Raw genomic sequence first — 288,358 nt, 5'->3', positions numbered from 1 at the left:
AATTCATTAAAACTGTACACCTGCGAATCATGGCAAACAGTATTTTCAACATTTTTAGTTATGTGTGTGGGGATTACATCCTCGTATCAGCCTGTGGAGGAAAAATTTTACCATACTTATTCGCCCCAATCCACTGCAAATTTCATCTTTTAAGTAACTTAATTACCACGAATAGCTACACAGCTGTAAACGTAAACATTCTTATTAGCAGTTTGTCGAGCTATTGCCCACATTTTTTAAAGTGTAGTCAAATTAAGTCAAATATGTTTCTTTCTCTTTGTGTCTTCCTGCGTCTTTTGTCATTGTGGTTTATAAAGCATTTGTGTGTCATTGTTTTTCAGGATGGATCTCTCTAAATTGAAATTAGATTTCACTTGTACTAGTCTCCTTACTTTGAAATTGTATTTCTGCCAGGTCTTTATTTATTTATAAAAAAAAAAAAAAAAGTAAAAATTAAGCTGACAAATGCTTGTGCAAGTAATTGGCATTCATGCCATCTGCTGCCAAATTATACTCATTGTGTACATATAAAAAAGTGTCAATCAAAATCTTGTGCTCTACACGCAAAAGCTTTTCTTTGTATCCATACAGAGAATTTGAGAGCTAAAAATTAAAGTAAATAACTAATTTCATAATTGATTAAAAAAAGAACTGAAAGTGAGAATTCTGAATAAAAGTATGCAATTGATATCCCAATTTTATTATTTTATTTCAGACACTGATTTGTCACAACATGGTTAATGAGTTATATAAAAAACAAACTTTGTGACCTTTCCTTCACATTATTAATTGAAACTGATCCTGGAAAACAGTAATGAAATTTGATCCTAAATACGTCATATGATGCTATTGTAACAAGAATGAGCATATTATTGAGTTAACCCTCAGCAGTCAGATTATGCTGTTAAATTGTACTTATTTTTGATCAGATTTTGTACATAGTGTTGGTAGGAGGGCTAGCTGTTTCCTGATGTTTCTAGTTCTTGTGCCCCTAATTTCATATAACACTGAGTATGAAAGCAAATAAGCTCTTAATAATCTGCAAGGATTCTGCATATAGACAGTTTAACACAACACTGGTTTACAGTACATGGCGGAAAACAAGCCCCGAACACTAATCCATTTCAATTACAGGACATATCTGTGAGCTTGTAATTGATTGTACTCACTACAGACTCACTCTAGTCAAAACTATCACCTGTAGCTTCAAACTGTCTCTGTACATCATTTTCTATCTATTTTTAATTGTTTTCTCTTGTTTCTGTAAATTGAATTTTTCCAGAACAGTTGAGTCAGAGTGATTACAGCATGCCACCTCCATTGATTGAAAAGACCCGAGTGCCGAGTGTTGGAAATCTAACACTCGGCCTGCTGTATTCAGGTGCTTTAAACAACTGAGGTGCAGTCTTGATGGAGCTGCTGGAAACTGATGGAAGCGAGCGAGTGTGAGGATGGATGGATGGATACATGATAGACAAATGGATGAATGATGAGGAGATGAATGGATAGGTAGATGAATTGCTGGATGGATACACAGATGGATGTGTTGATGGACTGATTATCTAAAAGATGGAAGAGAGGTAGAAGAATAGTGAAATGGACTGGGTGGATTGTCATCAGATGAGCAGAGGAATAAATGGGCAGACAGATAGGTAGATAGCGAGGGAGAGATTGATAGGTGCTTTCCACAGTGGGCCACCTGCATCCTCAGCATTTAGAAAAGGGTGGAGAGCAGATACTCATCTGTAATAGAGGTAATGGAGCTCAAAATAAACTCACAAACAGCTCTATTTCTGTCTTTTTCCCTGTTATCCTCTCAGTATACCCCCACTCCCTCTCACACTGCGAGTACAACCATTTCCCAACTAGCCGGTGCACCACTTTGACATTTTTTGAGGAACTACACATCCTCCAAAGTGATAACAAGCTCAAACAATGGAAAGCAAAATATCCATTCTTCTCCAGCCCATCATACCCCAATGATTTAGTTTTCTGGGAAACACTCATTTATCACTGCTGAAATCTAGAATTTTTCTTTGTACTTCTTGCCCTGAAAGTGACCCAGGTCTTGTCATTATCAATAGATTATCAGCAGATGAAAGATTTTGTGTATGACATGCTGAAGGGCAGTGAATAAATGTCCATCAGCAAGGCATAAGTTGTATCCTCAAATGTCTTATTTTGCCAATTCAAATTATCCAAAGCTGAAACAATAAGTTCACAATGATATAAAACAGAGAAAAGTAGTAAATTCTAAAAGCAAAGAAGTTTGAAGAGATTTTTTAGCATACCCCCCAAAAGAAAAAGTTTTTTTAAATTATTTAGTCGAATCATCTAATAATTGTGGTATTGTTTTTTCTCCTTGTAAGCAACACTTGCAAATTGTAAATTCTGTGGTTTATATTTACTGAATGTACAGATTTATTTCATATACAGGGCTCTGTGCTGCAATTATGTGTAATTATAACAATGTACCTGTGAGATATAAAAACACAATGTTTGGCCCTCTCCATGTTTTCTGCTATGATTCAGTTAAAATGTATGTGGTCTGCATGAATTGAAAGTTTCCAGAGTAATACATTTCTGCCAGTCCGTCATCTCATCTACTTTCACCTCGGCGTTCTTTTGCATGGGGTCATAATGCTGTCCTCTCCCAGCAGATGGACCAGACACACAGTAGTTCAGTTGACATGTCAACGGTAGTGAGATGGTATGGTTTGGCTGGTGTGTGTATGTGGGTGCATGTCTTACAACACCACATGGTCTCCCTCTGTCACGTGACTGTATGTTAAATGTGCGTTTCTGTTGACAGGTGGTGGTGGAGGTGTCAATGCCACCAGCCACACACTTGATACATTACCATGTCTCCCACCCTCCCATCTCATTTAATAGTCATCCTGATGCGATCTGCATTCGAATCCACTTATGCTGATGATTTCAGGTGGAAGGCGTCTTGCTCTATAACCATTTTATATTAGCTGTATTGATCATCACTTCGCTAGAAATAATTTAGCAGATAAGTGTTATCTACTAGTGAGAAATGCAGGACACACAGATGGGCAGAAAAAGGTGAATACTCTGCAAAATGGGTAAAAAAAAAAGGAAATCAATACAATGTAAGCAGTTTTCCACCCACCTGAGAAAAGTTTACAAAAACTACTACGCTGCCTTTCTGCAAAAGGTTTGAGTCATTCAAACTAGTGAAAAGTTGGGACAGCTGAAAAGAAGTATATGTTATTGGCCAAGTTTTTCAGAATGCAGCATATATTTTTTGTAACTGCAATTTGTGACAGTCTGTTCTATAATGATTAGTCCAGTTTTCCCACTTAGCACACAAAAAAAAGTTAATAAGCAGTATTGGGCTTTTTTTGAGATTCATGCAGACTCTCACACTAACGGGTTACTTGGCATAGACTACTTTTTTCTTTTTTAAATACACCTGCCCTAACTATGGGTAACTATCTTTTTTGTTTTTACGTTGTGTACGTGTTTGTAATATTTTAAGTGGTGGCAGTAGTTACAGGACTTTGAAAAACAAGAGCGACAGAGGGAATGATTGATGGGCATTGGCTGTATTGTTTCAAGTCTTTGTCTTCAGGTAAATCTTTGATATGGCTGAATGACAGAATGGTGCCAGTGATCAACAAACATCCTCCAGAGAATTTACCATGTCTCTACAAACAGATTCTGAAAGATGGTCTGTCAAATCAAACCTGAGGGATGCAGTTTTGTACTTAGGTTTATTTCAGACTCTACAAATGAATGTTATAGGACACAGGGTGCAGATATTAACAGGGGTTAGAGTGTTTCCCTTTGCTGAACATTAGATATCACCGGTTCTTCTATATTCAATGAGGAACCTTAGCTTTTAGAAACCCTAACGGTGAGCTTCTAGCAGAGATGGGCAGCTTTACGCTGACTTCAGAGACTTCAGTCTCGCGTGTGTTGTGTTGTTTATTTGCTCTTTGTCTCAACTAATTAACACAATTCCAAATCTTCCTGCTCTGGCCGTGGCGGCACTGGAGTAGAATTGCTAGATTTACGTAGCCGCACTTTAACATTTCAGAATTGGCGTTACTTGGATAGTGATATGTGCATGCGTTTATGGTCGGAAGTTGTGGTGCACACCGCATAATAGGGCACCCCCATGCCCTGCGTTTTGAGCAGCACAGTGGCGTAGTGGTTAGCGTTCTCACCTGTAATAAAAAGATTGCGGGCTCGATTCCCGGTGTGGACACACACATCTAGGTTAATTGGTGATGAGTGATGGACTGTGCTACAGCAAGGAGCCCTCAGAGTAGACCAGACTAGACCAGACCAAAGACCGGACATCCCAGAGACTAGACTGGACTAGACTAGACCAGACCAGACCAGAGACCGGACCCCTCCAGAGACTAGAGACTGGACCAAATCAGACCAAACCAGCCCAGACCAGAACCCCTCACAGTTCGGAACCTAGACCGGACTGTGAAGGGTGGGACCAGACCAGACCAGAACCCTCATTCCTAATGAGGAGTTCAGGTTTGCTACGTTGGCAGACACTCTGAGTGTGTCTTTTCACAGTAACCCATTCAGTGGCAGATGGTTGGCAAGTCGTGGTGCACACTGTGAAATTCAAACCCTGGATAAAGGAGTGATAATCATACAGTGAATTTGAATTTCTTAGCTATAGCTGTGCAGTTTTCTTAACAGACCGGATAGCAGCAGATGATAAAACGCTCACTTCATCCAGAAGAGACATGAGACTTGATTTGGACTTGTGACCAAAGACTTGAGACTTGACTTGGACTTGCAAAAAATTACTTGTGGACATCTCTGCTTCTATGGATAGCAGTCCCAGCTTGCTGTAGGTCTCACGTTCGGGTCATAAATTCTCTCCACAGTAGTTGGACCAAATTTCACGCAGATGTTCATGGTCCCAGGAAAAATTCTTTGGGACTCTGGGCATCCTAACCTGAAACTTGTCTTATACAGGATATCTCTTTAAAGCTAAGAACCAAATTTGTACTCTGAAGTAAATATTAACATTCTAATATTTGCCCATAAACATAGAAAAAGTTTTTTGCAGCTTCAACTAAAATGATAAAATAAAAATAAACACATTATCCAACAATATACAGAGGGGAGGGAAATCCTCTTTCTCTGGCATGGTCTTTAAAAAGAGAAATACAGAGAATGAGCTTTGCTGCTGTATAAGCATTACAAGTTGTTTATAGATTTACCATACTAGAAGGAACATTCCAAGTTCAGTACGCTGGTGTTGTCACTTTTCAATATCAAGAAAGTTTCTACCACATTCCAACAGTTGAAACATGGAGTGACTGAGGCATGTGAGAGTGCCGTGGACTTTATTTGAGTTTATTGGAGTAGATGGGGCCCAGTCGCATGTTCATCGCTTCCCAAAGCTGCTAAAAAGGTGGATGAATTTATTAGCACAAGGAGCTCCGTGGGCCAAGTGTCCTTTATCATTTTACACGTGGAGCTTTATCTGATTCTGCACATTTTCTTTTTCCCAACTCCTCTGCACCTGCTAGATATTTCTTTCCTTAAATATGACTCTGGGGATGTGGAAGGACAGTGACTGAGCAGTGTTTGTCAGTCATGGTCCAGTAGCACCATGCAATTTTCATGGCGTGGATTTTTCATATCCATTCTAAAGTAGCCACCTTTAGAAGTTGCTAAGGTTGATGGGATTATATCTGTGCCGTATTTTTATATCTTTGTTAAGTGATGCTACCAAGAGCTTGCAAACACTTCTTTCTATCTCTGATTTATGGAGGTCTAGATTAATTAACTGACTTTGAATCCAACATGCAGTATTGCTACTGTATATACTAGCTCTATAAAAGTAGATGGGTTTGGTAGACTCCTCAGTACTTGGACTGTCCCTGCAGACTGCTGTTGGCACTGTTTGCCTCGTTGCTTGATATCACTCTTTCATTGGGATTTCGGTCTACTGGGACAAGAGCAGCAAGGTAACCAAATGCGCTCTTCTTTCTGAGGCTATTTTAGTTTAATGTGCCATTCATTCAATTGTGGCAATGCTGCACCTACTGCACAAGAACAACAATTTACTTTAAAGACAGGCACGGTTAGGCTTCTGCAGGATGCTTTCAGACTTTACTCGATATTTGGCTGGGTGATATTAGCTATGCCATCCAATAAAAACAAGAAATTCCACTACAGAAATGTCAGAAAAGTCTCTCCATTGGTGTACTGCTATGTAATAGTTTGGCCACCAGGGAGTACTGGTTTATTTATCAAGTGTATAAGGCTCCACTCTGTATGTTTTTGTTCATAAGCCAACCCAAAAATGTTTTTTATGATACACATTCTGGCATCATTTAATTTTTAGGAGCAGCTTGTTGTTAATTCACTACTTGTATAGAGGGAGAATGTACCTAAATGTGCTACTGTTGCTTAAAATGCATATTACATTACATATTACTTATACAATATTTTATTCACACACATGCATACACTTACTTCTATTAAGCCCTCGTCTTAACGGCAATACAATCAGTCGATGTTGTAATAAGGGGAAGCATGCTGATAAACAGACATGGGACGGCTAGGACATGGGTTGAAAAGGAGAACAGAGTTTGGGTGCCAGATGTTAATTGTTTAACAGTAGTTTCAAATCCTATGTGTCTTATGGGAGCTTTGGGAACGAAATGATTATTGACACCAGAAACTGTTTCGAAATATCCATTAGGTGAGTAACAAAAGAAGGTCTTTGTTTTTGTCCATGGATGATTCCCAGATTGTTGTTGGAAAAAATGTTTGTAGCTCTTTGAAAAATACTGCTGCTGCTTGTCTGTCACTAAATGTAATGTAATTCCTGTCCATATTTGTTAGTCTTTTTTTTTTTTTATGGAAATGTCTGACGTTCAAAATCAATTAGCAGATACCACTATTTTATTTTCAGCCTCTCTTCCATGACGCTTAGCATTTTAGTTAACCTCAAGCAAAATGATCATATACTGAACATTGATTAAATGAATGAATACGCTAAATTGAAATCTGATAAGTATAATGATAGAATTCATTGACAGAAACAGTACATCCAAGGTAATTGCATGAATCCCCTTTATCCATTTCTCTGCAGTATCACTTCTAGTATTCTATGTTGTGTGTTGATGATCTGTGATATTGCACTGATCATGCTCGGTTTTTCCCCTCAGTGCACACAAAACACTCCAAGGTCTCAGGTCAGATTATTAATGTTTCTGACCCCATACAACCTTGTGTCAGATTGCTTTGTGACTGCCCATAACTCTGAGAAAAAACATTAACAACACACAGTTCAGTCCAGTTAAACCTCTGTGGTCATTATATATAAATATTCTGTCAGGTTAGCAGAATAGTAAAAGTCTTACTCTTGAATTATGATTCTGAAGAGGTTTGGGCAATACTTTCTAAAGAAAGAAAAAAAAAATCATCACTTTTATGTTCTTAACTCACCAATCATGTCCATGGTTGCTGTGTCAGTATTTACACACTTGTGGCCTTCCCCCCTGTAACCCCCTGATCCTCTTCAGTATGTATAGTTTACTGACTTGCTGTCCAAGAGTGGATAAATCACATGTGATCAGTACTCTCTCTCTTGCTCTCCATCTATACACTCATGTTGGCTTGACAGAATCAATGGCTCCTATAGAAAGGGTGGTAAAAAAATAAGATGCAGAGTAAGGCATTTGTTCTTGTTTTTGTGTATTTCTATTTGTGCATGTGCCGATTTTAATGTGACAAATTCAAATCAGTGTCGCTATGAAAGGTTTGGCTTCTTCTAGTAGTGGAGTAAACAGCTTTTTTCCAAAGATACTGGTGATTGCTGGAATCTGTCATCGGAATTGAACTGGATGGTGATCTGGTTACTGTGAAAGCCATATAAATCTTTGAAATATTCTCATCCCATGTGGGAGCATGTTGTCTGTTTCCAGAGGTATTGATATTGGGTTTTTATTTGTGACCTGGCTGTATACAAGTCTACATACATCCATATTTCAACATCAACATGTGGCTGTGGCTTCCAATTGTACAGGGTACCCCAGCAGTTGGGGTAGGGATCGAGTGAAACAGTTGCATTACTGTCACTGTTTCTTAAACTCTTTGTCTGACAACATAAACAGAAACAATATGTAAATAAGGGCAACTTTACTGTTAATTCAAGTTTTTAATCACCTTCTATTTTGAGTACATGTTTACACCATCTCCATAGTTTTGAACAATGTCCTCACTGTTGCTCACAGTTGATCCAAATTTGATGCAGTTTGAAGTGATCTTTTAATTCTAGGAGCCGAACCGATGTAGCAGCCTGATTATATGCTGTTTGTACCTGCCGGGAAAAAGGTGAAGAGGGTCTGGTAATTCAAATAAATTTTTATCCTATTCACACTCTCCCATTATTACAGAGAATACCCACCAGATTTACAAACAAACTTTTTGGTCTCAATCTCTAGTGTATAGGGGCTTATGTACCTGACACCACTTCTTGATGAGCCTGGGTTTGAGAGCACAAGCATTTCTGTGTTATCCATTTAAAAGCATCTGAACGGAGAGGGTTCAGCTGTATAGGAAGAGTAGATGTGTACCCATTTAGCAACTCAAGTGAAGTTAGATAAGGGGCTCTAGTGCACAAGTGGCCTCAAGAGATACATGTTGACAGGAAATAATGAATCAGAAGGAAGCCTCTGGAGTTTCAAGAGATGAGGAAGAGGGGATGGAAAAGATGAGGCAGAAATGACTGTGGGCTGTTGGAGTTAACAATTCATCTGTACCTATGTGATGTCTGCGTAGGATGTGTGTGTGTGTGTGTGTGTTTTTTTTTTTTTTTACATTAATGGGCATGAATATGTGTGTGTGTGTGTGTGTGTGTGTGTGAGAGAGAGAGAATGTGCTCCTACAATTGAAATGTTTATACAAAATCAGTAGCAGAGAAGCCATCATAAAATAAATCTGTTCCCTTGGCAAAAGTAAAACAGAGAGACAGACGAATGTCAGGGACTGAAGGGAGTGATAAATATCAATTTATCACTATTTTCTGAGGGGAGTTTCACACAATTTTTTGCATTTCCTGCATTTTCTAACACTGAAGCTATACTCTAAAATAAATGGACAATGTAAAATTAGACAAGTGGCCAAAGAAATTAAGGCATCCATCAGTTCCACCTATAAATTCAAATAGTTTACATACAGAACTGATCATAATGGCTAGCTATCTAAAAAAAAAGTGACATTCTCTGGCAGAAGCCCTTTCTCCTGTTTTTTAGTCTACAGGAAATATGATTGTATTTCCGTATGTGCAGAGTAATGGAAGATAAATTCTGTCTCAGGAAAATGAATTAGTTAGGAGAAGAGAGTGGCTCGGTGAGAAATGGCTCTGTCATGAAGAGAAGGCACAACGTTGGAGATAATAAAACAAAATGATCTCAGCAGCCTGGGTATTTACAATAAGTGCAACAACAGCAAACTGTATGGATACACAGAGACCCTCTAGTTATTTCCAATACTCACAATTATTTTGAAAGAGCATAATCACATCCACATCACATATATGTTCAAAACTATTAAAACATTGATGAACAGAGTAACAGTTGCAAACTGAAAAAAATTCTAATTTCTTTAAGTGCATGATACTTGGATCACAATTGTATGTTTGTCCGATATAAATGTTCAAATATTGTTAAAACAGCCTGCACTGTAGATGCCAGTGGGCCTAAAGGCTTCATCCAACCTGAGCAGAGTGTTAAATGTTTGAATTAAAAGTTCAGAAAGTGTAAAACAACTGTACAACTCACTCAAGGTTAGGGTACAGGCACAAAAGTACAAATATGATAATTCATATCTAAAATATCTCATTCATCAAAAGATAATAGAGTATTCAGTAGTTTGTAAATTAATGTAGATGAAATATCCATTCATTCATCTTCTAACACTTGATCTGTGTCCAGGTCATGGGGGGTGCTGGAGCCAATCCCAGCTCCCACTGGGCGAGGGCAGGGTACACCCTGGACAGGTAGCCAGTCCATCACAGGGCCAACAAACAGAGACAGACAATCACTCACACTCATAATAAATGTAGATTCATTTGAGAAAATGTAAAGATACTCTATTATATTCTTTATTTCACTAGCGGGGAATGTTTACTATTTCATCTGTTTAATTTTCTTTGTTCATGTAAGTGTTAATTGTAAGTGTAGTGTGTGTGTGTGTGTGTGTGTGTGTGTGTGTGTGTGTGTGTGTGTGTGTGTGTGTGTGTGTGTGTGTGTGTGTGTGCATGCGTGTGGGCATGTGTATAAGTGTAAGCAATGATAGTATTTCCGTCGTGTTTCGCACCATCCAGATGTGAAGTCTAATAGAAACATAACAAACAGAAACATACGCACTGACATGGTGATAGCGGCTGACGAAAGAGCATACAGCCTGAGTGCTGGCACTCTGGCCTCTGTCCTGTTCCAGCTTGGATCTTATCAGTGTGTGTGGTGGGTGGTAATCAGAAGATATAATACATCAGGCAGCTGGACAGCCAACCACAGTGGAGGGTGCATTACTGCTACAGCCACACTGCCATCACACGCTCAGCAGCCAATGTGTCCTTGAAATAGAGAATGAGACTGAGGTGGAAAAATTAGAAGTCCAGCACCTAGTAATGATGAATTTGGCCAACCCTGTCCATACTGAATCTGATCTCACTTTCCTCTTATTGGATTTCTTATTGATTGGATTCCACATGGGGTCATTTTCTACTGTCAGGCTTGTATGACTTCCCTGTAAAAGATATATTATAGCTGAAATAATGTATATTCTACCAAAAAGTTATATTCTGATTCTGCATTTAATATTTTTTTAATTCGATAATTCCCTCACATGAAACAACATCTGTAAAATCAAATAAATAAATGCCAGGATGTCTGCACATTAATAAAAAATTGAGAGACTTGTGCTGTTTCCTCAAATAAATACAACTTTGTGTATGTTGGAGGAATACAGGGATTCAACTCTTTACCTACCAATTCCTTCAGGTACCAGAAACTAACATCAACTTTAATAAGTAGACGGCATCGATACGGTGACATTGTGTAGTGTGGGGTTGTTTAATCTAAATTCTCTCACTCCATCTGCTATAGTGCCTCTCTCCGGGGGTCCAGAGCTACTCCGGCGCTGTGTGTCACTGCTCTGCTCCCTGCCTACTAAAATGAACAGCCCTGCCTGTGTCTCAGGGTCACCTTCTTCTACCACCACCTTATTTCACCTCTCTTTCTCTCTCTGGTCTGACTACCTGTGTTTTTCATCATGTCTTTACTGTCACACATTTTCTACTTAATCTTCTTCTATTCACTTTGACTTTCTTGTCAGGTGTCTCTGCAAACATCAAAGACCTGAATGTTAGCTGTGGACTCGGCATTACACTCGCTGGTAACTGTATGTTGTTGGATAATCAGGGCATTGATTGCCTGACACCAAAGCTCACATTAGCCATCGCGGGAAAGCCTAGCAAAGCAAAATGAAGCCATTCAGTGTAGCCTGTTCTTTCAAAAAATAACAATGTGTTTGGTTGCAAGATAACAGCCCTGTTAATATTTCTGTATCAGAAAAGAATCAGATGTATGAGTAAATTGTCTATTCTGTGAGTTTTTTAAGATGTTGGTTGGATGTTGGTGGTGCAGATAACAGCAGTGTTTGTCTTGTCCACAGTGCTTAGCTAAAGGCTACGATTGGGATTGGATTTGGTTCCTGCACAGCACAAACTGAGATGAACTCAGCAGTTGCAACCAAATATTCAACTTCCTCCTTTTAGCAGACGTATTTCTTGAATGCACCTTGCATGTGAGCATGAGAAATAGATTATTTACTGATGGTTATGTGTCTGTGGTGTAAAAACAACCCCTTTCCACACTGAAGAATAGATAAAAAAGTGCACATCATGACAGTTTCTTTTATGTGTAGTGATGATTATGTGATGATGTAGTCCATCATCCTGGACAGCAAGAGAAGACTCTGCATCAGCAGTCGGTTCAAAAGTAGCTTATCCGCACCACGAGCATTTTAGCATCAGTATTTAACCTGTTTGAGCAACAAAAACAACGAAAACAAATGAGTAAAGTTGCAAGCAGCTTTGACACATGACTTTGTTGAGGTTGCATCTTGCATTATTGTGCACAATGACAAAACAGGGGCAGAGACAGACCTGATTGTTGACCTGAAAACAAAAACTGGAATTGTGCTGTTTTATTTAAAATATTTTATGCTTTTATCATTTTATTCACACTATAATTTATTTAATGGACGGTGCTGCTATGTTTCTTTTAATAACACCACACAAAAGTAGTTCATATCATCATTTACTAATTAAAAACAAATTTTCAATTAAATTGATGCAAGGAACCAATTAAATCCTAATATTCACAGTAATTACACTGGGCTTAGATCTTCAATTTCTACCTGGGACTCTTTTGATTGATTAGCAGATCAATTCAGCAATTAATCACCTCATTAATTACCTTAGGTCCTGATTGTGATCAGGTTGAAGGTCAAACTGCCAGACAAATGATTTACACCCTGGATGTTACTGTTAAAGAAGTAGTTGCCAAGTTCTATAAGTCATGATTTCCTGATATTATTCCAGATGCAATTATTTTGTTTTGTTTTCAAAAAAACAAAAGCTATGTTACCTTCCAGGCTTTTACCTTGGAGAGGTTCTAACAAAAACTTAGGCAGCCATAAAATAATTGTTAGTTGAGAAATAATTGTAAACATGCACCCCAACATGTAGGATAATAAGTAAGAAATATTTCAAAATTGCTCTAAATTTGTATGTTTTCCTTGCAAATGCAAATATAGTATACACACGTTTACATTTTTACATTGCGTACTTTATTTTTAAAGATTTCTTTTGCAGTGCTTCTTAATCCTTAAACATGCATAAAAACATACACCAGCCAATGGCGACAGAAATACTGTCATAATTCCTCCTGAAGCTGGAAAACCATACAGATTTGTAAGCTCTTTATCTTCCTGCTATGCTTGTGTGACAGGAAAACACTTTTCTGGTGCCATATCTCTGAGTGTGTGAACACTGCGTAACGATGGAGTGTTCATCAGATAGAGGAGCCTGATAGAGGGGATAAAACTGTCAAAAATCCTAAAATAACATCTTATCCCAGGTCGATCGCACGCTGTTCACCTTCCTTTCTGTCTCTCTTGCCCTAACCTCACACTGATGTCTTGATAACACTGAGCCGGCATCAACATTACTCCTTCCCCTTCCTTCTTCCTTATTCCCTTTTTGTGAAGAGCTCATTGTTTATCACACACAGATCCAAACAGTGCTCATCCCCTCCGGGCAGCACTCTTTGCTTCTTTAAGTGATATGGTTGTTGGATACTAATTGCATAAGCCCAGTGGGTTATTGAAGTTTTGCCCCACAACTTGTGGTCAGTGTGGAAAAAGATGACCTCAGTCACCAACCCAATCAGTAGGTTGAGCCTCAGTGAGTGCATACAGGCAGGTGGGCAAGTTGTGCAACACAGCATGATTCCCATTAGTGTCAGCCACAAACGGAAATATGGAGGTTATTCAGCTCCAGCAGAGGGCACAGAGAAAGGATTTCAACGTTGAACTCAGACGATTAAGAGAGGACCCCCCTGCATCTGCTGCCAACTTTAGATTTTTCCAGAAATGCTGCCTTTATTATGATTTGACACTGAAGTTACATAAAGATTTATCTGTTGTCAATTGGGATTGTCGTATAAAGATCTCACATCAGGAAGTGATCAGTGTCTGGTGGAATATTTATGATTAGTTTTAATCATAACATTGGTAGGCAGCTAATTAAATTATATCGCTGCACATGGAGGGGGCTGATTAAGAGAGGGATTCGGAGGATTTCAAGATGACAGCAGGTCATTATTCAAGCTGTGGGCACTCGTATCTAGATACCCTCCAATGTGTGGATTTGAAGCCACATGGGAACACACACCAACATTGTGCTAGTCTGTAGCACTTCTTGAGCAGAATTATTCTACAGGAAAACCACTATACAGTAATTGATCACACATGGACACACAGCTCTCAAGTTTCCATAAACATGGGTCAAGCAGAAGACAAGCATCTCTCTCTAGATGTACAAGTGGGAGTTCGCATTGTGCAATGAATTTAAAAAGACATTTCACTAGAGGCCAGATATACATGGAGTTCAACTGCAACAAGGATATCTTGATTTAAATATAGCATATTTATTCATTGTTTCTTTTCAAAGTAATGAAATGTCTGTGGGTTATTGGAAGCAGGGAACCCACTCACAGTAAAGAAGATTGCAAATATAGTACAAGACATGAAAGAATGAATTTAGAAGAAATAAATAGAGGAGCAGTTAACTTGGTTTCAACACTGGAATAAGATTAGAGATGAAAGGAAATTAATCAAGTTACAATGAGACTAAATACTTAGACATTAATGAAAGGTGCTGTTGTAAGTAAAGGACTAAGTGACAGTATGCACGAGTGCCAAGAGACTCTTAATGATACATTAAGGAAGTCCATCACTGCCTTTAGGCTTCACAGGAACAGCTGTCAGGCCATGTAGGACATAATCTACTGTCCTCAGATTAGGGTTTAAGGGATGTAATCTTTACTTTCACTGTACTCACTGCAGAAGAGCCAAAAAGTCGGAATCTGGCTGCTGAGACAATTTCAATTTGTTGCGAGAGCATTGCTCATTGGTCACAGAGAGTTAATGAGGCAAGCGTCGGAGCTCTAAGTCATCCTGCCACGACTGCAGATCCCAGCCCTGATTGCTGTAATGAAATGGTCAGCAGATTATTAACCAAACGCCACTATATATATATATATATATATATACATCCAAGAACACAAAGAGATTGAATCTCAGACACTCACACAAATGCGAAAAATATGTACTATGTAATTGAAAAAATATGTAACACACGTAATAGAGATAACACAGAAAAATGACAGAACGCAAACAGTGGAATTTCACTGAAGTGTTTTTGTAGACTGACTATAAGGGGTAAAAGTACTGGGCTAAAAAATGTTTTTAAAGTGTAAGAAAATGAAATACGCACGATCCCCTGCTGCAGTTTGGATTTTTTTTGTTTCCTGTGTTGATGTAGTCTCCGAGCTTGTGTTAATCACAATCACAATGCATGAAATAAAAAAAAACATTTCCCCTTTGTTGTTCATTTGCTCTTTCAAAGGAGCATTGTCTGTGTAAGTGTCTGTTCCACTGAGCAAAAGCTGTCAATTCTCTGCTGAACTTTTATCTGAGAACAAACTACGTCCACAATGTGTGTAATTCCTGATCAAACAACATTCTGTTTAACGTTTGTCAGTTCAGTCTGTCCAACATTAAAAATGTGTGTGAATCACGAATCTTCACACTTTCACACTCACACTCACTGCTCTCACAGATGGGATGTATTTCACTCCTGATCAATTCAAGCGTCTCATGGGTGTGGTTTGCTGTGGTCAGATGTTTTATCCGCACACAACAGTGACGTCACAATGTGCTCATACAACCTAGAGTACACTTAGTAGGCTAACACAGTTGAGGTCAGAAAAAACAAGATTTTAAGATGGTGTTGAGCTGATCTTAAAGGACCTGGAAAAGCCAGTTTCAAATCTAAGTACAATACTCTACCACCCATGTCATATGATTCCTTTGTGGAGGTCGTTAAATCAGATTTGATCGACAGACCCAATGCTGCCATTTTGATCCAGAATATTGCCACATTCTTACCAGTGCAGAAAAATACACCATTGCTCTTACCCAGCTGAATCCCACCCACTTCACATTAGTGAGAAAACAGCAGGAGATAGGTCTGTCATATGAAATGGGTAAAAATGCTTCCAAATTGGGCAAAATATGTGAACGTAAAGCAAAAATGTATTAGAATCTATAACGGCATGATCAAGGAAAGAGTTTCTTTTTTATTTTTAAGTAGGCTTTAATGATCTGCTCAGTTTATTCATCAATGCATTATCGTTGTGCCTTTTGTTGATAGTCGTGTTAGGAGGCAGAGTTCTGTCTTTTGGCATCTACAGTATGTGGAAGGTCAGAAGTTGTTTAAAATGTCAACTTTGAATAGACCTGAAAAAAGGTTCCAAGTGTCTCATGAAAGGTGGATGAATGAAGTTGATTGTATTTTCATGTTTTTAAATTGGTTCCTTGGTGAAATATTCTACACACAGGAGTGGATTTGGCCTGTGCACAGAGCAGACTGTTCATCCGTCTGCCACCTTACTGCTCCCACAGAGAGCAGAGGTATTTTTCACTGAATTATCTCTCCTTAATGACCGAGGAATTCTAATTAAAGGCGTGATTAGGGATCGCTCTGAGGCACCTTATTGGAAATTAAGTACAATCCATTCTGCCTGACAGCGAGTTTCCAGAGATATACTTTTGCTGATCACCAAGTTAACAGCAGGGGCAAAGATGGTCAATCTTGCTTTTTGACTTTACACTGGCGCGACATGCCAGAATTGTGGCCAGTTTTTATCTACAGCAATATTGTTGGCTAAGGTAAATCAGACCCTGTGCTTCTCATAGAACTATAGAATGAATTCCTTTATACCTTTTTCACAATCTATTGTCTTGGTTTTCCCCTTCATGCCAATACACATCACCACTGCACCATTGCATTTTTTTCTGATATTTTTATATCTATCTAACTATGTACTGTGAAGCAGTGGTCTCCAAACCCAGGCCACGGACCGGTACCAGTCCGTGGGTCTTTTAAACAGGGCCACACAGAAAGAATAAATAACTCACATTATTTATGTTTTATTTATTATCCAAATCTGAACTATGTTTTATTTTGAAAAATGGATTCTCTCCGTTACATCTGCCTATGACTGACTCTTGACGCATGTCAAGACACTTGTCTTGGCCATGTGATACATTACTGCTAAAATTAAACCCACAAGCTAGTGAAATGATTAAAAAAGGACAGTTTCTTTGTAAGTGGGAAAAGGCCCAGTGAGGAGACAGAAGAAGAGCCTGCGACTTCCATGAAAAAGAAAGCTGCATTTAGGTTCATGGTCAGGGGCCAGAGAGGATGTTACTCATGTTATATTGTTGGCGCGATGCTACGAGGACACTGCTAATAAAGTTCCATACGAGTGCACAGTGGACTCACGTTTATTATTAAATTTAGAAAATAGTTTTTTTTGCTGATCGTATCATTTTATTTTGTTGCATTTATGCACCACACATTAAAGGCTGGTCAGTGGAAATATTGTCTGACATTAAACCAGTGCGTGGTGCAAAAAAGGTTGGGGACCGCTGCTGTGAAGCACATTGAGTTTGCCTTGTGCATGAAAATTACATGAAGTTTGATGTGATTTGATTTGAATAAGGTTACTGCTTCATGTTTCATCCAAGTGAGAACCTTCTGAGCATACCAGAAATATTGGGAGCAGTTGTAGTTGGTGTCTTATACATAATTCATTCTGAAATATTCACCCAGGCCAATAAATAAATTATTACAACATTGCCAAAACAGAAAATGAAATGATTACTTTGTGTGGCCTGTTTGAGCCTCTTTGAGACCAGGCGGTTAGTCCAGGTGAGTTGGCCTGTATTGGTTTGATTTGGTTTGATTATAGGACTGTTCAGGTGAGTTTGTTTGCTGAACCTGCTAGTGTAGTTCGTCCTCCACCTCCTGCACCCTACCTGAACCAGGGTCTGTATCCCCACCCTGCTTTCACTGGTGCAGTTGGTGAGAGGTCAGAGTAGTTGACAGTAGTGCTGTGTGAGATAGTTGTCTTGATGTGAGGAGCGATGATGGCTGGCATTAGGGGAGTGAGTCTGGGACGCCAGTGATCACTGTTTAGCCTCCTGGAGGTGTCGTGGGCCTAACTAGACGAAACACCGGCGAAAGACATGTTAGCTATCACTGCTCACTGGCCTAGATAGATATTATCTTTAGGGCACATAGGGCAGGGCAAAAGTTTGTTGTAAGGGCGTTAGTCAATGAGTCTGGTCCATTTTTTTTCACACAAATTTCTTGTATTTACTCTAAATACTGAAGTCAGATGACCTGATGTAAGGAAATCTGTTGCGCTAAAGAATAATATTTTAGATGTATCATTGTTTTTAACATGTATAACATTTATATATTGGCATGTTGTTTTTAAAAACAATGGCTATGTGGAATCTACATAAACATTAAAATATACGCTGTTCTTCTGTGGAATATTATCTGGCAATGTCATGAAATCTCAGTCGATTGGTGGATCTCTTGAAGACTTGACTCTTCTGAGAGCACTTCCTGTCTCCCACCTTAAAATGTCTATCTACAGTTTCCTCTTCTTTACATCATTTAGTACTCAGTGCTCACTCCAAGTTTGTCTACTTCACTGAAGCATTAAGTATTGTTCTTCGAGTCACTTTAGATGAAAGCATCTCACGAGTTTAAGAGAAAATGGAAATTTACATTGGACAACCTGCTGCCTAATTCTGACAATTCCTTATTGGAGAAGAAGGAATAATTACTTGTTTTTCAATCAAGACAAAATGTATATGTCAATCCTGTCAAAACAAGGAAATCCATACTCGGAATTTTAAAGATGCATGTTTTGCAATTACTGCATCCTTCACTATTCTGACAAAGTTTCTTGAAAAGGTCACATCTATTCAGTCAGAAATGAAAATCCTTTAGAAGAGGATTTTCTACCCTTTTGTAACCTTTACACAAGAAATCCCATTGGGTTGACTCATTGTGCAGTGGAGGGGCTCATAAATCTATATCCTATGGAATGGATGTCTCTAATCAATGACTTTGGGTGCGTGTCTTCTCTAATCCCATGGTCAAACCCACTGATCATGACAGCTGGGTCACAACTAACGAAGCAATTACCAGTCACGATACATGCTTGTGGTAAGCCGTGCATCGTGTGTGTAATTTTGTGCCTACTGTAGTAGCTGGACTGCTGTAGGTGTTAACAGAGCTGCTATAGGAGTAAATGGGTTGTTGTGCCACAGCTTTCCCTGATGAAGGGTGCACGGTGCGTACGGGTTTGTGAGTGTGTGACAGGAAGGGTCAAATGTTCCCTGAGGCCTGCAGGCACTTCTGACCCTCCTACAACACCAATTTAACCGTCAGTTTGTTCATGTGTGGTGCAGGAAAGGCTGTCGATGGTGGACTTTAGGCACGTCTGAGGGCTTTGGATGTGTTCAGGTGACATCTTAACTAAGTCTGCTCCTATCAATTAGAGTGCAGCGGTGAGAAGCTGCAGCACCGACAGGAGGGCAGAGGTGAGGTAGGGACAGAGGAGAAATACAACAAAGGAATTCAGGAACAAGGCACAGCATCACAGGGAAAGTGGTGCTGTGCGTGTTGGTGATAACTATGTTGGAATTTAAGAGTTATTTCAGTGACTCAGAGGATGGCAGGAAATGAACGAGTATGTCTGCAAAAATAATCAGTAGCTATTATTATGTTTGCTCATTTGGCTGATTCTTTTATGAAAACTCTCGTGTGTAGGACAGCAGAACAACCTCAGACTAGTAGAAGGCATGGGTGTGAATATTAAGTACTACATCTAATAATAGCACAAGATCAGATGAGAAACTATATATTGATTACATAGTAACGGTTGGGGGTCTGTTGATGAGCAGCAAGTATTTTTTTTTTTTTTTTTTTTACATAATCTCACTCAGTCTTCCTAATAACTTAACTTTTTTGGATGAAAACAAGACTTCATGACATCCTTAGCAGTCACATCAGTGATAGTAATTGGGATATGTGTGGGAATGCAAAGAAACAGTTGCCAAACACTCATGATTTACAGAAATTCATGATAAGGAAGCATGTGGACTTGAATTAAAGAGCAGCTCATGGTAAATATGATCCCACATGCAACCCATCACACTCCTTCTCTCATGTCCCCCACCTTAATATATAGCGATTTTTGAGATGAAACTTTTTCTCTCCTTATTTCTTACACCACTCCCAGACCCACACAATACCCTCTGATCTGTCACTTTTTTCACTTTTATGTAGTTATTATTACTGCCCTCACTTCTTCTCACAGATCAGTTGTCAGGAACAGTCACTGAATATAAGCGAAGGTCCCTCCAGGTGTGCAGTTTCACATGACAGGATAAGACGAGACACACAATCTACCTTTTTATGTCACGGTTTATAGAAAAGGACATTAATGACTTGACTAACATGGTCATGGGATCACTGTTTCTTATCGCTGGAGGGAAATGACATGCTGATACTTGCTGTGGTAAACAAATCCGCCAGTGAGGCTACTTCTTGTACATGGAATACTGAAACAGGCCAGGATTGTTTCCATTCAACTTTACCGTGCGTATTTTCAAGGGTTTTCCAAATAGACAGTAGCAAGACAAGATTGGCTCATTGTAAGAAGGTCAAACTGGCACCCACAGATATTTGGGTCAAATGGCTGGGGTGTTTGTCCCTGGCCTCCAATCCAGGACCTCAGTTCACAGCAGAAGACAGGCTGGTCCTGTTCAAACAATTTAGACAATGAATTTTCATTAGGCTTGGAAAATATATGTTCAGCTTGTGATGCAGACAACACCTATACATGTTATACAGAAGTATGTACAGGTATACTTTTTGTTTTTGTTTTTTTTTCCAGCAATGTAACAATTGTAACACCGACTCCTCATTTGAACATAGAAGACAACCATTTTGTCATTTTGTTGTTTTAGGGTTAGCCTAATGTTTACCTTAAACTAAAAGGGACTAAGTGACCTTCTCTCTATCTCTCTTTCTCTCTATATATAAATATATTGATATGTCTATTAATATATATTAGTACATTGTTGGGTGATTTGCCAGAGGTGGGCTTCTTCACTTGGGACATCATTGCCTCTGTATCTTCAGCCAAAGCTCTGTGGGATAGGAACATTTAATAATAAGCTGTAATGGATTGAATTTGGTTGATGAAAGTCTTAATTAAATGGTCATTATTGCTCTTCAATGTGAAATCCATACAGGGTGCTTTTGTAAGAGGATGAGCCTCAAGGGCTCCTTTTTCACTTTCGTGGTAGTTTCTAGCCCTAGAACACCACTTTGGCTCCCCTGTATTTACTATTAACCATTCAGATATCGTTTGCCCTCCATGCTTGAATTGAAAAACATTGAGAGGCATTTGTAAATGCTTACTGACCTGCTTGTGCACGTTAAGAATCTTTGCACAAGGCCTGTGTCAAATTTACCAGCACCAAGCAGCGCCAAGCCATTTTTGGGTGATTTCTCCTGTTATTCACTCACCTCCCTCTTGATTTTGCTCTGGAAACACTTGCACTGTAACACTACTTGCAAAGCCGCTATTAGTGTGATTGCGGCTTGGGAAACAAATGTGCTTACACGCAAAAGAGTGGCGGAAAAAAGATGAATAAATGAGTTAAAATATGAATAAACAGACCAACACAGTTTATAATATAAAAGTTGACATCTTAATACATACTTGCCATTTAATGGGTGTTCCATCACAATCAGCTTCAGATATAGATGTAGTAGGCTTCTTGTGTATACGACAGTGCCTCATCAATCTTAGCAGCACTGTCTCCACTACAAGAAGGAAAGGAAAGCAAATTGCTGTGTTTAATTAATGCACTGCCTCCTTTTGTTACACTGCTGCTCAGCATCTTTCAGTCCACGGTTGTGAGGAACGAACAATAGAAACTCATTCACACTGCACTGTAAGCACACAGAGAAAGCAAAAGAGAGAGTGAGTGGTATAAAGATGGAGATGGAAAGCAGGGATCGAGCAAGAGAGAAAGGGGGTGGGGGGGTAAAAAAAAAAAATGAATGGCCGGGTAGAATGGGCTGCATCCATCGGCAAACTTTAAAATGAATGTCTAAGTTTGGCAAGCATGATGGATGAGTGGGGAATGGTGTTTGTCACAAATGCAATCTTCTTTGAATCGCTCTGCTGTTTCCTAGTTCAGGGCAAGGGCTTGTGTGCTGTGTCTCACTGCAGCAGCTCGAGTCTCGGCCTAATCATGTCATTAACGTTTAATGATCAGACAATTAACTCAATGACTACAGAGCACATATGTATAACACATTTCTCATATCAGTGGGAGTAAATGTTAATCTCGTTAGACTTGTTTACAGTAACGTATTGGGCGATTAACGCAAAGCTGCAGCATATTCAATTATCGTTGAGTGATGTGTCGTAGCTGTGGAGCTGAAGTGACATTAAGCTTATAAAATGGTCAGCTTATTTTGTTTTGGACTCGAGGTGAGTTCAGTCCAAAAAAAAAAAACAAAAAAACAACCAAACAAAAAACAAAAACCACCTTTAGATGAATTTAACATTATATTAGTATTGATATTTGAGATTACATTTCAGTAAAAGAGATCAAATATTTGTTTGGTGCAGTTAATTATAAAGGAATGTTTCACATCATAGCTGTAGTTTTTCAGTCTGATCTGTGGGTGCAGTTTTAAACCTCATTCACTTTAACATGGTATTATGAAACAGTTTGTTGTCTTGATGCCCGCTACAATTACTTTTTTTCCCTCTGTGCTCTCATCTCCTTCCATATATTGTGTCTTCTCTGTTTACTCCTCAGACTACTAGTGAAGCTTCAGAGCCACCTTCTTAATATTGTTTCTTTTTGGCAAACTTTTGCATCATAATTTATTCGTTATGATAAACGTTATGAATTAACCCCCCACCCCCAAATCGCTTTACTGATTCCTACACACCATTTTACACCTGCAGTCTAATCCATGTCCATGTTTAAATTTGGGATGACTGGTCCGATCCAATTTGTTCATATAGGCTCAGATACTTACCTGATTGATACTCCTCAGCGTTACTTTAAAGTGTCTTTTTCGGCCCAACACTGAGTCACTGCAGGATGTCTGCTAGTGCCACAACAGTTCCTCATGTCACGCTATCTTACACAAAATGTTTGAGTATGGAGTCAGAACAGTCTCATAATAAATGAACTCTCACAGGGATTTTCACAAAGGCACATGCTTGTCGTAGGCCAACCAACGTCACCATTGGCTGATAAAGCTCTCAGTCGAATGTATGTTTCTGACTGACAGATTCATCAGCCAATCAGGTGTGTCTGCTTTCAGCCAATCGCATGCAGAGACTTAATCAACCTCAACCTGTCAGTAACATTTATCTGACTATCCCCTCGTTGTAAATCAGTTGAAGCTTCCTGCCTAGCAAAGTTAAATGTTAGAATGAACCCAAACTATGTGACCGTATGTTACATGCCGCCTTTGTGAAACATGTTTATTGTTGCCATATCGGCAACGGTCACCAATGGTTTAAGTGTAAGGGGCCATTTGATTGGCTGAAAGCAAACACGCCTGATTTGCTGAAAATACACTTGGTATACTCGTGGTTATTTAAATTGATTTATTTTTGAGAGGAAGTTGAAGTGCCCACCATTCATAAACGCTACATATCTTCGCAATTATCTGGGATTTGACTGAGGTAAGTTTGATCAAAAAACAAATGTGAATGAAGGTCATTTACACTTTTTAAAGAAAGAACTCAGAGATCCACTTCCTGTGTGATTACAACAAAGTTCATGTGAAACACATCTGAAGAAGTGAAGCATCGGTGAAGTTTGTACTGTACTTGGCATTTGTGAGGTGAGATCAGGGAGTCCCGTCAGGACGGAGGAACACCGTCTCCAGCAGTCTGCTCTGGCTGCAGGACAGAACAGCAGGGTCTATTTCTCAGAGATGTGGGTAGCCGGCTGCTTACCCACCCATCAATATCATGCAAGTATGTTGCAGTGACCCGCCATCCATGTCCCCTCAGCTTAGATCAATAACATGAACAGATTGTAACCCCCCCCAGCCCCAGAGCCCCATCCCCACCTCCGCTCTCTGAGGGATTAGTGTGTGCCTTTTCAACATTATTATCATAAATCCTATCCTTGAAAGGGCAGTGTCAGCCAAACTGTTGGAGCAGTATAGAAATTAAATTGACAGGATAAGCTCTGTGGGATATAACAGAATAGATACTAATTTAGTGTAAGTGTTAATGAACCGATCAAGCTCAGACTGCATTTTGTTGAACTTTTTTTAAGCCACCTGAGGTTTTTGGGATAGGTTATTTTCTAAGATAGAAGCTGTACAGGTAGCACCTGTAATAGACATAACAGTGAATAGCAAGAAACAGGAGAGCATCACTCACACGGAGTGGGTCAAAAACAACCAGAGGAGATAGGCCACATGCGGCAAGTCTCAGTGGAAAAAGAGGACGCATGAGATGAAGGGGGAAGCGAAAAAGAAAGGAAGTAGAGGTGTTCACCTTGAGAGTGCTCATCCATTACAGGAAGGCTGAGTCCCGCTCTGTCACACTGTCACGCTGATGCCACCTCTACACCACCCAAAAGGTCACCTCGCACTTCACTGTACTGTTTGAAACACACAGAATAAACACACACACTCAAACAAATACACACACACACACCCACACCCTCTCTCCCTCTCCATTTGTGTATTTACAAAAACACAGATGGACACACTCCCATCTGTCACCCTATTGCTGACAAGTCACTGCTGCTGCCACATAGACACAAACAAGCACAGATATGCATACACTGACTATATGTAAGAGAGGAAACTAATATTTCGCTAGTCATTTCTTCAAAAGACAACGAAAAAGGCAAATTTTGATGTTTTGTGCTATTTTGCAAAAGAGGATTGTCGAGAACTGGAGCTAGCATGTGAAACTCATGCTCATTTACCTCCTTCCTTATGTTAACACTGTTTTATTTGTTCCATCATGACCAATGTAATTGTGAAAGGTGTTGATTTGCCCCCACACTTCATCTCTCCTTGTTGTTTGTGACGCACACTGTGGTACTAAACATTTTAAATTGCACCTTGTAGAGTCTTTAACATACTGCTATTGATGGTTTTTGTGGATTTGAATTGAATCAACATGTCAGCAGGAACAGTGGTGCTCCACTGTTGACATAAAAAAAACAACTTTTATGTTAAGAATTCAGTTTTGACCAAATGAGTTAAATTCAGATTTGTGTTCTGTGGAGATTTTCTTATAGGTAACAGCAGTGTTTTTAATTTTCTCTCTCTCATATACTGTCTAATGACTTGATGCAAGCAGTGTAAACTTGACACCCATCATAAGACAATTATTAGCCTTCAAAGTGAAATGGCAGAACAGATTAAAGGGAAAGAAGGATGGACTTCGTTACACTGTTGTTTCGACAATGAACAATTGCAAAGTGAATCTAATCACAAAGGCTGACATGCCAACTCTTTTTGTCTTCTGTTAGTTGGGATAATAAAAGAATACATCTGTCATCCCACTCATTCGAGGTCAAAGAGAATTTCAGCTTCACAGCGAAATCCTGAAGAATATCTACATGTGTCAGTGCCAAATCAAAATCACCTTGTGTTAATCCAAAGCAAGCATTTAGATTAATACCCAATGAGCGTTGCTGATTATATTTTACTGCAGAGTGAAAGCAGCATGAAAGAAAAAAGTGCTGAAACTACATCAGGTATAACATCCAAACTGTGTGAGCATCAATGTAAGAATGTGATGTTTATTTCTTCATTTTAATTTCCATGGTACTGCTCAAAGAACTCCCTTGGCTATGCAACAGTGCTTTTCTGACAATTTCTGTGCTTTGCTGACATTTGAATAAATTTTTTTGCTTTTTAATTCTTTTAATTTTTGCTTAATAATTCTCACTTAAAGCACAGCAAATTAAAGCTGATGCCTGTGGCAAGCACATCTATAAAATGTTGTCAAGACAACACACCAGTCAGCAAAATGGTTATAATTAGGAGGTGTTGTTTGAAGGGAGGATTAGGGAAGTTAAAATTACACCTGATGAATATAATTGAAACAGATGCTATGATTATTTTTGTGTGTGTGTGTGTGTGTGTGTGTGTGTGTGTGTGTGTGTGTGTGGTCTTTACTAGGCTACTGTATTCTCTCTACTGTGTGGTTTGGCAGCTACAGTGCTGAGGCCGCATTTACACTTGTCATTTCAAGTTTCTCATCCCGCAGTCCAGATCCAGATGAGCTTTAATACGTGTTAATTTACACTTAACTACAAATATATGCAACTCTATTTTAGAAATCACAAATGTGATCACAGTCTGTCTTGGTTTTCCTGAACTGCACGCAAATCAAAATAGGGTGACATGCACTTTAAAATATTCATTTATTAATCTAATCTAATTCGGTGAATTGCATGAAAGAACTGCAAGATTCATTTGTCTTCAGAAACTACAGGTTACATTCAAATTTTGATGTCTCAATTACTTCTTGGAGACATTAGCACTTAATTTTCAGTATCATCCAAGCCGGAAGAGGTTGAGTGTAAACTGCTGTCAAGGGTGAAACTGCCAATTACTGAACCGATGCAGTAAAAGAATTTATCTCTGCTCTAAAGGAGTGAAATAACACAGCAATTATTTGTCAAATGGAGGCATATCATCTCCTATATATTTTCTGTTTGTGCTGTAAATGAAAACAAAGAACGTGAGAAACTGAAGTACAGACGGTGAACCGGAGAGTTTCAGAGGTTGGTGGAGGATGGCCAAAGGGAGGTGAGAGAGGGGGCGACAGGCATCCTCACGCTTAAAAATCTGGCGTGAACAGGTGGTGTTATGATATCAGCGCGGTGCTTCAGAGGCTGCTTTGCACAAATGTTCATCTAAGTGGCCAGTTAGCGGTTACCCCAGCATCTGCTTACAGAGAAAAGTCTCACAGCAGGAGGTTTAAGACCATCTATAACCCGGTAAACCTGCAGGCTTTCTGCAGTATGCCTTTTAGAGGAGGTTGGCCCTCAATCAGGGATACTAGCACACTATCAGTGCCCTGGATAATAGCAATTTAATTGAGAACACAAAATACATCAAATACATTTTTTTATTGGAGGTTTAGAAATGTATTCATCAGATATCATCTTTCAATTTGAGATTTAGAACTCAGATTTTTCATTCATTCAAAAAGTTGCATCTTAAATGTTTCTTTAATGCCTCATTCCACTGTAATTATCCAAGGAGAGAAATAGCAGAAGTAGCAATAATTTTTGCTGAAGTATAAGCCACTCAGACTACTATGTTGAATCACTGTTCTAAATCTTTGCCTCAATTGAAATTGAATGTTCATAACGTTCATCTGGACTTGTTCTTAATGTACAGGCCATAATTTGAGTTTTTCAAACGTTGAAAACATAATCCTCGTTCACCCGTGATCTCCTATTTTCATGATTAAAATCACACCTCTCTGGTTTAAGTGTTTAAACAATTCATAATATTCTCTAGACAGCGATCCATCGAGTTTGAAGTGCCGACAGTTTTTATAACCATCATTAATTATCCATAACACTAACAGTGAATGCTGGCTTTCATACAGCAGTTACAGCTCCACTTTCTCCTGTAAAAGATTAGAGCTAACACATCATTTATTAGCTCACTGTTTAACAGAATGGTTGCCATGGCAACCCTCTAACAAAACATGACACTGACTGTGCCATTACAATGGAAATTCGTGGCAGAGTGGAAATTATAGTTCCATTAGTTGTACTGAATTCAAATGAAAACATTCATTCATTCATTCATCTTCAACCACTTGAATATGTGGTTGAAGATGAACGTGGGGTGCTGGAGCCAATCCCAGCTCACACTGGGACAGGTCACCAGTCCATCACAGGGCCAACACACAGAGACAGACAGACCAACAACCACGCACACTCAGACCTACGGACAATTTAGAGTCATCAATGAACACTTTGTCTTTGGACGGTGGGAGGAAACCAGAGTGCTCAGAGTGAATCTACGCAGGCACTGAAAACATTCAGGAAAAACTGATTTGATTTGTCACATGCAGGAAACCATCAGTCATAAACAAGTTAAGCAAAACTATGTGCAAGATGGTTCCGTGAAATTTAACCTTCTGAAAATGTAGAAATGGAATCTGCATCAATGCTCTGTGAATGAAATGGGAACTGGAAAACGCTGTACCCTGAAACATCTTCTAAGATTTTAGCCTTTTAAAATGTTTTACTTCTTGAAATTTCTGTACCTTTTAGCTGCAAAATGATTAAGATTAGGGAAATTGGTGCTGCACTGTGAAGATGCTAAAACACTAGGTATTAAATATGAATTCAGTCTATTACAGCTCCCTTAAAGACAACTGATAACTCTGATTTCATCCATAAAATTTAATCTGAAGAAAATCATCCTCAGTGTTTACGTCATTGGCAATGGATGTTGGCCTAGCACATACATACATGTAGGTATTTAAGATTATTTTCCAGTCAACAAATTTAACTTCAACCAAAGCTTTTGCTTCTACTAAAGTCAAATTAGGAGCCATCTGCAGAGTCAGTATGTATAAAAATGCACAGTTTGGCTGAATTTTAGCTGTTTGTAACAAAATAACATAACCCAAGCACACCCTGGCATTCATAATTTTAACTACAGAATGCAAAGCTCATTTAAGTTCTCTCCACTGCCTCTCTGACAAATTGTTTGGTACCATTACTACCAATGGCAGTGCTTTGCCAAAACCTCTTGGTTATATTTCTCTATTATCATCATCCATAAACAATCTTGTCCTCACCAACTATCTTGTCAACATAAACTAAACTGCCCTGAAGTGAGATGTGACATCCTTGAATTCTTAATCGTCTGCCCTTCACACCATAAAAGCCTGACCACCTATAATTCAATAAATAAAGTCTGTCTATGTTGCTAACCTTGCCAGGCACTTGTACATTTTCTCCCTGCCTGTTTACTGCTCTTCATTTTAAATTTAGCTGATTTCCTGTGCACTATACTATACTCACACTTACTCAAACAATAAAACTTCAATTAAATTATTATTGAAAATCCAATTCAGCAGTTAAAAGTGGAATGATTATTTTAATAAGTTGTTGGTGATAGCACTTCACCTAAAGTGCACATGCCTGTCTTGAAAATGCCTGAAAGTAAAGAGCCACTCATTAGAGCCACACGTCACCTTTTTTTTTTTTTCACTTTATTTTATTTATTTATTTGGTAGTGGCCTTACCCATTATTTAGTAGGTTTTTCTTCCCTTTGATGGAGGGATGATTTTTCTCCATATTCATTCAGTTTAACATTTTAAAGCAACAGGCTGGAAGTTTTCAAGGCCATTGTAGTTACCGTGCAAGTAACAGTTCTAGCATCTGGTTTTGCAGAGCTATTGATATGTCTACTAGAGAAAAAATGTTCCACATGAAAGCTCAGGTCACAAGCTCAGTTGCTGGGCAATACAATGGAAGAGGTGGTTGGCGGGCAGGGAGAGAACTCATAAACATTAAAATTGGAGTCTAAAAATGAACAGGTAACCTGGCAGCCGCGGTCACTGAAACCTGCTGGCTGCTGAGCGAGAGGATGGAAAAGAAAGCGTCAGTGAGCCCCGAGAGAAGGAAAATGTTAATGCTATCTGAGAATATTTACGACCGTTTGCATTTTCCATCATTTGCCAACCCCCTCCTTAAGGTTCCCTGACCTTTTGTTTGTCTCCTAATGAAACCATGCAATAAATCACACAGTTGCACATCCCTTCCTCCTCTCCTCCTCTTACTTATGTATTTTCTGTTGCAGGAAGTCCATGAGCCACCTTTTGTCTCTAGTCCCACTTCCTCTCTCTCTCTCTCTCTCACTTACTGTTGCTTTGCTGGGTCTCTCTCCCTTTTGTAGACCCTGGGCCTGCATTAATAACACTGACACTCCTAACGCAGGAGATAAAAGGAAATGAAGATGGGAACCACAGTCTCTCAATATGTGCACTTCATCATATGCCAGACAGCCTTCGAAACATGGGCAGGGGGATGCAAAAGGACTCGGGAAGAAAGAAAGGGAGGTGTTGAAGGAGGTAGTAAGTGGGTGTGGTCAAAATGTAAGTGGGTGGGGAAGGAGGGATGGGACTATTTTTTGTAAGGAGGTTGAAGAGATTATTTAGTTTCAAAGTGTTTCAAGGCAGCAGAAAAGGATCAATGGCTGCTTCTCTTTAGGCATCACTCATCTTAGATACACACAGAGAGAAAATAGAATGTAAATGGTAGCGATGAAGTAATTGTCTCTCTGCTTGCACGTTTGCGTCCAGGCCTTTATTTCTTAATCTTTTGTCACCCAATTTAAAAGTCAAATTTTTGTCTTCATCATCCTTTCGTGACATCAGCCATACTGCCTTCTGCATATTTAGTACTGTCTCAGCCTTGTCAACAGATTGTCAACAGTGTTGTCGTGGTGTACTGCTAACAAACTTAAAAATAGATTGGTAGCACTGCAAATTCTTCAAGTTATTTATTTTTACCTTGTAGGAACATGAGTAGCATATTTGGACCAACTATTTACCATCTACACTGTCAGAATATCACATGCACTGAGGGTTTTGTTTTTTGCTAAAGCACCCGATTCTAATGTTTACGTGTTTAGAAATGTCAGCTACCATCTCCTGTAGTATCAACTATATACCTGATTAAAATTTGAATGCAGAAAGGAGATGATGTCTGATTTGAATGAGTTGTCGGACCTAAGAAAGTAAAGTTGAATCTCTTCAGGAATGCAATGCAGAAATCAATTTTTTTTTTTTTTTTATGAAACCAAGTGAAGGAGTACATTTTTTGCGATATACATCATCAGCATACTGCACTATTCTCTTTTACACAGTGGTTAGCAAACAGGGCTAAGCCCACATGCAGAATTGTTGTTCATTTGGTCCTGTATTCGCTTTCCTTTTAACTGTATTATTGAATTTCAACCAACTGCTAAAAAAAAAAACATTTTAGCTAAATTCTCCGCTATCTCAGCAAACAGTGAGTCTTCCATTTCAGATTGAAGTATATAATTTCAAAATTAGATGAACCCAAAGAGCAAAACAGTGAGCCAGAAAGCCAAAGAATTGAGCTGACGCTAAGAGAGTCTCAAGGTCTCAGGGTTTGTTACTGTGAGCAATTTTTAACACTAAAATATTCATTATCGCTGCTTTAAACATGGAGAAGTTGGTTTTTTTTTTAGGCTTACAAGCCTCTTTAAAACACATTAGATTGTCTCATTAAGGTGCCATGAGGTTTAAAAACCCACTGCTCTTTATTATGTTGTTTATTGAACTTTCCAGGTTCACACAAAAGATTTTGTATGTAATTACAGGACAGGCTTTTTACTTCAGCTGTTCATAATTCTGCAACTTCAGCAGAAGAATTGTGTCCTTGTGTCAAGGGTAAGGGTCACATCTACAGAGTAAAAGTTTATTGCAGTTGTGACCAAAGACAGAGTATTCTGGGAGCACTATACACGCCATCATCAGCAGCAGAAAGTTTGAACATTTTTATACATTTTCATCACACTCCCACCACTCTCCACAGGCATCAAAAACATATTTGCAATAAATCTGTTTTGTCTCTTTTTTTTTTTTTTTTTTTTTTTTTGAGAAAATAGCAGGCACTTTGTTTTCAGAAGCAGATTGTTCAAAACTCCCACCAGTAATTAACAAGCGCAGAGACACGGAGAGAGCGAGAGGCAAACAGAAAGACAGATCCTCAGTGGCTTTAATTGGAACAACATCTCACACTATACAGAAGTGTCGTACTGTTCCCATCAGCAGCAGCCCCCTGTTTCCCTTCGTGCCTCCCTGTGCTCCGCTTTTTCCCACTTCTTCACCCCCACTCTACTCGCCTTCAATTAGCACTGACTAATCAGTAGCCCAATTAAGTATTTTTGTGACTTTCTGTCTCTCTCCTCTCAAGCTGATGAACACTCAAACATCTCCCAATTAGTGGGATATTAATTAGGTTAACGAACAAGGGGCCACTGACTGCAGACTTATCATCTCACTCAGCTTATTTTATACTGACTTTTAGTGAGACATGCAAAAGATCGGAGGTACACATTGTTCATTATCTTTTATATTATCACCACATATTTCACAAGAAATGCTGCAAGTGGTGAAATGGCCCTTGATCTAACCAATGTAAAAAGTCTCCTCAAGACAGTCCCAGCCAAGCGCCCTCTCTTCGAGTCCCTCCTTTTGTCTGCCACATGTTACTTCACAAGCAGACAAAGTAGAAGCAATGCGTCAAGTTGGCCATGCGTGGCTTCTGTGTGTGGCTCCATGAGCTTTGTTTGAGCTTGAGGATGTTCAATGAGACGCAGAGAGTGTCATTTCTCAGGCCTGTCCCACAGGCTCGCCAAGAGGGTGGAGAGGGGAAAATGGAAGTGTAACAAACAGACTGTTCAATTAGGGGCGGAATGGTGTGAAATTGCCTCCAAATGATAAGCCTCTGTTATAGCCGCGGATGTATGCTTCCCCGGTAGGTGAGTAGTTATGTATCTCAGCAAGAGAAAAAAAAAAAAAAATTACACAAATTTTGGCGACAGTATCCCCACATGCATCTTTATGATTAGAACAAAACAAACATTATAGATACAAACACTACAAAGTCACGAAGTATGGGAAATATTATTTGGTTAGTGTGAAGAGTTCAGTGCTCTGTCTTGTTGCAGATGGAGTCGATGTATGAGGATACACGCTCCATACCATGAACACTTCGTAGTTGCCCATTTATTAGATATATCCAGCTAAAACTTATGCCGTCAAAGGCACCCATTGTGCAACAAAGCCACCCATCATGAAGCCTATGTGTACTAATATGTGTAAAGAATGATGTGAAATGTGAAATATGATTGCATAATACAGATATTTTTTCAGTTATTTGGCTCAATGAAATAAAAGCAGTGGACAAAATGAAAGAAAGACATCAATGTAACTGTGACCCTCAAAATGACTATCAAGTTGAATGTCCAACTCTCTGAAGAGTTCAGACAAAAACTGGACATTATAATCCTAATGAATGTAGAATTTCATACCTGATTTTAGTTTTAGCGGTCTATCTAATAAAGTAGCAACTAATTGTGTACTTACCATAGATAAAATGTTTGGTAATGTCAATAACCTCATGTATAACTATAAATATAGTTATACATGTAATATGTAATATATATGCTGTAATTTCAAAGCTCAATGCGACTATTTCAAAAAACCTATTCCAGTTGACCAACAGTCTGAAAACCAAAGATATGAGAGAGAAAAATGCAGAAGTGTGGATTTAAATCAGAGTTAGAAGGAGAAAAAAAATGAATAGAGCACTTTTAAAAAATAGTTTTTAATTATTAAACCCCAATTAAAAAGATTAGTCCAGTTGCTGTCTTTTTCGCTCCTCCTGCACCATGCACGTCTCCTTTCGGACATTATAGATGCACTGGCCTGCAGCCACTCCTCCAACCTCATACATCACTGGATAAAGGTTAAGGAACAGAGCTCCACTCAGACAATGGGCCCAGGAAAGGGCATGTGTAAGTAATTGAGCAGGGATTTCTTCCTTTTTTTTCCTCTCACAATGAAGAGGGTAAAATCAAGTATTCAAACTTAGCAGAGGAGCATAACTCACAGAGGAATGCTGAGCGTGAAAGGACTCCTATCTTGAGATAAACAGGTTGATTAATATATGCTGACTGTGAAAGTCCAGATGAGACACAACTATAATTTTGCCGGCCCTTCTTTCCCACATATCCTCACAGGAAGGCCAGCACTCATGTATGAGTTCAACTAACAAGAGTTGTGCTGAGGGGCCAGTGCAGACGAACCGGGGTGATGTTTGCCTTTTTTAAAATGCTCTGAAATGGATGGTGGTTACTGTGAAAAAGAAAATCAATACAACAGAATTCATAGATTATAAGTCCCAGTTTAGCATGTGGCTCTGAGAACAAGCTCATCTTATTAGTTGAAGGGTAAATAAGCATCAAGACGCTTGGCTGCACCAGCTACATCTAGTGGTCACAAAGACAGCTATCCTTTCAGCAAATGTTCCAAACCAAAGGTTTTAGAGTGACATGACCCTTTATGACTCCATTAATTACAACACGGTCACATGGCTCAGCTGACATGGTTATTTGGAAATACAGTGTTCACAGTGAAGAGTTTGGGGTGGAGTGATTAGTCGACACAACATTGGACTTTAGCACAGAATGGTGCTGTATTTTTCCACTTGCAAACTTTGAGCCATTAAATTTTCTTTTAACTGCTAACACAATCCGTCTACAGATTGTGGCCTGCTTTATAAGGTCATTCGGATTGGACATCTTGTTCTTCTATGATCACCTTTGATTTGAGTGCGGGCGTCGTACTGCCAGCATGATGTTGTGTCCTCCAACAAACCATGCAAGCTTCAAACTAGGGTATTAATTGTATTATGTATAAACATGATTTATTATTGACATTAATATAAATATTCATCCTACATAGATAAACAAGAAGTGTGCCCATAAAACCGCTTAAAAACCTTTACTGTTGTTGAATGCAATTTGTTTATCATTATTTTCGATTACATCAAAAAAGAACAACCACTTAACCAGAAACTAAGCAAATTTTATTGATGGCACTCTGCTTGTAATAATTTTATAGCACAACAACACAGTCTAGTTATGCATCCTCATGATAGAGATTAACTGAAAATATGTCTCACCCAATACTGACCGTGTCTTTAAGCCTGAAACGTAAAAAGAGGTAATTTTTATATGGGATGAAAAATGCACTTTAAAAACTACACCACCCACAGATGAGTGTCTCTGAACACATTCACGCTGACTTCTCTGTTTCGTCTTGCTGGTTGGTGCTTGTATTTGACCTGAGTCTTATCTACAAATGTAACAGGGTCAGTGTGCTTTTTCCCCAGTCAGTTAAAGTACAGTGGGAATACGGTCTCCGCTGCCATTTTGATGTGTTCACCACTGGAGCTGAACATCAGCTGCCAGAACCCCGAACAAGAATAATTACATTTTTATGGATGACTTTATCGAGCAGAGGAAAGAGGCTCTGAAACTAACAATGCCATGCAGGTATGATGTTTAAATCCTTATCCTGCTGAAATCAGCAGACCTTAACATTGGTGTTTTTCCTCAAGCAGGTTCCTGACAATGAAAAATTTCCGTTTTCTCAAGTACAGACCGAGGGAGTGTGTGTGTGTGTGTGTGTGTGTGTGTGTGTGTGTGCGCGCGCGCCGATGTATGAGAAAGTGAGAGCTGGAGACAGTTACAGAGAGAGGGGGTAGTGGATAAAGAGCATCAGTTTGTATCAGTGTGCCTGAGCCTATAAGCAAGTTGCCTAAACTGTGTGTCTGCTGCTTCCTGTGGTGTAAAGACCTTGCACAGTGAGTGTGTGCAGTTTGCAGCTCCCTGCTTCTGTTAACCTTGATCAATAGCATGAGCTGACCCGAATGGGTCCCTGCACAGTGTGTTTGGGGGGGCAATCTTCATCCCCATACCAGCTGGCCCTCGCAAACCCCAACTAAGACGGATAGAAACACGAGCACATGTGCATGCGTGTGCTCGGCTCTGTGCGCACATTACTGCTCACACCTATTGCACTGCAACAGACAGGCTTTTAACAGATGGGGAGGAGGGGGTAAAGCCCTCTGCAAACATTCTGCAGCCTCTCGATCCAGGAAGGAGTTGTAAGATTTATGGCTTATAGGCTCTTAGTATTTTTTATGCATTCCTTCACCATCTTTCTCCTCTTCTCCTTGCCATTCCTTTTGTTGATCATGCTGACATAAGCTGAAAAACCTCATTGTGGTGCTCAGGTTTCTCAGCGCTCCATGGCGGCGTCCTGATTAAACTTCTTCCGTATGATGCTCGTGATCTCGACAGAGACTTGTACAGGAAAAAGCAAGGCACCATCGCGGAAATGTTTTAGTGATGCATTTAATATGAGGAAATAAAAATGAGACATGGTGGTTTAAGAAGGAGGCACGTTTTTGAAGATATATCTCAGTGATGAACAACTGTTTTATTCATCTACTCAGCACCTTGGCGCAGCATTTACAGCTACAGCAGGTGTTCATATGCCTGATGACCATTAAAGAGCAGCATGTTACTGTGCATGAGAAATGTGATTTAATAAAAAAAATGCCTATAGCTATAATTACATGCATAATACATGAACACATAAAAGACAAATAATTCATAACTTGGTGCAGGTGTACTGAAAATGATATTTTGCGGTGTAGATATCCGAATTGGTAGCTTTAAAGCAATCCAAATGGCTTGAATGAGAGTTTACGAGTTGAGCTCAATTCTTGTGTCCGATGATTTCTTTCCCATCCGCCTCTTTGATGTTCACTGTTTCTCTCATTTCATTGATAGATATGAAAATTGCTCACAGCCTGTGCCGGCAAAGTAATCCAAAGGTAACACACTAAACTGAAAGACCAAACAGCAGTTACACCGAACAGCTAATCACAGACATGTGATTGTACAGTAATTGTAACTCTCCCAGCTCTGATTACCGGTTGGACGACAAGGGTGAAATCTCAAGGGCGGCAAAACGAGACAGAAGAACGATGATGAGATAAGCCATAATTGGAATATGCGGCCTATCATTCTGTCTGGTAGCGCAGATGAGATGGAGGAATTGAACTTTATGGGTTCAGTCTCCCTGGAGCAGCAAGGTGCAGAGATGACTGTCCACTCCTGCCTATCAGTGTATGCAAGTTGCTGCTGTTTCTGATTCACCTCCCAGAACTTTTCCTCTGCTTGGACTCTTGGGCTTTAATTATGCCTAAGGCGCCACTAGGCAGTCTCTCCCCAAGCATAAATACATAAATACATGACAGAAAAACATACAGACAGATGGATAGAAAGGCAAACAAAGTCATGTGCCATGTGCGCACACGCACACACATTCAAACACAAAAAGATGCATCGGTGGGGCTGCAAAAAATAGCACATTAACAAAAGTCACTTAAATGTAACACAAGAAGTGTCAGCTGCGGTTCCAAGGTTCCTCAGTCCAGCCAGTGAGTTTGTCTTTGTCTGGGCTCTGCCGCGTCTGAATATAAAGAGTCTGAGCGGGCGTGTGTCTTTCCGTGCCTCCGCCTATTATGAGCCCAGCAGCATGTATAGCATACATATGGAGGAAGACTGTATGTACCAAACCATTAACCACGGATGGGGATCAGAAGATGATTTGATGGGCAGTGTGCAGGGAATATGAGTCCAACACAGGCACGCAGTGTTATATAATAAATTTTAGATAGCAGGTATTGTGCTGCCCCCCACTCTCTGACAAGCAGGGGGGAGGGATGCTCCCAGACTGTAGTATAACCTCTGATCAGACACAGCCAGTGTGCCTCCATCATTACCTATTCAGAGCCTATTCCCCCGGACTGTCATGGGACTCATTACTCCATTGCTTTGTGAGGTTGCAGACAGTCGCGCGGCTGTGCAGTGGGTAAGAGAGAGAAGGCAAATTCTGACCCAGGGCACTGGCACTGACATGGAGTGTCTATCAACACACAGGTAGAGCACACAGGGTTTGACTGCCCTGAGGGAGGTTTATAGGTAGAATAGTGGCACAGACAGTTTACCAACTGTTCAGGGCAGCATCCACATGGAGATTATGGAGATTATAAAATTGCCAACATTATTGGATAGATGAACAATATTTCAGCTCTATCTAAATAAAATTCTCATGCAAGTACACACTCACTGTGTGCAGAGTTCTTTGTAGTTGCATTTATTCCTCTGGCCCATACTGGGTGTGAAAAGATACCGCTCTGTTAGGGTTGGAATGTAGGTGACAAAACATCAGCCAACTGACCTTTCCCAAAAGCCCTGCCCCCCTTAGTTACTGTTGCTATGCCCGTCAAGCTTCTTGACGCCAACAGTGTCAGCACAGTGTTACGGCGGGGAGACGTATCTCGAAGCGAGTCAGTAACTCTTTTTGGAGCAACATCGTCCAGGTGAAGGCGAAATTATTACTTTTAATATTCATAATGTTAAACTACGCAAAAAAGGGGACACTACGACTGTCGAGGTAAAAGCATCCAGGTCAATGGATAAATCAGAGAAACCTCAGGACCTCTACTTGACACACAACGAACACAGCCTGGATTATTTACTAATTATTATCATTATTATTAATTAACATTATGACTAACAAAGAAATCAGAGGACTCAGTGACAGTATACCATAGTCCAGGTCTACTACTTAAACTGGACAAAAATAAAGAATGTTTTTTTATGTTTAAAATACATAAATACAGGCTCATTGTGTAATTAATTGCAAATTATTTTTTAAAATTCAAGATATATACAAATTACAAACTACTTAATTGAAATACATATTTTAAATACAAGTAATTAAAATACTGCCCACTCGGTTTACAGTATCTGGTCTCTATTACATTGTATTCCGTAAAGTGATATCATCATCATCAGCCTTTATTTAGCCAGCAGGTTACAGAAACAATAACATCAGGCTATATGACATGTATTAACAGGTTGGATATAAAGTTATATACTGTACTTCAAAATTAAATATTATTGGCATGTAACTTACTCGGCCTAACGTTCCTGTTTTTTGGGTGGCTTTCGACAGCCTCCGAGCTGACCTCTAGTCTGTTTTGGCACTTGTGATGTTACAGCAGGTACAGGGTTGGGATACTCTAGAGTAGGCTGTCCATTCACCGAATGCTACATGAAAATGTCTGTTGGGATGTAAACTAAAGATGTGGCGTTAGCCTAGCCTAGCATCGCCTTACCTTGGAGCAGACGTATGTATGCGTGTTGATTTTCGTGACATTTAGCCGGGAGTGGTGCCTCCCACACTGCTTGATCCATTGTAGGCACCGCTCTTGTTGTGTTTTCGGCTTTTGGAAAGCAAAGGACACGACTCCCCCAGCCAAACTCTCCGGGTACCTACTGTCAGACTTGAATACGCTGTAGGCACATCGCTTCACCATTTTGCTTGTCAGAGAACTGCAGGTCCACAGCTTGACATAGTGTTGTTTACATAGTATCGGCTGCTAGGATGTATGATTGGACAATGACCGTTTTGGGGGCGGGTTTTGCGAAAGGTCAATACCAACATGGCTTTTTGTAAATTTCAATGAAATTTCCGTCCAACAATGAAGCTTAATGAACAGTCTGGATCAGTAATTTGATCTTCCTGATGATAGCATCATGGAAATCAATGCAATAGTTATTGAAAGGTAACTCAAAGCCACAAATGTCAGCCTCTTGATGGTGCTGGAGGAAAAGTCACAGGATCATCAAAATCATTAAAATTTACATTTTGGGAACCACAGCTGTGTGTACCAGCGTCATGCTGTCAGAATGATTGAGGCAAGCAGTTCATTGCTTCATTAACTGGGCCTCTTCAGGATTTTTATACAAGCCACAGAGCATGAATGAACTGTATAAATGTCTGCATTTAGTATGTTTAGCCACTCATTTGTTGGCTTTTTTTTCCTTGAATCGTCCTCCAGTTTGTCGTTTTGGTTGAACCTTAGAATGTATTTTTCCACAAAAGGATGACTGGAGTTTTCCCCTTTTACCTACTTCAGAGGGTGTTAAAATTTCAGGGCTGGACTGGAAAGTCCAAACCATAACAGTCACTGATAACTTTCCTTTTACATATTGTGAGTGCTGTCCTTGAAATTTGTTTTCAAGCACGTCTGTTTCAGTATGAATTTCTGTATTCAGTGTAAAAAGGAAAACAATGTGGTGTGACAGCATGGCATCTGACAGTAAATGAGAAGATCCTTTGTATCTTGCTGTTTTCACCTCACTCTTCTGTGTTCTGTCTCTGCTCTTTCTTTCTCCCCCCACAAAGTTCTCAACACAGGAGGCACTTCAACAAATTAATATCAAGTTGGTGGAACCAGGCAGATACTAACAGGAGTAAGATTGTGAGCTTTACCAGAGAAGCGGAGGAACAACAAAACAACAGTGACTTGGTGAGATGGTTTTGAATGTGCACATACACACATACATAAACATTCATATAAATATATGTGTTTGTACTGACAGCCAAACATAAGCCACACACGCACACCCAGAGCCTGTGTTATATGATCCAGAAAGAGTGGGATAATGGAAAAGCCCGGGGGGGTTGTGCCTTCTCCCTGACTAACCCTGCCTCACAATCAGACCTCAGACCTCTCCGCAGAAATGTTGAGCTGAGGTTCAGCTAAAAAAAATCATCACTTTTCTATCTACATAGCAGCGGCTCAGTCAAGTACGGCTGAGCTCATGTTAAGCAAGATCCCCTCATGCTGAATAGAAATTTTAGTAAATGGTAAGTTGCGTGATGATAATCAAATTACTTCTGCATTTCAAATCCAGAGGCTCAGGGAGTCTTGAGTGATTCAGTGAGGAGATAGGACATCAGGCCATCTTCTGTCCAAGGCGGGAGCTATCGCTGAATATTTCCTGCTTCGTGGATCCAACTCATTAACTGCCGTATATGATGATGACGTGAAATTAGTCCCCATCATTTAGTGACACCGTTAGTGGTATATTAACGGAAGCTGCTGTCTGTACATCTGAGACCCCTGAGAAACATCACTCAGACATCAACACAATATACACATGTGCCATACATGCAGATAATAATGCCCAACAGCCCTCACCCAATATCAGCTGGGATATCTCTCATGATGTCAATGCTGTCTTCAAATAATTAGCTTTGTCATAATCCACACATCAGGCACCACCAAAGATCTACCTTATAGCTTCAAAATAGTTTTGGATAACACATTTTTCTAGGAATGAAAAAATATATTCTGTAAAAATCTGCAGACCATAAGCATATATAACTCTGAGTTAAAAAATCTTTGTCAGGATTTCGCCTTTCGTCTTTCGTCGATGCTCTTGAATATGAAACAGAGATACTGAGCTGCATTAACACTTTTCATTTCAAACCTTGTTAATGGTCACTTCTTCACACATTTACTGAAACCGATGCCACTGATGTAACAGCCAGCCCGCCCCTGTGTGAAAACAACTTGAAATACGAGGCATTTTTGTAGCAAATGACACAAAAGCAAACTCACTAACCTTCCTAACTGCAAAGTTTTGTTTTCAGCAGCATGAAAAGCAAGAGATACAGCACAGCGCAGATATAACCACCTCTATAGTCAATTTCATTTTGTTGAATCTGTGTTTGAGAAAGTGTGATGAACACCCAAGACATAAGAGTGCGCTCGCTGTGGCACCTACACAGCATGGTGTTTTCAAAGATTGTTATCCACGTGTAATTTAAACATATTTTTCTTCTCTCACGTCCACTTCCTGTTCCTTCATTTCCTCTGTCTTCTCACAATAACAAATGAAAAATTTTAGAGGACCATAACGACATCAGGGATTCACAGTTTTTTGTTTTTTTCTTCAGTGAATAAAAAGTTATTACATTCAGGTAAGTACGCAGCAAGGTTCATTACTTGATCATTACACTGAAGTTGATCACTTGATCAACTTCATCACAATGCCACATAGTCTTTAAAATGGGTTGTCTGAAATTTTTCTGGTTGAACAGTTTCTTGTGGGAAGAGAAACAAGATGAGCCGCCCTTCGCGTCGGAACGAAACCCAGGTGCTTCCTGGCTATACCAGAAGACACATTCCCTCTGCTGCTGTAGTCTAGCTCCCTTATTTCACCTCCAGCCTTTTCACCCAGCTAAGACAGCCAACAGTGTGTCCTCTGAACGCATCGGTATGCAATATTAACTCTCCCATTCCACTGAAGAATAGTGGGCCACTCACACACATAAAAATAAACAATATTCAGGAATCGAAGTAGCTGCAACAGATTGGATTCCAGCAAAGCCATGTATGTGATCAGTGTAGAGCCGAAGTGAAACAGCGAGTAGAGGGAGGTCTTACAAAGAGGTGAGATTGGTCAACATGCTCACACCGCAGCATAATGGTCTCACCTTGAGTCAAAGCAGGTGCCAGTGTTTACAACGCTGAAGACAGACTGAAGAGGGGCACTCCAGTTGGCCAAATACAATGAGAGTGAACTGTAGGAACAGCAACTGAGCTTGTAAACTTGTCAGTTTACATTAAGTTGATGTCAGCAAACCACAGTAATGTTAAGTTGACATGCCTCAAATCTGTCTCAGGCTGTGCAGTAAATCTCCTTTTCTCTCTGTGTCTTGCTTATCGGGGACTTCACACAGGGCCATGCTCCGTGGCAGTGCTGTACCTGGCAAAAGTTAGAGCTACTTACTTTCGATAAAGTCCTTCGGACAATGGCGTTTCAGCTCAAAAAAATATGGGGGCTCTGCGAGTCAACGTGTGCGTGCTTGAAATAGAACTCTATGGATACATGTCCATGATGGCACATGAGGCTGCGCGTTATTTTAAAATCAGACAATACTCTTCTACCCTCTGAAATGTTTAGTTACAACTGTGGACTAATTGGCAGCTGGATATACTCATATACTCACATCACATATGTGCTACATTTGCAACATTTCCTACTAAATACAAAGCCTTCATGTAGAGAAGTGACACGATTGTCATTTTTTAAGGCACATTGTTTCTTCACCTGTCTACTGCTTACAGTATCCCTCTCCAGGAACACCATCTCTCCTCTCGGCGGTGAGGATACATACTGCCTCTTTCTTATTTCAGCCCGCTGTCCTCCCTTCTTCACTTCCTGTCACTCTGATCCCTTTTAAACATGTCACACTGTGGATTTGCTCCCAAGGGAGGCCACCACTACCACTATCTGACTCCGCTCCAGGGGAATCTGAATACTGAGCAAAATGCCTGAATAACAGGTGATGTGGACGCAGAGAGGAGGTGGAAACATGAGTGGAGAGAGGCCGCCTGTGCATGGTGAAAGACACCAGAGTAAGGCTAGGGCAGCAAAACCGAAGGTGTGAAGTACAAAAAGCAAGTGGAAATATAGACACAGAATCAGGGCGGAGATGATTTCTTCAAAGGCGGCTCCTCCTAATAAGCTCCCAGTATGTAGAAGTGCAACCCAGGTCTACGTTGATGGGAAACCAACAAGGAGCTCATTAAGACCCATAACCCGTCCCTGTTATCCTGCCATCTCTTGCCCTACCGTGTTCCATCCTCATCTCAAAATAAAGGACAAGACCTGTACATTGCATTCCACTTTGGACACTGAATGTTAATGAACTGAGTGCATCCTGTGGTGGGGGTGGGGGGGGGGGTTTGGAGCGTGAGGAGAGGCTGACAGCTCTTGGTAGGTTGATGCTGTCTCGGTGTGCAGTTGTTTGCTCTGTGCGAAGGTGTTACTGTAGTTAGTTAGCAATGAAAGCGTTCCCTCTCAAGTCAGTCAGGATATATCTAGTGTTTGCAGCATGGCGCCCTGCCAGTGACAAGGACAGTGGCCGTCGTGTTGATGCTGACAATGGGCTTTAGCAGTTTAGCAGATTTAAAAAAGAACTTCCCAGGATTTCTCCTTAAATACAAATGATGGTTTTGTTCAGTTTTCCTTCTTTCATTACTTTTCTTCTTTGGTCTTTCTGTGTAGTGTGTGCAGTTCAAAGTGTAAAAAAACAAACAAAGTGAACTCCACGAGAGGTGGAAAGGATTCTTGCCTCTTGTGGCTAGCAAACACATTTAATTGCTTGTGCTATATGATGTTAAGGGCTCAAAGCCTTTGTTATAAATAATGAGAAGACAACCACTGCAACATTGTTAGCTGCATATTAACATTTTTTCTTTTGTAAAAATGCACTGGGTGTTTTTTCATCAGGTAGCTGAAGAAATCATGTGGCCGTTTGAGTCAGCACACCACCAGGCAGAGGTCAAAGCTGTTGTGTTCAAGCTGTTGATTAGTTGTTCTATAATGTAGGATGACCAATGATTAAATGAGGTCTTAACTTTAATCTACTCAACATTCTTCTTGACTTTTTCATTACGTTTGAAATGTATTGAAATTATTTAATTGTATATTCATTTGACATTAGCTGTGGTCATTAATCTTTGTAAATTTTGGCTGTAATCACAACCTAGAGGATCAAAAGACAATCATCCTATGTGTGGGACTGCACAAAACTTGACTTGGTAGATTGTCCACTACTTAAAAAACTTGATATGCGTTAGGCAGAAGTTAAGTAAAATAAGTTGCAGTACTGCTTCCACAGTAACTACATATGTAAGATCCTACGCTCACTGTGCTTTTTATTAGGAACAGCTACTTGTTTGTGAAGTGATCCAATTGGTCAGCCTGTCAGCAGTTGAGTGTGTGAAGCCCTGGTCAGACACAGGTCTCCATTATGTTCACATCCAGCAGCAGAATGAGCGAAAAAAATCTGATTTCATTGACTTTGACCATGGAATGGTTGATGCTGTCAGAAGGGGTATTTCAACTACTGCTGTTCTCACACAATAGCCTCTAGAGTTTACCCAAAATGTTGAAAAAGAAAACAACAAAAAAACAAAAGGCCAATGAGTCACAACAATAAGGCGGTGTTCCACTCTTGTCAGGCTTGAACAGAAATCTGAGGTTGCAGTGGCCACAGGTTCATCAAAACTGGACAGGGAGGGACTGGAAAGAAAACCTGCTCTGATGAATCTCGATTTGTGGCTTAAAAATTGTGTGGTCAGAGTTTGACTTCAAAAGTATGAATCCGACCTGCCTTGTGTCAACAACAAGGGCTATTGGTGTGTAATGAAAGATATGAGGGATGTTTTCCTGGCACACTTAGATCCCTTCACACCAAACAATCATGGGTTCAGTGTCACAGCTTATCTCTGCGCAGTCGTTGCTGACCATGTGTATCCCGTTATGGAAACTTCAGTGGACCCCGCGGTCTGCAGACTCATTAGTAAAATTAAGATTTACGATACATGAAACACCAGAGACGGCTGTAAAATGAAAATCAGCTTCAGTACAGAGAGCCACACTTTAACCTACAAACCTGACTTATGATACTACAGGCAATATGTTCTTCTTCTCGTTTTCAACAATTACAAACTATTACCTTGGGTTTGGGTGTGTATGTGTGGGAAGGGAGGGATCGTGTGTGTGGGTGTATATATGCCTACGTCTCTGTGCATGGGGGAGTGGGATGGGAGGGCACTACATTTCATTTTTGTATTAAGCACTTTGTGCTACAATTTATTTTATGAAAAGTGCTATACAAATAAAGTTTGATTGATTGATTGATGTGAAACAGAGGAATTGAAACAGCTGGCGTTCATGGTTAAATAAAATGAGGGCCTGCTCTAAGGTGCAGGGGAAAAGTCCTCTTGGCAGTTGAAGAAATACTCTGGAAGTTCAACCTGCAAAAATAGCGAAACAAATGACTCTGCTGCTACACTTTGGCTGTCAAATAAGAGATGGTATCATGTTGGCTCTGAGCACTTGTTTTTTGCAAGGACATGGAGGTTGATTGGAGCAATTAAACAGGTATTTATTCAGCAACACCAAAGTTAGATGAAATCGCCAACATCCTTCAGTGTATAAGTAGCACATAGACAGTAGACAGTAATATTAAAGAAGCTAAAAATAGTCCTCCATACTCCTCGCTGCTTGAAGAGTAATGATGAGAGCCAGGTTGGCACCTCGATCTGCTCCTAGCTGGAAGCCTAGGGGAGGTTCACACTAATCAGCACGGTGTGAAGGTATTGGCCTTGCCTGTCTGCTTGACTGGCCTCATTAAACACCTCACCCGATGGGTGCCACCAATCAGAGCCTTCTCTCACCTTGGTCCTCCCCTTCCCCGGTTGTCCCCTACAACATTGGCTCTATGCACATCAGACACAAGCTCACTAATTCAGAGGAATTACTGCCTGTAATGGAAGTACCCTTAGCAGTGGCCTTTAGCAATACAATGCATCTCACTTATACATCTATGTCCTTTAGATGACAGTGCCCCGTTATCAGATAGCACATCTGTTTGGGGGTGAGCATACAGCGTAGTTTTCATAAAAGACGTGTGCTTCACGGAATTAAAATGTGCGACACACTAATTAGCTCAGACACAGAGCATATCTGTCATTGAATACTCAAACTTATCAATGTGAAAAAAATAATCATGGTTCTTGTGTGCAATGAAAGCTTAAAATTCACAGCGTGTGATCAGATGATTGTGAAAAGAAACTCTTTGAACCCAGCATACTTATTTCTGTTCTGAGTGGACTTTCCTTACACCTCCCTGATGAAACGATCTTTTCCACAGAAGTTTTAATTAAGAAGTAACAAGTAATCATCACTTTCTTAAAGGTCTTGAGTCTGGATCCACGATAGACAAATTTACACCCCAGCTGTCATTCTGTATTTCTGACCTCATGACACCACTAATAATCTGGTCAGAGGTGGAAAGGTGAGGATATCAAGTTTGCTGATGATGTCTGTGTGTGACAGACCTCAATTGGTCGTCAGCAGAAACTCTGTCCTCAGAGCTAAATTATTATTAAATATTATTTCATATTATTGATATTTGCTCTATAAGTGCTGCCAGCCTACAATAATAAAATGGGTAGAAGTGGGCTGCAGCTATTGATTATTTCGTAATCAAGTATTTTGGCCATTATTTCAACTGAATTCGGAAATGTTGCGCGTCATTTATATGAAACTCAATATAACATAATGAAACAAAACAAACAAAATGAATTCATGAACTTTTGATTCCTGAAAAATTAGCTTGATAATTTTTTTTGTAATCAAATCATTCAATTAAAATATATTACTCCAGTAATCGTTTCAGCCATACAACAAAAGAACAATTTTATCATAACTGATAAAAATGATGGCCAAAATAGAAAAACATGTCACTATTCCCTCCAGGACTGATATCACGACTCAGATTTGGGTTTACTGGAGCTCACAGAAAAAGTAAACACATTGCAGGAAAACATGAACACTGGGCTGGATGATGCAGAGCCCCAGACATGACATTGGGGGAAAAAGAGATATAACGTGTCCACAAAATACTATTTTGTGGCCACAATGTAGTATAACATGTGCACACAATACTAATTTGTTCCCACAAAATACAAATTTGTGGCCACGATATCGTATAACGTGCGCACAAAATACTAATTGTTAATTAATAATATTAATATCAATTCTGAACAGCTGCGTAAGCAAATAGAGCGCACCTTTTCTAACAGTTAGAGAAGGAACAGAGGAAGAGGCGCTAAACAACCACATGGACAGGGATAGTACGATTGCTTTTTATTTTAGGCTGGGGATGAGCTACAAAGACTCTGAAAAGCCTGGCATTGCAAGGATTCATGACTAGTGAGAGGCATTTAAATAGACTATTGAGAGCCAGGTCTGTTCACCGGCGGAGGTACAACTCGGACCGCGGGATAGATACCAAATTGCATATAAGAGATTTTTCACAACCTGGAAACCAAAATAATGTTCTTATCAAGCCAGAATAACTGATGTACAAAGCATAAGCCAGTCACTAAATTAAGCTTACTTTAAATGTAAAGTTTACAAGTGCTTTGCTTGTTGGAAAATGGTCCTTTTGTTCCTTTAAATTTTGTCTGATGAGCCCATAAAGTCAGCATAAAATATGTGACCGCAATAGACTCACACTAAATTGTTAGAAAGGCTCCTTATGGCACATTCTATTTATTTTGTGGCCACAAATGAGTATTTTTTGGAACAAATTAGTATTTCGTGGGAACAGATTAATATTTTGAGGGAACAAATGAATATTTTGTGCGCACGTTATATCTTTTTTTCCTCCATGTCATATCTCGGGCTCCATAGGATGAAACAAGAGAGTGCATCATTTTAATAAATAAAACAAAAGAAGAAATTGCGCTTTAAGTTTAGAGTAAAGAGGGTTTACTGTCTTGTCTTGCGCCATAATTGCGCCTATCACTTTCTGTTTCTGTATTCCTGCAATGCATTTCAGCTTTTTATGAGAAAATCATGGGGATTTTGAAAAATTGCAAGCCGCCAAAAACATCGAAGAGTTTGCTTTGACTGGCATCAACTATTGCCACCCCAAGATCACGATTTCCTGGAGGGACTGTAATGCTAAGATAAGCAGACAGGTGTTGCATGCACACTCCATGCTAGGTAGATGCATTACTAAAGGTGTGAAGTGTGTAATTGTGTGATTGAAGTCTTAAGAGCAAATATATGGAAAAGAACAGAGCAAGCAAAATGGTAGTCGCAGTCCTTAGGTGGACAAATAGAAAGGAACTTTCACCCTCTAACAGAATGGTACAATCTGAGGGGGATAAACACAAGTGCAATCGGCACCAGCCTTATGACTGTTACGGAGAACTGTTTACTTGCTTTAACAGCATGGCAGATCAGGAGTCAAGTGGCTGGATTTATTTTCCGGTGTGCAGAGGGAGTGCTCAGAGTTAGGAATGGCAAAGAGAGAGGAGGAGGGGGAATGTATGTCAGAGGATAAAGAGAATGGCAAACCGTAGGAGGTGAGAGGTAGATAAGCCCGGAGAGAAAAGAGACAGACAGACGGTGAGCAAGAGTAAAAACAGCAAGTAAGAGGATGAGTGAGATGGAGAAGGGCTTCAGCTCCCAGCGCTCTCAGACAGGCACTCTTCCCCAGAGACTTCTTATCTACAGGGGGCATCTTGACTTGATAATCCTGCTCCGTGTCACCTATACCACCCTGAACTCCCCCAACACACTCACACCCCTCCACCTCTTCACCCCTGCCCAATGCCCAGGGGAATGAAGAGCTACCTGTCACTGTGCCTATACCTCCAGGCAACTTGTGGGGCAAGATGGTGTGATGATGTGTGTGTGGGTGTGTGTGGGTGTGTGTGGGGTGGGGGGGGGGGGGGGGGTTGTTGTTGTTGTCCCTGGCTAAGAAGTCACCTTTCAGGGATATGAATTGTAATAAGGTGGGGATGAAGAGGGAGGTAGAGGAGGTGGGAGCAGATGCATCCTGCTGCTGTTACAGTATGTGTATGCAAGCATGTGTGTGTGTATGTGTGACAGATGGGAAGTTGTGGAGTGCTGACAGACCCTCTATGCCTCCCTGGCTGCCGGAGTATTTTTGGTAATTTATCGCCATTGTTGCTTAAAGGACCTTTAATCTCTAACGGTTATTTGTGCAGCTCCCCAGCAGCAGCGATACAAGCAGCTCCAGCAGCCTGCATCACCAGCTATTTGTATGTTTATGCTTCCTGGGTGTTGGCCATGTGTTTGTATTTGTATGTAATAACACACTGAGGGCAGGAGGGCTCTCACTTAGAGAAATTACTCTCTGTGAGAAGGTAAACAAAGGAAATGTGTATGTGACTGTAGAACATAAGAGCCATTGACTTGTTTGCTCGGATGGTGGAGTTGGTTCACTGAAGTCACTTTTCATTGGCAACAGCTGCTTCATTCATGCATCAGTATCACTGGCTTATTTGTCAGCCCCTTAGCTACCAGCTGACAATTAACATTGACTCATAATCAGACAGATGAACAGTGTGGCCATTATAACCGCATACTTCCAACCACTCAGATGGCAGCAGCGCAGCTCCCTCACCAGCCCAATCTAAACTACATGCTATGTCTGTTGTATGGTTGATTTCCTCCTAACCAATCAGAGAGGGCCAACATTAGGAGTGACCGTCAATCCAATTTGTAACCAGTATTGTCAGCTGAAAGATCAAGCTACGGCTGGCTTTCATGGGAGAAAGCTCCTTCTTCCAACTTAAGCTGAAATGGCAAACTCAGTTTTCGAAGACTTAAATATTGGAATTTTAAGTTTAACTTGACTAATTTTCATGTACGCCGTGTGTTTGGGCAGAACTTCTTCAAAGAGCACTGTCTAATCTTTTGCTATAAATGCTTGGTTCCTAAATAGAGACGTCTTACAGTGAATTGTGGAGTATTTGTTTGTCTTGTATTTTGTAACTGTTTGTAGCTTTTGCACGGATTATAATATTGCTTTGAAAACTCACACAGTGAAGATGTCTTTGCCAGACATCTTGAATAGCAGAGTTATTATAAGATGTACAAATACATGTGCAGTCAAAAGTGAAGACAGACAAAAGCCATTTGTTACTCACTGACAGATCATCCCAGGCAGTGTGCTACTTGAAATCTTTTCTGATAATTCACTTTGATTTAGGTAGATTTTTCTTAACTTAAGGTATGGTTCTTTTTCAGTTGTATTTATTAGATTTTTTTCTACATGTCAGACTTTATCTCTACAGCTCCACTCTCGCTACAATGATGGAATACGTGTTAGATGTTGATTCATTTGGGTACATCAGTAATGTAACCCGAGGCCACAGAGTGTTTAGGGTCTCTGAGCATTAGACACATTCACCCACTCCCTGGACCAGAATCGATCAGTTCCTGCCTTGTATCCAAGTCTTATCAGTTGTCCAGGTGAAAACCTTCATCATGACCCTCCAAGGCCTTTTATACCACCTCAGATGGCATCAGTGGTCCGAATAAGGAAAAGGCAAAACAAAATTTTTTTCTGTTTTGCCTATTCCTCTGTCTTTACATTGAGATCACACAGACGTGTGTGATCTCAACATCAAACATCAAACCTGCTGCCACAGCAGGATTCATTAACTGTATCAGTTCCTGCTTATAGAAGTGTGCTGAAGAATTTCATACCTGACTATAACTATAATAAATGTAATTATATACATGAAGAATGTGTCATCTGCTCAAAAGGAAGTAACATTTTACTCTGGAAGACTCTGGTCTTTCTCCAGAACAGATCATATACAGTGTTGGCTTCCTTTCAATGATTCACATCATTGCAAATGTAAAAGGGTATATGCTGTATGTCTTTATGTGATCACCACATAAATTTATATACTGAAATTCGGAATAGTTATTATGTCTATTGTGTGTGTTGATGCTCAGTGTCTGTAGTTTTTATTATTTTATTGTTTGTTTTTAATTGTTTTAACAATGCGTAAAATATGGTAATGCCAAGTTAGAGATCACTAAAGTTATACCAGGTCATCCCAGGAAAAACATGATTGTCAGATACAGCTGATATAGTTCATAGCCCTGCAAAGCACCAATATCAACCATCCTGTAAAAGTAAAAGTCCAGGGGGCCAAAGTTATCCTCTGGGGAACAATGGTCCAATGCTGATTTAATGTCAGTGTAAGTACAGGTGGTAAGGTGTTTCTGTGTGGTCTGATAGACGGATATTGTCATTCAAATTATAAAATCCACATCTAATCCAAATCTTAGGCAAATCCACACGTTTTTCACACGAGGCCAACTTCACAGTCACCCACATTGTAACACTCTCACAATAATTCCAGCCGCATATAATGTCCCATCCTGTTCTGTCAGACCGACGAGATCAAATCCAATTATTCCACTTCTCCCTTTGCTTCCCATTAGTGCTCATCTCCCATTCTCTTCTCAAATTCCCTTCGTGCAACAAAACGTTCGAATGACAATAACATAGTCCTGACACCCACAACAGGCACTTCGCTATTGCTCTTCTGCTGAACCTCTTTCACACTTCTCCTTTCCACATGTTCTCCTTTCTGAAATCAATTGAAAGGAAAGCAAAATGACTGGGTTTCATATCATTGCTGTGATACCCCGAGACTACACAAGGAAATGGCTATTTCCACACACAAAAGGCCCCATTACTGCCAGGTGACCTCCTGTCATTGTGCTCTTTAACGTCAAAGTTAGACACCCCAGTGTTTGTGTTAGCAGGTGTTTGTGTGTGTGCTTATGTGTGACTGAGCAGTGTAATTGTGTATGAACCGGAGCTCCTCATGCAGTGGCAAGGAATCTGTCATTCATCCTGACTATTTGTCTCACTCTCTTTTGTTTGCAACGATTGCACTGTCTTCTGTTTTTAGCCTTAAAATTCCAACCATCGAGAAAAGTCAAAGGAATGGTTAATGATATCTTTTCCTTTGTCCATCTAGGCATCCAATTACCCCTTATCTTCAATAAATGTTTTACCTCACTCTGACGACAAGAGACTTTTTCTGGAGTGGATTCTGAAATAAAATGTTTTCCAACTCTGCAACTGTATCAAATTGTACCTTCTCCCATCACCTACTCTTTTCACTTCCTTTTCCTTTCCTCTTCTACTGCTGCTGTATTGCCGTCAACCCATTTTGACTCACATTGTGCATGTACAGGGTTACAGCAGTGTTATCGATGCCAAAGCTGACGTGTACAAAAACACATAGGTCAGGCTCCGACAGTTATAGAGATACCTTGCGGAGACCATAGGGGGTGTGATTAGACAGTTCGGACTGCTTGTATATTTTATATGGAGTATTGTTGATATCAGATTTCCAAATGTTCAGTGTTTTTTTGTTTGTTTTATTTTTTAGTGGTCTCTTTCACTGCTTTCAGAGTGAATGACAAAACATTATTCAGTCACAGTCTTTCCAGGAAATTTCATTTATATCCAATTTATAACAACCAATTTGTCTTTGAAATGAAGGAAATGCTTCCCATATTACATTTATTATCAGCAACATGCAGATTTCATCTGTCTCCCCACTAAAATATAATATATATCTTGCAATACAGTGTTCACTTATATCATTGAAAGCATTGTTAATTTATTTTATGGTTATGTTTACACTCTTGGGACTTGGTTAAAGAAAACAACAAAACTCTTGGTTTAATCCAGAAAAGGTCATCAGCTGTTTGGCACATAAAATGTGAAGTCAGATCATATTTAAAGGGGCTTTGACTAGATTTTTGCTTTGTTTTCACTGCATAACCAACCCATCCAGCAGTGGAAAGTAACATCAGCTTTTGTTTCGCTTGTCATCACTTCAGCTGACATTAGCATGATAATCAGCTAGCCCACCTCTCCACTGTCCGATAGTGAGTCATGGCGCCCAGAAGGAGTGCTGCTCACGAGGCATTCTTCTACCCCTTTTCTTTTTGACTATCACCACCACTTGCTGCTAGCAGACTTACATACAGCTTATTTCCCTAAACCTCACCAAAGTACTCTTGCTGCCAGCAAACCTACATTGAACTAAGGATACAAACCGTGCTCTGCAAGTCCAGCATTTGTACACCCACCGTAATCTCGCTAATCAAAAGTTTAGAGACTAACTCACCAGAAAAAACTTTGTCTCTTAGTCATTACATTTATCACCAGATAGATAAACAAATTAATGCTATATAAATGTAATTTCAAGGATACAGGCGTGTCAGTAATGAGAGAAAGTGAGATACAAGTTATCTGGATATAACTCAATTTCTATGTGTGCGTGTTAACAAACGTGAGCACAGCTCCAAGAGTACAATTAAACCATGATACAAACTGATCGATCATGCACAACACATTAGTCTGGTACTGCACTGATGCTATTCATCAGTAAGAATCCTACGCTGAACTACAACTGACCCTTTGCATCAAGTAGAAACTCAGCTTCCTCCACTTCCATATGTTCCACCTGTCCTCCTTCTGTCTCATCCTCTGCTCCTCCTTGTCCATGTTGGTCTGTCTTTATCACCTTCTTTTTTTCTTTGCCACCGATTCCCGGTCTTTCACTCCACCCCTGTTCAACTTTACCTAATTTTTCTTGTTCCAGCTACCTGCTTAGTCCTCCTCCATCATTTCACGTTGTTCTCCTGCTCATATATCCCTCTTCCACCAACTTTCTCCCACCTACTTTTTGCTCAATCCATCAAATGGAATTAATGGTTAAGTGCTTTAAGTCTATTTAATGCTCCTAATATGCGAGTGGATGTCTAGAAGCACTTAGTCTTGACTGTAATGTATTGCCTTTAATGATGCAAACATGAATGTAATAAACACAAGAAGCCTTTGATAAAGCTGCAGTTTTGGAAAAGATCAAACTTGCTCCCAACACTGATGGGTGTGGGGGATGATACGGACGCAAGGATGATATCTCTGAAAGTAGATGCACTTGCTCAGAGCATGTTTGTTCATTTGCTATGACCATGCAACGACCGAGTGACTCAGAGCAGGAGCGTTGCTGTTAAGTGGAACAGAGAAGGGGAGCAGCTGGGCGAAATTCACCTGCCTCTTCCAATGTGGATCAGAAATTGCACTCACACCAGCGTCTCCTCTGCAACAGTGGGGGGAAAAAATTAGAGGAAACAGGAGGACGGAGCATGCTGAAGCCATACAAATCACAGACAGTAGATTGAATGGAGAGTAGTGATGGAAATGGGAAATGGTCACATTCTTTGAGACCTGCTGCGTTTGATGGACAAGGTTTCATGGTCTGCTGAAGATGAAGCAATGGGTGTAACACACTGATTTACAGCAGCCGTGAGATTGACAGAAACCGAAAAAGTAACTCACTGAAGTATTTTATTCTGTATAATAGAGGAATCATTACGTAGTATTAGCTTTTCCTTCTTAGCAACATTTTTCATGTCATCCCAGTTTCTATCCCCTCTATTCTGTTTTGAGAGAGCTGTCATTTCCTCACATTTAGAGGTATCACTTTCATGTATGTATGACGCAAAGTGCTGTAGTTATGTGCTGCCCTCATGTTAGATGCAGTTGGTGGTGTTAGCTGGTGGACGTAAAAGCACACAGCTGCAGACGAAGGCCGACATCATGCGTCCCACATAAAGTTAGGGCTCCCGTGCGCAGGGAAAGGTTCTGGTTTCCATCACATTTCGCTTCAAGGTCAGTGGGGCAAGAATCGAGTGTACAGTTAACAGTGTTTCAGTGTACAAGCGTTACTCGATCCGAGTGTCACCTCTGCTGGAGCAAGATGGTTTTACAAATGAGTTTGAGCTTATTAGAAATAACCAGCTGACTAGCTGATTATTTTTCTTAGGTATTTGCAGGCCCACTGTTCTTACTACACATGATATTGTGAGTAACCCTGAACTGTTTTCTGTCAGTAGATGCCCTGCTTTGTGAGAGCACAGTGCCGTATGCAACGGTCTTCTCAAGGCTGCTCGCCTCTGCCTGCAGTGACTCTTTGTCTCGCAGGGAGGCAGTGCTGCGTCGCTCTCACACAGAGGAGCGTCACAGACAATTTGGTAGTCTCCTGCATTTTAAATGATGATGACAGATTGGTACCATAAAATATATAGTCATGCATAGCTGCAAAGAAACTCGTTGTGCACAGACACTCCTTATCCATCTGTAACATACTTGACTCGCTTCACTAGCTCTAGTCGACACCTGTGCACTCTGGCCACTAGTCACACACGCAGACACACATAGCGTCCTTGTACCTGCAACACTACAAGTATGAGCAGATGCCACAGGTGAGCAAGAATGTGGAAAGTGTAAAAAAATGAAATAAAAAAAACTCTTTATCTCCGGGTTCAGGGCAACAACTGTTGTTTATATTCACTGGACAGATCAAATCTACAACAGATGTTTACAGAGATAAAAAGGAACGTAGAAATTTTTAATTCTCACAGGTGGGAGAGGAAAAAGGAGAGAGGTTTGTGCCCTGAATGTAAACTATAGACGTGCTGTAAATATTTGAAGACACAGACTAGGGAAACAGATTGAAAACCGGGAAGACAGACAAATAAAACAAAGTGGCATTGGGAAAAACAAACAGACAGTTAGCTGTTCAGTCAGTCATTCAGACAGACAGTTATACAGAGGGGACATGCTTCATCATACACTGGCAGAAAGTCGAGACATACATTATGCTCATATAAAAAAAAAAAAAAAAGGTTGGCCCGTCACTCAGTCAGATGTGTATGACTGATTGACAGCCCTATATAATGCTACACAGTCAGTCAGACAATCCAGCAGACTGATCCGCTGATCTCCACACAGACAGCAGAGCCAGCAGACACCGTGCATCCGAGATCAGTTCATATTAAAGGTGGAACAGGCGTAGCAGTAGCAGGCAGCAGCTGGGACTGGCCATCAGGGAGAGATGTGGGGCCATGCTGCCCCAATATATCCATGCAACATTAATATTTCAAAATTGTTTTTCTGGGAATTTTTAGTCTGTCTACTTTGTGCTGTTGGCCTCCATCATGAGCATTTGCTTAAACGAAGCAGCCAAAGTTCACATTTCTGGGTTAAGATTCATCTCCATTTTCTGGAGCATAATCACATAAACTGAGCTGATGTGACACAAATGAATTGTCTTCATTTCATAAACTTCATCGTTCTTTCTATTTGTTCTTGTTGTGCATATTTTTGTCCAAAGGCATACAAATGATGAAATTCTAAAATTCTTCATTTATATAAATCATAAAGTCAATATTGCGTAAAATATAGAAAGTGCAGCAGATTTCAGAATAAAGTGGCAGTGGGTGGTAAGGAATAGGACTCCAACTGTTATTTTTATGAATGACTAATATGCAGATTATTTTTCTCTTAATCTTAAACCAATTCTGTGTAAAAAAAAAAAAAAAAAAAAAGTGACCCACAGCAAATTCTCAAAGGAAACAACCAGCCGCCAAACACACACAAAGCCAAAGATGTTCACAAATCTGATGAGCTTTACGTTTCATAACTGGAAGATGATTGAATTCAATACGATTGTTGTAGCCCAGGCCAGTCCTGTAGTGGTTAGCGCCCCACAACAAGAAGGTCAGGGGTTCGGTTCCCGGGTCTGAGGCCTTTCTGAGCGGAGTTTGCATGTTCTCCCCGTGTTTGTGTGTCCTCCTGACTCTACATAAATCGAGTGGTGTGTGTTGGCCTTGTGATAGACTGCCGCCCTCCCAAATGTGAGCTGGGATTGGCTCCTCCACCCGCCGCGACCCGGAAACAGATAAGTGTTAGGGGGTAAATGAGCGTTGTCACCCATCGATACAGGAATCAGATCATTACAATCAGTGATATTTCCGGGCAGCCGCTCACTTTCTTGGGTGTCACCAGAGTAACTTTACCCGGCCTGAGACAGCCTGACCTCTGGTCGGAGTGTAAGCAGTCCCCATGTTAACACCCTGAGCAGAAACACCAAATAACCTACACGCAGTTGCGGTCACTGCGGCTGCTGATAATAAAACGACAGCTTTGTGCGCGGTGACGCGCGCACAGAGAGAGAGAGAGAGGGGAGGGGGGAGAGAGAGAGAGAGAGAGAGATGGACCAGTTGGTGCCCCTCTACCCCCCCCCAAAAAAAAAAAAAAAAAAAAAACACGCACACAAGAAGCGCCGGCGCTCCTCACTGAGGTCTCCTGTTTGTCTCCTCCACTCTGCGGCTCCGCGCAAACTTCCAGCCGTCCGAGCGTCCGACATGAGCGGAGACCAACCCGATGGATGCGCCACATGAGGCGGAGCGGAGCAGCTGAAGCCACCGCTCAAAGTTTGACCGCAGACACCGAACAAACACACAACTTCCAGCGCCTCGTCCGCCTCTTTACGGCTCCGCTCGCACTTTTTGTCCGCGCCGTCGGCCGCCGCTTGGGATTGCTTGGATTCCTTCGTCGAGTCTTTTTTATGTACAGCCGGGGAGACGTGTAGTTTGTTTTCCCCCGGGGTGGTCCGCTGAAAGGAAGGTGACATGCAGGTTCTGGCTTGGACCGTAGTTCTCCTCTGCCAGCGGATCTTACAGAAGGTGAGTTTATTTATTATCGTTATTCATCAAAGAAAGACTAAAAATATCATTTATACGGCACCACGGGGGCCGGGTGGAGGGGGGGGGGGGGGGGGGGGGGGACACCTGCCCTTTCCTTACAGAGGGTCAGCTTTACAGAAATGATTCTGCGGGTTAAAAAAAAAGACATTTTTAGTTTTAAAGACTAGAATAAAAAAGCCCAGTCGGACCAGCTCATTTGCTCCGATGGTGCCGTGTTCCCCTCCATGCTCCGAGGTTCCGCTCAGTCACTGTTTTCTGGAACTTGACAGAAAGTTGTCATATCTTCCTATCAGCTGTGTAGACCACAGACAAACTCAAAAACTCACATTATCGGCTCGATTTTGTTTAATCAGTTTGAAAAAGAAGAGCAAAACGTGCGCGTCTCTTTGCCGGATCTCCGGACGCACAGATCTGCTTTCTGCTGTTTCCCTTCACTCCCGTTCAGCTCCTTATCTATTTATCTATGTGCGCTCCCAGCAACTTCCTCTCATTTCTCTTCAGAAGTTAAACACGCCCGTGGCTTGTTTCATTATCTCGGCATCGTTGTGGCAAAGAGTTTGTTCGCCTACTTTGGCTGCTGCCGCTGCTGATTATTTCTGGTTAATGTGTGTGTGTGTTCACAAATTTTTTTGTCTGTTTGCAACGTTATATCAGCATGTCTTCCTGATTGCTTTATACTGACAGTAATAATGTCCATATTATATCTAGACCACAGCACAAGTCGGAGTAGGATACAATGCAATACAACGCTGTCTGTCCCAGCAGATACACACCGTCTGCGCTCAGTGTGTCTTTGACCTCAGCAAGAAATGAAAGAGAATAAAAAGATGACCTTTCACCATTTCCCTCATTTTCCTCCTCTTCCTCACTTAGGACACCTTCAGCATCCTCATCCTTCCCTCCTTCCTGCTCCTCTTTCATAATGCATCTTTTTATCCCCCATGATTTTGGGAAAAAAAACAACAACACTTTGTCTTCAAATATAACCATAAAAATACCTTGGCACAGTAGAAATCTTGCTGAGGTTTTGACAAGACTTTTATACTCTGCTATTTTTGCCAGGCTTAAAAGTGTGGCCTTGAAGTGTAAAAGAAATCTTAGCAGATGAACATCACTTTGTTCAGGCGTCAAATCATTTCAAGGGTTAGGACTGTAAAGGGCTCACGGGTCGGCACCCTCATTCTTATCAGATGTTGCTTCACTCACAGTAGCCTGCATACCCTCCAAACACAAAAGAAATGGTGAGACGGGATGTTTACCATGTGATTTCCTTTTTTTTTTTTTTTTTTTTAAATACCCGGTTGGCTCCTGGCAGATTGGGGTTAGGTTGTATTATGACAGGTAATAACATATCCGCTTCTTCTGAAGATTGAATACATATCATATCTCCTGCGAAGTAGAGCTGCATGCCTCTTCCGCATGAGAGTGTAACTCAGGTTCAAGTATTAGAATCAACTCTGTATTAGATTTTATCAGCCACGCTTTTCAGTAATGTGCTATTTGAAGTTTTGTTAAATTGTTTCTTTTTTTTTTCTTCTTCTTTCTTTCTTTTTTTTTGGAGGGGGGGGGTGAGTGAGGGAGGATAAAAATCTTGTTTGTTTTCAATGGCTGTGCCACGGTGTAGATGACACAGTGATTTGGCTTACATAATCTGACAAGTTACATCCCCTGGAGCACTATTAGTTTGAGAAATTAAGAAGTGAAGAGGTAAAGGAGGCAGTGAAGAGGTGACGGCAGGTGATAAATTTGTCAAAAAGGGAGAGGGAAGGAAGAAGAAGGAGCGAATCACGAAACAGCTAAGTAGAAATCAGTGAAAGGGCAGGAGGAGACGGTAACATTAACCGTCTCTAACTTCATTCAGTGGTCTCTCTGAAGAAAACCCACCCTCACTGGTCATTTAGAGTGATTTCATGGCCTGTTCAAGTTGATCTGTAAGTGCAAAAGTGAGAGTTAGGAAAGATGATAGTCTGATCGTCAGCTCTAACATTTATACTTTATGAATGAACGAAAAAGGCGCAATTTAATTTTTTATTTTCAAAAATGTTTCTCATAAAAAACCTTTAAAATTGTGTTCGCAGATTTGTAGGGTTTTTCACATTTACGTATATGGAAAAAAAAAACAAAACAAAAACAAAGAAATAGTGTTTCCTGCCCATGATGTCAAACGCTGCAGTATTATAATTTTTTCCACCTTGCACTTTGAAATGATATCTCCAGTAACAGCACTACAAAAGAAGAAAAGATGTGTGAAAAGCTTCTTTGCTGTTTTATGCTCCCAGTAGGAACAATAGCATTAGCCGAAATCTCAACCTGACGAAATCCTCTTATCTCCCCCCCATAAAACAACTAGCTATATACCCCAGGGATATTACAGCAACTGAGTCACTTTAATTTCATTATATATAGTCCTACTTCCTTTCCAATCATGTCTCTCGTATTCTGCATACCTCTGCATTTCAATAGTCTGTATGTCCCAGTTAAGGATGTACAAATGTACAACAAATACAGTTGAGTGTTTTCGTGTCACACGTTACACGCTAATTTACACCATTTGGGGTGGGGGGCAGGATCCAATGTTTCCAATGTTGTTATTTTGTCTGTTTGTTTTTTTTTTGCTCGAAGTATTAAATCAGCTATTTGGTGGTTTCCCTCCCACTCGTCTTTCTGTCCAATCATCTGTCCATCTGTGGATCATCTCAACTGTCAAACGGCCCAGTTTCAACAAACCAGCAGGCACCACTGGTTCATAATCTGTGAAAATAATATTCTCTCTTCAGAAACCGATTAGATATGTAATCTGTTGAATCATGCTGACAGAAGCAATCACATTACGCCCATATCTATTGCTTCTGAAATTGTTCCCAGAGATCAAAGCACTTCTTTAACCTAAAAAAAAAAAAAAAAATGAACTAAATGGTGTAGATTCATACAATATTTTAATGGATTCCCACATAGTTTGCTTAAGGTTAAGCAACAATCCATTTTTATTAATTTGTTTTCTGTGTCCCATTTCTGACAACCCATTACATTTAAATGAATCATCACTTGCTTGGTGCAGTGAGCATTTCCACCTCAGGCTTTGTATTAGCCTTAAGGAGAGAGGGATTTAATATAATGTGTGAAGATGTCATATATCCGAAACTAATTTGAAATAAAACAACATTACAAACATGTTGGTTCTGCTTTGTACAAGCATCTGTCAATGCTGTTCATGCGATAAAGCTCATGTAAGACAGCAAACCTTGACACACAACATAATTGCTTTTTGCTGATTAGATTTAACTGTTCGTTTTTCAAACTTAAAGAGATAAAGTCAGGTTTTTATTAGAACGCACGACTTTTCTTCAATTCATAGATTATCCAGTTAGAGTAATGGAGGCGAACCGCATGTACAAAAATAAAAGCCATAGCTTAAATGAATTTACAAGCAATGTGTGCATCCTCTTTTTGAATGAGCGCAGCGACCATTCAAGTTCCAAGAAATAGAGCATTTTGTCTGAAATAATCGATAAGGCCATGCTATTATTTTAAGCTGCCATGAGCGAAGAACGTATACACGTACGTGTGTGGACGCTGCTGCTGCGTCTGCTCTCACGGCTCAACAGGCCTGCTGCGGGTGTTTGGTTCTTTTCCTATCAGAGCCACCTGTTCATATATGATATGCAGATGTGATGTGTAAAGGTGATCCTGGGTCAGAGATTTGGCTACTATTCATGCATGCACTGACACACGCACACCGAACTAAATATAGTATTTGTAATTTCAGTTTTAATCTCAATTGTGATTTTTGGATGCACAGTATTCATGTTCCACTCCACCGTTGATCCTCGGTCTGAGTTTGCTGCCCAAGATGATGAGCCACAGTTGTTTTTTTATAGGCGTATACAGCCCCTCGCATATTTTACTGCTTAAGTCTTTTTTTGTGTGTTGCGTTTTATGAGATGGTCTTGTTTTGTCCTCGCAGTACATCAATTTGCATTCAAGCTGTGTAACACAACAGTTCTCAGCCTTAATTAATTTCACGGGTTTTTTTATTTTCTGTCACGTTGAGTCTAGAGGTAACAACATACACATTATGCACATGTAGTGTGGCTGAAGGGACTTGCAGCTTATAATTTTCAGCCCATTTCTCCTCCCTCCTCCAGTCCAATACACAGCTGCACGGGGGGTGTTGAAGAGAGAAGGGGAATCAAGAGCGTTTAAGGTCCAAGTTCAGCTTTATCTCTAAAAACATATCCAGTGTTTCCACAGAAGGCTGAGTAGAGCAGGTACACAATGATAAAAGAAAGAGGTCTTAGCAGAGGTACATATGAAGTTGCTTCAGCCAGCCAGTCTGAAGCAGAGCAGATGTGTCTGGACTGAGGCAAATCACACTTCTCTGGACAGCGAAGCGCTGCAAAATGGGCGCTATGGTGTTGAACTGGATATGGAACTAATTTTAGGATTTCTGTGAATGTTCTCCTTCATCCAGGTCATAGTTATCCAAAGAAAATTGAACTGGAGGTGGTTAAGTCCAGTTGCACTTAATTATTATACTTTTAGTGTTCTTTAAGTTTTGTAATTTTAGAATGAGTTTTCTAAACTTCTGAAAACCAAGACCCAAATTAATTAACAGGCCCACTCTGGGCCTACTGTGCCCTTATCAGCAGAGATGTTTTCTGTCTATGTAGATGTTACACTTTTTGTAGAAGATGATGATAGATGTAGTGATTAATAAGTTAAAGGCAATTCAACAGTTTCTACATGAATGCAGTCACATTCCTCTGTGATGTGATTTAAGCAGGCTTTTTACATTTCTGAAGTCTTTGTGGTTTTCATTTTATTGATGGCAAAATAAAAAAGATTGAAATCAAGTCCAGTGGTGATTTTCATAACTATTATAGATGCAGCTCACTTCCTGGTAATGAAAATAGGTCCTTCACATATTAAATCAGAGCCAGTTAGATTGGCTAATCAGGCACCGGGGATTATAAAATTACACTTAGCACGATGTGAACACTAAGCTTTTTTCCTCTTTTGAGACACTGTAAGCCAATTGCCATTTTTGTGAATTGGAAGTGAAAGAAAGATTTTGCACCATCACTTGCAATCAGCTGTAATGTGCTCCTAAAAATGTGTGTTAATCAGGGACTGTAATAAATATTTGTGAAAATATCAAATAGCCTCCAATGAACCGATTTTAGGATTCAAACTTTAGATCATCTGCATTTGGATGAGACCAGGCCAGTCTGTTAAGTGAGGTCAATTTGAATGTAATGTTTTTTAAAACACATTCCCAAGCAGAGTCCTTGTTCCAGCACCACAGCAAGCTGTGTAGTGTCAACACTTGAATATTCATCATTTTGGAGAGAACTGTTGTGCCAGATGTTTTGTCAATGATTCAATGATTTAAAGATTTTTTTTAGTGGTGGGGTGGCAGTTTGATTAAGAAAGGAGGAAAGTGGTAAAAAAAAAAAAAAAGAAGTCAGAATCAGTATCTCTATAGAGCAAAACTGCACTAAATGTTAACACTTGCACTCAAAAAACAAGTCTGACATCTTGATGTTTAGCAGATATGATGTTTTCCCCGTTCACCAGTGCTGCAATGCTAATGTTTGCTAATTGGCATTGTGTAAAGCTGAAGCCAAGGGCAAGTTTTTAGTTTTGCATAAATTCTGCCATGGACCAAAGTCCCAGACAAATGAAGGTGTCAACGTGATGGAGTGGTGGAAAGAAGGGTTCAGGGGTCAGCTGTGTTGACGTGAGATATGATGTGATGTGGGACACAGAAACATCTGTCCAAACTTTCATGGCAATCTACCACAGCAATTGGTGGATTGACATGAAGGGAGATATTTTTTCAACCTTGGCCAAGGTGCTAGATTGATTGACCAACGGAACGTCACCTTCAAATAATCCCAGTAAAAAGAAGGTTATGGACAATTCAGGCTGGTCGCCTACCTAATATGTGTATCATAAAAGTAATAAATGTTAATGGATGGATTTAGTTGTGCTGCCAACGCTGCTCAGTGACTGCAAATCACTGTGCAGAGGTTGGCACAGTCTCAGCCTGAGGCCCTGTTTACAAATGCTGGATGAATTGGGAGTCTGGTAAAAGCATAAGCACAGTATAATTGTTCCACTGGGACCTCCCGCCTCTTGTGTCCGTCTCTCATAATGCACTCTTGTAGAATGGAGTTATAGATATTGTTGCTTATTTCCTGCAGTCTTTGACAGTCTTTTTTTCTGTTTTGTTTTGTTTTTATCAATTTAAATCTTTGTGCAGTGCTTTTCTTTAAAATATTTCCTTTCCATTTATAACATGGCTTAGCAGTTTTCCTTAGGTAGTTTCACATAAACGTGGCACAAGGTATTTGCAGAACAAAAACCATAGGATTTTGAATAAATCAAATTATTTCTCTGTTTAATTTTAGTCTTGCTTTGGTTTGGATTGACTGGGTTATGAATGCCAGATGGAGGGCTTTCACATAACTGCAAATAACGTTGGCAGTTGGTTGAAGCTTTTATGCTGGAAAGAAAAACATGGAAACCAGGGAAGCAGACGACTTGAATACAACGCCCCCTACCTGTCTCAGTTTTTGGGGTGGTCCAGACAGCTCAAGTTAATATAGACCTGTCGCAGCTTCAGATACAACCAAATGTTCTGCCATTGGTTTCTTGTTTTGAGTGATTTACTACTCCTGCTGGTCAAATGAGATGTTTCTGAATTAGATTTCTGTGCCATTTAAAAATCATTGACAACTGCGATTTTCAACTTCGAAGTCAGTGTGGAGTGATGCAGGTAACTTTCAAAGGTGATCATTGCCTCATGTTTAGGCTGACGATGTGGCATGTATTATCTGATGAGTAGGATAACAGGGAGCAGCACCTTGGAGTCGTTGCTGGGATTACTGATGTTTCCTCCCGTCTCTTGACTTCGCTTCCAGACTCTCCACAGAAGGATGTACTCTTTGTAAAGTTTGCTTAAGTAAAAGACGATGTCTTAATGCTGAAGGTATTCAGTTCCTCTCTCGCTGTGCAGGTTGCCAGTCCATTGCAGTATTCAGTTCCTTAACTTAAGTCAAAGGTGTATTCCTAAAGTCTTAAACTACTTTCATACAAGTTAAAGTCCCTCATTCAGATTCTGTTCCGATCATCAGCTATATGCACCTAAAATATATATTATTATGTTACTGGATTATTATCAGAGGAAAAATTTACTCCAATGTCACCAATATCGTGATGTTTCAGACTAATTAAAAAACTAATTTGTCCCATTTAATATATCATTTACTATGTTGTGCACAATGCATCTTATGTCACTTACGTTTTATAATATTGTCATCTGCAATGGAATCGGTAACTATAGCTGTCAAATGGAGATAGTAGAGTCTCATTTTTGCAACTAAAAACTAACATGCGTATAGTGCAAGTACATCAAAATTTAGACCGCAGTAAACATAGAAAAAGTTACTTTCCACCAATGTTGAAACCAACAACAAATAAAGAACTGGATGGTTTACTGCACTCCAACAACAAATGAATGGATTGTTAGTAAGAAACATGTTAGATGATTTCATGTCAAGTGGATCTCAGTTTCACTGAATGAAAGTAACTGAACCAGCGGTCCTGCTTTGTTCTCAGTCCGCACAACAGTGAAGCATGTCACAAGAGAAAAAGAATAGCTCTGTCCCTTAATTATTTAGAGCCCAGTGGAAAAAAAATGGGAAAGGGGGCAGTGTTTAAGAGTTTTAAAGATCAACACTGAATATGCAGTTAGACAGAGACAGAAGCAGAACAGCGGGCTCCGTCTGACCATGCAACCCGTGTCTCACTGCCAGGATAATCTGGAGGAGACGGCCTGTGGACAGCTGCTGCCACGGCCCCGAGAGGGTGTTGTGTCTCTGAGTTTGTGCCACTGTGCAGCCTCTGTCAAAGCCCTCTATGTAACTGCCAGCTTGGGCGGGGAAGGAGGAAGTGATGATGATTGAGGTTGTAGGAGACTTTTGATGTGGCTGAGATAATAGGGAGCAAACAGGAGCTTGATTCTGTGGAACGCCATGTTTTTGTAACATTATCGTTTTCTATAGTTTTCCCTCTTGGGCCTGTTTTCTGCTTTGAATGGAGCTTTACACACACTGAAGAGCGCAGACTCACTCAGCATTTCAATGCTCCACATCTACCTCAATGAATGGGCTACCATTATTACAATAGCGTTGTGTATGACTCACCAAGCCTTATGGAGCGTCAGTTGGAAATTGCTCTCTAAGACGAGTTGTCGGGGATTGTCTGGGGAGACAATAATGCCGGGAGGGGAATAAGTGTGAGAATATTACTAGTGATCTGTGTGCAATAAATATATATGACAGCGACATTCATGACATGCATACACTGAATAGAGATGTGATGAAGTGAATTATTCACGAGCACCCAAATAAACACATGTATACAACCAGGAGATGAAATTAAGTGATACAGGTTGCTTGAGTGCCGGATTGTTATGTGTGGCCGTGAACTAGGTGGAGTGGACAAAGAGCTTATTTATTACACTGCAATTACACAGCGGTATTACAGCCACGATGGGAAAGGGGGATGAAAATGAACACTTAGCCGAAGCCGATAAAAGGACATTACAGCTGGGTGTGTCATGGCCCTCTAACTCTGTCAGCCAGGAGGACAGACATCCATCACTTGCAGAATGTCCCAAACAGAGGAGAATGGCGGCGGGAAGCTCCATGTCATCCATCATTTTACTTATTTTAATGTTGACTTGAACTCAGAAGTCTTTGAGTGCATCGTTTTGAATATATGACCTTCATGTTTCTTTGTAAGCATTGAATACAGAGTGTGTTAGTCATGTTGTTTATATTTATATATATATATATATGATGAAGTTTATGAAATATAACAAACATACACAGACATGGCGCCCGTCAGATGGCCCAGGTTAACCGTGCAGTTGAAAGAATAAATACTGCTGTATGCAATGGGCCTTCTCTCTAATATTAATGCTCCCTCTAATAAACACCCGGTGCCTTCTGCAGGTGAGTAAATAAAAGCCCCTGGCCACTATTAGAGGCAATGGGGTACTCAAATTTCATTTCCATGCATTCCATAAACTTCATAATATGTATAAATAATTCCTGAAATGGCTTGCCATAATTTATATGATCACAAGCCGTTTTGGGAATTATAGAGTTTAACTTTCTGTGTGACTGCTCGTTTGCTCGACTGTAATTATTGGTCAGTGCATCGCTTTAGTTCTCACTGAAACTACTGGATTGACTGCCAGTGAAGGTTGTTCATTCATCCCAAAAGATGGCTCCTAAACACCATGAAGATGGTGTCTCCACAAACGATTTGGGTTTGGATGAAATGTCTCGACAACTATTGGATGAACTGCCGTTAAATGTGAATGAGGGATTAATCAGGATCAGTTGGAATGCTTTTTGCAGCTCCTTTACTCCTCAGCAGCTCAAAAATGCTGATTATCAAATATCAGCATGCTGCCATAGTAAGCTAAGATGATAATATGGTCCATTATATGTGTTAAACACCAGAAATGCAACAGCTGTCGATACGCTAACATTACCGTTAAGCTGAGCAGCAGTACGGCCTCACAGCCACTTTTTGGACTTTTATTAGCCTATAGATTTGTTGGACATTTAAAATTTGAGGATTTTTTGTTTGGATATCTGGTTTCAAATGAATTCTCTTTTTCAGGGATGTTTTTTAGTTTGTCTGAGTCTCCATTTGCATTTTGTTGTTGCTGTCCTCTTTTGCATGACTTAATAAACAAAAGCAGCAGAGGGAGACTCTGGGTGTGAGATGGTCAGCCCTACTTTAGATCACTCGACTGGTGATGCTCTACTTTGAGTGGTCCCCAGTTATTTTCATGATGTGAGCAGTGTATTAATCTCTCTCTCTCTCTCTGTCTCTCTCCCTCTCGCTTGCTCTCTGTTTTTCCTGGCTGTGAGGAGCGGAGTTGAGCGTTGGGAATAGATCACATCAGAAGGGACGTTTGGCTCCTGATGATGGGCAGCGTGTTTGTTTCATACATGCATGATGAGTAGCTCGGCTCTCTGCGGGGGCCACCAGTTATGGCATAACACCGCTGCCTGTGGTCAATGTGTTGCCCAATCTCACCCTCCCCGGGGAGAAAACACGCTTTGCTTCATATTTGTGGTATTTCATACAGTCCTGTGCACTGTCGTGTGGTTAATGATGCAGGAAGCATTTGAACTGAATCAGAAACATGTATTGCTTCCTAACCTACTGTAAAGGAAATGACAGGTGTTGTGTGGTTGTGTGTCTGTTTACATGCACACTTTGTAATTACCTCTATACATACTGTAGACAAAGATGCAATATTTTTTTTTCTTCCCCCCACCCCACACATACAATATGTTGCCTAACTATGTGTGCTGATTACAACACTCATAGTTAGCCTTGGCTTTCCACATCATCTTGTGATTAATAGTGACACACCTGGGGGAGATATATAGAATAGGATTTTCTGCATGTAATGAAATACTAAAGTGTAATCAGAGCAACACTGAATATCATAACTCATAGTGCAGACGGCAGAGGATGCTCAGGGTCAGCTCAGCGTGAGGACCCTGCCACAGATGGGACTGTGGAGGAGGATTAGTTTTTATCATTTTTTAATATCTCCAATGTGGCTTGTAATGCATTAATTCAGACATGCATTGAATTTATTGGAGAACTGTGACAGGGTGAGAGGAGGGGGAAAAAAAAGCCATAGGTACCCTAGGAAGGATGGTGACCCTCGGTCCACTAAGCCTCAGTATGCTGTATGAATCTCAGCAATTGCAAATATCACAGCAATCATAAATAAAAGATCCTGTGGAAATCCGCAGGACATACAGGAATTTCAGGGATTTGGTGGTGTTGTGTTTTTTTTCCCTCAGAGGAGGACAAGTAATAATGTAGATGTCTTCTTTGAATTCTTGTTGGCCCTTTCAGGATTTCTCAAGATGCGTGGGATGCATTATTGAGATGAAAGCCAGACAAAACGTCTATGGAAGCTGTTATTTATGTTATTTCTGTTTCTTTTCTGCAGATTAAGTTCTCATTTCTGAGCGTTCTCTACACATTGTTTCATGGAGCCAAGCTTGATGGAGAGCGGTCAGGAGACTTCAGTGGAGAAAGCGAATGCTCTGCTGAACCATTTGGTCACAGATTTCTCACACCGCTCAGTCTATTTCTCAGTCTTCCTCCTTCGCCGTCTTTCATCTCGTACTTCTCTCAGCGGCCACCTGCCTGTGAAAACCTTAACAACTGAGCTTCTATCTTTCACTCCATCGCCCTCTTTCTGCTTTTGCACGCTCTTTCTGCTTCCTCCTCTTCCTCCCCACACCCCCCTGCCTTGCTACTGGTTTTGCCTGGCCCTCAACCTCTTTGCCAGTGTGTCCGATTAAAATGTAGCCCTTGAAGAAATAAAATATGCGTGCAGAATTTCATGGTTTCAGCTTCCAGCTCCTTGTGTGCTGATAGCTTGTGTGTTTTATTTTTCCTCTCCTCCTCTCCTGGTGGATTCTGGCTCCAGTCGCCATGTTTTTCTCTGGGTGTTTCTGGATCGAGATGTGGCAGGGCTTGCTGCTTAATTATATAGAATCTCTGCTTGGATTTTAGTTAATTAGCCTGAGCAATGAAGACGCGAGGGGGAGTTCGGGGAGATGGGGGCCGATGGCAAGAGGGAAGGATCGGTGCATCTCCGTGGAGGTGGTGAGGGTAGACTTTTTCAGCCTTTAACTTGGTCCAAGTGGGCCCAGAGGAGCTTGCTGAGGAGGGAGTCTAGGTCATGGCTGAGGAAGGAGGGGAGTGCAGAGCGAACTGAACTTGAGGCTGCATGGGCAAAGGGGAACATCAAAAAATCATCTCACAGCTGCACTCACATCGGCAAATTTCATTATCCTCCTCGTGCGGAGCTAAACTTTCAGTGTGAGGGCCTTGACATGCATTTTACCACTTTAGACTTCTGATGTTCTCACAGATACTGGACATGAGGATTTTATGTAAGGACCATAGCTGTCAGTGATGAAGCTAACGAGTGAGTAGCCTTTGAGAACCAGCCCACAAATATAATTCTCCCACTGTGGTGTGATGAGGCAACACCAGAAAGCCCGTTGCTGATGATTGGATCACCTTCCGCAATGAGCAGATCATTTCCAGCCTGGATAGTGATCTATGACCAAGCTTCTTTGGAGCTGCGGAAGTTTGGACTCGTCATAAATGCATTGTGGATAACTTCAATTTAAATCCTGCAAATCGTGCAATGGGAGGCTGTTTTCTTCAGATAAATGACAAATACCTTTGAATTAATAAATCTATCGATCAGTGTTTGCTGGACAAATTTCTTCTGCTGAAGCTTGTGAAAGGAATTAAAGATAGATCATTCAGCTACTTTTTCCCTCCCTTTGCCTTTATCGAGACAGTTAAGTTGAATATTTACACCAAACCACACTGATGCCACAAACAGCACCTTAGAGAACAATGCCACGGATTTGAGGATTCGTACATTTTACTTTTATGTCACATTTCAGCTAAATTATACAGCAAAAGAGGTTTCTTAAAGTGGTAAATTCACAGCACAGGCGATGCAGACGCAGGGTCATGTTCAAGTTTAGATCTGCCTACCGCCATAAATTTAAAGACATTTATACGGCGCTTATGTGCAAAGTACTTACTCACACACACAGATGGCAGTGAGCGACTATGCAAGATGCTGGCCTGACCATTGATCATGAAAACTGGGTGTGTCTGGCATTCAGTGTGTTGGCCAAGGACACTTGGACATGTGGACAGGAGGAGCTGGGGACCGAACCACCAACTCTGTGATTAGTGAACCACCCCTGCTGCCTCCTGAGCCGCAGCTGCTGGTTGTATATATGTTGTAAATTGGATGGACTGGGGAGGGAAGGAGGCTGGTTACTCTGTGATCAAACCTAAAACACTCCTTGTTCACCTGGTGCATCGAGGATCAGACTCCTGCTTTGGAATCAGTAAGGGCCAAAATCCTAGAGGCAACATGGAACTATGGCTTCGTTTAAATGTATCTTTTTTTATTTCTGACAAATCAAATGTTGTGTCTGTTATTAATTAAAAAAAAAAAAAAAATCTAAATATTGACATTTTGAATGACAGCTGGATCACATTTCATATACACACTACCAGTCAAAAGCTTGGACACCCTTTCCAAACTTTTGACCGGTAGTGTAGGTTGGTCCAAAAACCACAGATAGAACCAGATTCCGACAGTCTCAGTTCACTTTGCTCAGCAGTTGTCACCCTCCCCTTGACAAACACTTGGACCAGGCCTCAAGCTTGCATGTGGCTACATGACCAGTCAGTGACAGACTGGTCATGTAGGCTGTGTCTGGCATTCAGTGTGTTGGCCGAGGACGCTTGGACATGTGGACAGGAGGAGCTTGGGAACGAACCGCCAACTCTGTGATTGGTGAACTGGTCGTGGAAAAAGGTCTCAAACTTACATGTAGCTGGATGACCAATCAATGACAGAGACAATGACAGACGCACACAGTATCAGCGAGTGGCAGAACAGGCGTTGGACTGCAAAGGGCTGCATTCAGTATGTTCATCTGAGAAGGGAGGACAATGTAATGCAGCACAAACAAAGAGGGCACCAGCAGAACAACGTAATCCCCGATGGGACAACCAGGGAATGCTGATCGTACTCTTCCTCCTCTCCTTATGACTTTGGGCCGAGAAGTTGGCAGGAGTGTAACCTCAAACTCTCAGAGCGTCTCTGCTCAAGAAATATGAAATATGTTGCATGAGTAAATGCACGAAGTACAACCAGCTACAGTCCAGGCAGTGAAAAGACAGCAGCCGCTCGAGTGATTCAAGTTAATTTGGAAACTCTGTGATCCAGGTGATCTATGTTGTACTCACTACACTGTTTCACTCTCTTTTGTGTAGCAAACCTTTTGGTCTGAAACACAATGGCACATTTTCTGTTATGTTAACAGAATTTGACTCTACAAATTGTAATAAAGTGGTGTGGGTTTGTATGCCACATAATGATCCTGCTCTGCAAATGATGCTTTTTCCTCAGTGATTAGTTGTTCTTAAAAAATGCCAACGTGTATTCCATCATTTCTGATTTGATGACATTGCCCCTCATCTGTTAAGTGAGAATGCTGCTTTCTTTGTACAGCAGTGATTTGCCAATAACCACACATAATTCCACTGAGAACATTTTCGCAGAAATAGATGACCCTTACTGTTCCAGCACCTGCTGACAGCGACACTGAGAGGAATTGTCCAAATAGCTTATATACTTATTGACCTGATTGCTACACTTTAATCAAGTGACAGGCATTTCATGAAACAAAGAACGATAATAGTAACATTAAATAAGTGAAGCCAATGCTGCAGAGCCTTAAAACTGTATTCTGTCTAAACGTACCCATTGGTTGTAAAAAGAAGTCAGATTGTATTGAAGTCTATGTGAAAATGGCCTCACTACTCCTACCTGATTTAATTCCTCAGTAAATGTTTTCCTGATGAGCTATGGATTCAGTCTCTAGTTTCAAGTCTTCAACTCGTCATGATGCTTATGTATAAATTATCTTCCCTTTAGAAGAAACTAGACCATAAAGCAAGGTATGCACAAGGGTGAGGCTATCCTGTGAGTGACAGATCGTAACCAAACCTGCCGGCTTAAATCGGGATAGAGTAGACTTGTCAGATCAGCCCCTCACTCATCCACAGCTTCACCTTCTCATTCGAATATGGTCACCAAAATAGTGATGGCAAGTTTAAAAGCGTATCTGTTTATATGATTATATAAGATTTGAATCCTAAATGTCATTTTCCTTATTTTTCATTTCTTCTGCGCCTAAAACACTTGCTAATTCTCAGCTTGTAAGCTGCAGTCAACGTCACGTCTAATTATATTGTTTTGGTATTGTTTCTGCCAGCTCAGCTGTCAAACACATTTGCTGGCCTGCTCGCTCACTTTGGTGTCCAAGGAAACATTTCTGATGTATTGCCTTGCTTCCAGTTTTTTATTCTTCAGTGAATCCCATTAGATTTGCTTAGTGTTGCTACTAACCTTGTTTATTTATTTTTTTACCTTATTTATTCATGAATTTAAAAATCACTTGGTTTTTGTCTCTATTAAGGAAGGGCTGTGATCATTTCAATTATAGATAACAGAGGAGATGTGATCACTAAAAACTCATTTGGTATGTGGTTAGTTGTCCACTAGCTTTATTCACACTGAACTTTAGAGAAATGTTTTGATTCTTAGATGGATTTCTGTATAAATTGGGGCACATTCACGTTCCCCCGAGAATGAACTGTTTATACCTGTCACCCGGTTAAAATTTCATTCTTTCTACACTTTGTGCTTAGTGCAAACTACAAAATGTTAGCAGGCTAAGCAAAGATGATGACAATCAGTGGTTTTCTCTTCGGCCCATCACCACTTCCACTCTCCACCTCCTCTGCACATGGTCTTTTATCCCAACTGTCTCCTTGTCTTCTAGGTATTCATTTCCTCTGTATTTTTTCACTGTCACTCTGTGTGGTTGCCTGTTTTCTTGTATTTGAGATAAGAAGGCCACCATGATCTCATGTCTTGGTACATCAGACAGCAAAGTATTGGGGGGCCAGCGTCGTGTCCTGTTGGCCTGCTGAGTCACATCAATCAAACACATGCACACACAATGACAGAAAGAAAAAGATTAAAGAGATATCGGTGAATGATTGAGTCCCCCTGCTGTCTTGTAAAATAGAAATCCCTGGAGGTTAAAAAAACATGCTATACAGTGTTTGTGTGTGTGTATATATATATACACACCTGTTGGTAGTCTGGTATCAAAAATCCCTGTGTAGACCTTGAGTGAGTAAACCATCATGTTGAGAGTGACACACCCAGAATTTATAGCTCAGTTTACTAGCTGAACATCATTCCTGAGACTGACTTGAGGACTTAACCTTAGAGTAATATCAGAAATGATGCGCCCACAAATTTTGTTCCTATGTAATTGTGTGCTTCAAGGTTTATTGCCGTTTACAAAATGTCATCAGGCGTAGCTGTTGGTATCTAAAAGGTTGTGCATTATTTGGAGATTGCCACATCCACTAAATAGAGATTAAAATGAGATTTACAAATGAATGCTGCTGATAAGTGTTTTTTGTAATTTTCTCTGATGTTTAATCCACAATCCCAGAAGCCCCCTGCGTCACCCATATCAATTCAGTCATTTACAATCCCCTCTCTGATTTTTTTTTTTTTTTTCTGCCGTTTTTATGAGATATACTACCTGCTCCAGTTATTATCTTTTACAGGACATAGATTACAAAAGGTTTTGAAATGTAATGTGTGGTGTTAAGCAGCGTGCATATTTTACACATGAATATTTTTGCACCCCTCCAACCTGTAACAACGCTGGTGTCTCAATGAACATCCCTCCACAATGATTTCTATTTTGGTTAGAATTGATTTTCATCTGTGATAACAAATGTTCTTTGTTGAGGTATCATCCCACCCTCCCATTTTCATTTACCTTGTCTGATGTAGCAGAGATTAGATTCTGTTGCCAAATGATTTAGTGAATGATTTCATTCCTGTTCTTTATTGAGATATCAAACCGTAATGTCTCCCTCGCATTAACATTTGCAGACGTTACAATCTGTTGCCAAAAGAATTCATACTTGTTTTATAAATCAGACTGAATGTCATTTGAGATAAAGAAATGTCAATCCTTTAATCCTCAGATGTTTTTTTTATGTACATGAAATGGTGCGTGTACTATAGTATAGTCATTTGGCAGGCAGCTAATTGAATGCCATGACTCTAAATCCAGGGTATGTAATACCACCCCCCCATCAGGTCTTTAGGTGAAGTGGATGTTTCAGGTAAGCACAAGCTGAGAAAACGTCAGTGTCTGTGTGGACGCATCAGAATAGTTAGAAGCCGTCAGTGAACTATAATTAAGTTGCTGAAGCTGTGACGCTGGGATATGAAATGATTTTTTTTCTTGAGGTTCATAAATTAGTGGTTGCGTACTTTTAAGATATGTTTAAATTTTTCCCCACAATGCTTAATATTAAATATTGTTATATTTCAGCTCGGTTGATATGGAATAAAGTTGCTGTTAAAATCAAATAAATCCAATGAGAACTGAATCACTGCAATCTGTAAAACCTCTATATGATATTGTCATGCTTGATTAAATAATATACTTGATTCAATCATTTAAATGGTATTACAGGCTCACCATGCATGGTGGTTAAAGATAACGGGAAGGAAACCTTTGCTCTCTGTCATTATATTATTACACACACACACACACACACACACACACACACACACACACACACACACGCACACTTGATGATTACTTCATTTGGACATCTGCCACTGAAGGTTCACATTGAAGTTATTGCTCCTCTTCTTACTGTGTCTGCACAAGAAGCACATGAAACTCACCCGACTCAGTTCAGATGTTGTACACACCTCATTCAGTCTTCAGTCTCTTCTGCATTGCAGTAATTTCAGATGTTCAACTTAATTAGCTTCTACTCCAACATGAGTCACTCTGTTTCAGTCACCGTCGAGTGAAGTGCACTCACATAAAACACCATCATCAACATGTATAAATAGCATAGTGCATGTGCTTACATTACAGTAGAAGATCTTCATCAATCCTACAGTTGAAGTATGAACCAGGCAACTAACTCTTATGAGTTTCTTCTACCAAGAACAATAATTATTTGTGGTTATTTTTCATGTATTTCAGGTACAGTTACTGTAGCTCATATTAAAATAGCTTAGTTTTGATCAGCTCTTTATAGGAAACTCACCTGTTCTATGATCAGCACATTGAGATATTGATAATAAATACAATGTTTTAAGATAGCTGTTGTACCTGTTCACAATTTTTCATGTTGTAAATTTTCATTCAATAACTCTGACAGAATAAATGCATACACAAAAACTCAGAAACTGAAATCACTCATTCAGGAATTTAACTCAGCGCTTTGTAGATGCCCCTTTGGCAGCTTCAAATCTTCTTGGGTAAATTTTGTGCACCTGGATTTAAGTAGTTCATCCCTTTTCTCCTGGCAGATCCTCTCAGACTCTGGCAGTTTGGATTTCAAACGTCTGTGAACTGCCATCTCCAGGTCTCACCACAGATGTTCTGTGGAGTCAAAGTCTGGAGAGAGCCTTGTCCCGAAGAAAGTGTGTTTCTGGCTGTGTGCCTCAGATCGTTGTTGTGAAATATTGGTTTCTTTTCCTCATGTCTTCAAAGCTTTTTTGCAAATAAATCCTGTTTTATCACAAATTGGCTTCTAGCATCTAGCTTGTTGTCTAATGCTGAGTCCTGCTGAGCTGGTTATCCTTTCAGCAATTTCTCCCAAGCTCTGTTACAGTAACCTTATAGTTCCTGGTCATCTCCCCAACCAAAATGGACATCATGGCTCAGTTTTTGTCTTATGCGTTGTGAATTGTGAGACCTCACAGACACAGATGTATACTTTTCTCCAAGCCCATTAAATGTAAGTGCCACAAATAAACTAAATAATCATATCTTGATGACTAAAGCAAATAGATGACAGCAGACCACAGCCGGGTGTGTCACGTCGAAGGAATTAGATTTCTTGTGTTTAGATTTTTACAAATTAGATATCATTGAGTATAAATTGATAGCGTGAAATTCTGTTTTATCAGTTTGATACTGACTCTGCATCACAGCAAACTGTGCAAAGAGAAGCGGTCTGAATACTTTTTAAAGCCAGTGAATGTCTCACACAATACATCACCCAACCATGCATAAAGAAACAAAGTCAAACGTGGGTGGCTACAACATAAAATACTGCTTCCATGTTAAAGCACCAGTAATAATTGTCCAAAACTAGAACATAATATAATACATTTTGCCAGAGCTGGTAATTTTGCAGGTAAAAGGGTTTTTTTTTTTCATGTGCTGTGTTTTTTGCTGTCGATACGTTTACTTGGGCACTAGATTTGAGCTTTTCCTCCAAAACCTTCCAGATTTCTAGTCCACTCAACTTTAAAAGTAAGACATGCTTTCACTACAGAATACCACATTAGAGATGTATATCTCTCAGCCTATGCTGAAAATTTTTTTCTTTATTTTGTTTAAATGAGTTGTTAATTAATAACAATCCCTTTAGTATTAATTTTAATTTCTGAATTGTATTTCTGACTGAACGTCTGGTTTATCTTTTTGAGACAAAATAATTGGCACTACAGTGTGAAAGTCTGAGTCTTTCCCTCTTCCTGGCTCTGAAATCAATTGCTAGAATTTAGTGTTTGCACCGCTGAAAGCTTCAGAGTGCAAGGTGCATAATGTCATTACTGATTCAGTCAGCAGAGGGGGTTGTCAGGAAGGATGGTGGGAGTGCTGAGGTGGAGGATGGAAAAAAATCTCAGCTAAAATTAAAAAATGCCACAATATGAAATAAAGATGAGTACTCCGCTGAGCCACAGACTGAATATAAAAGACAATCCTGTGAAATATACATAGCTGGTATGAGAGGTGAGCAGAATGCTAAGCTCCCAACTCCACCTGTAACTCAAATCACCAGGCCTGATCCTGAGCCTGTTGATCACGGTAGAACATTTAGTGATCAAACCAGCCGCTGTAGTCTGCTCAAAACAACGTTCGCCTAGGCAACAAGAGACAGAAAGAAATAGAATGGAGCAGACCATCTCCCCATATTTAATAAGATTTGGTGTTATTTTTTTTCCTGTCTGTAATGCCTTTATTATTGCAGATTGGTTTAGCGGTGAAAGGTATTGATTGTGAGCAAGAGCCCCAACAGGGATTGAAGAGAAGGAAACAGAGATGCAGGGTGTGGGCTTTTACTGGCAGGTGATTTGTACGTGCTCCAAAAAAAAAAAACAAAAACAAAAACAGAACAACAACAAAAAAAAACAACGCAGAAAAAATCTTGTTCCTCCTCTGTCGTGTAAGGTGTTATTTTCCTGCACAGGTAACTCAAGCGAGCAGGGCGCACTTATTTGTTTGAATAAATCAAAGCAGGCTTCTTACTACTGTCTGACAAACTACTTCAGAGACTTTTTTTTTTTTTTTTTTATAAAACCTGCCTTGAAAGGACAATCTAAGAGTAACAGGTGCAGGTTAAAATGTGCATACTAATTCCAAAAAATACACGTGCACTTGTGGCATCATCTAAAACAGACAGTTTGAGTAAAACAATGTGCAAAAATAAGAGTAATTACTTTATGTCAGTTGGTTTGAGGATTAAAGTACAGAGAGATGATGAATACAATACATGTTGCATATTGATTTGGCAATGTAGATAATGATACTCAACCAAGAGCTGTTCTGCTGCTCATCTAATCCCACTTAAACCCACATGTACTCCAGTGGGATAATTTAATGTTTTATTATTTCTAGCAAAGCACTGACCAAAAATAATGGAGGGATGGAATAATAATAAAGTAAGAATGGCGAGCTGTGCAGCTGAAAGAGTGACTGATTGTGTTTGTGCTCGCATTCGTATTCTTGCAGTGGGGGAAGCAGGACTAATGACGCTTCCTGACCTCGATGCCTAGCACTCAAGGTCAGCCCTCCACCAAAGCATCGTGGGCAATGTGTCCTGGACCGCTGAGGAGCACCGCCAGATTGAGTTTGTTGTTGTTTTCTTTGACTTTGCCCCAGAAGAATTTATCACTGTTCTTCCCGAAAGAATAACAGATACAATCACAGAACAAGCAATGTATTCAGCGGTGCGGCTCTGAGGGAACAACCGGCACTTATTCTGCAAGTTTCACAGTTTCTTTGTGTTATGCACCGATTGATTTCACACTACAGGGAAAAACATGCAAAGGACACAAAAGACATCGGCTTTTCAAAAAAGACAGGGGCAGCTGTGATTTAACTACATGGCAAGCTTCACTAACAGTTTCTTTACACCTGATAGCATCATAAAAAGTTGAAAGGAAAAAAAAAAAGGACAAAAGGCTATTATCACTGCCATCTGCCGAAGCTGGTTGAATTTCAAGAACTAACTCACCATCTTATAATTACAAACTATAATGATTTCCTGCGTCACAGTTAGAAGAAATACATTGATTCATAAAAACAGTGCAGATCCAATTCTGGAGCTCAACACCAACCCAGCGTAGATGGGCCATTCAGCCTGTAGCAGTCCACAGTCACTGACAGTACGCTGCCTAAAGAGATGAATTTAATAGAGCTTTACATACTGATTTCATGGAGCAGGAAAGTGGGAGTGGGAAACAGGGAATGAAAGGAGTTTTCATTTATTTATTTACTTATTTTTATTTATGCATGTGTGTATAGATACAAAATCAAATTTGATATAATTTTTGACACTATAAATAAAATTGAACAGGTGATGAATAAGGTGCTAATCGTGTAATTTGAGTTGCTTTCAAAATGATTTTAGCTCTGACTAGATGCTTGCCCGGTAGCTTAGTGTAACACTTAGCTACCAAACTAACTTGTGTAAAAATGGCACCATTATTTTAGCACAATATTAGACCAGTTTACATTCTGTAATTAATCTTTTCAGGTCCTGACCTATTTTATTCTGACTTTGCCATTCACCCATCCGTGTTGTGACTTAAGTTGTTCTCCTTCGTCTTCTTCTTCCTTAAAGTTTATGGAAACAGCAGATTAGATGCTATGTTTATACAAGGAGATTAGAGAAAAAAGAGAACTAGGTTATGATTTTGAGCCGGGGCTGTTCGGGGCAAAACCCTGGCCCATAATTTATCCCCTGGTTATCATATCAGATGTGGTTAAGGCGCAGTAATGGCAGCTCTCACCTCAGGGCTTTCTTATAGTTTCACAACAACAAAAGCGAAGAATGAAAATCAAGTCTTTCTTTTTTTATTGACATGGTAATAAATGTGCCTGCATTTGCACCCCTTTCCTCGAGTGTTTCTTTCCTCTGTGCTAATGGAGGAAAATATGCGTAAAGAGACAAATATATAAAGAAGAGAAAATGAGAAGAGCAAAAGAATTAGAAGCCGGTATATAGGAAGGCACGACTGGGAGGAAGGCTAAATGTTGACTCGAGGCAGGGGGAGGCAGCCTGTCGCACTTGCTTGGATCATTAATTTGTGGTCTAATTAGCAGGAATGCCACAGTTGGAATGTGGCGCATACATACGGACGCGGCTCAGGCGTGTGTGTGTGCGTGCGTGCGTGTGTGTGTGTGTCCTGTGTCTGTGACCTGCCCTGGCTCCAAGGTTCCCGGCTTGTTAGAAATGACAGATTGACGCTCTCCTGCCACCCCTCACCCACCAGGCTCACCCCACTCCCCTACCCAACCCACCCATCTGCTCTGGAAACAAGCCAAATCTTCAGACCCGTCTTGTATTTACACTGTGTGGGCGTTTGTGTGTGTGCATGAGTCAGTTAGTTCACTTCTGTCATGGAAAGTCTGGTCGGAGCACTGGGGGGGCACAAGAAAACTCTAGTCATGCTTCTTTTGCATCAATCATGTTTGCAGCCGTAAATGCTGAGGCCTAGCCGGTGCTGTTGATTTAAGCTATATTTCCTCTCAGGCACATATTGTCCAGAAGGAGGTTGTGAGACGCTGAACATAATGTCATTGACATCTTTCAGTAAATCAAGTTTGTTTGCTCAGAATGTATATTGTCTGTCCTTGGATTGGTATTCACAAAAGACCAGTTTCCAGCTGAGTGGAGCAACGAATTCAGCTGAAAATGGTCGAAATTCTCTCCCACTAACTGTCAAAACAGTTCTGTTGAAAGCGCTATGATTGACTTCACAGGTCACTGTTCATTTCCTGTGTTTTCTCATTCATTGTGGATAAACTGCTTGAGCTGGGCTTTTCATCAGCTGTCCCTTGATTTTTAAAGACCCAGACGGTGCAGTGAGCCTCCCCGGGGCATTAAAACATTCATTTAGATAGTGCCAATATCCAATCTTCCAATATGTTTCTTCTGGACATGTCTTAAAGGAAAGAAACGAGGGAGAGAAATGTATCAGCGTTGATATCCTTTGGTCAGTGGCATCACATTTATCAAGGCTGGGAATGTGTGTGTGGGATCTGGTGTGTTCTTCCCTGTGTGTGTGTGTGTTTTTTTTACTGAAGCCACTCCAGTAAAGCGTTTAGCCCAGGGACAGAGGAGAACTGCCCCACACGGTAATTGAACAACTGATCCTGGTCGACTATTAGTCACAGGTCCTGGACTGTCCGGAGCATTTCATCGCTGTTGAATCAACACAAGCAGAGTGAATGAGCGTGGGTCAGTAATACAAATGTAGCTGTCAGAGCAGTGCGGCATTTTCCTTTATACAAATCTTCTACACGTCCTCTGTACTTGAGAAGGCCGGTCGTGTTTGCAGAGGTCACGCAGACGGAGGGTTGTCCATCATAGTGATGAAGCAAGTATCAGAGATACTTGTTTATACCAAATAGTCCGCTGAAAGGATATTCATTCATTCATTCATCTTCAACCTATCTGTTTCCGGGTCGCACTTAAAGGATAATTCAAGTTTATTACAGCCACGCTATCAATATCCATCAACTTACCGACTAACTTGACAGCTTGCTTCATCTTTCACCCACAACGCTGTGCATACATTCCAGGCTTCCAGAGAAGGAGAATTAATTAGCTAATTCCTGGCGTACTAACCTTAAAGGTGGACCAGAATATGTAGTCTTGGTCCGTTGAGTACAACAATGTCATGGCTGTTAGTGCCAGAAGTTGTAATAATAAAAAGGATTATAATGTCTAATCTGTGGAGATATCAGGCACTGTCAAAGATTAATAAAGCAAGACTGCTTTATGGCTGCTTTATAGTTACAGGATATTCTGCTCAATATCTAATGTTAGTATTTAAAATTACAAACACTCGGATTAACTAGACTAGACAGATCGAAGAGCAAATGTCTCATGCAGACCAGGGCTTTGTTTTATCGCGCAGCATGTATGTGGACATCTCCACATACATGCTGCTGTCCCTGTGTGTTCACTGGTGCATGTACACATCTGGGTAGTGACAGTGACTAAGGGATCATCTGCTGGGCTGCACCCTGCAGGTGTGATGACCCAAGCTGAAGCAAAGTGACTGTCCTGTCTGCTAGAGAGGCAGCCAAAGAGGAACGCCGCTGTCCTCCATAATGTTTGGGGCCTGATGGAAAGACAGCAGGAAGGCAGACCGACCGACGGCCCAGAGAGATATAGGTCTACTTACACCAGTGGATGGCATGACACAAATAACTGCAGCTAACACAAGAGTCGGTGGAAAGACAATGCTGTGTGTCGCATCTCTTTTCATATCTACTTGGATATCGGGTCTCGGGAGTGTGAAAGCAAGTGGAATGATGGAAGACCACGGCCTCTGGAGGAGGACAAGCGAAAGGGGAAAAGGGAGAGGGAGGGAGAGTGTGAATGAATGGTTCGGACAGTTCTGGATGAACAGAGACACTGACAGTTTTCTCTCTCTTTCCTTTCATCTGTATCTCTCCCCCCGAAAATAACATTGCTGCTATATTGGACTCCTCTCCTCCAGGGAGGACTTTATATGAAGTCGAGTACACACTTAACAGTCATTGGATTGATTAGGATAGTATCTACAGTGTACAGCCACCCCACATCTTGCAGCTTGTCCTGAGGTACAGAATGAGAACAGGGCTGCTGGTCAGCACTCTGGTTTTCAACGTCCAGATGGTGGATGTGAAAGATCCCAGTTAGGGGTCCCAATGCTGCGTCCTTGAGGCTGGGTGATTAATACACAGGCAAAGACATCCAAAAGACAAGAGAGGGGAAAAAAACATCTTTTATAATATAATATACGCGCAAATGTGGACGTTGTGTCTCATTTTCATCACCATCATGTTTAATTTCCGTTTCCTTTTTAATCAAATTCCTCCATCCAAGAACGGAGCTAATCTGGTGCTTTCTATGCAAATAATGCTACAGCAACCTTGTCACTTCAGCCTCGTTAGCAGGTGTGATTTTTTTTGTGTGTGTGTGTGTGTTCATAACCTTGAAGTGAACAGGGGAATGTCGTGCCCTGCTGCCAGCATCTCTGAGGGGTATTACACAATGGCACCTCCCACAGTTTTCTCTCCAATTAACTCTGTCATCAGCCCGGGCAAAGACAGTCTGCCCCGAGCTGGGGAGTCTTGTATCCTCTCATAGGTTTGAGCTCTGCCCCCGCTCATCCCCGCTCAGCGTAGGCCTCAGACACACAAAGAGCATTCCTCACAGCAGGGGAGGAGCAGACATGGAAATGCTTAGTCTTTTTTATCTTTGTCGAATTATCCTGCTACATCCCAAAAGCTGACGGACTCTGAAACCGCGGAGAAACGCTGGAACTGGGCTCTCCGACAGGAGGAATGGAATTAAGAAAGAAAAATTGACAAAATTATTCATGCTACCCCTTTTTACTTGTTCTTAATTTTATTGTCTTCACCGAGGCTCAGGCTGTATGACCTTCTCTTTTATTTAGTTTTATCTTTCTATGGAGCATTTTGTCACTTTGTTGAAAAAGGTACTGTATAAATAAAGTCATTATATTATTATTTCATGACCTGCCCACTTGCTCAACTGTATCATCAGATAACAGCCTTATTCCAAGTGCTGTCAGCCAGGTTGTCTTTGTGCCATGGGTTCTGCTCTTTGTCCACCTGTTTTGATCCAGGTTAACCTTAGACCTTGGCTCTATCTTTTTATTTTCATTTGTATAAATGTTGCCTCAGCACAACCCTTTGTTCTCTGGTTGCCTGCTTACACTTATTTTTTCATTGTATTTATTTCTGTAGTTTAAAATTCTTTACTTTTACATCTCGCTCCAGAGTCATGCTCCCAGGTTCCTTCTCTGAGAGCCATCACAGTAAAAAAAAAAAAAAAAGGATGGAAGAGATAAAGGTAGCTGTGGGTGAGTGGGTGGGTGGAAAGGTGAAGAAATATCAGAAAGGGGGAAATGAAGCAAGGGAGGATGCAGGTGAGGGAGAAATAATGTCTTTCATTTGAGTGCAGGAATAAAAGAGCAACAGAGAGGGAAGAAAAGGCTGTGGAAACAAGAAGGGAATGGAAGAACAGATGGTTGGAGTTAAGGACATGGGGATGGAATAAATTAACCAAGGAAAAAAAGAAGAACGGATCAGGTACAATTCATACCTCTACTTATCTCATGGATTGGTGGAAGAACTGAAAAAATTAACACAAAGAATAAGAATATAAAGTAAGTAATGATCGAGGTTTCCTTTATTCATTGTGAAGACAAATTGAAGGAAATGTGGATGGATGAGGAAAAGGAAAGAAGAAAATGTATTAAGCAAGAGAGGGAACAACAAGAAAATGTTAATAATTGCAGCGCCCAGTTTGACACTGAACATGGAAATGCATGTAAATCCTTATTTCTAAGCAAAAGCACACACAGGACACTGCACAAGACATAAGCGAAGGCAGACTGAAATGAAATGGAATAGGTTGTAAGCAGTGGGACCGCAGGTGGCTGGAAAAAAGGGAAGCAAATAGGGAGAAAAAGAGAAGGTCTTTATTATGGTGAGTAACTTTGACACGCTCGTGTTGCACTCAGTGCCAGTCCATCCATCATCCAGCTCTCCTACTGACGAGCACTGGAAACAAATCTGAGGAAGCTGGCTTTATTTTGCTGCCTGGGTGACTTGTCGGAGTCATCACAGGCCCATGTGTCTCTGTATCCCTCCCCAATTGACTCCTCCCAAGCTCAGTTTCACCCACCGGGAGTCTGTGCCTCTTCTCTCCTTCCATCTCTATATCTCATCTATTTACTATGCAGATAGTTGTTTTTTTTTTGTTTGTTTGTTTTTTGTTTGCTTTAGCTCTGCTGCTTCGTCTTTGCCAGTTCCTTGTGTTTATTTTATTCTTTAATGTCTCCAATGTTTCTGCTGTTTGTGTGTTTGCAGAGTGACTGTGTGTATATACGCTTGATAAGTTGCAAAATACAGAGGGCATCAATCACTGTCACTTAGCTGCTCAACTCGTCGTTCATGCTGCCAGAGCTCGAGTACCCTGAACCTCCTCCCAACCTTTCTTGCTTAGACTAACCACAATGAATTTAAAACTCCTTCAATACATAAAGTCTATGATACAGGACAACAGTGAGAGAGGAGGAGGGGGCTCGGACTGATGAGGACGAGCTCTTTTTGCTTTGGCAATCTGTTTCAAATATATGTTTACACGTTTACAAATGAGAAATGCAGCAGCAGCACGTCGCTTCTCATATTCCTCGCACCAATGGCAGCCTGTCTGCCGCTTTGGCCCCCTCCAGAATCAGACCCCTCCAACAGTTATTCAGAAGAATGATTAAAGTTAAGGCACAGCCAGCAAGACTGTCACCACCCTTATTTAGGGAAGACCGGGAGAGTTGTCATCTTTTGATGCATTGCCTGCCATCCCCCATGCAAACGAGACAACCCTCGCTCCACCGATGCCTCCAAATTTCTTTGCCACTCTCTCAGATGGCTCCCCAATGACTTGCTTTAGTGATTGATCGGGTGCTATTGTGGTATCACTGGAAACACGTGTGGAGTCTGCCCACCCACCCACCCACCCAGCCAGGAAAACACACTCCAGCACACTGGTATGATCCAATGTGATCAGGAATGTAGGGGGAACAAGGAAGGACTAAAAACCGCAGCTGTTCGATGGCCGCTGAAGTCAAACTCCAGAGAGCGTATGCAAACTGCAGTTTGTACTGACTTCTCTCTAACTACAAGATTAACACAAATCGATTGCAGGGCACTGGACATTAGGCATGTTGTTATCACTCTATTGTGTAACTGGTTTCAAAACCGATGAGCCCCACAAGACAAGAGGCAGTCAAGTTCATCCAAGTAGAAGGACTGCAATTAAGGAGAGTCAAATCATTGACCAATTTGCTATTGTCCTCATTAAGCTTTTATTTTCTAAATGAATAATGATATTCTTGTATATTACTTCTTCCACATAGTGACTTGGAGAATTATTTAAACCTGTTAGGCCATGACCTTATTTTCAGCAAAAAAAATCCTTAAAAATGTGCTCAAGTTAAACTAAGACAGTTCATCTGGGTTCTAGGGACATCTAGGGACCTCAGAGAATCTATTCCCAGTGTTTGACTGAGGATAGCACCATGCTAACATTTGGCATGCACACAGATGCCAAAGATGCCCTTCATTCACTCTTTCACTACACATTTACCAAAAGTGATAGAATTTTAGCAAAGTGTAAAGCCTCCTCAAAGGTTTTAGTAAGGATACCACCAAGCGGACAATCAGTTTGCAACAATTTGGCACCAAATGTGTGCCAAATATCCCAAATGGGTAACTTTCCACTTCCAGTGGAAACAACAACTTTAACACCAATAACACTATAACAAGTATAACAATAGTAATAATTAAGTCTACAACTATAAACACTCCCCCTACCCACTTACTTGCACACGCTACACCCACGCTACACCCACGCTCCGCACACTAACAGCTACCTTACCTTACCTTCCAGGAGTCAGACTCTTTAGGCATGGGTTTGAACTCAACTGGGTGTTGTCGTTTTTCCATTGCTTGGCTTTTCCCCTTTCATGAGACTACAAACATGGCCGTGCAGCGGCAGGATTTACGATCATATAAAGCAGTTCGCTGTTCTCAGTTTAGCATTTTCAATGTTATGTATCATTTCTAAACATAAACGCTCGCACTAAAATACACTTTTGATCTTGCCTTGTGGACACTAGGACCTAAACCATTGCCCTGTTTTACTGCATTTTGCAGTGGTTGATTGTTTCATTGATTTTTTTTGAGGCCTGCCTGCAGGCCGATTGGGCCTGACAGGTTGAACAGTATGAATGGCTACGACTTCAGTGTTTCACTTTTGACTTTTACAAGGTTTTGGTTCCTGTGATATTTTGTTTTATTGACAGTCTATATGTGTCCAACTTTTAAAGGTGAAGAAGAACAGTCAATATTTTCCAGGATCAGTTCCTCAAAGCCTCTAAATTATATTGAGCTGGTAGTCGGATGGCTGACGAGAACAGTTGTGTTCTTCAGATTTTGAACAAAAGATCTTCGCCCACTACTGTCACTGTGCCATCACCATCCTCGATAAAATGGTGATTTTTCCATGGATTGTTTTCCCAGCACTTTGACTGGTTGGCGGCAGAGCTCTAATTGGTGTTGAAGTGTTTGGGTTTGTTTTCATGAGAATGTGAAGTAAAGTAAACTTAAGTGTAAATAAAAATGTGACAATTACATTCACCTGACCACTCTCACTTTCTTGTCCGATGTTCCCAATGAATTGTTGTTGGTAATTATTTATTTGGAAGTTGTGGAAATCGCCTTTGATATCTGCATGCAGGGTGTGATTGCGACTCCAGCATCTTTCATAATCGCTCAGCTGTTTGCACAAATGATTTGAAGGCTTGCAGATTAATAACACTAATTGTTATATGCAGTAGTTTGTGCAACTGCTGTTGGCTTGAAAATGATTTTTGTCTGACTTCCCCCAAAGTAAGGTAGCGCTGCTGAAAATCTCATCATAGTAAAAGTATCACACACCACTGGCATGACTGTGATCATAACACATCGCAGCTCCGATATACTCCACTACACTTAGAACAGAGCGGTGTGTGCAGACAGGCGGGACTCTTTAAAGGAATAGTTAGGCCATGCTAAATTAAGCTACTCAGCGTCTGACATTTACTGGTGTGGGGATGGGAGCAGGATCTCATCAAATTCCCTGCAAGAAAGCAAATCCGGAAAAATGTTGATCTAGCTTTAGCAATAATTGGAAGTACTTTCCCAACGCGTTCTCTGTAACTCTTGGGATTAATCGAAGATGCTAGTTGATTAAACATAAAACTCAGCAGAGAAAATGCAGAAACGCATGTACTTCACTGCGATTCACAAGGATTTTGGTCAGTCCAATACAATATTGTCAGCATATAACACTTAAGCCAGCACACATTACTTTCATAAACTCTATTGTGTGGTACTTTCTCAAATATGAAGTTTCTTTTTTTCTTTTTTTAAATTGTATTTCTCCAATAATTTCTGCATCAAAATAACACTTTAATGCTGTTTTATTTGCCAGAATGCTAAAAGGTGTCGGCTTATGCAAAAAGTAATGATTCTTTCAAGTGAAACTTTTGCTCATGATCAGTCAGAACACTTGAAGTTTGCCTGATACAGGGGTAAGAGGACTTTATCGCTTCTTTAACTAAACTTATTTCGGAGCTGAGCTGGTCTTCTTGAAACAATATTACAGATATTACTTCTCAAGAAACCTCTGATTATTCTCTATGGGGTGAAGTGATTCTCATTTTTGTCTTATTGCACTCATAATCTTACCGTGTGTCGTATATATATTGTGTTTTTACATTTTCTTTCTTTCCTCGCACTTTCACCTCATATTGTCTTGCAGTCCTCTCTGCTTTCTCTACACTCGTTCTCTTATTCGTTTTCTTCTTCTCCCTTACTGTGTTATCTGTCCCGGCTCCATTTCCTTGCTCAGTGATACTCCCTGACTCAGTAGCTTTCATTTTCATGATAATCCAGCGACACCACTGGACTGCGAAATCGCTTTTACTGCCCATCCTCCCTCTCTGTCTCCCTCCCCTCTGTCTCTGTCTCTCTGTTTCTCCCCCTACTGATTTATCTTTTTCCCTCTTGGCTTTTTTTTTTTTTTGGTTTTTGTAATTAAATGTCATTTTCAGTTCTTCAGTTTTTGGTGCTGCTTTTCTTGTTAGATGATCGCTGTCAAAACAGAGTGGAGTCACTGCTGGTAAAAGCTGAAAGTGTCTGAGCCAACCTAGCACACAACCATTCAGTTAAACTTTTTCTCCCTCATAAATTTGACACATTTTACTTACTAACCCTAACGGGGACTGTGCTGTTGTGTGTGATTGTGATAAACAAGGCAACCAGTGCTTAACCAGTTAAAGGTAAAATAAACATCAGGTACACCTTTACCTCTGATCTCAGAGCAGCGCTCTGCCCCAACGTAGCATCTGTTGCCTGCTTTCATCCATCCTGTGATTTACCGCCGTCATGTGGCTGCAGTAGACTATTGTCTATTAAAGCTAGCTCGACTAGCAGCCATTGCATCTGTAGTTTCAGCCATTTTTATGGACGTGCCCCGTTAACGAAGGCTGGGGCACAGGATCAGCTATAGCTAGCTACAGATAAGTGCTGCTCTTCGCAGGGCTTTTCTGAGATCTTTCTGAGCTATTATATTAACTACATTATGTGGATGCATAGCTGAGAGCTGAGAGTCTTCTCTTCCAAAGCAATAAGAGGCAGCTGTAGGATGTCAGTGAATAAATTACAGTGATTGATTATCTCACATCAGTGTGTGCTGTCTTACTATCATCACGTGTGAGAACGAGGATTCCCAACTTTTAAATTCCGTTCTGCTTTTTGGTGTGATCATGTTAATATTTCCATGTTTGTTCATAAAGCTGCAACTTTCTCTGTTCAAAATCTGCATTAAGCTTGAGAGGTTACATGCAAGACTACATTGTAGGTGCAATGTGTCGTTAATTAATTGTAAATATTTTTGAAAATTAGCATAGAAATTATTTTTCCTCTATATTTGATATATAGAGGAGGCAGACTTCACCCTTGTTTGCTTATCAGCATAAGTCACTGCACACAACTAGACCTTTTTGCAATTACAAAAATAATTGCAAAAGCAGGGAGAGGTTCAGTTTCCATCAGCTTGGCCAGGTCATATTTGCAAATGAGAATTAGTTCTCAAACATTTTACCTGCAAAAATAAAGGTCAATAACAATCAATTATAACACTGAATCATCACTTACTCAGCACATTCACAGCACATCCTGGCAGGAGGCTTAACACAGTAGGCCAGTCAAACATTACAGCCCCTGAAATGTTATAAGTTTCATATAGATAGAGCTCTGCCCTGCGGTGTGACAGAGACCAAGTCTATTATGTTATAACACCTGTAAATGCTCAGAATGCCAAAACTGGATCAATGAAAGAAGCGGCAGCTTCAAGCTCCTTCTGAATGTCTGAAAGCTGCATCCTGTCCACGAAGGCCACTTCAAATGTTGGATGGCTGCTGTGACGATCCTGGGCAGCTCTGTGTAAGATACTGAACTACAAATTTAACCCTGAGGATTTACTTTCAATGAGTGAGTGAGATATAACGTAAAAGCATTAGTTAGTATAAAATTTGTATAAATGGGTGGATGACCTGTAAGTTATGTTGTAGTTTTAAGTGTGTATGACTACAAAAATTCTATATACTTGCAATCCATTAATTTTTTTTACAGTACAATACAATAAAATCTGTTTCATGTGTCCATGAAGGCAGTTTGGTTTGCGCAGAACATACAATATAAACAAGCAGACGTTCAGACAGACTAAGAACAATGTTGGGCAGTCAAATAGTTGGAGCCAAATTAGTGCTGGCGGTGTGAAATTTTAAAATGATTTTGTTAAAATTATATCATCGAACTTGCTAATAATGAATAGATTTTGGATGATGAATTATCCTGTATTGGCTGTGTGCTGTGCGCTAACAGCCCACATTAAATAGAGCCTGTGTTACAGTTTTTGCCTGTGCTTGGTTTCTTTACCTGCTACCTGCCTTAAACCATGAGCCAGACAGACTCTCAGGATTTTAGGAGACCTGATTCATAAATGCATTCTTTTTTAACTACCTATGTCCTTCATAAACACTAAAAATCTACTGCTTTCACTTTTTAAGTTAATGAAAGCCATTCACAGATTTCAGGGTCATTTAAACACCTGATGTGGAAGTGAAATGAGTAGTTGAAATGAAAGGCGTTCTTAAATTTGTTTCTTGGATTATTCTTTGAAATTCAGTACCACGAATAGACAATATTTGACCTTAAGATGCCCAGCTTTCCTCAGAAACTCTGAGCAGATGCATGATATTTTTGTCTCTCAGCACAATGGTGAGGGAAAATTTAATGTACACTTGAAATTAGAAACTGAATTCATCTTCAAATCTGAGCCTGGATTAGTCTACTGCGACAGCTCACAAACAGCTTCTCTTTCTGTTGGAGAGGAAATCTGAGGTGAACCTACTTCTAATCACAACAAGCTGTAAAAGCAGAAGAAACAGAAGGTTTTTGAAGATTTTTTTTTTTTTTTAAGCAGTTGGCATCAGAGCCTGTTGTGGGAGTGGAAGTGTACATTTGACACTTCTCCGTGACAGCAGATCAATGCAGCCTGCAGCACAGATAGAAATGAATTGATTGCCACCAATAAAACTCCAATTAAACAGTGGAACAAGCCTGGGAGAAAGCTCAGACACAAGAGGCTCTCATCTTCCCATCAGTCCTCCAGGGGTGGGGGGCAGGGAGGGCGGGGAGTCAGGAGTCAGATGTGGACTGCAGAGCGAGGTCCATTTCCTTTTGAATACTCTCACTATCAAAGAGGTGTGGATGCTCTAGATGAGTGTGAGAGTGAGCGAACTGCGTGAGGACCAGGAACCTGATAGACAGAGAGGGTGTGACTGAGAGCGAGGGCAGAGACGCTGGTGTGCTCCCCTTCCTCCAAAAGCTTCCTCGGTGATAAAAAGAGATCTTAATTGCTCTGGCATGTGATATATCAAGTTTCAGCAGTCAATTCTGGAGCTCATCTGACCTTCTCTTATTTATTTAGTGCCGAGCCACTCACTGCGCAGTCGTCTCTCTCTCTTTCTCTCTCGCAACACTTCCCTATCTGCCTATATGTCTCATCTTTTTTCGCTCACTCTGCCCTCCAAGTCTGATAAGCATCCATAATCACCTCATTGAAAATTACCCAAATTTTATTCTTCCATGTTACTTCCAGGTATAGATTATATGTCTACCATCTGAATAGCTAAGGATGCTTTTTGCTTATATGAACCTCAAAATGAAGTTAAAAATGATTAATGTTCCCCTTTCCTAGAAAATGTACAAGATCTCCTTACTCTCTCCTCTCCTCATCTCACTTGTCCACTAATAACATTTTCTCACTATCTCCCTCTGCCTCCCAAGATCTGTAATCTGTTTGTTCTTTCCATGATTGTGCTTTTATTGAGTTGCCTGTTATCATACATATGTATAAATCCACCACAATACTTATTCTCGCTCCCTCCACGATTTCTTCCAGCATCCTACCAAACAGGAATCTCATTTCTGAATGAAGGAAACATTAATGTTGACATGTGTAGACCTTCACTGTGTGGAAACCTTTGTTGGGTGAGAGTCCTTGAAATTCAAACCATTTCCTCAAGTCCATTTCATCTGCCATTCACTTTTATGGTGGGCTAAAGTTATACATTCATTGTAAAAGCTATTCTCCTTATCATGCCCGGTTTATATTTAATTAATCATAAAAAAAAAAAATGCAAGGTAGGTTTTCAGTTGGTTCACCCCTTGGTGAATTAATTGTATAAAATTTTGGCTGTCTTGCATGAATCCTAATGAATTTGGAGATGCCTGACTTTTCCTCTAGCTTTGGAGGTGGTCCTATTAACTAGCTCAACATCCACACTAACAGCTAAATATTCGGTCCGGACATTGATGTTTCCCAGACAGTGTATTCTCAGAACTTTGAGTTTGCCTGAGGCAACACCTTCAGTTTGACTTTTGTAGTTTTTAATGAAATTCTTTAACTGTCGGATGGATTGATGGATCAATGCTGATGTTAACAACGCAGCATCAAGGAACTTCTAGTGTGACTGCATAGTCTTAGTCCTGTATTTGACCTGAGCCAGCAAAATCCTGGCATAGTGCAAACACCATGTACAATATAAGTCCAATAAAATAATGACACCCTGCAGGAACAAAAATGATGAATTGGTTTTGCTGATTCTGACATTTGTAGCTTTGTAGCTCTGCAATGTCTTTCGAGTTGAGTCTGTAGTCCGTTCATACTGCGCTTGTTTAAATTTAACAAAACTAATGCCTATTGTCTTTGTGGTCTCTGTAACTTGCTCTCAAGTGTCTGATTTAAACAAAGGTACATGCAGGTTTAGGATTAGAATGTGCTTTGCTCAACACTCTCCAACAAAAGACACACATTCCAGTGGCTGCCATTTTTGTTCTTTATCTATGATCATGGTAGTAATGAAATTTAATTTAAAACTAACCGATGAACTAAAATTACACATTCAAATTCTTTTCAGCTACAACCTACCAGCCTCTGTAATTGAGTTACTCACTATATGAATGTTTTGAGTCTGCTATGTTTATTTGTGTGCATGCTCCGGTGTGTATTTCATTACCTCTTGGTTTCCCCAACAAAACTCCTTCGGCTATTCCTGTAGAAACTTACCCTCTTAGTCATTGTAAACACTGAATCGAAAAACTGAATAGAGGCTGGGGAGGAAGAAACGGGTGATGTTGTATTTCTCAAACTGTCGATCTGTCGCTGCTTGCTGCAGCCTGATATGACCTTATAGCAAACATCCGCTGTTTCGCAAAAAGTCTACAGCTTATGGATTTCACATCAAGAGAAAATATCTGATATTTCTTCTAACAAATCCTCACCCTTAAAAAGGATTTACTGTCAGGCTGGAGAAAAAAAAAATCATATTTATGCTAACATAAAGTCCATCTATTTATTGGTTTCTTTTGGCATTTTATTACTTTTGTGCCATAGAAGAAAAAGCTCTCGCTCCGCACTCGTCTTTTCCCACTCAATCGATGGTTTTTTAAAGTTGCTGACTGTGTACAGTTGCTGTGCTGACCTCAGACCCCAACACAAAATAATTTCTTTGCTTCATACAGTTGACCCTAAAGGTTAGATTGAGTTTCATGGTGTGATGTTCCCGCTGAAGATGGTTAAGGATTATGATGATTGTGCTAGTTTGAGCTCCGTGCCATCAGCTAGAGAAGTGATTAGGACTGCACCAGCAGAGTGTTAGCCTGACAGATGGCAACACATGGAGCTAGCTGACAGCACTGCTGACAGCGCATTCACAGGAAGTCCCCATCTTGCATTAATGGTGCACCCTGTTTGTTGCTGTATGTATTCTTGTGTTTTTCTATAGCTTATTCCTACCTGTCAAACCTTTTCCCAAACTTCAAATTGTACGACTGCTCTGTAGGTCTGTCCCTGTAGCAAGGGAAATCATTGTTGAAATTTTCATTGGTCGTTATTCAAGTCAATGCTCAGTTATTGTTTGTTTTTAATGTCGGGGTCAATACATTTTCAGGTATTTTCTCAGTCATCAAGTTCCATGGGCATGTTAACTATTGGCCAGCAGTAATAGGTAGAGTAACTGAATGACTGAATATATCAGGAACTGTAATAAGTGCTGGACTATTTCCTCTAAGAATAGCTATGTGGACATAGTTATTAGGTTCAGAGATTGATGAAAGATGAAGAGCTATTTGGCACAAACGTGTCTGTTCCACTTCCCCAGATGGGAATGAAGGGAGACAGAAATTTTCATTTGGTGGTTTGTTGTTGTTTTTTTTGTTTTTTTGTTTGTTTTTTTTTGGGGGGGGGGTTGTTTATCTTATCAAATGAAATCAAATCAAATCAGATTTATTTGTATAGCGCCAAATCATAACAAAGTTACATCAAGGCACTTTAAATAAAGAGCTGGTCTAGACCAAACTCTTTATAAAAGTATTTAAAGAGACCCAACAGAACCCCCGATGAGCAAGCCCTTGGCGACAGTGGCAAGGAAAAACTTCCTTGCCACTGTCCTTCATCCACAAGGATGATAGCTGAAAGCTCCATCCAAAAGCATCCTGTGACTTCATGACAGTTTCTGACTTGAAGTTTGTAAGTGGAAATGGGTCTGTGTGTATTGTTAAGTATGTTTGTGTGTGTGTGTGTGTGTGTGTGTGTGTGTGTGTGGATGTGTGTACATGTATACTTATGAATGGAAGCATGGCCGTGACGTGATTGATGAGACATGGAAGAGAGCAGAAGACGATTTCCAGTCGATAAGCGCTGTGGATAACTACCTTTACCTACAGAAAACTGTCTGAACATACAAAGGCTCACGTCCATTACCTCACAATTAGAGTTGTTTCTCTCTGCAGAGCAACACTGACAACAAAATTAAAGTGTGTTCATAAAAATAGATGGGGTTTTTTTTTGTTGTTGTTGAATTCAAGAGATGAAACACGACAACATCTAACAACTTGAAGCTTTGAGGAAATGCAAAAACGTGAAGTAAAAAGATATCTGCAGAAGAGTGACCTATGCAGCCTTCAAGATAATAACAATGTGTGTGAAATTAGAGGGAAGCAATAGAATTTCTCTGAATATCAGGCTGCAAAATTAGATCAGAAAATAATTGGTTTCTAATCTCCTCAGTGTGACTTAGAGGTAAAGAACCCGGCCAAAAAGAAAAAAAAAAAAAAACATGTTCTGAATATATCCAGCTAACAATTTGGTTGAAAGTTACTGCTTTGTTAAAGTGAGGGGCCTGATCAGTCCAAAAAAATGGTCATGGAATTGATAAATGTCTGCCATTGTCTCAAAGTTAAAACAAATGTATGTCTACTGTCAGTAGGAGATAGAAATCACACAGGGTTTTCCTGTTCTGTCCCATTAACCCATTCATCCACCCTGACCTAACTCCCCAATGATAATACCACATTTTTTCCTCTTTTGCTTTGAACAGACAATAGTATTGATTTCTCCAGAATTTTTACCTTATCCTAAATTCTATCAGGCAGAAAGTTTCAGGCACGTGCTAAAAAGACTGTTGCTGACATATTTAATAGCCTTTGGCACATTGTCAGTAAAGTTTTCTTTATTTCTTTATTTTTTAATCCTCAGGTCCAAGGGTTGGAGAAGCAGGTGGACTTCTCAAACCTGGGCCCAGTAGGGTCAGTGATGAAGACTCTTCCACATGGCATGGGTGGAGGTACAGTTGGTGGATCGACAGGAGGTGTGGTTAAACCTCCCTACCAAACCCGTATCTTCTCCACTTCCATCGATCAGACACCCATGAAATCCAAGCCACCTATTTACAGTTTCTTTAACCCCTACGACGCAAGTCGGAACCAGTCCCTGCTCCTAGACCAGACAGGCTACCGCTCTAAGCGCAAGCCCTCACTAAAGACAGCAATGAAGACCAAAAAGATCTTTGGCTGGGGAGACTTCTACTTCAATGTCAAGACCTTGAAGTTCAGCTTGTTGGTGACAGGGAAGATCGTGGACCACATCAATGGTACGTTTACTGTGTACTTCCGCCACAACTCATCCAGCTTGGGAAACGTTTCGGTCAGCATCGTGCCACCAACCAAGGTGGTAGAGTTTGAGGTCCTTCCGCAGCAGCAGCAGCTGCACCCCCATACCCAGCCGGACGTCCAGATCCAGGAGACCCAGCAGTCCACCATCGACCCTAAAGAGTCAAAGACATTTAACTGCCGGGTGGAGTATGAGAAAACCAACAGATCCAAGAAACCCAAACCCTGCCTGTATGATCCATCTCAGACCTGCTTCACAGAGCACACCCAGTCCCATGCTGCCTGGCTCTGTGCTAAACCCTTCAAGGTGATCTGTATTTTCATCTCTTTCTTTAGCATCGATTACAAGCTGGTTCAAAAAGTGTGTCCGGACTACAACTTCCAAAATGAGCACCCTTACTTTGGATAAATTAGTGAGACTGAACTGACAAGAGAATAAAGAGACAATGTTAATGATGATGAAGATAATAGCGATAATGATGGAAATCATAGTCATATTGATTACAGTGAAAAAGCAGGGGACAGTTTTTTTGCCTCTAAATGCCTGTGAATTGTGGAATTAAATCAAGTATAATCAGAGTTATGGATGGTTAGGATATGGCTGATTTCTCTGACTTATTTCCCAACTTTGTATTTAACTTCTGTTTTTATTTGATTTTTTCCTGTAAATAATGTACTCAACCTCAGCGCATTTATTGTTTTTAGATATTTGTTTCTCTGTGTTATTACTTTTTGCATTTGGAGAATTCGGTTGAAGACAGCTGGAATCAGTTTTACGCCCTCTGAGTGCGAAGTGAAGCTCTGAGGCGGCTGTGCCGTGCCATCGCTGTATGGCAGATGTAATGTTATGGTAGACTGACTGTTAATCATCTTCTCAGCTCTACGTTTAAAATCCTGGATATAGGAGAGTTATATGTATGAGAAATGCTATGCTGGATATGCATACAATATACTGTATGAAAAAGCACATTAAAATCTTTTAAAGTGTCTGTCTTTTACTGGGTGACTGTGTTCGTACAGAGCTAGACGCACGATAGCAGGCACAAGCTCTGCAGCATATTCATATTATCTAATTCAGCAAGGACGCTAAGTTACATTTCACTCTGATTAGGAATGCATGCCTAAGCTTTCTGTGAAGATATGTAATTTTAATTTTCAAAAATATTGAAGGAAAGCTGGGTATGGATTAATTTTAACATGAAAAACCAACTGTGAAACATTGTTAAGTCGATGATAATGTTCGACGCCTTTTGAGCGAGTTGGTATGTACAGTAATAGAATCCAAAGGAAGTGTCTGATATGACTTTAATTACATATACCCTGAAACCGAAGAGAAATATAACTAATATAGCGAAAGTAATATGACTGACAGATTTATGTTTGGATGGATCATGCAAGCGAAGAAAGTATTGCACACCTGAACAAACATTTTTCAGCTGCACCTAAACCTCCAAGTGGCTTCCTCAAATTTTATTGAGGAATGTATTTCTGCTGCCACAGTTATAATCTCTGCCACATAATAACATTTACTTTATTTTAGCTTTCTTCTTCCAAAAATATGAGCTTATGGAAGGATAAAGCAGGACACTGTCAGAGTATTCATCCAGCATTCAATCTGGTCAATCTACTTGCCAATCTTCTCCTTCGTTAAGCTAGTAAGTAAGTAAGTAATGACACACCTTCTCACACAAACACACACAGTTGGAACCATCTCAGACATACTCTCTTCTTTCTTGGCTCTTTGCTCTTGTTCTGATAATAATGGTGCTCAGAATTTCATTAGATAACACAGTCAATGTTAATTGAATCTTCATCTCACTCTGGTTCGATACCCTATTATGCTCTTGATCAATGACATTCAGCTAGAGGTCCAAAGAGGTCCATGTATCTTAACGCAAGTTGCTGTGAACAATCACATCACAGGAATTAATGGAGTCACTGCAACCTAGGTTGTCTGAAACTTCCCCTCTTTTTTAAAACAGGTGCTTGTTGGCAGTTTGGTGACGAATCATAACACAAGTCTTGGTGGGTCTGGATGGCTGACCTTGTGTGTTACTTGTGTGTGATTCTGATTATGTGCCCGTGAGCATATGTCCAGGTATATTTGCAACAGAAACAGCTAATAAACCAAGAAAGGAAATGGTGAGACAGAGCTCATATTTAAGTTAGTGCACTACATGTTAACATATGATGCTTTGATCATGAGGTACATCTGCTGCAGTTAAATGGTAATTTTTGAACAGACTGCCAAAAGCACAATGTAATTACTGTCAGTTATGAGTCACACTTGAGCTGACTTGCCATATGCATAGATGTTTATGGACACAAGAATTAGAAGAACACGGAGAAAACATTTAAACTCATCAAATCACAAGGACCTGAGAGTCGAAAACCTCAATTCCCTGAGTAAATCTGTTCCAATTGACTACTAAGCAAAGAACTCGATAATTTCCGTCTCAAGTTTTACCCACAAGGCTTTTAGAGTGCAGTTTTATGTGTAAAGTGCAAATAAAAAATATTCACTTCTTTGGATGTTTTCCCTTTTATTGCTTTTAACAATGGAACCATAGTCGATATAATTTTGGTTTTTACAAGAATTTACAAAAACAACAACAACAAAAAATCTCCTAATGTCAAAGTGACAATAGATATCTGCAAAGTAGTGTCATTTAAAAAAAATAAAAAATACAAAATAGGTGAATGCATAATCACCCCCTTCAAGGGACGGACGTTATTCAACTGAGGTCCAGCCAATTGCTGCTAGGAGTCTCACAAAAACAATAAAATGTATAAAGAGCAGGAAAGAGCATGAAGCCCAGCAAGCAATTATAAAGGAAAAACATCAGGAAACACAATTAAACAGACTCAAAGAGGAATGCAACATGTTGATCCCCAAAATAAAAGGTTGCTTGCCTACATGAAGATTCATAAAAGGACCACCACACGTGTTGCTGAGCCAGATTAGAGAAACCTCTCATGCCGGTGTTTAATATTAGCAACTTTACAAAAACGTATTATTATTAGGATTATTAATTTGTCATTATCAGAGTCTCACGCTATGGTCTGATTTCACAACAATCAGAGAAATACACATTGTGGCGTCTGAAAGGCAGCCTGTGAGTAGTGAGACGGAACATGTTCACAGCGTCCTACAATTCCCATCAGCCCTTTCGGCCGGAAAAGCGTAACCAGCCGTTGCCACCAACTTAAAACAGCCGGACTGAGTGTGTTAACTGTGTGAGTCTGCTGGCTGTGCTGTCACTCCCTCTGGCCTGACAACTGGAAACATGCTGTCCTTCGCTTTGAGGCAAATCACACGGGTAAGAAGAGCAACGAGTTCAAATCGGAGTTATCGTTTTTTGTCCGGTCGTATTTTAGGTGTCGCTTCTGCGCAGTTGACCTGTTAGCTAGCTGAACGTCAGGAGGGATTCCCCTGTAAACAAGGTTTAAATCTGCAGCTTTGCATTTGTCAACCAAACCACAGTATATTTGCATTATTCAGCCGCAACCTGTGTATGGTTTTTTATTATTGTTTTTTGGGTTTTGTTCTTTTTGTTTGACTTTGGTAGTTGCACGTTTTTAAATTTTCACTAGCTAGCAGACAAGATTGCGGGCTTGTTTTCAGGACGTTGCGCAGCTGCAGTTTTTGTCCGCGCAATGATGCAACCGCGGCTGCTCAGTTTCATCATGTGAGAGGGAAGTCTGTTCCCCAACAAACAGCCAGCACTGCGCAGTTTAACTCCACTTTAAGTCATTCACAGCTGCTCGACTGCACACCTGCCCGTTGTTTGTGAGCGGAGGGGAAGGTTCACAGATTGTACTTTAATCGGACCTGGTCCTGTCCCCCATAACGTCCAAAGGAGCACCGAGCAAATAATAACTCCCAACTTAAAGATAATTATTCAAAAGATAAGGCGAGACTTGTGAAGTAATATCTCATATTTTAGCAATGTCAGCAGCTTCTTGGCTGTTGGAAGTATTTATTGCAGTGCGGTTGCGGCAAGGATAATGGGATCTTTATATTTTATGAGGATGTTACAGATATTAATCACATTCATATGCGGAATCATTATATCATAAGCTCCAAGGTCCACTAGCCTTATACAATCAGCTACCAGGTTATTAGCCAGACTTGGCTCGCAACACTCAGCAATTAAACAGCCTAATGACATCCAAGCATTATGATAATAAATTATTTATCTAAGGCCTACTTTTTGTTAATTTGATTAACAAAATAGGAGACCAGACCAAACCAGATTGCAATCAAAAATAATAGCGCCTTTCGCTTTAATCAGTACCTCTGACATAATATTATTATGACCTTTTTAAAGAGTTATAGTTTAGTTACAGATCATTAGTACTGTATAATGGGCTCTGTTGTTTTAAGAAATAATTAGGTTTTAGAAATGATCATCTTGTTAAAGTAATTGTAAGATGCATTCATTATAAATGTTAAATGAATGGGTACCCTCTCTCTTTCTAATTTTCTTCTTCTTTTCCGTTTCTGGGTCATGGGAGGTGCTGCAGCCAATCCCAGCCAACGTTGGGGCGATGGTGGGGTGCACCTGGGGGCTATCTCAGGGCTAACTCAGGGCTAACACATAGAGACAGAGACAAACAACCATTAACACACATACACACAGGCAATTTAGAGTCACCAATCAACTTAGACATAAATTGTCTTTGAACTGTGGGAGGAAAACCACCTAAGCACGGGGAGAACATGCAAACTCCACCCTATGATAGTAATATATTTATTTAAAAAAAAGTTTTAGCATTTGTAAGGATTTTTATTTAACAAGTGGTTCAATTATTGGAGACTGAAGGGCTGTTGAGAGCTACTAACAACCTGATTATGAAGTTATGAAGTGACCCATTTTGAAGATGGTTGGAATTTTGTGAAACATCTAGGCTATGTGAAGATTGTGCCAAAATCCTCTGGCATGTATTCAGACCCAGTTTTTTTTCTTTAAATAAATAAGTAATTTTATGGCTGGATGCTTCAGCTGCGTCTGCAGTCTTCCCGAGAAGCGTCATCTGACATGTGATAGATGTCTAATCAGCTGTTTTTATGCGGCATGGTCGTTCCAGCAAAACTGTTAAGTCTGCTGGGACAGGCACACCCCCCCGCTGTATGTTGGTCTTTGGAAGAGGGAATCCCAGGTGTTGGCGAGCATGTACACGCCCTCGTCACGGTTGACGGTGTTGCTTGATGGCTTCTTTGATCCAGCGCTTATATTTGTTTTCTCTCGTGCTGTTCCGATCCATAATATGGTTGTTTCTTTTGCAGTGATCTGATTATGGCCGATTTTAAGGCTGTCAGTGTATTTGACGTTTTCTATTGAACTGAGATCACATGCTTGCAGGCTTTTCCTATTGGTTAATTGGTAAACTGTCCATGCTCATTAAATTTCTAAAGTAGGTTCTGTGTATGTCAAAGAAAGATTATAGTCGCTGTACATTTTCTGTTGCTGTTGACCTCAATTGCTTAAGAGGACAGTTTTAGGATTAGTTTAGATGACTTGCTATGAGGGAAGTGTAGCCTGTGTGCCAATGTCTTATAACAGCTGTTAACATCAGCCAATGTTGATGTTAATATCTGTGGAAAACGGATTGCTTTGGTGATTTTTGGGGATGTTTGCTCTGAAATGGGCCAGTTCCTGCAGGCTTAAGATTCCCCAGATTCTAGTAAATCAATTTAAGAATTCAGAATACTTTTTAATCCCATTATGAGAGCCTTTCTCCCAGTGCAAAGGCCAAAGGATTAAGGATGGTTTTCATCTTTTTTTCGTTCCTCAGTTACTCTTATTTATGAATGGAAGAGAGCATTTCTTTCTCAGTTTACGATCTAATTTTCTGTGAGTTATTGCCTTTTTTTCAGACTCTTTAAGTATTGAAATACATGGGCGTTTATTAGCCCTGTACAAATTTTGGAATCAACAGAAAGATCACCTCTGCAGTGGTTTGATTTGGTTTGATTATAGGACTGTTCAGGTGAGTTTGTTTGCTGAACCTGCTAGTGTAGTTCGTCCTCCACCTCCTGCACCCGCTATACTTTCATGTCCCCTACCTGAACCAGGGTCTGTATCCCCACCCTGCTTTCACTGTTGCAGTTGGTGAGAGGTCAGAGTAGTTGACAGTAGTGCTGTGTGAGAGACGCCAGTGATCACTGTTTAGCCTCCTGGAGGTGTCGTGGGCCTAACTAGACGAAACACCGGCGAAAGGAGGTTCCCACCTGATGACCCCAAAGACATGTTAGCTATCACTGCTCACTGGCCTAGTTATATATTGTCTATAGGGCACATAGGGCATTTTTTTTGTTGCACAAGTTTTTGTGTTTACTGTAAATGCAGGAAGAAGGACTTTTTAGTGGTACTCGAGTTTAGATTCAATATATAACCTTTGAACCTTTTACAAGCCCAGAATTTTAAAAGAATGAGATTAAATTGTAATGTAATCACACTGTGGCTAATAGAGAATGTAACATTTATATTTTCATTTGTATCAAATTTTATATTGTCCCCCTTTTTTTATTTTTATTTTTATTTTTTTAAACAAATCTTTTATTTGACACACACATTCACATATTTGACCAATTTGTGAAAGTTTTTGCAATAAAAGAAGAGGGGAATTCGCCATAATTCAGTACAGGAACATAAAAACATTGGAGTGCTGTTTCCATGAACTGCTGTAGTTAAGTGCATCCATCAAAGTTTCTTTAAACCACGAGAACCAAAGGCCAGAGATCATAAATAAAACTACATGCTCACCTTAAGGGCCTGCCTTTTCCCTGCATCAACCTGGTTAGTAGCCTTCTCCTTTTGCTTAATAATAATTCACTGGTGAAATTCAGCGTGCCACAGCTGTGCGAGATGGAAAGTCAACATGTCAGTTATGTAACAAGGAAATCGGCTTTGTTTGAAATTCAGAAGAAAAGATTGTGCAATCATGATACTTTTCTTAAAACTTACAGTGACAGAGGTTAACTCCATTAAATGGAAGCACAAACTTTTGAAGACCAAATGTAATGTTTTTTTTTTAATAATTTATTTATTTTACAAGCTTAATCCGACAGAGTATGCATGCAAATAACGTGCAAATAAATAAATATGTATATATATTCTGCAACATGAACTGATTTTCATTCATGTTACTGCAGATAATAGAATAATACACACTTTAGACTCTTAATGCCTTTATATAATTGCTTCACTATCACAACTAATTGTTTTTTATAGTTTTTTCCTGTATCAATATGGCTCAAATGTACCTTTCTGTGACCCAAGTTCAAAAAACAGCTAAATGTGGTAATGTATTTAATACTCTATTGAAAAGATGTGAGGACAAGTACAAAAAAGCCTAGAGCCTAGTTTGACATTGACAGTGTGACAAGTAAAATCCACAGTACGCATGTGAGACATACTGAGGAATCGGGAATTCCATTGCAGAGCGTTTTGACTCGTTCTTTTCAATACAAAGCATTGTGGAAAGTTTGTAGCATAAATGTGTCTTTGCGCTGGTTACCTCTTGAAGATTGGCTTTGTTGCTGGCATTGCTTAAGTCTGTTATAGTCACCCTGACAACCCTTTGACCTGAGTAGAGTGGAGTAGCTGAGGACTCTGCCTTTGTCCTTTCTCTTCACCTTATCCAGATTTCTCAGTCTAGTGTCATCAAGTTTGAATCACAGGCCAATTTGTAACAGATAGCCCTGCTATTAGTCAGTGACAGGGAAAGAGCCAAGTGTGTGTCAGACTGACGGATGCTGTTGCCCTGTTGATACTTATCCCCTTCTATCTTACATTTCTCTTTCTTTTTTTTCCCTTCAGTGCTTCTTTTTAAAGCCAGCTGTTACTAGGCTGATTGTTGTTTGGTATAGCTACTGATGGACAGCAGTCATCTGTAAAATTGACTCACTTCAGGAGCTGCTTCAGGAAATAGACAAAAATAATATAGAACTGGGATTAATGAAATGATTTTCTGTCTTGCTGTTTCTTCTCCTCTGTCATTGTTCTTTGGGCACAGATGTTTGACAGAAAACGCAAACTGCCAACAATTAACGTATTATTGTCAGGCAGATAATGTGCATCTGTGACTCTGTCATTATTTTGTGCTCAGCAGCTAGGTTGATGTGGCCTATCCCACCCCTTTTTTCACAGCTGAGTTTTCATGAAGTTCACCTTCAAACGACAGCATAATGTGTTGCCTAAAAATAGTCCCGCTGTGACATATTTGGTGCTTGTATCTTGGCTCTCACTTCTCTTGGATCAGTTTATCTTGTGTTTATTAATTAATCTCCTGTAATGATCAGGGATGCGAAACGAGGCAGGAAAGCAGTGGGGTAGACCACAGTGTAAGACCTGTGTGTTTGTTTAAGCCCAGAAATGTTCTATAACAAAGGTATTAAAAAATGCCTCATGAATGCTTCTTGGCTTAATATGCTTGGCAGTGCAGGATGACATTTTTGAGACAAGAGGATGGTAAAGGGGAAAGCAGGGATGAATATGGAGGAACAGGGAGAGGATAAGAGTGGCACCCTTGTCTGTTTTGCTGCCGTCAGTTGCACTGTCAGTACGGCAGCATCGTTTTTTGTCCATTTTTTTTTATTTCTCTCTGTGGCTGCTTTCCCTGGCCCTATCGTGTACCAGTAGAAACCCAGACAGTGAAGGACGGTTCCCGTCAAGATTTAATGACCCATATGATTTCTCAGCTGGAAACGTGTCCTCAGAGGCAGCCTGACCTGTCTCTTCAGGCTCTCATCTCTCCAAGAACCCTGAGGAAAGGCCCTCTCCTCTTCTCCACCATCACCCCTGCCACTGATGACAGAAGGCCAAGGTAGAGTTTGGTAGAAATCAGCCATTAATGTGCAAGTCGCCTCCCCTCATGTGTCACCAGCGTCCCCTCTGACAATATCCCCACTGCCACTTCTGGGAGCAGAGAAGGAGGCAGTAAAGAGGCTGGAACAAACAGCAGTGCAGTGGATATCTTCAGGAGGCTTCTGAGAAAAGTTGTTTGTAAACTTAGTTTATTTTTTAACAGCAGATCAAAGATTACTAAAGTTGGTCATTGTCTTTGCAGAGATTTCCCATCATGTGTTATGCTAACAAGCATTAACATTCATAGATTTTCTCTTAAAATTTCACGTTAATAATAAGTAGGCCTGCCACAATAATCACGATTGCCTGATCGTGATCATTTAAACTGACCGAAATCTTGCATTATCGTAAAAAATCTTTTCCATGCATCTACAAAAAACAGCTCAATGAAACTAACAGAAATGTCATATTTCTATCACTATTTCCATTCTGTTTTCCCACTGTTTGAATTTTGGCAGCATAGTGGTTAGTGATGTCTCCCCACAATAATAAGTTAGTGGGCCTCTCTGTGTGGAGTTTGTATGTTCTGCTTGTGCTTGCGTGGGTTTTCTCTGGGTACTCCTCCCACCTCCCACCGTCATGTTTGGGTTAACTGGTGACTCTAAATTGCCCGTAGGTCTGAATGTGAGTGGTTGTTGGTCTCTGTCTGTCTTTGTGTGTTGATGGACTGGTGACCTGCCCAGGGTGTACCCTGCCCTCGCCCAATGGAAGCTGGGATTGGCTTCAGCGACCCCCACAACCTGAAAACGGATAAGTGGTTGAAGATGAATGAATGAGATTTGACTGGCACTCTCTTAATGACATCTTCTCATTGCACCCCCTTTTTCTGCTATGTTTTAATAGCACATGAGTGGAGAATTAGCGCCAGACACTTAATTTCTAATATTTTATCGCTGCATTTCAGTGGATTTGAATGTAGATATGTTTATTATTATACTGTATCTAGGTTAATAATAGTGGCATAAAATTATCTGAAAGACAATTAAATTGTTAACACAATTATTTGTATTGTAATGACTTGTCAATGAAAATTTCATGATTGTGACAGCCCTATGAATTAGCTATATCGTGCTACTAAGATAAAGTGCACAAACATTCTTCATTAAAAAAGAACATGGAACCAGCTCAAATTAAATTTTTTTGATCTTATGGGTATCCCCAGCCAGTCCTGTGGATGGTGTTAATTGCTTTTTAATGGTGCTGTTAAAGGGAGGCTGTCCCTCACACCCCAGCACACCTGTACAGATGATAACTATATGGTTGGCTGTGGTGAAATTGGCCTCAACACAAAGTCATCATCATTGTTGATTAAATGACAGCAGAGGGCCACTTTGTTCTGAGTGCAATCAACCTGTCAAGGATTTTTTTCCCCTCTTAGTTTTCTCCCACACAATCCACAATCCTAATCTGTTGATTAGGATTTTTACAGTAGCTTTTTGCACTGAAGGGCAAACACCTTGTGTTAAGATTTCGCTATTGTCCATGCTGAAGATCTTATTTGTGCAATACCAAGCCAGGCACAGTGCAGGTGGATCCCATGCTATAGTAGGATTCATATTAAATTTTGGCAATAAAAGAGACTGAGCAAGTAAAAATTATATGGACTCTGCATACTCATATGATCAGGCATTGCAGTGGTAGAACAAGAACTTGCCAGCTCCAGCCTAGATTAGATAAGCAGGAAGTGCTGAATCTGTTCTCTGTAAGAGTCCTTTGGTACACTGAGGCTGTAAAAATCAGTCCCCCAGTTTGTAGAAGTGCTGATAGAGGCATAATTGAACAACCATGCTGATTATTGATATCATGCAAACATGCCAACTTATAATTATACTAGGCTACATATTAGAGTGTTTGAAGAACAGAAGAGGGTAAGAGACTACAAATGTCTCTTTTCTTAAACCAGCAGGGTATCATTTCGAGTGTCTAAAATGATCAGCTACATTTTGTAAACAGATAATTTTCTGTATAACTTGTCTTTTTATGTGCTGATGTCTCTTTTAAGGGGAGAGTCCCTACCTATTTTCATTTTCATCAATTTGTGACACACACTGCTTTCCTTTTTCTTCCGTTAATGTTCCTGATTGCACCAAATCTTACAACATTATAGTCTACTTTTATGGAACATCTTTTAAAATTAAAGCTGTGGTAATTTTTGTAGCATTAGTAAGAACATGGTCAATTTGCACAAAAAGGTTTGTTTAAAAAAAATTATTCCTCTAGAATTTGGACCAACTTTAGTATAATGACTTGTAATGACCCAAATCCCCAATATGTAAAATTTCAATATATGGTCAATTGAGTTGTTTCTTTTTTCTTCATCCCTCCTCTTTCATCAAAATCCAATCCTCCCACTTCTAATCTAACTCTAGCCACTGTGCCAGAGAGCCCCATTTCGTCTCGGCGTACGTGGGCAACAATCCCATGCTGCTAAAAGTACAGTGGATGAAGACCATCCGTGGACGGGGCAGGAGAGCTTGGCTCAGGATGACCCTGAGATGTGGGATCTGCTGCAGAAAGAGAAAGACAGACAACGCCGTGGCTTAGAGCTCATTGCATCTGAGGTAAAAGTTCTTTGAAAAACACATTTTAACTTTGTTTAATTTGTGTATACACAGTTTACAGCAGAGAGAGAATAAAGAGTATGTTGCAAAGGAAATGGGGAAAGCATTCAGTGTTCTCAGCTCTGATTTTAAATCTGGATGCCTGAATAACTGAATGCAGTTTACACCTCTGGATTTTTCAGTCAAAGACATGTTGGCAGATACTTTGATCTCAAGAATACTATAATTTTTTACTTAATAATGAAAGGCCAGGGTTAGGGTAAGCTTTTCTAGCCTGATGAATATTATTTTCCATTTACTTTGTGTTAAAAAAACATATGCTGAAAATAATCTTTTTTTGGTAAAATTTTATGAAATCATCTTGATATTTCAAAGGTTATGTTTCAACACATTTCCCAGTTTTCAGTGGCTTGCTGATTCTTCTTATTAGCTTTGACAGAAGCAAAACTCCCCTGTTAGTCTGAGTGTTTGAGGGTACTGGAAATGTATACCCTGATAACTAAACATCAGCTCAGCTCAGAGCTCAGCAAAAGCAAGATTATTGTTTTGTACCAGTGCACATGCTGCCCACTCATGTCAAGTAAGCATTCAGCTCATCTGATTGAAAGGAAACTTCAGAGACCTCAGCATTTATGTACTAAAATTTAGATATTAAGAGCTGTAATTGCTTCACCTCCGCCATGATGACCATACTGAGAATACTGAGCTAGCCTCTTCTTATAAATGAAAACCCACAGTTGGTGGTGGGCTATATAGCGTGGCATAATTTTGGCAGGAGAAGTTACAGAATCAGAACTCGTGCTCAGGGGAGTGGGGATGAAAGAGGGCCAGTCTTCCTATTGCAAATCAATTTACCACCGAAATAAGTTTGAAACAGTTCTTTTAAGGTAAAATAGTTGCATAATGTTGCTCAGATGTACCTCCCTGCTCGTTTGTTATTCGCCCACTGAACAACTGCACAGTTCGGTACAAGTTTTTCTCAACTTGAATGACTTGCAGCACATTTGTGTAAGTCTTTGTTTTCACTCCAAGGCTGGGTGGTGTGAAATGGAAAATTTTACTATTCAAAAGAGCAGACAAGGTTTTATCTTGCATTGTTCTCTCTTTCTCTCCCCATGTTTCTTCTTCACCACAGTAGTTGTTCAGTGGAGTATATCAGCGTTCTCTCAGCACAAAGCCTGACCACTCTAGTGTGAGATAAAGCTGATATCTTCATTCTGCCTCCTCCCCACCTCACACTACAAGGCACATCACAATACAGCTCAGGAAGGCAGACATACATTTACCCATACATACATACATACAGACACACACACATTTGAAGATACTGAGAAGCACATGCATTTGCTTTTAAATATATGTACATTCGGCAGCATGACAGACGAACGCAGCAGAAAGCTGTTACTGGAGCCGTTATCTCCGTTGATCTTCTCTTGGCGCCTAAGACTACACGCACACACAACCACTCCTGCAAGGGAGGGAGTAGACACTGTAGTTGTTTGTGCATGCTTTCTTTTAGACCCTATTACTGGCCAGTTTGATAGTATGCGCAGTGTCAAGAGGTCATACCAGAAATTATATCCATCATCAGCTAGAGGCAAAAGATATCTATATGTAACAGGTTCTAGTGTCAAATGTATTACCTTTGTCCAATATGATTTACAGGACAAAATTGAAAATAGAAAATAATCATATTTGAGAATAAGAGAATAGTTTAGCAAAATATGTCCTGATTAGGTCTTGGATAACTGGTCCTTAATTGTTAATGTAGCGGAGTAAATCCAGCAAAACAAGTCTTGTGAAATCAGACTAATAAAACGTGTCAGTGAATGATTGTGACTTAGCAGACATATTATTTAACATGTCTTTATCTTTCACATGGGGAAGATGCAAAAAAAATGGGATAGTTAAGCTTTTTTTCGCAGCAAAACATTCACACTAAAAATTGTTTTCTTTCAAATTGCATTCCAAAATCATTTTAAAAAGGACACCCCAATGTATCTGCATGTGCAGAAAAGTTTATTACATTATTGTGTATCCTCCAGCAGCAATGCGATAAACATTATGAAGTGCAGACTGTTAGTCTATGGAAGTCCAAAGGTTCAGTACTGTAATGATTGCCTTTAGCTGGAGGGGATTTCTCGCTATCACTTAACAGACTTTAATTTGCCATCCTTGTCCCTTCTGTCCACTCGCGCCATTGATCTGAGTGTGTGTTTTCTTGTGTGTGTATGTGTGTGTTCCAACCGCAGAATTTCTGCAGTCGAGCTGCTCTGGAAGCTCAGGGCTCCTGTCTGAACAACAAATACTCCGAAGGATACCCAGGAAAACGGTGAGTGTTTACTCAGCTACGTGCGAGCTTATTAACGTGGTTCATACTCACTGCTTTAGAATATTTGTCACAGACAGGTATACACTGTGTTTCTAACTTGTCCTGTTACAGTATAGTACACGCCAACCACACAACTCATAATCTACAACCTTTCTTGCTAAAGAAATTCCTCAGGGAATACATTGAAAGAATTTGGTGCCAGGTTGATAGTTGAATGTTTTCTATTTTCAGATTTTCCTTTTTTGTGTCATAATTCATATTTATCAGCAGCAAACAGAGCTGATATGTTTTTATATGCCTTTTAGTTGATGCCTGAAATACAAGCCTATGATAAATCTCCCTTCCTGTGAATATGTTTAATTTTTATTTTCTTCCTACATCCTACACAACTGCCTTTTTATTCTTTAATGTAATGATCCAAAAGGGATTAGCTCCATGATAGAATGGCTGGCACAGTAGCCAACTGTTGCCCCTTCATGTGTAATTCCTCAGAAGAGCTTTGAGATTTTTCACCTAGATGTTCCAGATCTGATTTTAGTCTTAACATTGACTGAAATGGAAACAGGATTTTCCTTCTCTAAAACCTCTGTGACCCACACATCACCAGATATTATGGTGGAGCAGAAGTGGTTGACCAGATTGAGCTACTGTGTCAGAAGCGTGCCTTGGAGGCCTTTGACCTGGACCCATCTCTGTGGGGCGTCAATGTCCAGCCATACTCTGGCTCACCTGCCAACTTTGCTGTCTACACTGCTGTGCTCAAACCTCATGACCGCATCATGGGCCTGGATCTACCCGACGGAGGACAGTCAGTAGTTTTATGTAGCTTATTCCGAATCACTTTGTCCTGCCCTCACATCTTTTGCTGCCTCTGCTTCTTTGTTGATTAATGCCTGTGTGTAACTTGCAAGACCCGAAGAAGAAAATATTATAATTTTTTTTTCTTGCACATTCCTTCTATGAATCAGGTTGTTTACAAGGTGATATAATGAGTGTTTGTACTTCACTCTGTTTCTGTCTTTCTACATTTTCCTTTTTGTCAACCCAGTCTGACCCATGGCTACATGTCTGATGTAAGGAGGATCTCAGCAACCTCAATCTATTTTGAGTCCATGCCCTACAAGCTAAATGTAAGTCGACACTCCTACTGCTGCTACCAACAAACAAGTCAACACCACAATATCAGACCTGATCCCATAACCTGATCCTTCAGGATTCTTAGAAATGCTGAAGAAAATAATTGGGAATTCAACAACACAATAAGAGCATGTTATAGTGTTGTTGTGAATGGTGTGTAGAGAGCCTATGTAAAGTAAATGCTGCTTACAATAAACCATACTTAAAAAAATTTACCATTTACCGATTGTGAATGCCTGGAAATAAGTATTTTTCAAATATTTTTACCTAATTTTTGGCATCCAAAATGCTAAATATCAATATACAGAATTAATAGAAAAGGGGAAAAAATATTAAATCATAGTCAAACCTGTTCCTGCTCCCAATGGGAGGATATAGAGCAGTGTGGTTAGGGATTCAGTGCCTAACTCAAAACATCAGCAGAGGGACTTGCACGCAAGGGTTTGGGCTGACATATATCCACTCTACTCACAATGTACCCATACAGTTCCATTAGTGAACTGCATCAAACAACTGAAGGGCCACTTTTCACTTCCATGAAAATCTATATTACCATAGGCCACTCAAAATTATTATGTAGAGAAGATCATCATCATCATCATCATAAATTAATGTTTAGTATTTTACTCGGTGGGTCATAGTATTGTAGTAGTGTTGGTAGCAGCTGATGGATGACCATGAGAGTCTGCATGTCCAGACCTGCTGATGTATGGGCTGGCAGGACCCCTCTGCGAGAGAGATAATGGGAAATCGACAGGCTAGCCAGCACCACTGGCTCTGTCTTCACAATGAGCAACTTGATGGAGTGAGGGGCCATCCATAGATGTGCTCTGGAGATGGGAGATTATCAGGTTGTCTAAATAAAGCTTTCCCTCCGCTTTTCCTCTCTTCTTTTTCATACTGGTGTCTCCCTTATTCTCTCCTTTTTGTCTCTTACTTTGTTTTTCTGCTCCATTATACCTTTTCTTTTTCTGGCATTTTTTTCTCTTTTCTGATACTTGAGATTCAGAGACTGACACACTGGTTGTTAGACCAGTCTAGCTTGACTCCATTGCATGTGACTCTGAAGTATACTCACAGTGCAATGGCTTGTCTAACATTTTTCTCAAATTGCTCAGTTCAATGAAAAGAGCAAGTCTCCAAACCAACCTCTGATCTGCCCAGCCTCATCACACCAGTCAAATAGATCCTTGAAAGCTTGAATTATGATAAGTGTGGGTGCAATTCCAATTATTGCAATTACTCCATATTCCTCCATGATATGATAGGTTAAAATGTCTCCCTTAAATACATTTCTTCCCCTTTTAAGGTAGCCAAAGTACTTCAAATGGAGCAACTTCAAATGGGAAAAAATCTCTCTTCCATACTGATATGTTTTTTCTTGATCCTCAAGATATGTCAGTTTTTTTTTTCATCCTCTCATGTTCTTGTTTTCTTCCTCCTGACCCTTACTCTCCCTCTAATATTCTCATATTCATCCTCCATCTCCTCTTTATTCTTTTTTCTCACTCTGGCTCTTTTCTCTCTCCTCAATCTGTCTCCCTCTCTGCAGACTGCAACAGGACTCATAGACTACGACCAGATGGAGATGACGGCCAAGCTGTTTCGGCCCAAGCTCATCATTGCTGGCACCAGTGCATATGCCCGGCTCATTGACTACGCCCGCATCAAGAAGGTGCACAGAGATCTGTATATTCAATTCGATTTGCAGCCTGTCTTCTCATCCTACATTAGAGAGGAGCAACCAGCTTTCTTGATTATTCAAAACTCAGCCAACCATTTCCGTTCAACTGTCACCTGCTTCCCATAGTCAGACCTCGCCAGGATTGCTTCCAAAGATGTCTTTTCTAATTACTGTCCTTGAGTAAAGATGGCTGTCTGCTCTAAATATTGAGCATTCCCTTTTAAACTTTCCTAACACATGCCAATTCTTTAGGGTCTTTTACCCTCAAACACAAAAACACAGATGCTGTCTTCCTCTTTGCCTACTCAACCAAACTAAACACGGACACTTGCTCTAACACATACATAGCACCAACTTTTAACCACACACTTCACTGCTCTATTTGACAGTGCACAAGAGGCCTCTTTATCTGTTTTGTTATACCCACCCACCGACTCACTTCATTCACTCCATGACTGCTTCCCTTTGTTGCAGAGCCCCACTCTAGCTAGTACCATCAGATGGAGTGTCCCACCATTACAGAGCTGTGTTTTATTAAGCACCATAACTACCTTGCCACTAGGCCTGAAGTGGGGCCATATTTTCCCCCTGGCATCTCTTTGTAGAACTGTTCACTGTTTAATGGCAGAATCTGCTCGGCTTCTCTCCAAATTTTCAATGTTGTGTTACCTAGATTGAAGCAGGTTTCTGCTTCCCCGCCAGTCTGAAACTTGTGCCACTTTTGGTATTCATCAGCTACTGCACATCACCCTCGTGTTCGTGTACCCCCTCCAGTAACCCTGCCATCTCCCCTGCCTTTTAATCTAATAGATTTGCTGATCCAGTTTAGATAGAGGGAAGGGGATTGTCATGATAATGCATATTAATTGGAGCACTAAAAAGATTGTTTACTGCTCTGATCATTTGCCAACTAGTCATTTGCATATTAGTGAGCTATTTATTGTTGTACCTTTTTCACTAGATGCTGGCAAGAGACATCAAGGATTTATTGAATTATAATCTAGTATTTCTGCCCTCTGAAGACTATAGAGGAGGAAAATTACAGCAGCTTCCATTAAAAAAAAAAAAAAAAAAAAAAAAAAGTGAAAATATAGGTACTGCTAAAAAAAAAATGCTGAGTTAGGTATGAACTTGACTGTAGGGGGTCAAGTCTAAAGCACACTGCACCCTGATGACACAGCCTGGGGTAACTTCAATAATGCAGTTTGGTTTTATTTAGAAACTAGAGTAGTTACTGGTTAAAGTCATTATCTCAAATTGATGTATATGCAAATACAGCACAGCTTTTATTTGGAGAGTGACACATTTCACTCCAGGAAGTTACATATGAAATTAAATGGTGGCTCAAAGTAAAGTGAATATTAATATAATAATACAAATAATACAAAGTAAATATTAATAGAGTATTAAAAACAAATTAAAACATTAGGGATGAATGGCAGTTGATAATTGTACCATCAGAATCCATAATAATCACGAGACAGTGATTATTTCTCATTTTAAACTTACTATCAAAAACCATAATTGTCCCATTCCTAACTCCAACTGTGTACCTGTCTGACGTACTGAAGATCAAACTAAAGGCTGGAAGGCAAGCTGGAAGTCAAGATGGCAAAAATGTGTTGAAGATGTTGTTGACTTCACTTAGCTCATGACTGCACAGGATTTGAAACCAAATAGGATAAATAACTATACCGAATTTTATCTGAACTTCTCTAATGATTTTGTTATGCCAAGGTTGGGGACTCTGAGTAGGATGGTCAGAATTCCTACAATTTTATTTAATGGATGCAGATACCTTCAGAATAATTAATAAAGGGAAAGCACTTGAATCATGCTATCATAGAGCCAATCTAAATAGAAATGTCTCACCAACCTCAAGGCTTTACCACCTAGACTGCAAATATAGTGATACCAGCAAAAAATAACTTACTTTCCTTCCATAAAGTGTGAATTATAATTTTACCCCCCTCCTTCTTTCTGCACTTTCTCCCTCAGCTGTGCACTGACATTAAGGCCTACATGCTTGCTGACATGGCCCATATAAGTGGCCTGGTGGCAGCCAAAGCCATCCCTTCTCCTTTTGAACATGCTGACCTGGTCACCACTACAACACACAAATCGCTCCGGGGAGCAAGGTAAGTACAGACATGGCTACGGACAAATCAAGTTACCCAGGATGAAATGATGTGGGGTTTTTGAGAAATAAATGCTGTGTCAGTAAATTACTTTGTTTTCTCCAGGGCTGGCCTCATCTTCTACCGTAAAGGTGTTCACTCAGTGGACAAAAAGGGGAAGGAGATCAGGTACGACCTTGAGGACAAGGTCAACTTCTCTGTCTTCCCATCCCTGCAGGGTGGACCTCATAACCATGCCATCGCTGGTGTGGCTGTAGCACTCAGACAGGTCAGCACAACATGTGAATGTCCAATTTCAATACAAATGGGGCAAACTTTGATTTTATAAATGTAACACTTAATTGCCATGGCTATTAAGTGGTGAATCAAGTTTTATAGTGAAATTAAATCTGACCACCCAGATGCTTTTGAACAACTTGAACCAGGGTGTACTTTCTGTATCATAAAACTTGGGCGGATGGAACAGTAATGTCAGTCACTCTTACTATAGAGGGAAAGTTCTCTACTTATTTAGCTTGTAATCACTGATTTAGGGGTATGCCTACTGTAAAAGTGGTAATTATTTTTAGAGAATATAAGAACTTTGTTCATTTAGAGGGAGAATAAAACATGCACGCAAAAGCAACACAAAGAAGATTGAAGGGAGAGTGTATAAAAGAAAAAAGGATTAATGTGGGGAGGAAAATTAAAACATTAGAAAATGGGTTTATATTGTCGAAAATAATTATGTAATATCCAAAAAACTAAAAAAAAAAAAGAGAAAACCTTAATTATAATTATTTCAGTTCTCTCTATCATTTGTGTCTTTCCAGGCCCAGTCTTCTATGTTCAAGGAGTATATTGCCCAGGTATTGAAGAATGCCAAGGCTATGTCTGGAGCTCTTCTCAACAAAGGCTACACTTTGGTATCAGGTAATCTCACTTTTTTTCCAAACAGCAGAGAAACACACACCAATACAAAGAAATGTCTTGTAACAAAATGCAAATGATGTGGCAGAAAAAATGGAAACAAACTGGAATGCACTGAAATTCATTAAATGCAAATTAGATAATGTCATTGTAACTGTGTCATTAGCCACGCGATGAAACCAAATTAAGTCAAATGGTCATCTTCTGGTTGTGAGTAAAAACTTGAATCATGTGCTGTGTTTAATACACTGGCCACAGATTTCTCATGTATATAATATTCAGTTGATAGACTCCTGTGCTTACAGAGTACTATTTGGACCCCACCTTCTATTTTTTACTGCGGATGAAAGTATGAAAAGGTGTTTTCATACTGTCTAACTAAAATAACTTGTGACAAGAAGAGTGTATTTTCCCAAGTTCTTGGATTTAATGACTACCAGAATATTTGGACAGCCTCAGCTAGATATTTTAAAAATATCATAGTATAAGTCTCAATAGCAGAAAAGCACAGTAATCCTAGTGATGCTCTCTCTCTTTCTCATATATATGTACATAATTAAAAAAAAAATACAGTGTTATACTATACAGTTATGTAGAAATGCATGAGAACATGGAAAAATGGATGAGAAAGCTGAAGATGTGAGGCATTAATCTGATGTAGCAGCCCTCATGACACACGACATGGAGGTAATTTGGCTCTATCGTTAACTGCATCTCAAAAGTTCTCAAATCTAGTTACATGCCCTCACCCATGTTAAACTTAAGTTGAGATTGTCTGATCAAAGGCTAAAGAGTGAAGTTTCTGTCTACAAATCCACAGACTTTCCAGCTCTTCAAAAGTTTCACTATGAATGCTGAATATTTCAGGTGGGACCGACAACCACCTGGTCTTGGTAGACCTGCGGCCCAAGGGCATTGACGGAGCTCGAGCTGAAAGGGTGCTTGAGCTCGTGTCAATTACTGCCAATAAGAATACCTGCCCTGGGGACAAGAGCGCCCTGACTCCTGGTGGCCTCAGGCTAGGTAAGGAACAACTTCATATTAGACATCATATTATCTTACTTCATGTCCTACTTATTAAGAATATAATCAGAAATCGCATTAAGAACAAAAGAAAATGTGTTTTAAAAGTTGTAATTCTCTAACAGATATTCCCACTCTGTCTTAGTATGTTTGTCAGCTGGTCAACATTTTGTGCTTTTAATAAGCACAAGGTAGAGGTTCTTTGTTCATTTTACTTTTATCAACCTCCTTACTAGTTTTTCAAAATGTAGTTAGCATATGGAAATTATCCAGCCACCAATAAAGCCCCAAGCACTGAACAAATCATGATTAATTAAGCATGTTTGGCTTTCTAATCAGCATACAGGAAGTTCAAGAGCTGCACATCTTTAAAAAAAAAATAATAAAAAAAAAAAAATCACAATTTTAGCATCAACCTGAGACAAGCTATTTATTTACATTATGGTGCTCTGCATTTAGTACCTTTTCATTTGGACTGCACTTTTGTGACCCATCAGTGATCACTAGCTTTGTAGGCTTGACACATCTGTGAGATTCTTTACCTAGATTTAAAAGAGCTTTGGTGTTCTACTTATTTCTAAAGGCCATGCTTCCTAAATTGAAAAAAAAAAACAAGAAAATGAATAACAATCAGATGAAACTGTAGAGTTAAAAAGAAGAAATTGGTGCTCTTCACTTTTTATTTCAAGTAGCCAAATTTGTGTTCTTCTATCCCCCAGGTGCTCCAGCCCTGACCTCCAGACAGTTCAAAGAAGCAGACTTTGTTCAAGTTGTTGAGTTCATGGATGAGGGCTTCAAGATTGCCTTGGATGTCAAGAAAAAGACAGGTAAGCCTTATGTGAGAACAGAGACAGATTACCTTGTAGCCTGGTGGTTGGCAAGAACAGATCAGAGTTTTACATTATGTTCAGTTTAAACTTTGTATTTATCATGAAATTATTTGCGATGTGTTATATTGCTGGATATGGAAACATATGGGGCGATAAGGCTCTGCAGTTATTGCTAAAAAGAAAAAACTAAAAATGAAAAGTTGAGCAGTCTTTTTCTTTTTCTTCAGCAAAGCTCCCGGACTTCAAGGACTTCCTTCTTCAGGACCCAGAGACTGTTGCTCGCATCACCGATCTGCGGCATCGTGTTGAAGCTTTTGCCAGACCCTTCCCAATGCCAGGCTTCCATGATCATTAGGCTGATCATCGTGGAATCAAGGGGCATAAACCTGGATGAGCAGAAGTGTGTAGAGAGAGGAAAATATTGGTGTTGGTGCCTGTAAAATAGGATGAATCTTTATGTTCCCTTTTTTCCAATTAGATCTGGAAAACAACATTTTTTTATACTTCTTTGAAATCAGTCTATTCTTGTGAAAAAAAACAAAACAAAAAACAAAACATGGCCTCTCTGTTGAGATAAGAAACAAAATATACCAGATTTTTTTCTTTTTCTACAATTTCTGTTTGTATGGGAGAGAAAAATATCTTGTCAAAAGTAATAACACCTACAGATTTGGGTGTCACAGACACTCTGATTTGATTAATATATATTATTAATTATGATCATTTACGGTAAAGAGTCTCAATGCTTGAAGCTGACTTTAGCTTTAACTACAGGTCACTAATGGAGATTATTCACATTGGAGATTTTTGCGTGCCAGTTTTATGCTCTAGTTTTCCGTATGAAAGGAACACAAGGATGCTTCATGGTGTGGTAGGCTGTTCTCACAAAAAGAAAAAACAATCAGAAATACACAAAAAAATTTATTTTTAAAGGCTGTAGTTTTATACTGCAGTACAACATAGCAACCATACAAACTCTGGCCATATCGTTTCTAACAATGTACACCTTTGATGCTATTTGATGCATTTTTTTTCTACTGGTATATCCTCGCTGGTAGAATTTTATTGTGCTATATTTTGTCATGATAACCAACTGGATTAATAACAAAAATGTCATCTTGTATAATTTCATACATAATCTTATGTGTTTACAAAGAGTTTGTACTTTTCTATATAATATTTAAAAAGACTCCAACTGTGTAGCTTTCATCAATTCCCACACATCTTAATGTGACCAAAACAAGTATCAATATGATTTATTTCTCTGGATTGAAGTGCCATTCATCTGTTCTTATAGCACAATTGAGGAAAAATAGATGTTAAAAATGTTGTACTACTTTATTTCTTTGCTCAAAACTGCCTTGAAACTGTTTTTTGACAGGAAAGAAAGTAGACTCAAAATAAACCAAGAAGTATTTTAACATAGTATTCATAGATGGGTTTTTTTTTTTTTTTTTTGTCTTTTCATTTCTGAAATGTTGCTAACTGCTTTACATCAAGTGTAAACTACCTGTATTTTACATAACATTTTTATTTTATCAGATGACTCCTAATAAAAATGCTCTAACATATGTGAGTGATATTAATATGCATCACATCTCATAGCTGTCCTCACCAACTAACCCTAACCCTTCAAATATGAGGTGACGAAGTCTGACGTCACCTAATGGGCGGGGTTATGTAAACGCTTCCCGCCGTTAGCTAACTGCTGCCAGTTCAGCTAATACCTGCAAGACTAAAGTTAATTTTTTTAAATGGATAATTAACTTACCAACTATCTGCCGCAGATTTAATTTATTGTGGAGAACGTGTTAGCACAACTGCAGCTTGCCGCTGTTGCTAATCAGTAGCATGGAGAGGTTTGTTTGTTGCCGGGGCTGTTTTCAGCTGTCTCTTTTGTTTTTGTGGGAAAAATTCGGGTAGCTAGTTACAAAAAAAAACAAAAACGAATGTGGCTGTGCAAAACAGATATTGTGTGAAACTCAGTCATGTCGATGACTTAGAGTAACAAGAAAGTAAATTTTCTGTAAAAACAAAAAAAAAAAAAAGTTTAGGCCGGTCTTCTGCTGTCATTGTGGTTAGTGATTTCATGTTACCGTTTGGCCGAAGCTAAGCAGAAGAAATGAAATTCCGTCACTTCCGGGTTTTGCGTCTTCGCCACACATTTCAACGTTTTGCGGATATTAAAAACAAATGAACAAACAAACATGGCAAGCAGCCGCAGTAATGGCGGAGTCTGCTTGATGCTGCGGTCGCCAGATTTCCTGCAGGGACTATTTAACTGGGAGCAGACGTGGATCCTCCTGAAGGACTCCAGGTAAGGCTCCTCACATGCTTATCTGTTGGCTCTGTCCTCCTGCTATCTGCTGGTTGCTTATCGATGATCTAATGCTGTTGGAAAGTATTTGTCTGTGTTGTTTTTGAAATACTTTGTCGTCTCCTTCATGCTTCATTGTTGCAACACAGTGCTAAGGGGTTGGATTGTGCCTTAATTCTTCTAGATGCTGCAATGTCTGCTTCATGTAAATATTTAAAGTAATGCTCTTACTTGATCATTGTTTTGTCATTGTCTATTAGTTTCTTGGCCATTTCTTCGTGGGCCTTGTTGGTGTTTCTTACTCATTTTCAACCTGAACTACTGCTGTTTTTCTGCTGCTCATCAATTACACCTATCATTTACTAAGAGGGTTGCTCCTAGACGGTTTATTTTATATAATTTGAACATGCATACATACATGATTTTCTGTTGCTGGTGTATCAGAGTGATTAAATATGTCAGACTTAGTTCAGTAATACTGCATTGATATCTGGTTTTCTTTATTGTAACATGCCATTTTGCGCTGTGGAGTTTTAAATAGTAAATTTAAACTGTAAAAATCACAAATGCTCATGGTATCGTTGCAGAGTCGATCAAGCCAGAATATGCTCCTGTGCATTAAAATCTTTGAGCTCTAGGTGGAGCAGTCATTTATGTATCAACAGGGCACAGTGAAAGAGATTTGTTTAAAGTGGATCCTCAACTTGTAGTTGTTTTTATGCCGTATTTTGGTGGAGTTTAAAACAAAACACCTGTGTAGGAGTAAATGTTTGGTGAGCTGAAAATGAAAAAGAGATGGAGCTTTCAGCTGGGACTGATGATAATTTTCACTACTGATTAGACTGCCAATTATTTTCTTGATTAGTTGATTAAGCACTTTGGTGATGGAATTTAACTGTCTATCAAAGCTTAATTTTTACATTAGCCCTCAAAGTGGTAAATTGTTGCAGCTGTGTTGTTGTTCACTGGAAAATCTGGACATTTATTATCCATTGTGTTGTGTAAGTAGCTCAACAGTTTTGGCCCCTCTGAGTAATTGTGTGAAAGAGAGGACAGATTGATATTAAAATTGTTGTCTGTTTTGCCTGTGCATATGTGCATAAAAAACACTTCTGCCACTGGATGTTTGGTTTGTGCATCATTATTGAATTATACTCTCTGTGAAATTGGTATCACTGAATGTTATGCAAAGTTTAATTTAATTATATATCTTGGTGGGATATAAATGCTATACTTGAACAGAAAACAGAGAAGATTCTTTAAATACTAATGGAAACTGCTCAGAGAAGCTACAACATGGTTGTGAATGAACATGTGACCATTGTTCATAAGCAGCACTGTTGAAGCTGCATCAAAATGGGGACTTTTAAGGCTCCCTTGCTAGTTGTTGTCCGCCATTTATATAATGCAGCTTTCTGTTCCCTGTGGCAGTGCAAACACAATTTTGTCTCAAATCCTGAACAGCACCACAGATGAACGATATTATTTGGTTACAGAGCTGACTGTAAAATCACTCTGTAAAATGAATGGGTCCATAAACAAGAAAAAAATGAATGAAAAAGTACTCTTCAGTTATAATTGTCATAATTGTACACAGTATTACCCATCTGGTACATTTTCTCATAATGTTGGTCATAAATCAAAGCCTTAAAACTCCCCTCTGATCTGCCCTGTGCTGTAACAGAAACACACACACACACACACAGTTTCAAATGAAAAAGATGATAAAAATCTGTTCACTTGGTAGCTGATCTGACAATAAATCATGTCTGTTTAATGAGGAGAGGGATAAATGACAATGTCAGCAGTTAATTATATATGTATCTTCAGTCTTCTTATCTCTCTCCTTCTCTGTGGATACAGCGTTCATGCATGTACCTCTGACATTATTAAACCTGGCAGAAGTTGATATGATAGTGAAAAGTTCTAAATATAGATGGGACTAGCTGTCTTCTGTCTTGCTGCGATGATGTACCAAGTTGTAATTAGACATCTGAGTCACACTAATACCTGGTAATGATCCCATAATGAAACATGAGGAGTGCTCCTCACAGTCTAAGTGATATCACTTTGGTGTACTGTTGTTGTCTGTACCATAATCCTAACCTCTTCTTTTAATCCTATCATACTACTGCACCTGTTGCCACATCCACTGCTGATTACATTTCTAAAATCTGTACAATTGGCACAAAACTGCATACTGAGGCCATAGTCTAAGCAACGAATCACATGAAAACGAAACTCTGAATTCTGGGGGCGAAGAACAGCTTGAATACCTACTGTTTAATAATAATAATAATAATAATAATAATAATAATAAAAAGAGGCAGTGGTATATCGGTTTTCACTGCTACATAGCAAGACGTTTCTGATTCAAATCCTGGGTCTGGGGCTTCTGTGTGGATTTTGCATTATGTTTGTGTTGGTTCATCCCAGAGTTCTTGACTGTGACTCTGAATTTCCTGTGAGTGAAAATGGAGGCTTGTCTTACGCGACCTGCCCAGTGTCAGCTTGGATTGGCCTCATTTGACCCACTCCCTTGAGGGTAAATGATATGGCTAATGAATGGATGGATGGATTAAGAAAAGAAAAGCACTCTGTGTTAAAGTCTGTGTTAAAGTTGGCCATCTGTGTCGCTGCCACCTTCTCAGGCTATTTGATTTCAAGCTTGATGGGGAATTAAAGTAAGTCACCATGATTCCATTAAGCAATAAGAAAGATTAAGGTTTAATTTCTCATGTCCCTTCAGGTGTAACAAAGCTAACTGAAATTAGGCGATCTCAATCAAGACCTGTCTGCATACAAACACATTAAGGCAGAGGTGTAATTAGCCCAAATTAAAGTCATGTGTGTTTGGGATACCTGGAGTAGTTTTTGGATTAAAGTGAGCGTTTGTTTTAAGAACTGGAGTTGAACAGTGTTCAGTCTGGCCACAGTAATATTTTTGGTAAAATTAGTCTACACAAGCTACTTGTCATAGTTAAAACACTGAATGGACTGACTTTTATTAAGTCATCTATTGCTAACAGGAAGAACTTGTTTTTTCTTGCTTTAATAGATAGTCAAACAATCAGAAGAAAACCCAGCCCTCAGTTGAGGAAGAGCTGCATGTCATCTCTGCCAAACAAACAATTGAAAGTGAAGTCAATATGTCATTCAACAGGCCTTTCTCCCGGAGGACAGTTTGACACACTGCAGTAAGAAAAGAAGATGAATGATGGCTGCTTTAATTTCACGCTGGCTCACTGTTACACTTGCAGGACTTTTGTGAGACACTTAAAAAGAACAGGGCCATTAACGCTTTTAACACCTGTGCTTTTATATTTATGACAGACACAATGACTGAAGTGAAAAAAAGGCCTTTTTTTTTTTTTGATTTCTTTAATCAATTCTTCCAGCTTTAGCTTTTATTTTGGGTAACCTTGTGGTATAGGGCTAATTAAATATATCCAATTGCTAGAGCAAGACATTTTGATCTGACAGAGGGGATGTGCATCTCTTTTAGTATCTATCAGCTGGATTAATGACACTCAGGCAATACTCATGAGGACAAGCAAGTCTTTGCATCAGCACTGAATCGTCCTGCAGTGTCCTAGATGTGATTCAGGTGTGCAGTGAGACTGTATAAAATTGATATAACTGACTCTTTCAGACACGTGTATATATACACACATAGTGTCGTGAGTAAACAAACAAACAAAAAAATTCCCTTCGTTTTCTAGCACTTGCTTTAAACCTGCAGCAGGAAACCAACAGCTGAATTCAGTTTTTTTTTTTTTTTGTTTTGTTTTTTTTTACTGCTCTAACTCAATGGAAACTCTCCTCACTCCTGAAGCGGTGAGGGATTCTAGGAACAAGACTGCCAATGCAGCATAATTCTTTGTCCTGCTTTTCACACAGTGCGAGCTATTCTCATGCTGAATATTATAAACATGCCGCCGGCATATTTAGGAATTCATACAGGCAGGATGGTGCCTTGTACATTGTCATATTTTTAGTGGGATGTGCTGTTGTATGTTTTCTCACTTGCTTGTATTGTGTTTTAGCAATCTGTATTGGTGAGATCAGCATACCTTTTTATACATTTTGAATAAAACTTGGCAACATTCTTATAACACAGAAAGTCTTGGATATGAAAACATAAATAATCTGTAAAAATGGTATGTTCTATAAAACCTGTCAAATTAACTCTCTCGCTAACTAACTAGCGAACTAATTATTTTTTTTAAGGTATATGACTTTATTAATTCTTTTGGTATAGTGTCGTTAACAACTATGTTTATACCATGTTCCTCAAATTACCATTCATTTATTTATTTATTTATTTATTTAAACTGAAAAGTTTTTTCCTTAAGAACTGTTACTTAAATCGCAGCTTTTCTTGACTTTGTCCCGTACAAAGTTTATTTATTTTTTTGTCTTTGTTTAGTTTTTTTTTAAAATAATTAATATACTGACCCAACAAGCTCATCCCCTTGTGACAGTCCGCTCCATTTTGAGATATGGACAAATACTGGCTTGCTCTTCTGATTTTGATGTTTCCGCTCAGGGAGAAGACATTAAAGGATGAAAGGCCCCACTATCTCCACTGGATCAGTGGATCTGCCCAGGGCCTTGCAACAACAGCCACTCTACCCGAGCTCTGCCACCGCTGCCTCCTGTTTTGCGGCATGTCCTATTTACTTATTTATTCGTCCCTCCTCCACCCAAGATTTACTTCTTATCTAACCCATTAAAATTAATCCTCATCTAAAAATATCTACTCTTACTCATCAGAGAGGGTGTAATTGAGGAGGTCTCTCTCAATCTCCTTCAGTCTCTCACTGACATGCTCTCCACTGTGTTTGTTGAGAAAGTGATCCAACTTCAACTTCAGAGGTAGAAAAATTATGAACACGACCTGTTTGAGAAACTGCGATCTTAATCACACGCTGCCATGCTTGGTTGCCTACTGAGACTTGATTGGCTGTCTTAATGTTTGCCATTCTTTAGGAGGAGTGTGGAGTTTGTTTACATAGCTGTTGAAGGTATGTGAATGTATTTTATGTTATAAGAGGAAGAAGTTTGGTAAGGGGCGGTTTGTCTAGCTATTAAAAAAGTCTTTCAGGTATTGAAATGAAAAGGGGATAATGTGAATGACGAAAAAGAGAGGAGAACAGAAATGAACATATTCTCACAATATTTTATCCTAATTGGTAAATTGTTTGACAGTGATCTTCTAGCGTGTCACCCTCGGCCTTAAAGTTGCTGCTGATGCTAACACACTGAGGCAGTGCAATCACAACGACCTGTGAAGCTGTTCAGGTTTTATAATGACCTCCTCCGTGTGTGTACGTGTGTGTGTGTGACCTTGTGATTATGCCCCAGCGTGATGCTTTGGCCCGGCTGATTACCTGTCAGCAGGTTTTGCGCATCTGACACAAACACACAGATAAATACACAGACACGCACACAAATCACCACTCGGCAACAGACAATACCCACTGGGCAGGTCACCATGCTGTTGCAGCAAACTTATTGCTGTTTGAGGGGAGCAAATGCGCACACACTCACACACACACACACACACACACAAATGGACCCATACAGGGTCTGGAACCTAGATTGTCTATTAAGGAGTATATTAGGAGAACTCAGGGGTCCGACATTCAGACAGTTTGTGTGCCATTAGTGTGGGATATTATGTTGTTGTCGGGTGTCTAGTGATACTGAGTGAAAGCAGATCTATGCACACACAGGTGCACACAGACACAAACATTCATCATTCAATGAATGTTCCAGCATGAGAAAATTATGCCAGTGGGAGGTGTAGCTGTAAAAACCTAATGGCACTGACTCCGTTATTTTCCTGATTCAACCTAAGTGATATCATGTTTTGGTCTTTCCAGACAAGCAGCAATCAAACAGTTGAGTGATTTGTCCCCCTGGACCACATCTTTCTGGACGCTCCATGAACCCCACAAATATTTGTCTCCCATTTGAGTCTATTTTGGTCCTCTTTATGTTCATCTCTCAGCATGTGAGACTTACCTGTCCCAGCAGTGCTGGATTTGTGATATGATGAGCTCAGTAAATAATGTCTCTCTCCCCTTGGCAATTAAAGCATGAGTTTTGTTTCGTTAAACGTTCCTGAGTTCATTAACACAGTCACCCACAAATATTTGCTCCTCATGATATGCATAGTAATGTCACACAGTTTTTCTAGTCTAGCAACATGGATGGCATAGTAAGTGGAGAAGTTATCCTTAACTCAGACACCAGTATCCTCTACTGTTTTATCTAATACTTGAACTTGAGAACACCTGACCTGACACTTTCCATAAGCTTCATTTTTAAGAGCCTAGACTTTGCTGCTATATTCTCCTTTGTGTTTCTCTGGTATTTTTACAAGCCAGGGTAAACATGTCCTGGATAGTGATCTGGCCGGCCATGAAGTGTGTTGAGCCTCTGTGTTGTTTTTACAATTTACTTTGCATGTTGCGGTTGTTTTATCTTAATCCTTACTCTTAATCTTACTCGTACTGTTTTACTGAATCCTCCTAGTGCTCTTTACCTATCTACCTATACACACAGACTGTCCTGGCCTTCTTAAAGATGGTTGGCAGTTGTCGTTGCACACATAGTAATCGGTGGTTATTATTCTTTTGCTGCAGCGCTCCATTGGCACTTCTCTTCAATAAATACTTAAATTATCCACTATGGTTTACCAGCCACTAGCCACTAATGTCTGTTGGGCACTTGTGGCAGGTGTTGAGTTTATCAGACATTTTAATTATTTATTTTTTTCAGAAAAATTGCTGCTGTGTACACCTTGAAAGTGAGAGTGCAACAAAACAGCAAAGGTGCAGGGTTGAAAAACAGAATGATTTGATGTGAAAGATCCTAAAAAGTCATACAACCCAGGGGAGTGGCAGGTAAATGATAAAATAATAATCTGGTTTTCATGTCACTCGGAATTTTATCCATTGCTCAATATGAAATATTGACCAGTGAAGTTTTTCAGAAAGAAGCTGTGTATCATCATTAGCATTAATGCTGTTTTTCTGTTTCAGACCTTTGACCTTCAGCTGAGGGGTTTTCGAGAAAAAGAGAAAATGTTAAATCAGATCGTCATGGTTATCATTACTGCAGCCCACACTAAAATGCTTAATGCTGACTAACATGCACTAAAGAACCAGCCTTCTGAATCTAATTATCTTTTAAATAGTTTTTATTCACAGTATTAACTCAGAATAGCTGTAACAGAGCAGGAGGTGGCACTGGAGAAATGAACAGGAAGATGTTTCACGTTGGTGATGTGACAGCAGGAGGTCCTGTCAAACTTAGTGCTCCCGGAGTTACCTGGAGGACCTTTAAAAGTCAGGGCCCTCTTTCTTCAGGCTCTTGTAATCCGTGTTGATGGCCACGAACTGTGGAAGGCAGGAGGAATACATTTAAATCTGTTTTGCTTAAATTAAATTCATCAGTGCTGTCTTTAGGAGAGCACGCACCGGGGGGAAAAAAGCAGGTTAGGATGTGCAAACACAGATGCACTTGAGTCTCACTAGCTGATTTCATTTTGCAGCTTTTTGCCTTGTTGGGTCTTTCAGGACAGCAGTTTGCATATGTCATGGATAATAAATATATTGTGTGACTGCATGTATGTGTTCTGCATACATCACAGACCTTCAACCATGAAAAGCACAATTTTTTTTGCATAGGCGGTGATTATTTTCTCCTTGTGTATTCTTCTTGATTGGTCTGCCATTAAAACTCTCGCCTACCCCTTCCCTCTCTCCTCTCCCGCTCCCACTCCCCCCTCCTCATTATGATCATTGTTTGGACTTCAGTGGAATTTCGATGTGAGACCTTTGCCTTGCTATCGAGAATTAAACATGCCATGTCTTGACCTTTTGTCTGCAGCGACTTTCATTCCACTGGTAAGCAACACAACCTTGAAACCCTCAGAAAACACTCTCCTCTCTGAAAAACACATCATCCAGATCCCTTCTACTAGGGCCTGTCAGTTTTTTTTTTTTTTTTTTTTTTTTTTTTTTTGGCTCTATTTTGGGTCTGGGTTGTTATTAATATTTTCATTAGTCAGTCATGGGCTCTGGCCTTGTTCATGAGGTATGGCAAATTACCACCCACCACTAAAAGCTCCCAGCTCCATCTGCCTTAATTTGTTTTTGAAAGACACTTTGTTTTCCTCTGTTTGAACAGATGTGGAGAAAGCCAGGAAGGAACCATGTTGATCTGAAATTATTTTTGCCAGCACTGGTTTGTCTGAATCAATTTTATTTTAAGCTCATGATGAATACGAGTCTGTGTCTACAGAAGTTTTCTCACACACTTGATTGATGTGAGCAGGAAGGCGCCTATATCCATATACTGTGTGGCGGGAGCAGTCACCTTGTACTGGTAGGTCGGGTCGAGTTTGTTCCAGGGCTCCGGGTTATTCTTCTTGTCCCAGAAGCTTCAAATGTGTAAAGATTCAGGACATGGAGAGTAAGGAAGAGACAAAGAAGCAAGAAGAGAAAAGACAAGGATACATAAGAAATAGGCATACATGATGACAGCAAAGAGCAGATGTAGAGGAAAAAAAGATGTGGAGAAAAATGGGCTGCGATGTAAACAAGTAAGAGGCAAAAAGGAACAGAAGGACAGAGACAAAAGGATATAAATTCGTTGATGCCGGATGGAGACAAAAGATGGGGGAAAAAAGAGAGGTGATTATGAGATGAGGTTAACTCAGCCCAGTGACTTGGCAGTGCTCCTGTGTTCATTAACCAAAGTCTGGATTTCACAGCACTCCACCATGGCTGTCCTTCCCTCCTTTTCCCACCATGGCAGCACATCTCACCGCCAAAGCACAAACAAAGAGACTGATGGCAGAGCGAGCAAATCCTCCCTCCCCTCTCTCTCACCTTATCTCTCTCTCTCTCTCTCTCTCTCTCTCTCCCCCTCTCCCCTCCTCCCTCCATTACTACAAACCCCAGACTGTTTCTGAGAGAGGCAGCCTCTGTCCACAGCTCCCATCACCACCTGATGATGAGGTCAGGACTTATGGGTGACCCTTAGAACAAGTGTTGCTGTGTGGACCCAAAATAGGACATGAGCAGTTGCACATTTACTGTATGTGAGCAGTCACTGAGTTCAATGTGGTTTGGCAAAAATTTTCATTTTGAAATATAAGAATATCAAACACAGGCAGTTGTGTTGTTGTTCTCAACTTTAATTTAACATGCAGCTATCGGCAAAAGCTTTGTTTTGAATGTCGTATCAAATTCAGTGCATTCCTATGGAGGGGTGATGGGCAGCATTTATCAAGTCAGTACCTACAAGGTTTTATTTTCAGTCAGCAAGCTTTTGGACAAATAATAAGAGGTAAATTGAGCTGTACTCCCTCTTTTTGTTCCTTTTTCATCACCAACGTGAACCCAGATCCAAATGGGATCACTCGTATCAAATTATAACCAATTTGAATCGTCTCACGTTTGGAAACATCTGTAAATTCACAGATTATCAAAAGAAAGATGGAAGATTACATCAAGAAAATGGCTAAAAGTGTAGACAAGACAGCAGGACAAGGCTTACGTGACATGAGGTCCCTTTGCTAGGCGGAACAGGTAGAGGAGGGCCCCTGTGAGGCCCAGAGAAGTGAAGAAAAATTGAGGGATTAACTGAGGAGAGAAAAGGAAAGAGGGAGGAATGCATTAATCCCAGACTACAGAGACATATGAAGATAAACAACCATATTCCATCAAGTGGTTGTCTGTGATATATACAACAACAAACATACACCTGTGTGAAATGCACACACACAAACATGGGTAGTTGTTATTCTCGTTTTCCCTGTCACTGCCCTCCTCCATATGCATGAGGCCCAGGCCATGTGTGAGGCAGCTCACTGTCAGCCTGGGTTGAATGGGCAAGGACGCGGTGGAAGAGAACGATGCTGCGTGTCAGCGTATGGCAGCCTCTTCTGCTCAATGCTGCAGTATACCTGTCAGACTGAACGACAGCATCACACACACACACACACACACACACACGTGTCCGGAAGGCAAGACACTTAAACACATGCATATGCTTGCAAATATGCACAAAAATGATCTTGCGCACACCTGGTCTGCGTACTGAGACACACAGGCATGAATGTGTGCACTTACGCAGATGTGCTGCTATTTGATGTTCTGAGCTGTGATGACAGGAATTAAAGTAGAAAAGCACATTAATGGGGGCAGAGGGATAATGTGATATGTCATCTTAAACACCAAAAGCTTAGGTGCACAATCCTCTCACCAGGCAGCAGCTGTTCATCAACACTGCACCACCACACAGAAGATTCCCTGTCTGCTCTGCTATGTGTTATTTTATGTATATGAGAGAGAGAAAGAGTGACATAGAGTTACACCAGTGTTGAACAGATGTTCTCAGCCCACACAGATCCAGTCAGGCTGTAGAGAGATGACAGTTTGATCAGGTTGAACTGAAGGATGTCTCTACTCAGCTGTGTCTAGACATCTGTCTTCTGTCTGATTGCGTTGTCACTTGGTTTGCTGTTGATTAGGAGGATATCTGGTGATAAAACTTTGATACTCACTGCCTTCAAGCTATGGTAGAGAGCAGCTGACTGACTGATCAGTGTCGTACAAACTGTGTATAATCCTACCAAAAATGATTCATGCTAATCTGCTGGCTATTTTCTCAAGGAATTTGTGAAAACGTGCAAAAGTCACGTGCCATCTCTAATGCAGATGAAAATCATTAAGATCACAAGAAACTGTATAAATGCATGTTCTCACGTTTAAAATGGTGGAATTGGCATTTTGTGAATAACGGAGTATCAAACAATTAACAGAGATCGTTGCTGATTCATTTCCTGTTGAGCATTATTTTATTTTATTTTATTTTTTCCCTTATTTGGGGTCACCACAGCAAATCAGCTCTTTGACTAGCATTTTTGATTTGGCTACAGTTTTTACACCATATGCCTTTCCTGTTGCAACCCTCCCCATTTATCCGGGCTTACGGGTAGCACAAGCCTACCCCTGGTTTGCATTGTGGCCGGGGTTTGAACCTCTGCTATACCCCTGAGCTACATCCCTAACCCTGTTGAACATAAAATTAACTTATCAAATTATTTTATCAGCTAATCAGCAAATTCTTTTTAATCCATTCATTGTTGAAGATAACTGAAACCATCTATTGTATTTATACAATATTTTTATATACAGTTAGCTTTATTTCTGTAAGTCGACCACAATGCTAGATGGTATATACAGCAGTTTAAATGGAAAACCCCCCTCATCCTGTGATTAGTGATCAGCCCCAAACAAGATGATCAGAACAAGTTCAATATCTTTTTTTTTTTTTTTTTTTTTAAAACACAATAAACAAAAATCACATTTTACTTTTTTTTATTTTTTTGATTTTCAGTCTGTGAATAATGTCAAGTAGTCAGTGTCCTCTAATCTAGTGTCCTCATTACATTAGTGGGAAATTTTATTGCATGAGTTTTACTTTGGCTGAATTCTTAAAGGAATTTCTCAGTCTCCAAGTTTATGCAAGCAAACAGTTAGCTGACTGCAGATGGTCAGCTGACACACACACACACACACACACACACACACACACACACTAGCAAGTAAACAAATGGGGAAGACAGGCTTGTGTGAGAGGAGCTGTGCGTGCTTCTTTGCTGATATCTCCATAACTTTCTACGGAAGTGAGAGTTTCGCCATTCAGCCTGACTGATAACCAAAGTTTTTCATACTCACTAGAGTTCGATACTGTTGCTGCCCTTATTACTTTTCTGGTGCTCTGCCAAGCTAGCCCCGTCAATCCTTGAATTTGGGTCACCCACAGCAAAGCTCTGAAGCAACAGAAACAAATCTAGCACAGATAGCCTCTGTGTCCATCCCGCTTCTTTTATTTTATTCTGATGGTAGCAAATTGTCATACAAATAATTAGTAATTATGTGGAGTCACAGCACCTGTCTCAAATGAGTCAACGGTCAGAATAGAAATTATAATTGTTCTGCTCAGAGTCAAACAACAAATAGATCTGCACTCAAAAACTCTACTTCCAAGTGTTTATTGCACTGTAATTTTTTTTTCAGCCATTGTTGCTTGTAACTGAAAATTTGGAAAAGATATTATTTGGAATTTATATTTTATTAATGAGTCCTCCTGCCTCACTGACTGATACTACCTAATATCTATCATCCTAGCAAATCCAAATCCAGTATTACAATCACAATGCTCAATTTGTACATAAATATGTAACAACCTACCCCAGGGTGTTTCTTCGCATGTTGAATCACAGTCCTAATCATTTTTATTATTGTTTCCAAAGCAAATCCAGCAAATAAAACCTAGTTTGTATGAAAAAAACAAACAAACAAACTGGCAGCTGGTGACTGAATATATCTGTGTGAATGAAGGTCTCTGGGCAGATTAATAGAAAGAGCTGTTTGTTAGCTGTAAGTACATTGTATTGGCCAGTGCATAAAAACCTGTTGCCAAACTCCTCCCCTCCCGCCCTGTCCCGTTCCCTCCCACCCAACGGATAAATGTTCAGGGGTTGGAGAGAGAGAGCACTAATCCTTATAATCACATCAGTTTGAGGACACTGTAAGTTTCCACTGAGGTTCATTGGGTGCTCTGGATGCTAAAGGCTTTTGTTATACAACAGCAAAACTGCAGCTACTGAAAGATAGCAGATTTTTTTTATTTATTTATTTATTTTTTTTACTGGCACAACAGATGGAGACAAATATTTTGAAAACCGCTTCAGGTACAGCAGCAGAGGAACAGCCTAGATAATGGTTTCATTTTTAGGCCTCACACCCACACCGCAGCCATTGTGTTGGATATTTCAGGCTATATCCTTGTTTTTAATGTTACAATCCACCGTTTTCCTGGATAGCCATCACTCCAAAACATCCCTCCGTGTCTATTAAATGCTGCTGCTTTTAGAGAGCTTCTTGTGCATCGCAAAGAGGAAACAAAGTAATGACGGCCAACGTGTCCCCAGGGTGGAGACCTTTGTCTCAGGCATGATAATGGCAATAGATTAGTCAGCGACACAACACCTGCAGACCTTTCAGGTTCCAAACAATGCTTTGTAACCTAATGCAATTTACAACAAAATTCACGGGCTAGGCGAAACGTACAGGTCATTACTATTCCTTACTTAAAGTTCATCTTGCAGTCTCACCATTCATCATGCTTAAGTGGTGAAGGCAAAGTGGTTCCTGTAGACTCTGTGGATGACAAGTGAAAGCAGTTTGTCAGCAGTTTGGTATTCAAGACCCCCACAGGATGAAAACAACAGCCTTAGTGATCACTGTTGAATAGTTCTTTTGCCACCCGATGAGACTGACATTTTTGCTTTTTGTAGTGGAATATCTAGACCAGCGGCCCCCAACCCCCGGGCCACGGACCGGTACTGATCCGTGGGTCAATTGGTATCAGGCCACGCAGAAAGATTAAATAACTTATACACTTTATATTAGTTGTTGTGGGATATCTTATTTTGAAGGTATCGGAGAGTGTTGGGGGTAGAGAGGATGCTACTCATGTTATGTTGTTGGAGAGCTGTCACAAGGATGCTGCTAATAAAGTTGTATTCAAGTACCAGTTTTTATGCTGGTTAGGGTTATCATTCAAGTTTGTTGTATTTATCAGCCACACCATAGAGGACGGTCTGTAGCACAACAAAGTTTGGGGCTGCTGATCTAGACAGCTACTGCCATAAAGGATAGCCATGGATTAAATATTCAAAATTCCTAGATCATGTATGTAATGGTCATTTTTACATAGGCTTCAATACAATAAAATAGTTAGCATTGGCTTCACTTCAGTTTTCACGGCCTGCATTATTTTACAATGAGCACCAATTTCCGCAGCACGTGTTTACTGTATCAAAGTTGTCCAATATTTGGGGAAGATTTATGCCGCTGCGCCTTCGTCCTGTAATCTTGTGAGTCAACATGGGTAGTTTTTGCTGACATTTGTCAGGAGAAAGAATGCTATTTTTGTGTACTGCATGACAAGGGTAATGGGTGCAATTTTTCACCCAGCATGGATAGAGCGATTGATGAAGGTTGATGGGAAAGGAAAGGTTTTAACAAAGAGGATGAGGTGGGGGGGAAATACATTAAGAGGACGAGGGTGGGGGGAGAAAAAGTCAACATGCGTCCCCTTCCCTCATCAGTCTCCTACGTTGTTGCCCCTAACAGATTGTTGGCCAAAGGTTTAAAAGAAGAGAGAGTGTTAAGAGTACAATATCCACTTCTGTTTTCCTCTAGTGATGCTAGGTGAGAGGAGAGCAGCTTGAAAGAGGTTTTCTTTCAAAGAATGGTTGCAGTAGGTCACACCTGTCTCGAATTTAGCTCCTCCCCCAAACAAACCACCGCTGCATTGCTGCAGTTGCATGTTTAGAAATAGACGTTTGGTGATGAAAGATAGTGTTGGTTGGTTGTAGGAAATAATAAAAAAAAAAAAAATCTAGTCAGTCACAGACTTGCACAAAGGGCTGTTCCCTGTGGCTATAGTATATTATAGTAAGCATTAGTTATAGTTTATATAATTTAAATAATTAATACAATACACACAGTACAATGCAATGCTCACACACACACACTCCAAACTGCTATACATTTTAAAGTATTTCTTTCATTGTTCAGGCAGTGGTCATTCATCATATGTCCCCTCAGTAACACAAGTTGGATACTTCCAAGAACCGAAGAGCCCTCTCCAACTCAGTCTCATGTACAAATAAGTGGTGACCCCACAGTGTGATCCCACTTGGATAGCCTGAGAATAATAGATGGCTCTGTTACAGATTTCTCTCACTGTGATTGTGGCTCATGATCGTTCAGAGATTGACTGTGGCAGGATTTATTTAGAATTCTGACCTCTATTTTCAGATGTTGGGCACAGGACCAGGGGTGCCACTATTAAATCCACACACCCCCCCCCCCCCCCTCCCCCCCCCCCCCCCTCCCCCCCCTCCAACCACCCACCAACCCCCCCACACTACCCGATGCATGTAACTTAAAGTGACTGTACAAAACTTTCTGATGCTCATACTCCACCGCAGACAATGGCCAACTATATGAAATGACTAAATGTCCCTCGCATTGTGGATATCAAATATTGTGCAGTCATACCTTCTCACCGTCATACGACCCCAAAGGAATATTTCTCCTCTTTTTCTCTCACTACAGGAGCACAATGTGTCTGGAGAAATGATGAACTGTAAGGTGTGTTTTATTTAACTTGTGCTAACAGGGGCTTTTTGTGCCAAAGCTGTAATTAATTTGAGCTTTGTCTAACAAAATTTATTTGAAGATCTTGCACTTACCAGTCTCCTGTGTGTTTAGACAAAACACATCTACTTGCATGTACGTGCAGAATCATCAGAGATTTATGGTGTTATTTAGTGAGTAAGTAGTAAATATATTTCGAAATGCAAAACTTGCTGTTTCTTGTTCTCCCATTAGACTGAACGTTGTTTCATGCTTTCATGTTTTATTCAGCTTTAAAATGAAGTCAATAACCTTCCAATGACTGTGACAGAGACGTACCAATTTGGATATACAGTATTTACGTGGGGATGGATGCAGAGATAGATGGGAAGCTGTACTGCGCTTTATGACAGTTTGTTTAAATTACCGTATGGAAGCACAATGTGATAAATAACATCCGGGGAATATTGTGAAATCCTCCAGTGGATTTACCTTGAAAACAGAGAGTGGAGGGTTTATGCAAACAGAGGAGAAGCTACGGCCGCAGTTACGACAGACAGCCAGGGAAGTGAATGTGAGGTCGAAAGCCTTTAAATAGACCACCAAACTAGTGAGGTGTGATATCTTGTGATTGATTTAGGAGCATAACATGACAGAATCTCTATGACCTAATAAACCAACGTGGTATTATCATAGATATATCAGTATATCGCTAGCGGAGCATAAGTCAGATGCTTGATAATAAGAAATGTCAGTGCAGGGATCCCACAAGTACATTTGTTATGATGAAATGTTTGGTGCTGTTTAGTTTTTTGTTTTTTGTTTTTAATTAAAAGAGAAATTATGGGATAAAATAACAATATTCACAAATCCAGTATCAGTTAGGCTTTAATTCTAATCAGCAGAAATCTTTGCATGTATTGTAGCAACAGAGCAGAAGTAATAAAAGTATCTGTAGCAATAACAACACAAGCTTTGCTTCTTCACCACCACTGAGATGAACTTCTTTTTCTTTCTGGAGATGACTTGGCCAATAATTACGAAGCAGAAGATGAGTGGAGAGTATGACATCTGTGGGGAATTATCCATCTGTGGGTGATCTCATTTCAATTTCTAGCAGTTAGTGCACATGTGAGAAAGTCAAAGTTAGATGGTGGCCGTCGTTAGCAGTGCTTTCTCTGAGCAGAAGGTGGAAAAGAGAGTTGTTCTTAAAGCAGAAGGCTTTTCAGCTAATAGCCATGTGTGAATGTAAGCATGAAAAACAACACAATCTGTTTCCAAGTTTTCCGATAGGCATGAAAATACCAGTCACTGCTGCCGACAAATTATTTTTGCATACTGTAGCACAACAACCACACACGCTTGTACACACAAACAGACACTTTACATCTAAACAGACACATCCACAGAAATTACAGGAATCGTTGTTACCATGGTCTTGCAGGGCACTTGTTTTTATTATGAAGTGGCACAGTAGAGCATTTGAAACCCTCCAGTATGAACAGCAGCTTGCTTCCTTCCTCACCAGTGAGGTTTGGATGATGGTCACGACTTTGTGTGCCCAAACTCAGTCCCATGAGTTCTGCAATTGCTTTGATGCATTTTTCAAAAGGGCTGTGACATGAATGCCAAAAACACATAGCTTCCAATTCCTCCAGACAGCACACAGTATCCTCCCCATTCCTGTTTTGTCACATTTTCTTTGCCGTGCAGGAATTTTTGTAACAATAATATAAGGTTTGTTAGAGACCCCTATACTGTACCTGCACACTGCCAACTGACAGAATTGTGGCAGAGCTGAAATTCTGTTTGGGTACACTTTGTAATAAAACTCTCTTTTCTCTCTCCTTTTGCTCTCTTTCTATTTGTCTCTTTCTAAATAATGTTTTGTCTGTAAGTCCTGCAGGTTTATATTCATCCGAACATTGGCAAAATGCACTGGAATAACCTGAAATTTTCCCCTGCTTTAGATTTTAGTCATTCCTTTTCCCGTTATTACTTTAAATTTATTTAAAGCTGCACTTATCAATTATAATAATAAATACTGAAAGGTGGTCACATGACTGTTCATACAGTGAAAGGTAATAGAAAATGTTGACTGATGCTTGGCTTTTTTAGCAACTCTTTATTTAGGGTTTCTCTCGCTATTTTCAGCAAAGCAGCTATGAAGCCACTTTACCTGCTCAAAACTGACCCCCCCGCCCTTTGTTATTCTATTTTCTTGGAAGGAAAAACATCTTTGTGGAGATCAGCGTGATCTTCAGTGCAATCTCATCAAACATGTTGCACAAATTTTGCCAATCCAGTCTTGATGAAGGTCAAATGTTTGCTATGGAAAAGGGTGACGGAGTACACCAGTACAACACCACAAAGGTGGTTGAGCACAGACACGTGTGGACTGAACCTGACACAGGTTCTGAGGCAACAAACAGAGAGTGTCACCATATAAAGCTTGTCAGGTGGCCAGAAGTATGATTTCACAAGAATGCTGATGTTGTTCTGGGCTTGTTAGCTGTGTAACTTCACTTCCATTTTTTTTCCAGCTGTTTCCAATTAATTCATGCAGCTTTAGTTTTAAACATGCTATCTGTCCCCTTGTCATAAACGCAAGTGTGGAGAAAGGTGACTTCACACCTGAAAAGGAGAGTTGCACTTTTTTCTTTTTTGTGTGTGCACATTCAGCACTAGCATTGTTTTAACACCTGCAGATACACAAAGACAAGGCAAGTTGATGGAGATGGAAAAGAGGAAATAAACTGTGTGTGTGTGTGTGTGTTTTTAAGAAGCTTTTGTTGTAGTCCAAGCTGCGAATAAATTCTGCAGTCTGTATTCTTGTATAATTTCTAACACCACCAATTATTCTCCCTGTGCAGCTTCAGCATGATGCACATTAAAGCTGTTTTGGTTTGTCAGTAGCAAAACTCTCTACCAGCATTATGGATTGACTCTAATGTCATAAATTCTTCCAAATGGCTTAATATCATAATATTAGATGCAATGTCATGTCTGAATATGAGAGGAATAATAGCTTTTCCTCCCTCTGTCTGCAGGTCTTGATGAAAACCTAATTTTATTGCCACAATCATAATGGAATTATCTCCAGGTATGATGAGGGCATTTAATGAAATCAAAGGATTACTAGCTCTTTTTCATGGGCTTATTAAAAGGGCCTTTGTGATGGAGTGCGGAGTGTGTGTGAGGCTGTATCATTGCCGCCACCCCACCACCCCCCCCACCACCACCACTCTGAGTGATTGCATGTTTGTCAGTCTGGCAGTTGCACCATTTGTGGCTGGCATAAAAGCCTGGAGGGAACTAGAAGATCTGATTGGGAATCTTGGGGGAAAGAAAGAGGAGTTTAAAAAAAAAAAAAAAAACTGGAAGAAAAAAAAAAAATCCACATTGGTTGCTGCTGTCTTGTCTTGATGTGTGTGAACACAAGCTTCTCATTTTCATGCCCCCAAAGCACACATAAAAATGTTTTTTCATTAAACACTACACTTTGATGCATAGTTTATCTGTTCAGGCTACAATAATAGACTTTCTATTTCTCTCTCTCCACTTTTTTTATTTGTGTTCATTCTTCCTTTGCTTTTTCCTTCTCCTCTGTTTGTTTCACTTCCTCTTCCTGTCAGTTTTATTCTCCTCTCTCTTCCTTCCATCTACGGGTACCTGTATCCAACTTCTTCCTCTAGCTCACCCATTTTTTATTTCTTATTTTTATAAAGCGTCACATGACTTCACCTCTCTTTGGTATTGAACTGTATTTAACCTACCCTCTGTAAATCTTCTTCCTACATAGCCATGGGGGAAGACACACTAAGTTTAATGAGCAGCACAGGCAAATTACAGAAGTATTGCCATCCATAATTCTCTTTGATTGAGTCCTGAATTGTAAAATCAATGTCTCCTTGCCTCCTTTTCATGTGTAGTTAATATATCTCCATATGACAAAGCAACTTTGTTTCTTCCCTCATCAACCAGAGGTGGCCTGAGGAACTCCAATAGATCAGCATTTGATGGCAAATATAACTCAAATTATTCACTTTTAATGTTGTTATCGACACACGCTGTTGTTATGTCCATTTCTTTCAAACAGAGAAGTTGAGTCCACCAGTATTTTTTATTATGTTTATCTCATCTTGAATTAACTGACCTGCTCAAGAAAATCCGGAGGTGGAAAGTGACTATTTCATTTGCCCAACACTTTGTACTTTGATTGTTTTATTCCACAATGTCCATGAAAGTTTAATCCTCTCAAAGTTATTTAAGTTATTAAAATGTCAAAATTACCTTATTGCCTAGAAAAATGCAACGTGTGTGTGTGTGTGTGTGTGTGTGTGTGTGTGTGTATATATATATATATACACACACACACACACACACGCTTGTGGTCAATTTTCTGCTTTATGCACAATATATATATAGACAAAATTATTTATAATTCACAATAATGTGAAAGCAGAAAATATTTGTTTATTTATGTAGTTATCAAGAACTATCTCCTGTGGGCCCCTTAAATCACAATGTGATGTATAAAAAAAATAATACTGGAATTGCTGACATACTGTACAATAATATACGCTTCAAAATGTATTTTGAATTAAAAATAGTGAAATGGTTGTTTGTTCCTTTTTACATCACTGGAACTTCTGTTTTTTGACTTGAGCGTTAGTTTCATTGCAGGACTTGTGCTTGTGCTCTTACAGTGTAGAGAGTTACTTTTACTCGAATGAAGAATCCGACCTCTGGTAAAGTCAACAACCTTTGGCAGCACCAAGGAAAGGGAGTCTTAAAGATTTTTAAGAAGTCACTGGTTCATTTTGAACTGCCCAACAATTATGAAACTCTGAAATCATCATAGCAATTGCTGTATATTAAAAAAAGGGGGGGGCTTGTATTTTTCAGGCAGCTGAGTGGCTGAGTCTTACTCCGCAGGCCATCACTTGAGCTGACACCGAGGGTGAACGATGGTTACTCTCATGGCTGCTGTCAGGCTGTGATGAATAGGCCCACCTAACTCCTCAGGAATAATGCTTAAAACAGAAAATGAATCCAAGTCGTGAATAAATGTATTAAACATTCGTGTTGTGCCTGGTCAGCACTGATTCCCGTTTAGCTCAAGGAAGGAGGTAAAGCAAGGAACGGGGTGGTGGCGAAAGGACGGCTGAAAAGAGGAGCGGGCAAGTCGAAGTAGTGGTGTAGGGGCACAAAATCAAACACTCAGCAGCTCCACAATACCCCATTAGTCTTCATTTTCAGCAGGACATGCAACAGGGACCTTACGTCCTCAGGAACAAACTAAAATTTATTGGGCCGGCTGGTTTGGGCTAATTGAAAGAAATTGTCTGTCTTTTGGCTTTCCATCAGGTTTGTAAAGGGTGGTGGTTTGGGGCGGGGTGATGATCTGTGGCTTCAGCTTGTTGCCCTCCACTCGTCACCTCGCCCTGGTTCCCTGTTAATGGTTTGATCCATGAGCGCCCTCCACCGAGTAGACAGTTTGAGCTGTGAGAATCATTTAAGGAGGAATCATTTAGGGAGGATTTATGAGATGCATTCATTATGAAGTGTGTGCAGGCAAACAGGCTTCGATCGGTAATGGCAGCTCAGTAATAGCTTACAACGCTGTGCCTGCACTTGCTGTTGTTTTTGGTTTGCTCCTCTCCCAGAATGCAACCTATGGATTATGACTGATTATCTCGGCCTTCTGATTTTGAAATATTGTCTTAGATTGTATAGATGTTCACCGTTTGAAATTGAAGCCGGTTTTACAACAAATCGTTGTTATTGGTATATTGCTTAGTGTCCAAGTAATCTGAGGCGATTATAAACTTTTTCTGTCAGTGTCTGAGGGTCACAGATTGCTTTCACTCCGAAACAAACCAAAAAACTGGCCAGTTCAATCTCACCCTGAGTTGTATGAGACAATTTTTTTCTCTGTGAAAGAGGAAAATAGGATCTTCACCAGCCTAAAGGAAATGTTATAATTTATTGCTGAGACTCATTTCTGTATTTCAGGCCATTGTATAATTTCATTAGCATTATGTGTACCTGGGTGGCGAGTGAGTCCTGCAGTTGTAGGTATTTCCATTTGTCCTCCCACCAAGAGAGATACAAGACAACTATCACAGTCAGTAGCAACACATCACAGTGATGTAGTGTTGAATTGTTGATGGAAACATGACCATATCAACTCCCCGGATGGAAGGGATGTGGTTGTACTTGATTTTTTTTTTTTTTTTGTTCAAGCTGGCGTCTAATACTGGATATGTTTTCCGTTAAGTGTGAGTACCTCTTCAGCGAGAAATCTTTTGTGGAAACAAATCCCATTAGCCCTTTAGCCAGATCAATACTTCATGCCCAGAGTGTCTGCACTTAAAAAAACAAAAAAACACATAACTGAAACTGGGCTGACGGCAGTTTGTTTGAAGGAGGGAGCTGTGACATTAACTGAAAATCTCAGTATCACTTCATTTAGGTGTGAACTGAAGTGTTGCATTAACAAAGCACAAACTGAATGGCCCAGCTGCCTTTTTTACTTTAGACAAGTGACAGACATTCAGCTAAGTTACAGTAACAGTCACTCAGAAAAATTCCTCAACTGCCAAAAACACTTTGACAACTTGTGGCTGCTGCCTCCTCGTCATCCTCTCCTCTGTTGCAGACCAGATCAACTCTGTCTCTCCTCCTCTCCTTCTCTGCTCAGTTATAATTGCTAACATTTAACAGCTGAGCTTCAGAATCCAGATGAGAGCAATGGGGAGGCAGCAAACACACAGTCACAGACACACACACACACACACACACACACAATATAAAAAATAAAAAATAAACACGCATCTCCAGTGGAAATTGACTGGCACCAGTGTTTAAAATAATAAGATGCAGCTGTTGATAGTAGCGACTGTCTCCAGGTTTACTTCCCCGTAGCCCCTGTGGCAGGAGAGGAGCCGTGATGAAGGCAGACAGCTGACAGGTGCTCCAGGATGATGCCGCCATCAGGTGCATCTGCTAAACCTAACTCAGAGACAGGGAGACGAGAGGCAGGGGGAGGATGGGAGCTAAAGAAAAAAAACGGTGCTTTAGAGTGAGTGGAAGAGGAGGCCAAGAAATATAAAGAAGAAAAAAGAGAGAGACTATGGGTGGTAAGCAGATGAAAGAGGGAGAGAGAATAAGTGTGTTTGTGAGTGGGACTGTAAATACCTTTAAACTTCATGCCAGATGTTTGAGTAAAGAAATCCTCAGGATGCCTTTGAAGCGAGGTTGATGGAAGAGGTGTCTCTCCTCTCCACCAGAGTGTCTCCGTCTGACACACTGATGGGCTAACAACTTCACTGAGCAGGTCAGGAGATGAGCAGAAACGTGGTAGAGAGGCATAAGAGGAGGGATAATGAGCAAGTGTGGGAAAAAAGTGGAGACGAAATGGTAAGAATGAAGAAAACCAAAGATAAAAACGGTAGCTAATCAGAAACTGAGAAGTCTGTGTGTGTGTGTGTATGTGTGTGTGTGTGTGTGTGTGTGTGTGTGTGTGTGTGTGTGTGTGTGTGTGTGTGTGTGTGTGTGTGTGTGTGTGTGTGTGTGTGTGTGTGTGTATATATATATATATTCTTGATTCAGCACATTGCATGTGTCAGAAATGCAAGCTGTGTCTGAATATACACCCATAATGGATTCACTCTGTGTGGCGCTCCGACAGTGGCAACACCGACTGTGTATCTGACTTTAATAAAATGTGCAGTGGGCATAAGACAGGAGCTGAAGCAGAGATTTGAACCCCCTTGAACCCACCACTTTGGAGGTGGGGTGTGAGGGTTCCTCAAACTCAAGGCCAAGCAGATTAAGTGTTCACATGTTTTCACAGCTCAGTTCTGTGAAGAGCAAGAGGTGATGGAGAATGTACCCAAGGTCCTGCTCTGCCCTCTCTACTTTCTCTTGTGAGTCCACCTCTGGTGATGCCCCCCCCCCCACTCCTCTGCCTAGCGCACATACACACACACATGCGCATACACTAGTATGCAAACACACAGCCCTGTGGAGGAGCGGAGCCTGACAGAGCCCAGTGCTTCACAGGTAGTCCAACAGAGTGACTGGGAGCGCTGTCACCAATTTGTTCGTAGCCATGGGGGACATGCAGGGGATGGAGAGGCGATGGCAGCTCCCTGTCCTCATCATGGCTAATGAGGCCAGGGTTTTTCCCTCTTCTTTTGTGTATATCTGGATCTGTGTGTGGTGTGTGTGTGTATGAGAGCATGTGTGTGTTTGGTTTGTGTCATAATGCTGCCAAAACTCCCTTTTTCCTACAACCCCCCCCCCCCCCCCCCCAAAAAAAAAAAACAAAAACAGGTGATATCTGGCATAGACAACCATTCACTCTTAGTTTTCTCTTAGTTCACACCTCCTCTTGGTTGAATTATTTACTAGACTAAGACACACACACACACACACACGAGATCAGGTCTTGTTCAAGGCAACTACCATTCAGCACACTGCAGATTTTCAGGGACACAGCAGCAGCTGAGGCTTGCTCGCTGTGCTGGCTGACCCGTCAACCAGATGGCACCAGACATGCTGAGAAAAAAATAGAGCTAGGAATAATGAATTCTTGCCAGTGTGTGACGACCTAACCTCTTAGAAGATATACAATGCCATCGTGACAGCTTTTTATTAAAGGTCTTACTCAAATATCTTTTGGTTTAGTATTAGAGAGTCTGTAATTTTTTTTTCTGGTTTCACAAAATTTGCTCACCGAGTCTATTATTGGTCTGACAACTCAGATCTATCCAGCCTTTTAATTTATCATATCTGTGTGAGGAGCATGAGGAGTGAAGTTGTTTGTGATTGAAGCTGTAATCTATCTTGAAGACATTAAAGAGCACAAAGATGTTCAGTCCTATGAAGGATGAGAAGTGTAGGATGTGATTGTAGCAGAGGACAAGCAGTGCTGTATGTGTAGTTCAGGAGCTCCTCAGTGTGGTTGAAAACAGGAAGTGCAAATAAATGTCTGGCCTTTTTCCTCTCCACATTCTTCTACTGACAATGTTGAAAAGATAGAAAAAAAAAAGGAAGAAACATCATATTCGATGTTTCCTCACAGATGGACAGGAACAAAAGTTGTAATCTGCAATGTCCCAAACAAAATCAAACTGCTCAATAACTTGCTCGGGATAAGCAGTCAATTAAAATGGATTTCAAATCGTCCAACACAGATAAGTTTGCTTCTTTCTTTAAACCTTCAACAGCTAATGTCAGATTAGTGTTGACAGCATCTTTCTGTTGTTCCCAAATAGTTTAAAATATCTTCTTTTTCTTTCTTTCGCAACATATCATCACATACCAAGCTATCAGTTTTTGTGTTTCTGACTAACATTTGTTCTGTTTTTAGCTCCCTCATCTCATGAGGGGCACGTTTGTTAAATTCCCCTCAATGTTCATCAGCTTGTTGCTGACTCCGCCTATCTGCTGTCTGGTTCTGGTCCCGCACTAAACCTGTGGGAGGATTTGGGAGTTAATCATATATAAAGGATGTTGAATAAAACCAAATAACCCTGAACTGAAACCACAGAAGGAGGTATCTGCTGTTGGATCAGCTAATTCTCTGTTGGTCTGTTACCATGAGCGAGTGCTTTCCCATTCACACAGTCACGTGATCCATACAGAGCAGATTTATCTATTGGACTTGCTGTGTAATGCCGGCATTTCATAACAAAGACGCAGCAGACATAAAATATAACTTCCCTTTTAATTATTAAATAAAGTCCACAAAAAAAGCCCCAAAAACAAACACTCTTCATCCAAAGCGGATAATTAACTACATTCATCTTCACTCAGATTAATGTGCGTCCATTAATGCTTGGGTAGTGATATTTTAAAAATCAGAGAGCAGGAGGGAGAAAATGAAGAAACTAATAGGAGCAAAGGGACACAGAGAGAAGAAAAATTGGAGGACAAGCAAAACAGCAGAGAGAGAAGAGGTAGGAGACAAAGAACCTGAATTATTCTGCTGATTCACATTAACACGAGAACATGGCCGAGTCAGCTATCAGGGAACAGCGGAGGTGGGGCGAGCTTTTCCCACTCGGACCTCAGGAGAGCATTCATAACACTAAGAGAAAAACCGGTCCACTGAAACAGGTCCCTGATAAGACATCTGATTGTTGAGACACATTTCAGCTTTTCTCCTCTTTAGTTTTCAGAATGCACACACACACATTAAGACCCTACGTCTAATACACTGGTGTTTGGAGAGCTGTTAATCTTTTTTTTTTTTTGTAATTATTAAACAGAAACACAATGTCACAACTGTCACAACTTGAACCAATTTAGAACACGTTTAACCTGCGTTCACAAAGCCATGTGACACAATGAAGCTTTTGTAGCTCAAAGAAAATTATATATACAGAAGGCAACATAGCATACACAGCATTTTCAAATCACAATTCACAGTCGGGATGTTTATTGCTTGGGGAGCAGAGAGGGCTCATCAGGGTGCAGCTGTGGGTGGTTTAAAAAGACCAGTCTTTCTGAAGTAGCGCACAATGAGGGGCACGGACACCAGGGTGATGCTAATGCGGACCGGAGCGAAGAGCTTGTGGATGGCATAGGCCAGGACAAAAGTGCTGGTCCCTGCTGCCATTTTAGAGCGAACGATCACCTCGTTGAAGCCCAGTTTGCAGAGTATGGACGCCATATCGATCCCGCTGGAGAGAGGAATGACACAGAAAACTGGCTATCAGTGCATTGAATTCACATATGAAGAAATCATGTACCGGCGACCTTCATTTTTAATATGAAATGGCAACAGCCCACTCTATAAAGGCCGTTAACCAGATATCTGTGATCAGTGACTGTAGTCAACTCAGCACCGTCCCAAAATTATCATAACTCTTCAGCATGTGTCATTAGAGATAATCTTGACCTCCAATGACAGAGACAGATCTGTCACGCCATCATCATCAATGATTGTGCCACTACGCGAAACAATTTCTTCAAAAAAAAAAAAAAAAATTCACTTCTAAATTTGCATTTGCTTGCTAACCCTTTCCATCCATTATACGTAAAGTTTATCTTTGCAGGGTCATTAGGAGGGAGGTTGTGGAAGCCAATCCCAGCAGACACTGGGTGAGGGCAGGGCACAGCGTGCTGCACATCATCATCAGTCATCAGTCTATATCAGGGCCAAAATACATTGTTAGACAAGTGTTGACACTTAACTGTTCACATATACCTAAAGTTCATGTCTCTGGTCTGTGGGATGAAACCTGAGTACTCGCACCAACACGGGGGAAACATGCCAACTACTGTATGACTTCTGCCCTCCTTGAATATGATTAAATATTGAGGAGTTCCTGCGTTTAGTTCTGCTGTAGTAGTAGTTGGTGCTATTCACTTGCCTCCACCAGGGGGAGCTCTGGACAAGAATGTTTCATAATAGTTTATTTTACAACCTTTTGACCCACTTAAATTGATGACATTAGCAGTTTTTACAGTTGTGGCATTTTCAGCTGAGATATTCAGGGAAATAAAAGCACAAAGAATATCAAAGCAGGAGACTCTGAGCTGCTTTGGTCAGTTCAGCCTCTTCCCCGTGCTCTAAATACCAGCTCAGCTCAATGTAAGGATCCGTCTGCAGCCTGACAACTGTTTACCGGCGCATGGGTGCATATCAGCGGGCTACATGCCTGGGCTCTGGGGCCACACAGTGATAATGCCCAGTGGCTGCTGTCTTCAGTCATTATCAGCTATAGGAGGAAATCTCCAAGCTGCCAGATAATCTCTGCCAAATCTCTTTGGTATTCAAGGCCCTGGCATGCGGCCAGAGAGACAGACAAGGCCCTGAAATTTGCCTGGACAGATAACCTTGCCAACACTATGGGAGTGCTCTGCTGCTTTGGCTTTTCTCTGTTCATCACCATCAACTGAAGGTTACATGCAGGAAAAAATTGTGTCAAAAGATTTTTCTTTTTTTTTTTGAACTAAGAGAAATTAGGAATAAGGAATAAAATTATAAATAATTATTATCCAAGCAAGCCATATTTTATGAGTTTTTTTTAGAACATATTCCTGGTTCTATTTGCTGCCAGTTTACTACAGAAACTTTCCAATGTAATTTGTTTTGCACATCTTTTAATTTAAAGGAAAACACTCTGCTGGATTAAAAACATGATGTCTGCTGTTTACGGCTTTATTAATTTTCTTAAGTTGCCAGCGTTATATTGTCTCAACCAACTGAACTGACTTTATTCAGTGACAGTTTTCAGCTTTCCTAAAATACAATTTCATATTTTAATAGTCAAAGACATTTTAAGAAAGAAATGATATAAATCACCTTAAGATTACCAAGAGATGATAGCACTAATCCAGAATGTGAAGACTTCTTAGTTTTATCATTTCAAATTCTTAATTTTGTACTTTCTTATATGATCCACTGCACTTATTTTATAGTTGCAGTACTTAAAACTTAAAACAAGTTATTCCACTACGCTTAAGCTTTACTGATGCCCCACACTTTTCACTTTGGATAAAAGTGAGCCAAATGATTAAATGTAAATGTGTGTGTTTATCAAAGGAAATAAGAAACTGAGTTAATTGGCTTATATCCAGCTGGGTTAACCAACTGGAACTTGTCTATTCGGAAGGAGCAATAACAAGGCTGGCCGGTCTTCAAGGCTGATGTGTAGCCGACGATGGCGCATCTTGTCTTACTGTCTGTATCCACTTTTCTCATCTTCAAGACAATTTTTTTTCTGTTTGGCAGCTTCTAAAAACTTAGATCAGGGTTCTTTACCCTATTGGTAGTGCACCTTATCACACAGCAGCTTTTGGGCATTTGTTTGTGTTTGCTGGCACACGGAGAGTGACGAGAGACACCTTCACACAATACAAAGTCAATGGAGAGCTCTTGATAGTTTTTTCCTCCGGTGTGGGCGGAGCTTAAATGCGCTCTGTCTATATGAAGGAAAGATGTGACGACAAAAGCAATGATAAAGATAAATGTTGCTTGTCTAAAAAAAAGGAAATCAATTGTTCATTATTAAGTGAAATCTTGTACTTTGTCATGTATATTTGCAATTGCTCTTTTAACTAGACAAAAATATGATTTATCCGATTACTCAATTAATCGATGGAATTTTCAGTAGAATACTCAATTGCTAAAATATTCGATAACAACAGCCCTGCATTTGATAGTTAATGAGAATTAAACAGTGATCATTGTACTGTGATGAGATCTGTTGTGGATTCAGAGCACAGACGCGTTTGTGCAGATGAAGGCGTAATGAGGAAGGTTTCTACAAGACAAATTCATCTGATTAATGGAGCAGCTGCTACAAAGCAGCAAACTGGTATTTGGAGCTAACAGTGGGCCCGGAATTACAGGTAGACTAATTTTCAGTGTTGTTTACTGATGAGTGAGGTGCAACCCTGGATGGTCCAGAAAGGAGTGGATGGTTGGTGGATAGCCACCATGTCCCAACATGGTACGGGGCTGGAATCATGAGGTCGGAGCTGGTAGGCATGACCTTTCTGACAGCTTTCTTCCATAGTACAAAAAGAAGAACCGTGCTTTCCTGAGCAAATCTTCATGCATGAACAATGCACCATCTCATGCTGCAAAGAGCACCTCTGTGTCTTTGGCTGCTATGGGCATAAAAGGAGAGAAACTCGTGGTGTGGCCCCCACCCTCCCCTGACCTCAACCCTATTGAGAACCTTTGGTGCATCCTCAAGAAAAAGATCTATGAGGATGAGAAGCAGTTCACATCAAAACAGCAGTTCTGGAAGGCTATTCTGACATCCTGCAAAGAAATTCAAGCAGAAACTCACAAGTTCAATGGATGAAAGAATTGTGAAGGTGATATCAAAGAAAGGGTCCTAACTTTAACATGTAACTTGGCCTGTTAAGATGGTTTTGATTGAAATAGCTTTCAATTTCTGTAAATATGGCCTCCTAATGCTGCAAATTCAACATATAACCATTTTCAGCGCTCTACAATCTATCAAATGTTTTGAAACTCTGCTGTGAATAATAATTTGGAATGGTGCATTTTGAGTTCTTTTTTTTTTTTTTTTTTTTTTTTTAAAGGTTATCTTGGGAGGTTTGTTCAATAAAATTGAAATTACACTCTTAACTGTTGATGACTTGAAAATTACACTGACTGTCGTTTGCATAGACTATTTAGGTAATCAGAGAAGATAAAATTTGCATAATAATTTAGAGTGCCATTTAGTTACCTGGATATAAGGAGGTAGAACATTCCCAGAGACATGAGCGAGATACCGATGTGAAAGGAAACTCCCACTGCTCCATACTCCTTGAAGACTTTCTTTAACTGCTGGGTTTTGTTGGGTTTCTCTTCCTCTGGCTCAGCCTCTCCTGGAGCCTTTTCAGTAGTGGAAGCCTCTTTTAAATTCTGATGGACAAGAGATTTAAAAAAAAAAAAAAAAAAAAAAAAAAAAAAAGGTAGTGAGCAGAGCAAAATTATAAAGGAAAGATTCATTACATGATGAATTGTTACAGAAGACAAGGCAAACAGTACATTGAGAAGAAATAGAAGCGGATATGATTGGATGGGAGAGAATTAATACAAACTGCCAAGATAGTCTCCACTCATTGGTCCAAACCTCATAATATATATTCATGTGAAATTATCACATCCAAATTGCTGGAACCAGAGAACAATTAACAGTTTTGATAGACTGACCAATCACTTAATGAATTAACCAAATATTATTTCTGCTCCACTCATTAAACAAAAAAATTATTTATTTATTTTTTCAACAAATGAGGGCATAATTTCCTTTTTGTGACACTCTGTAAAACAAAAGATTATATTAGAGACACATTGAGCAACAACAGACATCCCTTTTCCGATTATATATAGAAATGCTTAAATCAGCATAACACAGAAAAAAACACTACTTTGTGATTGTGTGTCATCTGTGACAAAGTTGTGTGGGTCAAACAGAGCCTGGAGATTGATAGGCACTTCGTCGATATTAAATACAGGCTGCTGCTTCACATCATACACATGCACTGGTGGACACGTACATGAACAAAGTCAGTCACTCTCTCGTAAACACACAAAGAGCCTCTCATACATACACAAACACACACTGCTCTGTGTTTGTGACCTCCAGACAACCCACTCTCCAAACATAATGCAGCTGTCGGACATATAGCAGGGAGCAGGCAGGTCGCTGCAGCATGTGCTGCTAATAAAACTGATTAGCAGATTACAAAACACAGCAATAACAAGACCACCACAACAGACAACAAGCTGAAACACACCGCTGATAGTATAGACAAATCACTCCCACCTCCTAAGAGAAACAAGCTATGTAATCCTCCATCTGATCACAGCGTTAAGGCCTAGTTTTCATAACAACTGTCATCGTGTGCAAAGCAGTAGAACCTGTGGAGCTGGTTTTTGAGTGTACAAAGTGTTGTGAGACGTTTGAAATCACCGTGAGGCAGCAGGGGGCATTTTTCAGACTACCTCTGCACTAACCCCCTAAAATTCAATTGGATGTTCTCAGTAGTGAACTGACATTTGACAAATTCTTTGATTAGTTATTTTGATGTGTTACATTAACAATTTTTCTCATTTTGTTGGTCTCATAAAACTTTGAGCAGCACATCCTACAACTGTGTTTATTAGTTGGAGCAAAAATGAGAAAATTGATCACCCTGCTGTGGTGACGCAATTGTAGCAAAATATAGGTCATAGGTTATAGGTCAGGGTGTCAAATGTGACACCGGGTGAAAAACAAAGTTTCTGTTGCATTGCCCATTTTAAATGTTTTCCTCCTTAAAATGGCCCAGTTTTCCTATTTGTAGCTGTGCTATTCCAAAATTTTCCTCTGCCAGAGGAAACACACTCTAAAAATAGCTTAATTCCATACAGGCCCATTTCTTTCCTGTTTTCTCAAACTGTTGAGATAGCTAGCGCCTGCAAAGCTGAGGCAACTTTGTGAGTACCAAGTAGTGTTTATTGGTAATACAACAGTGACTTCTTTCACATGAATGCCTTATAACAATTATTAAAGACAAAATCAGCTTTAACAGAGAAGGACAAAATGGAGGGAGATTGTGAAGAAAAGAGGGCAGTGGCAGTGTGTGGTAAGATCATCTGAAAGTTTTACACTAATCATAAGGAGTAAAAGGCCTATGTATGCAATTTTGATTTGAGATCTGGTAACTTCTACAGGAGCAGCATGGCTACAAACTGCTCCCTTCACATGTGACTCTGGTCAGGTTTAAAACACAAAAGCATCCCGTGGTGTAATAGTGTGGTGTTTGACATGTGTGTTCAGCAGAAAAGGTCAGGAATTTGGGTGTTTCTGAGAAACAAAGTCTGAAAAGCAGATGTAGCCGACTGTAGCCCCATTGATCCAGCTTACAGTAATTCATTCATGTCTTTCTCGGCCTTTTTTACTGCAGTGACATGCTTCTTGCTTCAGCTTGCCTTCCTCTGTGGGCCTGAGCCACAAGAGCTTTTCTCTTTGTTGCAATTTGTCTTGCTAAATTTTGGTCCATGCCTCCTGGATGAAGCCATGGTCTTGGTGACGTACTCACAGGGCTGCCAACAATAGACAACAGAAAGGCCAGAGTGGACGCCGGAGCAGGCCTTCCTTTTCAAAAGCCAGTCAGGCCAAGCTAAAAGTAAAGGCAGGCAGCAGCATGGGAGGGTCATGTGAGCAAGTGGCTAATGGGAGTTGTGCCATGGAGGGTGTATAGGAGGGGAACAGTGGTATTGCTGTGTCTGATAACAGCTTTTCAGAGGCAGGGAAAACACATGCAGGCATGCAAACACGGACAAAGATACACTCACGTGCTCACAGACCAAGCAGAAGGGAAACCGTAAATTGTTGAATCCCTCATCTCAGAGGATACACAATGGCTGCTTAGTGTCTGGGCTTGAAAAGAGGAGAAAGCCAAACTAAGTAAAACAGTAGCAGTTACTGCCTCGGGTTGCATTCTGCAGCACAGCAGGCTTAATTTTTGTTTGATTGAGGGATTTAGACTCTTTGCAGATACATAAACAACCTGAATCCAATTTGTCCACAGTACATTAGCTTCCTGCGCTCTCTGAGCATTTTAATTGATATTTACATGAGACTTTCCTCACAACATGTCTTATACTTTGATATCTGAGACATCAGCCGAATTAGATTGTTTTTATTGCACCTCTGTCACTCAAAGTGGTCCAGTCTTAAAGCTGTGCACGTTTCCATTTCACTGTGACTTTTCGTCAGCTGCAGATGCCGTTCGCTACATTATCTAGAAGCCGCTGTGACGCTCACCTGTCCCCGTTCTCGCCTGCCAGCTTTTCTCTATTTCTGGACAAATAACGCGCTTCATTTGTTTGACGTGCTAACAAAAGAGGAAAAACATGGTATGCTGGGATTTACCCACAGACACATGAAGTAAACTGTCTGTGCTATGATTTTATTGGGCATATACGCGGAGGAACCTCTCTTTGTCTTTTGTTTTTGAGGGGGTCAACCAACAGGTTAAAGCTTTTTGGGAAATCAGCGTTGGCTGAAAAGTCAAACTAAAATATCTCAACAGCTATTGGCTACTTCACTACAGGCGCATAAGCAGATATGTTTTTAAACCGCTTGGTCACAACCTGACCTTTTTAAGATGGTGAATAATTGACCTGCTCAACGCCATCAGCATGTCAGCATGCTAATGTTAGCATGCAGCTCAGAGAGGCAGTGTGTCTAATTACAGCTGCACAAATAAACTAGTATGGTGTAATTATCCCGGATCACAACCAGGACATTCAGAGCAGACCTCAAAGCTTCCAGGAAGAGAAAAACACCACCCAGCTCAAAGTACGGCCGTGTTTGTTGTGTGTTTTGTTGTGTCTTCGGACCCACATCTGCTGATCTTTGACTGGACCGGTGCTGACTCACTAAGGACACAAGCCGAGCAGCTGAGTCAGACAGATGTTCAGTGTTCAGACTGTGTGTGTGTGTGTGTGTGTTTTCAGATCAATAATTCATGGATCCAGAGCTGAGCGTCGTGCTGTGTTACATAACAGCCGGTCTGCTGCAGCCTGATCTATATTTGATGGTTTGTTTATAAGCCCGGAGGCCACATGGACCGGGCGGTGTGTTCACAGCCAGCCGGACGGGCCGGTGTCGCCGGTGTCACCGGGTCACAACAGAGCTGAAGCGGAACAGTTTACTTTACCCCTTTGTCGGTGTCTTTGTCGGTGTCTTTGTTGGTGTCCTCGCCGGCGTCGCCCTTCTTCTGGGCGGCAGCAGCTGCGGACGAAGCTCCGGTGTTGACGGCGGTGCAGAGTCCAGAGTGACCCGCAAACACAGCACGACCCCCCGGGTCTGACATGCTGCTGCTGCCGGTGTCCAACACGGCCCCTCCTCCGCCGCCGTGGCCGCTCCGGGACAGATTCGCCGCTATCGTAGCCACCCGACCCCCCCAGCCCGGCCACGGCTCCCAGGTCCCGGCCGGACGGTGCGCCACGGAGCGGCTCCTCAGGCTCTTTGCCGGGACTGCTGCTCCAAACGAGCCCGGCGGCCTGAAAACCGGATCCAGAACCGCCGCCGCGCACAACCTGCGACACAACAACATCCTGGTCCGAGTGCGGTCCAATTCAAATCCGGGGAGAGGCTGAAAACATGCTGTCTGTCCTCTGTCCTCTGTCCTCCTGTCTCCCGTCTCCCTCCGGTCCTCTGCTGACCGATTATCACCCGCAGCCAATGAGCGCACAGACCAGGCTGAAGTGGAGGGAGGGGGCATTTAAAGGTGTAACCGTGCTGGAGGGGGGGCAGTAAATAACTGCAGGTTCAGCCACAGCCATTCAGTGAACTCATAGTGAGAGATTTACACCAGCCAGGAGGAACCATCATTTTTTATGTACTATATTTAGGCAAAGATGCAACAAGTAACAACAACAATTCCCCAAGACAAGCTCCAAGTATGTACACAGCACAACACACTTAGATGCTGAAAGTAAAATAAGACCTCCATCCATCCATTTTATATCACAAAATCAACACGTTATTGAAAAACACTTTGAGAACTATAGCTGTATATGATATATCATATAAGCTTCTACAGTAATTACCTGAAATCTAAATTCTTATTGGTTTTTAGTACACACACTCTTGCCGGTCAGCCTGTGACCTGTGTGGTAACGCCTGTGCAAACACAATGTTTGTGGTTATCAGTGTTTTGGGTCAGTATGCACTATAGAGATAAGGCTGTTCAACCAAAAGTAACAGTAACTGTTAACATGTTGTCTTACAGCAAACCACGCCTCAGATGAAAAAGTACTATACAAGCAGAGCATTAAGTTTGGAGAAAGCTTCTTTTCTCTTCACCTCTTTTCAACCTCAGTGTCTTCCATGTAAATTTGCATTTGTGTGAAAAATCAAACAAGTACAGGCTACACAAAAGGGTCCAGGCTAGAAGGGAAGTGGTAAGAAAGCACAAGATCAGAAATGAAATTCTACATGAAAAAGTGTATTGTACTTCCTTAAATTAAATTTAAATGCTGTATGTCACAGCATGCTGAATCAAGTCTGTGGTCAAAGTTGCATCACTTGATACACATGTTTAGGCTTTGTGATGTGCAAGAGAGCCATTTTTTTTCCTGTGACAGTTTCACCACATCAGAAAATAAAGAAAAATATATAGCTGCACCTTCAACAAACTGCAGAGTGAGTAGGAGGTGAGAAAAAGAAAGAAAGGGGGTGGGAGGTTTAATCAGGAAGCCAAGGAAATAAAAAAAAAAACAGCCAACAGTTGGTGCAGCAGCAGGCCATCTGTTTCACTGTGCCACAAAATCAGCATGTAGGCTGCTTCAAAATGTCTCAAAATTTTAAACCTCTTACAAACCTCTACATCTGTTTATGATTCGGTCACCGCAGCATTTCCCTGAGGGGGACGGTACTGCTCAATGGAGGGGGGAAAAAAAAAGGTGACAATTTCATATCACAAGACAAATTTAAATGTGCCTCCCTTCAGAGAGAAATTCCCCTTAGTACAGCAGATACTGAAGATGGTACAGGCCCACATGGAAAATGACATTTAAAAAAAAAAAAAGGGTAAAATTCCCCTGAGATATTTACATTTTTCAAACTGAATTCATAACTTCAAGTCACATGGACAAAAACACTCCCACGTGATCAAAACCCCTATTTTCTTGAAGTGCACATCAAGTTAGTGAGTAACACAACTGTGGGTGAATGTAGATGTCTTTCCCAGAACATAACAGAATGAAATATCCTTTTTAAACTGCTCCTAACTCGCATGCATTTGGCTATAACTGATTGCTTTGACAAGACATTTGTTCGTGGGGTCACCTAACAAGTAGCGAAGGATCCATCGTGGGACTGTGTGCCACCTCAGCTTTCATTTTTCACTAAATTCAGTTGCACGTTGACGTTGGTGGTTTCTTGCTTGCCAGGTGAAGGGTTCATTCAGCTTTCGAGGAGGTGCATCTGTTTCGATATTTCGCTTTTGTTGGTTTCAAATGCAAATCTCACACATCAACAAGTTGGGTTAAGTTAATACTGTGTCAGTGAGGCATCAGTTGATCTTTACGGTGACTTCTGAGGCTGTAGTGTGGAATATTGAATCGGCTCGTTTACTGCACATGTTCTTTTGCGTCAAGCTGCCAGGTCAGAGTGTTTTCTTTCTGCAGAAAGGGACAAACCAGGTTTTTCCACTTATAACTCAGGTTGAAGCAACTTCCACATTAACTCCCTCTGAGAAGTGTGACGGGGTACAACCATGAGCTACAACCCACACACTCACTGTTAACTCACCTTCCTTCCTTCTTTCAGTTGAAAACTATTGAGGAACACTTCCTCCATTTTTTTCCCCAGTTAATGATAGATGTGATTTTTTTATTTGCCGAACATTACACATTACAGTATTGTGTGTACAATGTAATCTGAGAACGTGCTGAGCTGATAACCAGTCGCTGACAGATAGAGGTTTATCTAGGGCACTTCATAGGTGTCAAAGAAGGAAGGAAGTATTGCAGCACAAGAAACCAGTTAGCCAGGTTTTAAAAAAGGAAAGTTGACTGACAGAAATCTGTGGACTGGAATTTCCTCCTGAAAAACAAGTGACAGCTTTTTGTCTTACAAATAAATAAAATGCAGTAACTTGATAAGCGGCTTTTTGTAACTGCACCTTGAACCTTACTGAATCAGTTCACTGATTTTATTACGTTAACAGTATTTGATCATGAAACAATGTATTGGATAAATTAACTGGTTTCCCTGACAGTGGCAGTGGATGACAGTTTGGGGAGATATTCAGTGGCCATCTAATGGCCGTAGAGCCAGAGCTAAAAATCACCGTCATAGTGACAATGATTGCAAGCATGTTGCCCAGCCTTGCACCAACATATCAGCAGCTTTTAGCCTGAAATGCTGACGCATGCCTGAGTGTGAGTAAAGGACCTGTCTTTCCCTCAGACAGTCAGACAGCTCATTTCAATTACGCAGCTAAAATTCAGGGCGAAGAGGACACTGAAGTTCTGTGGAGTCCAACAGATCCTGGGAACTGGGAAGACGTCCTGACCCGCTCCTGAGTTCTCTTTGTGCGTCTCCTCTATCCATCTTCTGACAAACTGGCAGGATGGTGAAAAGCTGTAGCCTCCTCCCAGCACTGGCTGCTCTTTCAGGCCTAACATCCATCCTTGGTTTGCATGCCTTCATCCTTTCATTGCACGTACACATTCCCTCTTCAATCAAGTGGTCATGGTCTAAGCAGCTCCTGGCATCGATGAATGTTCCTATTTTATCCTCCCCACTGTCCGTGCCTTTCTTCAACATCCCTGCATTTATGTTTTCAGCAGAATGGTCAGTATGAGGCTGTATTCTTGCTTTGGCACTGATCCACCTTGCCCTTCAGTGAAGAGGACTGGGACTAGAGCCAGCTGGCCGAGACTCAGTATAGCTGAGGCACAATAGCAAAGCCAGGCCGTGAAGACGAGGTCAATGCAGTCTGCATCGTGTGTTTTCAGTGCCATTGTTCTCCTTTCTGTCTGTATGCCTTAGACATTCTGACACTGCCTGGGGAGCTGCAGTTGAAAGGGGGATCTCTTTCCAAACATTTGCCGAAGACACATCAAGAACCGCAACCTGACGTTGATGTTTGACAAATTAGCTTGTATTTGCTCGAGTGGTTTGGTTTTCAATTCCCTGAGCACACATTAGTCAGAAGGTGTTTCTTCACGAGAGCTTAATGGACTGAAAATACATTTGACTATAAAAGACTGATAATTACCCCCCCCCCCCCCCCCCCCAGGGTAGCTGATGGCTGCTACTATGTATGTGATAAACACACACTCAACAAAATCTGAAAGTGGGGAGTCAACAATGCTGAATAAAAAGGCCTGACGGGTAAAAAAAAAAATCAAACAGACTGCAGCTTAAAAATAACCTTTTTCTAAAACTGTCTTATTTTTTTTTACTTGTCTCTCTAACCCCAGGGCTCTGTCTCAAAGACAGCTGCAGCATGCAGAAATATTGACCCCTGCTGACCCCAGAGCAAGTGAATGAGAGGAAGTTCAGATGAGAGGGAGGGGGGAAAAAAAGGGAAGGAGACATTTGAAGCTGGGCCAAGACCCTGACAGCTGTGCAGTTAAGGACGGTCCGGCCTCCGCCTGGCTCTGAACAGAGAGCAGAACAGAGATGTGAGGAGGTCACACTGTTAGTAACCTTCATATGGCACACTATTTTCACCTGATATCAGGAAACAAATGTCGGTAAACTATTTGAAGTGGTGATTTTCTTAGAATGAGTCTGTGATGTTTATTTAAAGATAGATTGGACTGGTTCATTGATCATTACAACAGTGGCAGCGATTGTTGCCCACCTGATAGCTGCCCCCCCCACAAGCCAAAACACTTGACACTTCAAGTCAATTTGCTCATCCTTACTCAGGGTGGGTGGCATCAAAGCACAGATTTTTTTTTTTTATTTTTTTTTTTTATGAGGTGATTTTTAAAAATCAATTATATCTAAATTTATATTGCTTCATTTTATTTGGAGTGGAGCAAGAGCAGTTTTCAACTTGGCTGCATGCATTCTTTCTAAATTTGGCGACTTTCCAGACCGTCTGAGAGACTTAATTTTTAAAAAGCAACTTGCAATAATTATAGCCACTTTTTCCTGATTTGTTTGAGACTGTGGAAGGCCGTAGTTTACCCCATTCAGCAGTTCAGGTCCTTACTGAGCAGCAGGACGCCATGATCCCCTCCACAATTTCAGTCCCGCAGGACATAAGATCAAATTGGCAATCAAATATTGTGATAAAAGCATATTGTCCCAGTCCAAATGCTGAAATGTTCAAACTAGAAGGTGTGAACATGAAAAAATGGATATCAGTCGTAACAGTCAGTAAAATGATTACAAAATGATCTTATAGGGCTGGTGGCTGTGCTGTGGTCAGAGCCAAATATATGGATGAGCATCTGTGTTTGAGGGTGTTATATTTGCCTATGAAGTTCAAACTAAATGTACAAACTTCTTCAGACCTGCAGGACACTGTACAACATGGACAAGCTTTACTCATTCAGAAGACACTGTAAAATTCTCAAAATATACAATTTATTCAAAATATGTTAATGCAACCATCAATATATTCCAGTAATTACAAAATCAATCAGTAGTTTTTCTTCTCTTGTACTCCTATCCTTTAAGACAGCGAGGCTTGCACACAAACACAAGCCTGGGTTTTCATACCACGAGGACACAGATTACATTTAGCAGGTGACTGTCCCTTTCTGGCTAACGCTGTCCAGGTTATTATTCAATATTACAATTCAGTCTGATTGATTTTCACTATTAAGAGAGCACATCTGAATCTGTAAACTCAGCAGCTGGAACAAATGTGAGCTGGAGTTCAATGATTTCAGCTGACTCACAACAAGATTATGTCACTGTTGAAGACACAAGAAGGAACTAGAACCAGGAGAAATAGCTGGGGCATATTTCCTTCAATTAATACGTACTTCCTCAAATTGAGCTGAAAAAAAAAAAAAAAAAAAAAAAAAATCTGCCGAAAAAAGCCAACTATTGAACATTGGGGACAGATTTCACACTGCTGGATAGTGGATTTGGTGGGTGATTCTGCATAGTCTCACAGTTTCCTCCTAAACCATCCGATCATATTGTGGGTAACTGTGATTTCCTACATGTTCCACAACAGTAGCAACACAGATGTGAAAATGTAGTCCACGGGAATGATACAAAGATATTTACAAACGTGTCTGTACAAAGATGTTGACATACAGTTGATGGTATGGGCGTAAGGTGATAGTGGCATTCTGGGTAATCAGGATTGGTCATCGGAGGCAAAGAATGACACAAAGTTTTGAATTGTTTTAGAAATAATGGAAGACTCTTTGGCACTCACAAGGAGAATCTGTTTCTGGATTCAATAAGTAAGTTCAATATAATTAAGAACTGAATATTTGCTTTGTTTGAACAGGAGACAGACAGTTTCTCATATTTGTCATTGACATCAAAGTTGGAGGTCTTTTTATGTAGAAAGACTGAAAGGCAGCAGCATGGCTGTGTACAAAGGAAAAAATAAATCCTACATACCGGGACTTCAAATGTCTTCTAATCAACTTGTTGTATTATATTTGTTTGATCTGTGCAAAGAAAAACATGCTGTAGAGCTGGACTGCTTCTCGGCCTGTCTTCCTGAAGTCTGGGCTGCTCGCCAGGAAATCGTCTGGCACACAAACCATCACTTCAGTCTGCACATGATGCAAACAAGACGTAACGTGTTGTGATGTTTAGACACAGCCAGCCTCGCTGTTTCCAGCTGATTCCAGGCATTTTGCTAAACGAAGCTAAACAGCTGCTTCCTTCTCCATGAGAGTGGCATCAGTGTTTGTATTTACCTCTAACTCTGAGGGGAGAAACACATAAACCTATAAAGCTGAGCTACTCTACTTTTTGTTTTTGGGTTGACAAGTGAGCATTTGGGTCCATAAATATTTGGAAAGTAACACAATTTATTTTTTAAAAAATTTGACCATGCAGGCTACAACACAAAATTTGAAATGACACTGGCAACAAGCGATTAGATTTTTTTTTTTTTTTTTTTTTTTGTATTAATTCAACTGCTTTAACAAAAATATTTTATTAACATTTAGGAATTACAGCCATACACATAATCCCTACTCCTTCAGAGACTCAAAAGTAATTGGACAGACTAGCATGATTATGTGGATTCATATTTTGCCAGTTTGTCTTCAGGAAGACGAAAAATGCTCATTTGAGGTCGAGTATCTGGTCTTGCCATGTTCAGGTACTCTATATGCGTGGGCCTTTTGCATTTTTGGTCCTGATCCATTTTTGCTATGAAGCCCCGTCAAGCTCCTGTCAGTTTCATCTGCTCAGACAGCTGAGCTTCAGCTCTTCTCTCAGCAGTCACATAATCAGTAAATACAGCTGGTGCCGTTTCATCTGAAGCCATACATGTCAGTTCTGTGGCACAACCTGCAGCATGACGGAGACATGGTGTTATGCTTTGATTCATGGGCTGTTCCTTTCCTTCTCCATGCACTCCTCTGTGTAAGTCATCAGTGTTACTGCTGATTTTGTGCCATTTGTAAGCCCTCTTTTGATGCTGCTAGATGTTGTAAAGTGTTGGTGGTCGTTTTATTGTCTTCCATCTTGTTTGGTGTTGCTGAGCTCATTCCTCCTGAAGAATCTAAAAACGGGTTCATTTGGCCACTCTTAGTTCTTCCCTCTCTGCATAAAAATGGCTTCCTTCACTTTCATCGACACCTCTTTACTACATACTGAAATGTAATTTCAACACTTGAAAAAAATTCGAAGCCTTTAATCTAATGAGGGAACAGAGTATGAAATAAGAGTTCTTTGTCAAATTACTTTTGAGCCTTTAAAAGATTAAGAACTCTAGATAAAGATGGCTGAAATTCCTTAGCAGTTAATTCAGTGTTTGTTAAAATCACTGACATATTGTTGGCGTCTGAAATCTTCATGGTGGCATCCAGATGCATTGCTTCACTGTCCAAAACACTGATGGACCCAGCAGGATATTTTGTGAAACCATCGTACATTAACGAACACCCGATACAAGACTGTGGACTCGCTACACAACAATTCCAAGTCTACATCAATGTTAAAAATAAAACAGAGGCAAGCATTAAGTCTGTGTGTAATGTCGGAGAACTCTACTTACATCAATTCATTACATAACATTTACAGGTTGTTAATACGACAAATACAGTGACTGGGAAAAAGCCACACAATGGCCACCAGGAAAAAAAAAAACAATAAACAAACAAACAAATAACACTGTTATTTGTAGTGACACAAATGAGCCCATCCCAGCAGGATGGCCCGTTTGTGTTTTTAATACCATGTACATATAGCAGACAGTAACGCTTCATTCACTGTTCTGTTTGATCCGCCATGTCAGAAGGTGCTTTGCCGGAAGACTCTCCAGCTCATCTTATATTGCATTCACACTCTCCACACATCATCCAAATAATAAATACACTCATCTTTAGGAGCCATAATACTTTTTTTTTTTGCCTTTTTCTTTTTATACATCACATTAATTTATAAATAAAGAAACGTACAGGAGCTTCCAACCGTGCTTGCTTAAATTATCTGTATTATCTGTAAAACAGCATGACCTGTCAGTTTAGGTTTGATGTGAGAGGATGGTGAGGTGAAGTCCACTTGACAGATTATAGTGACAGTTTCAAACACAAGTGGAGTCTTAAACTCTTTTCTGTTCTCTCATGATCGAAGTACACTTTCTGAATATTTTAACAACATTTTATGGCATTTTTTTCCCTTTTTACTTATGCAGTCAGCATTTCAATTTGGAAACGACTTCAGAAGAGATGTCTCGGATGTCTTTTTGCTGTGTGTAGCTCTTTCTGATATGTTGCTTTAGGATGGCCTCTGAAAAAAATCACAAGAATATGGCAGAAAAGCATAACATTGATGAAGGAAATGTTTAATTACAGGACAACCATCCATTTTTAGGCCCAAGAAAATCTTTTCCATCTTCTCTGAGGGCAGAACATTCAGTACCATGACATCCTCTCCAATTTCCTGATAGCTTTATAGCTTTTCCAGGTGAAAAGCTTAAAAAAAAAAACACTTTGATTCATAAAGATGCACAGATCCAGAGAACCTTGTACTCCTTTTATCCATTTGGCATGTCTTACTCCATGTAGGAAAAGGAATTTCGATCCAAGTGGCATCTGGAGGAAACAGGTGCTGCTGCTCACTTCCTCTCCTCTTTTCTTCTGCACTTGAAACATGCCTCCTGTGGGGGAAAGACTTCTCAGACTGCAGCAGGAGTCGTGACAGGGAGGTATGGGGACGAGTTGCTGAGCCTTCTTCAGGTCGCTCATCTTCACTGGAAGAAGTTTCAGAGAAGTGGAGGGACAGGACATGAAAAGACAGGTCAGGGCAGGACGGCTTGCTTTCCTCCCTCGAACGGCTCATTCGTTTCTTCACTTGTTTTTGTGCAAACATTTAATGTGACAGTTGCTACGACACGCAGCAGCAGGTCCGCGCCTTCGGCTGCTCCTCCTCTGTTGGCTGTTTCAGTTTGAGGAGAGGTGGGTCACCGCTGGCAGGTGTATAATAAACTGCGCTGCCGTTGGAGGACACCAGCGGCATGCGGGGATCCTCTGAGTTGGTTTTGGCATCAGTGAAGGAGTCTGTGGAGCCGTTACCTAGGTGACCGTTAAATAAGGGGTGATTCAACAATTTGGCGGCAGCCCTCTGTTTCTTCAGCTCTGACAGAGTCTGAGCACGCTCTTTTGGCCAGGCTTCATCCTGGGTGGGCTGGGCAGTGACCACCCCGCCGTTGTCCGATGGCAGCGTGTTGCCGTTGGAGGGTGGTTGTGGCGGTATAGACGTTGCCGTGGAGATGAGGCCATTCTGTTTGTTGCTGCCATCTTTGAGGATGGTGGGCAGCTTGGGCTTGTCAGGAAGCTCTACAGCTACGACCGGCTTCACCTGCAGGGTATCGATAAGATTTATTCACTAAATTAAATAGAAAGTGTTCCCTCACACTCACACAACATCTCAAAGTCAAAGTGATTTTAATCAAAAATCAACATCATCTGAGGATAATGTACCTACGCTAATATACTTGATATATTCTGTGTTGAATTTACTTTGTGCTAACAGGCTTAGGGTTAGGGTTAGCAAGACAGCCCAGATGTAACAATATTGCATATTGGCTCTATGGCTGGTGTTGAAATTGCATCTTTTTTTCTAAAGCCTGAAACAAAAGACATTTAAAACTGTAACTGTAAATGTAGGTTTAGCTCATCAAAAAAGAAAAGAAAAAGAATGAAACACAAGTACCATAAACCAGAATAATCAGATGACTTACTTTAACCACTTGGCTATTTTCCTGATCAGACTCCTTCTCTTTGTCGTCCTGCTCCTCTCTCCCTCCCCTCCAGACGATGGCCTCTGTCTCGTACTCTTTGCGGCACAAGTTGTGTCTGTCTGACAGGCTGGCACGCCGCACCACTTTTCTGTGGACACAGGTAGAGATTACAGGAGAGAAATAAACAATTATGGAAGTGACATTTAAGTGAATAAACTTGTTAAACTTCAATGAAATTATAATAATCCTCCTTTCTGTTTTACTACTGCTTTAAATCGTTCAGTCAGGATAAAGACCCGCCTCCCATGTGAATACGTTGTAGGTCCTTCCAACACCAGCAGATGTCAGCACTTACCCTCGACTGCCTGCGCTGGAGGTTCTTCTGCACAGCGAGGTCTTGTGTTTGAGCTGGGACTTCATGATAATGTCGTGTTTGTGTTTCAGATCCAGCAGGATGGCTCTGAACTCCTCATCCTCACACAGATCTTTAAGGGAAAAGGATGAAGACCGGCGTATGTTAAATCTTTGTTTGTCTAAATAATTTTTGAGCTGAGCAACGCTATTACTCTCTAATATTGGCTGTTATCACATTAACACAAATTTTTGTATCATCTTTTCATTTCTCAATACACACAACACAAAGACATAAAATCTGACATTAATTGATCACATTAAGTGGGGAATTATGCTCGACTGAATAAGTTAGAGGGGAAACACGAATGAGATGAGACATTTGCTTTCATCCCCACCAGCTGTACTGATAAGAGTGTTGAGGGGCAAGTATACCGATGGGAGTCTCGTCTAAGAAGGTCTTGGCATTGAGACTGGCTCCATGAGACACCAACAGCTCTGCCACATGCATCTGAAAGCACAACAGTATTGAATTCATTAATGATATCAGACACTGTGTGTGCATTTAGCGTTTCTTGTTGTGTTTTCCTTACCTGGCCCCAGCATGCTGCAGCGTGAAGAGGCTGCCATCCATCTGAATCTCTCAGGTCCATGCGAGCTCCCCCCTCCAGAAGCAGCTCTGCAGCCTGCACGTAGCCATTTGCAGCTGCGATGTGGAGCTACAAAGCCAGAGCAGGTGTGAAGATCAGATTTTTTTAAAGCATGGTATTAAAATCTCAATAAAGATGGGCTGGGCAGCGTGGCAGTATAGTGGTTAGTGCTGTTGCCCCACAATGAGAAGGTTCCTGGCCTGGAGCCTTTCTGTGTAGAGTTTGTATGTTCTCCCCACGTTTGCGTGGGTTTCCTCCCACCACCCAAAGACATCATGTTTGGGTTAGTTAGTGACTCTAAATTGTCCGTAGGTCTGAGTGGTTGTTGGTCTCTGTCTGTGTCTGTGTGTCCCTGTGATGGACTGGCGACCTGTCCAGGGTGACCCCACCTTCACCCAATATGAGGCTCAGAAACAGATAAGCGGTTGAAGATGAATGAATGAATGAGAATGATGTGCTGAAAAATTGCCATATGAGAGACCTCATCCTTGGAGAAAGTCCACATCAAATCAGATGGAGTTGCGTCAAATTTCATAGATGTGGGTTTGAATCCCCCTATTTTGTCAAACTAGGCCAAAAATATCGTACAACCCCAATTCCAAAAAAGTTGGGATACTGTGTAAAATGTAAATTAAAACTGAATACAATGATTTGCAAATATCATAAACTCTTATTCCCAATAGAGCATAAACAACATATCAGATGTTGAAACTGAGACAAAAACAACTGGAGGAACATTATATCTGCAACAAACTGTCTAAAATTGTGGAACACTCTCAGAAAAATATTCCTCATCACCACCATCTACACTGCATAATATTATCAAAAGATCAAAAGAGAATCAGGAGGAATCTCTGTACACAAGGAACAAGGCCGAAGGTCAAAACTGGATGCTTGTGATCTTGGGGCCGTGAGGCGGCACTGCATTAAAATCAGGAAAGATTTTCTATTGGACATCACTGCACGGGCTCAAGAACACTTCCAGAAATCAGCATTTTTTTTAGATGCTGCCATCAAAATCAAAATGAGCCAATACTTACCATGAAACGGTAAAATGTCTCCATTTCAACATCTGATATTTATTGTTTATTTTATACTTTTGCACTCAGGGCTGGTAATCCGGCGTACAGGTCAGAAAAACCCATCATATCAGAATCCGCTATTAATCCCATCTACACTATCAAGATGTTAGCCCAGATGTTTATGGAGGACTGACACTGCCAAAATGTAAAGGTGGCTGTCCAAAGTGTGTCATGGGGTGAATTTACAAATCAGCCTCCAACAATGGCTGCTCAAAACTGACGACCATAACGACGGCCGATCACTGGAGGCTTCACATGACTATCAACGGTCAGTGAAACTCCACTATCAGGCTTTGTCACAAGGAGCTTTGTGAACACTCCCACAGAAGTTAAGTACACAACTCCGCTGTTTTGTCAGACTGATGTGTTACGAACTGATGAAGCCCCTGGGAGAAGAGGCGAAATGTCTTTGACAAACCCAAGTCCTAAGTCCAGTTGCTTTCGATTCAGTTGTTGGCCAGATGGGGTGAAATTTTACGTCTATATATTTTGACTAGATATGTCTCGCTGCACACAGCCAGTGCAGAGAATGGTTCACCTCTTCATGGCAGCAGAAGTAATCACCATTACTTAAGGTCAGGAGATCTAAGGGATGACAAAGACAAATTCGAATCTACTTGCTAGCTCATTTATTTATTTATGTATTCATGTTAGTGTTGGCAGTGACGGTCCGCCAAAGGCCTTAAAATTTAAGCTCAAACGGAGCATCTAGAATAATTTAATTTGATCGATTGTTTGATGATGTGTGTGTGTGTGTGTGTGTGTGTGTGTGTGTGTGTGTTAGTGCTAAGGAAGAAAATATTGCCCCCTTGAAGGTACTCACCAGACCCACCCCTAAAATTATACAATAAAATAATCACAAAACAGACAAAAAAATAAAACATTTAAGATGTTTAGGACTGGGACTTCTTTTAAAATAACATTAAAAGAAAGTTTAGTTCAAAATCTACAAGCTAGCTTATAGAAGAGTTACTTATGTTTTATTTATTTTGAATATATTTGTCTGTGGTAGCTGGTTGTCCGGTGTTCTGTCCACTGTCAGTTTGTCTGTGAAACCTCTAAATACATAATACCAGTCAGCCTGATGGTTTCTCACGCAGAGTTGGTTTCTATGTCAATACCCTCAGACTCCACTGACTGACCCAAAATAACAAGCAGGTCAGATAGATTTCTATTCCTGGAGAAGAGTGAGTTTGACTAAGGGGTGATGTTAATCTCTGCATGTGGAGACAATGAATTCTGTTTTATTATAAGCTGTGTTACACATGGTAGCGTTGCTGAAGGGAGGAAGAAAAACACAATGAGAGCCAACATTATTGATCCTTATGCGGAAATGAGGGTGTACTGGAACAGTCGAGGAAAAATCACAGGCTTGTGCACTGCAGGGCTTCAGACATGTGTACTTGATATGGAAATCATTCCCTGATATGAATACTAGTGGCAGTATGGTAAAAAGCTAATGCACAGAAGAGAAAAAGCTCGGTCTGGTTTTCAGCGTTTTTGGATGATACTGAGGATGACACTGCTGCAGGGCGCCATCTTCAGGAATGGCTTTTATCCAATATGATGTGTGGTTTTTCTTTTCAAAAGCACTTCAACTATTTGAGGGTTCTGTAATGTTTGGCCAAACAACTTAAAATAAACTAATAAATAAATAAATCGGTGGCATAGTTTTCGAAGAAAACACTACATCCCACTCTGTTTACAGGGCTTGATGAACATGGATGCTGTATGTGGAAAAACAGGTGAACAAAATCGAGGCTTCCCTACCTCCTATTAGAGCAACACAACTAACTGTCTGACCAAACCCGCAGTGGTCAAGCAGAAGAAATGTGACCACATGAGACGATCTGTAAGAAGACAGAGTTCTGGGCTGCTGATACCTGACTGGCCTGAGGAGGTGATTATAGATTAGGATGGTGCTCTTTGTTAACTGATATCTTATCGTGTTGCTGAGGGCGTGTTTGATCCGCTCTCTGTTCAGGTCGAATTAACCTTCAGGATTTAATCAGGTTCTCCTTAGACTGTGTCTCTCTACAGGCCTGGTTCGGTTGGTTTTCCTGGCAGGCTGTACTTTGACATCATGGGACCACAGTGATGGCGTTAAACACTAACATCAGCATGCTAATGAGCAGCAATATTTGGCCCATTGCCGCTAAGCAAAAGGGATCTGTCAGCAATAAGAGACAATGCTGCTGCATAAAACATTAAACGAGGAAAATGAAGCTGTAATTCATCGCAATGTGAGAATGTACATTGAGACATTTCCTCAAAATGCCAACTTCAAGAGAGGCACTAGATGCAAAATCAGGGGGTCAGAAAAAGTCATTGTTGGTATACTAAAGTCTGGAATCACAAAGTCAAATATTTCATTATCTGTTCTTCATGTTCAGCATTTCAGTTTCCTCAGGCAACGTGATGAGGTGAAGTGGAAGCTTGACTCTCAGTGTGTGAGCTGGATTTGTCCTGTCCAGGATCACTCCCTCCTCTCATCTAAAGCAAATGCATGCTGGGCAGGATCCATCTTTTAGTGGTATGGAGCAACTGAGCATGTGTGCATTTTGTCCTTTTACAATGTTTTCAGTATTTCTTTTAAAGCCTGTTATTTGGTTTTATAATGTTGCCTTGAATTTTAAAGAGCTTTAAAATGGATACAGACCTGAGACAACACACCTAGCTTTAACTTTCAGGTAATCTGATACTAATAACCTGTTATTTCCAGTTTTCTCTGGATTTACATGATTTGATCATTTGTCAGATTTTCGATAGTGTGTTTGTCACATTGACATGCTGAAGGTTCCTTATTTCCTTGTGCCTTGTATTTTGCCTGTTTGCATTAACTAGATTTCACAAAATGCCCATTTTACATGAATAAGGAGTTTTTCCTGTCTGGGTTTGATCGACGCAGGCAGATTAAAATCATTGTTCCTGCACATCAAAATTAGGACACAAATGTATTCAAATGGAAAGCAGAAGATTAACCTTGCATAACTTCTACCAGCTCCTGGTCTCTTCCTCTTGTCTTTGCCAGCAATTTTAATAAAGCATGCTCTAGTTTGCTTCATCATGCTCGAATGAAGATTAACAGGACACATGAAGCAGGAGGACAAGCAGCTCAATCAGACAATCTGTGTAAGACTTTAAAGCTTAACAGGGTTATTTTGGGCTACTACCATGTAATGTCCCCTGGCTATTTTCATCCAGTGATCTGTCACTGTGTTTCCCCTGGCCGGCTAAATCCTTGATACATAATAAAGACTTCATTAAGGCATCTGACATTACACGCTCCGCTCAGGAAATTACATGCTTAAGATTTTTTGTGCCCTACTTGACTTTTCAATGCATCACAGCTCCTTACTTCTGTGGAAAACAAACTTGTTTACCACTTTATTAGGCCTGACAGCCTGCCAATACACAAACAGCCGACTTGTTTCTGCACAGAGGAAGGTGGCCGTGAGGCTTTGTGTTCATCTTACTTCACACTTCCGTCCTCTAATGGATCGGGAACATGTAAAAGTAATAATGAAAATGAAAAGTGCAATAAGCTGTGCTTTGGCAGCACACACATTCACACAGAAAGATAGAGAGAAATGAACAGATGTGTATTTGAACTTGCACATAAAGTTTCTAAGAACTACACGTTTGCCTGTAAACATTCACCGCCAGTGGTTGGAATTATTTATTGCTCATTTCAATGCAGATATAATTTAATATATCCGTATTTGTTAACTCCAAATCACTATGTTTGAAGCTTTTATCATCAGTTTCAAGTTTTATGATTACGTCTTCATACACTTGAGTTTCACATTAGAGTTTCAGAGCACTTAATCCTTAAAAAAATGGATCTATCATAAATACACTTCACTGAATATTTACACATCATTTCCTCAGGATAAGGACATTGTAGCTCGATTGTTGAGTAACTTTTTAAATGCTTGTTTTACTTGTTGATGAAGTGTCAATATAATTATGACTCTAATGGATTATATTCTCATTTCCCTCATCCCAGCAGTTGCAATTGCCTTGTTAGAAAAGTTGTGGCAAGAAACAGTTATGTTGAGATCAAATTTCTAAAATTCTAAAAGATTCTGGCGCAGAGGTCAGAGGATCGTGTAAATCATCTTGTCTTTCTCGTCACATTTAAGACATGTTAAAGAGGTGGTGCAGACGGTAGATGATATCATTAAATATTAACATTCGGGAAATGATGCACCTTTACAGGCAGCCTACCAAGAGAGACATTTCTACATTTCTCTCATAAATATGAAAGAAGTTTATGGTTGATGCCATAGCTGCTATTTATTTGGCTATATAATACACGTATATGTAGAAGAAGTAAGCGGTGGATGAACTACTCAGATCCTTTAATAATTAACACAGCAGCTGCAAGACAAATGAGCAGGCACTATTACTAGAAAAATACCTGCATGAATAACCAAACTTGTGTTAAGGTTGAAGCAGCTGTTTGAGCTACTGGATCACATCTCAGCACACACAGCACAGTCTCCTACCAATGTGGCTCCCTGAGAGTCCTGCTGGTTGACCTCCTCTCCCTGTCTCAGCAGTTCCTGAATGTCTCCCAGCATCCCCCTCTCTGTTGACGCCCGTGTCTCGTTTATCATTTCCTGGGTAATTCCTGTCAATCACACATACAGGGACAAGGATGTTAATGACATGAGAGACATTTTCCTGATAGGATGACACAATAATTCAGCATTATTCTCAAAATTATCTGAATGTCACAAAGAAAAATTGTTTTCATGAAACGGCAGCAGACATTGATTTTTTTGTGTCACAGTTATCTCTGGGCACAGCAAAGGTCAAAGCTACATTTACAACAGTCAAAACAAAATAAAGGAATTAGATAATGTGAGTGGTTTTATTAAATTAAGTTGGAGATCATTACTCTCTGGGGAATGGGTACACCTACTGCATGCTTTTATATTGTGATTTCAAATACAATAAAACTTGGAAGAGTTTGTGGTGTTTGGCCCAGTCGACGCTCAAGTGAATCTGTCTGTCAACTACTTTTTCGTTAATCCGCGGCCCTCCTGCCAGGTAGGATACTCAATACTGTGACCAAACTTATCCCTCCACGGCTCAGCAGTGCTGTACTTTACTGTTCAGCAAATTTAAATTTGTGTCAGATCAACAACAATAAAAACAGCCTCTGAGTCTGAGCTCTTATATTCTTACAGTATTGGACTAAATGCAAGTTATTTGAAGGATGAATTGGTCAAAGACGTTTAAAGCCACAATAAATTAAGTGTTGTGGATCAAATTAAGATTACATTCATTTGTTAGAAAAAAAACAAGCCATTTCTTTTCAGCAGGAAAGAGCTGAAAGTTGAAAAGTTTGAAAATCCCAGTTGGAGTTGGTAAAGTTTTTTTGTTTTTTGTTTAATGCGTGTGTGTCATGGAAGGCCACCCCCTATTATTGTGAAATATAAACAGCTCCTGGCCGAATGAAATTTAAGGCCGTTCCAGCCTCCAACCTGCCACTTTAAAGTGAAATGCATGTTTGTTTCTGCTCCACACCGACGTGTGATGGACAGTGATTGTGATGGAGGCCATGAAAAATGGTGAGGAGGTAAAGTGGTACGTCTCCCTAAATTCCCAGTCTGAATCAAAGCCAGAAGGCATTTAATGGTGCAGGAATGAGCACAATGACGATCAGCTTTGTGAAAGTAAATGAAATGTGTCCTTCAAGCTACACTTTTCTTCTATTTTCTGCTGTTTCTGCATCAGTCTCACTGGCACTAGTGTCACTTATTTTACTTGCCTTATTTCTGTCATAAATTTAAATCCTTGTCAACAGCTTGAGAAGAATTTCAATGAATGTTAATACAACAGACGTGCCTCTACATGCTGTCAAAAATAATGAACAGAAAAACCGCCAATATGTCGTCACATAAATAACCAAACAAGCTATTTTTCTAAACTGAGACATCTGATCCACTCAGGAACTGACGTTAGCACTCAAACTGTGTTACAAACTGTGATCATAATGGATGATGCAGATGTAAATTTGTTTATCTGAGCTAAACTTCAGGTGTAGCTGCATTCGTCAATTGCAAAATATTATAAGGCTGATCGTGGATCTGGCCTGTGGTGGTGGTTTGCTTGTTTGACAGTCTGCCCAGTTTATCACAGCCAGCCATATAAATGAGCAGTTTTTACCCAAAACCCCTTCACCTTTGAGTGAAAGCTGCAAACCTAAATCATACTAAAAGCAATAGTTCTTTTTGCCACTTACTGTGGTGTGGATCATTTTTTCTTGTACCTATCAGTCTATAAAATGTCAAAGAAAAATGGCCATCACAGGTCTTTTTTCCTCAGCAACAGTCCAAACTGAAAGATAATCAATTTGAAATGATGTCCAGTGGGTTAGAGGCTGCAGTCTGTGGAAAACATCTTTCAGTTGATAAGCTTATTTTTGTTGCAAGCCGACAGATGTCTGAGAGTTAAATGAGATAATGGTGCTTCCCAGAGCCCAACATGTTGGCCACAAATGTGTCGTTTTGCCCTCTGAAAAGGTAATGACAGCAAACTAATGCTACAACTTATCATTCAGAACAACATAAAACCTTTAAAACATTCCCAGGTTCTGAGTTTTATTCAGTCACCAGCTTCCTCAGATATGCAGCCAATAGATTTGATTTTTTTTTACAGAACTGACTTTTCACAACTTCAATTCCAGGTAGACATTCTGTTCTCAGTGCAGCTCATCATGGATGAATCGACATCAACTGCTCTGACTCTGTGTGAGAGACAAAGAGAAAGCCCATGTGTCTGACCCTGTGGTATCTCTGGAGAGAAGTCTTATCCAGCAACACAGCGCTGACAACGTTGTGGCAGAAATTAGCGATGCTACGCTCCCTTTCATCAGCTTAATAATCATTCTTCTCACCTAGTGTACCGCCGTCTGTATGCTGCTGCCTGAGAGAACCTATTGTAAACTGAGAGCTCCATTTTGGAGGGTCTGTTTTCCCTCTCTGAGCCTCACCTCTGCCTCTGTAGGTTTTTAATGTTGTCTCACTCTCAGGATCCGACCCACACAATGGGTGTGTCCTGTTTGCATTGTTTAAACCATCATAATCATTGACCCTGAACTTGTTTACCATATGCTGCTTATCTTAACAGGGATTTCCTGATCTTCACTTATGCAGGGAAATATGACTGAGCTCTCATGTTGCTCTCCAACACCAGCCTGCTTCCACAGAGTCTGCTGCTGTTACCATGAGGCAGCTCCACTGAGGCATTTAGGATTTGGTGCAACAGTCAAGGGCACTTTGACCAAAGAGGAGTCCCTAATTTTATAAACGCCTTGTTGTTTGTTTCAACTTTTCTAACTTTCCCAACGCAGAATTGACAGCAAGCCACCGTCTCATATGTGGGATGCGCCCCCAGACATGGAAAAGCTAATCTAGAACACACTTTTTTATCTGGGAATCTGCGAAAATGGTTTTAAATTACCTTAAAACGATCGATTTGCTGGTGACAGTAAAACAACTTATTGGAGTTTTTACAGTCTCTTAACAATTTTTTCATCTGACCCTGCCAGAAAGCAAATATGTGTCATGTCTGGAAATTCCTATTCACATAACAAACCATGTGTCAGCAGTCAGTTTTGGAATATGAACTACAATATTTCTTCCAAACACAAAGCTTCAGTAACCACAGATTTTTCTATCATGTTGCCAACTGCACACACACTCCAGCTTGTAGGTGAGACTCTTGCATGGAAAACAAAAACAATGGTTGGCAAAGGAAGGCAGAATGTAAATAATGTTCCCACAATATAATTTATGTCTGTGTTTGATTGTATCACACAAACACAGAGAAATGGGAACAGATGAAAAACATTGCTGATGTGCATCTGTGCGTACGCCAGCGCTGATCTCCTTGAACTCTTTCACAGTCATGTCACGCTGACAAAGTGAGTCGACTGCAGCTGTTGACTGTGACACTGCAGGAATATTCAGTATTGTAATCTGCATCCAATCAGAAGTGAGAGTACTGTGAATATCTCTGCACTCCCTGAAGTGTCAATCCTGAAACTGCAGGACACTAAGTGCTTTCTGAGGTCACCACCCCCGCTGCCATCCCTTTCAGCGAGCTGTTCCTCTGCCAGAAGCTTAAAACACACTGCATAGGCTGAGCAGATTTTTCTGATTGTGTATTCCACAAAGGAAACTAGCAGATCCAATTCTGTGATATTCAACTGAAGCCACACCCCTGTTCTTCAGTGATACCGAACTGGAACTAGCAAGTGTGATATTTTTACACTTAAAAGAGTTTGGATGATCGAGACTTGTCCTATTGACCATGTTTTACATTGCAATAAAAGATCCATGTTGTTTCTTTATTGACATATATTTTACACCGACAAAGACGAGAATGCTGTAAACCACATACTTAAATCCATTTAACAAGGTTAGCAAATATTAATTTAATTAATTAGCTAGCTAAGAGTCATTTCAGCCAGCTACAAATAAGATGCTTGCTGTTGGTTGCCTTCCTGAAATCAAAGATTGATTGTAGGAATTTAAAACGGTGCCATCTAAACATGTAGCAGAATGTGGAGCTCGGAAAGGTTGCACTGTGTCTTACACCAGATGTTGGACTATAAATAACTATGACACTTAGAAAGCCTGGTACAAGTTAGACCCAACAGACACTGTGAAGAAGAAAGTGTCTTCCAGTGGCATAATTACTGTCTATAGAGAAGTAATGTCAAATTATTTACTCAGTCCTTGTGCGAACATTGTGAGGCTGATCAGTGCCCAAAAACAGAAATATGTTTATCCATTTATATTCTACCTCTGTTGGCCATAGCTGTCTCTATGATGTCCAGTGTGGGGTCGTCTTCACAGAGGTCATACGGCATGTTCCCGTCAGAGTTGACAGCCAGCAGGTCTGCATCACTGTGGAAGATGGGCAGATAAATAAATAACTGAAAAGAGAGCATTACAGACGCCTGGAAAAGGAACATTTTGCAAGGCTGGCTTTTAAAGGCTTGTTTATATCCTACTAGAAGCTGCTGATTTAATATTCAAAGTATTGGACAACAGTGATAAAATAAATTTCAATTCAAGCACCGATTAATAATATTAATTAAATTCTCTGAGTCAGGAACAAGTTGGCCTGCATAATTCAGCAGTCTTTAATCATCCTCATCTCACTGTGGATAATGAGTCTGCATGTCAACAGATGGCAGCAGTGTGTCTATATATTTTCTATTTATTTATTTATTTATTTTTCGTACATCTTATGTGATTTTTCCAGTTAGTGCATAAAAGCTCTAATTCAGTTCTGCATGTGCACAGGCAGGAACAATAGTGTGTTGTGTGTTCACCAGCAGTAATTCAATTTCATTTTAATTTCTCTTAATCGCCATACGCCTCTGTGTGTACGTGTCTTGATGTCATATCAATCCAATTAAACCCTAAGTAAATGTGTTTACAATGTATTGAGGTTATATGACTCATTCCAAATATGGCAGTGTGTCATATAAATATTTTTACCTCTGTCAAATCTCGCTCAGTGTAATAGAATTCTTAAATACATTTAGATAACGGGGTTGACTATTAGCAATTCATTCATTCATTCATATTCTACTGCTTATCTGTTTCCTGGTCGCAGGGGATGCTGGAGCCAATCTCAGCTCACATTGGGTAAGGGCAGGATTCACCCTGGTGCATCGCAGGGTGAACACACAAACAGACAGAGACCGACAATCACACTCACTCAGACCTACAGACAATTTAGAGCCACCAGTTAACCCGAACATGATGCCTTTGGACAGTGGGAGGAAACCCACGCAGGCACAGGGAGAACATCCAAACTCCACACAGAAAGGCCCCAGGCCGGGAACCAAACCGACGACTGTCTTAATGTGGGGCCACAGCGCTAACCACTATGCCCGAGCTGCCCACTAATTACATTTTTAAATGATTATATGGCCTGGAGTTGTGAGATTATTCAATATTACAGTTGACCTTTCCATTTACATCTTTATGATATGATTATATTATGTTAATGTCTTGGCAAAGATGTTATCTAAATGAATGATTCTGTGAAATTGTGATTACAATTTGACTGAAATTGTAATGGTTCACTGTTTTAAAAGAGACATTTGTAACTTGTCTCTGTGGCTGAATGTGGCTTCTTGCCAAGAGTGTGTGTGGAAGTCTGTCACTGAACAAAGACGTCATCCATTGTTGTGTTTATAAAACAAGAAGTGTTAATACTTCCTCTGAGCTATGCTCTTTCATCAAGGCAGATTTGAGGCTGCAGTGATTCACTATTGGAAAGTGACAAGAGTGGAGGGGGGTAGCTGGTTAGCCTGCTAGCTTCGGAAGGAGAAAAGACAACAGCATGACGTTCACTGCTGCTCCACTGCTGCTCTTGGTGAGTAAAAGTACGGCATCGAACTCCCAACATTTCTTCTAGACTGGGACGTAAACAGCTGTTGATGGTAATGTTATTGCTTTGCTTGCTTGTTTAAACATCAGTATAGTGATGTGATTTTTAAAAATTTGCCATATCATCATGCCTTTTATATTGAGCTCAGAAAAATATGCCTGAAAATTGTTTTATAGATTCAACTATATCGTCTAGCCTTAATATGTCTTACGCTTCTTTCGCCAAAAAAAAAAAAAAAAAATGGACAATGAAGCCATTTCTCCAAGAAGGCTTAAACCAATTTTCCATCTTCAAACGCATCTTTTACTTTATCATGTTTTATGGGCTTGGCATTTCCTCTGCTGCTTGGAGCACGGCAATCAATCCTCCCTTCTCCAGGTTGCATTCTCTGTTGTAGCAGGGAAAAAAAACTAAACAAAACATAATTTATTCTGCCCAGAACTCTATTAGAAAAGAACTCATAGGTTCCTACAAATCTCCTACTGTGGTCCTCCGGGAACAATGCTTTTATTTCTACCTGAATATCTGAGAGTACAGAGACAGGGGTTTGCGTGTTTTTCTTCCTCAGGGAATTGGTGCTTAGTGCTGCCCATGCCTTCATCTGAGTACAGCCACTGATTAATGGATATAATACCATCGATTGGAAGTGAGTGCTGATTACTGTGGAGTGTAATCCATCAGTCAGCCATCATCTGAATCAGATAGATCCTGATGCATCCCATCTTCACTTGGATTATCATTAAATGTCTTTTGATTTGAAAGGTAGCGCCACTGCTCATTTTCCCCGAGGGCTAATAAGCCCACCATAACATCTCTGCTGACATCACTTCAGTGGTTCTTTACTTGAAGCGAAGCCGGGAAGCCTTCGATAAAACACCACAGGACACCCTGGTGCAGTGTTATCTGTGTGACTTACTGTGCAATGAGTATCTTGACCAGTCCTGCGTGGCCACAGGTCGCAGCGGCGTGCAGTGGCGTCCACAGTTCATTGTCTTGAGCGTTAACACTGGCTCCTCGATCCAGCAGGATCTTTACCATCTCTTCATAGTTATCTATACAGCACTGCATGGAAGCACAGGACAGAAGAGGAAGAACAGGGAGAAAACATTGGTTTAATGTTTTATATTGCAATGCTTGCTGGTGTGATATTGTAAAACCCAGCAGCTAACAGAGAAAAATTGAGTACGGCGAGCTAAATGAAAGGTAGAGAAGAGGAGTGAGAGAGAGTGAGGAGAAAGGATGAGAGAAGATACAAAAGAGAAAAGTCAGCTGCTGTAACACACTTAACACTTTGCAAAATGTGTGTGTGTATCTACTGTTTTCAACTTTGGTGACAAATCCAGATCTACAATTTCTTCTTGTTAGTAGAGACAATTTAATCCTGGCTCAGAAGGAGCTTTTAGCCTGATGTAGTTCATAATTCATACAGTGAGCATTCAGCTGTGGCGCACTAATGTCACACACTTCAGCACCTTTATGCTGCAAGAAAAGAATGAGGAGACTCATTTGTCACCGGTGGCACAGACGAAGAAGAAGTCAATAAAAAAAAAAAAAAAAAACTCAAAACGTGTCTTTGCTAAAGAGCATAAGGCAGTTTGTGAAACTGTGAACACATTAAGCCCATTCGGACACAGTCAGTATGACATCTCAGCCACTGAGTGGGTTGTTTCCTGGATCCAAGACAAAACTGTAAATGCACCCATAACTCACACCCATCTGCAGAGACAGAGACAGAGAGCATTTTCCTTGTTAAATTGGGTGTGATTATGGGGTGGAGAGGAAGGAGAATTTTCCATGAAACCCATCCTCCAGTCAAACTGCTGTCAGCAACAGCAGCTTTCTCCATCACAGCTCATTGTTGTGAGTGTGGCAGAACCACGAAGCTTAGCATGGACAAAGATGACGGAAGAAAAACAATGCAGAGGGAGACACAGAGTTGAAGAATGGGATTACACTTTCACAGTAAGAGAGTCAGAAATAATCGTGAGAGGACTCGTGATTTTGAGCAAACACCTTCTTTCCAACATGTGAGAGGGAGATCTCAGCAAGCACCTCTGTTCAAGTTGCAGGTGTGAATATTGTTCATGACAGCCATCTCATGTTATCAACCCCCCACTATTCTAGTATATTTTGTCTTGTATCTTGTGTTTAAGAGTAAAAGTCACAAAAGTGTTTTTGTTCTCACAAAAAATGTTTTGTTTTGTTTTTTTTTTACCCAAAAAGAACCTTCACTTTCACAAGAAGCCTCTTGAGCATTGTTGTTGCACAATGAGCATTGTTGTGTCTGCGCTCTTTGCTTTGAAATGAAAATGAAACATCTGTCATAATGAAATGTGAAATCTCTTCTGACAAAATGACTGCTGATGATCCCATTATGAAGATCCAACAGTACGAGATTTATAGCAAATGGAAACAAAGTAAAGATAAAGAGAAAGAACTAAATGAATTATTTCTTTAAACCCCTTTGTCCAGCTAAGAGCTATTCCTGCCTGCACGGTGAGTGAGGCAGGAACCGTAGACCTGGACTAGTCTATCACAGAGTGAACACCTGAGTCTGACTGCTCTCTTCTTTTAAATCTTTTATTCCTATTGACCAATCCAACAGTGGGTCACTTTGAATTTAATATCAGACAGAATACTTTATTAATCTCCAGAGGAAATTTGGTGACAATGAAATGAAATGATAATACAATTGTAACTTCATGATGTAACACTGGTGGCTCTTTCTTTGACTGAGCAGCTGATAAAGTCAGAAGCAGTGGACTGTGTTTCTATAGAGGAAAGGATAAAAGTGGCCGATACCAGCACCATCAGGGTCATAGTAAAGTACTAACAAGGGTATTAAGGAGCAGGGAGCACCAGGCACTGGACATCCTGTCCACAGATGCTGCGTTGGTCTTTTTCACACACAAACACACACACACACACACAAAAAAGTAATGTTCAATTTGCTGCAAATGCCTTCACATGATGAGTCGATTAGAAACATGAAATTTAACGCGCGTGAAGAAATAACATGCATGGAAGAAGGAACAGATTCATTGTACCATACAGAGTAGTATTTTCTGGTCTCAAGCTACACCCATCTGTTGCAGTTGTGCTGCAGCTCCGCGACTTTAGGCTGTGGCGCCTTGTTTGAAGTGCAACCTGGTATAATTGTGATCACAGCTTTTGTGTAAAAGTCACTGGAGTGATTATTTAAAGGTGTCTAAAATGCTACACAGGCATCACATTTGCCATACAAGGTGCTTGTCTGAGGGGTCTTTTCCATTGTTCCTCTGAGTTAACTGCATTCAATGTGAAGCTGAGTGACAAAGTTCAAAGAAACAAGGCTTAAATGCAATTATTCCCAGACAGGCCTGTTGTACTTGTCATGTACTTTCCCAAAACAAACCATCTCATCTTCCCTTAATATCAGCCTTGAGAAAGGGTGTGAAGGGAAGACACACCTTCTTTTTTTATGGATTCACACAGAGGATGAGTTGGTGCAATCTCTGGGGATTTTATTATCTGAGAACAACCTCTATTCTTTTGTCTCACCCACTCTCTGGAAAAAAAAAACTTAAACCAAATACAACAATAAAAAAGGACTGTTAGACTACTTTTACAAAGGGAGAAAATGAGTTTTGGGCAGTCTGGGGTTTAGTAGCTTTGACTGTCAAGGCTGCTCAGATAAGGTTGTGCTGATAGGAGTGTAGGGAAGAATACATAAATTAATACACAAGAAGAGAGGAAATGAAATTATTCTACAGATGCAGAAGATAGAAGGCAGGAAGACAGATAGGAGGTGAAACAGATGCAGAGAGAACACAAATGTCTGACTGACTGAAAAACACATCCTGTGAGGAACAGCTGAGTTATGGGTGTAAGATTTACAACGAAGTTGCATCTTAGTCTAAATATTTTTACACAAGAATTAGAGATCTGTGTATGAGCAGGGCAGCTTCTACTACAAACTACAAAAATAAAGACATAAATAAGGCAATACTGTCTATTAAAACAGGAATTTTATGCCAATCTGTGATATCATCTGATACCACCAATCTTCTTGTGCCACAGCCAGGAAAAGGAACAAATAATTCTAACTACAGCTAACGTGCCTTTAATTAACATGACATACATTGAGTTGAGATAAGACGGCATGAACTTATTAAACAGGAAATAACACATTCTTATACCCTGACAAATAACAAATAATAAAAATATATTCAGCAAAACTCACCTTGGCTCAAATCCATTCATCCAGGCTCGATTGATCTCTAGATCAATCTGAGATTAGATTAGTGAACCAGTTCCTGAGATTTATAACTTCTTTCTACTTGTGTTTCTCCTGTATATACGGACATCTAAGGCCACAACTGATTGTTTTTCATTTCTGCATGTTCTTGGTTGATTAAGCAGACATTATTCTCACCTTAACTGCAAATGAAAGTGGTGTTAGTTGAACTCCCTGCTGATCAGTAAGGACAAAATACCAACTAGTCTTTAACACAAAATGGACAATTTCAAAACACCAGAGTGAAATTAGACAGCCATAATGATTAATTTCAAAGTTTTGACACCGGGTGCCTCATCAGCCTTTGGTCACGCTGTTTTGAATTCTAACTTTAGCCTGCAACACTTGATCTTCTCTGAAGTCAAGGAAGCCAAAGATTTTAGCAAATTCTCTGCAATGTGTATATGAGAAGAAAAAGGGTTGTTTGATACTAAAAGGATGCAGACAGCCTGAAAAGAAAAAGGAATACATTAAAGCTCAGTCGGAAATTTCAGTCCCCACCATGGAGCATAACAGGAGTTACACTTTCAAGCCCTACTTTTTTTCCTCCGATGCTAATTTTTTAATGAAGAAATCAGCATCGGGCATAGTGAGGTGAGAAGGAACTATGTGCTCATTGCTCATTTTTACAGATTATTAATTAAATTGCTCTAATGAGGAACAGTGTGAGACAGAGAGAGCAAGAAATAACAGTCTGTATGACCCAAAACCAGAAGTGGTACACTGTAGAGAGCGGTTATCTTTGGGCCAAATACTTCCTGTATTAATGTATTAATGACGTCAAAGCAGCAACAAAGACAAATTCAGAGTAAAAGGCAAAAAAGCATGAACCACACATTTCCTAAAACTTATTATACATGTCAGTGTGCAAACATATGTATGAAAATCTTTAATGATGAACACGTAGTTCTTGTTTCACAGAGATGGTGAGTCAAACTGCTTGTTGTGGATTTGGTTTTCTGTGTAAGTCTGGCAATAGGCCAACATAATGATATAATTTAGGAAACTGAAGCAGCATCGTGAAACTGACAAGAGCAACGCTCTAAAGAGAATGCAAGCTTGTCAAAGGCATGCGATACACTGACGGATTAGCGAACATCTAAAGCTCCAGCCTGCAGCAGTGGCATGACAGATGTCTTCAGAAAGACTCAGGAGACTTCAACCTACACAGCAGCAAATGAGTGGGCTAATCTCCCAACCTCCTGACTACACCCACATACTCCAGACAACCTGCTTGATGACTGCTACGCTAATAGCTGTTCCTCCAAAAACAAACAAACAAACAAAAAAAAAGCAAAACACATATTTGAACCCACAAGCTAGCCACAAACTTAACGCCTAGCCTTCCCCTGTTGTTTGCCACCTCCATCCTTCTAGTCCTGGCAACAGGACAATGTAGCAAGCATGAAATAATGTGCCTTTCATGAAAACTATTCACACAAGGATGCAAGTGTGGTACCAGACAAAGACTCAAATTATGTCTGTGTGGCTGGAAAACAACAGCGACAGTCTCTACTGGGATCCATCAGTGGGCTGTGAGGACCGTGGCTCGGGTTGGGGAGCAAAATGACAAGGAAATAAGGCTGAGATTTTCACTGAAAGGCTGTAATGCGGTGTGGCCTGGTGCCAGGGGGGGCTGTCACTGACGGGACTCGCAGGGAATCTGAACCAGTTTGGGGTTATAGTGGGCAAAATGATGGCCAGGTGGCTGAGAGTACAGGGAGGATCACAGGAGGTTAAAGGTTAAAGGAGGCTTCAAATTTTACAGGAGCTGAAAGAAGGAATGCAAATAGTGAAGAGTGAAGTGGCCTGAGTGACGTTACCCAGGGTGCCAAGTTCAGCTGTTGAGAATTAGACCTAAGAAGCTAAATGAATTGAATCTTGGCTGTGACAAGCAGCTGCTCAGGGGAGAACAGTATGTACCCTCTATTCATGCTTTTTGGGCTCCGTCATAATGTAAACCACCGTGGCACATTATTTCCTCTCCCTCTCTCCCCCTCCTGCCACTCTCCTCGACATAGTGTCTCACAGGGCACCACCAGTAAAACCATATCTTTGATAAATAATTGGCAGCATATTTATAAGAAATGGTGCAGGTGCACAGAGTGAATAGACTGACAATCGCCCTGTAGTGCTGACGTACGGGGAGCCAGGTGTGAGAGTATGGTACTCTGAAGCAGGCAGGTCTGAGTGCTCGATCACTGAAGTAATGAAGAACAGAATGACTGATGGAACGACTCGGGAACACTGACTCACAATCCCACAGCTTGACATGATCAAATCCCTCAGATGATCACTACATCTCAAGCTAAGAGCCCACCTCAGTCATCTCTGCTCTTGTGTCCATCATCTCTGCATAAATATTTGAGGATCACTGAAATAAATTCTTTTAAAATGTGTCTGCAGCAGTCTGTCGATGTTATAGGTCACATGGCCCATTCGGCAACACCAAAGCCCCAGAGCAAAACCAAGAGCCAGACCAAATATGGGACAACATGATGGGGGGGAGGCTGTCTTCCTCCACCCCAGATGATTTTCACACCAAAAATATCCCAAAGAACCTAAAACACCTCACAGGCTGACTGAAAACTTAAAGTGACATCCCTCTAATCACGTTAAAAAGCATCTCATCTCTGGGACTAGTTGGACCATTTACTGCACATCACTCCCCGACTCTCCCACATTTCCTTTCGAATTTCTTTCAAATTCAGACTGAATAAACATCCCTTTCCCAAACTTGTCTCACACTTTGCAAGTAACACTTTGAGTACAGATGTTTCCAATGCGACAGTACAGCAACAGTTTTGGAAGTAGCTAAGTTGTTTTCACGTTCGCTGATCACTACACTTTACCATAAATTTTTCTTTTTTCCTGCCATTCAATTCTGATGCCTATTTTAAGAGGATTTTGTTAGTGTAAAAAAAAACAAAAAAACACCACCAACAAAATAAATAAATAAATAAATAAATAAAAATAAAAAACATTATGTGAAAAACTCTCTGGCTTGTCAGAGAAATACTGAAAAGGATTAGACCACAAACAATAAAATGAGAGGAGAGATTTTCTGTGTGCTGGATGGATTTAAATTTACTGGTAGATGAAGACACGAGCAATAACGACATATATTAACATTTCTTTTGAGCCTTTTTAGATACAAAGGCACTAAAGAGTAAATATTCCAAGGTTTAGTTTAATCAGTTTGCACTCAGCTGCAAACACAGAGACAGAAGAAGGTAAAGTGGGTTAAGTTTGTGAAGAATGAAAATCTTAAAAGTGTTTTAGTGTCCATGCCATTGATCGAGTGGGAAAACAGCAGAGGTACAGATAGCACAGTGTGCACATCTATCTTAGCAGCTGATACAGTCACATTATCATTAGGACCTCCGACATTTACAGGACAGAGGTCTCACTGACATGATTTTGGATGTTCTTTTCAAAAACATTCATGTGAATCACATGTGTGGATGCACAGCCTTGTTATTGAACATTTATCATCCCAGTGTGAGTGTAACAAGAATCTACAGGACATCAAATGGTCAGAACTAAAGGTTTCACAAAGCCGTCATGAAATATTAACTTCTGATGGGCTCATACAGGAAATATTGAGGGGTGTACAGTTGTGTGCATGAGAGAGAGAGCGAGAGAGAAGGTGTGCTTGTTGCTCCTGCAAGCCATATATTGATTAATGTCTCATTTCAGTGGGGTGAAATCGACCCTGGACAAGTATGACATCTCATTTAGAGAAACATCACCACTACTTTCCTTCATTTATCTTACCTCCGTGTGTGTGTGTGTCTCTTTCCCAGTCCTCATTACAACAAAGGATTGATTGATGCATACAAGATGTGGTTTTTAAAATGAAGTTGAGGTTTACTTTAGGGAATGCATTATGTCACAATGCCCTCAAAACTACAGTAAGACCACTATAAGTATATGTCTGTGTGTGTGAATGTGTGTTTTTAAGGAACACAAGCACAGACACATCTCTCTTCTTTTAGTATCTGTCTGTCTGCCCACTCTTCATCTAGCATCTGGCAGCTGTGCAGTTTTTATGTATACTTTTTTATATTGTATACTCTGTGTGCACTTCTATTGTGTCCTTGTCTACCTGTGTATGTGTGTGTGCTTGTGTGCACTATGGTAAATTGCAGTGCAAGTGAAAAGGTCTCCTCTTGAAGACCCCTTGCAGCGTGGCCCATCCACATAGCAGATTACACACAGACATCCAAGGCCGAAAGGTCAAGCTGATCCCTCGGCAGCTAACGGCCCGTAACTTTTATGACATAGGCATCACCGGTGGTTACTGATGGACTTCAATTTTCTCCTTCCCTGTTCCTTTCTCTGCCTCTCAGCAGCAGCCACAATATTAGGCTTTGAGCAGCCCAGAGGGCAAGAAAATAAATAAATAAAAGAAAAAAATCCAAGGCAGAGTGAGAAGACATATAGTGCAACAGTTTAGAAAGATGGGAGCCAATTTGTGTTATACAGTAAACCATTTTCTTCTCAGCACATAAAGATGCCACCAAGTGCTTCATGCAAGATTATGAACAGAAGAAAAATCACAATGATTCAATGTTTTATTGCGTTTACACGTGAGCCTGCTGTGAGCAAGAATCTGCCACCTGCACAAAATGAAGCCGGACAATCAGTGATGCTTGCATCTTCATCTAGTGTTATCAACATTATCTGAAATAAAATATTCTTTCCAGCTGCCATGTCTGAGGAGTTTAAATCCTTTAATTTTTTATAATAAGAAAAGAAAAAACTTTTCCACAAAAAACACTGGGTCATTTGTTCAACGAGTCATGGCCCATTATTTACACAGAAAATGTAATTGGAGCATCGATTTCGATGAAGTGGATGCTATGATTATTATGGCTGTAATGACTCTAATTAACAAGTGGAAATAGACTTGATCTGCTCTGTGAACTTCCTACCTCAAAATGGACTAATTTCCCAAATACTGAACTCATTTCCTCATGATTAAAACCATTCTTTCAGTGTAAGAAAACCTCATCTCTCCATTTTGCAAAAGGGCCTTTAATTCATACCGCTGCAAACTAATTACACCAGGATGTGATTTAATTATATTTCAACAAAGACTGAGAAGGTGATGGTGACTTGACTAATGAAAGTTTGTGATATGTGATATGTGAAACTGTTTCAAATGGACCTTTTTACAAATAATTTTAAACAGTCCTCAGGATTTTATATCCAATATAAAGTTGAACTCTCCTTGTATGAGCATTTAGTTTATTTGTGTTAAATGTAGTGAAATGGCGCATTAGTAAAAATGTTTCCATTATCTCTTTTTTCTTAGAGCATAATTGAGCAAAAGCACTTTGCTGTTCACATAGGAACAGTTCCGTTAGTCATTTAGAGAAAGACTGGGAGATGTGGGAAACACAATGACACGGACCACAGAGCATTAGATATTTTGTAGGTTAACTTCTAAATGTCATGTTTGGTTACCTTAATAGGTTAAATCTAAAATTGGCTTCAGCAGCTGAACTTGAGTAAAAGTCCAGCCGCTCGCAGTGTGACTCACAGTAAATCCCAGAGGTTTATGAATTTATTTGTCTTTAATGAGAACATGAAAAGTCTGCATCAACAAGACCAAAACATATTTGATTTAACATTACAGAAAGAATCCCTGCACATACGTTAAGAATAAAATTAAGCAAGTAATTGATAATAATGCTAATTCTAACAAGTCTTAAGTCTTTTGTCCCCGTCCTTCATTTTGATTTGTTAAACCTACAATAGTTTTCCTTTTTTTTTTTTTTTTTTAGGGGGGGGTGGCACTCCGGGGCAGTGAAACAACTTGGGGAAAAAACATTGGCATACTATTGATGACTTTTTCCAACTCTGGTGACATTTCACTTAAGCTTCTCCCAGAGAGAGAGCAATAAAAACAGATACACTCTGCATAACAGGACAAACAACAAGAGGCATTTAAAGTTGACATGGTGAACTCAGACTCTACTTTAGAGTCTCTGACCATGACGATTCTAAATGTAACATTCCCATTTCTTTGTAACCTGTTAGAGAAGTATCTGGTTCTGCTGAACACTTCATGATACAGCTTTAAAGCCTCAACATTTAGATTGTGCTTTTTTCCAAAGTACTTCACAATGATGCCTCTCATTCACACAAACATGAAAAAGCAAGGCTTCAAACAATCAGCCCTGCAATTAGTGGATGACCTCCCTGTTCACTTCATTCTTCCTTTGAGCTTTCGTCATTTTAAGTTTCAGATAGGAACTGACTTGGAACAAGAGTTGTCTGAGAGGGATGCAGCAAGAAATGAAACAGTGACACAAAGAGCCTTACCTGATGCAGGGCGGTGAGGCCGTCTTCATTGCAGAGGTCTGGACTCACATTGTTCCTCAGTAGATAACGGACTGGGGGAGAGATTAGATAACATAAATTAAGGTTAAAGTCTCATTTAAGTGGGTTAGGGTTAGGGTTAGGGTTAGGGTTAGCTTAAAACTTGGAGTTCTTTCATTTTGCTTGAAAAATTGCATTTCCTTTTTCCAAATGAAACCAGATTTAGAGATCTCACTACAATGCATGTTTCACCTCATGTTCATACTGTTCAGCTATAAATCAATAAATTTCATAGAGATGATAAAAGCAGGATGAGATTTTGTACTAACCATCTCCTCTTAATTGTCCACACAATCTGCCGGCGCAGTGCAACTTAACCTTTTGTTACCCAGTGACATCACCAATCAATCTGTAAACCATTAATCATACTGCCTCATCATGATGTGTTCCTGCCACGACTTCAATCTCTCAAATAATCAGCCCCGAAAGGATTTTAACCCAACTGACCTTGTAAGTATGGATGAGTGATGGGTGAAGGGATGAATGGAGGGAGGGTTAGTGATGGAAAATGATGCAGTGAGGCTCTTGATTACACTGTTAGTCCGTCTCATGGTCCAAACAGAGAAATGCTCAGCCATGGACCCTAATTCAGAGTATATTCACTATCAGAGTCTGCATGCTGGATAAATGCCTGGCTGCTCAAAGTCCTAAACCTGCTGAGCAGGAAGCGGCAGCCGCACCTACAACTCCTCCCTACATCATTATTATCCCCATTTCTGGCAGTGTTACCACTTGTGTTTATTTCAGAGATTTTTTTTATGAGGTTATTATAATATAATGATGAACACTCAAAGGGAGAGGAGAGTGATTTGGTTTGATAATTATCACATCTGTCACTTCGATGTAGAGGAAAAATGGTAATGCGCAAATTTGCCAAATGCAACTCAGGTTCAGGTGGCTGCAGAGACATAAATAGACACCTGCAGGTACATGTAGCTGGATAAAAATCCCCAAAATGAAATCAAGGGAGCGGGTTGGACTTCTGCAAATGAAACCCATCAGCAAGTGTCTTTCTCGCAAGAAATTCTAGTCTGTTCTCAGACCAGCATTAAGACTAGATTAAACGATTCATGCCCTCCAAAAATTATTATTATTAGTATTTTTTTTTTTTTTTACCTGAGTGGTGCATGTAAGAGGTGATCGAGGGGAAAAGTGAAAAATGACAGCAGGTGCTGAGAGAGAAAACTGGATTCAAGGTCACATGGTGCATGCTCAGTGTGACTGCATTCAGTAAACATCACACACCCTGGCTGCTCCCCTCTGCGTACTTAGACAGCCGTGTTGGACATGAACGGTGAACAACCAGCACCGTAAACATGCGACAGAAGATCTGCAGCCCCATCACCCCACAGTCTACTGGAGGTCTTTTTCTGAATTTAGCACCATGATTGGACCTTTCAAATATGGTGTTTAGCTTCCTGATGAGATTATAATTGAATTTTAATTGGTTTGAACTGGTTATGGGGCCTAAAATTTATTTACTTAATTTTTTTTTCTCCATTGCGACCAAAAGATGTCTTTCTTGTTTTGAAATGGTCATAACATACAGTATGGTTTATTTATCTTTTTAATTTTTTATGCTTCCTTCACAGCATTTGTATATCACAGGAAAAGAACTAAGCTGCACCATGAATAAATAAAGAATGCTTGCTATGTCACAAGTAAAACAAGAAATTTCAGTGGTCTCCTCTAATTTTTGAGGCAATGAAGGAGAAATATAAAAAAATTTTAAATCGTCAAAACATGTTTAAATTAAAAAGAAAAAAGAAAAGAAAAAAAAAAATCACATTATTTTTGAGAATTAGGGGTTTTTGTTTGCAGAACCCTAACCCAAATCAATTCAACCAACAAAGCAGAGCTCCATCTTATTTCTAACCCTCTTGTTAGGAGATGTACTTCAGTGAGAAAAATATTTCATACATTTCATTCAGAGGCTCAACCTTCAGCCTTGGGAATGAGTGTGGCCTCCTGATAAAGTAAAAAACCAACTACTTATAAATTCTTTCAGGTTTTATGTTGAAACTCAATATTTGCAGCTTTTAACAGTCTTATATTGGTATAAAAAAATAAGGTGGGAAAAAAGAAAAGCATGAAGTGTAAATCAGGGAAATCTGGTAGATTTATGACAGATACTGTTTGTAAAACACAAAGATACCACACAGTTTATGGTACAACATATGTACACATGCTAATGAAATCCTCATGTTTGCTGGAAGACATGTATATGTTACAGCCCAAACGTGTCAAACAGATCTGCATCCTGCTGTCATTCCCACTTGTCTCAGGATGTTTGATACAAAACTCTGTAAAGCAAACAAAAAGCTGCTGAGATCCTTCTGACGTACTTGAAGAGATTTGAAGTCTCTGTTTCTGTGACACCGAGACCACAAATCTATTCTCTGACAATCGGGGGGAAGAGGACACAACAACATTTCACTTCATATCGATGATGAACACATGCTGTTGCTCAGTATCCAACAATTTATGTTATTCTTATTATTAATGTGTATTAGCCGCAAAAAATCATCCACAAAGACAGTGAATATACTGTATGTTCAAAACAGCAGCTAACATTATTGTTTTGCTGTATTAATGGAAAATTAATACAGCAAAATTAAATGGAAGTTTGAGGTTTTGTCCTTGGAGAAATCATACACACAACTCAAACTGATCTGACATCTCACCAGCACACACTCACTACGTTTACATGACATGAATTATTGTGTTAGTCAGGCTAAAACTGGACTTTTAAAGTACATGTAAACGTGTTAGCTTCACTGAAATCATTTTTATAATAGTCGGACTAACACACTCAGATAATGTGATTGAAAGTCGATTTACAGACAGACTGGAGCTGGAGAAGGTGGTCTGTACATGTGCTTAAGTTTCGCACCAAGCTATGACCAAGAAGTCGAACGGCATTTAAACCGCAAATGTAGGAGGTCAAACAAAAGAAGCCGGCTGACTGCTAGCACATCAAACATGGCAAAGTCTGCAGCAAAAGCTCATTTCATTCGTCTTTTTTTCTTTCCACATCTGTGATCTGTGACGTCATAGGCCAGTCAGCAGTGGTCCATTACCCACAAGCTGAAAGAGCGCATATTGCCACCTATCGTAGCGGAGGCGACACGATTTCAACAAAGAAATCAATTTCACTCCCTTGCATGTATACTGGGACAAGGACAGAAGTCTGATTAGATGGCTTTATCGAGCTATAACCATGGCTCGACTTAACTGTGCATGTAAGTGTGCACATGCACACTTCAAAATTAAATTAGCAATTACATTCATTTTGAATAAAACTGTCCTTTAGCACAACTGAAAACAATCCAGAGGTTAGCAGTTTATGATAAACATGACAGAGGTGTGAAAATAAAAGAAAAAAATCTGGGCAACTGACAGGAACTGTGTTAAGTGTCAGATAAACACTACCCTGTCAGTATTCACTTCCCCTACAGCTGCACTGTGGGCAGATTACACCTGCAAGTAGGTCTGAGATGATTCTGCTAATTTTCATTTACGTAGGAGTGTCTCGTGTGTGTTGGCACTGCTCTGCATGAGCATGTCTTCCTTGAACACAAAGATGCATGAGCACATTTTGTTTAGATCAACAAGAAGGTGAGAGTTGTCTAATATCATCTGTCAGAGACAGAAGTCCAAAGGCGCTGCTCTTCAATCTGCATTTTAAAATATCTGCCAGGAATCAGTATAACATGAACAACACAGTCACACTCGCAGTCAAACGGCCTATTTTGGTGTTTGTTTGGTTTTTAGCTGCCAATGCAACAAAATATATGCATTGGTGTTGAATTGCTTTCCCACCAGCAGCGGTGGCCACTGATGCATTATTTAAGATGAAATGGATTTGACTTATGTTGTGTGATGTTTGTGACTATGTGAAGCAGAGAGCAAGTCAAAGAGATTTGCCAATGGTTGGAGGAGAGAGAGTGAGAGCTCAATTTGAAACTTTTACTTTCATAAATTTGTGCTCCTAATGTTTATGAATGTGTGTATTGGTCTGCTTTGGTTCTACTTTATTTTAATGCACATATTATGTTGTTCATCATGTGATTTTTTCTTTTTTTTTTTGGGGGGGTGGGGGGGTGGGGGGGGGGTTTGGGTATAATACTTAGCCTTTGTTTTCAATCTTTGATGTGTCAGAGTCAATCTGAGTAAATAATGTTCAATAATGTTCTCATGAAATTCAAATGATCTCCCTATTATGCAAATATGACGTAGTTACAATATGGAGCGGGTGTAGGTGCATGAGTGTTGGCATACAACAGCGTGAGCGTGTCAGAATTACAGGCTCGTTCATCATGTCAAAACACAGTTACACAGAAAATACAGCAACACTGAAGCAACTCTGGAATCTATTTTTCGGCTGATGTTCTGAGAGAAAGCAAATTATTATCACCAAGTACAATACACTACATTTTGTTAGTCTTTGTGTTGGTGAGAATATTTAATGTTGTTTTTCATTTATGTTTTGTTCCTGTATTTCAAATTACAAAACTCAAAATAATCTTTGCAATGTCAATTGGTATGAACTCTGATTCGGTGGTATTCTGCCTTTAGTTCTTCAGACTTGTTGTCTTTTTCAGTTGTGTGTTGTTAAAAATGTCTGTACAGTTTGTGTAACATGTGCTGGGGTAAGAAATTCCTTCAATGATGTCAAATCCCGTAATCAAAAAAGGCAAAAAGCCCAGAGATTGCTTGGTGGGTACAAACAGACACATACTTGCAAACGAACTGTCTGAAAAAATTACGACTGGAACATTTTGTCTTTTAAAAAGGAAAAACACACAAACACACACAAAAAGAGAGCACACATAATATGAAAAAGTACAAAAACAAAATTAATTCATGGGCATGAACGAATTAAATGTAATTAACAACTAACTTACTGGACACATTCGCTTACACCGTGGGACAACTAAATCTTTCAAAAATGCGAAAATGTGAAATAACTGATTTGATCAACAGATGTGTGTCCATTACCTTTTTGTTTTTTAATAAATAAACTGGGTACAGTTTACAGTGGAGAGAAGTGAGTTCTTTTGTCTCTCCCATGTCTCATTAGCAAGATATAGACAGAGAACTAAGGAGAAATTGCACCTTCTTTACTTTTATCTGACCAATGGTATACGAGTTAAGATCAATGGAAAGTCAGATTTAAAGGATAAATAATAAAAATTTTAAGGCGGCAATGTGGAGGAAAAACCATCATCATTCATCCCAGCAGCGGATACTGTGGGGCAGAGAAGAAGAGTGAGAAAAGCAAAATGGAGTTGGAAACACCATCAGCTTGGTTCCTATCTGTCTGAACCACCACCCTTTGGGACTGAGCAAGCACAAATGCAAAATCTTTTAAGGCAATCCATTACATCGAATGGTCACCATGGTGATTATCTACCAGCCCGCAAGCCAGCAACACAATGCTGCAGAAGTCTGCGGCATGTCTTCCTGGGCAGGTCCCATAAATTCCCATTGAGGGAGGAGATGGAGCTAGACGAGATGCTTCCCAAAAGATAAAAGTTACATTAACAAACAACCGCACAGCAAGAGAAACCCACCCTTCCTTCCTGTTATCTTAGAGTGCCTCAACAGTGTTGTCAGTGTGTTTGTGTATTTGTGTGAGTGTGGTTGACGTGGAAACAAATCCCAAGTGAATGAACTTATTCAGGTCATGACTTTCCTGAGCGCTGATTATTGATAAGAGGTTTCTCGTAGTACTCTGGGTCCCACAGGGGATGGTCATCCATACTAATGTGATGTTTCTTAGCTTTTCTATGAATGCTTGTATTAAAACTCAGAAGACTCCAAGTAAAATAAATCAGAATTTTTTTCTAGCACTACTCCCAATGAATCACCAGCAGTTCCAACTCTTCATTTTTTCCATGAAATATCTCAAGATCAACAGACATTCTTGGTCTGAGAATCGAATGCATCTTGCAATCCTTTCACTTTTCCTCTAGCACAATCATTTTAATTGTTGATTACTTTTATTTATTTTTTAATTTTTAACCACATAAACAAGCATTTCTCAGAAAACCTAATGACAGTTCCATCAGCTACAGCAGGATATTAGTATGTTAACAAAATTAAAAAGACTGAACAATATAATGACGATAGTAAACATTAATGTTCAGGATGATGCCATACTGTTATTGGCATTTTATGCCCATCTCTAATAACAGTCTCACAGAGCTGTTAGGATGACTGCAGACTTATTTTTAACTTTAATAAACTTTATACTTTAATAAATATGATGTTTAAAATTGCTAGTTAGTAATTAGGGCACTCCAGCTTTGCGCAAAGGTTAGAAAATACTTAGTTGTATAAAAAAAAAAAAATCACAATTATGTTGCATATGCATATATACCAAAAACATCTAGTGAGCATTAAGTCACTGTGGGGGTTTAGTATCGTTATGAGTCATATCAAAATAATTGAAAAAAAAAAAAAAAGACAATATTCAAGAATCAGAAAGAAGAAATTGTGGGTAAGAGTAACTAGTTATGAAGCTCCAGCTGGCCAAATGTCAGGGCATATAAAAAACGGACAGAGTTATGAGTTAAAAATGGACGTGCCATAAACGACCCCAAGGAGGGAACTTGTCATAAGTCAAGCCAGAGTGTAAAGAGACCCATCTGAAAATGGCCATACTGCTGACTCTATTTATTACCTCGATAAGCAGTTTTCTATTGCATCTTTGGGACCATATAGTAGGGTATGTACTCGGGCGGGGCTGCCATGCAGTGACACAATGACAGACTCTAACGCACATGGTGACATGACTGACAATCATAATACAGTACAGAGCAGCAAAAAACCAGCATGGCAAAGGCCAAATTACAAACAGGTGACTTCAGAAGAGCAGTGCACAAACCACCAGGTTACGCCAGGGTGGGTTGCCACTTGGTCAGGATTTGCTACAATTTTTTGTGGCACACATTGTATTATTCCACTGACAGAAGGTCATTTAGAATAGCATTAAAACATCACTTCAGGCTCTACAAAGGTTTGACTAGCATTTATAAAATTATTTTCACCTTTCCTTGACCAAATGATGTATCTTTCATAAAAAATATTGCATGTGCTCATTGACAGTAAAGGGTTGAAGCCTGGTTTGTGCTGTTATACCCAACTATATGCAGCCTGCCATGTTTGAAGTTAAATTCATTGCATGACTCATTTATACAAAGCTGCTTATTCACGTTCAGGAAATTAATGACACATAACTGACAAGAAAGTCTTATAATCACAGCATATTTGATGCAGGGATGGTGTGATCTGTAAGATCAGTTTAGAATTTTAAAATCTAAAGCTGATATTAGAAGAACCACAGGGCTTATGTCTTTTCATGGATACAGCTACATTTTGTGTTGGAGCTGAGTAAAAGCATGGGTATCCTCATTGTCAGGGTTTAGCTCAGGACGCCGACTCATACGGATCCCCTTGTGTGCTCGTATCTCACAGCTAATGATCAGCGATAAGGGGAAATCGCCAGTGAAGAGAGGATCAAGTAAAGATTGTGATATGTAGCTCTGCAAGTTCAAATGCAGGAAACGGCCAAGTGGAAAAGTGCTTTTCCTCTTTCTTGTCATGTCGAAGAGGCCAATATTTTTCAGATAACTTTTTTTACCATGTACCATTCTAAAAATATTTCAGGAAACTGCAGCGCCGTGTGGGCGTTTTCCACAACATGATTAAAAAATCTGAAGTTGTTTTTTCCAGGAGAAACCCCATTAAAACCTCTGTTGCATTGCAAAGCAAAGAGATGTCACGTAATTACTACTATATATTTTAGTAAATTCTTTCTATGTACATATTCAATTTACTTTTGAATAAAACCAAGCCAGTTGCTTCTGCTGCTCCCGGTTTCTGCAGTGAGCCAAACTAACTACCTCATGGCACATTGAAAGATAATGATGAGAAGATTCATATGGCTATAAATGAACTACACCACTACACCTCACCGCCGCCTAACCTCCAACTTGCAGTTAGAATAACCTCTTTTACAACGTTAGTTATGGTAATTAGATTAGTTCTTATGTTCATCATAATGATGAATGACTATTGACAACCTCTGTAGTCTCGTTCAGCCACTTGTCAGCAATCTGCATTGGCTAAACTTCATAAAAGCTTAAATTTTTACATTACTTGATATATTTGATGCTGTTTGACTAACTTGGATAAAGTTTTCAGTATTTCTGGTTCTCTCAAAGTACTAACAAATCATGACTTCAGGGACCAATGCTTGCAGCTCACTGATATTAATGTATCCTTCGGTTCTCTCTAGATTAATGACCTCTGGAGTCTTAAGTTCAGCTTTTGCAATTTTACTGTTTTGGTTTACTCTGATCTAATTTTGTAATAGCACAATTTACAGCCACAGCAGGCAGATGTTTTCAGCAAAAATTGTTCATGCTGTGGACAAAACTGCAAAGTTGCTTAGCAGCTGCAGACTGAGATATTTCCCATTTTCCCAAATTATTAAAGAGTCTTAATAAGAACTTGTGAATTTCTGAAATACGGCATATCTATAAACTATTGTTAGTTCACTTGGAATGAACAAAGCTTATCCTCATATATCAAGTTAATGTTAAAAGAGTTGTATGTTTCTTTAAGTTCTAATATGATGTTGAACAGGGTGATTACACTGGTGATATCAGTCTCTGTAGCATTTACTGTATATGCTGTATGTAATGATTTGAAGAGCAATCTGTTTCCTTTCTCATTCAACTCATATTGCTAGGATGCATTACTGTCATCATTAAGTGCTGCCACAATCTCATTTCATCACTTTTTCACAAATTTACTGCAAATGGAAAAGGGCTGATGCAGCACAGGCACTCATCAGTGCACATCAGAAAATAATTTTATTGCAAATTCTCTTCAGACAAGGTGGCTTTCTCCTTCTCGTCAGCTGTACAGAAAGAAGGCCATTCGGCACATCCATAAGTAGCAGCTGAATGACATTGGTTTTAGTAGGACATTATGACAGAGGATCATTGATATAATTAGTATTCCACAGTGTGTTATAATTATCCCCCACATGATGAGCTATTAAGAGACTTAATTGTATGTTACGCTGCTTTAACAGATGTAGTAAGATAGCACGGCAGGGAAGGCAAATGAAAGATACAACAAACTATATCTTGTGATGCAGCGAGTATTTTCTGGGTTAGCGAATCATAGACTGAAACAGAATAAACATAAAATGTCTCAAAGAGCTCAGGCTTTAGTTTGGAATGACAATTGGTTTTCTTTCTACCACCAAGAGAAAGTTAAAGCACACTTAAAAACGTAATCAACAGACAAATCCTTTGGGTGGCACAATGACATTATGGACTCTGATAAGTCCCAGACATAAATGTTAGTTGGCACCATCAGGAAATTAAACTTAAATCAAGACAAACATTTCCTAGATTAACTCTCGTTTGCAAACCCAATCTCAAATGATGGAGCAGTTTTACAGTTTACTTCTACTTGACACAACCAGCTGTGTCAGGTGGGGCTGAATGAAATGTAAACAAACATTGTGTTGCATTTGTTTGGACAGATATTCAGTGGGGTGCATCATCTGGATCCATAAATGTTTGTACCAACTTTCATGGTAATTTAACTGATGAATATTTCAAGCCATGACCTGCCATTCTTTACACCATGCTACCAATGTGGGAGACATTATACATAAAGAAAAACATGCTTACCATTCACTGTGGCAAACTTCATATGAGTCCAAGAAACATATTTTAGAGTCATACCAGTACGGAGTCACATCACAAGCAGAAAGAAGCAAAATCATTTCAAAACATCACTTAACAGTTTTGCCAAACATTTTGATCAATGCTGATCCCCAGTATCCAAGAAAAACTACCACATTTATTCATGCAATTGAATTTCACATGCTTCTTCTGGAATCCTCTTATTATTTAGCACTGCACCATCCACTGCACCATCCAATTAGATGCAGCGTGTTTGGTGTGTTTTTAAAGACACTAATACATGCTTTATATGCTTTTGCTGATTGTAGTGAAGAGATAAAAAGTAAGACAGGCTGCTGGGGAAAAACTGGAGGATCAAGCAGGAAAGCTCAACAAATCAGTCCAACCCTCACTTGAGGACCTGGGCTAAAAATGTAAGACACACACCAACCATTACTGCTCACACCAAGTATTGCACAGAACAACAGACAAGTTTTGGAAATATATGGCTCTCGATACCTGGGGACATAGTTACAGCAGCTGCAGGATGGTTACACACACACACACACACCAAAGCACAGTTAATTGAATTTGGCCTTTTAAATGCTGCTGTGACCTGGCATTTATGTTGAAGGTTATGATGCAAGAAAAACTAGATGTTGGCTCCAAAACCCTTGACAGTTCTGTGGGGACGACGTAACAAGCTGGTTTAGAGAAAGCAGGGGAGCAGTGAGTGCTGAACAGACTCTCTCGACGATTGGTAGAGGTGGATCAAGCCCAAATGACATTGCCACTTAAACGCCTCTGGCAGGACAGCATAAAAACAGGTGGGCTTCAATTACGGTTGCTGATAAGTATGTGGGAAGGCTGACAGGCTTCTTGAGATGTAGATGTGAGTCAAAGCAACTGGCATAGATTTCAAAAGGACCTGATTAGTGTCGGTGTGTTTTTGAAAATGGGATCGAAACAGTTTCACCCCTTTTGTGCAATAAAATTGTTGAAACTGATAATTCTTCCAACTGCAGAACATAGTACAATTATACCAGAGCTATTTCAGGTTATTATAAGCCATTTTAATTGCCATAAATTAGAGTCTTTACAATACTATATAAGATCAATAAATGCTTTTTCATGGCAAAACAAGTGCATGCATTATCGTATAATCCCACTCCAAAGTCTTTTATCTATGCCACCAAGATTCAATTAACAGAATCAAACAGCCCTGTTGGTGGAATTACTTTCATCTCAGTGCGGATGCGACCGATCTTGAATAATGTACTTTTTTTTTTTTTTTTTTTGGACTCAGCTTTTCCATTACAGAGAAGTTACAGAGAAGTTTAGTGGCCATTAGTCCTTATGGGGCTTCTGCTTTTCCGATGAACATGCACACTGAAAAACTGTTTTTGAGTGTTTATTAGTTTCAGCTTCAACCAGTGGAAATGCCGTTAGTCAGTTAGTTTACTTTGACATAAGTTAAAGTCCAGACAAAAGACAGGTAATGGCAAATAATATGGCCCAGCCCCTGCAGGGAGGGGCAAAAACCCAAATGGGCAAATTTAAAGCCTCCACCTAAAAGAAACCCCCCCCAAAATTACTGCCCAAACCAAAGATGGTTCCTTTAAACTCTGAAACTACCAAAAAACTCAAAAGGACCTTGTATCCAGGTATTTGGTTTACACATTAAATATAATAAATTAAATAAATCTTTCATTCATCCAAACAATATTTGTATATTTTTCCCATCTGCATTGATGATAGCTAGATTGTTCAAGTCCAATAATAACAGTTTGACAAGTTAACCGAGCAGCCACGACTATATCCAACAATCCAGCGTACTGTAGAGCCCCAGCAGCAGCAGCAGCAGCAGCAGTGATGCATGGTTTGTGGTTTATGTCTTTGCAGCTGAGTAGCTCTGGGCCATGGCTGCCTGGAGCTCAATGTCTGCCTCAGTTACCATGGAATTATACTTCTTAGGAGTCAACTTGAGAGTCAGGCTCTCCCAAGGGATAAGGCTGATGTGGAAGAGAGGGAGAAAGACATCTGAGCAAACTCGACAGTCAACTGCTCGGCACAGTTTGGAACTCTGTAGACTGACTGCATACGGGCAACAACAATAATAATTATAATAATCATGATTACAGGGTTTGTACCAGTAAATTTTGAAAGAGCATGCAAAGACATGCAAATGATAAGACAAAAAATTGTGTAGTGAAAGCAGAGGACAAACTGAAGTAAAGATAATAAATGAAATGCTTAAATAAAAAAAAAAATAAACAAACAAACAAGTAAAAAAAACATTTTTTTCAGTGACAGTTACCTGGCCAAGAAATGTGTTCAATTATGAAGCTAAGCAGGCCAAAAATCTGATGGTAACACAGTCCAGGGAGTCCTGACTACAAAAATGTGTACTCAACATGAGCATTGTGAGTACACTCAACCAATCAGGTTGCTTCAGCTATTGAACTATTTTGGTTTGGGGTTGTTGTTTTTGTTTTGTTTTTTTCCTTTCAGTACAGTTATTCCCAAATAATGTTACATGATCAGGATGAGTAAGTCCCCTCTGCCCAGGCTGAGACACATGAACTTGCATGGCGATGAGGAGTGAGAAGTGTCAGTGTGTGCCAGGCAGAGCAGCAATGCCTGAAGGAGCCGAGTGTGACAAGCTCATGGAGGAATGTTAATTTGGAAAGACCGTATGAGAGAAGAGAAGCAAAGGAGTGTGACAGAGTAGAGATGAATAGTTTTGTTGACCTGAATGCTGCCTGAAATTCCATGAAAACTGCCCTAATCACAAAAGACTGACCTTAAGGGGAAAAAAGAAAAAAGAAACTCACAATTTGGCAGCTGCAGTGGCAAGGACAAATTGTTTCTAAAACGATGGCAGGAGAACAGGACTAGTCTTTCAACTCAGAGAAGCATTCAGCTTTTGCCACCAACATGAGGATCCATTTTAACTGCAGTTTTCAACCATGTCTTCATGGCAGCCAAACTCAGGGCATGAAATGTCAAATCCCACTTAAGTAATCAACTGCCCAGAAAAGTCCCATAAAAATCAACAGTGATCACATAAGTGGAAAGGGCAAAAAATGCAAAGAACCGTTGGTGAAGGAGCCTCAAGTGCTGAGGTGCATTAATTTTGTCACCAGGAAAGATGCAGAGATAGCAGAATGGCCGCTCTCCTCCCCCTGGATGAATAAATGAATGCTGCCTCCTGAGAACGTCATGTGGCATTTTATGCTGTTGACAGATTTGATGACCCAAATGCTGATTTTCTATTTTCTTTTCTTTCCCCTGTCTTCTTCTTTTATTAAAATTTTTTTACTTGATAGATTGACTTGAGGTTTGATTAATAAGGATCAAATTAGTGGAATTAAAAAAAAAAAAAAAACATTGAATATTTTTAAAATGTATAATTTTTATGTAAAACTATTCTGAACTGGAGGATATTCAGTTTACTTTCAAAGGAAACTAAGACAGCCAAAACAACATGCACACTCAGGAGAGAATCACATCCACAAGTTTAGACATTGAATTTAATTTAATGGAAACAAACATTGCTGGGTCCTATCTGACTGCTCACCCTTGTTTTCATTTGTGTAATGACACATGACGCACAACAGAGTCTGGCCTTCTTACACTACAGCTGTCAAAGGTCAGAGATCACATCGGCTTAGCTGAACATGTGAGTAAACAACACTATCACAGATCACTAGTTAATGACAGAGAATTGCACATATGTGTCGTTAGAGAACTAAACAACAACTGATCCAACAGTAATTATGAGAAGATGCACTATATTGCCAAAACTATTCGTTCACCTGCCTTGACTCGCATATGAACATGTGACATCCCATTTATTAATCCACTGGGTTTAATATGGCATTGGTCCACAGGAAGGGGCCATCCCCAAACTGTCCCACAAAGTTAGGAATGAAATTGTCCAAAATCTCTTGGTATCCTGAAGCATTCAGAGTTCCTTTCACTGGAACTAAGGGGCCAAGCCCAACTCCTGAAAAACCCCACACCATAATCCCCCCTCCACCAAACTTTAAACTTGGCACAATGCAGTCAGACAAGTACTGTTCTCCTGGCAACCTCCAAACCCAGACCCCTCCCACTAGATTGCCAGGAAAAGCGTCATTCGTCTGCACTGCTCCAGTGGTGGTCCAGTGGTGGCGTGCTTTACACCACTGCATCCAGTGCTTTACATTGCACATGTTGATGTATGACTTGGATGTTCAACCATGGCAACCCATGGCACACACACTGTTCTTGAGCTAATCTGAAGTTCACGTGAGGTTTAGTGGTCTGTAGCAATTGATTCTGCAGCTGGTGACCTCTGCACACAATGCGTCTCAGCATCCGCCGAGCCCGCTCCGTCATTTTACGAGGCCTACCACTTCGTGGCTGACTTGCTGTTGTTCCCAATCGCTTCCACTTTGTTATAATTAGGCAACCTTACAACAATTAGGCACCATATAAATATAAAGGCCTTTTGTCTGGACTGGAATGAATGGGGGTTCACTCTGATCAATTGTGAATACAATTATCCTAATATAATCAAGAGGCATGCAAGCTAAGCCTTTGTATTTTCTGTTTAATTTCAATTTCTTTGTTTTTTTATATTTTTATTTCTTTTCTTCTGTATTTCTGACGCAAAGGGGCAAAAAGTGGTCTAGACAAAATATCAGTAATTGTATTTTCTATTGTTATACTAATAAAAAGAAAAGGACACCCAGTGCACATTCAAGTCCACATCTCTGAAACGAGCCTTGAATCTCCCCTCTCCTCATTACAGCAGTTCCAGTGTTTTTAAGTATTTGAAGAGGAAGGGTGGATAACAAGCACCTGGGTTTTCCTGGTAAATCTGGTTCAGAATTCCTCCCTTTCATGTCCCCTGGCACAATTTGTTTGAAGTTTCCCAGTTCTCCTTTTTGATTGGTGCAAAATTATCACTGCAATTTCACAGAGAGAGCAGCAACACCAAGTGTCCTAAATCTTCACTGAACAGTGCCGTTTAAGGCTCAGAATACAACCTGCGATTAGTTAACCGTGCTCATCTAACTAATCTGGCAGCATTTTACGAGCATAAAATCTGAGTATGCTTCTCTATCAGAATTATTATTCAAAGATTCTTTTTGGCAGACACCTTTCTGAGGTTTTCCATCACACAAGCTCAACTTCCATGGGAGCAAGAAAAACTTGTTGGTGCGTTCCTCCCAATTAAACAACATCTGAAATGAAACGTCAGGAGGTGTCAGGTGTGTCTTTGTGACAACAGTAATTGACTGCTCTATCCCTTTTTCTTCTGCATTAACCATTACACTAAAAACTTGTGTTGTTTCCACAACTGACTCTAATCAAAATGAACTTAGGATTGTCAGTCAAAGCATTGTGCATACACAGGACCTCACTAACATGCTGAGCGCAGGTAATTTTACTATGTTAATTATCTTAGCTTAGCGTGCTATTTTATGCCCCACTGAGGATAGAAAACAGCATATAGCTATAAAAGGATTTTACCCCTGAACTAGCATTAATATTGTGGAGAATTGTTGTGAATAATAAGTGAAAAGGCGGTGTAGACAGAAGTAAGGTTTTGGTGAACGGCGACAGGAGACAGAGAGACACTTGAACCAAGAGGATATCTCCCCATGTGCTCAGCTTGTTTGCTCTTATCGCTCTGTTTTCTTGGCTCTTCATGTTTTGATTCTCCTTGTCCTGCACTTTGGTCAGGTGTGTGCTGTTCTATTGATACATTTTGATTGATTCAGTGTTTACCTCCTAAAAATGGATCCACTTTACTCCTTGATGTGGTTAAATGGACCAACACACAACCAAGCATTTGAATCCTGTTATTCAGTTCACAGACTGGTCATCCAAAAAAAAAAGGAGCAGCAGAAGTTAGGGATGGTTGAGAACAAAACAAAATCACAACTACAGATACTATAGTACGTCTTCTTTTTGAGGATCAATTCTAGCAACAATAGCACTGATACCAGTCTTTGCTCCTCCCTTCTACCCCACTGTGACTGTAAACAGTGTTCAGCTGTCATGAGCACACAGAAGTGGATGTGGTTTTTACTTCACTGCTGCTGCTGTCACTGCTCAAACGTTTTACACAGTGCACATCCCCTAAATACTACGGCCAGTTGGACACATGAGTGCAGTGATGGAATAACTGTGACATCAAAGCCAATTATAATTGCTAATTGTTCTGTCAAAGCTAATCATAGCTGTTGCTTTAGCAGAGTTATTTGTAATGATATATATAAATACGACATAAACTAACATTTCTTTCCATAAACAACGTGAGAAAAGTTTTTCTTTGTATTGCTATCAGCATACCATCCTCTGTGTTACTTTGTTTTGCACACCTGTAGTTTGTGGGCAGACTCTATTCGATCGTTGTGGTCTGTTTCCTGGATGTTGTTGCTGGGACATTCTGCTTTTATCTCCTTAACATACAAGGACCTTGGGCTCCTCTTCTGTTTCTCATCAACATTTACTCTCATTGATCAGTTTCAATTAAAGTGGAGTGTAATTGAGTTGCACTTGCAAACATGCCATAGTCCTATTTGCAGCGTGTGGTCCCAACACTCCGGTAGTCTGGGCTTCTAAGAGTCCTCACAACAACTTGAATTGGTTAAAAAAAAAATATCATTGTGCAAAGAAAAATCAAAACTAAATCCTACTGACATTGTTGGCTTTGAAATGTTTTTTAAAGCCCACCAAACACAATGAGAGAAGATGGCTAAATCTTCTGACTGATGCCTGAAAGGAAGGGGAAAGTTAAACTAACACGCAGTGCCTTAACAGATTTCCTCCTACAGATTAAAAAGAAAAAAAGAGGCTGAAACCGAACTGAAGAATATAAAAGACACAGAGAACAGATACCACTGTGAAAGGGTCTTTGGTTGCATCCAATGGGATATGTATCCAATGGGAGATATATATATGTGTCTGTGTGTGTGTGTGTGTGTGTGTATTTGTCTTCTTTTCGCTTTGCTCTTTAGTCTTTTTAATGCCACTGTGTTGCTACCATATGCCTGGGAGCAGCTAAGCCTGTCTAAGGCCTCTAAGGAGAAGGCCTTGCCTCTTTAATAAGGCAGCAGGAGAAGACACAAGTTCCTCTGAGACCTAATTTGCACACAAATATCTAGAAAGGAAAACACAGGATAAAACCACACGTGAATTTTCCTTCCGGGAAACATTGTTCACTGCTGGGGTATATTGCTATCCTGAAATCTGGTTATGCCTCCCCTGTATTTTTATGGCGATGACATGGAAGAGAAAAAGTTGGTGAACCAAAAGCAAAAGCCACATGGTTAAATATAGGAGGACTTAAAGTGTGGCTTCTCGAACATGAAGTTACAAGTCAGGATTTTGTGTGAGGGATAAATGGTAATTAGTGTGCTGGGTGTTTCCACGTGTGTGGGTGAATAAAGAGTCCGGGGTGGGAAAACTGACTTGTACATAGAAAAGAGGGGCAAAATATGACTAGGCATGCCACGGCTGATGATCACATGATCACAAAGACTGAAAGAATGTAGAAAACTTTCTTTGAGTTTGAGTTTACAATCCTCAGTATGTTACTGGTCTGTCCCTCCAATGAAATATGTTCTTAAATTATATAAAAGCACAAACCTTTACTCTGAGTCGTGATTTTCTTGTTTGGTAAATGGACTAGATTTATAACTGGCCTTTCAACAAGGAGCAATGTAAATGCCATCAAGGGACCAGTATATCAGAGCTGCTTGTCAGACTGGCATTGTCAACTGTCTTCAGAAACGTACTTCCCCCTTACACTCTTCTAACTTCGGTCTCGGCTCTGACTGTCGTTTTTTATTCGTTACCAACCTATTACTTTTCATGTCGACATCAGGAAGGGCAGAAGGCCAGAAGGCCAGAAGAAAGCGCCTCACAGCATGAGCCTGTTCTCCCCACATTTAAACAAATATTACATCTCTCACTTTGATAGCCGACTTTCTTTTCCATCTTCAAGTTTGCCTGCCTGAAATTGTTAGAAACACTTTTGCCATCACATGCGGATTCCTTGTCTACAACGACACACTTGCCGGAGCAGCTCAGGGTTTTGTGACTTGTTTAAGGAAATCAATTTGGATTATTGAACAACCTGTTCATCCATGTTGCTTTGCAGTCACCTAATCAGTGGGATCATTCGATTGCCACCAAATGTTTTGCATTACTTGCTCTGGTGGCATATGTCTAGATTAAGAGCATTTGCTTAGACTCTGAATTGTTTTCGTACATTTTCATCCAATTTTCGCTCACTTAGGTTTTCCCCATACACTGAGATTCCTGACTCTATCATTCTGGCCTGAGCTATTTGACAACTTTATCTGATATCACCCTGGTATTAAGAGGTCCATACTCCATTTCTGTATGTGCCGACTGTCCTTTCTGACCTCACTGTAAGATAGCTGCCCTCTGGAGAGTAGAAAACCTATCTGTCTCAATAGCCAGAAAGCTGTGCAAGGAAACACAGAGGTGCTTCACAGTAATTTCACAGTCATCAGCCTTTATCATTGTGAGGGGGCAAAGGGATCAGAGTGGTGGCAGCCAGAGGGCAAAGGAACTGAACAGACTCAGGGTGCATCCCTTTACATCCAATATCCTCTTACTTATCCTCTCCTTTCTTATCCCCTCTTATCCGAAACTCTTCAGAGTATCTCTGGCGTGCAGACAGGCACACACAGACCCTTTCTATACATAGAAGTTCATTTACATTCAGTCCAAAATATCCATATGAATACTTTCTTGTAGTCACAATCACACAAACACATACATGGCTCCCATTGTGTCCTTGTGGCTTTACTATATCTGCATCTCCTCACAGCCTGGTGAGTCTGTCCCGACGGGCTACAGGAAGTCATAATGACAGGGACACTCTGACTCGGAGAGGAAAGAATACACACAGCCACAATACATAGAAAATATGCATGTCAACAACAGCAAATAACACCAGTACAAAGATCCTAGCATCAACGATAGCCATGAGGCTAACAAAGTGCACATAAAACTGCAAATATCGCATCTAAAAATACATGCATACCAATAAAACACATTCACACAAACACGTCTTCCAGCCAGCCCAACAATGATGTGACTTTAACCACAGAGAAAAAAAGAGCAGTGAAACACACACTCGTCGACTCCTACCAATCAGAGATTAAGCAGGAGTAGTTCAGCCAATCTAACCTCTCATCTCATTATAGCCTTGATGCAAGTGGAGTCAACCTAAGGTCAAACTAAATCTCCATTTCTCTGTTTCCTTTTCCCCTCCTGTCGTTTAACTATTATTTCTGTCTGACATTATCTGGCAAAAGCCACTGTTTTGTTTTGTTTTTTTACAGATTACTTTCTGATTTTGAGCTTTGTTGTCATTTATCAACAATGCTTCATTTTAAGTTCAATGTGATCTGCATTTTAATTCCTTTTTTTAAAATAGCTGCACAAGAGAATCAATGATAGCGTCAAATCGTATTTTTGTAGAAGTTGGAAGCCCGTGAACATTGAGCTTGAGCAGCGTAGCGTGTGGAGTCATGACGCCTGATCGAGCATTTGGGGACCAGAGGGAATGAGAGAGGAGATTATCAGGCTCCTGTGCTAGCCAGCTGCCACTGGAGCTGTGTGGGCAACGCTACACCCTGCCTCCCTTTCTTTTCATCTCTCTGCCTCTTTCATGGCCACCTCATTAAACAGCACTGATAATGAATGTGTCTATGCCCAGGCACTGTCAGAGCTAAGGAGAACTGACAAAGCTTCTACATATCAGTGGTACAAAGTGAAGGCAAGAAATCTGCTCTCAAAGTGTCCAAATGGGTTGGCCCAATCATTCGGATGCTTGCAGATCACATGCAATATGAATTTAGCCATGATGAAAGCAGGAAAATAAGCACATTATTATTTGCCTTGCATGGCTTCACACTTGGGGATGAGATTATTTTATCATTATTGACAGTAACAAATTCCACTGAAGACACCTCATGAGACTCCCAACAGCCACAATGTCCATCATCAAAGTCTAAGTGGCTCAGCTACTTTCTGTTGACTACAGAGAGTACAGGCATTAAGAGAAAATCCTTTTGATTCTGTTCAGACAACTTCCAAACCCTTTTACACGACTACCCCTCTATCTACGTGTAATGAAGCAGCAGCATCAGCAAAAGCTGCAAAAACATTAAAACTATGGATGTGGAAGAGTTTTTCCATTGTTAACAAGTTAGGGGATGTTGCAGTAAATATTTATTTAGGTTATGCATAAAAGTAAAATAAATAACAGTCAATCCTAACAGGCCACAAATCTCAAGCCTTCCAGTGACTGGGAGTCCAGCTGGAGTTTACAAATGCCACTTCAGTCCATTTGCACGTGCATATGTGGGCATGTGCAGACAGCAGAGAGCCGCTTCTGTTGTATCAGAAATACCATGAAATAGGTATCACCCTTGGGGTTGCTTCCGTTGCTTCAGCTTGCACAAGCCAAGCATGTACAGTAGCACATCTGTGGTGGGCGTTTGTCATGATAAAGAGTTCTATCTAATTTCAAGTGAAGTCAAGTGAAGTTAAATTAAATGGCATATTTAAACAATATGCAGCCTGTTATCATCACTGCATCACTGACACACTGTTAGGACTGCCACAGCGTCATGGGACTATTTGTGCTGGAGGAAAACAATTATTATCTCCAAATACGAGGAGCACCATCCGTAAAAATTTTAATTAAAAGACTGGCAGAGTTTCATCTCACTGTGACAACTCCATTATTTCCCAATGATAAAACAGTCTTCTAGCAGAACAAATTCAGTTCAAATGGAGTGACTTCCTGTGGCAGTTTAAGTGGGCAAACCAAGCTAATCGTTTTCCTGACCTTTGCATTTTGATATCCAGCTGAAGTAGTGAGGGGAGGCTGAAATTAAAGTAATTATTCAAATGTGCCATCACTGAGCTTTGTGCCTAGTTTCACTTTGAGCTTATGAACTAAACCCCAGCACATATTTTTAGTCAGTTGCCTTGTTACGCCGAGGATAAATCAACAGGGGCTGTATTTTGTGTTCCCATAGGTCATGTGTGCCAAGTGCCCTTGTGTAGCTTGTATTGTCATCTTCAAAACACTGAGCACTTTCCCCATGAATCTACACTTCTTTCTAATTTGCACACATCATAAATATCTTTTACTGCACCTACCTTCATCTGGATCATTCCGGGCCGAGGCCTCCAGGAGCGCCACGCTGGCAGCGAACGACACATGCCTCTTGGACTCTGCTTGCTGTAGGTTGCTGGCGTTGCGTCCCTTCTTGTCCGCCTTTCGTTTCTTGTTTTGCATCTCCTTCTCGTACACAGCCCATCTCTTCAGCTGCTGTGTGCGGCGCTTCTGGGCCGCCCGCAGCCTCTCCAGACTGGGCACCTTGTCCAGTTGCTGCAGCTCCTGGATCAGTTCCAAGTGGTTGGCCATGATGCCAGGGGATGCGACGCCGGTGGAGGGTGATGATGGAGAGGTGGAATTAGGAGAGGATGGTTGATTTATTTATTTTTTAGCGAGGACTGGACCTTCGGCTGTGGCCTCCCCCTGTCGTCGTCCTCATCATCCTCTCCGCTGTAGTAAACTTCCTGAATGAGGAGACAGAAAATGAGAAGCTGCTAATAAAAATATCAGCCACAATCTTTTACTACTTGGAACTCAACTAAATACACATGTAGTTAAAATGACGAAGTATTGATGCAGTGTAACCAACCACTGTCACTGATTGAACACTGACATTTTAAAGCGAGCATGGCCTGATGTACCACCAAAGTGCTATTTTGGTGGCCTAGTTAGAAATTCTTTGGGTTCAAGTCAATGCATCACAGCACCGAGTAACTGACATCCTGTTGTCTCACTGTTTCCTTTAAGCCCTTTTTTCTCTTGTGATTGTGGAAAATGTGGAAATAAAACTCACGCATTTATGTTCTATCTAACATCGAGCTCCCAATTGAAAATCAAGGAATAATTTTGTTCTCATATATTCCAGATTTTCAAACTAGTAAGAGGATGCCTCTCTGGTTTCAGTTAAGGGAGCAAACAATCCCCTGTGAGAGTACAGGCCAATTTCTTGATTTTACCTAAACAGCTGAGCATGGTTTGTAGTCTCATTTTTCTATTTGCTTTGCGAGCCGTTACAGACCTCTTGTCTACCATCCTGCATGAAGGTTAACCGCTTCCTGAATGCTACAAGCTGACAGCAGTATGTTGTGAAACTGATAAAAGAGAGAAAAAGAAAGATACTCGCTGAGGCGGGTATTTTTTTATGTCATTGTTACCTTGACGTACTTGGGCTGACTACAAATGAATAAAAGATTTGGGTTTTTTTTCTGTTTGAAAGCTTAAAGTGTTGTCAGTCATCAGTGATGTATCAACAACAAAAAAAAAAAAAAAAAAAAGCTTCAGCTTCACAGCACTTTTCAACCTCTGCCAAGAAAGCAGCAAACTGATCGGTTTGTTAAATAAATCTATAAACCATCTCTTTTCAGATCAATCTAACCTGTGAAAAGCTGTCACGTCTGAGATTTACCTCAACAGCATTAAATACAGTATATAGAGAATGGAATTAAACTTGTATTTTTTTAATCGAGTTTTCACTTAAGCTGTGAATGACTGAGACCACTTCCTAAGAACAACAACCTTAACAATGTACTGACATTTTAACACTGCAGCCAAAACATTCTGCTGAAAAAAGTCCAGCCCTTCCTAATCACTTCACATGCACGCACACGCACACACAAAAAGCTTTAAAAACAAAGCATGCATGTTTTATGGTTGAGATATGATATTACTTAGTATTTTGCACATGTTGATCAATATTTCCTCATATCTGCAACCCCTTCACTCATGAAACGTTGCAGTCCTGCAGAATCTGCTGATGAAACATTCCATGGTGCAACACGCTGCTACGTGGAGTCTGCCTGTCATCAGCTTAATACTATATTTCCTTTGCAGTTCTACAAGTACCTGCTGAAATGCTGAAAGCATGGACAGGAAGCAAGCACTTCCTACATCATCACTTGCTGCCCTCACTTCACCGGTGTCTGTTCATGCGTAAGGGAACAAATATGCAACATTATAAACAGGCATTCAAATGAAGAGCCATTTTCCAATCTGTTTACTCTTCTAGATGGATTAAAGCCCCAAACTTCCAGATGACAGGTGGAGATCAAGACTAAAAAAATGAAAGCTCTTGGGTGTCTTTAGCATGGACAATTGCTCAACAGGAAATGATTTGTGAAGACTGGCTCAGGATCCAAAGGTCGAACACAAGGGGATTAGCAGCATGGTCTCAATTTATTCTGGAGGAATTTCAAACTAAAGCTGTCAGCAATTTTCTTCTTCCACCATACAAATGTTCCAAGGAAGACAGACAGCTGATGCAGGGGTGCAAAATGCTGAGCAGTATATGCACTGCAGTTTCATTTGTTGGTTTAAATTAAAATTCAAGATTTATGATTGTGTGAGTGAGAGAGACAATCTAGGCTGAAAGAAAAGAAAAAGAAAAAAAAGAGTTTTATTTTGGGAATGTGAAAACTTTTCACTTCTTATCTAAACTTATGTTGTATATAAAAATGTAATTATTAACATACTTCTACAGAATACGTTATTTTATCAATTGTATTGTATTTATGTACTTTTTGTGTTTATTGAAGTGATGATGCGTGTAGCAGTCACCGTGTTGGTTAACTAAGATTGTTTTGAGTGTCACACAGTGAGAACAACTTCCACAATCCAGTTCTAGAAACATAACACTGATCTAAATTAAAGGGCAATGCTTGTGCATAATGGTTCAAATAACAACCACAATGCAGTGATACAACTTAGACAACTTCTCCACAAAAGTCACAACTAATGTGACTATACACAGACTTAAATTGAGTGTTATAGTATATACTCATACTCTTTAAAACTAGAAAAAAAATTATCTACCAATGTAGATATTACAAATTAGTAACATAAATTATTCTTCCTGAGTTTCTTGTGCGAATATATTCTGAACACACATTGCTGTCGCTGTTGCCCACTACAATGTGACATTAACAATTAGTGTGATAAATACCGTGATATTGTTTGCTCTCTGAGTGTCACCTGTTCGTGACACAGAGCTTCTACTCACAGAGACTCATTCATTCAGCAAACAGACCTCTCAGCTCATCAGTGCTAAATGGCTGCACTGAGGAGCTGAGAGACTACACACAGCTTCAGGGCATTCAACTTCTAAAAACTATTCTAAAAACCTATTTATTTTGTGCAAATAATAATTTGTTATCAATATTTGTTTTGCTGGATAATTTTATCAGTGTAAGTTTAAGTTTGTCCAGCTAAACTGAAACCAAAAACTCAGTCACAAATTAAACATGCAACATTATAATAGTTTCCCCACCAGATTCATAAATGTATGAAACAGTCGACAATCACAACGAGAAAACTTGGTCTGAGAATCACTACAAGTCCAGACTACTGAAATCTGTAAAACATTTTTTTAAATCACATGCTTCATTTTACAGCGTGCTCGATTTTACAATGAATAAGGTTGCTTGGAATGGATCTAAAAAATATTTACCTTTCTCTCCTCTGGGATGTGAACATAGCATGTCAACCGAATTAACTTGACAGAACGTGTGACAAACGAGAAACATCCAGACTTTTTTTTTTTTTTTACCTTTCTTTGATGGTCAATGCTATTAACTCCAGAATTATGAAATCCAGATGCTACTGCTGATCAAATCAAGGGTATCAGAGAAGGGGTAATGTTATTACACACACATGTAGCAACACACACACGAGTCAAAGTAAAGTCAGTGGCAAAAAGGTAGAGCTGCATTAATCTGCAACTCATGACTATTTTCACCATAACTTCTGAAGACTAGATTATTGGAAAAGATTACACAGAAGAGGCTCACAGAAAAAACACTGAATCAGTTAATTTTTTAAGACCGAACTACACATTTTCCTAAAATGAAAATGAGCAAGACCAATTTCACACACTTGAAATGTGAGTTATGATGACAGACTGAAGCGCAAAAACTTTTCGCTCAATCAATAACTTAAAATTGCCCATCAAATAATAATTTTTTTTTTTTTTTTTTTTAATTGTCCAATTTTCTTCAGAATCCCTGTGTCGTGATCCTGTCACCACAAGTACCAGCTGACCCCTGTTATGTATGCACAAGGATGGCAGTCCAGGGCTGTTTTGACTATTATGCTGTTCAACTTTCAGTGCTCCCCCACATCGTTTTCGCATTTTGACTTAATTGTAGCCCACTCATGGAAAATAGCAACCACTGGGTGGGGAGGATGCTGCCAAATTAGCACAAACGCTTACAAGATGATCAAAGATCTTCAGACGGATATCCTTTTCTTTTTCTTTTTACCCCCCCCTAGATCAGTCAACAAAAGGTCAAAGAGCTGACGGGCACTGTCCTCTTGATAGGAAACCGGTGCATGAGCAACACACAAAAACCCATAACATCTTGCCAGCCTTAGCACTTCTTATAGAGCGGAAAAATAAGTTTCTATTTGACTGTTTGACTGAGATATAGATGGCTCTGTGAGATGAATGGCGATCATGAAATTTAAGAGGAACACTCGCATGCCAATGTAACCTCAAGTGGTGGAGGAAGTACTCAAACACTGTACTTAAGTAAAAGTATAAATAAACAGAAAAAAATTTAGTAAAAATAAGTAACAACTTGCTTTTAATTACACAAAGTATCAAGAGTAAAAGGACTTGCTGAATGTATTGTCCAATGCAGTGGTCTACAATATCATTAAGTGTGCCAACTGTATGTATATTTTAACACACCAAAAAGGCATGGGGTGTGCCCTTTTAATTAACAATAATACAGATGATGCTACTGCTAACACTGGCATAAATCCCATATCAATTATTTGAAAGGTTATTGTTCTTTTTGTGTTTGCCCTCTGTGACACAGTTCACACTGGGACTTATGATTCTGTGAATTCAATTTTAATTTTTTTGGGGGTTGACCTGCAGAGTTAACAATTAACAAAGAAGACTGTTTATACCTTCATAAGTTTAGTTTACTATAAAACAGCCATCTAATGCAAAACCATTGTGTTATATTGACTACAGTAAACACATTCAAGTAAAAATGTTCATGGTTTCAGCCGAGAAAAATAGTCCTCCTGGCAAACAGAACTTTAAAGTTGCAGGTGTTCTGTTGTAATATGTTAGAAACAAATGATCAGGAATTTCTGTTGCGATAAGTGATCATACTACTTGCAGAATGATATGAAGGGTGTGCATCAGAAGCACGAAACCCCTTGGTAATGGCAGCGGTCATTATAGGAAATATCGGATGGCCCGTTCCATTCAATAGAATTCTCTGCAGTGTTCTGTGGAACTGTATAATAACTTAGAATAAGACAAACAAACAATAAAACCTGCAATGTGACTGGAACACAACGCATTGTACAATTTCAGTGGTGTAGAAGGTACAGATATTTTTCTGTAAAATATAGTGAAGTGAAAGTCAAAAGTATCCACAATTGAATCCACTTAAGTAAAGTACACATGCATGAAATATGTACTTGAGTACAGTACTTTGAAGCACTTGTACTCCACCACTGGTAACTTCACCAACAGATGAACACGAATAGGATGTTTGCAGAGCCTCTGATATTTTTAAACAGTTGGAGATAGAAGAGAATAAATCATCTGGAGCCCCAAGGGGAGATTGTCTTGCCCATTAAGAGCTTCAGGAGTGCATGAAAAACAAACAAAGCAAAAAGTCTGTGTACTTGATATGATGTCCTAGCAGGAGGCAGCAGACAAACTGTTTGAAGATATGTAAAACACAGTGAGCTGCGAGCACCATAAGCCCTCGGGTGATATCACAGCCGGTCCCCGGAGGCGAGGCAGCAAATCACAGATTGACCTCAATCAGCTTCCTGGCTAGAGATAAGAATGTTACACTTTGCATTTAACATTTTTCGGGAAAAACGCACAACCTAAATTTTATGCACCCCCCCTCAAAAAAAGGAAATGAAACATCAAGCAGTTGCTATTGGTAAACTGCATTATCTTCAAAGCAAATCACCAGCACAGTCTAACAATTTCTTTCAGACTTTACTTCCAATTTACTTACAATTGTCATTCTACTACTGTCTTCAGTTTTATTCAGGTTGTTGTTTTCAGAAATTGCCATCTGCAAACATATCACAAAAGCCTCCACTTTGTTGTGTTTATAAGATCACAAAATGCAACATACCCTCTCTACAACTGAATAAGTCATAACCATGTTTTGATTTTTAATAAATTGTTCTCTCCTTCCTTCAAAAGACAAAAAACTAATAAAAAAAAAATACAGCAACTTTCAAGTAGCAAACATCTTTACTTTTGAGTCTGAAAATATTAAGGATTTTTTTTAAAACTCCCTTCTGCTGATCTGCCAGACCTGAACACTGAAAAAAGATATGCTACAAAAGGAAATAAAAATAAAATAACATACAAAAGAAACAGACCAAACGGTTCAAGGTAAATAGCTCTTAAATCAATTGCTATTAGCTTGGAACCAATTTAAAAAAATAAAAATAAAAATAAATCACTGCACCAACTGCTCAAAGAAGTTTCAGGAAAGAAAAGGTGGGTTTTCACACCTGTCGTGACTGCTTGAAGATTCAGTACTGAGGGTTTGTGTGATCCATTTCATCCTTTCCATCACTGATAATGACAACGTGCATGTGTGTGTTCATGAATTTCCACACTTTTGAAGGCTGAATGTCCTCTCAAGGACAAACGACTGAACCAAAACATTTAACCATGTGCTCACCCGATTAAACGAGCTGTCAGACTGGAAGTACATTTAAGGTAGGTGCTCACATCTACGTGGGTGTGTGTGTGTGTGTGTGTGTGTGTGGGGGGGGGGGGGGGGGGGGTATTAGTGCATTAGGGCTGATGCCAGCACTGAGACAGACAGACAGACAGACAGACAGACAGACAGACACACACACACACACACACACACACACACACACACACAGATTGAGGTCATTCTGAATCTTTCATCATCATTATGAAGGTGATTTGGCACTGAGGGCAATAGACTATAGAAATATAGATAATGGCAGGATTTCATCTAAACCTCTTATTAAAATTAACCTTCATGTTTTTTTTTTCTCCAGTGAAACATTGAATGCTTTCCACTCCACATGCAGCCCAAACTGCAGGTGCATGTTTATCAGCAGCATTAACATATATTCAATCATTGCCACCAGAAGAATTCCAACTCAAGGTCTACTCATCTAAAAAAAAAAAAAAAAAAAAAAAAAAAAACAGCTGTAGCAAGTTATATGATGAGATCATGTTATGAATGCATTGTCATGAGAACAGAGCAAACTGGTAAACCTGAATGATGCTGAATTCTCAAATGGTCCTTTTCCCCAGGTTGGGCAGCCATTCACCCAAATTCATTGGGTTTTTGTACAATTTTCAGAGTTGCCATAGCCTGCAGGGCCTTTGCCAGAATTTTCTTATTCTAAATCAATTCATTCACCACCATGTGAATGCAGAGTAGGCCCACAAACTTGGGTGCTCAGACAAAAATCCTAAGTCTCATAATTGGACCTGGAGATGGGACTGAAATGACTTTTTCCAATGTCAAACATGACCTTCAAAACATAAATTTTTAGTTTTTAAGTTTTGTGACATTTACTGGACATGTGAGATTTATGAAGAGTCTTCTTTTGTGGTGACTCAACTGTTCTCCAGCAACCAACAGAGAAAGTACAAAAAAAAGTCTAATAAATGAATGCAAACTTTTGTCAGCGTAAATGATCGTGACATAAATACTGTCAATTATTGTGAATTGACAGTTGCAGAATTTGCAGAAAACATCAACATGTCTTTTGGTGTGATTGCTATTCTTATTTAAAAATATTAAAACATTCCATTGTTTGTACTTTTTGTTTTTCCAGGAGGAATGGATCCACATCCACAGTTGTACTTTTTTTTCCCATTTCTGACAAGGCTGCTGCTCATGAATTTTTTTTTTTTTTTGTGTGTGTGTGTGACAACCAATAATGAGAAATGCCAGTTCATCAAACAAGGTCTGAAATCTTTAGAAAACAGCTTTGGTAATCAAGCTGCTTAGTCAGCTTTTGCACATTGAGGCCATGAAAAATATGATAAATGGAAAGAATTAGCACCAATAGTGCATAACCACCAACAAAACAGTGGCAGTGAATCTAATATTGATTAATATTGTGACTGGATGCATTATGTGTAATTGAAAATAATTTTTGCTGCTTTACACTTTTTGAAGAACATCTCTACTATCCAAATACACTTTGTGTGGTCATTTGGAGTTCTGTGGTCCATTTCAACAAAAAGTTACATTTATGAAAAGCAATCCAAACCCTGACATTTTACTTTGAATTTAAAAATGCACCTGAATCCATTAGAATTTTCAAACAAAAGCATGCCATTAAGGAGAAACATTTTTCTGAGTACCAAGAGAATCAGATTCTTTTAGAAAATGAAGACATTAAGACCATGATCACCTTTTCTTCATTGCCTGATCAAAACCATTTTGAGTCTTTAGAATACTTTGCTTCCTTTCATTCACTTTTAAAATAGGACAAAGCCAAGGCTGAGCAAAAACAAGCTTAAAAAAAAAAAAAAAAATCCTTTCAGCCGCTTTCACACACGATGAAGGACTAATATCTTTGTAAATGTCTCCAAAATGTATTACCAATGTGACATTGGTAATGTTGATTTTCTGAGGTAGTTAACAGAACTGTTTCACACAGTTTCTCTTTGGGCGGTAACTAACAGTAATCGCAGCCAAAGTATATAAATTCTGCCCACTGTGGCCCCGTCAATCAGCAGCCGGTGACAAACACGGCCAAGGGCTGGCCTGATGAACAGTTTAATGTCTTTTTGTTCTGCTTTCGCTGTACTTTCTCCTACTCACAGTTTCATTATCGGCTGTTATGAGGAAAAAAGGAAATGGCATTATCAGTCTGCACCTGGTATGAGCAGATGTAGAGACAAATATGTCCACAGGCAAAGACCCTAGGTAGCGAGGGGAAAACAAATCTGGGAAATTGGAGCATCCGCAGTGAAACAAAGTGGAGGTGAAACAAGATGTCCATCAGTAGAATGGGACGTTAATTAGTGATGAAGTTTTTTAAGAGGAGAAAAAAAAAAACAACACAAAAAGTCTTGTGTTTTCTACTTTTCCTTTGTTTTATGCCACTGCGAATATTTTTTTGTTTTGATTTATGGGCCGATAAAACAAGGCGTGTAGTCTGAGCTCAGCGTTGCTCATTTCAGCAGCAGGTCTTACACATATTTACACATATACACATATTTCATTGTGTAAAGACCTGCTGCTGTAACAATCTATAAAAGCCGTTGCTTGAAATATAATTTTAACAAATTAGACAAATTCAATATGTTTTAATTGGGTAGCAACTAATCACTATTTTCAGTATTCAATGGACTAGCTGATTAATCACTCCATATCTAAGATGCAAGATGACAGATTCCAGTTTCCGGTGATGCATAAGAGAGAAAAGCAGAAAAGATTCACGTTAAAGCAGCTGGTGCCAGAGAATGTTTGGAATTTTTCACTCAAATGATCATCCATTTGGTAAAAACTTATTTATGCTGACACGCAAACACACATGCACTGCACTGCACATCACACATAATGTCAGCATCAGCACGTGACATTTAGCAGCGAGGAGGCGTGTGCTGTGTCAGGATGCTCCGCATGGAGACACAGTGGCGGCCGTGTCGCACACAATGGTCCAGTGTGTTTGACAGAGTCTGTCTGTGTCTGCATTTTATCCACACGTGTGTGTATTCATGCGAGTTGTACAATCCCCTCTGTGTCATGATAAAGTGTGTGTACACTGCGTACGCATGACGGCTTGTGAAACGGCAGCCTCAGCAGAAGGGCATAAAACTGTACTACCACCACCACCCCCGCCCCTCGTAGCACCTTCCTTACCTCCACACTGTGGCCCCCTGCGCCCTGAGACCCTGTGTTTCAGACCAGTGCTTCTGTCTCCAGGTCCCGCTAATTCATTTAATCACCTGCTAATGCCAAAGGCGGGCCTGAGCTGATTAAAGAGGCCACCCAAACCATTGAGCAGGAGTTACAGCTGTCGTTCCAGAGACACAGGCCATCATTCACTGCATAGATACAAGCTGCTTAGTGTAGAAACATGACATCACTTCAAGGTCTTTAACTGGTGAGCTGACACGGTTTCAAGTATTGAAACCATAATTCCATAGTTAATTAGTCTACAAAGAAAACCTTACCATGTGATTTCTTGGAAGCGAAACGGAGTATTGAGTGCTTTATGGCTGTGCAAAGTTTCTCTTTCAATATCTGTTATTTTGTTAAACCATTTGGGCAGATTAGAATTATTCTGTCAAGACATTTTCTCTGAAAGAGCTTGATCCAATTTCATGTTTAAAATGAACAGTGCATCTTCAGAATGAAATGAAATGACTTCTCATTCCAGATTTGACTGAGCCATGAAGGTGCCTGCTCTGACTTCATTACAGAGTCTAACAAAAGTGAAAGGGCATCAGAGACAAAACTTAGTGCATAACATGGGACTTGGCCATAATTTTAATTGTTAGCACGCGTTAGCAGCGTTTCTGTGCCTGCTCCTGGAGAAGGTGACAGCCTCAGCTGACATGTTGCAACAATTCTCTGACACCGCACACTTTGCATACCCAGAAACACCTCAGATCACTAAATTAAATGGCACATAATTGCATGCTAATAATCTAGAATTGTTTGCTGTGAGCTCCCATTTGACCTATAGGCCAAAAAAAGTGTTTATTTTTTTCCAACCTAGGACTCATTTCCATACTTGGCCATCATCTCGATCAGTTATGACACTGCACCTCCCGAAGTTATTGAGATATATGGGAAAACACAGGGGCAGAAAATAGGAGCAGTCAAACAGTTTATTTCCACAGTTTCACTATGGAATTATGCACAGGTATAAGTATGGCAGTTACAAACTAAAGCAGGAGGTCAGTAAATAATGCGTGATGTGCTGAATTTACATGTCCATTATCCTTGAAGAGGAGTAAATATACAATGACATTCTCTCAAGAATCGTTTAAAGAGGGCCGGTGCGCTGTGCCAGTTTTGTAACACCATCCTTTCAAAAGCCATTTTTTTCCAATTCTTAATTCAATTGCTGGCAGAAAAACTATGAAAAAATGAGTTATAATAAACCTCAAATATCCTTTTATGACTTGACAGAAACTTTCGTCTCACCCCAACACCCTCACCATAATACAGCAGCAATTGCTTTGGGCCTGGAGCCAGAGTTGAAGAAACACTGCACAAAAGGCCAATGACAGAAAAATGGCCATTAAAACAGGAAGCAGTTGGTTTTGACTGTTACATTGAGATTTGACATCTGACCTTTCTGGCAACCGCAGCCATTAGCCGAAACAGGACCCCTGACCATGTCACACTAAAGTCACAGGAGTCAAAATGACAGAACCCAGGTCTGTGTTTGGAAGGGCAGGAACGTGGACTTTTGCAGACACACTATATTACACCTTTGACACGGTGGTAGTCACTATACAGTCACCCTCCACAGATTTTGAATTACTGGTGCAGGATATGTCTCAGACAGTTCCCCCCAGTTAGTTAAATTATGAATCCCATTCAATTCTGTTTTCTGTTCCAATTTTCTTTCCATTTCATGTCATGGTTATTGTCTCTTCCTTTTCCAGCATTATAAATGTCTATATAGGGTGCATGTGAATTTCTTGGTGCTCTAATGTTGTTAATGCAGTGATTTTATGCATTGATGCTTTGTTTTTCTTTAATTATTTAGAGACAACACAAGAAATATGGTGATCTCTGGATCTTCAGAAATATTTTCTTCCTTAACTTCAATTTATAAACTGGATCATTTTCAGACATTCTCAAGTTTTTAATTTTTTCATAATGCCAGTTCAAGAAAGATTACAATTCTTCACAGTTGTGTTTTTTGTTCCAAATTTTCCATAACATTTTTGCACTGTTTCGAAACACAGCCCGTCTGTGTTTTGGATGCCTGTCCCTCTATTTGGTGACTGTAGCAGTTCCCTTTTTCCTCCTCATCAAAAAGAGAATGAGGATAATACATTTTTACTCAGCAGCAGAAGAGAGGAAAGAAAAGGCACAAGGAGTAACAGATGCTGCAGTATGTAAACACTTCACTGAGCCATGGAGCCACACACACACACACAGACACACAGACACACAGACACACAGACACACACACACACAGACACACACACACACACACACACACACACACACACACACACACACACACACACACACACACACCTCTCTTACTTTGAAGAAGCCTTAATGGATGTTTTTTGAGCCCAAAGAGGCAACAGGTGGCCCTGGGTTACAGTGACTGAGTGGAACACCACAAATAGCTGACTCTAAACAAACAAACATGTAATTCCACATTTATGTAGTGTTTCATATTGTGCCATCATCAAATTAGGCCTTGGCATCATTTATTGTTATGTCATAATACGTATATGAATGTTTCATATCTTATTTGCCTTTTGTTAACTTGTAGTTTTGTTTTGGCAGGAACTAGATGCAAAGACTGAGCTCGGTACCTGCATGGATACCACCCTCATGTCAGTATAGTACATACAGGTAGCAGCCGGTTATCCTGCAACTCAAAGACGTATAAACAGTGGGAAACAGTCTCTGCACAAAGGTAAGAAAATCCACCCATCAGCACTCCTAAAGCCAAAACAAATTCAATTTTCTGAACAAAAAAAGCACAACAGTCCGATTCTTCAAACAGAAGAGTACTGTCTTTATAAAATAATGTCTCACACTGGCAGGAGCAAGTAACCTAATCTGATCATATTTTAATGCTGTCAATTTGAGATATATCATCAATTCTTACTAGAAACTGTAAATGTTTGTGGTCAGATTTATCAACAGAAAGCTGGAAGGCCTGAAAATACTGTTGAAGATATGATGCAAAAACGTGTTGTACATTCATAAAAGGTTATTGCAGCGATGCTTTTCAATCCAGTAAGCAAACCCATTACTCCCTCTCTCCTTGGTCTTACATTCCTTCTTTCGTTCCCGTTATCTCAACCTATCAAGTCTTCACTCCTCTATCCCTCTGTCCTTCGGCATCCTGTAAGAGGACATTTTTATTCAGTCTGGATTACTTGTCCTAGTTGGCGCTGGGCGTGCTGGGGAGAGAGTTTATTTCCTCCAGTGGAGCCTTGATTTAAAGAACTCAGGTCAACTTGATTCTGGGTCATTGTCTCCCCTGTTGTATTGAACCAGGGCAGTGTTAGACAGCTTACTGCGTGCCAAAAAAAAAAAAAGCAAGATGTTGACGTGGTGTTGAAGATGCCCAACTGGACAGAGGCTTTCAAAACTCAGTCGAGACCCGTCAACACTTACTTTACTGTCATTTTCTCTTTTAACGTAGTTAAATTTTCCACAGCAGAACACTTGATATCAACTCTATTCAAGAGCTTCTAAATGTCATTAGCTCATGTCCATAAAAGCTTTTTACTTGATGCTTGTAAATATTAAGCCAGCAATCTTGCAGCATATCTGCTTCTCTGGACTGATCCTGCAGGGCCTACTGACCACCATGTTCGTGACCAACATATTAATGACTGGAACACCACTGGCCCTACGCTCATACAAAGTCCACATTATAATTCCTATTGACCTAATTCTCAGTTGTACTTCGTCCTGCCTGACACAGCCAGGTCAGCTCTGCACCAACAGTTCCACCACTGTGCTGTCTTCAATCCAGTATTTGGCCAACACAAGCAAAACCGAGCTGGCCGCAAAGATATATCTAAGCTTACAGTTCCTCCCAAGGGCCTTTAATACTATTTAATACCAAATGTCTCAACTTTGACTGTTTCTCACTTTTTAAAGGCAGCATTTCATCTTAAAGTAGCCATTTTGTATTTATTGCCTTTATCTTGCCAACTCCTTTAAAACTACTTTACTTTATTATACTTGCTAATGTACTTCAATACTTAATTTTAAAGAAATCTGGAATGACACTACAATCAACAACAACAGTGTACCTGCAGTGTTTCCCCACTTACTGCATTTTCTATTTACAGTAAATATATTAAGGAGTCTTTCACGTTTATATTAAGAATCTGTCTTTCTTGCTGTTTTTTGTTTTTTTTTTTGCTGTTCTGGGAGAGGAGAGGCAGCACCACAGGCAAATAATGCTAAATATACTTCATCCTCAGAGCGAGAAAACCTCAACAAACCAGGAGATTGTGGCATTTAAATTTCATTCAGTCCGATCGTGCCTGTTAACATATGACAGCACTGTCTGAGGACACATGCAGTATCACTGGTCATTACTTGGACAGGAATCCAATACTTCAACTGAACTGACACCAAAATAACAGAAAATGTCTGACACCTTCATTTAATGGACTTCATGGTCACACAGTAGCTGAACTGTGGCGAAATGAAAACGACTGTTAGAGGGATCAAGATTTAAAAGGTGAAACACCATCAACATACACAGAAACTCAAACTAAAGCCAACACATTGTTCCTGCGTTGTGTGAATAAAGAGGGCGCAACACAATGCAGGAAAAGAGGCCAACACAGAATCACTGTATGTATGCTTTCAGCATGATGCATTCATAACAGATTCAGGGGATGATTTTATTTCAATTGTCCCCTCAGAGAGATTCATCTTCCCAACTGTATAGATGAGGAAGAGGGAATGATGAGTAACGCCATGTAGACTAGAACACAAATCCTCCACTTCGCCTGCGGACACATATTCTTGTTTTGTTAGTATGTTGCTACTCTTAAATTGATATGAAGTAAAGTTAAGAGTTGCACATTTTTCTTTATTTAGTATAGACAGAGACAACAATATGTTAGCTGGAAACGTAAGTGTAGAAGCGTAGTGTAGAAACGTAAGGATTTAGAGCACACTAAACCTCTCCTAAGCCTCTTCGTTTATCTCTGCTCGTGTAGACCCAGGCTACTCAGAGAAAGTCTGACTTGCTACAGAAGATTCTAAAGTAAATTCAGCTACTTTCTTCTGCAGTGTTTGAAGTAATATCACATAATGCTCCAAAAGGCGACTTCAAGCAGGGCTTGGCTTCAGAATCAATCCTACAACCAGGGGATTCAATCTCACCAGAAAGAGCAATACAGGATGTGAAGACATGCAAACAAATAATCATCATCCCTACAACCATTTGGATGGAAATTCTGACAAGTGTTGGTGATTCTCAAACTCCTTCTCACTTTAATCTGTGAAGTGTTTTCTTTCCACACTGGCCTCTAAAAGATACAGGAGCTGTATGTTTTCTTTTTCCAATTTTCAAAGTTGAGGACCTGGTGAGATCAACAGAAATCTTCCTCTGAGGGAGGACTAATGTAGTTGCATATTAGTGAAGCAACTAAAAGGTGACAGTTTCCCTTAAATATGAAACACATGATGTAGCAGATATTAATGTTTGCCATATTGGCTTCAAATTATGTATTGTCAGTCACTTTTATACACATCTACCGATAGATTGATCAAAATCTATTTGAAAATTGTTTAAGCTATGCATTCTTTAGTGCAAGTGCATTAAATATTTATTTGCACATTACTGCTACCATCCCTCAAGCCATAGCAACATGAAACCAGTAACCAAAATGTACACCAAGACGCCGACGTGCTTGTGTGTTGAGAAACAAAATGCGGACCCACTCTTACAAGCTTCGTCTAGCTATTCTATTTGCGGTCAAAAACTCCACAAGTTACTTTGACATGTTGCGTTACTTCGTTGCTGCGAGCCGCATGCCAAATCTTGCCCAATTCTTGCGTAGTGAAATGAACAGACAAATTGCGTGTTCAGACACACAACTCCTTTTCCAACAGAGTGCATGAATAAGACTTCTGAGGTAAATGTACGTCAAATTCTCTCAGATAATTAAACCAGAAATTCTGCAGGTTCCTTGTGAATAAGCAGCTTAAACTCAGTCATCTGTATTCCTGTCTTACAGGCCATTAGGCCAACTTTGAGGGAATATAATTCATCTCATCTCACCAGCTGGCATATTGCAGTAAAGATTCATGTGCTGCCATGCTCAAAATATAGTTCAATTATTCTTCTTAGTCTCCTTTATTGTTATGTACGCCTGCACTCTCCATTTGCCTGCCATAGTCTTCATTGTATGTTTGATCTTAATAATTCTTGAGCTGTTTAAAAAAAAAAACAAAAAAAAACATAGGGCCTTTATCTCACCTGCACACCATGCTTCCTGGCAAATCAGCAGAGCGGTGTTCAGCTCTGAGATGTTTGTGAGGCAATCATGTCTACAGCTTTCAAACAGGAATCCTGAGCCCCTGGCCAAAATTCACAACCTTTCCCACAAAGACGTCACACTCATCTGCATTTTCACAGGGCTGCTTATTTTCTGATAATTTTCCTGCAAGAGGAAACCCTAACCCGAACCCTAACTGCAGCTGCACAACAGCAGCAGCCGGAGTCCAGGGCCTGATGTCCTGTCCTGTCCTGGGTGGGGTTATTCATCCAGCTGCTCCACACTGACATGAGCGAAATGTGTTTATTTTAAGCCAAACTGTCTGTTTATTTATAAAAGGGTTTGACCAAAGCACGCCCTGGCCTCCAGGTTGTAACACCCCCCACCCCCTTGCAGTCATCCGGTTCACTCTATCTCCAGGCAAATTTGGGTATATTCTTTCTTTTTTCAACCATTCCTCATTCTGTTTTTTCACTCTCAGGCTTCTCTCTCTCTCTCTCCCTATCTGGAGATCTGTCCCACTGTTGAGTCATTTCACTGCCTAATGATGGTTTGAGTCCCCGGCTAAGACCCAGCCAGAATAAACAAGGCTCATACTCAGCCAGCCTGCAGTAAGTGTCACTTCTAATCCACTACTAAACCAAGATGGGTGCACAGTCAGCCCTCACTGTCCCAGTAACTGCAGGCATGAGCAGAGTAAAAGTTGTACATGCTGATTTGTCATTTTACCAAAATACAAAGCGAAGATCTGCCCGTGTTTGTTAGATCAAGAAAAGCAGAGACTGACAAAAACCAAGAGAGTACAGTTGGTCTCAACAATCTGTTCTTCCTGAAGGAGCATTTAGTGAGTCTGTGACTTCATCCATATGACTACTTGTATAGTATAAACCAACACAACAGCTGACCCACAAACACCACAGTCCCGATGTGCACTCCCACTCATCATTCTTGTATATATAATTTATATTGTCTATTCCTGTGTTTTGTATATTTTTATATCATCTATTTTTATTTTGCAGTAAGTTTTAATTTAGTTCTATTACATAAGGACCTCAGGAAAAAAAAAAAGCTAGAGTCAAATTTCTTGTCTTCTCACCCACACTTAGCTAATAAAGCTGAATCTACTGTCTTTTTATTTTTAAAATGCAGCAATAGCTTTACTACTCCAGAGCTTTCAATCCCTAAAAACTAATGGTTTTGAGATGATGCTGGCCCCATTTCAATGTTGTGTTGTTGTCTAAGTGAGCAAAAACAAAAATCGTTGGAAACAATCATATACACACCCATGGTCACCCTGACTGGGTCTTATCAGCATCAACCATCAGTGATGAAAACAATGTGAATCACGAATTACAAGCATTATTGACCTTGCCGTCAATGGTAGCACCTGCTCTGCAGATAAATTCTGCATTTTCAGACCTCAACTGTCTTTTTGTTTCTCACTTGTAGCACACATGTACCATCCATGGGTGTATTTTAACGTTAGGGTTAGGGTTAGGGTTAGACTGTATACACAGAGGTAATTTCTGATGGAGGGCTGGACAGGATGTTCAGACACACGCATGTTGGTTAATGTTAGAGAAAGGTCCTTCTGTGGTTTGATAGAGAAAATGTTCACAGCTACTTGAGACAGAGCTTTTTTATTTCAGCATTTAACCATGACCATTAGCCTCTAAACCTAACACTAGGTCTGCAGATATGGGCTCTGAACACCCCACATTCACCCCAACCACCTCCTGACTACACTGCTGTTAATAGCAGCACTACTTTCATTCATTCCATTCATTCATTCATTCATTCATTCATTCAAAAGAGGTGGTTCTGAAGATAATCCAGCCAGTGATTACATTTCTATGTAAGCAGGAAACCATCTTAATGGTATATAAACATAATGTCCTAGAGAGCACTGTCAATTTAACAAAAAAAAAATAAAATAAAATAAAATAAAAAAAAAAATCAGGTTCCTGTGTCATGATAGCATTAATAGTGACAGCACTGTTTTTACACAGCATGTGAGCCCTTCTTCATGCCATGTGGTGGTCATCCTCTGTTCATGGTGACATCACTACACTAACTGCACTTCAATGGAGAATGAGCAGAATGTGAACAGCAGAAAGTGCCGGTGTAAAGGCTGACACGCAGGGACAACATTAACTAAACAGAATCCATAGGTCAAAGCTATGTCCAGTTTTTGGTGCTGAAACTAAGGATTCAACTAAAATAATGGAAATAAAGGGTAACTTTGCTTTCCAATCAATACTAACATCCAGTTCCTTACCAGTTTCTATTCTCCTAGGTGTTAAACTGAATACCCATCACAGTCAGATGAGAAAAAACTCTGACACCACAAACATCCGTCAAGTATGCTAAGTGCTCTAAATATGCTGTTTAGATTTTTCCATCAACGCATGGTCACAGATAACAAGGGCTAGAAATTATGTTAATAGAGTGGTTAATGGCACATGCCACATCACAGCAATGTCCAGGGTTCGACTCTGACCCGAGGACATATGCTGTATGCCATTGCCTTTTCTGTCCCTGCCTCCTGTCGGCCTCTCAGCCACTTACTGTCATTGGATTAATGGCATAAAACAGCAAAAATATTCTTTGAAAAAAAAATAAATAAATAAATAAATAAATAAATCTGATATTTTTCATTTCAGGTCTTTTCATTTGTTCCTGGCAGAATAGCAAAAAATGCTCAGCTGAATTTCACCACATTTTAATTTCAGGGGACGGGAGGAATACACACACATACAAAAAAAAAGTTTTTCCTCTATCCAAATAGCTTTGAAATAGTTGTTAACATGGTTTTTAAGCCAACCTGGTAACACAAACAACAGAAGAACATAACTTAGAGGATGTAATCAAGTAGCTGGACTGAAACCTGCAGGCATCCTGCAGTAGATAAAACAGCAGCTCAGTACAAGGCCCATGTCTATACTGCCTGTTCCCATGTAAATTAACGTTCCAACTAAAATGTGTTCACTCCAGACACATCCTTAGGCCCACCAGCATCATGTCTAGACACTTAAAACATTTGAGGAGTCCTATGAGGAGGCTTTCAGGCAAACTTGTGCTTACGCATCAATATTTAAATACATACAACTATAAATGCCTTGAAAAATCCTGCACTGAAGAAATAAGGACCAAGGAACACCAGTTATCACCAGTTTACAGGACTACGGTGAGCCACAGTGACAACATGGCATTTGCAGATACAGCTAAGCTCAGAATTGCGCAAATCAAAAAGGGCTACAAGGAGGAACAACTGGGTACAAACAAAAGATACTGAGGTGCACACACACACACACACATATCACCACAGCCCTGGTACGACCAGACACCAGAGTGTGTGGTCAATTTTAGACCAATGGGTGCAGAGCGCAGACAGACACAGGACAGAGCAAGCCAAACATTAAAGGGCCTCATCTCAAACAGCAGAGGGAGGATTCATGAAAACAGTCTTCAAAAAGCATGCACACATAGAGAGACTGTTTCAACAACACTTCCAATATTTCCTTTGAAGTTCAACAGCTGTGTTCATCTAATATAAGAAGGATTTTGCCAATCAGAATAAAAGCATGACTCTTCATACACACACAGTGTTTTTGTAAGGCCTCATATACAGTCTGTTTACTGTAGACTATATGAAGAGGAGCTCATTTTAGATGCCCAAATAAGAAGCCATTTCATGCTCTCTGTACATTACAAAGACACAATCACAAGGTGAAAGGTAACCAGGAAGTCCATGAGTTCTCTGTGCACACAACTAAGTATGCACCAAAGTCAGGCTAGAAGCTGAGGCTTGCTGTGCTTCCCTCAACAATGTGAGGAAAAAACCTTCACAATGTCCCTCTGCAAAAACCCATCTGAGCTCACTTCCTGTTCACAGTGTTTCACCAGCTATGATTGGTTAGTCTACTTCTGCTGACACCAGCTGCATGAGGTGTGGGGCTTTAACTCAGAAACATGCAATGAACAACATATACATCAAACCAGCAAAGGAGAAAAAGTCACAAAAGAAACACAATATGGATGAAAATATCTGAATATGTAAATGAATATAATAGAAAATAAATATTGTAATGACACACCATGCTTGATTTGGACTTGGGCAGAGGCTCAAAGCACGGTGCAAATTTAGTCCACTGATCACAGCAATTGCACTATATTAAATGACAAACAAATGTTTGTTATAAAAGCTGATGTGTATTTAGTGTCAAGTACCTGAGTGGTTAAGACTCATTTCACCTATGAGGATGCCAATCGTAGATGGCCTGACTGCTGCTGGGAGGCTTTGTTGTACGTCATGAAACAATGCGCACACACACACACGAATATATATATATATATTAAAGCTCTTCTGTACAAAACATTGCTGTTTGTGGGCTTATCCTCTCTGTGAGTGGTCACACAAGGGGCTCAGATATCCCAGCATCCATCAGCAGGGGATCCATCATCATGTCCACTGATCATTTAAGAACCTGCACAGCCAAAGCCCACAACTCAGGGAACAATGAGAAGAAAACTATAATCTAACAGGCCCCACCTTTTTATTTGGACACATTTTATCCTGCAATGTTTTATATCACTCTGAACTGATAAAAACAGGCTGTAGTTGACCAAACAAAACTGATACACAGCTGCTACTGATTTTTCATATTTGGTGTTATTTTATGAAAAAAAAACTTGAATACAACTGAGTTACCAACTAAAGGTCAGATAAAACAAGATTTACATATTTCATCTTGGGCCGTGGAACATTGTGATGGACGTTTTTCACAATTTCAATTATTTTATCAATGCAGCGGTTGACAGATTTGTGAGGCAAATCAATCAACAACTTATTAATTGCTGCAACCCTCTGTTGGGAATAACAGAAAGAAATTACATCCTTGTTGTTGATATTAACTCTGAACTCGCTGACTGATGACCGAATTGTTTTGGAGAAAACCTGTATGAAAAGAAAGTTGACATGACCTTAACCTTAACACATAAATTACAATACAGCCATCTTAAAAATAATAATACTTTCTTTCACATCAAAGCGTCACTTTAATAATAACAACAACAACAAATGTGTACCAGAAGTGACAGAAGTGGATTTTGTGGCTCTTTATGTACCCTCGATAACTAGCCTGAGATTTGCTTGACGCAATAATAAAACCACATATTAGCAGGCAGTGCCCGGTTGCTCTTATAACCAGAACGCTGATCTAATGTAATCGCTTTGGTTGGTAAGGGAGCACATTGGTTTTAGCTCAGAGAGGATGTCTTAAGCAGCGGGAGGTCAACAATTCAAACATACAGTCTTCCTGTGAAGAACTGTTAAGAGAGATTAAATTTTTCTAAAGTCAAAGTTAAAAAAAAAACATCCACCCCCTTGGTGGTTGTGTTTCTGTGTTAAATGGCTTTGATGTCAGCTACAGACCCAACTCCCCTCCAAGTCGTATTTAAGGATAAAGTGAGGATGATGTCTTTCAGTAATCCTCCTGGGCCATGTCTGTGTCAATATTTTATGAGTAAGAACCAAATCACTGTATCAAATAATCAAACTACAGTTAGAGTACAAAACTACAGAGAATATATTATAGTTGCAGCTCATCAGTGAGGAGGGAGCACTGGAGGAGAGGAGTGGGGCTCCTCAGACAAATCTCATTTAGCCGTTGCACCATACGCAGGCTAATGATCGAATGATCGTCTGAAATAGCAGAGTAATTGCTGGTTGTAATGAAGAGGAGTCCAATGCTAATGCTTTTGTGTGTGTGTCTTAGGTCTGAACAATAGCAAGAAGGCACTCCATCACGTTTTCCAATGTATGGAAAAATAGCTGTTGCTGTACATAATTTTGCCAGCTATGCAGCTCAACTGTATGTGGAAAAAACATATCACTCCTTTAAACATTCAGCTTTCAGCTCAACTTAAGACGGAGAACTGAAGCTCAGCCGTTTCAGAGAAAAGGTGCATCAGCCCGGGCTAAATCCAACACGGTAACATAGTAACTCTTGGAGGACTTTGAGCGTAAATCTGTATGAAAATATTGGTAAATGCATTTTATCAAATTCAAAATTAACATAATCTAAATGCTTGCGTATTCCTTATATAATCTATTATGGTTGCCATTGATGCAGCCAATATACCTCAGATTTAACAACACTGCAATTTAAAAAACTCACACAGCTCTGCAACCACTGTGTTTATAATCTGAATGTACTAAAGTAAATGTAATAAAGGTTAGCCAGAGCTTAGCAGGACCAATTATCTTACCTTACTTGCATTAAGGGCTATAATGATCATTTCCCACTATTCTCTAATCAGCTGTTTTTCCTACACATTAATTCTGTTTATAAAATGCCATGAAATGCAGAGAAAATTCTGTTATTGTTTTAGCAGGCCAAGGTGACAACTCCAAATGTCTAGTCCAACCAAAACCAAAAGATCAGAGTCCAAAGATATTCAGGGTATTATCAGGTGTGTCTAGGTTGCAATTTTGTATATTTTGATGTTTCCTGTGAAATTTAGTTTTTGTTTAGGACAAAAATGACTTTAACTCAACTGACTGTTCAGTTAATCAACTCACTAACATTGAATTGCTTTGTCCCAACATGTGACTGGGGCAGAAAGAAGTGAGAGTGAAGGTGCTCAACCTCAGCTGCACTACCTAAGTTCAGCTTTCAAGACATCATTACTGTGCTTAAAAAAAAGCAACAATCTCAAAAGCATCATCTCACCATAACATAATTTGAGAGATTTTTTGTTTTCACTTTGCTTTCTTGCTAGGTACTACACCACATTGTTAATGTAGACCAAGTTGCAGTTTGCCTCTGCACTCTGATCATAAATGGAAAGAAAAAGCATTTGAGTGACTGCTGGTCGTAGTTTATGTGTAAAGAAAAAAAATATATATATAATTCAGTCCAGAGATGTGTGCATCCAGCATAAGATGCCCAGCAAAAACTGATGCAGGACTGTACATGCATTTTCAGGTGTTTGCATCCTCAGAGATATACTTCTGTGCATGTACAGTATTTTGTTCATGCTTGAGGGCAGATTGCACCACCCTTCACAGCTCATTTCTAACATGAGCCGACGAGGCAGCGCAGACAAAGAGGAACAGCAGGAGAAAGTGCTCAGGACGTCTCCTCACATCAAACATTTAAAGGCCACCACTGCCAGGCAAGGATACCATCTACCTTAACAAAGTGTATACAGCACAAAGTGAGACAAACAAAACTGTTGATGTTTTCCATCTTTCTGAGCATGTGATGGACCCTAAATGGCACACTTCTGTTGCATCATATCTTTTTAATGTGTCCTGTTCTGCCTGACAGTCATTCCTTCCAGCTTCTCAAACGTGAGGTTCGCCTGTACATTGCTGTTCTGTATTATGGTGGAATTTCTTTATACATCTGTTGGATGAAACCTTCCCCATGAGCTCTGTGAAATGGTTATATACAGAGCGGGATTTTGACCCTATATACTTAAAAATTAAACCACTAATCTAAAAGAGATACAAGGAGAACCAGGACTCAATGTAGATCTGAAGCAACTAGTCTAATCTGTCAGTGGATTAACCAGAAATGGACTCCGCTCCGACAAATTGAATAAATTGAATGAAATTTGACTTTTAGTCACTTCGTCAAATGACATCACAAGTTGACAAACACAGTTCATCAATTAAAAACGTCAATGTGACTGTTTGTGTCATTTCATTTTAAACTGAATTTATGTAGAATTTTGTGTTCTGACATAAACCCTTATCTCATAATTACTCAACAGACTACTTGGTGATATAGAAAAGAAAACCGATATCTTCAGATCACAAACATCGACCATGCTGCACAAAGAAAAGGCTGAATGAGAAATAAAAGATGGTTTTCCATTGAAAAATGAAGAATGACACTGCTCCTGCTGAAAAGCCTTACTACAAACAACCTGAGCTGCCCTCTTTGCTCTTGGAGAGACTTTCGCAGAAAAACAGAAACTTCTGACACCGAAATAAAAATAAATAAATAAATAAATAAAAATATTTTTAAAAAAGCTGCCTCCAACCAGCTCAAAAGTGAGCCCAAGTGTCCCAGCGGCCGTGAAGGGGCTGCCGAGGGGAGCCATGTGTCACAGTGTGGCGGTGTAAAGGCAACATCCCGGGGAGGATGTCTGAAGCCGCCCCGCCGAAGACAGCAGCGGAAGCGGTGTGGCTTTTTGTGTTTTTGTTTTCGGGTTTTGTTTTGTTTTGTTTGTGTGTGTGTTTTTTCCGCCGGTTTCAGATACAGGTTGCGGAGCCGTTTGACGACCCCGGAAAGGCGGTAAAGTGAGAGAGAGAGAGAGAGAGAGTCGGACATGTCTCTCTGTATGTCCTCCTGCCTGCTGCTGCTGCTTTTCCCTCCTCAGGAGAAAAACCCCCTTCGCTTTAGTTACAGCCGGTCCGAGCCCCGCCGAGAAAGAAAGGCACTCACCTCACTTCGGCCGGAGATGTTCACATGGAGGGGCCGTCAGAGATATCCCGGAGGTTTAAACTTCCCGTCCCGTTAGTGGGAAGAAACGCTTAGTGTGTGTGTGTGTGTGTGTGTTTGAGTCTGCAGACTCTCTCTCTCTCTCTCTCTCTCTCTCTCCAACACTAAGTCACTCCTTGAGGGCGGGGCCAAGAGGGAGGAGGAGACTGAAGGGCGGATGCAGCCACAGTGAACGGCAGGAGTGCACATAGAGGGGAGGAGGGGGCCCAGCCCCCCACAGCCCCCCACAGCCCCCCTCCCTCCATCAGTATTACCTAACCTTCCACTTCACAAACTTACGTTTTCAAAGTTAAAGGGGAAACATTAGATATAATAACATGAGGTGCACGCTTTGCACTGATTGAACAGTTGATATAGGTACTGAAGGAAGTTCCCACTGACGACAGTTGAAAGTAAAACACGTTCTTCCGTTTTCCATGCAAATCTATCTTTTATGTAAATTCCTATCTCATGCTTTGTTATTCTCTTATTATATATATATATTTTTTTTTTTTTAATCATTAGTTTTGTTGTTTTCAGCTTCAGTGTTTTCCTCATGGGAGCCCTGCACACCCAGAGTTTTGTCTGGTCCACCTGCAGGGATGTCGTTCTCTCTTTTTTTAACCTGTGAAGCACTTTCTGTTGCTTGCTTGCTTAAAAAATGCTTTGCAAATTAAGCCAGATTTCATTTGAATTGATTTGAATGAGTCATAAGAGTATGTGTACAAAGCTTCATGCTGATGTCTGTTTACCTTGCTTGGTGTTTCAGGGCAACAAAAAGAGGTGTGTTGTGGGTATGATCTTTTTTTCTTATGTGTTGAACTTTTTCTGTACTCTGTCACCTTTAATATGATTAATTTAATATTTTGCAAGAAGTAGGAGCTTTACAGATGGTCTCCATCAAGTGCAGACCAGAAACCAAAATAACTGTTGTCTACAACTCTGAAAAAAATGATACAATATTGGAGTGAATACTACAAAATTTTTCTCTGGAAATTAGGTTTGAAGAAATGGCCATTCTTTATTGGATGAAACCAAGGGTCTTCACTTGATCTCTCTGCATCGATCTGTTGTGGCAAGTATCCCTCATATGGGTTTTTTCATTACATTTCATTCTCCACATAATGTTATTTAACTTTATGTTCCTCAATCCTGTTAGGACTGCAAACAGCAGTCCTTGAAATGAGATAGGAGGCTCCAGTTTAGTGAAGTTTCATGTGGATACGGGCACAGGCTATCCTGAATGTCTGCACAGATGGCCGGTCACAAATGTTTTGCAGAAAGCAGATGGTCAACACGGCACACAGACATGAACAGATGACAATGTTTACTTCATGCAGACCCTTGCAGCCACGTGGACATGAAAACTATAAATTAAACAGCCCTTGCGATCGAAGGACCTGGCCCTGACAGTGTGCATAGTGTGAACACATGGAAACCTCCTTGATGAGCAAGCTTTTTGTGACAGTGAAGACAGGGATAGTTGATTCACAGAAGTGCATAACAGCTTTCTGAATACTCCCCTTGCCACATACAAGCAGCCAAAGGACAAAAGTTTGAATACCTGTACCTATTTAATGATGGTGTTCAACCACCCGATCACCCAGAATCATTGTCAGGTTCTTGTACACCTTTATACCGACCTCTTGTCATATGGATGCCTGCTTTCAATTGGAGTTGTGGAAAACCTCTCCAAACCGGGGCTGTATGACTTCACTTTCAAATGGATAGGCCCAGTCCAGGGGGTGACCCAATACCATTCCAAAAACAGTCCTGATATAATCAAACCCAAACCAAAGGATTATAGTGGAATGCAGCGAGGACAAAAAGAGTTTTGTCATATTTCCTGCATATTCTGACATTTTTCTCTCCAGTGATGGCCACACAGGTGGTAGCCATGCTCACCAGTGCAAAAGGCCACTGCCAAATAAAAATATATTTTGGATGCAATCTGACCAGCCACGTTAGATCTCAGCCACTGGAGTTGAAAAGAACAAATCATGCACCACTTGCCAATGAACCTGCCTCTGAGCGAGAGCCATATCTTTGTTTGGCTGTACATTCTTATATTAGAAGCCCTGAAAAGTTGTGTGTATCACTGTATTTAGTTGATGAAATAAATCATAATGTTGTGCTGCTTCTGGTGTAATTAAATAACTGGAGTTTGCTGCCCAAAGACCACCAAAATAATAGTTTTGGAAAGTAGTTTAGCCTTAAATGTGCAGTTCCACCACGTCATCCTGATAAAACAATATTTTTCCACAGACTCTCTATGTAATTTATTATTTAGCAGTATTTTACTTGTCTGAAATCTAATGAGGCGTCAGTAATATCTGCACTGCCTCTCTGGTGAGACAGGAGACCACGAAAAAGTCCATTGCATATGAAAAATGTATGCAGTCTATAAGACTTCTATCACACTCTTTGGGATTCTGCCCATTTTTCTATTTCTTTTGTGTTTGCTTACACTTGTGTCTGATTTCTAATTTTCTGTCCTTGTTTTACTCATATGTGTTGCAAAAAGGCAGGTGTGTTTTAGAGAATGTGTAAAAAGGCAGTACATATAAATGAAATATGTACTTATGTCACAGATTATGAAAATGCAAAAGATTAAAATAGTGCTATGATAATAAGTGCAGAACCTTTTTAATTATGATATGAACTAATTATGATGGCGTAAACAAAGGCGGAGTAGACTCACTGACCGTTTCTCCTGGAAACCTATTCTGGACCACTTCCTGGTGCCCCCTTGTTAGGATGCCTTTTGATGCATCTTAGCACAAACATTTGAGGATCCCTGGAGTAACACTGAATTTCTTAAGCTGTTTGAAGTATAAAATTAGATGCTCCACCTGAGTTTTCTCTTTTGAATTATTAATCATTCTGTGATCCATTTATTACTGTTGACCAGTGGAGAAAAACTGTCTACTATATTAGCTCCTTTGGATTCCTTGGGGCCGGAAGATTTGTGATTGTTAGGAGCAAATGTCAGCGACTGTCACTGTGAGTCAAAGCAAACGGATTTCAATATAAATTCATATCCAAGTTTGACAGGAAGTGAAAACTGCAACAGTGCTGCAGAATAGCACCAAGAGATGGGAAACATGGTGGCGATAACATTTTGTACAAACGTAACATTACCTGATTAATATGTACATACTGACAAAGACTTTTGGATAAAAGAAATATTTCAATTACACTGAGCTGAGAATCTGGGTCAGCAGTAATAGTTGGTGGAGTTATGTATTTGTTCAGTCACTCCCCTTTTCTTCTCTTAACCCCAATCTTCCTTGTCCCAGCACCTGGAAATGGCAGACAGACTTACAACTTTCCCCTTTACATATTTCATGGATTTGCACTTGCCCCACTTCTCCCAAGGAGTAGAAAGATGTGGTCTGTTGCTGGGAGTGGCTCTGCTAAACAAAGCCCGCAGGTTACATGTTGAGAATAAAGATGAGGTCTTTGACTGCATTCCTTAAATTGGCAGTTGAGCTTATTTTGGAGCAATTTAACTTTGTCAGTTAGAGGTTGAAAATTATTCATCTGATCATTAAGCATTCCATTTGACAGCAAGTTTGGAAATCTGAAGCTGCCCATCACTGGTTTTGTGCTTTGAATAAACAAATAGACAAAGAGACACAATATTGGTAACTGAAATTACCCTAACCCTCTTCCTGAAAAAATGGTTCAGAAAAGATAATCTGTCTTTGAGCTATTCAATTAAACAATCAAATTTTTAATCATAAACCACAATACACAGCATGGCTTTCTGGCATGCATTGATCCCCCATCTCATTTATGTGTCTATCTCTGTCACTCTTCCCTCTGTGGTGAAGAATGGATCAATGCCAAATAGCTGGAGTGAGCAATGAGTCTATGTTGTCAAATCCCACAATTAAGATATTAGTACATCAGCAAGAGTGGACTACATTCATATTAGCAACCACTTTCAGCTTTTTTGCTGTCACCTGCATACCAATCAGACCCTTATCACAGGGTAATTTAAAATTCCTGCACTGCCACTTTTCTTTTAAGAGCTCTATGGTTTATTTTATTGACTTGTATCCTGTGGTTAACAGTGCTGAGTAAACAGAAAGGGCTATCAACGCCCCAATGGGCTTAATAGTGGGGATCGGGGCAGGGCCGTAATTTTTCTCCACTTTCAGGGTGTATGGTGTGTTTATGTTTGCAGTAGATGAATACACATAAAACTGTTTTTATCTATAAAAGAAAACACTGGTTGTCAGCCATAATTCATTAATCAACATTAATTCAAATACAGCAAATATCACTTTACTTTTTACTTCTACGTTTTGCAGCTTTTACTACAAACAAAATATCTAGCAGCTAATGTTATTGATTGTTCTGCAAATTCTAGTTTTTCATACAAAAAAGTGATCAGATTTAATAGATATGATGATTTGTTAGAGATGTTTCAGCTTGACATACTAATAAAAATAATCCAATTATATTATAAATAATATAACAATTAAGGGATAAACTGTTCTGCTGCATGATGAAAGCTTTTAATCTGATTTGTTATTTGTAATTATTATTATTATTATTATTTAGATTTTGGTGATATTCATATTAGTAAAAGATCAAAATGTCATCCATACATTTCTTTGTGAGTTGGTGCATGAGATTGTTAACCTTAAAGCGTTTCAGGCATGGGAGAAAGCAACTCTGTTTTTGTGTCTTAAATGTTGTATTCACATTGTGGTCCAATTAACTGTGAAGAGACGCCAACGCCTAGAGAAAGTGACAATGAGCAAAACAAATTTTTAATTGGAGGGTATGCTTTATGTAAAGTGTCTTAATGCTCCAAACTATGCACTTGTAAGGAGTTTGCTTCATAAAGACGCGAATGTGACAGCTGCAAATGACGCAATGTTGTCTTTTGTTCATTCAATTGGCAAATAAGAACACTTTAGCTGCATGGAAAATCGAAAAGGTGTGTGTGGTTGCTTCTGGGGGGAGGTCCAAAGAGGAATGTACAGTATCTCCTGCAGACAGCAACTTTTTCAAAAGCAGGGAGACTGATATTGGAATGAACTGTGAGAGCACCAACCTGAGTGTGGAAGAAGATGAATGAAAGAGGAGGTAATGATATACATCTGATATCTGGTCTCTGGTTACTCTTGCAGACTCTGTGCGAACAGCCAGCCATGGAGATACAGTTTTATTACCTCTCAAAATGGCTTTATAGAATTTCTATATGCTCAGCTGTGAAAATAAATTTCTGTGGTTCCTTCACTTAGACTGCTCAAACTCTTTCCCTGGACATGCTCCATTTTTCTCCTACGGCACTCGATACATCAGCTCCTGGCCTAAAAAGCTGAACCCCTGAATGACATTTTTGCGAAGTCTCAAAAATCCTTAAGTGGTAGAGAAATTTGTGCTGTGCAAGCAATTCCTCTGAAAACTAAAAAGAGGGTGTTACCATGACAGTCCAAGGAAAGAAAATTCACAAACAAGTGTTTCCTGGAAGCACTTATTCTATTTGCTTATTTGCATAGTGCTGATGTCTCAGTTACAGGGAGGAATCATGAATTTAGAAGATGGAGTAAAGTTGTGTGGATACAAAAAAATAGTGTCTGCTTTGTTTTGGCACAGTTTGATTAATTTAGAATTGTTTTTTAAACTCACTCTTATGTGTTTGCTTTGGTGTTGTTTAGAGATCCATAGTGGGGGTTTAGATTTGCCCAATGATACAAATTCAATTGCTGGCAGCAAGATAATTTGGATAAGTGGTTCCCAGTTTGGGTGCTCCAAACTAATGCTACATCTGAGGGGTTGTAGGATGATCAAATGGAGTTGTGCTGTGAAATTTATATTCATACCTGGATTTCTCAAATGTTTGCTCTTCTCTCTTTTTTAGGTCCCAATTTACACTTTACATTTTGATGGCAAATGTCAAAGCTGAAACTGTTCTTTTCATAAGTCATAGACAGCTTTATCGTACAAACTAAACAGGTCAGGTGTGAAGGGTTCATTCTGTAATACATTTAGTTTTATGTTCAGTATTCATTTTCATCAATGAACATTGAGCCTAAAGGCCAATTTATTTGGGTCAAAAATTAAATTAATTTGAAATGTAAAATAGAAGTATCAGAAGAAATAAGTAAAGTAACATCAAATTCAAAAAAGTGTAGTAAAAGTCCCTGGTGCTTAAGTATGGTGCTCCAGTAGCTTCAGTTACTTCCTGTAAGCTTGCTGCAGGCAGGTTATTCATCCTGCAACAGATACATTCTATGTCTTAAACAAAGCAACAAGCTCCTCTGTATCCTGCCATAACAGCCAATGATTGCAACACGTCTTGCTGAGAGGAACAATATTTCTTTCTGTTGAAAGACCTGAAGGTCTGAGTGTTCTTGTGGAGGATTTGACAACAAACCAGATTGCATTCTGACTCGTCTTTGGCACCACACTCAGATTCTCTTTCATCTGTATTGGCGATAATAAAAAGAATTTCTCCCCTGGTCTCTTTCTCTTTTTGGCATTGCGTTGCTGTCCGTTGTGCCTCGTAAGTGTGTTTAAAATGTAAATCTGGGCACTGATCGAGAAGAACATTTTCTTGCATCGACTGTGTATAAGTTAGAAATTTGAGAAGCAAAGCAATTAGGTAATTGCAGCAGGTATCCAAAACCCTATAAACCTCCAAATAAGTATTTCACTCTCTGTTGGAGGCACCCTGCCATTTAACGCTGTAGAAAAGCTCTGTGAGGGGTCTGCAGACGTTTAGGCTGCAGCGCAGATGTTGACAGTGCAGTTTTAGTCCCAATTATGAAAATTCTGACCACTGAAATGTGGAGGAGGAATGCTTGCCAAAACACAAGGATGCATGAGAGGAAAAGAAGAATGCTTGCATATTTGTTTAACCCCTAACTCTTTGATGTGACTCTGTTATGATTTAGTGCTGTATAACTACATTTGATTTGATTTGATTTAAACTCGTTAAAGGAGGCAACTTACTCCTAACTGCTCCAAAGAGCCACATTTTCTGTAACACTCAGTCCTATTCCTGAAGTTTGAAAAAAATCCACTTTCAATTAAGTGTCTTTAAAGCAGAGGCAAGTGTAAACAGATGCACTTGTAACAACTGAGCAAATATTTTTTAAATTCGAAAACATAAGGAATTTGTTAAAAGAAGCAGCTGTATTTGAGGCTGATGTAGTGAAAATTCATTGTATACATATTGAATGCCGTTTTGTGCAGAGATTTGTTATCACATTCTGTTTTCAAGGAATCATCTCGTCTATTTGAAAACCCTAACCCCCCCATTGTACATCCGAGTGTCCTCAGTAGAAAGCAAGGAGTGCTCTCTAGTGGCTAAATGAGGTGATTGCATAAAAATGAATTCCTAAATAATGACAATCATTTAGCTGAAAGTTGGACAAAAGCACAAATATTCAACCACTTACCGTCCCTCTCTGTGCTGTTTTTATGTTTTCAGGGACATTTTTGATTGGACTGGAGACTATGTCAAATCCTCTGTAGCACATAAACTCTGACACAGGGGGGCACTGGTGGATGTTACACTGTAGTCCCTCTACACCTGAACAACAGAGGTGCACAAGGGGTAAATTAAATGCCCTTTCACAATTTCTACTTGCCTCAGCCATATCAGAACAACAGGTGACTATAGGTGGCCGTGCATGTGGCATGACGCTGGCTCAGCTTTTGGCTGCACATACTCTTCTATACATATTCAGCGTGAAGCGAAGCTGAAAATAAACTAAGCGTTGTCAAATATTAGGCCCATTTATTCTATTCAGTGGGCACAACCACTGAGGTTATGATTTAAATTCCCTAATTCCTTATACCACATCAGTTGTAAACCAATTCTAAAGAGGGAAACGAGGAGACACAGTTTTTCATAATATAGCCACTGTATAAATTGGGTTTTTGTCTCAGGCATTTATTATACTTCCTGCAACAGCAAAATTGAGAAATAGGGAATGGGTTGTTCATTCAGTTTAAATAAATAAAAAAATGTAAAAACTGTTTGATATTTAAATAGAGAGTATTCTTACTAAATACGGTGAAAGGTCTCCGATAAGAATTGTATTTATACATAGGAAAGTCTACACATTGGTGTCTATCTGAAGAAACAACAGGCTGATGGACTGCTACAGTTTATATATTTTAAAATAAAACTAGGCAGAGGTTTCATGTCTGTTTTAATGATTATGATAAGATTGTGCGAAGGATTCTTAATTGTTTTTAGTCACAGAAGTGGTCATTGTCTTCTTTTTCTTTTTTTCTGTTCTTGGCTTTCTTTCACATCATTTACTTCCCCCATCAATGTCATTACAACTCATACTGCTGAGCTCACATACCACCACTCAAACTTTGTTACCTGTTTGCAATCAGGGTTAATCCTAGAGCAGGATATTACCATGAATAGAGGAGAGCTGGATAAATATAGCAAGTGATTTTAGCCCTTTGAATGGTGTTCATTGTTTGGGAATTTGTGTAATCTGCTTACTCATTTTAAACCTTTGTAAACTAACAACTAACAATACAAAAAGGGAGAGATAAAGAATAATTAGAGAAGAGTTTTGCAATATCTCCTGCTTTTTGATATTTTCCTCTCATCTGCATCAAGCACACAGAGACATTTAAGGAGAATTTGCAAGAGCGGAAATATAAACCTCAGCCAGAAAGGAGACAGTTTGCTTTCTTGCATTATTGATGTGCAACAGGTACACCCTTCCCCTCGTATTGATGGCATATGCTTGGAGGCAAAAATGCAAACTTTTCATTGTAGCAAACAACAGCTTTAGCTTCACAAGAGCCTCTATCACAGACCACATACACAGGAAAGGTGTTCACGTGCTGATCTGATGTGACACACAGTAAGCAAGACAGCAGATGTCTGGCCCTTTTCCCAAGTCTACAGCTGATGGCCTTAAGGTACTTAGCAATCCGCCTTAATGCCCACATGTCAGCATGTAAGCCAATGAAAAACTTAAGTATCAGCATTTCTTTCTGATCAGTGTGAATGTTTTTGGATGACTTAAAACCAGGATTCAACAGCAAATTCTGTCGATGCGGCTCAGTGGAGGGAATCCTGCTGCGTTAAAGGAAATCAGCCTCATCATCAGCACAGATCAAGTTCCTTGCCACAGTCAGTCACTTCTTAGGGTTGTTTTTTAACCATCCCTGTGCAGTTGCAAATGTACAAGGGTCAATACCATTCAAACACACATTTACAAACTCATGTCAAAGGAGTTGTTCTGACACAAAGTATCAGTATTAGTATTAGCCTGTCTTTTCCATTGTTCCGTAACTCATATGCCGTCGTTGTCCACTGAAAAACTGTATTTGGTTATTTTGCATATTCAGATAAAATGGATAATCAAAAATTCATCCAGACATTTCAGTTATGTCTCCTAGTACCATGTCACATGTTTCCTATCAAATAAAAATCTGGAAATTTGAATATTTTTCTTCCACTGGACAACAAAGCCACAAGAGGTAATACAGAAAAAAACATAATCAAGATGCAGCTACTTTCTAATGTGACACAAATTGTGTTTGTGTTGCTTGTGAGATGGTCAGATTATTGCTGTGCTGCATTAGCGTCGCCATGAATGACTTTTAGCAGGGGATGCAATCATCTGCAGGCATATTCTCTGTCTCCACGGAAACGCAGAGCAGCCATAGGTAGGGGGAGTGGGTCAGCAAAGCATGTTGGCAGGGTGAGCTGATGTCCAGGAGGTGTTGCCAAGCTGAGCCTCATGTGGGTCCCTCAGATGAAACAATGGCAGGAAGAGAGTGGGCTGTGCTCTCCTTTCTGTCCCATCTCTTTCTATCTATCTGTGCCCCCCCACACACAGACACACACCCTTACACAAACACACAGCGACCCGCATGGCCCTGAAATGAAACAAACTGTCTGCAAGAAAGCTTGGAGGCCAATGAAAACAAAAACAGGATGCTGGAACGAATTTATCTGTCCAGGAGGAGTGATCTTTCCACCTAAAAGCTGCAACTAGACAAAATGAAAGGGTGGAGTGAATGAGTCAGCCTGGCTTTACTGTATGTTAGGAATGAGATTACCACAAACAAGTTACTCCTGCTGCCTCACTAAGTCTATGGTTTATTTTTCAGAGGTAGACACAGAAGTAGAACATGAGAAGTAGAGTGAGTGTGTAATATATCTACACATAATTTAGGTGTACCTCATATGAACATCAGTGTAAAATCTTAATTAGTTGTTTGACTTTAATAAGATCTGCTGAACCTTTTCAAAAGGAGACCAGCACTTTATCTACATACCATGCATAGTAAAACAACTACTGTTAAGAGTCCTTCTCTGGGGATCATGTCTATACGTGCACTAACATTAATCTCAATCCATCCAGTGGGTGTTAAGATATTGTAGTTTGGAACAAAGTGGTAGTGTTTAAGAGTCTAAATATGAGTAAAAAAAAAAAAAGTGTTGATAGACTAGCATTCATTATTGACCTTTGAAGCAGAAGTCTGATTAAAATATTTAGAGCAAGGTGCTCTTGTTAAGTCTACCCACTTATTGGTGGATGGATTTAACAATTCCCATCTACTGGGAAGGCTATGAAACGTAGCTGAAATATCGAGTAAGTGAAGCTTGTGATGAGAATGAATGTGCATCGTTTTTCTAATTTACTCAGTCAAAAAATTGCAAAAGTTCAAGACATTGAACGTAGAAATACACCAATGTGCTGTCATCTGCCACGTAAAATAGGGTACTAATAAGCCTGCTCATCAAAATTGCCAATTAGATTTTCACTCAAAACAAAGTATCTTCATTTACACTAGTCTAAAACAAACAAACCAACACACCAACAAAAAACATTCAGTGATTAGCAGCTCTGTGGATGTAAATGCCTTTTGACGAGAAAGGTCGGAGGAGAATGAACAATCATTACTATAATTAGAATTATTATTCAATATTAGATGCTTTACTAGGTCTACTGAGTCAGGTGGAGAGTGTAACAGAGAGTATCCCAGCTGGCTATTTAAATTGTGCATTTCATGTTATAGATATTTATTATTTTTACTCTACTCTGTAACATTCATGGGTGGTAGGCGTACATGCTGAACACTATTATTTACCTTAATTTATGCTAATAAAACTATTATTCTAATATATTATATAACTATTCCATTGTCAGTGACGCTGGGTCAGTACAGAGGTCAAAGCAATAGGACCATCTCACTTAGCCCCATTTAATGAAGACCAAAAAATTGGTCTGCTGAAACAAGACATTGAGAAAATTGAAGACATTTTAAAAAACACTCTTTCTTGTTGGCAACCCAGAAAACCACCACACGATTTCGTACCTCCCTACAGTTTATTTAAATCTCCATTATTCCAATGCCACGGGAGGATTGTGTCTTGTTTTCCAATGCAGAGGTTGATTTGGTGCCTTAGCACCGAGACAATATTCCTTCATGACCTGGGTTGCTTTAAGGTGTGGTCAATACAAACCGAGCACGGCGTGATGACGTCAGCCGCCGGGTGTGAGCGGTAACGTGCCCGGTTAACGGGAGAAATCGGCCCGGTCTCCACTCAGGTATCGGCGGGGAGCTTCCCACCCTGTCACCGTCTAACAGCCATCAGTCGTTGTTGTTGTCCAGCTTTCTCACACCGGAGCCGTGGACGGTGTTTTTCTCAGGTAACGACAAAAAAAAAAAAAAAAGAAAGAAAGAAAAAGCTTCCGGTCGGCGGATCTCTTTGTTTTCAGTTAGCTAGCAAACGTCAATATGTTTGAAAAACAAACAAACAAAACAAACAAAACAAAACAAAACAAAACAAGAACGGGGTGTTCTCGGGGTTTAAAGCGCATCTTTGCCGTGTGTTAGTTTTTACAAATGAAGTGGTTCGGTTTGGTGAATTCGTGTGTTCGTTGTGTATTTTATGCATTTTTCTTTGTGTCGAGCAGCGTTACTGGTTGCTAGGGTAGCAGCACACGTTGCTATGGGCGTTTGTTTCCTCTACCTGCACGTGCAGCTGCTGAACATGAACGCCTGCGGAGCTGAAACGGAGATTTTAATGCAGGTTATTTAGTTCACTTCAATAAAAACAGACTATGATGGGTGTTATAGACTCTTAGTGTTAAATATATTTAAAGGGGAAAATCTCCTTTACATTTGGGCATTTAACAATTTGTGACCAAGCTACAGTTACGGAGCTGTCACCCAAGTCGATTTTATTTTCAAAATAATACAAACCTGTATATGTTTACGCAGTATTTATGTCATATGCCAGTTCGTGCCAGTTTCACATTATCTGGAAACGAAGAAAGTGGATTGTGTCTTTTTGTTGCACAGCCAGACCTTTAGGAATGGTTGTACTTTAGTGGACGATAAACTCCAGTATGGAATATTAGAGTAAATTAGTTAACCATATGCTATCCTGTTATACTGATAATATAATGCCTGGGGCATTATTCCAAGTTTAGAGTGTAGCTGCTGCAAAGTTGTGCTGCTCTTCTAATCCACTTTTACTCCATATGGCAAGAGTAGAGAAGGTGCTCCAGCTTTCATTACTTAAGCCTTGCACAGCTCTGGTAGCCAGCTGCTGTTAATCACTTTACATGAGGACACATGATGAAAGTAAAAAAAAAAAAAAAAAAAAACATTTGTTTATTTCTATATGGAATCTATTTACTTAAATGCCAAAGACATCATTTACCTAAACCTAAACTAAATAGTTAACCTGTGAGCTCTCTGTGACTGATGCAACTGCTGCCATTCACACTTTTCCACAAAAAAACTGAAAACATTAGTGAAATGGCAGACTGAAAGGAAAATGGTAAAGGAACTCCATTTGGAGAAATATAATTATGTGCTGCAAATCACGTTTCATTTATTTATTATGGCTGTTATGATCATATACACAAGTCTAGGTTTTCAAGTATAACATTTATAACTCTTCTGTGGAGAACTTACTGGCCATCTGTTTTATTACCTGGTTTCATTCAAAAGTGATAAAATGACATAAGGTTTTAGGATTGCAGGTCAACAAGCTAAGAGCATAACAGTGATGTATTGCAGGGCAATGGAAAAAGAGGAATAACTTGATAGACATCTGCCCCACAGTCTTTTTAGAGAGTATGACCTGTTGCACGTATTATCTTTCTAAACTCACCAGGCCTGCATATTTTTCATACCGACCATAGCCTCTTAAGCAAATGTGAAATGCAATCACTTCACCTGTGTGTATGTGCGGGTGGCAGTTGACAGTTGGTCTTATTCTGTTTGCTGAGGAGTGAACTCTTTGGTTTAATATTATTTTTCTCGGACAATTACGTTAAACTCAGTAAAGACTTGCCTGAGAACAATTTAACTTCCCAAATGGGTTGAGTGAAATAAGAGCAAAGTGGACATACTTAGAGTAATACTTCAATATGTTTACTTCACCTGATAATTAAAACTTTCTTCAACTCACTTCTTGTATGTCCTTCAGAACAAGTTCAGCTACGATGCCCAGAGACATAAATGTGCCAACCTGTAACCATAGATTATTATGATCAGAAACATCCACTACATTGTGGTTGCAATGCATGAATTTGATTGCTGCAGCACAGTTCTCTCTATGTGAACGTATACAGAAGGAAATTGCATGAAGTGCATGTCTCATTTTTTCATGAAATGCTTTTTGTTTGTACGTAACAAAAGTATTTTAACTGAGACATGAGGAATTGCATTGTAGTCACTGGAGTAAAGACAAACTTGCAACCTTTGCCACAAATGAGCATCTACATTTGATGGCGTTGCAGCATGTTCACTTCCTTTGTTTCTGTCCACCAGTTACCATTTACAGTACAGTGATGCCAGGCATACTGGTTTGCAATTGTGCATGGAATTACTGGTATGAGTGATATGTTAGATCATTGGCTTACTTGCTCCTCAAACTATGTTCATGGTCCTGGCTGCATTGTCTGTTTCAATTGGGCCCCATTTCCTGTTTCTCTCCTACCTACTAATTCCGCTATTGAACATTAATCATATTCTGTAGTTAGACATTTTTGGAGATAATGGAATGATGCAATAGAAAACAGACAACAATAGGCAGTTTTAAGCACTACGCTTTTCTCCACTGTTTTCATATCCTTGTTTTTCACCAAATGCTTGTTATTCTCCCTGTCATCAGTTTTCCCTCCTTGTTCTCTACTGTATTCCACCTTGCTGTCCTACCACCCCTCCCTCTTGCCTCTAGATGGGCTCTGTGCCCTGCTTGCCAAAATGTGGAGGAGGGCAGCACGTGGCTGAGCTGGATGTCACATGACATTTACAGGCTCATATCTGTAGGCTAAGGAGGATTGTCAGAAAAGGCAACACAAGAGAAGACCAAGACTAGGTCAGAGGTGAGAGAAAGGAGAGAAGCATTTGAAGGATGATGGCCTGCAGTTACAGAAAAGTTAAGGTGGCCAATGAGGGAGAAAAAGGCAAAAAGAACAAAGTCATGGTAAAACAGGTTTGGCTGTTTAAACAATGCATAAAAAGATGCTAGCAGAGAGCAGTGATGAGGAAGGCAAAATCCCAAGAGGAGGTCCTCCTAATCTGTGCTGATCTAGTTAGAGTGTAAGAAGTGGCTGGGAAAACTGCCAGAGAGCTGAGAGACAGCAGCATGAAGCATAGACACTGATCCCAGCAGACACAGTACAACAGAGTGGGAACTAATTTTATTTCACCGACACACAATAAAAATGATTATGTGATACACTGTGAGAACTGTTTTCTAATATTTGTGTTGTTAAAAGTTTGTGCTGTTAAAGCTCTGAAATGTCACAACACAGATTTATAACACTGAATAGGTCACATACGTTCCTAGAAATTCTTAATATTTAAAATTTACTCTAAAGCTTCCATGGTACAGTCCCATCCTGACTACTGAGCTCTCAAAGCAGCATCAAGTTACCATTTGTGGAGAGACAGGGCAGTCATAGAGCTGAATGATACTCTCTGCCCCTGTCATCTTAGGTGTAAAAAGCCCCTTGTCAAATGGCATATCACAACTACAAATGACCATAAACGGCCCCATGCCTGTGTGGGTTTCCTCCCACCATCCAAAGACATCATGTTTGGGTTGACTGGTAACTCTAAATTGTCCGTAGGTCTGAGTGTGAGTGGTTGTTGGTCTCTTTGTCTCTGTATGTTGGTCCTGCAATGGACTGGCGACCTGTCCAGGGTGTACTCCGCCCTCACATAGAGTGAGCTGGGATTGGCTCCAGCACCCCCTGTGACCCAGAAATGGAAAAGTGGCATAAGATGGATGGATGGATGGAAGTTTTGCTTCTATTTGGTCTTGGTTTAACCTTTGAAACACTACACTGTTTCAGATCTTGAAACAGATGCAGACTGAGCCCATGTAGTTTTTTGATGCTACTATGAGGGTAGAGTTGTGGTGCTTCTGCTACCCTGCGCCTCATCAATCCACTCTTCCCTGGGTTCCCCCCTCCCCTACACTTGATCCAAAGTTCAAACACCACTGCTTGTCATTAGTTGGTTCCTGTTGAACTGAGACCATTGATATTCAACCCAACTGTAAATAAGTGACAATAAACTGGACCATGACCTCAGTTACTGCTGAAAACTGTCAAGACTGCAGAGCAGAGATCAAGTTAAAGAGAACATTTTGGACCATTGTTCTTGGGTTTGAGTAAATCAGTAAATGAATGAGTGAACATGATGCTGGTACATAAAGGGTGTTTTCCGCTTTTCTTTGTCCCAGTGATGAAAATAATACAGGCCCATTGTAACTTTATCCAAACGCTTAGTCAACTCATCCACCCAGCTGGCCAGTCAGTCAGTCAGTCATGCAGCTGTCTGTCTATCCTAACAGCCAGTCAGACAGTCTCTCCCCTCTGTGTCTCAGGCCTGTTCAGCTATTCAATCCCTCAGCTTCTCTCCCTCTCCGCCCCCCATGCAGACCTCCTTTCCTGCCCCAGGATGTGGTGTAGTGACGTGCTTGCCAGTGCACTGAGATTGTCCTTGTCCTAATGTGTTTGTGCACTGAAGAGGTTACAAGGAAGCAGCTTGCCAGGGGCAGGCAGCTGCTGTTTCCTACTGCTCGCTGCAGTTTTGGGGGTACAACAGCAGGATGCCATGGGGGAGAAGTGGCTCGCTGGCCCTGCTGCTACTGGCGGGCAGAGCCAGCGGACGGCCCAAGGCCAGGTAGGATCAGGTCTTTGCTGTTGTTGTGGGCTCAGGTTCTGGTAGACCATGAGTCACGCGCTTGGATCAAGCTACTTTACTCTTTGTGAAAACTGGGTTTAATAAAACCTAGTTTTAGGATCATAAACTAACTTGACCGACTGAGGTGAACTGAGAAGGCTCTGTTGAATAAGACCAACTATTTGCACTTTCAGATTGTTGAATTTTTGATAGCCCTGTTTCACGGTTTCATGCTATTGTGTTTTGAACTACTTTCTCGCCACCCTCTGTGTTGAGGATTTTCCATATCACAGGGCAGATCTGACCTGCTGTGACAGACTTTGAGAAGAAGCACTTTCTCAGAACTGTATGAGCTAGCTGTTGCATTCTCAGTAACTTAAGAGGCTTGCAGTGGAATTCAGCCATGAGGATTTAACAGTATGTTGCTTTCAACAAAAGCAGCTTTTTCAAGTGGATTACTGTATTCCTTGACCCAAGTTGTTGACTAAGGTTACTGAATGTTATTTCCTTTAGCACCGAGTTTATACACAAGTCAACAGTTTGACATTTTGGCCATTCTTTATTCCAAGTAGATGTTTTCCTGTTGATTCTCTTTGTTAATGGGAAGTCCATTCAAAAAGAAACAATCCCAACACCTTGACATTTGCAGTAATGCTTTCTTTTATTGTGTAACATGGAGTATTGTTTTTCATATGTGCTTTGTTTTGCAGTTGAGCTCTGATGAAGAATGTTATTAGCAGTTTTAAAAATAAGCCAATGCCGTTTTACTTCTTGATTCTTGAGGCAAAACAAGGAAGCCAGTGAAAAAACCTTCTTCGCTGGTATTTATAATCTGTCATTTCATCATGAAGCTGGTAGTATTTTTAGCTTGTAGTTGGTTTTAGAAGTCATGACTTCATTGTCAGGAGCCTCATTCAAGTCTGAAACCTTTATTTTGGGTATATATTCAGGTAGTACATAAGGCTCTTGCAAACTGGTTTTAGTTGAAGTTTTATGGATATACATTTCAAAATTAGTTCTGTGACGGTTTAGTAGGCAGGAAAAGCCCTGGCTTTTTTTCTGCCTTTTCCGCCACCTCAACATGTCTCCTGTCTGTTCACAGGCTCAGCTGACATGTTTGTTGACATCAGCATGCCAATGGGCTGGTTGGTTACAGCGCTGCTCATGGGCAATGTTGACAGACCAGTTGCATTTCAGAAACTTTGTCAACTTTTCAGTTTCTCTCACTCTTTCTCACACGCACACGCACATGTATGCTCACACCCACACACACAGACACACAAAGTTATTTATATGAACTGTTTAGTCATGCTCAGATTATTCATGTTAGTTACGCAATTGTGAATACTGCAATAGGTAGCTGTCTTCTGCATATAAGGCATGATTTCATTTAACACACCAACCAGCAGACTGGCTGTCACTCCAGAAGTGTGTGATAGCTAATGTTAGATTGCCTGTTTGCAATGCAAGCGCAACCACAATTTGAATAAGAATAACAAATCTTTATCCTTTGATTCATTTGATGAATTTACTCATGCATTAACAGCAAAGCAAAGGGGTGATAAGATGCCTCTTCTTAACAACAAAGAATCCTTGATTAATTAGCTCAAGTTGACTTGTGTAGCTGTCAATAAGAGACCTTGAAGTTAGGCTGTTTTTACTACTGTGGCCAGAGGCTTAAATTGTTGATGTACTTTAGCTTTAAATCATACTGGAATAAGGAAGGTTATTATTCTCTCAAAGTATTCTAAAGTAGGGGGCAGAGGAAATGGATTCCTGATTGAACCAAAGAGGAAGTTAATGGCCATCAGGTAGATCAGCAGGGTGTGTTACCTCAGACAAAGGAGGGAGGGGACAGGTATAGAAGATGTGTTGATATACAAAGAATTGTCACTCTCTCCCACATTCCTATTCTAGCACCACTCAGCGCCCAGCCCACAAACACGCCACACAGCCTGGAGCTCCAGTAAAGACTTGCAACATCCCATTTTCCACAGCACAGGATAACTGAAGCAGCGAACAGATTTGCATTGTCCTCACATGGTGTCTGTTCTCCAAGACTGGATAAAGCTAGGTTTTGTTCCTGGATCCCTTTAGTGCAGTGGATATGGGAGGCATAGAGGAGGTTGTGTTCAGGCTTCCATTCGACATGCAGTTCTCACACCCCAGGTTAAACCGTTTTAGGTTCCGGCCTGTCCGAAGCCCAATGATGGGCAAACGTGTGAAGGCAACCCACAAGAAAAAAGCCAGGTATGTAGCTTTATCTGTAGCTGGATCTGTAGGACCAAAGTCTTGTGTTGGTGAAAGTTTGAGTGTTGAGCGCAACTGCTTAAGATAAATGAGTCATTCAAAACCATGCAGCTGTGGTTCTTGCAGCCACAGAGTCTGTATTTACCAAACATTTTTAGATGCTGGCTCTCTTGATATTTGTCCTAGCCTTGAAAACACATATGGCAATTTGTAGAGAAACTTTTATCACTGAAAAAGAAACAAGTTGAACATGTGAGCTTGATGTCAACATAAACTTTGTATGTTAAGTTTCCGGATTTTATTCAGTTTGAGGTATTTAGTTGATGTGGTTTGGTACCCTGCTGAGCTAGCTGTCTGTAGACATCTTATCTCTCAGGCCTGAGCTATTTTATGCAAGTTGGGAGCACATGTTGTGGTTTTGGACAGCTGTCTGTGAGGGATACAGTGAATCAAGTGGTGTATGAAAATAGCAGTCTTTCCAATGTCAGTATTTCTTATTAAATGTGCTCGCCACTGCATTTTCCTGTCTGATAACCCTCACTGATTTTGATGTCTGATCAGTTCTGATCAGATTGCATTTTTTTTTTTTTTTATTTAAAGTTTCCTTGGGTGAAACATTTAATTTCTCCAATATGTTGAGGGAGGAGCTAAGAAAAAAGACAGAAACGCTCATACAGTTGCTGAAATGTTTTTTGGCGTCTCACATTAGATTGAATGGCACTTACATTTCATAGTAAATCAGTTTGATGGAAAGGAACCCGACTGTTAAGAATTGTAAAAAAAAGAAAAAAAAAGCTATGATCCATGCTATCGGTCCATGAAATAGGTGTTCATGGACTTAACTGCAATAAAAAAGTGATTATAGTTTTACAATATAGTGTCACAAGTGCATATAAATTTAGAATACAGCCTTACCTTTTCTGCCAAATGTTTGGGACTACCAGATAATGTTAACCACAATCACTATTCATTCTGTCTGTGAATGAGAAATAGTTCCTGGTTTGGAATGTGATGTTACTTAGATTCAGATTCTATGCATCTTTATGTTCTGTTGTTACTTTCTAACAAAAGATAACGAATAATGAATTAATTATCTGTTGAAACTCATACCCCCACCCTTCTTGAGAAACTTGTTTAAGACACCAGAACATTGATCAAGAGCAACACCAATCTGCTTTCAACTGCCTTTTACTAGATGAGGGACTTCATAGAGTCACACCTGAGAGCATTATTGGTATTTTTGTCTCTGATACATCAGGAACCGATTACTTCATTGCGTCTCCTCAGTTTTATTGGCACAATGAGCCATCTGGCATTCCTTAGAAATGGGCTACTCGGATTTGTTGTCTCTGTGGAGATGTGCTGACGACAAGAATGTGACTGAACTGCACACCGACTGAGTGAGTCAGCTGACCACTTCCTGTGCCTGATTCCACCAGGTCACATTTTAGTGCTTGAGGGTGTGAGCATGTCTTCCATTTGAGTGTATCCATTGTTGTCAGAGAACAGTATTCTCTGTTGTTGAGCACTGCACAGGAAGTGGAGCTTATTTATCCTACTTGTGTTTGAAAAGGAAACTGGGGCCAGACGTATATGACTTTATGAGGATGATTTTTTTTAATTTTTTTCTAAAATTGGTCATTGTATGATTTCAATTCAATTCATGAATATGTTTCAGTTGATAGAAAGGGGTGTGTCTTTAATGGGAGCAGAAATCACACTGTTACAGTGACATCTAGTGGATCTTTACGGTACTTTGCTCCAGGCCACATTTTACAAGAACAATAGAGACCCCCCTTTGCGTCCGCTCTCGCCGTCTCTCTCCTCACTGCGGCCCTTCCTCCATCCTTCTCCTTTTGTCTCTCCATCTCTCTGTGCTCTCCTGGCTGATCCATCCTCATTCTTCACAGTTCCTCCTCTGTTTGTATGTGTCTCCGTGTCTCTGCTGCTTTGTTTGCATGCATGCGTGCGATTTCTTTACGTGTGTGTATGTCTGCACCAGAGATCCCAGCCCCACCGAGATGAGCGTGGAGCCCTGGGCCAGCCCGCAGGACCAGGCAGCCGCTGAATACTCCCACAGCACCGACGCGCTTCCCGCCCAAGATCAGGAGCAGTACCCGGACAAGCTCTGCCTGGACTCCTTCTGGAGTGAGGTGGAGACCATCCGACAGGGGAGTGGCTATACAGACCTCGACTGCACCAGGAGAGACTCCAGACAATCAGAAGGTGAATCCTGCATGTCCTGTACTGATGGACCAAACACAGGCAGAGAGAAGTCATTTATCAATTTATGAGCCTTTAATCTTTGGCACAAATGTCACTGAGATACCCTATGAAATGATACATCTGCCATGGCAGCATATCGGCTTTCTATCATGCAGCAAAGTAATCCACATCACCATGACAACACTATCAAACACTCTGTGGAAGCAAGTGTTGTCTATGCACAATCCCAAATAGCCCTTCATGGATGCTGACTCAGTGGGAAAGTCCTTCAAAGGATCTGGCTGTGTTAATCCTGGCTTTAGATCTTTTCAATATTTTGCTAAACAGATGCACTGATTTATATTCCTGTTGAAGTGGTGATCTATGTTTGTGTGTAATCATGCCTCATTATTTTAACAGGGAAAATCATTTTATGTTATCCCTTATTGAATTAACATCTTAATATCCCCTGCCTTTAGGGTCCAGGAGCTGGCTACATCAATTCTCCATCAGTTTATAATGTTATGTGTTTACAGTGGAGATGGGCAAATCACTAAATTGAAACAGCACTTTTCAGATTAGTTGTTACCTGATTTTCCACACACTTGAACCAAGTGACAGAGCTAACATTAGCTCCTCAATACACAATTAGTTTAGAGATTATATGGAATATTGCTGGAATATATGACCTGAACTTGATAAAATGGTATTGAATAATGTAAACTGTAAATTTCCATGACAACAAATAAGACTAAAACTGAAAGTCTTTTGAAGCTACAGTGACCGATAAACATTTATTTATATATAGTAATATACTTTTGGACACTATGGATGCTTCCTAGCAGCTGATTAAAGTCTTTGTTAGCTATAACATAATTATTAAGTTTGAAAATCAGTAGTTGTTTAAGACTGATGTGGGACTTAATGCAGAAACTATGCATTACTCCTGTTAAAATATATACACCATATTATATCAAAGACATTAATAATGTAGCATATTGTATTTGAACTGTATCTTTCTGTGTGTATTTACATGTGGCCAGCTAGAATCTCTCCTTGATGTTTGTTTTTGTGTCTCAGAAGGTGAACAGGAGGAACAGTGGTTGGCAGATGCTGGTTTGTCAACCCTCATCAGTGAGGACAGTGGAGATGTAGACAATGCGGTGCTGCTGTCCACTCTGACCCGGACACAGGCTGAGGCCGTCCAGCGGCGACTGGACTCCTACACGCTGTCTCTCCGCAAAAGGAATAAACCAGCGCCACGTGACGTACGCGACATCTTCAATTCCCCCATCACTAAGGTTAGGACTTTGACACTTTGTTTACTATTTGAAACCTTGAATCCCAGAAGATCTACAGGGTTTACAGAACAACAGAGGTTGTTGTCTAACAGACCACAATATCTTAAATCTGGTTGGAGGAGGAAAACCATGAGCTCCAGAAAAAACTAGTTGTCCATTCTTTCAATTATCTATAAAAGGAAACTAAGGACATTGAGAAGTGACTTGTAGCAGCTTTCTGTCTCTTCTTGATCAATTCAAAAGAAAATATAAACTTCAAACTCAAAATTGAGGGTGTTCTAAATATAAATGTCATTCATAATGCACAGAAACTAACCATCATAGCAGACACCTCACAACTTGCATTATAGACAGTTATATTTCCTGGATACAAAATTAATCAGTATTCCGGGAGTCCACCATCAGGATTACTGTGACTCTATCACACAAGTTTACAATAGAGAGCCTGTTGGGGTCAGAGCTGTTAACACGGTAAAATATAAAGACACATTTCCCAAAGGAATGTCAGAACTTAGTGAACCTCCTCCTGTGAATTGCAGGAGTTCTTGTTCCACGCAGAGGTGCTGATCTGTAACAATAAATGGAAATCACATGTAAAGGCCATGCTTTGTCCTCTCTGTCTGCCTGAGATACCATGATAGGAGAATAGAGACAGTGTTCCTCTGATCTTTATCAGACCTTTATCAAAAGAAACATTTACTGCATCCATGTGCATCTACTCCATGGACAAAATGAAATACCCTTTACAGTAAGTGATATTGTGTCAATGGTCTCTCTCCCCAGACCCTTTTGCCAGAGCCTCAGCATAGTGAGGACCTTGGCCAAAACAGCATGGCTTCTGTTGCCAAAACACCACTATCTGGTAAGAGCTACACAATGTACTTAAATCAAAATAGAAAGTAACTTGAGGGAATAACAAAAAAGCAAATGCACAGGTTTCAAAAGCTTCTTATATTTTGACAACCAGATTGAGTGAAAAAAAAGACTTCAGTCAATGACCTGGCCCACTATATTTAAATAAAATCATTGATGAACTTCCATGTCATCTTACAATTGCTCATAGGTTTAATTACACATGAAGTGTGATGTCTTAAAAAAAAAAAAAACATGCCTGAAGAAGTCAGGTGAGCAGCAGATTTGTGGGGGCATGATGAAGGATTTTCTCAATCTTCTAATTGGTTCAGATCAATCCCCAGGTAAATCACTTCACGTTTGCACTCTGCCACCAGAGAAAGTCCCTGTCCTCATGGCACCACGGTCACTTGCCAAATATTGTTATATTGAATACTATCAAGGCACATCTAAATTTGTATTCTTACATGGCATTGCTGAAACCAAGATGATGTCAGACAATAAATTATGACATTTTCATTCTGGAACAATAATGAGTTTAGACAGCTCACCATTCTGAGGAGCTTTCTTCTGTTTTAGGAAATAAGAGATAGGCAGCAGAGCAGTCGTAAACTGTAGCATGCATTCAAATCTGATTTTAATAACATTTGTATAGTGAATTCCTTAAATTAACTAACAGATGTAGGTGTATGGGAGTGTTTGTATTTATTGGTGTGTTTCCTGCTCAGCTGTGACACCAGAGCATCAGCGAGGTGCTCCAAAAGAGGAATTCTTCATCACCGATGTGGCTTATTGTGAGCAGGCTGTCATCTTCCTCAAACAAGCCAAACTGCCGCAGAACAACACCCAACGCAAGAAAGAGGATGGCACCCTACCCGTAAGCATCCAAACATGTATTAAAGCCAAAAACATTTTTCAGTGTCTGTATTTCCTGCATTCATTTCAGTTATTGGATGTTAAAAACATCCACTGAAACTTGTTTTTATTTAGAGGATTTAATAATATTTACACAATATTGAAGGGCAAGGAATATTTATGATGAATAATAACCCTGGTTAACAGGTGTGATAATGTGTATCAGGATGGAGATCTATCTTTTTCAGTAGTTTTCTGCTACTCTGTAAATACAATCAAAACAGAGTTAGTATTAAAGTCAGGTACAGATAAGAACTCAATTAATAAATTTTAGGTAAAGTCATTCCAGCTTCACTTTAGAAGCCCCACATAGAGTGTAAGTATCACTTTGCTTCATTTTCACCCCAGTCACCGACATAATTATGGTAAAAGCATTTCCAATGCTCTTGTGTTTTTGTGATCAGAATACCAGACTTTAATCTTCTCCTAAATTGAAATAATCTTCAATCTGTCTTGAGTCCATCACTCTGTGTTTTGCTTAATCTGTGGTTCTGATTATTGTTGGCATTCCTCAAAAATAAAAGTAGCTGCCACTGATACAGTAACACAATTGTAGCAGGGCTAATTGGCTGACATTTTCACCAAACATAGAGCCGGGATCATTACACGTTTCTGCCAGGCCTGAAGTGTTTCAGTTTTTTTGGTCAGGCTGAGTTTGAACTACACAAAAACGATAAATAAAGCTAGTTGTATTTCATTCCAAATGTTAGATAATATGGTTAAATATAGTGAAGGAGAGTGGCATCACAAAGTTCATCAGATTTATTTATCTCTGAATTCTTCAGTGAGACAAATTGGAAGGTTTACATGATAATTGTATAATAAAGCAAGTGCATATATAATTTGAGAGTCTGTATGTTTTTTGTTCCACATCACTCACCGTGGCCTATTCCCTTCTCTTTTTTTCACCTCTTAATCGCCTCCTTCTACCTCTCAACTCCACTTCTCCTCTTCTCATTTTCTTTCCATCCACTCTCACCTCCTCAGCGGGTGATCTGCCCCAAGTGTCGTCTAGGAATGACTCGAATACAAGATCTCTCCCATGCTGACATGAAGAAGGTGCGTCAGTTGGCTCTCATCGACATGACTGCACTGTGTGACCTCCTAGAACTCGAGGTCAAAAGGCACAAAACCTCTAAGAGGAAAATCCCAGGTATGATGACCTTCATTAGTACATAAATACAAGAAAGAAAAACATATGAAAACAGCTTGTGTTTTTTTTTTTTGTACACATTATTTTAACTGACAGTTGTGCGTTGCTTATCTTGCGTCTCTTCTCATACTTGTACTCTCTCACTGTGCCACTCAAAATCAAATCAAACAAATGATTTAAGCTTATCTACAGCGCTAACCCTAACCCTAACCTTTTCTACAAAAATGACACAAAAATGATTAAACCAGGATGATGTCCTTTAATAAGAGCTGAATCACTCATTAATAATCCTTGCATTGTCTGTCTTGGGGCTATAGTTTGACGCACTGCAATTACATTATGTTTTTACACTTACATTAAATTCCACATGCTATGAAATGGACGTAAAGACATATGCAGACATGGATTATGTTTTGGCGGATGAACAACTGAGTGACATTTGGGTCTTTCACAGAGAGCACGCTGTTTGGGGTGCAGCTGTCCACACTTTTGGAGAATGATCAGAAAATAAAGCCCAACACCATGATTCCACTCTTTCTGCAGACGGTGAGAGCCCAAAATACAAATCATGTCCACAGCCTTTTTACTGCATTCAATGACGAAGTGAAGAAAAGTTGCAGTATATATTGTACCAACACACTGTTTTATTACATTTGCTATTCACACCAGCTGTGGCACAGGATGAGGTTTTTTCTTGTCATCATTGAGTTTACTTATTCAGATAAAGATAAAGTACATAACACAATCTCAGTGACCTCTCAATGTGAGATGCTTTGACCACACCCTGTATGTAGCAGCAGTTACTAAGACTAACCAGCAGAGGTGAGCAAGAGATTCTTATCCAGTCATGTCTGACTCTCTGCTAATGTCTCTCTGTCTCCCTCCACACCCTCTGCAGTTATTGTCATTTTTGGATAAGAAAGGAGTCGACTCTGAGGGGATCCTGCGGGTTCCAGGATCTCAGTCCAGAATCAAGGTACAATATCTGGGTCATAACTGATTTCTGTCTCTCACTCGAATAGATTATTTTGTCACAAGGTCTGCCATTTTCTTTCTGTTATTTAACTCAAAGCAAAACAAAAATGTTCTAAAGAGCAGGCATAATTTTGAGACTGTAAATACCAGAAGAGTTACAGCAGTGCTGAGTTTAACTACAGTTGACATTTAGAAATACCAATTCCAATAAAACAAAATTAATAATTTTTTTTCAGCTAATGCTAGACGCCCCCATGTTAATGTATTTACTTCTCCACATTCAGTAAATGCTGATGCTATAACATCCAAACTGCCAGAAGAGGTCGCCATCTGACACTGAAGGATAAAACTCCATCCAATTGATCTGTCCAATAACTTGGACAGATCAATTTAGGAATTGCTAATTGATCACGGACGTGACGTGATTGATCAGAGTTAAACCAAATTTCTTTAGTTGTTGTTTAGCTGTAGCTAGTGGATCGAGATACTGCAGCACCATTTATTTGTGTATTTAATCTTTACTTATAAAGACGAGAGCAGCATACGGTATGACCCAGTACCACATTCCACGCCATTCATAGCTTAAGCTAGTTTAAGGTAAGAAAGAACTTCACACTGACCATGGCAATGCTGCTCTGTAATAAACATCTGACTGTTTTCGGTCCCTAGCTGCTGCAGCAGAATCTGGAGACCAACTTCTACTCCGGTCAGGTCAGCTGGGATGAAGTGAGTCCAAATGATGCGGCTGCACTCCTGAAAAAGTTCATCCGGGAGCTTCCTGCTCCTTTACTCACTGCAGAGTATCTCAACACCTTCAGCGCCGTCAGAGGTCAGTGGACACTGGTGTTATTCTCAGCTTTTATCACCAGCAGCTGTAGCTTCAGTTCACAAATGTAAATGTACATCTGGATTCATAAATAGTAAAAACGTCTTCACCGTCTGTTGCATTTAGCCAATTAAAGCTGTCCTCTATGGAGACAGGAGCTTGGTTCTAAGACTTTTGACTTTCAGGGCAGTGAAATGATCAGGCCTATGATATATCATACAGTACATCAGAGGATAGATGGTTGTATGGCTGTGTCTCCACAGGAGGTTATTGCATTTTTGGGGTATAATAAAATTTTGTAGCCCAAATTTCCAGATAGCTCAGCAGGGGTCACATGATAATTACCTGACTCTTTTAACCATGATGGCGGCACAGCATGACGTTCATCTTTTCCACTCAAATCGACATAGAAGTGAACATGTTCATAGACTTTTAAGAGATGCAACATGTCAAAGAGGTGTGAAAGATCAGCTTTACTCTCATTAGTTCCACCATAAGAAAACAATAGATTGATATTAAAATAACCTGATTGATGACTCACTGATTTGTCATTTGTGAAGAGACAGTGCAAAATGATAAATGCTGTGACCACTGAGACATAAACTAACAAACTTAATGACCACCTGTCACAATGTCATTAATCTTTAGGCATCCCATTATTCTTAGCCAAACACAGAGGAAATGAAGAGGGTGTGTGTTTGTGTGTGTGTGTGGGTAACCTGCCTTACCTTTGCTCCTCCCTCCTCCTTCAGACATCACAGAGCTGAAACAGAAACTCCACATGTTAAACCTGCTCATCCTGCTGCTCCCTGAGCCCAACAGGAACACACTGAAGGTACAGAAAACACATACACATATACAATTCTATATTGAGTAAAATCAAATCGTAAATTTTGGAAAATAAAAATATTTAATCAAATCCATAAATGGGGCTAAAAGTGGAAAATTGAGTTTCTGATCAGGTACCTCTGCAAAAAATTTTACCACACCCAACATGTTTCTCTTAAGGTTGTGAGGATGTGATTGTAATTTAAGCCTTTGCCAAATATGACAGCTCAGAGCACTGTTGCATAACACATTGCTGTACTATGCTGCTCTTAATGGAGATATTCAAAACTCTTCTCTATTATATAATGGCTCACATTAACCATGAGTCATTTTCACGAACACAAGTGTGCAGTCATCTCTGCTTACAGCATCCAGAAGCACAAAACCCACCTGAACCAATTACTTTGACTGTGGTGGAGGCAGCTGAAAGTTACTGTGTATCAACATACTTCTCAGGAGAGGCGATGCAGATGATTCACTTTACTCCATCTCTCTTTTGAAGAACATTTACACATCACTAAGTTGAAAATGAGAGAAAAGTTTTTAGAGTCTATACAAACTATGCATGACTCCACGTGTGTCCCGTAGGTCCTCCTAGAGTTCCTCCAGAAGGTAGTCTCCAAAGAGAAGAGGAACAGGATGAACCTGTGGGCCGTAGCCACCATCATGGCTCCCAACCTCTTCCTCCATAAGGCTGTCCCCAGCAGACTGACTGACGGGGCAGAGAAAGGACAGGCGGAGAAGGCAGCTGATGTTATGAGGCTTCTCATACGCTACCAGGACCTACTTTGGACGGTGGGTAATGGACAATTGGCAACATATTCAATCAATTCAGTTATTTGCAGAATACGTACAAGTAATGTATTACTAAGTAATGCTCACTAATCAAGTGTACTTTAATATGCCAGGCTGGGATTTGAATATTAGCCAAAGTTAACTGAGCTTAAAGCAGCAAAATTCTTATCACACCTTTGCCTTTGTTCTACTTTCTGGCTGAAAGATTTATGAAAACAGTAGTAAGCAGACCTGATGATAAGATTTTCTGTGAAATTGGATTTAGATTCCATTAATATTTAGAGGAATTAAATATGACATTTATTACAATTTTTATTTGTTTTTCTTTTTGTCTTTATTTTTCAGATCCCCAATTTCCTCATGGGCCAGGTGCGTAAGCTGAATGAGAACAGTAACCGGCGTTACCAGTTCTATGATCGCCGCATCAAGAACCTGCTGAGGAAGATCCACACTGACAGCCGGGAAAAACCTGATAAAAACACTTCAGAGGTGAGCATAAACTGTGCTGACTGTACATCACAGTTAAAGCAACCATGGAAACAGTAAAAGACTTGTAAATCACGACATCAAATCTCAATTTATGTGGCCATTTTATTTTGTATTTTAAAACAGACTAAGAACTTTTGGTGTAATGCTTATGTGTTGATCTTTTCATCCACAAAAACTCTGCAGCTCAATTATTCCCATCATATTCAGAGTCATCTTGGTGCTGAATATTCTCTTCTCTCTTTTGGTTTTGAAGCTGTGCCGTACTGTGAAGATCCAGGTCGGGGATCTGCTGAGCGGCACCATGGAGTTTCAGCTCACCGTCAACTCCCGAACCTCAGACCTGCTCGCTCAGTTTCACCGCCAGTTCCTCCGCAGCCCCGAAAATGGAAAGGGCAAAATACGAAGGTGTAGTACCACAAAGAGTTTAAAAGGCTCCACATTAGCCTCAGCCTGTTTCACAAGGCCGAGATTTCATTTTAATGTACAAAGACAGGAAAAGAGGTTATGACTTGTAACTAGTTTGAATCTGGCTTTGATAAAGCCATAGGACATATATCAATCCAAAAAGAGATCCTTAACATGAAAGCTAATAACAATAAATAAACGTAATCTCAGAAATACAACACTGATAAGAAAATGGGGATGGAAGAGGCGATTATTAATTTTCATTTCACAAAAAAAATTATTTTAATGCCTTCTTCTTTAGGTTACCAGCTGCCGAATGACAGCTGGTAACCTAAATGCCAATAGCTGTCTAGTTTAAGCTTTTGTCAAGCCACCGTGTCAATTTTGATTGTAATCTGATGAATATTATCTATGGAATTAAATATTATGAATTTTTTCATTTATGGAAAAACAGAAGATCACATTTGTGTTATATGTCTCTCAGCAGAAATGGTGCTGTGGCCTATCCAGACTGTGTCCTGTACGAAGTGGGAGGAAATATTGGTAAGAGGAAGTGTTGGCATTTGAGTGTCTTTCTGTTCATTGAACTGATGAGAATAGCAAGGTCTTATATAATGAACTGTGCTGGCACCAAAGAGACAGGACGTGCATCTGCAGTTATCAGAGCAGACAAATGTTTATGACACACGTGTCTATGCTGTCACAGGAGAGCTGGCACAGTGAGAGGAAACCTTTTCAGCTCAACTCCATGATGAAATATCTGTTAATCTGTTAATCTGCACCTCACATTTTCAGTTCATACAGCAACAACTGGAGACACAGAACTTGCTTTGATACCTCATTAATTGTAATTTTTTGAGCGAAAACTTTTTACTCAAAGCCCTGATAATTCTCAATTTTAAATGTTAACAGCTTCAAGTTTTATGTAATTGTAAATGTCAGTATTTTTGTAAATAAAACCTAAAAATCCTGCTTTCACAATGTTTTTTCATTTATAAGGTAAAAGAATGAACTAATCGAGAGAATAATCATCAGATTTACTGATAATGAAAATAAAAATGAAATGAAATGATGCTTAAAATCAACCCTAAAGTCCAACCACATGTTTTTGACAGGTGAGCACTGCCTGGACACTGACGTACACCTTCTGGATTTGTACAACTGTAACCCTGGAGCGGAGTGGGTGATCAGGCTAAAACCCAATGTAAGCAGAGGCCTGTGACACGGAGGCTGTAGACATATTGAAGGATGGCTACATCTGGGAACAGGTTGCTGAAGACAGCAATCAAAGAGCCCGAAAAAGACCCAATTCACGCAGCCTTCTCTTCTTCTCTTCCTCACGACCTGACCTGTTCAACCTTCAGCCATCATGGGAGTGAAAGACAGATGGAGAAAGAAAAGACACAAAAAAAAAGAGCCTAAATACTCTCACGCTGCTTGTTATCTTTCCCTCTATCCCTCCTCATCTTCTTCTCCCTTAATTCCATCATTTGTCTCCGGGCTGTGACGCAGGAAGCAAAAAGCTGCTGATGTGACTCATTACTTCTGTCAGAGAACCTGCTGCATGGAAAAGATGGGTGAGAGTGAAGCTGTGCAGTTCGGTTTGCCTTCTTTCCCTCTCAAACAATCACCTCCAGCTGTTACTGAGCAGATGGGGATACAGAGGACCTCTGGTCATAGAGAGCAGTCCTCCCCCTTTTCTCAGGACAGTGTTTTTTACCGTTTCGTTTTTTTCAAAACGTAGAAACACAATCGTTTTCTCAATCTGTGCTTTATTTTACTGAGGTCAATCTCTCATCTACAGATTTTGCAGTTGAAACACAAATTTTCAACAGTGAAAACCAACTTATTTAGATGTCTAAAGGAAAGACCTACTCTGTTGTTTTGAAATGAATTCAAGTGTATCGTGTTTTTACTATTTCCTAATAACAAAAAACAAAAACTGCAGTGAGGGAAAAATATATCTAAATCAAAAAGGCCAACCCTGGAAATGGAGCGTGACCTGAGAATTACAGATTGATCAGTCAGCTAATTAACTGAGCGATCATTCTCACTCGCTCTTTTTCTGCTGCCAGGTCCGTTCTGCAGGTCAGATATTTTGATCGCAGGTGTAAAGAAAACCACAGGACTTCTCTTTGTCACCTCCTTTCATCCTCTGTGCCAATCAGAGGCAGAGAGACCCTGGTAGGCTGATACAACCCTTTATCTGTGAAACCCTGCAACCTCCTGAAGATCCATCGACTTCCAAGGACCCCTGACCTGTACAGAACAGTGCTGAAAGAGACTTAATGCTCTTTTGTTTTTGATCCCAAGGGATTTGGTGTCACAACCTCAAGGACAGTTATTGTACCTCTAAAGGGAGTTGTTAAGGACACGCCGTGAAGCTGGTCTTCAGTTCTCAGTTTTTAAACACGTGAATGGAGCCGAAAGTGCTGAAATGACTTCTGGGGTTTATTGGGGTTATTATTATTATTATTTATATGAATGTAATGCCATTGTTGCTTCTGTATTTGATAAGTATTCTGTAGGCTAGAGAGGCTTTAGGATAATGTGGATTTACTGCACTAAGTGTATCAGTATGTTGTGTTAAGTTGCCCATACTTAGTGTGGGAATTTGCAGTGTTCTTGTAGATATTTCTTCAAGCACAGTTGTTTTTGTTTTTTTTTAGAGCGCTCTCTTTACATCTGTTTCTACTGAACAGTACAGTAAGATAAACTTCCCATGTAAATATTGCTCAGTCGTGCACTCTGCTGTGAAGAGGCACTGAAATCACAGCAGTACAACGGTTTGTTGCTACTCAAAGCCAGTAAGTTATTCCAAACACATGCAAGCAGCAAATGAATGTGTTTAATATTTTCTACTGATCGTCAGATGTGAATCACTTGCGCCTCACAATTGCAGCCATGTTGGTGCCGCGCAGCCATTTTGTGGGGAGTGTCTCGCATACACTCCACTCAGTAGACGGAGCGGTGACAGCCGGGCCCTGCACCAACATCTATCAACACCCTCTGCTCCATCTCTGTCACCTCCCCATAATGACCCATAATGGAAGTGCGGTGCATGTATCTGAAACGCACCGAGGAATCACATTTCTTTGATAAAGGAGTGGGTAATAAATGGCTGTTATAAATTCTGCTGCCCTGGACCTGACGACAGCAGCAGGAGCATGCACGTGTGTGTGTGTGTGTGTGTGTGTGATGAGCTTCATTACACAAGTCCAATTGGCCTGTCCCAGGATCCCAGGCACAGTTCAGTGCCCCGGCACAAAGCACGCTGATGAAACTGCCTTCTGCTGACAAGCAGGAGAACTAGGTCACCTCTGAAGCAGCATCCCAGAGGGCAAGCAGCGTGAGTCCAAACACCCCGAGGAGCAGAGCACATGGACATGTACTGTCAAAACACACACACCAAAACGAGTGGACTCTGTATAAATGTGAATGTGTTTGTTGCTTCCTTTGGACTCTGAAACAGTGTTATCTGTGTTATCACTTAAAGAAGGACATTTATAGGGACACTTGTTCCCTGTTGTAATCGAAGTGTGACTTTGGACCTCTTACTGTCTTCTTCAGCATCCAGCTTCTGCTGCTCTGAAGACTTGAGACGTCAGAATGTATATTTATGCCCTGTACACAAGTTTTTGTTTTTAATACTTCTGTGAGAATACTTTAGGCTTTGTTGTAGAGAGAAAAACACCTTTTTCATGTTAATAAATGTGAATCAAATGTTGCGCTAAATATGATTTATTTTTTTCAATATGGTAGTAATGGGGGTGGTGGGAAGATGGTATCATTGAGAGCACCATTTATCAAACATGCAGTTGCATCTGCTCCCACTGCCACACTTCTGCACCCACAGAGGGAAACGGACGAGCACACATTTGTGAAAACAGAAAATCTGCAGTGAAGTATGAGGTTACTCTGCAGAGATAATCAATGGAGAGATTAACCTTGTAATGAGTGTGGGTGGAGAGGCCGCTGCTGCTCAGTTCCTTGATTAATCATCACTACGCTCCTTGAAAAACCATTCGCAGCTAACTGGCTCATCAGCTTTGATTACGCGAGGTTTTCATGGAAAACAAAAGGAACTGAAAACGATGTGTCACGTTCCATTCACTCCTTTTTTCTTTCCACAAAATGAGAATTTGTAGATAATGTGGAGATGCACCCTGTGGGGAATTAATTGTGGTTGGAAAGTGAGAGTTTGAAGTCAAAGTGAGGAATTAATTTAAATACAAAATAACAACAGGGATCGGCCTTTAATTTTGAAGATGCAGTCATTAGCAGTAAAAGCAGATATTTTCAAAAACAATTTCACCTTCATCATCCCTTTAAGACTTTCAGACCAGAGATTAGGAATCACACTCACATGCAGCTGTAATGTGTTTGTCTGGTTCCTTTTTCCAGCCTCATTCACTCATTTCTGACAGTGAAGAAAATTAGAAAGTAAAGCTGCAGCAGCAGCAGCATCTGTCCTGTCAGACTCAGGCCTCTTTGACCCGCTGCACGTCTAAATGACTGTAATCAGAGGATGAATAGCAATCAGCAGCCTTGTCTGAGCTGCTGGCAGAACGCCTGATCCTCAGCTCTCTCCACCAATCAGGCCACATCATCCCATCCTCGGCTAATCATGAGGTGCACTCAGAGCTCGCCCTCCTCCTTCGGCCTTTTTTGTGCCAGGCTGACCAGAGTCGGCCGGCTTGATGAGACGAAGCTCTTTCCTGATCTTGTGCGTGGTGCCAGCCGTGGCTTCCTTCCTGGCTCCACCACTGATGAGACACTTCACACAAAAGTGAAGTTTCACACTCAAATTTTAGCTGCTAATAGTGTGTTCAAGTGAGGCAGAGAAACGGGACGATAACGTGCCTTAAAATCAGCAGCCTCACCGGCCTGCTCTAAAGTGATCCCTGAGAAGACAGCTCTAAACTGAAGATGTGTCCAGCAGTTTTTTCTTTTTAACTGGAGAGAAGAAGTAGGTTTAACGTTGACACATTTTGAGAAGGCTGAATTGGTTAAAGTGTAAAACTGAACAGGTTTGGACCAACTTTTTCAGTTTTAAGAAGAGCCCATGAGAAAAAAAAAAAAAAAAAAAAAAGCAAAAGGGGCGATGGAGGGATGAAATGAAAAACCACAGGGTGTCTCTGTCACATGACTCACCCCACCTCCTCTACCGTCTTACCCTCTGCCTCCCCCGCTTCACTCTCTCCCACCCTCTGCTTGCCGCCAGGGGTGGATCCCAACGTTTATCTCTACCATCCAGCCCCGGTGTCTCCTAGCAACGGAGCATGGATCATTTAACTGCCCCTGCATCCTCCGTTTTAGTCCCAGTTGTTACACACAGTGTGCCAACTGCCTCTATTCACGTTTTCTTTGCCTATTTGAACATTCAGGCCCCAAAACCAGAATCTGTGTGTTGGTGTGGTTCTGGTTCTTTGTTGTGTGTTATTTATTTATTTATTTATTTTAACTTGAAGCACTCAAATCACATCAGTGCCACACTTGAGGCAGACAGACAGGCAAGAGAGGCAGCTGTCAGGATGTGTCACTCCAAGTGTACAAAACACACACTTGCATAAGCATGAAAGCACGCGCACACACACACACACGCACAATGAATGGGGGAAGACAGGACTTGGCCCTCTGTCTGAGAGGCCCTTGCAGAATCAATTAGCATTTAAATTAATGAAGCGCGTAATGAAGAGAGTGCTATCTCCGCTGCAGAAGGCCGACAGACAGGCAGACAGCTGATTGTGAATCTGCATCAGGAAGACACTCAGAAAAAGGACTTCAAAGATATTCAAATGGCCACTCCGGCCGCTCCCTTTCAGGAAAAGTGCCAAATTAAAAGCAGAGCAGCTTTAAATAAACCTACAATTTGTATGTAGTGTTAATATGATCACATTTCCATATAAAAAGTGCCATTAATAAAACACATAATTAAAGATGAAATGATTGTTTGGAAAAGGCCGCCTTTATCTTTCAATATCCATCAGAGCAAATATGCTTAAAGGAGGCTGCTTCCGGTGCTGATAACCCAAACTGATGGCAATTTCAGCTCATGCAGTTATCCAGAATAATTATCTATTAACAGATTATATTTAATTTTCCACAGAATAACCTGTTATATAATAAACTCAAAATAAGATGTGCCTTATGCTTTTGCTTTGCCTGCAAACAGTTCTGGTCTACAAAGGAAGAGAAGCAGCAAGGCAAAAAAAAAAAAAGTTCAGTCCTCCTTATTTCTAGTTGATCCAACCCAGAGTGGGCTAAACAGCTGGAACTAAGAGTCCATGTGACAACTCAGAACGGTGCTAAAAGCATCAGCTCAGATGGAAAAAGTGCGTTTACTCAACGTACAAACCAGCGAAACAGGCATCAAAGCAAAAGGCTGATTAAACTAAGAGAAGGACCTACAGCTAGACGCAGCGCAGAGCTGAAGGAGGGCTGTGCACAAAGGGGACGCTGATGATGAGGGCCAGCTGTGGGGACGCTCAGGTGAGCAGAAGGAGGTGATTTTCTGACGATGAAACGTGGAGCAGGCAGACCACATGTCATCTTCCAAACTGTGGAACAGATGCATCCCTTCACTGTTAAAATCCTGATTTTACAACAGGAAGACGTCGCACAAATTCAACAAGTTAAAAAAAATACGCAACCTGGACTTAGACAAACAAACACACTAAGCTCATATAAGCAAAAGAGGAAAAGGTGAGGAAAATGGAAAACGTGGAGTAAAATTAAAGTGTTCTAAATTATATTATTTCTATTGTAGTTAAATATTTATTATTGTGTTGTTTTTTGTTTTTTTTTCTTTTGAGGCTTCAGGTTGAAGCAGAGAAATGCTGTTTATGTCTTTACTTCTGCAGCGGCTTTGTGTTAGTGGGAGGATTCAGCTGATGTTGATGGCAACGTGTACCCACTTGGTCACTGTGCACATGCATGCACTCATACACACAGTTATACACAGACACACACAGTGTGTGCAGACTGACAGCATGTCTTACACTATATGTTTGCACAGACTGATACGTTCACACTTCAAAGAAGAAAAGGGCGTTTGTGTGTTTGTGCGTGTCTGCAGATTCATGCACGCACGCATTGACAGCAGCTACTGAGGGACACACAAACCTTATCGCCTCAGCACACTGACAATAGAGAGCTTTTGTCACGGGGAGCGTGATGTTGTTGTCATTTCAAAAAGACCCATGAGGGAAAAAGGGGAGAGGAGGAGGAGGAGGAGGAAGGCTGTGTCTCCCCTCGACAACATGACTCATGATCACTGCCCTCCACCAACACAGAGGAAAGGAGAGAAGAGAAGAGAAGAGAGGGCGAGAAAAGGAAAGAAAAGGACGTGTGGACATGAAGTCCTGTCTTTCAGGTCTGCTGTCATGACCATGCACACACAAATCCAACACTCGGTGAAGAAACACAAACTCAGCACCTCATGGCCGTCCCTGCTGCTGGTTGCTTCACTTCAGTGCAGGACACACCAGCACTGCTCCACTCCCCCCTGGGGGCTTTTCCTGAGGAAGGGGCAGAAAGGGGAGAGGGCTGTGGGTGGACAGTTGTAATAATGACTCTGGGATGCCGGAGGTTAGCAAGCCACTCACTAATCTGTGTGTGTGTGTGTGTGTGTGTGCGTCTCAGTCAGAGTGGGGGACACCCCTGTGATCTCAGTGTGTCAGGGGACGATGATGCTGCTGCTGTGTTGTGACAGAGAGAGGCCGGAGATCTACAGACAGACTGAGACAGGGCCGAGGGCAGATCGACACCGATAGAGGTCACACAAACGCTCCACAACACAGAGGTCACACACACACACAATCTGGAGACACAGAAGTCTCATACACATATTTGTGCTGTTTTTCAATTTGTGGCAAAACATCTGCAAAACCACTGAATTGTGTTTGTGCTAACAAATGAGGCTTCAGTGAAAACAACAACACACACTGTAGATACAGCCCAGCGTACAACAGCAGACACATATAAGGTTTAGACAGAAAACAGGGCTTGGTTTGGTTTAGGAAAGATTGCGATTTGCATAAAAATAAGCATTTTGTTAAGGTGAAAGGATCTCCATTGCCATGGTTACAACGATAAACACACCGTCCTGTGCTTTGACAGCTCACCCATCACATCCTCCTGCTGACGTGGGATTTGTCACTCTGCAGCACCTGACTTCCTGCTTTCTGTCACCATTACTATGACTACCAGAGGTCACCTGAGAATAAAATGCAACTTTGGATTCAAACAACCTGCTCACACAGACATTTATTCATAATTATAATAATTCTATTTATTTAGATGACTTTTAAACCGCTCTGTGAAGCTGCTGGTAGATATTTCCCCCAATGTCACACCAACTAACACGCTTTGTCGATGGTAAAGAAATATATTTACAATATACTGTAAGAAATACCGCATTGTTGCACTCCTTTGTTGTGGCTGTCTGAGGTGTGGAATCAGAGTGTAATTTGTTCTCCTGATGCTCTATAAAGCATCACAACACAGCAGGATGTGTGTATTGTTCCTTTGTCCATGGTGTCTCTGTGAACAGTGGCTGCTAATGTAATACCACTTCATGCTGCTAGTCTGCAGTGTTGCCTCAAATCACTCTCTCCCTGTCTCACAGTCTCTCTGTCTGTCTGTGGACTTGAGACACCATCTCACACACACGCACACACACCTCCTCTCTTTGCTCTGTCTCCCAATTATTGTGACCATGGCAACTATCTTGGAGTATGGCCTGTGGATACATTCACTATTACCAGGTCACTGCCTTGCAGCCTATCTGTACCCCATTGACATGCAAACACACACACACACACACACACACGCACACAGTCTCCCCACACCCCTGACTCTTTCCAGTCGCTGTCGGCTCCAATCATTGGCTGTCGAGGAGGCACAAAGCTTAAAAAAGAGAGTAGAGAAATAACCATGGCAACAAATTTGAGGCAATTTCAGTAATAATATGAATTAGACGCCGAGCTGAATTATGTTGGAAGAGGTAAAAAAAATGCTCTCAGGTCTGCTTTTGAAGTCAAAGGAGAAAGAAAGGCTGCGTTGCCCGTGTTCACATTTACAGTTAAAAAAGGTGAGTTTCATTCTGATTTTGAGGATGAAAATCTGATGATCAAGTTTTGATTTGACACTGTTTCTATTTTAAACTGGAAACCACAATGTACTGGCTAATATAGGACACACACACACACACACACACACAGTCACTCATACAGAATGAATGTCTGAGCATAAATGGCAGCTGGCAAAACAGATTTACCCAGGCATGAAAATCAACATGAATTCCCACTCGGCTGGAGCTCGATGCTCTGATGTGGCTCTGCCGGCGACCCGTGTCCACGTCCCCAGACACCTCTTCACTCTGTGGAGTGGACAGCCATGCCACTCCATGAGGCCGAAATAATCACAGAGCGTTTGAGAACACAACAGATCTCAGACGATCTAAAGTGCGACACAGCAGCATATTGACAACAATGAGGTACACTGAGATAATCCCAGACGCCATGACACTCCATCTGGGATTATCTCAGTGTTACTCTATAGTGTGATTTTAGCATCATTTTAAAGATGAAATGCATTTTTGAATCTTTTGGGTATTTTGGGATCAGTGAGCACTTTGAATAATTACACAATTTGCTCTTAAGGATTTGAACTTCTTACTCAAGAATTATTTGATCATACTTTGATATTTGGAAAAGAAGCCACGGTGATATAACACTATACTGAATGTTTAAAACTGAACTCAGTCAAAGTTTTTGCTTTTCTTTGGTTCAGTTATTCAGCTGCATTTTAGGAGACTGCACTGGAAACACTGTCTCCTTTGAGCAGGAAATCTGCCATCACACTTCTCAGTCAGGAGCAGAGTAAAATCAGCTGTGGGCTGCAGACATGAGGGGCCGCACTGTCCACAAACTGATTGCATGTTCTTTGATTACATCAAAGTGTAACTGTGTCTCTTTGAGAGTAGAGGTGTATCAGCAGAGGTGTCTGCTGCACTGATACATTGCTGACATTGAAATTGTTGTAAAGTGGGTGTTTATGCATGAAAACATCATTCATTATTCACTGACCTCCCGCAGAGCCGAGGAGTGAGTGTGAGCTGCAGGCCTCTGCTGACGGACCCCTTGTTGAGCAGTTGCAGAATATTGCTGATGTCTGAGCTGCCAACAGGACGTTAAAGCCAGAGAGACAGGGCCTTAAAAAGGCAGAAAAAACGAGTTAAATTATGAGCTTAAAAGGAACCAAGTTTCATATAAATCAAGAGTACTTTGATCATGTGAACGCTAAATGAAATGAAAACAAAACAAAAATCACTGAATAAATTCTAAATATTTCTTTTAATGTAAGCTGTTAAAGAAGAAGCCGCCTTAATAATGCAAATTTGGCACAACTATTTTTTTATTTTAATGCTTTCTCTGTTTTATCCATTTTATAACCAATGTCCTCTCATCCTCTTAAAGGCTATCTTTCCGTCTGTTTGACCTCAGCAACTAGAAGAATTTCACAATATTGCTGCTGGTTGATGTTGGAGGGAAGGACAGGGAGTCAGTGAAGTCCTCGTCCTTGTCCAGGGAAAAGTGCGGTTGTTCTCGCCACCAGTGTACCGTTTACACAGAGTGCGGCTAACAATAGCTCCTCCTGTCATTTGCATCATGCTGTGAGCTGTTTGTGCTGCCTCGGGGTTAAAATTGTTCTTTTTGTAATTAAAAAAAAGAAGAAGATCTTTTTTTTAGGACCTCACTCCTTTCACCACCATTTTTTTTAGCTTATAAACAAAATTTCTGGGAGAATTTCTATAGGTTACTGTCAAAAAATTGAGAAATTAACAAAACCAGATTCACTATAAAGTCCATTGAAGACAAAAACAAAGAGGGGCTGTTGGTGAGCCTGTAAAAAGCTGAGGTGCATTTTCATAAGTAACAAGACCATCTTCCCTGAAAAGGCTCATAATTTAGTGCAAATTCAAAATGGGGGTTTCAAATTGAGATGGGTCTTTTCACTCTTCAGAAAACAGCAAGTATAGGAGGCAGCCCAGACTGAAAGTGGAGGAGAGGGGAGAGATGGGGGGTTAGGGGTGCTATTAATCCCCCCCTTCATTCACCTCACCACAATGAATTGCAGCTGTGGCTGTAGATAAAAACGGAGCTTTTTTTCTCGGGTGATTATCTGTCGTCAGGTGCCTGGGTGGAGGTATGATGACAACAGAGCGGAGGGAGGGAGAACACAACGAGAGGGAAGAAGAAGAGGGGGAAGAGGGCAAAGAGAGGGGAGAGCACTGAGAGGCAGGGAAGGGAAAACCAACGGAACATGTGGAAAGGAGGATGGTGGGTAAGGACACAGGAGGCAGAAATGCTACTGACTGAGGATGATAATGAGGACGCATGAAAGAGGAAGATCAAACTAGAGAAAGGAAGAGGAGGCCGCCACACTGAAGCCAAACATTGTTTTCATTGTTGATTCATTTGCTGATTGTTTTCTTGATCAATCACTTTGGTGCAAAAAACAGTGAAAGCATTTCCAACACTCCAAAAGATATTCATCTTACAAAAGTGTAAACAACAATTTAATCAGAAAAAGGGATGTTTGTTTTCGGTCCACTAAAGCTAAAGTAGTGACACAACAAATGAGCATTCCCCGTTTCTATGACCAGCTCTGAGTCTTAGACTCCAACACAACGGTGCGCAGAGCCACATGCTAACATGCTTGTATAGACGGCGCTGACATCTTAACGTTTAGAAGGCGCAGTGAGCGTTTTCACTTCATGTTAGCATGCTAACATTCACTAAGAAAAACTCCAACAGATACCGGTTGGACAACTTTGCTGGTTTTTAGTCACAAATGAAAATAACACACAACATGACGGTGTCTACCTGATGGTGGCACTAACAGAGGTAATAAAGATTCATCCTCAATTATCAGATTTTCATCAGAGTAATTGACCAAACGAGCTCGAAGCTGAAGAGGCCAAAAACACACACCGACTGACTGAAGGTGCAAACTACTCCGGCACCTTCGGGAGACACCAACACACATCACTGAGTACGGAGAGCTGAGATATGAAAATGCAATCAGACAGCAGTGAAAGCGAGAAGTGGAGGAGAGAGGAGGGGCGATATTGAGGTGTTTAATATTGTTTCCTGTTTATCTCAACTAAACAGACGCACACAATGCAGATGTTATCGGGCCTACCTAAGGGTGACAAACATTTCAGATCACGGTGGAAATGTGATAAGCTACATTCAAGATTGAATTAGGGAGAGGTGTGATCTGATAGTTTGACTTCTGTTACTGCAGATAGGACCTGAGGAATATTTACTTGTTTTCATGGGAATTCCCACGATAGGATGAATCGAGTGAATGACACAACCATTCAAACAAATTACTCAAATGCGGCAGTTCTACGCTACACAGCTGAAGTTTTGTTCTGACTTTGAGTCAGATGTCACAAAAGGATCATTTAGCCCAAAGTCCTTCAAACTTTGCATTTCTTGCCACCATTTTCTGGAGTCCATCAGTCAGTCGACAGCCAAATACACATCTTTTATGATAAATGAAAGTAGGTTTAATTACATAACAGTTAGTTGCATTATTATCTCACTATCATCACAAACACATGACTGATTTAACCCCTAACCTTAACCTTCAAACTACTGGCAATGACAACAACATTAATGTCTGTTTCTGTGATCTTTGTCTTCTGCGACTGATAGTTCACGAACACAGTGATTCTTGGCAGCCAACATTGAAACTTACAATTTATCCTTCATAACACGACAGCAAGGAGCTTTGGAGATAATGAAAATAAAAATTGAAGTCAACTTACTGAGTGGTGCACTTGAAATACCTAAGATGATAAAGAGACAAATAACAGATCTAGATTAAACATATATGTGTAGTTTTGTTTTATTAATTCATATTTGCACCTCAACACTCACGTAGTAAAACAAACCTAAACCTGTCTCACCACTGAAGGAGACATGGACAGACTGGACCCAAAGGTGGAGGGGATGAAGAAAAATTAGAGTGGAAATGGAGATGTCCTGTTTTGCATATCAAAAGTTGCAATTATTTTCAGCCCTTGACACACAATAATTGGTAGCATCAGCCTTTTCTTTATATATTTAATATATCCCTGCGGTCATTTCACCATTCAACCAAAGGTTAAAAATGTCGCAGCAAACATCCAGTGAGCAAAAAGCCTTTGTAAAAAAATTCTTAAAAAAAAAAAAAAAATAAATAAATAAAGATAGGCAGTCAGCTATTGCGGCTTTAATACAAAACACAACAAATAATTTTGAACATGAGACCCCCATCACTCCAGTTTCATTAGATAATTACTTACAAATATGAAAAGGCTCACTTGGCCTTTAAAGGAATGAATGCCTGAAAAAACACCAGAATGTGTGTTGACCGCCTGGTCAGCTCGCCCTCTGCAGCTGTGCATGTGTTCCTCGATGTCCTGCTCGAACAGTACAAGACGGGGATCAGAAGCAATCAGGGGTGAATTGTAGACACGTCGTGAAAGAGCCTGAGGGCCGGCACCAGGAGGACGGAGAGATGCTGAATATATTGACAGGTTTGCATGAGACGTGTTGCAGCCTTTAGGCTTGTTGCTCTCTACAGCACAAGACAGACCAATGAGAAATATTAACCTCCAGTCCATAATGAAGTGTATAAAAAATACTGCTTTGAGAGAAATATGGGAACACAATTGTTGATGACATTGATCAAAATTGTTTTGGAGGCCTTAACTAACAACTGGACAACTCCAGGTTCACTCCACAGAGCACTCAAATGGGTCTCCATAAATTTATCAGTCTCAAATCTGTGTTGAGTGGATGAAATATCACAAAACAGACTAAACAACATATGAATGTATTCAAATGCTTGTTCTGTCCACGAAAAGCAGACTTATAGACCAGACGATGTTAGATGAACGAGCCGTAGCACATATTACAGTGGCAAAGTCCACTTTGTGGGGAGGTCGGGGTGGATCATGGCAACTTAAAACTTCCTCTGACACAAACTACAATCTTCTGTTAAACCTAATCATGAAGCTTTGTGACAAATGGAACCAAACTGACTGAACAAGGACCAACATGTCAGCCACTCAAGATACCCTCCTATGGCTCGGTAGAAAGAAACAGCCTGCATGGTTTTATGGATTTGAGGACTTGTTGAATTCCAATAATCTCACTGCGTATTGTTCTCCACTGCCTCCTTTCAAATCGGAAGACAATGGGCTTTACGAGAAGTCTGAAAATTGGCTCAGATCAAACTGGAGATTGTAGAGACGGTGTCCCACGGTTGTATTGACCTTCTCTCTAAATATAGAGCTAGTCGTTGGCCTGGTGTTACACAGCAATTATTGCTCTTGAAAGACAAAAACACCTTTTGTAACCGGGCCGCTGTATTTGCGCAATGTCTCGCACATCAGCCCAGAAATCAATAGTAACATCCATTCTCCTGGTGTGAGTCTGTTGTGCATTTCTGTGTGTTCCATCTTGTGGCTGAGCTCATGATAAGTGCCGGAGTATTTTTCCCCCCATGCTCTTGATTGTGTTGCTGACAATTGCAGTTAATGACAGCTCAGAGTGGCTGTGGGGGGATGGGATGATGGGAAGGGGAAAACCCATTTTCAAAGGCATACGTGGTTTTTATTCAGAAACCTGCATGCAGCATGGCCAGTGGTTGCCTTTATGAAGCTCTGAACACTCTACATGAGCACTGTGAGCTTCAGTGAAATCAAAGCAGTTTGAAGGCGTGTCGACATCACAGCGGCAGAACAAAAAGCTTTCAGCAGGTTGTGAATGTAGTCAATTGCAAATAAGATGTGCAATTCAATGAATCATTCAGGCTGGATAGGTGGAGGAAATGGACGGGTTAGACTAATAAAAACACATGAATAGGACAGAATAAACAAAGCATCAATGCTAATTTTAAACAGGGATTTCCCTGTATCGCAGAGCTAAATTTGTTTCATCTACTCTTTTGATTCAGCATCTAGTTAAGAGAAAAAAATAATTTATGCCAGCAGAAGAAGCATTTGTTAAGCAAATCAAATGTATTTTCAGAGACGTGACAGCTTTTGAATGCAACCAACTCAAGGAGGCTGGCTTAGAGCTTTTGAAAGATATGATGCTATGCTAAAATGCTAAAAGACATTTTTGATTATGTGTCGCTGGAATTAATCTACTGTTTTTTTGTGATTGTACCTAAACAGCTAAAGACTTACAGTCTAAATTAATAAAAGGACATTTTTTAACAGTGGAATTAATACACAGGTAATGAAAGCAGGATTTATGCACCTCAACATGACTAAAACATGCAGGATGAGGTTTGTGTGGAGGAAATTGGACAGGCAAAAAAAAGACATCTCTTTTCACTGTGAATTTTCATACATTGGTGTTTACTGAAAAGAGTTCACTATTTAAAAAATAAAAAACAAACTCTTAATTTGTGATATGTGGGTGGATAACTAGATATTTTTCTTTTCTTCAGTTTTTTTTTTTTTTAAGTGGGTGGATGTAATCAGTCATTAATTCTGCCATTCACAGTTCACTCATTAGCTTTTAGAAAGCAGAGTTATGTTATAAAAAATAAAATGTATGTGCTCTTTTATGTTAGTAGAAGCAAAAGGCAGTACTAAAATACTCCATTACACGTAAAATTCCTGTATTTGTTTTTTTGTTTTTTTTTTTTTTTTACTGAAATGGTAAATACAGCAGTAACTGCTACATCAAGTTCTTCTCAGGGTTTGTTATGGATCATCTGTATTAGATTTTTATTCTAGATGAATTTATGGGTGAGCAGCATTTTAACATTTTCAAAGTGAGCTGAATCTGAATAAAATTTTTTCCTTACATCAATTTTCTGGATGTAAAGAAAAAACAAAATTCTGGATGAAAATGGATGAATCATTCATCTGAAAAGTTAGAGTTTCATATAAAAACGTGAAAAGCACAGCATCGCTCTCTGCAATGTAGCGGAGGACAATAAAATAGAAATGCTGTAGTAAAGAAAAATTGTCACCAAACTGTACTTAAGAAATGTTAAATATGAATAAATATGGGGGGGGGGGCTTCCACAGGATGACACTGCAGCAAAAATACATGCCAAGTTTACCAGGCAGGTTGTTGTTGTGACAAACTCCCGGTCACTGTGTGTGTATGTGTTTGTGTGCTCTGACCGTGTCAACTTCTCTCAGTCAAAGTGCAGCGTGATTCAAACGTGGGAATCCCTGAGAGGGCCGACAAGATGTTTGCTGCTCTCATGACATAAAACTTTAATGAGAACAAAACTATTACACATCAGTTAACCGGCCGCTGAGGTCTGCTCCTTTATTGACTGTGGCTCTGGGTGAAAAGACCACACACACACACACACACACACACACACACACACACACACACACACACACACACACACACACACACACACCATTTAGACATTTTCACACATTCATTCAAAGCAGGCTAACAGTGCTGTATAAGTGTTGTGTGTTCTTACTGTAGTAGATTAGGTGTGATAGATATTGATGACTTTCTATCACCACAGCATTGATCAATACAGGGGACATGTACCCTGCTAAGGTACTTTTGCTATTTCTCCAACGATATAATAACAACCAATATTGGCTAATAGTGTTCTACGTTATTTATGGACCATTTAAATTCATAATTGGTGCTTACACCACAGTTTGGTTTATTCTATGTGGCCTGAGGCAGGCGTCAGATGGCACCAGATGCCCTACATCATCTGCAGAGTTTCAGCAGAACAGAAAAACATGCATGCTGTAGATGGCAGAGATTTTTTTTTTTTTTTTTTTTTTTGACAGAGTGAAAAATCGACAGCATAGCCCTGTTTCAGCCCCGGGCCAGGCAGGTCCCCATGGACCAGCTCAGTTTATTGTGCTCAAAAAAAGGCAATTACAATGTTAATGTGTCGCAGCAGGAGAGTGAACCCGGGAAGAGGACGTCAAAGGTTGATGGAGGGAGCCGAGTCACTGTGGGTTAACAGCAAAACAGCGTCTGGGGAGTGTTTTATATGAAACACACAGGGAGGCAGGGAGGAAGGAACCCACCTATCGGCCCAGATTAGAGTCTTTTGACTAAAACAAGTCAAATGAGGTACAAAAGATAGCCGCATAAGATAGATAGATAGATAGATAGATAGATAGATAGATAGATAGATAGATAGATAGATAGAGTGAAACAATTTCTAATGCTATTTATCAGTGTTCCTGGACAGACCCCATCATGCAGGACTAAAACCGGCTCCTCTCTGAGGGGGTCTCTCGGGAGCCCATAATAAGCCATTAAACAGGCGCATTAGGAGTAATGAAAAGGCTCTTAGTGTTTACTGCTGTGGGCCACCTGGATTTCTCTCTCTGGAAGTGGAAGCTGGGTGTGTGTGTGTGTGTGTGTGTGTGTGTGTGTGTGTGTGTGTGTGTGTGTGTGGGTGGGGGGGGGGCTGGAGATAAATGTGATGATGTTTGCATGTTGGCCATCTCTGCATATTTCATTGTCGACCAGACAGTAAGTGTTTATGTCTTGAAGTATTTTACCGGTACATGTTGCTTTAAGTGAGAGATTTGCTCCTGATTCGCTCTAAAACATAATTATAATTTCACTGCATAAATGTGTTCTCCTAAAAGCTTCATAGGAATGCCACGGTAAATTTAGACTGAGGCCCAAACGAAGGATGGAGAAAAAAAAAAAAAAAACAGGAAATCTTGCATTTCTCACAATTAAACAAATTTCAATTTCACCACTCTGATCACCTTTAGTTTTTAAACATCTCAATCTGTTTCAGGTGCCAAAAAGTGGCTGTCACTCTGTGCCAAAGATCTGTCATCTCATTCTGTGAAATGCTCAAGTCTTTCGAAATCCTGCTTCAGGGGACACTTGTCTGTTTTTGTTAATATTGACTCTACTGCTAAAAATCACTGGAACAAATTTGATCATTTTAAGTACAACTGAGGAGCTGATGAAGGCCGTGTGTTTAGAGTGACAGCTTCAGGAGCTTTTTTCCCCAACTGTTGTCCAGAAAAACAAACACTTTAAATACAACAAACAGACAGGATTAATGCAGCTTTGGTGAAAATAGTCTGCTTCCTTTCTTTTAGAGTGGACTCGCCCTTTAAACACCCAGTCGCTGTCCATGGTTCTGAAATCATGAACACGTTTTGAAATATTTGGCTTCAGAGCTGTTGAGCTCAGACAGCCGAGTGCAAAACACAGACTACCTGCGATTGTCATGCAAATGTTAATGGACTCTAAGGTCTTCTGATTAGCCTGATGTGGACTAATTTCCCTCCTCCGCGGTCCCCAGAGAGCCCAGAGTGCCATTTCGCTGCGCTGGGTGGCATTTTCTGCCTCGCCGAGTTGGCGCACAGACACAGCAGACAGACGATCATGACTTAAACGACAGGACGGACTCCTGCGTTTTCTCCACTCAGACATGGGATGTCTCTTTAGTCCAACCTACTTCATGTTAGTTGGGTGAGTTTGCGCCTAGTCTCTCCCTCACACTCTTGTCTTGGCTCGATCTGGGTCGTACGTCAAACGATAGATGTAACATCCCTCCTCCCCCCCTCCTCGTCTCTCCCTCTCCCACATTGTCATTACCATCTCTCCCTGAAAATAATTAATATATGAGGTAATGATAGCATAACCAACGGTGCCATGGAAACATAAAGCCCAATTTGTCCGGCTGGGCTCAGGTCAATATCAAATATAGGTTACATAGAAGCAGCTGAAGAAAATATCAAAAGGTGCTTTCTATTCATTTTATAGCACTGAGGCTACATAGTCGCCTGCAGAAGGTTTTGGGGTTGAATGAAAGCAAAGGTTGGGTTGGGGGGGGGGGGGGGGGTTATATTGGGCGGAGAACCTTGTGCCAGCTCACCCATGTGTGTAATGTGAAAAGGAGAGCCGGGCGTGAAATACTGTGGAGGCAGAGGGGGAGGAGGGCTGGATTGGGATTTGAGGACGCACTGAGATCACAAAGCCATTTTGGATTTCGGTGATCGTCAGTGCCTTTTGTTGGTCGGTGTGGGGTGCGCGAAACCAGACGATGTGTGGCTTGATGTGCAACTCCCACCGTGATCAAACGCAAAACGAGTTATTGAGTGTCGGTATGATGGAAGGACAGCTCTAACATGTGTAGGTCCCCCCTGCATAAAAGAGCCGTTTACAACAACACAGGCCTTTACGGGGACTTTTAATCTCACGTGTTGTTCTTGTGCGCGTGCACGCCTGGGATTCGGCGCGCACACAGGTCACAGTAGACCCAAATCTTACAGAAAACAGTCTGAATAGCTCCAGATTTGTGACACGCAGATTGTTCTCCTGTATCTGGATGAGAGAGTGTGCAGCCTCCGTCCTCCCGCTGCAGACTGCATCAGACGGGCCGGGGCTCAGATCAGAGGAGGGCTGCAGCCCGCCGATAACAGCCTCTGTCATTAACGCTGCCATTCAGGGGGAGAATGCAGCCTCCCAGCATTAAAACATGCACACACTGACGGAAGCGAGTCAGGGTGAGCCATTTATTTGTCTTTCTTTTTTTTTTTTTTTTTATCATTCAAAGGCAGCGAGTCAAATCAGACCAAGATCTGGCAGATGCTTCAGGCCCGGCCCGGCTCGGCCTGCAGCCATCTGAACCTGTGTCAGGGGGCTTGTTTGTGCTGACTTAAACAGCAGATCAAATTTTGTTGGAATAACAATATTAAAAATAAATAAATAAATAAATAAAAGTAAAAGCCCGAGCGATTACGCAGAGAACAGACATCTCCTCTGTCTCTGCATGTAGGATGATTATTGGACTTTTAGAAAGTCCGGGTTTTAAAAATAAGTAATTTGAATATATAGAAGTTTTGTCAGTTTTTCCCCCTTTTAATCTGAGCCACAGATTAAACACTGATCAAAAATACCAGCAGTGTGATTCGGTGGTATTATTCTCATTGGATGATCCTCGTTAGGTGATCTGTGCCACCGAAGAAAGGCCTTTAGAAGTAAGCACCGCTTGTTTTCTGTTCAGCAGCAAAAGCCAACAGCCTGGGTGTGTTCAGCGGCAGACTGTGTGATTGTCCATGAGCTGGGCTCTGTATCAGGGTGGTGAACTGATGCTGGAGCCTGAGGAAACCCGGAACACACTGGACACAAACCCGACAAGACCTCAACAAACAGCGTACAGCACTTTAGGCCCCGCTTCCTAAAATCACCCCGAGACACAAAAATGTTTCACTGAAATTAAAACCTATCACTATTTTTTTTTTAACACCGAGTCAACAAGAACAGTAAAATGTGAAGGTGTTAGATTGTGGCTCAGTCGTTTTTTGTTTTTGTTTTTTTAAATTAAATAGGAATTCCTACCTACGATATGATTATATTGATATAGTCGATTTATTTGATTGGTCATTTAAAAATTTGTAACTATAGATATTTTTTCAAGAAAATAATTATCATGTTCTCGTTCCAAGAACAAATCGGTCTTGGAGTGATTTTCACACAAATTTTCTGTCAACATTTCTTTTCTTATTGGCTGACTTTTAATGGACAAATCTCTCGGCTCATAAAGGTTTTGTTTTGTTTTGGGTTTTTTTTGTACGGAAAGCCCGCCATGGTTGAGGCTGTCACATCATCATCACAGACACAGACACCGCATGAATGAATGAGTGAGTGAGTGAATGAACAAACGTCCTCAATGAAGACCTCAGCCTGAAGACAGAGCCGGAGGCATAAAAGTAGATCAAATTTTTCGTTAAAGATAAAAAAAAAAAACAGAATAATAAGCAACGTTGTGCAAAAGAAAAAAAAATAAAAGCCTATATTCGGATTCCAGCTCCAATTCTTACCATAATTTAGAAAAGAAAAGTGCACGATTTTTTCCTCATCACCAACAAACCCAACTCGTCTTTTTTCTAAATCCATGCAATCCAATACAATGTAATTTAGGTTACTACTCTGATGCTCCGAGTCCTCTTCTCTTTAAAAAGGAACGAAAATGGCACAAAATTGGATGAAAAGAAAATACAAATCCTAGCTTTGTTTGCTACATAATCTGGTCCAAAGAGTTTGGATATTAGGCGAATTCCTACCTCCTTTTATATGCGTAAAGTTATGAGAGAATCGAGGCCACCGGAATGTCATTGGATGTTGGGATGAGATGTTATAGATTAAGGGTTTGGAAAAGGGACGGTGGGGGTACAGCAAGCACCTCCCCTAGAAATGCAGCAAATCTCTCCCGTTTTCTCCCGGTGGGGCATTAGGAGGGCTGGAGACGTGCTTTGCATTGGCAGGCTGATGAGGACACGTGTCTCCTCCCTGCCTCCCCCCCCCCCAAACACCCCCCCGGCTCCACGGTACCGCATTGGCATCAGTAAAGGCACCTGAAAGCCGACGAACGACTCCTGGAAGCGCTGCCTGCCACTTTCTATCCCGAAAAGACAGCGATATTATCGGCCCCACGGAGACCTGTGGCTGCTCCTCCGCCGTGCGTAAAGCTTGTGCGCCTCAGAAAAGGTGCGCTGCCTGTCGAGCGTCAGAGCGCAGAGCCAAGATGCAGAAACGGAGCAGAGACGTCTGAAGGTGACATGAACCTGTGGATAACCAAGAGCAGCAGGCGCACACTGAACCAGAGGTGGAGATAGCAACTGAAAACCGTCGGTGTCTTCGAGCCAAAACAAACTCGCGCTTTTTTCCTCCTCGCGGTTTTGTCTGATGCAGAGGACCAAGAAGGACTTCGAATAGCCTCAAATTCCTGGTTGACTGAAGGAGAGAAGATTCAACCCTAATTACGCCGCAGACAGCTGAGAGTCGGGAGAGGAACCAAACATGGCGACGATAATGAGAGGCAAGCTTTCTAATAAACTGTCAAATGCAGCCACGACGGTGTCCCACAAATCCCAGGCCAAGGTGAGCGGCATGTTCGCCAGGATGGGCTTCCAGGCCGCCACCGACGAGGAGGCTCTGGGCTTCGCCGCCTGCGATGACCTGGACTACGACCACCGGCAGGGCATGCAGATGGACATTTTGTCGTCCGACGAGCTGGGGGGAGAGGGGAGCGGCGACGGAGGGGCGCTGGAGGGGGACAGCCACTACCAGAGGGACGGAACCGGCCCGCCGCTGTCCGCCTCAAAGGACGGAAGTCTGAACAACGAGCTGACCGAAGTCAGACCAAAGATCACCGCCTGGGAGGCGGGCTGGAACGTCACCAACGCCATTCAGGTAAAGACGCACTTCAGGAGCCCGGCTCAGACCGGCTGAACCACCCCAGGAGGGAAACCTGAGAAACACACACACGACAGAGTAACTTTGTCAGGTCATTTTTCATACTGATAGGCAAAAAAAAAAAATACACCTGGTTGATTATTCAGATTATTTGAGCCACTTTTGGTTATTCATAAGATATAAAATTAATATATCATATCAGCCCTGTTGACTGTCCAACTCTTTCCTGCTATTGTCAAATTTTCATTGGCTTTTATAGCAGCACTGCGGAGATTTTAGAGGAGCTGAGACATTACGATGCGCTGAAAAGGGGGAGGTAGTTGGAGCCATGCCCCCCCACAAGCCCCCTCCCTTCAACTCACACACATTCTTTGTCTGTGAAGTGATGCACAATGCACAACTGCTCAGCTTTATGGACAAATGGAAACATGTTGTGTCCTTTAGGCTTACAGATTTTTATTCATCTGGTTGGATCACTTTCTGGGAGGGCCACCTTTCGGCTCCTGCTTTTCTTGTATCTGAAGCAGAAGTGAATTTCTGCTTGAAACTGGAGATAAATGTGCAAACGTGCAACGAACCCGAAATATTTCAATAAATATAATTTAAACATGTGGGCCTCTTTGAACAGTCAGGGTGAGATCTGTTTGTGAAGGCTATGCGACAAAAAAGACGCGGCCCCGCGCTTTATCGTGACCACGGTCCTGGCAGTCAGCGTGACGTCACGGCGTGTCTCCGCCAGCTGGCGGTGACGTCAGAGGCGGGGGCGGATGCGCTCAGAGCGAAGTGGAAAACCCACAACGTGAAACCGGGAGTGACATCCATTGAAGAGTCAGGCCGACTGGAGCCACAGCACATAATACAGAAATGAGCCAGGCCCAAACGTTCAGACAAACATTCATCTGGCCACATTTAATGACGCTCACAATGTGTTTTCCCCTCTTCTGTCATGTTTACAGGGGATGTTTGTTCTTGGGTTGCCCTACGCCATCCTGCACGGAGGATACCTCGGACTCTTTCTCATTATTTTCGCCGCCGTAGTGTGCTGTTACACGGGCAAAATCCTCATTGCCTGCCTGTACGAGGAGGACGAAGACGGGCAGCTGGTCCGTGTGAGGGACTCCTATGTGGACATTGCCAACGCCTGCTGCGCGCCCAGATTCCCGTCTTTGGGTGGCCACGTCGTGAATGTAGCCCAGATCATAGAGCTGGTGATGACTTGCATCCTGTACGTGGTGGTCAGCGGTAATCTCATGTACAACAGCTTCCCCAACATGCCGATTTCCCAGAAGTCTTGGGCCATCATCGCCACCGCCGCCCTGCTGCCCTGCGCCTTCCTCAAGAACCTGAAAGCCGTCTCCAAGTTCAGCCTGCTGTGCACGCTGGCGCACTTCGTCATCAACATCCTGGTCATCGCCTACTGCCTCTCCAGAGCCAGGGACTGGGCCTGGGAGAAGGTCAAGTTTTACATCGACGTCAAGAAGTTCCCCATCTCCATTGGGATTATCGTGTTCAGCTACACCTCGCAGATCTTCCTGCCGTCTCTGGAGGGGAACATGCAGAAACCCAGCGAGTTCCACTGCATGATGAACTGGACTCACATCGCTGCCTGCATCCTCAAGGGCCTGTTCGCCCTGGTGGCCTACCTGACCTGGGCCGACGAAACCAAGGAGGTCATCACGGACAACCTGCCCCAGACTATCCGGACTGTCGTCAATCTGTTCCTGGTGGCCAAAGCTTTGCTGTCCTACCCGCTGCCGTTTTTCGCCGCCGTCGAGGTTTTGGAGAAAACCTTTTTCCAGGACGGGGGACGCGCGTACTTTCCAGATTGCTACGGAGGCGACGGACGCCTAAAATCCTGGGGACTCACACTCCGGTGCGTCCTTGTTGTGTTCACCCTGCTCATGGCCATCTACGTGCCACACTTCGCCCTCCTCATGGGCCTCACCGGCAGCCTGACGGGCGCAGGCCTCTGCTTCCTGCTCCCCAGCCTCTTCCACCTCAAGCTCTTATGGAGAAAGCTGCTATGGCACCAGGTTTTCTTCGATGTTGCCATCTTTGTAATAGGAGGTATATGCAGCGTATCTGGTTTCATCCACTCCATGGAGGGGCTCATAGAGGCTTTCAAATATAACATAGAAGAATAAGATGCAAGCCGTGAGTGGAGTTAGATGTTAACTGCAAATCCCTCATTTAGTGAAAAAAAAAAAGATAAATAAACGAAACACACGACTTCTCCCGCAGACGCAGCCCTCCCTCTGTCCCTTCCCCTCCCTCTGCTTAATCCATGCGTAAAAACGCGCACTGAACACACGCAAACATTTTTGCGCTCATACAGTCTTGTATCAATTGCGAGCAGACACACACAGTGAGAGAGAGAGAGAGAGTGAGAGAGACGGCGGTACTGAGGGAATCTAATGTAATGCATCAACAACACACTATATGGACAATACATGTTGTATAAATATGCGAACAGAACTACATATACATATTTTCCACTGGAGTGAACGTTTACAATATTGACCTTAAACTAAATTGCAAAAAAGGCAGTTCTTCTTCGTCTCTCTTGTGGTGCCTCCCCACATGAGACTTCACTAATGTATCGCTGGAGATTGTGATGGACGGATTATTAGATTTACCTACGAGTAAAGACAGGCTGATTAAAAAAAGACATCAAAGAAAAGAAAACGCCGATTTCTTCGGGGTCAATATACTGATTAATGGGCAGTGAATCCGGAAAACACACACACACACAAGCGGCACAAAGGCAATGACCAGCAGTAGAAATACGTGGATGACTATAGACATATTTCCAAAAATAGCAGAGTTTCGTCAATAAATGAGAAAACTGGACCTTTCCCGAGCAGTTTGAAACACTGGAAATGCAAAAATGTCACATATTACACAGCAGCTATACAAACTATGCATTGAATGTATGATATTTCAGACACGCAAGACACAATGAAACTGGGAAGTGGAAATTTTCTTCGATTCTTCTGCGTGAAACACCGCCTCAAAATATTTGTCACGAGGCGGCAAAATAATGATAATTAAAAATAAAAGTAATTTAATGTGGCTTAACATTCAAACCCATCTATACAAATTCCAGCTATAGATGGGGACCCCAAATTGAAATCTCGCGCACTCAGTTTTAGCACAATGATTTTCATCACGTTTAGAAATATATGACCTGTTCTGAAATTTATTTTAAAACTTCTATCTCTGAAAAATTCAGTGTCTGAAAATCTATTTCAAAAAAGAGAGATCATCAAAAAGGAAAATGTGCATAGACATTTTTCATTCTGTGCAATCCAATGGGTCGTGTGGAAATGTTATAAAACCGTATGTGTAGTGTTTTATTGTGGTTTCAAAAAGATGGAATGTATATCTCAAAGTCGTTATCATATATCGTGAAATTAATATTAAAGAATAAAGAAATAAGTGAAATTATATTGTAAAAATGTGTGTGGTTTTATGTAAACCGAAAAATGGTCAGAACATGTTTTTTTTTCTCTCTATAATAAAAGACAGAAAATGGTGGAGAAAGTAGTTGCATATTGAGTTATTATTAATTAAAACTGATATTATCTGACACAGTGTAAAAGCTGCAGAGGCCAAGGGGCTGCTCAATATATTTACCTCTGTTTGTACGGAATGGGGGTAAGAAGGGAGCATACACAGCTTCATCTATCAAATCCTTCCTTTCCGGTCATCTACACACGCTGGTCTCAGGTTTTTATGCGCAGAGGAATTCTGCTTTAAATTCCTCTGCATGTCCGGTGCAAATCACGCACCGGCCGTGACATTTTCTGCTGCAGGCATCGAGCATCGCGGCCTTCTGGTCCACCTGTTCATCCGGGGCAACATCTGGACTAACCATTTACTGTCTGACAGGACTAATCTCCAGCTGCTGAAGCATCAAGTCACCTGGTGCATACGAATAAACGCATTTGCCCTCCAGCCTGCAGTCCAAGGGGACAGTTCACACGCAGCCGAAGAAAATTAAAGGAAAATGCTTTAAAAAAAAAAAAAAAAAAACAATTTAGAGCCGACACGCGAGCTGCGGCCTCTTAAAGATACGAATAAGTGGAGACTAAGTGGGGTCAACATCAACAACCATAAGACAGAATTAATGAAGCGATATGCAACAGTCTACAACTAAAATAATAGGACATGATGAATGCATCATTCTTCATTTCCTGCCAGCCTTATATAACTTCTATAATACATCAGTCTAAATCTGAAGCATTACCAGTATTAGTATATAGAAAAAGATAAATGAAATGTAAGAAAAAAAAAAAGTAATTCCGTGATAAACAAATCGAATATAGATAAGATGAATATCCCTCCATCGCCATCACCTTTAAAGGTATTTTACCCAGAATTATCACGCATGGAGAGCCACCTAGTGGAAACAAGAGGAATAACTTTAAGCCCGGAATCAAGAAACCTGGCGGATGGCTCAGAGGAATGCTGGCAGATATCAGATAGAACTGACATTGTCCGACAAAAAGGAAATCAACACGTTGAAGGCAGAGACCGTGCCATGATCTCTGCTGGATGCATTTTCATCAAGAAGTCACCAGGGCCTTAGTTTACCTCAGGTGCAGCAGGTAGCAGGCCTTGAAAGCAGCATCATTGGAGCTATGCCCTTAATGTCAAGTTCCTTCATATACTTTAATTGTTCATATATTTTAGTAGGGCACCTCATTTCTCCTACAACTGTTCCAAAATCAAAGCTGTTTAGCATTTCAGTGGGCAGAAAACTTGATTTCAACTGGTCTTTTTTGCCAAATCTTATAAAAAAAAAAAAGGTTATCCCTAAAACAATTTGTATTTTCACCGTCCAGGCAAAAGAAGAGTCTCATGACAAATGCACCTGCAGAATATGAATGCCTCCATATCAGAGCCGGTTATCATCAATTCATTTTGAAAGAGCAACAGGAACATTTATTAGTGTTGGCCCCAGTTTTCAGTCTTGGCAATACCAGTGGCAGCACTTCTTTTAGAGGACAAAAGGGCATCCGGACCAAAAAACAACAACAACAAAAAAAAAAAAAAAAAAAAAAAAAAAAAAAAACTGAAAAATAGCAGCCTAATTGTGCTGAACATATTTATTAATTAACATTTATTAACATTGTTATTAATACTCAAATGTAAATTCAGTGATATCGTGGCACCTTCTGCTGAAGGAGCTTGGTAAAACTGCATTTTGGAGTTGATGCGAGTATTGATAGCAGTCAGGTATACAACTAGCATTTAGTGCAAAGTATCTTTGCCATGTAGTTGACAATTTACTGAGAGCTTGAAATGCAAAAC

The 288,358-nt window shown here is 40.3% G+C and overlaps 7 protein-coding genes across 10 annotated transcripts; 4 read left to right on the top strand and 3 right to left on the bottom strand.

Moving 5' to 3' along the window:
* The first annotated feature begins 57,200 nt into the window (after window positions 1-57,200).
* Window positions 57,201-95,950, top strand: nxph4 (neurexophilin 4). The gene is made up of 2 exons (XM_029502865.1): window positions 57,201-57,254; window positions 95,037-95,950. The coding sequence occupies exons 1-2, from the start codon at window positions 57,201-57,203 to the stop codon at window positions 95,856-95,858; spliced, it is 876 nt and encodes a 291-aa protein (XP_029358725.1). The 3' UTR covers window positions 95,859-95,950.
* A 2,786-nt stretch (window positions 95,951-98,736) lies between these two features.
* shmt2 (serine hydroxymethyltransferase 2 (mitochondrial)) lies at window positions 98,737-118,503 on the top strand. The gene is made up of 12 exons (XM_029502417.1): window positions 98,737-98,769; window positions 106,692-106,883; window positions 109,136-109,215; window positions 109,823-110,023; window positions 110,264-110,345; window positions 111,905-112,027; window positions 114,035-114,174; window positions 114,280-114,442; window positions 114,987-115,086; window positions 115,951-116,106; window positions 116,826-116,933; window positions 117,164-118,503. The coding sequence occupies exons 1-12, from the start codon at window positions 98,737-98,739 to the stop codon at window positions 117,289-117,291; spliced, it is 1,506 nt and encodes a 501-aa protein (XP_029358277.1). The 3' UTR covers window positions 117,292-118,503.
* An 8,102-nt stretch (window positions 118,504-126,605) lies between these two features.
* Window positions 126,606-131,573, bottom strand: LOC115044108 (cytochrome c oxidase subunit NDUFA4). Its single transcript, XM_029502953.1, has 4 exons — window positions 131,532-131,573; window positions 128,830-128,915; window positions 127,645-127,708; window positions 126,606-126,662 (listed from the first exon to the last, which is right to left on the bottom strand). Exons 1-4 carry the CDS (start codon window positions 131,571-131,573, stop codon window positions 126,606-126,608), a joined length of 249 nt encoding a protein of 82 aa, XP_029358813.1.
* Window positions 131,574-144,212: 12,639 nt separating this feature from the next.
* fam210b (family with sequence similarity 210 member B) lies at window positions 144,213-153,216 on the bottom strand. Its single transcript, XM_029503264.1, has 3 exons — window positions 152,691-153,216; window positions 148,721-148,899; window positions 144,213-145,189 (listed from the first exon to the last, which is right to left on the bottom strand). The coding sequence occupies exons 1-3, from the start codon at window positions 153,087-153,089 to the stop codon at window positions 144,973-144,975; spliced, it is 795 nt and encodes a 264-aa protein (XP_029359124.1). The 5' UTR covers window positions 153,090-153,216; the 3' UTR covers window positions 144,213-144,972.
* A 6,329-nt stretch (window positions 153,217-159,545) lies between these two features.
* Window positions 159,546-231,712, bottom strand: ppp1r16b (protein phosphatase 1, regulatory subunit 16B). The gene is made up of 11 exons (XM_029501870.1): window positions 231,590-231,712; window positions 206,989-207,411; window positions 186,011-186,081; window positions 176,318-176,463; window positions 173,797-173,900; window positions 169,485-169,609; window positions 163,835-163,960; window positions 163,677-163,752; window positions 163,246-163,375; window positions 162,891-163,038; window positions 159,546-162,508 (listed from the first exon to the last, which is right to left on the bottom strand). The coding sequence occupies exons 2-11, from the start codon at window positions 207,254-207,256 to the stop codon at window positions 162,035-162,037; spliced, it is 1,668 nt and encodes a 555-aa protein (XP_029357730.1). The 5' UTR covers window positions 207,257-207,411; window positions 231,590-231,712; the 3' UTR covers window positions 159,546-162,034.
* Window positions 231,713-247,620: 15,908 nt separating this feature from the next.
* Window positions 247,621-264,518, top strand: arhgap40 (Rho GTPase activating protein 40). Of its 4 annotated transcripts, none has more exons than XM_029503287.1 (15): window positions 247,621-247,795; window positions 252,050-252,271; window positions 253,331-253,551; window positions 254,335-254,413; window positions 255,132-255,280; window positions 256,306-256,471; window positions 256,926-257,017; window positions 257,370-257,447; window positions 258,116-258,275; window positions 259,025-259,107; window positions 259,689-259,895; window positions 260,241-260,384; window positions 260,638-260,789; window positions 261,277-261,332; window positions 261,905-264,518. In XM_029503287.1, exons 1-15 carry the CDS (start codon window positions 247,621-247,623, stop codon window positions 262,009-262,011), a joined length of 2,091 nt encoding a protein of 696 aa, XP_029359147.1. In that variant the 3' UTR covers window positions 262,012-264,518. The 4 variants fall into 4 exon arrangements, with proteins under 4 accessions (XP_029359147.1, XP_029359150.1, XP_029359149.1 ...); XM_029503290.1 differs by having other exon boundaries at window positions 247,667-247,795; window positions 252,048-252,271; window positions 261,274-261,332; XM_029503289.1 differs by lacking the exon at window positions 247,621-247,795 and adding an exon at window positions 249,714-250,045 and having other exon boundaries at window positions 252,048-252,271; window positions 253,334-253,551; window positions 261,274-261,332.
* An 18,128-nt stretch (window positions 264,519-282,646) lies between these two features.
* On the top strand, window positions 282,647-285,186 carry slc32a1 (solute carrier family 32 member 1). Its single transcript, XM_029503025.1, has 2 exons — window positions 282,647-283,039; window positions 283,999-285,186. Exons 1-2 carry the CDS (start codon window positions 282,647-282,649, stop codon window positions 285,184-285,186), a joined length of 1,581 nt encoding a protein of 526 aa, XP_029358885.1.
* The last annotated feature ends 3,172 nt before the right edge of the window (window positions 285,187-288,358 follow it).

Source organism: Echeneis naucrates, chromosome 5, assembly GCF_900963305.1.
Source record: "Echeneis naucrates chromosome 5, fEcheNa1.1, whole genome shotgun sequence".
NCBI classification, from domain to species: domain Eukaryota; kingdom Metazoa; phylum Chordata; class Actinopteri; order Carangiformes; family Echeneidae; genus Echeneis; species Echeneis naucrates.
Note: the sequence above shows the minus strand (reverse complement) of the source record. Positions and strands in the feature narration are given on the sequence as shown.

Bases quoted from the DNA above. Each gene is read 5' to 3' on its own strand.
- shmt2 (XM_029502417.1), top strand. From the start codon at position 98,737: ATGCTGTCCTTCGCTTTGAGGCAAATCACACGG. The intron at 115,087-115,950 runs GTAATCTCACTT...TGAATATTTCAG, and splicing joins AGGCTACACTTTGGTATCAG to GTGGGACCGACAACCACCTG. The intron at 116,934-117,163 runs GTAAGCCTTATG...CTTTTTCTTCAG, and splicing joins GGATGTCAAGAAAAAGACAG to CAAAGCTCCCGGACTTCAAG.
- ppp1r16b (XM_029501870.1), bottom strand. From the start codon at position 207,256: ATGGCCAACCACTTGGAACTGATCCAGGAGCTGCAGCAACTGGACAAG. The intron at 186,082-206,988 runs GTAGGTGCAGTA...TCTCTCCCCCAG, and splicing joins CCGGAATGATCCAGATGAAG to TCCGTTATCTACTGAGGAAC. The intron at 176,464-186,010 runs GTAAGGCTCTTT...GCTTCCATGCAG, and splicing joins GCCTCACCGCCCTGCATCAG to TGCTGTATAGATAACTATGA.
- slc32a1 (XM_029503025.1), top strand. From the start codon at position 282,647: ATGGCGACGATAATGAGAGGCAAGCTTTCTAATAAACTGTCAAATGCA. The intron at 283,040-283,998 runs GTAAAGACGCAC...TCATGTTTACAG, and splicing joins ACGTCACCAACGCCATTCAG to GGGATGTTTGTTCTTGGGTT.
- nxph4 (XM_029502865.1), top strand. From the start codon at position 57,201: ATGCAGGTTCTGGCTTGGACCGTAGTTCTCCTCTGCCAGCGGATCTTA. The intron at 57,255-95,036 runs GTGAGTTTATTT...TTTAATCCTCAG, and splicing joins GCCAGCGGATCTTACAGAAG to GTCCAAGGGTTGGAGAAGCA.
- LOC115044108 (XM_029502953.1), bottom strand. From the start codon at position 131,573: ATGATTAGGACTGTGATTCAACATGCGAAGAAACACCCTGGG. The intron at 127,709-128,829 runs GTAAGCCTTGTC...ACACATTTGAAG, and splicing joins GCAAAGGGACCTCATGTCAC to CTTCTGGGACAAGAAGAATA. The intron at 126,663-127,644 runs GTGACTGCTCCC...TGCCTTCCACAG, and splicing joins ACCCGACCTACCAGTACAAG to TTCGTGGCCATCAACACGGA.
- arhgap40 (XM_029503287.1), top strand. From the start codon at position 247,621: ATGTGTTTGTGCACTGAAGAGGTTACAAGGAAGCAGCTTGCCAGGGGC. The intron at 258,276-259,024 runs GTCAGTGGACAC...CTCCTCCTTCAG, and splicing joins CACCTTCAGCGCCGTCAGAG to ACATCACAGAGCTGAAACAG. The intron at 260,790-261,276 runs GTGTAGTACCAC...GTCTCTCAGCAG, and splicing joins GGAAAGGGCAAAATACGAAG to AAATGGTGCTGTGGCCTATC.
- fam210b (XM_029503264.1), bottom strand. From the start codon at position 153,089: ATGTTGTTGTGTCGCAGGTTGTGCGCGGCGGCGGTTCTGGATCCGGTT. The intron at 148,900-152,690 runs GTAAAGTAAACT...CTTGTCCATCAG, and splicing joins ACAAAGACACCGACAAAGGG to AATTTAAAAGAGGCTTCCAC. The intron at 145,190-148,720 runs GTAACTAAATGG...TCCTCTCTCCAG, and splicing joins TTCTACCTCCTTATATCCAG to CGGGATCGATATGGCGTCCA.